Source organism: Callithrix jacchus, chromosome 4 (genome assembly GCF_049354715.1).
Source record: "Callithrix jacchus isolate 240 chromosome 4, calJac240_pri, whole genome shotgun sequence".
NCBI lineage: Eukaryota > Metazoa > Chordata > Mammalia > Primates > Cebidae > Callithrix > Callithrix jacchus.
Genome location: NC_133505.1, coordinates 30,231,483 through 30,475,000, shown reverse-complemented (window position 1 = coordinate 30,475,000; position 243,518 = coordinate 30,231,483). Strand labels below are relative to the sequence as shown.

At 43.2% G+C, this 243,518-nt stretch overlaps 2 protein-coding genes and 2 long non-coding RNA genes across 4 annotated transcripts; 2 read left to right on the top strand and 2 right to left on the bottom strand.

Moving 5' to 3' along the window:
• Positions 1 to 50,114: 50,114 nt before the first annotated feature.
• Positions 50,115 to 143,555, bottom strand: LOC103792326 (uncharacterized). Its single transcript, XR_619010.5, has 4 exons — positions 143,444 to 143,555; positions 132,532 to 132,653; positions 102,967 to 103,101; positions 50,115 to 56,022 (listed from the first exon to the last, which is right to left on the bottom strand). It is a non-coding gene; the product is annotated as an uncharacterized LOC103792326 (long non-coding RNA).
• Positions 143,556 to 144,916: 1,361 nt separating this feature from the next.
• FOXQ1 (forkhead box Q1) lies at positions 144,917 to 147,609 on the top strand. The gene has a single exon (XM_008994068.4). The coding sequence runs from the start codon at positions 145,533 to 145,535 to the stop codon at positions 146,757 to 146,759; it is 1,227 nt and encodes a 408-aa protein (XP_008992316.3). The 5' UTR covers positions 144,917 to 145,532; the 3' UTR covers positions 146,760 to 147,609.
• Positions 147,610 to 152,240: 4,631 nt separating this feature from the next.
• On the bottom strand, positions 152,241 to 231,848 carry LOC128931723 (uncharacterized). The gene is made up of 8 exons (XR_008480581.2): positions 231,409 to 231,848; positions 215,897 to 216,051; positions 213,602 to 213,727; positions 193,191 to 193,334; positions 161,263 to 161,410; positions 156,128 to 156,227; positions 155,104 to 155,285; positions 152,241 to 154,314 (listed from the first exon to the last, which is right to left on the bottom strand). It is a non-coding gene; the product is annotated as an uncharacterized LOC128931723 (long non-coding RNA).
• Positions 229,979 to 235,969, top strand: FOXF2 (forkhead box F2). Its single transcript, XM_017970948.4, has 2 exons — positions 229,979 to 231,535; positions 235,061 to 235,969. The coding sequence occupies exons 1-2, from the start codon at positions 230,353 to 230,355 to the stop codon at positions 235,222 to 235,224; spliced, it is 1,347 nt and encodes a 448-aa protein (XP_017826437.2). The 5' UTR covers positions 229,979 to 230,352; the 3' UTR covers positions 235,225 to 235,969.
• Positions 235,970 to 243,518: the final 7,549 nt, after the last annotated feature.

The window sequence follows — 243,518 nt, the reverse complement described above, 5'->3', positions numbered from 1 at the left end:
CGTCTGCTAGCGGTGGCCCTACTAAGCATTGGCTGTGTACCAGACCCCACAATCAAGCTTGGACCTGCCATTCAGACTTCACCACAGCCCTGCCGCTTCAGTCACATTCAGATTATTCTACAGAAAAATGAGCCTCTGAGAGCTTCACTTGCCCAGAATATTCCTGGCCTCATTCAGATATCAGTGTTTTTCCCAGTACACACTTGGGTTTCCAGAAAAAACACAGAACCTCCAGTTAGTTATATGTGAATTTCAGATAAACAAGAAATACTTTTTAGTATAAGTATGTTCTAAATATCACATGGAACTTACACAAAAATAAAAACATCTTTAGTCCATTAGAAATTCGAGTTTAGCTGGGCTTCTTATTTTTATTTGCTAAACCTACTACTACTTGCTCAATCACAGTACCACACTAAAGTACAAAGGCCGGAGAAGTACGCATGCTCAGTTTCTCAGGTGGCTACTAACATGCAAATGGCACCTTCTTCCCCACCTCAGCCTCCAAAGACATTTAAAATCCTGTGCTTGGCCAGGTACAATTCCAAGGGAATTTCATTTCCCCTGCAAACTGAGGCACTTTCTTCCTCCCCAGCTGGCCTGTGAGCTTGTAGAAGTGCTGCCCTCCGGCCTGGTTCCTGTTCCTTTGACTGACTGCCAATCACCTTTACCAAACCACCAGCCCTATAATTCTGACATGCGTGTCACATTCCCTTGGAGCCACCTGGAGATGTCTGGAAATACCTTCGCCCTGGAGAGCAGCGGTATCACCTGATGTAAGTTATTTGTTTGCTGGTTTGTTTATTTCTTCCTACTTTCCACTTTCATCACCTTTTTTATATCAGTCCCAAAGCTTTCACCTGTCTTAAAGCTTATGCATGTTATTATCATGAAATTTTCTTTATTGTTATTATTATTATTTTTTTTTGAGATGTGGTCTTGCTCTGTTACCCAGGCTGGATTGCAGTGGTGTGATCTTGGCTTACTGCAACCTCTGCCTCCTGGGTTCAAGCCATTATTTTGTCTCAGCCTCCTGAGTAGCTTAGATTACAGGTGCACACCACCACACCTGGTTAATTTTTGTATTTGTAGTAGAGACGGAGTTCATCATGTTGGTCAGACTGGTCAAGAACTCCTGACCTCGTGATCCACCCACCTCAGGCTCCCAAAGTGCTGGGATTACAGGCATGAGCCACTGCACCTGGCCCTTTCTTACCTTTTCTCTATTAGAATTCCTCCAGGCATTTGTTTTATTATCATCCTTTATTCTGTATGTATATATTATATGTGCTCCTTTACTCTTATTAGTTAGTGAAAGAAAATCAATTAAAACAAATACACAAGCCAAAAACACACTCATGAGCCCAAGACTTTTGTCATTTCTTTGCCGTCCCGTTGGAAGGCATCTTAACCTCTGTTATTAAATGGTTGCTGAACTTCCTTTGTCTGAGAAGAAACTGACTTGAGAAAACTAGTGCTCCATTTCTGGGATTCTATTTGATGCAAGAATAGGAGAAACACACTCAGCCACAAGATTGACAACCTAACCTTTCGCACAGCTGCACTTCACCCAGTTGATATAAGACTGTCTTCTACATTTTTAAGTACCGGCCTGGTGCAATGGTTCATGCCTGTAATCTCAGCACTTTGGGAGACTGAGGAGGGCGGATCACAAGGTCAGGAGATCCAGACCATCCTGGCTAACATTGTGAAACCCCATCTCTACTAAAAAAAAAATAGAAAAATTAGCCGAGTGTGGTGGTGTGCCGCTGTCCCAGCTACTCAGCAGGCTGAAGCAGGAGAATAGGTTGAACCTGGGAGGTGGAGGTTGCAGTGAGCCAAGATCCCACCACTGCACTCCAGCTTGGGTGACAGAGTGAGACTCCATCTCAAAAAAAAAAAAAAATGATAAAAGAACAATTTATAATCTTTTGGGTATATACCCAGTAATGGGATTGCTGGGTCAAATGGAATTTCTATTTCTAGATCCTTGAGGAATCGTCACACTGTCTTCCATAATGGTTGAACTAATTTACACTCCCACCAACAGTGTAATCGCCGCACTGTCCTCCACAGTGGTTGAATGAATTTATACTCCCACCAACAGTGCAAAAGTGTTCCTATTTCACCACATCCTCTCCAGCATCTGTTGTCTCCAGATTTTTTAATGATCACCATTCTAACTGGTGTGAGATGGTATCTCAATGTGGTTTTGATTTGCATTTCTCTAATGATCAGTGATGTTGAGCATTTTTGCACACTTATGTTCATTGAGGCACTGTTTACAATAGCAAAGACCTGGAACCAACCGAAATGCCCATCAGTGATAGACTGGATAAAGAAATGTGGCACATATACACCATGGAATACTATGCAGCCATAAAAATGGATGTGTTTATGTCCTTTGTAGAGATATGGATGAATCTGGAAACCATCATTCTCAGCAAACTGACACAAGAACAGAAAACCAAACACTGCATGTTTTAACTCATAGGTGGGTGTTGAACGATGAGAACACATGGGCACAGGGAGGGGAACATCAAACACTGGGGTCTGTTGGTGGGCAGGGGGCTAGGCAGGGACAGTGGTGGGTGGGGAGGTTGGGGAAGGATAACATTGGAAGAAATGCCTGACGTAGGTGATGGGGGGATGGAGGCAGTGAACTACCATGGCATATGTGTACCTTGCAATAATCCTGCAAGATCTGCATATGTACCCCAGAACTTAAAGAAACAAAGAAGAAAGAAAAATTGAGTAACTTTTTTTAAAAAAAGGGATGGTGGTGAATAAAACAAATCTTACACAGGATTGTACGTCCCTCATCCTCTGACCTCTATGTAACTCTGGAGTTTCAGTAAGTATTTGATGGAAATACAGGGCTGGGTTGTTCTGGGACAGGCACTTCCTTCTGCAACCTGTTCAATAGTCACTTGTGTAGAGAACCTGACTTCTGCCCCAAAGCATCCTACATCCATGGCTTTTTTCCTTTATCCTAATATGTTACTGAAGCTCCAATTACTGATGGTGACACCTTCTATGAAACCTTTTAACATTGGATGGTTTGGTGGTTTCAGAGGATGTGTGGGGTCAAATGTCAGCTCAACCACTTCCTGGCTGTGTGAAAAACTGATATGGTTTGGCTCTGTGTCCCTACCCAAATCTCACATCGAATTGGAATTCCCACATGTGGAGGAAGGGACCTGTAATCCCCATGTGTCAAGGGGGAGGGAGGTGATTGGATCATAGGGGCAGTTCCCTCCCATGCCATTCTCATGACAGTGATTCTCATGAGATCTGACGGTTTTATAAGTGTTTGGAAGCTCCTCCTTCATTCTTCTCTCTCCTGTCATCTTGTGAAGAAGGTGGCTGCCTCCCCTTCTACCATGGCTATAAGTTTCCTGAGGTCTCCCCAGACATGCGGAACTGTGAGTCAATTAAACCTCTTTCCTTTATAAATTACCCAGTCTCAGGGATGTTCTTTATAGCAGTGTGAAAATGAACTAATACAGCAACCTTGGGCAAATTATGTAATTGTGCCTGGTCCCCTCATTGGATGAAATAAGGCCATTAAAACAGAAGTAAGGATTCAAAGAAAGAAGATACACAGAGTGCTTGGAGTGATGCTTGGCAGAGGAGGTACTTAATGAATGTTCAACCTTTTTTTCTCAGAATAATCTCATTTCAATCCTGTTTTCTTCATATGTAATTTAAACTTCACAAAAAGACATTTAACGTTAATTTTTCTAGGCTGATATTTTCCTATTGAGATGATACGTGTTTCTCCTAGTATAAATTAGTAGCCTAATTTCCCCTATAGCCATATAAATTGAATCATATTAAAATTGGGTGAATAACCTGGGCGTGGTGGCTTAAGCCTGTAATCCCAGCACTTTGGGAGGCCAAGGCGGGTGGATCATGAGGTCAAAAGATCAAGACCATCCTGGTCAACAAGATTAAACACCATCTCTACTAAAAATACAAAAATTAGCTGGGATGGTGGCACGTGCCTGTAGTCCCAGCTACTCGGGAGGCTGAGGCAGGAGAATTGCTTGAACCCAGGAGGCGGAGGTTGCAGTGAGCTGAGATCGCGCCATTGCACTCCATCCTGGGTAACAAGAGTGAAACTCCATCTCAAAACAAAAAATAAAACAAAACAAAAATTGGGTAAATATAGAGAAAGAGAACAAACCGAGATTCAAAATATATATGTTCTAGGTCTCAACTCTGATAATAACCAGCCTCGGGTCCTCAAGCACCCTACTTCATCTCCTTAGCATTCTCCTTAACTATATGCAGTAAGAAATCACCTTTGCAACTCTTGCCAGCATTAAAATTAAATTCTCTGAAGTGTCAGGATACACAGACTATAACTACTCTGTATTTGTTAAGAAAAGATTGTGAGTAATGCAGAGAATGTACACTACAGAGATTACCTCCATCAAGACCACATTGTTTTTAAAAATAAAAACAAAACCCTGTAATTAGAAACTTAAAGTGGTGACTAAAATGCTAAAAACAAGTAGCAAACCACAAGAATGTGTCTGGGAAACTTGTCCATCGGGTAGTTCATGTTATTTTCATGCCCACATCTAGTAATGCCCACTAGTCTAGTAAGGTCTGGCTGGTGGTGGACACAGGAGTCAGGGATTCCCCCTGAAACTTACCCTGGGAATAAAACATCTAAACTTCCACTGGATTTACTGCTATGTCCCCAACTCCACGTCCAGTGACATCACATGGATAGCCTGAAGTTGACCAGCATTTACACCATAGAAATCCACAAACACCACAACCCAGGGTCTTTCACCAATGCCCATGCCCCAGAGCTAGTTGTTAAACATTTCCCAGCACACCTTCCTGGATGTTTAGTTTGGTCCAACTAAACTACACAATTTCAAATCTACAAACTGGAATCTATCCTGAATTGGTCATCCTCTTCATGGGATCCTTAGGGACTGACTACTAAATTGAGATAGCATTTATTCTACTTCTTTCAAAATATGTATACATTATATATGATACACATGGATGTGCATAGATGTATTGTGTATATGTGTATATGAAGATATATTGGAAATTAAGAACTATTTTATAGAAGAACATGGGCCTGGTTTAAAGTGAGAACCAGGACAAATAAATAAAAGATGTTTACTTCAGAGCATATTCAATTATCTTTCCTATTCTATGCCTTGCCTGGTCTTATGCTTAAATCTCTACCTTTTCCTCCATTATTGACTGATTGGTTTGTTCGTTCTTCCTCTCTTTCTTCCTTTCATATTCTTTCTCTTCCTTGTTCTGGGAAGAATTTCTGATGCATATCTCTATGTTACCTTGTTATAATGTTAACGCACAAGGCTAGCCTTTAAACATGGACAGAACACAGAAGCAGAAAGACAGCAGGGGAGCCAGAGATTTTAGACAAAGGCAACAAGATGAAAACAGGAATCACAACATTAATGTCAAGAAAGAAGTAGTTTAAACAGATTTAAAGGAATTAAAAGGCTTTGTAAAGCATTAAGCAAGATTAGGAATATATAACAGTCACAAACATGTGTTTCCCCCCCAAAAAAATTATAGAATAATTTACACACTCCTCTCAGAATTAGACATCAATTTTAACAGGACAAGATATTATCTCATCATAATGCAGTAAAATTAGAAAAATACAATAAAAAGAACCACAAAAATAGTTCACCTACTTAGAAACCAAAATACATCTTTCTACAAAATCATGTTAATAAAATTAAAATTCAAACTTAAAATTAAATATATCTAGAGAGCAATCCCATAAGTGCCCTCTAGATAAGTTTATATGTAGAGATACAGCTAAAGCAGTACTAACTACTTGACCTTAAGATATTAGGAAAAAAGACTATGACAATAAAGCCAAAGTATTTTTAAAATAAAGAGAATCAATGAAGACATTTGCTGAAATTAATAAAAATAAGAAAAACATGAAAAGATAAATTTTAAAGGTCAGTTGGTATACAGAAATAAATAAATAAATTTATAGAGTATATATTTATATATACATTATATATATACTTGATTGCCTACAGAAAAAAAATTAAATATCTAATATAAAAATAGAATGCTAATAAAATCAAAGAAAAATGATACACTGGGTACAAATATCTGTACTGCACATTATAAAGAAATTATCTGTAGATAAGGGAATCTTCCATAATATATACAGAGCTTTCACAGATTGTTAAAGACATACAACCTAAAAGTAAAATGGGAAAAAGAAATGAAGTGATTCACAGAACATATCAAACGGCCAGCAGACATATAAAAAAAATGCTCAACTCCATCGGTAGTTAGGAAAATGAAAATGAGTAACAGGGTACCACTCTCAATGAGAAAACCATGCGAGCTTGGTGACGCTGCACCAGCAGGGAAGCTGGTCAGAAGCACTCACAGGCATTTGCTAGAAATGTCAGCGGTGGCTGCCTTGCTGCAAAAGCACTACAACATCTATTCAAACAAGCATAGAGAAATACATGGTGTTCAATCTAGCAAACCCACTACCAAAAATCTAGTCTATGAAAATAAAACCATCGGTGGGTCAAAGATTTTCACATCATAGCAATTTAATAGTAGCTAAAAGTTTTAAAAGAAAAAAAGAAAAAGAGAAAACTAATAAATATTAAGAGATACTTGAATTAATTTCCTAAATGCATACATTGAAATATTATATAGTCATTAAAAAGAGTGAGTTGTATAGAGCTTTCTCTATAATAGCACCAATCTGCAAACAACCCAGGTGTCTATCAATGAACAAACTAAAGGTGGTATATTCGTAAAATGGAATACTGCTCAAGAAATAAAAAAGCAGGGAAGAACTAACCTCTGACATTATAAGGACTGTATATGATATATATACAGTTCTAGATGAAGCGAAACTAATCTATGGTGAGATAAATCAGAATAGTTTGTCCCTGGCTAGGGGAATTGGAAATTCATTGGGTGGGGGGCATGAGGGCACCTTTTGGGGTAATAGTGTTGCTCTGTATCTCAACAGGGATTTCAGTTACACAGATGTATGACATTATCCGAACTCATCAAATAATTCAGTCAACATTAGTGCTTTAGATTGCAAGTAAAATTTACCTTGAAGGAAAAAAAATATTGAACACTAGCTAATGGCATGAATGCAAAGTGTTTAGGGGGAAGTGTGCTGAGGAAGCCTGCAACTTCCCTTGAAATACATTCCTCCAAAATAAAATGGATTGGATGGTTACAGAGATGGATAGATGAAAAACTAAGTACAAGAAATAGGTTAATGGTAAAATCTACGTAGTGGGCATAAGGGTGTTTTCTGTAAAATGTCTTCTTTTCTGTATGTTTAACACACTTCATCAGAGTGTGCCATGGAGAAAAAGAATGTTAGATCTATGCTGAAAGACTCAAGGGATATCTATAATGAGACACGTAAGACGTATCAAAAGTGTATGAAATAAGGATTCTGTTTTTTAAGAATAAACAATGACAAAAATACATTCATATATGTGTGTGGGTAGCTACCCAAATAACAGCATATCGTTCTGTGACCATGAAGATAATTATATAAAGACCCTGGGGGACAGAGGTGGAGAGCGTGAGGTGAGAGGTGAAGGCTGAATATACTTATGTACACAAAGAGATGCAAGAATCATGGGCCTCAACACACCATTAATAGCCAGGGCTAGTACAATTCCAGATCATGGTAATTTTCTTTTTTCTATACTGTTTAAAACTTCTTTTCTACAATAATCGTTTATCATTTATGTAATCAAAAAGCTATTTTTATTATCTTATTCTATATGCCTTTGTTGAATAGGGATGTGTGTGTTTGTGCATGTGCATGTGCGTGTGTGTGTGTGTATTTGGGAAAAGAGTTGAATATCTCTGTTATTGATCTTGCTGTCAACTGATATGTTTATTCAATTGAATGGTGGCAGGCTTATTATCTATTGCTACATGTGCTATGAGAACAGAGGTAGCTGTTTATCAAAGCCTGGGATTGCCATATAATTAACTTTTTGTTTCTCTTCAAATATAATGAAACATGGCAACAATAAACACTCTCATAAAATGAAAAACAAACTGTTCTTATTTTGGATAAACATAAAAATAAAAGAGAATTTTATATTCTTTTTCCTAAAAGAACCTGGGAAATCTTCAGGACCCCAGAGAACTGGGACTCACTCCTTACCCCAAGACCTAGAGAAGTTTCTTGTCTTTCTGAGCTCTGTGCTGCAACTGGCATGAATTTCACTCTGAAAACAGATACATTCACCACCAAGGTTTGCTTTCCATGTTGTCTAATGAGCCAGAACCGGAACAACTAAGAAGGCAGTAGATGGCCAGCTTTGCCAGACTCCCAAGGCATTTGCAAGCCTGGAGGTTCAGTAGAATTTGCAGCTACAGTCTGAGGGGCTCATCCTCTAGGCTTGGCCTGAGGCCATCTTACTCTTAGACACGGGTTTCTCAAAGAGCTCATCCGGCAGTCTGCTGCACAGCTCATGGTGTGACTGTCCCCAGCTGTATCCCTCAGGTCATTGCAAGTAAAAGAGAGCATAAAAGAGACTGCAGGAGCCAGGCATGGTGGCTCACACCTGAAATCCCAAAACTTTGGTAGGCAGAGGCAGAGGAAGGCTTTAGCCAGGAGTTCAAGACCATCCTGGGAACATGGTAAGACCCTGTCTCTACAAAAAGAAAACAATTTTAAAAATTAGCCTGGTGTGATGGCTTGCACCTGTATTCCCAGCTACTTGGAAGGCTGAGGTGGGAGGATGACTTGAGCCCAGGAAGTTGAGGCTGCAGTGAGTTGTGAGGGCACCACTGCTCTACAACCTGGGCAACAGAACAAGACCCTGCCTCAATTTTAAGAAAAGGGTGCAAGGAAGCCTTTTAACAAGGGACTGATCCCACAGGAAGCCTATATGGGTTATGGGGCATGGAACAGTGCTGACATGAGGGCATAGAGCAGAGCTCTGCTACCACTCCTGGGCCAAAGGGCAAGGGCAGGCAGCCGTTCTCACGCCTGGGGATGGAGGTCTCCAGGAGGAATCTTCCCCAGCCAGCGCTGAGACCAGGTCCTGAGGAACACCACCCACTCAGACCCCTCCAGGAGACAGCAGGGTCCTTTTAACCCCAGCCTGGCCTCCTTGTTCTTTCAGCACCATCACCCGCCCCAGCTCCTACTTAGCCAAGCTCACATCAGTCACCTGGGGCACCCAGCAGTGGGGAAGGCTGGAGCAAAAACTGGATAGGCCAAGGAAGGCTTCCAGCACTGCCAGTTTCTCGGATCTACACCAGCAGTCATGGTAGCAGCCTGCCTGCGTCCTCTCCCAATGTGGAGTGGGATTCTAACCAGTTGAGCAACTGCTCTCTTCCCTCCCAAACCCAAGGGACACACAGGGAAGGCAGACTGATCCACACAAATGCACACGGATCTTGAGTCAGAAGGATGCACCTTGCTTTCCTGCCTCTTCATGAATGCCTAGCTCTTCCGAGGTGGCCCAGTGGGTTAGGGTTAGGAGAGTAAGGCCACCAGCAAAGTCCAAGGATGCCATATTCTCAGGGTGGCACAAGGGAGGGCAACTTCCCCTCTGCACATTGCCTGCCTCACTCTGGTCCTGGCCCTGTCCAAGAGCAAGACATAAATACATCAACAGGTTATTTGGGTATACAGTAGGCTAAGTCTGTAAACAACAGCTCTTTATGCCTGGTGACATCCTGACGTACATGTCACTGTGACAGCTGACAATGAAATGGCTCTTTTTTCAGCACCTCTGTATAAAAGGCTGCCTCACCAGGGTAACCTGAATGCCAATTGTCCAGGGCTGAACAAGCTCAGTAATTTAAAACAAGTATCTCAAATGCCATTCATATCTTTCCCTTAAAATGGAAGTGCAGCCAGAAACGCTTCCTACTTAGAGTATTCAAGAAACAGCCTAGAGAATTGACACTGTTCTTCCTGCTATTGTATGTAGTATAGGAGTAAAGAACCCATTCAGGAGGCAATTGCTAGATGCCAATGGCTATGTGACCTTGGACCAGTGACTTAACTGATCTAAGCCTTGGCCTCATCTATAGAATGGAGAAAACAACAAAGTTGGCCTCAAGAAGGCAGTTGATGGGTTTAAATGAGATAATGTGAATAATGCCTGGCACATGAGAATCAACCAATGTTAGTGATTTTATTATTGCTGTTTATTATTACATGATTTTTTCAAAAATGGCAATTTTTCTAAAATGTAAACTGGCTACCTAGAGGATATGTTTTCATTCTGATTAATTACTGCCAGGAGAATGAAGGTCCTGTTTAAAGTAACTTTGGCCTATTGGAAGGGATGTTTTCAGCTATGATTAACAGACAAGAAAAAAAATACATGAATACAACAATGTATTCATCTGTGGTGTTTCTAAAGAAAATACAATCTCTTAACAAGAAAAGTGACATTTATAGCAACTTAGTTTTTTGTTTTACTGTACCAGTTGTGTGAGAATTTTTCTTAAAGCTTTCTAAACCTGAGTCTCATAGCCTAGTAACTAATTAACTGTTCCGCTTATCTAAATATTTGCTTGCCTTTGAACCTGGACCCTATGGGCCCTGGTTGCTGAAAACCAGGCCTGTCTGTCCAGCCAGCTTCTTTTTGTAGCTGTGTTGAATGCCCTCTCCCAGTGGAAGCTGAACCTCACTCCATTCTGTATCTGTAAAGCCCATAGGGTTTCTGATCCAGTAAGTGTTTATAAATTTTAAATTACAACTTGCTTATTAATTTCTGATCATTAACTGCTCTTGATTTATTCCTTCATAGCCATCTGGAATGCTCAGCCTCAGAGACCATACTCTCTCCCCATGCAAAATGTCCCCATCAGCTCCTCACACTTCAAGGACTGACTTTACCATGTGCCTTCAAGAGAAACTAGCATAAGGGGCTCAAACATTTTTATGAACACATACTGTTCTCTGATAGACTGTTCTAAAAAAGGGTATGGTCATAGTCTTGCAAAGCAGGGTGGGGAAGGCCTTCAAGGACCAGGACTTGGAGCACATCCATGTTAGTGGTTTGTGGAGAGGGGCCAGGGAGAGGTTCATCCTGCCTCAAGTGGAGGTGAACACCTATCCCATCAGCAGGCTGTGGGGCTGGGCTTCGAGGTCTGGAATCTTACACCTGAAAGGAATATTCATAGGAGTAAACCCTCAATCCTAAAACCAGCTGGGTCCTTGGAAGTTTGTAAAGGTGGATTCAGCCATGGGGCCCAAGCCCCAGTCCTGTCATTAGAACTGTGATATGGTGGAACCAAGGTGAAGGTCTGCACGCCACAACTGGAAAAGAAAGTCACATCTGCCACCTCCAGAGTGACATGACCTGGAGTCACAGAGTGTTGGCTTCACCTATACTTTAAGTCAGAAATTCCAAACATCCCCATTACATTTAATGAAAATATACCCAATCATTTTGCCTAATGAATGACAGAGAAAAACATGATTTTCACGGATATGATTTATGATGTTCAAGTATACCTTGTGCTGCACAGTTGGTGACATAGCTTTATTCAATCCCTGCAAACACTCAGAGAAACAGTAGTGTCCAAATAAAGACTGGAAACTCAAACTCAGCTCTTACATGACTCCAACATTCATGTTCTTTTTGTGACAGACACACTCTCAATTCAACAACTTCCTAACATGACACATGTCTCTATCTGCTTATATTTCAATCTCCCAGAGGGCAGGATTGTGTCTAAAACAGGAGTCTTGCTAATGGCCAGTCTAGTTTTGATTATAAAGTAGACTTAATGCATATATTTTAATTGACTAATATATTTGACCTCTGAATGACACGAGAGGTAAGGGTACTAACTCTGCCCCCCAGAAAGTTGAAAATCTATATAACTTTTGATTTCCCAAAATGCAACTATTCATAGTTCATTATTGACCAGAAGCCTTATTGACAATGCAAACAGTTGACTAACATGTATTTTGTATGCTATATGTGTTGTGCACTGTATTCTTCCAATAAAGTAAGTTCGAGAAAAGACAATGTCATTTAGAAAATCATAAGAAAAGGGACTTCTAACAAGATGGTAGAGGAGGCAACTCCAGATGAGTTGGGCATCTCCCAATGAGTGAGATGCAGAGGGCTAGAGGACCCCCCAATTCCAAGTGAGGTGCCGGGTTCGTTTCAGTGAGACAGGTAGGACAGTAGAAGTAGCCCAGGGAAGGCAAGCCAAAACAGGGCAAGAGCAGCCCAGGGAGGGCAAACTGAGACAGGGCGGGGTGCATCCCCACCTAGAAAGTGCAGCTGGCTCAGAGGATTGGGGACTTCACCCCCTCGGTGCTCCAATTCAGATCTTGTGCTTCCCGCATCCCTGCTGCAAAGCAGGTCCATAAGAACCCTGTTGGATTGAGGGCCACCACAGGTCGTTGATGCAAATCTGAGTGATGGCTCCAGCCTGCCTGGCGCCACAAGTTGTTGGCATGGACCTGGGCGGAAGTTTGGACTAACACCAGCAGGACAGAACAACCCATCCCACAAAAAGAGGCAGAACTGAAAGCAGGGAAACATGCCAAATGGCCTGGCAGGTCCCACCCCTACAAAACCCAACAAACTGAATCCTGTGCTAGAGAGTTTCCCAGCAAATACACCAGTTTGACTCCGACCAGGAAGATTGAGCTCAGGGAAGGAAAGACTCCCACCACTGGGAAGGTGAAGGTGGGGCTAATCTCACCTGCATCAACAAACTCCAGGGGAAAACCACCCAGCAGCCTGACTGAATATGAGGCAGCCCAGCAGTGCCTTTGTAGGCAAAAAAAAAACAAACAACAACAACAACAACGAAACACCTCACACAGGAGATACAGCTCTAATCTCAACAGAAGGGACATCCCCTCAGAGATTCCTCCCGAAACCACCAACTTCAAAGCTCAAAGAGAGATAGATCCATGAAGATGGAAAGAAACCAACACAAAAAGTGTGGAATCCTCAAAGACCAGAACACCTCTTCTCCTCCCAGGGATCACAACTCCTCACCACCAAGGGAACAAAACAAGACAGAGAATGAGTTTGACAAATTGACAGAAGCAGGCTTCAGAAGGTGGGTAATAACAAACTTCTCTGAGTTAAAAGACCATGTTCCAACCCAATGCAAAGAAGCTAAGAAACTTGAAAAAAGGGTGCACAAAATGCTCACTAGAATAACCAGCTTAGAGAAGAACATAAATGACTTGATGGGACTGAGAAACACAGCACAACAACTTCACAAGGAATACACAAGTTTCAACAGCTGAATAGATGAAGCAGAAGAAAATATATCAGAGATTGAAGATCAAAGCAGTGAAATAAAACAAGAAGGCAAGATTAGAGGAAAAAAAGTGAAAAGAAATGAACAAATCCTCCAAGAACTATGGAATTATGTGAGAAGACCTAATCTATGCTTGATCAGTGTACCTGAATGTGACAGGGAGAATGAATCCAAGCTGGAAAACACTCTTCAGAATGTTATCCAGGAGAATTTCCCCAAACTAACAAAGCAGGCCAACATTCAAATCCAGGAAATACAGGGAACACCACAAAGATACTTCTCAAGAAGAGCAACACCAAGGCACATAATCGTCAGATTCACCAGGGTTGAAATGATGAAAAAAGTCCTAAGGGCAGCCAGAGAGAAAGGTTGAGTCACCCACAAAGGAAAGACCATCAGACTCACAGTGAATCTCTCAGCAGAAACCCTACAAGCTAGAAAGGAGTTGGGGACAATATTCAACATCTTTAAAGAAAAGAACTTTCAACCCAGAATTTTACCTCCGGCCAAACTAAGTTTCATAAATGAAGGAGAAAGAAAATCCTTTACAGACCAAGCAATTGCTGAGAGATTTCATCGCCACCAGACCTGATTTGCAAGAGCTCCTGAAAGAAGCACTAAGCAAGGAAAGGAACAACCAGTAACAGCCACTCCAAAAACATACCAAATGGTAAAGACCAATGATGCAATGAAGAAACTGCGTCAACCATGGGCAAAACAACTAGACAGTAACAAAATGGCATGATCAAATTCAAGCATAACAATATTAACATTGAATGTAAATGGCCTAAATGCCCCAATCAAAAGACACAGACAGGCAAACTGGATGAAAATTCAAGACCCATTGGTGTGCTGTATTCAAGAGACCCATCTTATGTGCAAAGACTCAGATAGACTCAAAATAAAGGGATGGAAGAAGACTTACCAAACAAATGGAGAGCAAAAAAAAGCAGTGGTAGCAATCCTAGTCTCTGATAAAATGGACTTTAAACTAACGAAGATCAAAAGAGACAAAGAAGGGCATTGCAGAAGGGTAAAAGGATCAATAAAACAGGAGCTTACTATTCTATATATATATGCACCCAATGCAGGAGCACCCAAATACATAAAGCAAGTTCTTAACAACCTACAAATAGACTTAGGCTCCCGCACAGTAATAGTGGGAGACTTTCACACTCCACTGACAATATTGGACAGATCAATGAGACAGAAAGTCAACAAGGATATCCAGGACTTGAATGCAGATCTGGACCAAGCGAACCTAATAGACATCTACAGAATACCCCAAATCCACAGAATATACATTCTTCTCAGTACCACATCACACTTACTCTAAAATTGACCACATAATTGGAAGTAAATCACTCCTCAGCAAATGCAAAAGAACAGAAATCAAAACAAACAGTCTCTCAGACTACAGCACAATCAAATTGAACTCAGGATTAAGAAAAGCACTCAAAAACCACAAAATCACATGGAAACTGAATAACTTCTCCTGAATGACAAATGGATAAACAATGAAATGAAGACAGAAATAAAAATGTTCTTCAAAACCAGTGAGAACGAAGATACAATGTACCAGAATCTATGGGGCACATTTAAAGCAATGTCTAGAGGGAAATTTATAGTCATAAATGCCCACATAAGAAACGAGGAAAGATTTAAAATCAACACCCTATCATCAAAATTAAAAGAGCTAGAGGAGCAAGATCAAAAAACTCAAAAGCAAGCAGAAGACAAGAAATAACTAAGACCAGAGCAAAACTGAAGGAGATAGAGAGACAAAAACCCTTCAAAAAAATCAATAAATCAAGGAGCTGGTTTTTTGAAAAGATCAAAAAAACAGACAGACCACTAGCTAGACTAATAAAAAAGAAAAGAGAGAAGAATCAAATAGATGTAATAAAAAATGAAAAAGGGGAGATCACCACCAATTCCTTGGAAATACAAACTACAATCAGAGATTACTACAAACAGCTCTATGCACATAAACCAGTAAATCTGGGAGAAATGGATAAATTCCTGGGTACTTGCACACTCCCAAGTCTAAACCAGGAAGAAGCTGAAACCCTGAATAGACCAAAAACAAGGTATGAAGTCGATGCAGCAATTAATAGCCTACCAATCTAAAAAAGTCTAGGTTCAGACAGGTTCACAGCTGAATTCTATCAGATGTACAAAGAGGAACTGATACCATTCCTTTTGAAACTATTCCAAACAATACAAAAAGATGGAATCCTTTTCGAATCATTTTATGAGACTAACATCATCCTGATACCAAAATCTGACAGAAACACAATTAAAAAAGAAAACTACGGGCCAACATCCATGACAAACATTGATGCAAAAATCTTCAATAAAACACTGGCAAACCAATTGCAACAGCACATCAAAAAGTTTATCCACCATGACCAAGTAGGCTTCATCCCAGGGATGCAAGGCTGGTTCAACATGCACAAATCTGTAAACGTAATCTGCCACATAAACAGAACCAAAGATGAAAACCACATGATCATCTCAATAGATGCAGAGAAGGCCTCCAACAAAATTCAACAGCGCTTTATGTTAAAAGCTCTCAATAAACTAAGTATTTATGGAATGTATCTCAAAATAATAAAAGCTATTTATGACAAACCCACAGCCAATATCATACCAAAAGGGCACAAACTAGAAGTATTCCCTTTAAAAACTGGCACTAGACAAGGATAACCTCTCTCACCACTCCTATTCAATATAGTATTAGAAGTCCTATTCGAGCAATTAGGCAAGAAAAAGAAATAAAGCGTATTCAATTAGGAAAAGAAGAAGCCAAACTGTCTCTATTTCCAGATGACATGATTGTATTTGTAGAAGAGCCCATCATCTCAGCCCAAAACCTCCTTAAGCTGATGAACAACTTCATCAAAGTCTCAGGATACAAAATCAATGTGCAGAAATCACAAGCATTCCTATACACCAATAACAGACAAACAGAGAGCCAAATCATGAGCAAACTCCCATTTACAATTGCTACAAAGAGAATAAAATACCTAGGAATACAACTAACAAAGGATGTAAAGGACCTCTTCAAGGAGAACTACAAACCATTTCTCAAGGAAATAAGAGAGAACATAAACAGATGGAAAAACATTCCATGCTCAAGATTAGGAAGAATAAACATTGTGAAAATGGCCATACTGCCCAAAATAATATGTAGATTCAATGCTATTCTCATCAAGCTACCACTGGCCTTCTTCATAGAACTAGAAAACAAAACACTTTAAACTTCATAGGGAACCAAAAGGAACCCAAATAGCCAAGACTATCCTAAGCAAAAAGAACAAAGCGGGAGGCATCATGCTACCTGACTTCAAACTATACTACAAGGCTACAGTAATCAAAACAGCATGGTACTGGTACCAAAACAGAGCTATAGAGCAACAGAACAGAACAGAGGCCTCAGAAGCAACACCACACATCTACAACCATCTGATCTTTGACAAACCTCACAAAAACAGGCAATGGGGAAAGGATTTCCTGTTTAATAAATGGTGTTGGGAAAACTGGCTAGCCATATGCAGGAAGCTGAAGCGGGACCACTTCCTTACACCTTATGCAAAATTAACTGCAGATAGATTAAAGATTTAAACATACGAACTAACACCATAAAAACCCTAGAACAAAACCTAGGAAAAACCATTCAGGACATAGGCATAGGCAAGGACTTTATGACCAAAACACCAAAAGCAATGGCAACAAAAGCCAAAATAGACAAATGGGATCTAATTAAACCTAAGAGCTTCTGCACAGCAAAAGAAACAATCATTAGATTGAACCAGCGACCAACAGAATGGGAAAAAATTTTTGCAATCTACCATCTGACAAAGCTCTAATATCCAAAATCTACAAAGAACTAAAGCAGATTTACAAGGAAAAAAAAACCCATTCAAAAGTAGGTGGAAGAGATGAACAGACACTTTTCAAAAGAAGACATTTATGTGGCCAACAAACGTGAAAAAATGCTCATCATCATTGGTCATTAGAGAAAACGCAAATCAAAACCGCAATGAGATACCATCTCATGCCAGTTAGAATGGTGATCATTAAAAAATATGGAGACAACAGATGCTGGAGAGGATGTGGGAAAAAAAGAACAGTTTTACACTATTGGTAAATTAGTGTAAATTAATTCAACCATTGTGGAAGACAGTGTGGCAATTCCTCAAGGATCTAGAAATAGAAATTTCATTTGACCCAGCAATCCCATTACTGGGTATATACCCAAAGGATTATAAATTGTTCTATTATAAACACACATGCACACATATATTCATTGTGGCACTCTTTACAATAGCAAAGACCTGGAACCAACCCAAATTCCCATCAATGATAAACTGGACAAAGAAAATGTGGCACATATACACCATAGAATACTATGCAGCCATAAAAAATGATGAGTTCTGCCATACTGCCCAAAGTAATATATAGATTCAATGCTATCCCCATCAAGCTACCATTGACCTTCTTCATAGAACTGGAAAAAAATTCTTTAAACTTCATATGGAACCAAAAGAGAGCCCAAATAGCCAAGACTATCCTAAGCAAAAAGAACAAAGCTGGAGGCATCAAGCTACCTGATTTCAAACTATACTACAAGGCTACAGTAATCAAAACAGCATAGTACTAGTACCAAAACAGAGATATAGAGCAACAGAACAGAACAGAGGCCTCAGAAGCAACAACACACATCTACAACCATCTGATCTTTGACAAACCTCACAGAAACAAGCAATGGGGAAAGGATTCCCTGTTTAATAAATGGTATTGTAGAGACATGGATGAATCTAGAAACCATCATTCTTAGCAAACTGACACAAGAATAGAAAATCAAACATCACATGTTTTCACTCATAGGCGGGTGACAAACAATGCGAACACTTGGGCACAGGGAAGGGAACAACACTCACTGGGGTAGGTGGGGGGGTTGAGGGGAAGTGAGGGGAGGGACAGTGGGGGGGCAGGGAGGATGGTGAGGGATAACACTAGGAGAAATGCCTCATGTAGGCGACAGGAAGTGGGGGGAGACAGCAAACCACTATGTACCTATGCAATAATCCTGCAGGATGCAGGATGCAGGATGTAGGATGTGCACATGTATCCCCTCAGAGCCCAAAGTACAAAAAAAAAAAAACAGAAAATCATAAGAAGAGGAGGAGGAGGAGGGGTTGGCCTTGTTGTCTCAGGGGTGGTAGAGGTGGAAGAAAAATCCACATGTAAGTGAGTGATGTAGTTCAAGCCCATGTTGTTCAAGAGTCACGTGGACATTAATCAATGGCCACCAGAATCCAGCAAAGCAATTCCAATGGAAAATATGACCTCACAGTGCTGAATCCTGCACCCTTAGATGGGAGCACACAAGTGTAGGAGGATTGCTCCATTTTTATCTTAGAAACATAGGGTTGCACAAACATGAATGCTGCCACCCAAACAAATCCACTGCTTCAGACACCGCCAGCATGTGCAGTTTCACACTAAGTGCCTAATAGCCACAGTATAGATGCACGTTGGCTGACTTCTGCATAGGAGTAGCTGAGGGCAGCCACAGGATGACAAGCATAGCTGTAGCTGGGTCCATGTCAAAGCTGGGCTTCATGTGAAGAGGAGGCCTTAGTGGGTGGGTCCAGACCCCCCACCCCCTTCAACCACAGCAAGCCTACCATTTCTGTTTCCAGTTGAGAGTGGACATCATCTGTTGTTACAACATGGGAGGCTTCTGTCCAGGGCTTTAGAAGTATTCATTTAGTGCTGTAAGCAATCCTATGAGATAGATGCAATTATTCTTCTCATTTTAAAACTGAAAAAGTTAAATCCTAGAGAACTTTTGAAATGTGCTTTACAGAACAAGCACAGTGGCAGACCTGGACTATGAACCCAAGACATTTATACACAGAATGCCTTTCAATTTCCATTGGGCAAAACTCTTTCTTTGATGTCATTTAATACCTTATTATGTTAACTTCTCTAGGCAGAAACCACAGATAAGGGCTTGTCCAAAGAATTTCTCCACTTGGCCTTTTAAAATAAATAAATAAATAGAGATGGCAAATTCATGCTGAACATTACAACATGGTCTACAGAAGACTTAATTTGAAAAGACATTAATAGCATATTTGAGAATAAAATGATACGTATTTTAGGCAATTGTATGGAATTTGTAGAGTGGCACTGGAGATAGAAGAGAACAGTGGTTCTCAAGCAAGGGACAGATTCAGCCCCCCATGGGATACGTGGCAATGTCTGGAGGCATTTTGGGTTGCCACATCTGAGGAGGGGGTGCCGCTGGCACATGGTGTGTAGAGGTCAGGGATGCTGTTAAGCATCTACCATGCTCAGCACAGCCCCCATAATACAGATGTATCCAGACCAGACGTCAACTATGTTGAGACATAGGTGGGTCAGTCTGCAGGTATGAAGGTATGGAGATAAATGGATGGATGGATGGACAGATGGAAAGATAGATGGATAAGAATATGCCCCAGAAGTTACTTTTGAGGCAAAGGCTCATTTAAAGTATTACAGCTCTTCTAGTTTTGGTGTGGCCTTGTCTTGGGGCTTCTAGTCAAATCATTCAAACTTGATGTGCCTTTCTAAGCATATCAGTGTTATCAGTCCTGGTCAGGAGTAACCTGTCAGTGTATTGAAGACTGACAGGAAATCTTACAGCAAGGAATTATCATCATCCAATATGCAAGAATAAGGAGAAAAAGATATAGAATATTGTTTCAAGGTTCTAAAACTATTCAGTTAGAAAAAGAATGACACCATTTATGGAAATAAAGGCACTGGAAAAGGAACTCAAACGTGTGGGGAAAAGAGCCCAATTGTGTTACACAGCTTTGGACGTGCTGAGTTTGAAATGGCTGTGATGCTCCCACGCTAAGTAGTTGGAGAGCCATCAGAATGCAGGGCTGGACACAGAATAGATCTGGACATGAGCATTTGGTTTTAAAGTCATGGCTCAAGCCTTAAGACAAAGATTGTTTCCTAAGAGCAAGAAAGTGGTCATACTCAAATGACAACACTGACAGGGCACTGGGCCCAGGGAAAGCTGGAGAAAGAGGAGTATGCAAAGAGATGGAGGAGGACCAGGAATGGCATGAGGGGCCCGGGAGGAGAGAGTTTACAGACAAGGTGTGGTCATCAGAAGTAAGTGCTACAAGGAGAGCCAAACAAAAATCACCATGGTTACGCTCATCATGATTTGCAAAATGACTGGCAGCCTTCATACTTGCACAAATGCAGAGAATTGGGAATAGATCTTAGAATAAAGTGAAGACACTCTAGGTAGACCACTTGTTTGAGAAGTAGAAGAGTAAAGAAGAACAGACTTGGGGAATATCTAAGCATGGGCCAGTTCAGCAAAGACGTTTTTCCCTACAATGAGAGCTATCTAAATATGTTCTGGAAAATAAAAAAGATGGGAGGAATTGTTGATAAAGAAAAAGTAATGATAACAGAATCGATTGCTTTTTATGAATAGAAGGAAAAAAGAAAGAATGATTATAACCATTTGAAATGCTCAAGTAACAAGGAAAATTTCATTTTACCAATGCGCCTTAGCCAAGAAATACCGAAAACTTAAATTTATTTTCTAACCTGCCTGTAACAGTCAGAGTCAAACTTGCGTCTATTTCTAATTGAAAAAACAAAACACCATGAAGCTAACCAGATGGCACCAAAGGATGCTCTCTTCGTTTGCCTTGTATCAACATCTGTAGAAGCTGCTCCTACTTTCATAGTCAGATTAGACTTTACAGCTTCCAGGAGAAACTTACGCAAGATGTTTGGCACAAACTTGCCAATCAATGCTTATATTTTAAAAGCAAGAGTCAATTTGTTAGCTTAGTCAATTTGTTTTTATGCCAAAGGGAAAAATGGTAACATTGACCTGAAATGGTTCCAGAGACTGATAATTTGTATAAAAGAAAAGTGATGCAATTCAGAGTTATAATGACTATCAGTGATAAGACGAGTAGAGTCACTTGCTCGCTGTTTGGCAAGGCCCGGCCCTGAGTCCAATCACATAAACATCCTTTGTAAAAGTTGTCACAGAGTCAGGAAACCAATATCCAACCGCTGTAATTGCAGAAGTATTTTTCACATTTTTAACAAAATCCAGAAATCTGTGTCAAGGATGATCACTGTCCAAATTTATTCTGTCTACCTGAAATAAAACTTTGTATCTAACAACTTATTTATACCCACCTTGGTCCAAAAAGAATTTAGTGGCAAATTTATTTTCTTTGTAAATATATAGCCTGTCTTAAAATTCATGGCATAAAATATGACTGAAACATGAGTAGGCATGGCATAAATAAAGAACATTTAAATTTTCAAAGGCACGGCCTCCTTTGCAAAGAAGCAGCTGTGGAAGGGAGAATTCATGTCTGAGAGCAAGACCCTAGTGATCACCTTTTCCAATCACCACCCCCAATTTGCACAAGATCAGCAATCTGAGGCCAATACTGGTGAAGTGACTTGTGTAAAATATTCCTTTAACTCCGATTTTATTTTCTTTTGATTTTAAAATTTATTTTTATTTTTATTTTGTGGGTACATTGTAGGTATAGATATTAATGGGGTACATGAGATGTTTGATACAGGTAGCACTGTGAAATAAGCACATCATGAAGAATGGGGTATTTATCCCCTCAAGCATTTATCAACTGAGTTGCAAACAATCCAATTATGCTCTTTAACTCTGATTTTAGAAAGAACTGAGACCACAGTTGTTTCGTCTTCAACAGAATTTTCTTCCCACTTGAGAGTTATGTTTATGAGTTGCATACATTTTGTTAATGATAATGATAACATTAAATCTTGGTTTTGTTGCTCTTGTTTGTCCAAAGTCACTTTGGGGGATTGTTATACTTTTGCAGTAATAATCAAAACTCTTGATTTCTCTCACATGATCACCAGAGTAGGAGCGAACTCATTTCCCAAACTCACCGCTGTGAATGGGAGTGGAGAGCAGAGCGTTCTGGTTCCTGAGTGCTCTGGTGGAGGCCAGGCTGGAGATAACAGACAGCAGCTAGTAAGCCCCTTCCCAAGTGCCTGCAGAGCACAGTGAGGTGGGAATACAGGCATGCAGGGCTCCATTCAGTTGAAATCCCAAGCACACTGGTCATCATGTAGAATCGAAAGGAGACGGTGTGTGGGGAGTGACACCAACCACGGGGGTCAGCATAGGCCCAACGAGGAGACTTCTCAGTCTTACATGGTCTCTTCACTGAGCCTAGATATCAGGCAACTCAGGGAGGACTCCACCAGGAAAGTCTCAGGGCAAAGGGAGTGGCACACAGTCCCTTTACAGAGGCCTAGCAGTTTTCCATGGTGCCGTGAGAGAGCCATCAGCAGCACATTCTTCTGCACAAAGCAATGCCACCCGAATCAGCTGCATAGAAACCTGGCCCAGCACCTCCAAGACACCCAACACAGCAGAGCTCTGAATGCCACTGACAGATGACATCACCTAAAAAGAATCCCCTAAAAACACAGACATTTTATTTCCTTTCACCCAAGTTTCTCCTCTTTGAGGCTTGAATATCAAATGACAATGACTTCCAACACACAGAATGACCTCTTTTTTTGTTCAGCCAACTAATGAAAAGATGAATGGTGTTCTTCACTCTATTGAAATCGTCTTAACGTCTTAGAAAAATTGTAAAACAACTGTAAAAGTGACTACTAGCGATTCCTCTAAGACTGGCCTCTGTCCAGCAATGATACTACATTGGGTGTTTGGCAAGAATCTGCCATGCAGAAAATGGTTCTTTAAAAAAAAAAAAAATAGAAAAAAAAAAGCAAGCCTAAAAATATGCAAATCACAGTGGATTTAAACTTTTAGACCTCTGACATTTAATAACACAGAAATAAGTTATGTCTTTCCAATCTGAGGTTCCTCATTACTAGATTTTAGCCCTTAATACAGATCAATTTTTCTTTAAGAAAGGGTAGCATTGGGAAAGAAAGGAAGTGGAACATGCTGAATTATCAGCTACATCTAATCCCAAACCTCTTCCTGGGTTTAAGAAAATGTATTAACTTGAGTGATACCAATTATATCAGTACTTTACTGATAGACCCATACAGTAAAGATATTTTGATGAATGTCTTGATCACTTTATAAACTGCAGTCAAGCAAATGGTTACTTCCAAAGCAGCATTTCCAAATTGTTTCAAAAGGAAAGCTAGAGACGTTTATAGGTGCTTAGAGGGAAACAAGGGTCTCGCAGTCAGATGGCACATTCTGTTTGATATTCTCCCTCTTGGCGATTTCTAAGATACGTTAATGTATCAAGGGATGATTTGACCACAGAACCCCATTTCCCTGAAATTTTTCCTAAGACGCCAGTGGGGCTTGGGTTCCCTGGACACCAGTTGTGAAGCATTATTTTGAAGTCTCTAGAACATTTCACTCTTAAATGGTTTAAAGAGTCCACTTGTGTTTTGCTTTCACTAGTGGTTTACTTCACAAAGTATTTCCTCATAGATAATTCTAAACCAAACTTTTGCCCACATATTACAGCTCAAACCAAGAACATACACAAGCCACCACAGAAATGGTAGCAAATCCTCCCACCCACCCAACCATCCCGGACCAAGACACAGCAAAACACCCACCCACACCTGGTCACTGGCAAGACCTTGCACTTTCTGAAGCTTGACTTGATGCTCTCTCCCCTTCTTCACTCCTTCCTCATTCTCTACACCTCAACACCACCTCCTTCTTCTGCTTGAAACCAGCTGGACCATGCCTGCTCACCCCCCGGTCAAGTCTGCTTTCAAGAAGAATCTAACATAGAAATCTGACCATGACTCAACTGTCCAATGAAGCTTTAAATGTTTTCTGTCCTAATGATATTTGCTTTTGAAGAAGAACAATTACAATAATTCCTAGGTAAAGACTGCAGAGATTTTATTATTATTATTTTGTAGTGATGGGAACTTGCTGTGTTGCCCAGGCTGGCCTCAAACTCCTGGGTTCAAGTGATCCTCTTACCACAGCATCTCAAAGCACTGGAATTACAGGGGTGAGCCACTGTGCCTGGCCCAAGAATTCAGAGACTTTAAGCTAAATGGAACATTAGGGATGATCTAATATGACACCAGATGATACTGAGGACCAGAGGGCTAAAGCTGTTGGACCAAGATCACACAACTCAATAGAGGCAGCATCTGACACACATCAAATACTCTAAAGTCTCAGGCCAATTTGCTAGACTTAAGGACACCCTCTTCCTACATATTTTAGAGAAAAAGAGGAATTCCTGAAAGCCCCCATCCCGCAAGTTTAATACTGACCCCAAAAGGCTCCATGACAGTGTGACTGTCAGGATGGTTGAAATTGAAGCCCTTGGCTCAGTTTTTCTCTTTGTAAGTCTGAGGCGCAAGGACAGAAATTCTAGACCCCGCAGGTATCTGACAGCACCAGCTCTGACCCTGTCACTCTTCCAGATACCTGGGAGATGTTGTAATGAACAGAGGTAGAGTCCCTGTGCTGCAGACCTGACACTCTAGTGAGGACAGCCTGTGGGTAGCAAGGTCACACAGAAACTTTGGCATGCAAACCTAGGACTCAAGGGAGAAAAAACAGTGTGGGAATCAGCAGAGGAGTGCATTTAACCCATAGGATGTACGTTTCCAGGGAGAAAAGGAAGATAAAGCAGAGACCAGGGCCTAGGCCTGTGTCCTGGAGCTCAAACTCGAAAGATTGGGAAAAAGAAAGAGAACCAGGAAAGGAGAATGATGGGAAGCTACCCCTGCAGCAAAAATAAAATTAAACTAAAACCAAATGACAACAACAAACCAAGTTCAGAAGCCAAGCAAGGAAGAGGGAGTGACCCGTCCTAACAATATCAATTACCATCCAGCCAGGTGTAGGATGGGAACTAGGGATTGACATTTCATCTATTCATATGAAATTCACTGGTAAATACAGTAAGAATGGAGGAAGCAGAAATTGTCTAGAGAACTGTTTTAAAGAGTCTTGCTGTGAAAAGAAAGACAGAAATAAAGTGGTAACTGGCATGGAAGGTGGGCCAAGGGAGGGCTTTTCCTAAGTGGGAGAGAGTCCAAATGTTCATGTACTGTTTGAGAAGATCTAAAAGAGGAGGTGAAACCGGTGCTGAGGCAAGAGGGCAGAATGGACCCCCGGCACCCAGCAGGAGGGAGCCTCCTGCCAGAGAAGCAGAGGCAGCTCACCCAACAAGGAGGGGCAAGGAGGGGCGTCTGTACTCCATGCAGATCCAGGGATGAGCTGGCTCTGCATCCACAGCTTCTGTTCTCTCAGTCAAATAAGAAACCAGATCATCAGCCAGGAATGGGGATGTGGAGGGACTCTGTCATTGAAGTGGGAGAACAGCATGAGGCAGACATCCCAGAAGCACCCACTTAAAAGCCTTGGGTATAACTTGGAGTAGAGCTGTCTCCCAGGCGGTTGAGGGGGTAGGGCAGGAAAAGCTTGAGGCTAAGCTAAGCTCCAGGTTTTCCCAGGATCCTTGAGGGTGCGTGCAAAGGCATGCTGAGAGTGTGACACCTTGCATTCTAAGCTTCATGGGTGTGGGGGTGTCAGTGTGCAGGAGTCAGGAGGAGTGGGGCAGTAAGCAGGTTGCCGGGCTGGGCCATCGGGGCCAGGAATGGGCAATGACAAAATCACTAGTGATGGCATGTCTAAGGAGTCATCGTGCAAAGCAAGGACCAAAAGGTGGTGGGTGGAAACACCTGTAAGTGCAGAATCATCCATGTGTGGAGAGGTCTGCAGGTCAGAGAACCACCCAGATAGACTTGCAGTTGCCAGGAATGATGCCAGGAGAAGAGGGGAAGAAGCCAATGATGGGAGTGACTGGAAGGGGAGCCAGGTCTTCGGTAGGAAACTAGGGACGGTAACACTGGCTACAGGAGAATGGTATAGTCTGACAGGGGTGCAATTAAAAGGAGATGGGATTTTTCTCAGGGAAAACAGGGAAAATGGTGGGGAAAGTTCTAGAAGGAGCAGGTGAGCATCTAATTCCAACTCCAGAAAGGAAGGTTCTGGTGTTTGGGGGAAAAGGCATTGTATGGTAAGCAAGGTCCCCATGGGCCTTCCAGGGTTCAAGTGGAGTAAAATTAAATTATAATGGAGCCAGTGGTTTTAGAGGAAAGGGATATATTCACACTCCAATACCCAGGGTTTCTCAAGCTCTGTGCTGCTGACATGGGTGGCCAGATATGTCTATGTTGAAGGCTGCCCTGTGCATTGTAGGCTATTTAGCAGCATCTCAGACCTCAACCCACTAATGTCAGTAGCATTTCCTACCGATTATGACAACAAAAAGGGCTCCAGGTATTGCCAAATGTCCCCAGGGGCAACATCACCTAGTTGGGCATCTCAGACCTGCCCAAACAACCATAGTGCTGTTCCTCTTTACCATGGGAAATGTCCCTTGGGAGAAGCAATAACAACTCCTATGAAGGACAAGGTTCTCCTTGAAACAAACATCAAGGTGGGGGCCAATAGTATTCCTGTTTCAGCAGCAACCTAGAGAAAGTTGCATAAGGAAATCACTGTCCCTGGCCTAAACGCTGGGAGAATTGGCTTACTGTAGACCTTACTAGTCTATGCAGTATTTACAGCTAAAACTTCCAGGATACAAAATTTAGGCCCTAGAAATGAATACACAGGCCTCTAAGGAGTTCTATCAAGACCTGTCACCAGATTTCCTGAAAAGAGCTAGCCTTATCATGAAACTTACTCTGTAGATTTGCATGGAGCAATGTGCCTCACTATCACAGCTGTGCACTTGGGTGAATAAATGACAATAGAACAAGCACACAGATCTTTGCAAACAGCATGCACCTGGGTCCCGGCTGGCGGAGCGCCTAAGGGTTGCACCACCTGCGATATCATCATTGTGTAATGCAGTCCTCCCTCTGTCAGCACACCAGCACAATCTGGAATCACCGATTTCCAAATCACGATGTAGTCACACTGTCATCTAAGTGTTTAAAAAAGGAGAAGCCACACACATACAAATACGATCATTTTGTGCCATTTCCTTGAAGTCACCAGAACGGCAACGTCTAGAACAAATAACCTCCTCTGGGAAGGTTCATTTCTCTACAGTTAACCATTGATGGGCTGGCGTGATCCCTTTACACATGGGTCCCCAGAACTCAGAGCCTAAAACTAAAACCCATAAAGGGTTTGTCAAAGAGGTAGTACTCCTCAGCACCTGAGAAGGGACAGATTTCCTGGAGCGCTACAGAAAGGACAGATTTCCTGGAGCCCTACAGGCTAGCAAGGCAAACTTACAAGTGGGTGGACAGAGAAACAGTACTTCTGTCCTTAATGCCTAGAGTTAATTCTATCCTCAGATTTCGTTTGAACTCACACTTCCAGCTGTGAGGACCAAAGCCTGCAAACATCATTATCGAGTGGACTTAGATATTCAGCAAATGCACCCTTTCCCTGTCTCACACCTTTACCTGCTGACAAGTTGGATGGTCATTGGGACCCAGCTCCTTCTGAGGTTGAGCAAGAGAAAAAGAGGCTCCAAAACCAGTGGTCTCCTGCCTGGTTAATGAACCACTCTTCAAAGAGGTGTGTGGGAAGCAAGCTTGTATGCTGAAGCAATGCCTCAGATGATCTGTGACCTCTGCGTAGCTTACCCTCCACCTCCCCAGTATGACAGCTGGCTAATGGTTTTCTAAATATTTCCAGCCTGGAATTCCCCAACTTTCTCAAGGATAGTAGAGCCCCAGGGGCAACAATTAGGGGCACTGAACAGAATTTTGCATCATCTCTCACCGAAGTTTCAGGAGACATATTTTATCTGGGTGTGCCCACCACTGATGCCTATCCAAACTCCTCAATCCCTCACAGGGCTCTCAGGGCAGAAGAGCATGCTCCCTCCGCCCCAGCCAATTCTCCTCACTCCTGAGCACCTCACCCTCTCTTCCTTTCTTTCCCTTTGTCAGACCCAAGAGGTTGGAATGGTGACAATGTTTTCTATGCAAAACAATTCTGAGCAGAAAGACAACCTTTTCCAATGAGGCTGTGATTGATCTAAGGGAGGCTAATGTCATTGGAAAGCAATGGGTTCCAATTTGTCACCAGATTCCAAGCAGGGGTGTTGCTCCTTTCACCACTTTCATCGGTTTACCAGTTTATCAACACATGTTTATTGGTACCTGCTATGACTCTAGCTCTGTGCTGTGGATTTCAGGTGGCAAAATACGTAGAAGACATTGATTCTTTCAATAAGATGGACTGCCCACTGACTGCCAGGTGCCAAACACACAGAGACTAGTCAGACTCAACCCCTGCAGACTAGGAGCTCATGTATGTAGACCGGGGTTTCCCAGCCTGGGCTCTGTAGGCACCCGGGGCCAGATGGGCCTGTGTGTGGGGCTGTCCTGTGGGCAGTAAGATGTCTGCAGTATCCCTTACATGCACTCACTGGAGCAGGGCACCCACCTCTCCCCAGGTTGTGACAACCAAAAATGTCTACAGATGTTGCCAAATGTTTTCTGAGGAACAAAATTGCTGCTCTCTCCCACAGCGAGAAACACTGATATAGACAAATATGTACAATATAGTGTAATACGTATAGTAGTAGATTTATACACAAACTATGGTCGCTGCACAAAAGAGAGTCTAAACATCTTTGCCTAGGAAGGGATCAGAGGAGATGAGACTTGAACAGAGCCTTGAAGAAAAGAGTGGGAACTCAAGGGGTAGACAAGAAAGACCAGGGGTGATGCCAGGGGAAAAGTGGTGTACAGAAAAGCGAGAAGACCCAAAACTGCAGGAAACTGCACGCGCTTGAGCAAGACCCAAGCTGAGAGCATGAGAGGAGGCAAGTGTGAGAGGGAGCCGGGAGGGGAGCAGCAGCCAGGGCACCAAGGCCTCCACACCCACCGAAAAGGGATCGGCCTCTCTTTGTAAAAGATGGACACACGGGATGTTTTTCATCAGGAGCCTGACGTGAAGAATCTTTTTTACTTTTTCATTTCACTGAGAAAAAGACATTGCCTTGTTCTAAGGAAAACTGAAATCCAGCATAAAAAAAAAATAAGACACACAGGACACATTACCAAACATGTAGCCACATCTCTTACACATACAATAAAGAGAACAGGGCAGGATAGTCACTCCTGGTGTGTATTTAAAAAATGTGCAATTCTTCTTATGAATAATATTGCTGTCTGTATTATTGTTTTAAATAAAGGAATCTCTAATTTCTTCATTGAACACTCACCAGGCTGGGAAACTTTCCAAGTCGGGCAGTGGGTCTGGCTCATCTCTATGCCCCAGCAGCTGGTAGGGAGCCTGGCACATTGCAGAGCCTTGGTGAGTATTATGGGATGAATGATGTTCCAGAACAGGGGTCAACAGACTTTTTCATAAAGGGCCAGAAGATAGCAAATACTTTTGCCTTTGTAGATCAGGTGGTCTCTGCCCCACCCACTCAGCTGTACCCTCCTAGTGCAAATGCAGCCATAGTCTATGTCTAAATGAATGAGCATGGCCATGCTCCAATAGAACTTTATTTACAAAAAGAGGAAGCAGGCTGCATTCAGCCAGAAGCAGGATGCAACAGCCAGCTTCTGTTGCAGACAAATGTGTTCTCAATGAGTTAAAGAGGGAATGTTATTCAGAATCTTTATCCCAAAGTAAACATCCCCAACAAACACAGGGAAGACAACCTCTTGGTCCTAAGTTCACTTTATTTATCTGCTCTTACAGATAGACATTCTCACTTGCTCTAATAAACTCAAAGTAATAGAGTGCTAGAAACAGAAGAGGTCTAAGTTAACCCCTTCCTTTTACTGCTAAGGAAACTAAATCCCCATAATCTAGAGGGTCTTGCCCAAAATTCTGTGGCTGTCTTCCTTTGATATCACAAATCTGGGGAAGAAAACTTAAACCCATTGCTTCTAGGTGCAAAATTCCCTGTTCATGCACTGCCTCAGTCTTGTGGGAAGTGAGCCACCCTCCAGCCTTTCACCATGGAAGGGAGATACTCCAGGATTGGAAATGAGACATTCACTGAGCTATGCTCAGGTGGGATATTTGGCAATACAGTCCTATGTTGCATCACATCCAGTTGGGGTGCAGAGCTGGCAGTGTCCACATTGGCTATATCAAGGGAAGCACTTAACACCAAAGCCAGAGCCGTTCCAGGCTTCCAAAAGATGCCAGAGGAAACGGAATTCACAGCACTTGATTTAGCAGTGAACACAAAGCACGTAATAATCACTTGAACTTGGATTCACTGATGAGGAGGGCTTGAACACCGAGGTCTTGACAGTGGTACTCCTTCCAATAACATTGTATCCCAGCCCCAGCTGGGAGATCTTTAAAGATCTGCTTCCTGTTGATTTGGGAGAGATTTCTCAAAGTACTATAACTTGGTCCCCAGCACACAGCAAACTTTGTAACTCTATACAAGTTAAGAGATTGTCCAAATCTTTGAGGCACTACTTAAAGCTTTCCACAAGAGTCAAGATCAGGCACCTGTATTTCCTCTGTTTTACCAATGAAAAGGCCAGGACAATGGGAGCTCACACAGACAATTGCTTCCCCAGGTCCTCCCTGGCCCCCCCCCCCGCTTCTTTTCTCCCTGAGCCTGTAATTGCATGAATTAGGAACATGTTATAGTTGGTAAAATGTGTGTGTGTGTGTGTTTAATCAATTTCATTTTGTTTTGATCTTGAGGTGCTTCCTGTTCCAAGATTCTAAAATAACTAAACAGACATGAAAAATTACAGAAATAGCATTTCCAATGGAAAACATAGTGGGATTGTAGGAATGTGGTGTCAAAATGGTTTTTGAAATAGTTCTAGAGTCAGGAAGCCAGAGTTAGAAAGTGCCAGCAAGGTAAAATCCCAGGTGCATTGTACAACAGAACAATAGGTGATTTCTTCCTGTCTCCTATCAACAACACTTGATTCGCTGATGCAAACCACCCTCTCCTTAATGCCTTAGTTAGCAAACCAACACACCCATCTTACATAAACTGCTTTACTCAAACCTACACACCCCAAATTTATACTCGAGTGAGAGATTCTCCTTAGATGTTTAGAACAAGTCAACACAATTACCCACATTTTGACTCAAAAGATTTTTCATGCTCAGATGACTTCTTCAAAATGGGATGGAAGAAATACTATAAAAGACTGCTTGTGGCATTTGAATGCTGGAGGCTGCCTGGCTACATTAGGACAGATACACCTATTTTTTTGAAAGTGCTAAATTATTAATTTGGCCCCAAGAGATTTACACCTGTATTTTCTTTCTCTTTTTTTATTCTTCTTTTTGAGATGGAGTCTCGCTCTGTCACCCAAAATAGAGTGCAGTGGCGCAATCTTGGTTCACTGCAACCTCCGCCTCCTGGGTTCAAGCGATTCTCCTGCCTCAGCCTCCCTAGCTGGGACTACAGGCGCCCACCACTATGCTCAGCTAATTTTTTGTATTTTTAGTAGAGACAGGGTTTCACCACGTTAGCCAGAATGGTCTTGAACTCCTGACCTCGCGGTCCATCCGCCTCCGCCTCCCAAAGTGCTGGGATTACATTTCCTAGAATCACAGAATGCTGTGGCCACCTCTCTCCTGCCCACTGCCCCTCCTTGTGCAGTGATGCTGGATTGAACTACGTCTGGACTTCACTGGGGGCTGGGTACCTCCCTCCCTGCCCTGGTTCCTCTGTAGCTTGTGTGCCTCCTTCCCTTCCTGGATTCTCTTTCCCCTCTGGTAATTGAGGTTGCAGATACCTTAAAGAAGACACTGTGAATGGGAGGAAGGAGATGGCTTTTGAGATGGATGGTGATGGTTGCATGGGGCTTTGTCAGGTGCAAATTTTGACCATCAGATTTTCAAGGAGGTGGAGAGGTGTTGTGGGGGGAAGAGTTGGGGAAGAGCTCAGAGACTAGAAGCTGTGTCCCTTGGCTGAATGACCAAGGACATGGGCTCTCTTCTAAGAGGTGCAAAGAACACTGATGGATTCTTTCTGCACACAGAAAGTCATGTCTAAGGTTAGGGTCTTGTCTGAGGACTGGGTCTTCAATGTTTTAATTTAAAAATATAATTGAGCTAGGCACAGTGTAATCCTAGCACTTTGGGAGGCTGAGGTGGTGGGATCACCTGAGGTCAGGAGTTTGAGAAAAGCCTGGCCAACATGGTGAAACCCTTTCTCTACTGAAAACACAAAAAAAATTGCTGGATGTGGTGGTGCACACTTGGGAGGGTGGTAATTCCAGCTACTTGGGAGGGTGAGGCAGGAGAACCACTTGAGGCAGAGGTTGCAGTGAGTTGAGATCATACCACTGAACTCCAGTCTGGGTGACAGAGGAAGACTCCATCTCAAAAAAAAAAAAAGTATAATTGTACAAATTTACAATTACACCATTACAATTTATGATGGTAATTATAAAAGTAATGCATGCTTAGGGTGAGTTTGGAAAACGGACTCTAGGTAGAAGTCCAGTACATGGAAAGATTCAAGGACCAAAAGCATTCCACACCCTGGGAAGCTGGAGAACTCCAGGCATGTCCGTGTGTGATCAGGAAGAAGGTGGAGGAGGCTGCTGTGGGAGCAGGAGGACCTCGCCTGCCTGGCCTTTCCCTGACCCGGGCACATCTGCCTGCTTTTTTTGAGTAGTCCTTATTCTCAATCTTTCTTCTAAGTGAGCTGACTGTGGCTCTGTGGGCTCATCAGCTTCTTTCAGCACCCAAAAATGCAATCAACACAGCAGGATTCATGTCGCAAACTCACCCAAAACCACCTATGGCTTTCTTATGTTCTTTATCAGTCTGAGTTTCTGTCGCCTCTTAATCATGTTGGTGTGATTCGGTCACCTCTTGATCTCTTTGGGTGTGAAGATAGTTCTCCCTGACAGAGAGCTGGCTTTTTCCCATCCCCTGTTAGCATCATGCCCTCTGCCCCAAGCAGAGGTCCGGCCCATCCTCATTCTTCTCTTTGCTCCACCAGTAGCTTTGGAAAACCCCTTTATACCCAGCCATGCCTCTTTCGGCAGCTTCGCTGCCTGGGAAACAGCTTTCCCAGCACTCCCGGGGAGCCTGTGCCTCTCCAGGCTGCGTTTCTGGCCATGTACATCCTCTCCCACATCACAGGTTCTTTTTCTGTCAAAGCCCATCGGAAAGTCCCAAATCACCCCATTGGGCTTCTTTGCACCTCTTAGAGGCGAACACATGTCCTTGGTCATTCAGCCAAGGGACACAGCTTCTAGTTTCTGAGCTCCTCCCCCACTCTTCACCCCCAACACCTCCCCACCTCCTTGAAGGTCTGAGGGTCAAAATCTACACCTGACAAAGCCCCACCCAGCCATCACCATCCATCTCAAAAGCCATCTCCTTCCTCCCATTCACAGTGTCTTCTTTAAGGCATCTGACCTCAGTGACCAGAAGGGAAGGAGAATCCAGGAAAGGAAGGAGGCGCACAAGCTACAGAGGAACCAGGGCAGGGAGGGAGGTACCCAGCACCCAGTGACACCCAGATGGGGAGTGAAGGAGGTGCCCAGCCCCCAGTGATGTCCAGACGTAGTTCAGTCCAGCATCAATGTACAAAGAGGGGCGGTGGGCAGGAGAGAGGTGGCCACAGCATTCTGTGATTCTAGGAAACGGTTCTAGGAAATGACACCACTGCAATCCCCCTCACTGTGGAGGGTGGTCTCAGGACACACTGAAGAGCATCTCTGTGCCCCATGGGGAGGGACCAACAAAGACAGCAAAAGTTACCATTTGTAACAGCCAAGCAGACTGTTTCCCAGCAGGACTCCAGGCCTGGAGTTTCCATCAGGTGTCTTAGATATTATTATTAATAAAGAAAAGAAAGCAACTAGCTAGCTGACACTAACAGGGAGTTATTAAAATTGTCAGGGTATGGAAACGGGGAATCTCGTTGCCACCAAAAATGTGAGTCAAATTGCCTCTATCACCTGCAGTCCATGACAGTGAAAGGCACTTTTCCTTTTCCTTTAATATTCCTACGACTTCCTGAGACAGTTTGGTTTCAGAGATGCCTAAATCTCTAGTCCCTGAATCTTCCTGGACGAGGCTCAGTCACCTCAGCAGCCTTAACTGAAAATCAACACTTTCCTCCGTTCCAAATATGAAAGAGTGTTCAGACCAGAACCTACACACTTAGAAAACATGAGGAATGTTTCTGTGGGTCCCCTGGAGAAGTCATGCTAAGCAGTGCCATCTGCCTGCTCCCTCTCCCTCTCTATGTCCCCTGAGCTCATCTGTTGCACACAGAAATGGGCACATGTGCAAAGAAAGCACGCAGCTGCAGGGACAGTCACACATGTTTACTTTGGAGGAATACTGGCCGAAGCCGGCCCATGCTGCAGGGCAAGGGAAGCAGCCTGGGGCTTTCTTACAGCATGCATCAGCCTCCAGCTGCACCCAGGGTTCTGAGTCTACACACCTTCTCCCTTCCTTTTCCAGGCACTACAGAGTCAAAACCGAGAAAATGAACAGCACACATCATTGCCTGTGCAGGAAAGGGTACAAAAGGAAAGGAGGCTCTGAGCTTCCAACCCAGTGTGGTGTCTGCCTACTTAGAATCAAGATGTACTGTTTCCCAAGCAGCATTGGAGAAGCACAAGTACCCTGTGACATGTTAACAGGTATTCCTCACTGTGCACCCTTTAAAGACTTTTTGGGGCTAGGTGTGGTGGTTCACGCCTGTTATCCCAGTGTTTTGGGAGGCTGAGGTGGGTGGATCATGAGGTCAGGAGATCAAGACCATCCTGGCCAACATGGTGGTCAAAAATTAGCTGGGCATAATGGCGGGTGCCTCTAATCCCAGCTTCTAGGGAGGCTGAGGCAGGAGAATTGCTTAAACCCAGGAGGCGGAGGTTGCAGTGAGCCAAGGTGGTGTCACTGCACTCCAGCCTGACGACAGAGCAAGACTCCATCTCAAAAAAAGACTCTTTTGGCAGGTAAATTTCCAAAATCCTTGCACACATGTTTCTGAGAGAGTTGTTTCCATTCACACATCAAGAGCTCTTAAAAGTTCTATAGTAAAAACTCAGCATTTTCCTAACTTATTTGACAAAAGAACATTTTTTTAAACCTGGTAGGACATGCCAGTCAAATATTTTAGTCTTTGTGATACCTAGAAGACAGTTTATTTTTTATTTTATTTTATTTTGGGGAGTTTTTTTTTGGCAAACATTCTAAAGTACATTTTTTTTGCAAACATCTGAAAGTACAAATATATGACATGTAAGAGTTGATCTCAACCCTACGTAAAACTCTGAATGTCATAGGTGGTGGATTGAAAGGTAAGTACCTGAGAAGATACCTACTACGGTTACTAACGGCCATCTGATTGCCAGCCTGCAGAGGGCAAAAAGAATGCTCGCAAAGCAAAATGCAGCCACTAAGTCATCGTTATCATCATTGTCATCACCATCACCATCATCATTGTCATCACCATCACCTTCCTTGTGATAAAATAGATCACTGATTACAAGGTCATCTCAACAATCCACACACAGCAGTCAAGTAGCCACCCGGAATGTATGTTTTAAAATAGTTGTTAATAACTGACGAATAAAGATTGCATATATCTTAGGCATACAATGGGATGGTTTGATGCAGATGTAAACTGTGTATAATTATCACAATCACATTAACACATCTTTCACCACCCGTGCTGTATATAAGGGCCCCAGAGCACGCTCATGGCATCACTGAAAGTTTGTGCCCTTTGACCAGCCTCTCCTCATTTGTCCATCCCTCGGCCCTTGACAACCACCTTTCTACAAGACAGCCCTTTTTAAGCAGAACACCTATTAACATCGCAAAAAGCACTTCTTGGAATGCAGTTTGGAGAAGCAGAGAAAGCTGGCCGTGGCATTCCCTCTATCTTGTGCTGCCTGTTTTTCGCGGTCTGTTGTGAGTTTTCATAAGCACCTTCTACCACACTGTGAGCTCTCTAAGGACCCACGATACTGAGCTAGCTGGAAACAGCCATGGACCGCACCCCTTGCGACGCTGTCCCTCCCACAGGCAGATGCCCTCCCCTTTGATGGCTTCATGTCCTCCTGTATTCTCGAAATGTTCTGTCTCCAACAGTTAATCCTTGCTATCTACTTCTCACCCTAAGAAATCGGACCCTGGTACACTCCATTTGCAGTGTTCACTTGCTCCCCACCATGCACCTCAGGGCCCCCACCCCATTAATTCTTCTTGGTTTGACTAGCCCTGCACCCCTAGGATTTGGGCCAGGAGGAGGAATAACACGGTTTCCCTGTGAGTTCCCAGCCTGGACAGGGAGTCAGGGCAAGAAAACAGTATGTGGAATAGAATGAGGAGGCAAGGGAGGATGAAGAACCATCGCTACTTGGAGCATGGGGAAGAGAGAGGTGCCGGCTGCCTGAGAGGCCAGGAAGATCCTGTGAGAAGAGGGGCTGATGGAGTCGTAAGGAAACAGTGCGAGCAGTGGGTCTATGGGTCCAGGGGCCAGGTGGACGTCAGAGGAGTTCCAGGCTAGAGGCCAAGAGGAAAGACAGGGCTCCAAGAGATGAGCTGGGCAGGGCCTCAACAGGCTATGTCCTTGGGAGGGCCAGCTGAACAGCCTTTGGTGGGCGTCATTCACACTGGAGAAGTGAATCAGTACACAGAATAAAAAGATCACTCTGGCCACTGGGCAAGCAGAGAGCCACGCGATGAATCAATCAGTCAGGAGCCAGGTGGTGATTCAGGTCAGGGGTCCTGGGAGCCCACAGATGGAGAGAGATGAGGGACCCCGGGGATGCCTATGCAGGAGCTGACAGCACTGCCGCGGGCTCCCCAGGCTGGATACTGCCCCTCTGGCCTCATACTGTATGTTTGTTTAAAATCGCCCTCTTTTCACCCAGGGTCTCTTCCCTCTCTGTTCTCAGTTCTCACCATGTCTGTTCTAGTCTCCTGGCCAAGAACCTTAGGACTGCTCCACCTCCTCCCTCACCAAGTCCTGTTAACTCTTCGTTCCTCCATAACGCCCTTTGCTTCTGTCCCTACTTCTCCCTCCCTGTGCTCCACCCTAGTCCAGCTCCGGCACACCCAACCATCTCCACAGTCCCCCGGGCACCCAAGTAACTCCTCTCCAAGTGACATGACATTTAGGTCTGTGTCCCCATCTCCATATACACCTTTGAGTCCAGCCAAGTTGATCTTCTGCCCACTTGGGCTCTGGGGTCCCTATGCCTCTTGCCCAGGGTGCTGTGCCCTCTCTCTCTGCATAGCCCTGAGGCCCAAACCAGTGCCACCCTCTTGGAATGACTTCTCCCTCCCTCCTCTGAATACTTGTAGCTCTCACTTTTGGCTCCGCCCCTTGGACCCTCAGCATATACTTTTATGTAGTGTGTTATCTATCAGCTCTCCATTTTGGTCCTGTTCACAGTAAGCCCCTGAAAGACAGAGACTTGATTCTGCATTGCAGCCTCTCCTCCCGTAATGAGCACAGTGGGTGCATAGTGATGTTGGCAATGGACTCCGTGCTTCCCACTGACTCTATGGTCACTATTGGCCAACCAGGTTCTCTGTGAGTGAACGTAGCTCTCTGAGCTTCTGACTCCCTGCTTAGGAGTGATACATGCAAGAGGGAGAGTCTAGCTCATGGACCTTTCCACAGATAATCTCTATTAAGTACCAGGATTTCTAGTTCTCTAACTTGCTAGAAAACAAGCCAAAAACTCGACCCAACAAATAGCAGCTCCTAGAGATTACATATCATGGGCAGCCGTGTTCTAAGCTTGTTGTGAAAATATAATGATACTTACTGAAAGATTATCATTGTTTTGTAAGTTTTGATAATTTCCCATTACACTGAATTAAAAAAAAATTCCTCCTTCTTTTCCTTAAAGGATCTTATTCAAATAGCATTTACTAATGACTACAATGTTCTAAGTATTGTTCTGGATGTTTTTGCATTCATGATATCACTTTGTCATCAGATGTCTTCACAGTTTCAGCAAAACTGGATTGACTATGCTTTATCATTTGTATTGCAGTTTTAATTGAAGCCAGTCAATGTTAAGTTACAGTATAAATTATGCAAATCATACAACCAAATCCACTGGGTTATATTTAAACAGGCAACAAAGAAATAACTGTTGAGCCAAATATACTTATGGAAGCATTATTGAATTTAAATTTCACTACAACCTTGCAAGGTAGGTTAGTTATTGCCTGCACTTACAATGAAAAAACAGAAACTGGACACCTTGCCCAAGGTTGCACAGCCAGCAAATGGAGCAGAATTAGAACCCTGCACAGTCTGGCTCCAAGTTCCACTCTTGACTTCCTTCTAGCAGATAACCAAAAAAAAAAGACCTGGACAGCTCCCCGATCGCAAATTCACCTTCCCTTTTCAAATAAGCCCAGTGGGCAGACCTGGGGTGTGCTGCTCTGCACAGAGTACACACAGCCACAACTGTGTCAAAACACAGACCCTAAGTGGGAGATACAAGAAGCTGTGTGGGGCTTCTCCTCCTTCCCCAAGAGAAGGTTTTGCCCGTGTAAGGTGACAGTGAGGTCCTACTACTGTACAAAGAGAGGCGGGTCACTCCACAGAGAGGATGCCAAAACCCTGGTGGAAGCCAGCTAGGGCAGGGATTTGTGAGACAGGGTCTCCTCCTCCAGCCCACTGTTCAAGGAGATGTCTTTGCAGAACAGACTAAACTTTCTTGAGGGCTTCTGGTCTACCACCGCTCTTACCTCATCACATGTCACGAGTCACCTATACTTGACAAATACATGTGATCCCAACATTATCCATAAGAGAAACGTACTGTGAACAATGCCAGAATCAACCACATTCATTCCACACAACACCCCCAAATCCCAACATAATCCCTCGTTTTAAATGAGAACAGGGAAGTGTATAAGAACAGCCAGCATAAATAGCTACAGCTCTCATGACTATATTCTAAAATATAAGTAATTTATAAAAGGTAACAATTGTTTTAAATACAGTCCTTAGAGAAATTATATATATATATACACACACATATATATTATTATATATATGTGTGTATATGTGTGTGTGTGGTATATAGTATATATATATAGTATATATACACTACTGCTATATACATATATATACATGGTAAGCACCTTAGGACTATATATATATCTGTATATATATATATATAATATATACATTATATATAATATATACATAATATATATATATATATATATATACAGTCATTGTAAAAAGTCTCTTTATTTTCAAAGCAAATCTTTTACATAAAGGAAGTAGCAGATATCAAGCCTTAATCTGGAATCTTTATTGGGAAAATCTGAATTCACATATAAAGAAAGCTATTACCTTAATGTGAGTGACTCACTTATTGAGAAGCAGGAAGCTTGGTCTTAAGAAAAGAACATCTATTCATTGCTCAAACTTAATAATATTCACAGTGTTATTCCTTGTAGTTCTACAATTAGCCTTTAGTCATACCATTTTTCTTACGTAAGAATTTTCTAGGTTACATATAAAACGTGTGTATATCTGCATGGTCTTTGATCTGGAGTACCCATCCACAGAGGATGAGTAATATGGTTGTGAAATTCTAAGAAGGGATGAAATTCTCTGTGATGTTAGAGACATAAAAACCATTAAATTTCGCTGTGTTATTCAGAGTGGTAGTGCTTTCAGTTTAATTAATGGTGGTAAATCACTTAGCTGAGTGATTCTTCTAAGGATGACTATTACATTAAGACAAATGGATGTATTCTTAGTCCTGCTAAGTATAGTATGTAAATGGTATGAACATTTGATCAAATGAAATAGCTAATCCACTAAATGTCCATTGAGAGACTGTTGCAAGAATAATTACAGTACCTGGTCCTATTCATATACATTTCTGATCCTTTTAAAAATCTTATGAAGTTATTAGGCTCAAAAACACATTGCAACTGAAATTGTCTAAGGTTTGATAGATAATTGCTTTAGAATACTGCCCTGGACATACACACGAACACACAACAAAAAACAAGTAAATTAGCTTTTAAAGTGGTTTCTGCATTTGAAGCATTTATTGTGAATGTTTGCCTGAGATCTTTATATATGTCAGCAAGTCCTTTGCTCAAGTAGGGGAATGAAAGTGAATGAAAAATAGATAGACTGGGGAAAGTGAACAGTCTCCCTAACTCTCAGCCTAGCTCACTCCTATTTCCTCTAAAATTTATGTCTTAGACATCACCTCCTCCAAAAAGTCATTGTTGAGGACCCACGTTGAGGTCAGATGGCCTCCTTCATGCTCCCATTGTGCCCTGGGCTTTCTCCATGCAAACACTAGATGCTAGCATTTTAGAGAAGTGAATAAGGCATGTCACTGCCCCCAAGAAACCAGCAGGTAAATATCTACAAAATCATCAGGGCTGTGCTGATCTTCACATAATGGAGCCCAGAAAAAGGGCTGAGCTGGGAGAAATCCAAACAGGCTTCAGGGAAAGGCTGGAAAGGGAAGAATCTAAATAGGAGAATTAGTAAGATCAAAGGCAAGAATAATTAGGACTACTTTCCACAGATCCCCCCCGCAGGCAGCCTCCTGAAATGGGCAAAAACTAGGGCAGCCCACAGTGATCTCTGACTTAGGCTAAAAATGAGTACAGCATCTAAATGACATCTGTGGCATGGGTTAAGGCTGGAACCAGAAAGGGCTGAGGCTTTCCCCTGCAGATCCTCTCAGCTGTGGCAGAAAGCACAGAGAGCAAAGCAGAGGACTAGGTAGAGCTGTATGGACACCCGGAGTTCTTGTCCGGCCACTTACCATGTTAGCCTTTTTTCTCAGTTTAGGGGAAGTCTTACCTCACGAGTCAGGACAGAAACCAGGACTGCTCCCACTGTGGGAAGTTGGTCCCTGCCTCTCTGCCTCCCTTGCAGCTAGGGTACAGGAAGAGGACTTGGGCTCTGCCAGTCAGTGTCCATTCTGGTCTGGCTCAGAGGCAAGTTGTGCAAAGAAGCAAGAGAAGCCTGGAGCTCTCTGTTACTAGCTACCTCTGGTTTGCAGAGGTGGCATTCTTGAGGCCTCCATCACAGGCACAGTGGTGTGGTCATAAGACCCTGTTCCCAGTCTGTGATGTCATTTTGGAAACTGTTCGCAGCTCTGCATTCTCTAAGGCTGATGCTCCAGGCCTCCCAGAGAGTTTGTGAGCAAGCTTTCATTTGTTAATACATTCATTTTATTTTAAAATTAGCCCACGTTGTTTTCCGGTGCAACTGAGAACTTTGTCTGGAGAGAGTGGATGCAGCCTTGGAGCATGAACTCAGGGCTGTGCTGCTTCTCCCAGGTAAGGTCAGCTGTGAAGCCCTTCTGTCTGCCCATGCCTGGGAAGAAGCAAGGCTGGTGCAGAACAGTAGCTGGAGGGTGGGATTTCTGTCCTGCAGCAGTGGGTAGTAGCATGCATATGCCCTCACTGTCCCTGGGAATGTACTGCAAGGCACCAAGCCCCATGTTGCAGGTCCCCATGGGCTCCCCACACCATCCACCCAGCCCACAGCAGGTTCCCAACAACTCTTTTTCCTACAGTACATTTGTGCAGATGCACCTCAGAGCCAGGCCCCTGGCCTGTGGCCCACCTGATTTGCCTCCCAAGTTCTATTTTCCCTCCCCCATCCTTCTGCCCAAACCATGCCAGGATCGCATTCTTCCAGAGCCCTTGGCCTGTCCTGCCAGGATGCAGAATCCTAAAGTGTCCGTCAAACTTAGAGAGAACCAGATCTGATCACGGTCAAGAGAATATCAGAAATGGGGAGTGGGAAGGGGAACCAGCCCTCATCACACAGGGATCTAGGTCTTTTAATGACTATGAAAGTTGATGTGTCTGTGAGAAAGTTGTGGTAATAGAATACAGCATAGAGGTTAAGAAGGAAAAAGATCTTTCCTTGTCCTGTTGACATAAGCCTGTGAAGGGAAAAGAAGAACTATAATTTTGTACTCTCCTATGTACTCTGTAAAGTACAGATTAATTGCAGTCTCACGGGAGAATTGATTGTCACTTACGGATTATTATCCTGAGCACAATAGCTATTAGGTATGACAGTATGTGTCACATTGGATTTATTGTAAGTTTTATTTCATTACAATACCAAGCCTTGTTCATGTTTGTTCCGCCTTCTCTTGTGCTGTTACTATGCTTATCCGTTCATAATGTAAAACCCTGAGGTTACTTACGTTAGTTTAGTACCACCAGGTGGGCTCGCCTCCCCCTCCCAGATATTCCCTCTTTCCCCCGCACTAGCCTTCATCTCCATCTGCACATGGGGCTGCTTTAGAGAAGGACAATGTGTGGAATGAATAGGTCATAAGGGTAAATTACAAAGATGATATATAAAGGTAAGAAAAGCTTCATATTCTGTAATATATGTCTAAATATTAAGGGAAATTGAATTAGAAATGAAAAAAAGTAATCAGAATAAATGACCCCTTGACCATCTCTCTTGATACTAAAAAAAAATAGCCCACAAAATGACAACTCCACTGACTAAAGGAATAAACCTGGAGCAGGAATGCAGAAAAAAAGGAAAAGGGAGGAACTCCCAAGTGGCCGCAGACACTAACCCTGGGACGTGTCTGCTGTGGGTGCTAATAGAGCAATAGTCACCCAATTGTCCCCGCTTCACAGCTCCAACGACCGTTTGACTTTCACATTGTGTTTCATTTCAGTGTCTTATGATGGGGCAGAGGGCTGGGGGTGGGATGGAAATGGGGGCTGTGGGCCAGTGAGGGACAGGGCAGGGGGACCCAGGAACCTTCAGGAGGAGTATGGATGGCAAAGTGGAAGAGGCACCAGCATAACTCTGTCCTACGACCTCCAACTCACAAGCCACTTTACACACTGCAGAAGCCCAACAGCCAGAAGAGCTGAGTGTAGCCATGTTGACCCCAAAACACAGTCATGAGGATTCGGGGGAATCAGATTTTATGCCATACTGGGGTGCTGACAAGTGACTTTCTCAGCATCAAACATGAGTATTCCCCCGTGCCTCAAACCTAAGCATGAATGAAGCCGGGTATGCCGACTGACTGTGGTGCTTCCACCTGTGGGAGAAGGGTAGGGTCATGGGGCCCTGTTTGGGAAATTAATGGGCTTGGGAGCCGGAAGCCCTGAGCTGAGTCGTCAGCTCTGTCTACGTAACACCTTTTTGACCTTTGGCAAGTTTCTCAGCCTCAATTTACTCATCTGTAAAACGTGGGTAATCCCAATGTGCTGTCCTCACAAGATTGTGGTGAGGATTTTTATGTAATGTGACACATGGTGAATGTGTTTCCTCCCTCCCCCCTACATAAAGTCCAATCAAATCACTCATTATCATCTAACTTTGTTGTTTTTTTAAAACAGTATTGGTAAGAACTGCTGCCCCTGTTCTTCCCAGAGATGCAGTGAAGACGAGCAGTGAGTTTGTTCTATACTCTCTAAATGTTTATCTTCTCAGAGTGATGAGTTATGTTAGAAGCAGGTGATTTTTTTTTCCCAAAAAACTAATAAAGTCTTATTATTCTACCTATAATTACTGGTTGAATAATATCACATTGTTAGAGCCACGTTGCTCAATAGAGAATGGCTATTTAAAGCTAATGAACTTGAAAATTGATAAGATTTTAAGTGTTCTCATCACAAAAAAATAATTAGTATGTGAGGTCATGCATATGTTAATTGGCTGAAGTTAGCCATTCCACAATGTATACATACTTCAAAACATCATCTTGTGCATCATAAATACATACAATCTTTATCTGACAATTAAAAAAAGTTTTAAGACAAACAAAAAAATAAAAATAAAAGAATAAACCTAGTGAAATAGAGACACATCTGTTTCTACATTAGCAAAAATTACCCAAGCTCCTAATTCTATTGCAGGAACATACCTGTGGTAACAGCCTCCAAGATGGCCCCAGGGACCCCCACCTACAAGACACACCCTTGGTACCCCCTCCCATGCTGCACCAGAGGTTTTCTGAATAAGCAGTAGAATATAGCAGAAGCCATGGTAAAAGACTGTGTCTGTCATAAGTGCTCTCTCTGTCTCGAGTCACTTGCACCAGGGAAGCTGCAGCTTGTCCTGAGGATGTTCAAGCCACTGTATGGCAGGGACTCTCCTTCAGTTCAACCTCTATGTGATGCCAGCCTTGGCTGACAGCTTGACAGCAACTTGAGCTAGCAGCACCCAGATAAGTGCTCCCAGATTCCTGGCCCACAGAAACAGTGATATAACTGCTTGTTATCTTAAGCTGCTGAGTTTGGGGTCATTCGTTACTCAGCAGCAGGTAACTAATACATTACTTAACACACACAATCACACACATACATATTTGTGCACACACACACACTTGGCAATAAATATTTGGCATACTATTTCAACCTGCTAAATACAGTGCATTCTGGAGTCGTGCCTTAAAGTTGCCCTTACAAGAAGCTTCTTCATCATGAGACTTTAGTTCCTGGTGTCCAAGATGTACTCAACTCACATAAAATTCCATCATATGTCAAAGAATATATTACAGGTAGAAGACAAGAAACCCTCTCGAATTCCGTATCTTTATTAGGGAGGACAAGTGCAATAAAAAGTATCTGCCTTTACTAAAGAGAAAGGCCTCATTGGATAGAAGGAGAATTCACATTTTATGCCCTGTGGATAATCTGCTAAGCAGACCCCCTAATAATTAGTTCAGTAAGTGTTTGGTGCACTGTTTGTTAGTTGGAGAGATTCTTCTGAGACATAATATTGCTTCTTATAAAAAATAAGTCAAAGAACAAAAATGTGTGGATGGCTTATGCATATATTAATTCTTGTGCTTTTAAACATCTGGGAGATTTATAAGTATCTAAGATAATGGCTACTTAGTATTTATGTAGCACCCAGTATATAAGTATATTCATAAAAGATTTAAAAGATTACGCCTCAGCTCTGTCATGACCCATTAACTTCTACATCTATCATCTAGTTAATCCCCAAATTCCTTACCATCATCATGAAATGAAACACCCTTGCTCAACAAAATGATTTGTTTGTTTATAGAAAATGACTCATAAAATAAAACTTTATTTCTTATTCAAACTACAAAATCCAATAACTGAGTAATGCTATAATGAAATAGTGCTCTAAATATGAATAATTATATTAACTAAAAACATTAGAAATTAGTATATGAAAATAAGACAAAAAGTAGAATATGTAGGTGTACCATAACTTTTAGTTTTGGAGAGGTGACCTGCAATTTGAGTTACTAAAACTGTTTTCAAACAAGTTGTCATTCTTTATTCTGGATTTTGTGCTATTACATAATATAAATCTTCATGATACTGTTATTCAGAAATAGAAGAGCTGTCCATGAGCCTTTGAGAGAAAGAATAAGTGGATATAAAGAAATGTGGTATTGGTCTTTAGACTCTGAAAAGAAAAAAAAAAGTCCAAATGTCATCAAACCAACCAAGTACTAGATAACTGCTGTTTGAAGAACATTCTGCAGAAAATAAAATTTAACGGCCTTTAATGATTTCTTAAAAGCCAAAAACCTCTTAGCAAACTTGGAATAGAAGGGAATTTTAGCTAACGGATAAGGGGAATCTATAGAAAAAATCTAAAGTGAAATATTACATGCTTTGCTTCCCCACCCCCCAAGATGGAGAACAAGGCAAAGATGGCTATGCTCACCACTCTACCCAAAATTGTAATGAAAGTCTTAATTATTGTAATAAGGTAAGAAAAAGAAATAAAAGGCTTAGAGATCAGAAGGGAATAAACTGTCACTGTTTGCCAGTGATGCCATGATTTATTAGAAAATCCTATGAAATGCATAAAATAACCACAAAAACTTACGTGAGGATTCATCAAGGTTTTCAGATACAAGACAGATATATAAAAATCAAATGCATTTTTAATACTAGCACAATTAGAAAAAGAAATTTTTTTAAATTTAATTTTCAATAACACCAAAAAACTTAGGAAGAAGTTTAACAAAATACACCATCTCTACATTGAAAACTACGAAATACTAGTGAGAAAAATGAAAGAAAGACTAAATAAATGAAGAAATATATATAATGTTTATGAATTGGAAGACTCGAGACTGTTAACATGCCAGTTCTCCCCAAATTGAGACACAGATTCAATGCGAAACCCCAGCAGACTTTTTATAGAAATTAACAAGATTACTATAAAATTTCTATAAAAATTCAAAGGACCTAGAATACCCAAAGCAATCTTGAAAAAGAACAAATTTGAAGGTTTTATAACTATCTAACTTCAACATGTACAGTATCAAGACAGTGTGAGATTGGCACAAAGACTAAAAATAGATGGAAAAATCATTTTCCAATGGGGCCAAAGCAATCCAATGGGGAAAGAATCATGTTTTTAACAAATGGTGCTGTAATAACCAGACAACTGCATGGGAAAAAAACTGACCCCCTTCTTATACAATCCACAAAGATTTATTTGAGATGGACAGAACAAAATATGTAAACTAAAACCATGAAGCTTTTATTTATTTTTTAAAATTTTAGGTTCAGGGGTACATGTGCAGGTTTGTTATATAGGTAAACTCATGTCACAGTTGTTATATAGGTAAACTCATGTCACAGTTATATAGGTAAACTCATGTCACAGTTATATAGGTAAACTCATGTCACGGGAGTTTGGTATACAGACTATTTCATCACCCAGGTACTAAAATTAGTACTCAATAGTTATTTTTCTGCTTCTCTCCCTTCTCCCACCCTCCACCCTGAAGTAGGCCCCAGTGTCTGTTGTTCCCCTTTTTGCGTATGTGTTCTTGTCATTTGGCTTCCACTTATAAGTGAGAACATGTGGTATTTGTTTTTCTGCTCCTGCATTAGTTTGCTAAGGCTAAAAGCTTCCAGCTTCATCTGTGTTCCTGCAACAGGCATGATCTCATTCTTTTTTATGGTTGCATAGTATTCCATGGTGTATATGTACATTTTCTTTATCCAGTCTACCACTTATGGACATTTAGGTTGATTCTATGTCTTTGCTATTGTGAATAGTGCTGCAATTAACGTATATTTGCATTTGTCTTTATAGTAGAAAGAATTATATTCCTTTGGGTATATACCCAGTAGATTGCTGTGTCAAAATGTAGCTCTGTTTTTAGCTCTTTGAGGAATCACCATACTACTTTCCAAAATAATTGAACTAATTTGCACTCCCACCAACAGTGTATAAGTATTCATTTTCTCCACAACCTCACCAGCATCCATTATTTTCTTCACTGATAATAGCCATTCTGACTGGTATGAGATGATATTTCATTGTGTTTTTGACTTACAAATCTCTAATGCTCAGTGATATTGAGATTTGTTTTTCATATATATGCTTCTTGGCACCATATATATCTTCTTTAGAAAAGTGTCTGTTCATGTTCTTTGCCCATTTTTTAATGGGATTGTTTAGTTTTGCTTGTGAATTTGTTTAAGTTCCTTATAGATGCTGGATATTAGACCTTTGTCAGATGCATAATTTGCAAATATTTTCTCCCATTCTATAGGTTGTCTGTTTACTCTGTTGATAGTTACTTTTGCTGTACAGATACGTTTTAGTTTAATTTGATCCCATTCATCAACCTTCATTTTTGTTGTAATTGCTTTTGGCACCTTCATCATGAAATATTTGCCCAAGTCTATGTCCAGAATGGCATTTCCTAGGTTATCTTCCAGAGTTTTTATAGTATTGAGTTTTACATTTAAATATGTAATCCATCTTGTGTTAATTTTTGTATATAGTATAAGGAAGGGATCCAGTTTTAATCTTCTCCATGTGACTAGCCAGTTATTCCAGTACTATTCATTGAATAGTGAGTCCCTTCCCATTGCTTGTTTTTGTCAGCTTTGCTAAAGATCAGATGGTTGTAGGTGTGCAGCTTTATTTCTAGGCTCTCTATTCTGTTCCATTGGTCTATGTGCCTGTTTTTGTACCAATACCATGCTGTTCTGGTTACTATAGCCAGTAGTAATCTGAAGTTGGATAGCATGATGCCTCCAGCTTTGTTCTTTTGGCTTAGGCCTGCCTTGGCCATCCAGGCTCTCTTTTGGATCCATATGAATTTTAAAGTATTCTTTTCTAATTCTGTGAAGAATGTCATTGGCTGTTTGATAGAAATAGCATTGAATCTGTAAATTGCTTTGGGCAGTATAAACATTTGAACAATATTCATCTCACGAATTTTTGAAAGGAGAGCACAGAAGTATCTTTGTTACTTTGGGGAACTAAAAATTTCTCTGATGAGACTTGGAAAACAATAAAAGAATCATAATTTTAAAAACTAGACTTCATCAAACTTTCAAAATTCTGTTCATCAAAAGACAGTATTAAGAAAATGAGTAGGCAAGGCACAGACTTGGAGAAAATATCTGCAAAACATGTATCTGATAAAGAATTCGTGTTCAGCTTGTATAAAGAACTCAACACTCAATAAAAGCCCAAAATAAAAGCAAGCAAGATATTTTAAAACTTCACAAAAAAAGAAATAAACATGAAAAAATGCTCGACAAACCTAGTCATCAAGGAAATGCAAATTAAAACATCAAGGAAATGCAAATTATAACCACCATCCACCAACTCGAAGGACTAAAATTAAGAAAGGTTGAAAACATTAAATATTAGTGTGGATTTGAAGCAACTAGATCTGCCATAAACATTGTTGGTGGGAGTACAAAATGGTATGATCATTTTGGAAAAAGATCTTTTATTTTTTGTAAAAACTATACACCTATCTAATGATCCAGCAATTCTATTAGGTATTTGCTCAAGAGAAAAAAAAATGAAAGCATATTTCCACAAAAAGATCTGTTCAAGAATGTTTACAATGGCTTTATTTATAATAGCAGAAAAGTGAAAACAGCCCAGGAGACCATCTATATGAGAAAGAATAAAATAATTGTGATTTAGTCATCTGGCAGAACATCACTTAGCAATATAAAAAAAATGAACTACACATTCATGTAACCCACATGAATGTTAAAAGCATTTTGTCAAATAAAAGAAAGCTTACATAAAAGAGCACAGGCTGTATGGTTCTCTCTTTATGAAGTTCTACAAAAAGGAAAATTAACCTGAGGATGGTGGAGGCAGAGCTTAAGAGGCATGATGAGACATTTAGGGTAACAGCAATGCTGTAAATCTTGGCAGGGGTTTACCTTACACAAGTACACACAGTACTTCTGCCAAAACCCACAAAATGGTACATTGAAGGTTTACTTTTCATTTTACATAAACTTTACCTCAAAAAAGAAAAATTGTCAATATCAGACTGTCTTCAGGGTAAAGTATTTATGGAGAAGAGTACACTCTTTAAATGCACTTTAAAAATAAGATGGGTTGACAGATGGATAGAGCAATGGAGAGATGATAGGTGTGTTATAAGATAATTCTAGTAAGCTTGCCTGACTTGGTAAACTGTGTGTCTTCACTGTGAAATTGGTTCAGTTTTGCTATATGTTTAAAATTTTTATAATAATGTGTTAAAAATTTCTTCCCAGCCTATACATTTCTAATAACAACATTTGTTAGCTTCAAACTCCCAGACAGCGTATGTTTTCTTCTTTCTTCTGCTCTCATCACATCTTCCAGTGGTTGTAAACAGAACAACTCCCAAGCGGGCTCCAGTGCTGGGTGTCTGTGCTGCCTGGACAGCCCGGAAAGTCCAGCAAGCATGCTCACCCAAGATGGAGCATGTGCATGCCTGGGGCAGGCGGAGGCTTCCTTTGAACTAACAGCTCACAGGAAGGAGATACATGAGAACACGCAGAATTTACTGGATCTGGAATGTTCTTTTAATTTAAAGGCCAAATATTATTAGAAGACACATAGAAGTTGCACATCCTTCATCAGAAAATCCAAAATTTGAAATGCTCCAAAATCTGAAACTTTTTGAGCCCCAACGTGATGCCACAAGTGGAAAATTCCACACTCTACTTCATGTGATGGGTCACAGTCAAAATGCAGCCACAGTTTTCTTTCATGCACAAAATTATTCAAAATACTTTATAAAATTACCTTCAGCTATGCGTGTAAGGTGTATATGAAACAAATGAATTTCATGCTCAGACTTCAGTCTCGTCTGCAAGATATCTCATTATGTAGATGCAAATATTCCCAAATCCAAAAATATCAAGAATCTGAAACACTTCTGGTCCCAAGCAATTCAGGTAAGAGATACTCAACCTGTACATGCTAAGTTTTCATTCAGGGTAAATTATGAATATTTGAGCCAACCTACAAAACTTACCACAAATCCAACTTAACAAATAAAATGTTTTGAACAACCATTAAAAAAGACTTCTAAGTATGCTATCCCAGTAAAGGTTCTAGAGGCAGTGAAAACTCTGATTTCCTTTGCAAAGAAATAATGTGGTAACAGAAGAGAAACTAACTCCTACAAACCAACTAGGGAACACTGACGTGTTGACCAGTGAGAGAATGGTGCAGAGAGAGCTCTGTAAGACAGGAAACCTCACCTCAGAAGGGTGGAATTGACCAGGAGGAAAGCAGTATTTAGACCCACTGACAAGCTTCCTTATATTATGCCGCACTATGCAATTTTTCTACTTAGCAGCTTTCAGATGTCTACTCTTAACTCCCATAAAATCGCTGTGAGCTGAACAGGGCTTCATATGAATTCTACATTCTGGAAGAGCCTGAGAACATATGTCTGGGAAGCAGTGGGGCAGGATGGAGTGTGGGTCCAATGTCTCTTGGTTTCCCAGGTGTTTGAGCTGGGTGTGAATCCAGGCACCCACCTTACAGTCTGTGCTCAACCTACTGTGCTCCAGGCTGCTTGGCCTCTGTGGACAGAGTAGAGTCAGAGAGAATGAAAGAGGAGGTGGCCGCCAGCACTCATGGGCCCAGGACCCTTTCTTGAGACTTGATATGAAATGGAAGATAGTGCCAGAACTGGAAGGAGATTACGGTAGCTCTGGCTTTTAGACACAAGGGTCTTTGGAACACTTACAGTATCTCAATTTCCTTAGTCAAGGAGGCCTTCCTCACACCCCGAGAGGTGTGGACCTTGTAGCTGTTACAACAACCAAGGCTGGGCACCGCCTCCTAATGTTGTTGGAAAAGCCAGTGTTCCACCTATGACCCAAAGTGACTGGGAGAATATTTGCCAGGCCCCTGGCTCTTTACGAGGAAGGGGAGGCAAGGGTGAGAGGGAGACGTTTATGTAGAGTTTGGCTTTAGTACAGCTGTGGCCAGGCTTACAGTTGATACTCGGTGAGGAAGGGCAAAACAATAACACCCTTCATTTGAGTTCCTAGTAATTGCTTAATTACACTGTGCATTATGTTATTACACTGCTCGGGCTTCGGGCCTCCTGTTATGCTGGTGAGCCTTCTGCCCTGTTTCTTTGGGTGTGGCCCCAGAATCTTGCGGTTTGCTGAATGATTTAGATGGTTCCAGGTTCTCTACCCTTGACAATGGGGCGGCCTGGCAAACAGAGTCTCAGAGATGCCCAACCCTAGAAGCCTTGCCCAGTCAGATGTGGAGCCACAACGTGGAATAAACATAGAATTTATAGAGACCTTTGGTTTGGTGGTAACATCTCTCCCTGTCTGTGAAACGTTGCTTTCTTTTATTTTCTTTCTAAACAAAAATGATTTCTTCTGTGTTGCTTGGTTGCTCAACAAGGAAACAGGAACTGTTTCTATTCCTTATCACTTGCTGTTTATTTAGTGTACAAGGGTAGAGTCTAATATCTGTGGAAAATCTTGTGCATAACTGGAAATTCTGGCTTCTTAAGTAATCTGTTTATGTAATTTTATTTTGTGATGTGTAAATTTTCTTTTCACTGATTGTCAAGAGAATGTTAGATATTGGTGAAGTCATGTTTTTTCTTTAAGAGAACTTCAAAGTATGTTAGTGCAGTTAAGATTAAGGTAATTATTTTATTTTTTGTGCTTTTATTGTATCTTTTCTTATTTACAAAAGAAAATGTGCTAAGGGAAAACTAAACAAGAAGAACTTCAAATAAACAAGATGTTAGTGGAGTCAGGTATTTTCAGACAAAGTTGTCAGGTAGGTCAGTAGAAAACAGAAAGAAACATTACTTCAAAATCTCTTAATTGTAAAGTTGGTCCTGCACTTTTTTTTTTTCTTTTGAGATGGAGTTTCACTTTTGTTACCCAGGCTAAAGTGCAATGGCATGATTTCAGCTCACTGCAACCTCCACCTCCCGGGTTCAAGCGATTCTCCTGCCTCAGTCTTCCAAGTAGCTGGGGTTACAGGTACCTGCCACCACGCCGTCTCATTTTTGTATTTTTAGTAGAGATGGGGTTTCACCATGTTGGCCAGGCTGGTCTCGAACTCCTGACCTCAGATGATTCACGTGCCTTGGCCTCCCAAACTGCTGGGATTACAGGCATGAGCCACCATGCCTGGCAGTCCTGCACTTTTTAATGCACATCCTCTGGAATGCTCACCAACAGGCATACAGAGAGAAGACTCCCTGCTCTATATTTGTGTGAGGAGATAAAGAATAAAAGAAGGATAAAAAGAAACACACAGTAGAAATAATGAAAACATTCTCAAATTAGTATTGCATTTGGTGTATACTAAAGCAGTTTTCTACTAAAATTAACCTGTTGGCTGAGGAATTAAATGACTTAATTAATTCCTGATGCTGTCTAATTTTTAAGTTCATTTTGAAATTTGTGTATAAGTCATGTGCTTTTTCATATAATTAAAGTGCCTAATTTTTAAGTGACAAGTACTTAGTTAAGACCCAAGGAGAATTAGAAATCCCAGCTTCCTAGAGATAGTATGCTATAAAGAATAAAATTCCCCCTAATGCTAAAAGCCATGGCCCATGTGGGTTGTAGAAATAGCGTTGGACTCGGAGAGACTCCAGTTCCGTGTCTCCCACCAACTCCATGTGCGGCTTTGACCTGGAACTGCCTGGACTTGAATTTTCCCATCTGCAAAAGAGGCAGTTCTATCAGCTGGCCTCCACCGCTACTTGTAGACACTTGAATATACTGTCATTTGCATGTTTATCAATGTCAGTTACTTTTTGTTTGCCTTGTATTTCAACTTTTAATGCTTGGGAATATATCTGATAGAGATACAAAAAAAATTATGCTGTTCACCTGTTCCTTCAGCACATTTTAGATACTCTCAGCAAACCTTCTCTTGTCTGGCTTTGGTGGACCCAAGACCATTTCAGGCTCCAGCCTGATTACTGGCCCTTGAGATCCTGTCCTGACCATCCTAGAATTCTGACAACCCCTTCAAGAAATGTTTCAGGCTATTAACAAGAATATCATGCACAGAAGGAACTCCCACCTGAGGCTGAGGGTGGCAGTTGCCATGATGCAGCCAGTATCCTTTCCTGCTGTGGATGCTGCAATCAGTTAGCACACACACCCTTACTTGAAGGAGTCTCTGCTGGCCTAAAGAGTGGCTCTGTTTCCTCTCACCCATGACCTAACCTGTCTGACATTCCTCCACCTGTTGGGGTCAACCCCCTGTCCAGTTCACTTCCTCTCACCATGCTGTCTACCTCTGTGTGGCCCCTACCCAGGGCACTAACCAGCAGCCAGATTGGCACAGGGAAACGAGGGAATCAAGCTGGTGGGGAGGGTGGCCAAAATCCCGTGAAATAAGCAGTTTGACACAAACAGATTAATAACTGGAATTTGTACATAGTGTTCCAGGCTGGATTATCTTCCCCTACAATTCCTACATTGAAATCTTAACACACAGTGCCTCAGAATGTGGTTGTATTTAGGGATGGGGTCTTTAAAGCAGTAATTAAGGTTAAATGAGTTCTTAAGGGTTGGCCCTAATCCAATATGACAGGTGTCCCTGTAAGAAGAGGAGGTGATGACACAGACACACAGAGAGGGAAGTCCCTGTGAGGGTACAGGGAGAAGTCAGCATCTGCAGGCCCAGGAGAGAGGCCTCAGGAGAAACCAAGCCTGCAGCACCTGGACCTTGGACTTCCAGCCTCCAGGACCATGAGAAAAGAAATGTCTGTGGTCTGGCAGCCCTAGCAGACAATTCACTTATCAAATAATCATCTTGATGGGCATTTGAAGATAACCTACAGGAGGACATTTGGAAGGAGCCAGGAGAGCTGCCGCCAACTGGGTTATCACTCCTCACCCATCAATGGACTCGTCTGCTACTCTCCTGAAATCTAGAGGGACTTTTGCCCAAGAATTACCCTCACAGTGACAGAGTCTAGAATGGAAACTAAATTCCTATTCAGTGGCTGGCCTGCTGAGTCAGTCAGAGTGATGGTAGTGTGGTTGTTTTCAGGATGGCTTTCCTCCATGATACCAGAATGAGGGAGACCTCAGAATCTGTGCTTGATAAATATGTGTTCAATGTGTGAACTAAGATTATGAGAGCATGAGCAGTTCATTTCTCCAACATGCAGTCTTTCTACTCAAAAAACCTGTCTGTGGTCAGAGCGTCTTCCTGCTTTCCTGGAGTTATAGCGCCCCTGCTCCCCACCCCTCAACTTCACCTTCTAAGACTATGCTTGGGTCTCCCTTCACGGCAGCCTTTCTCTGCTGCATGTTCCAGTAACAAACTCTCATTGATTACATCCCAAAGGACAGGCTGTTTTGTCTCTAGGAAGATCCCTGGCAGGTAAATATCTTCCTCTAACCTGTGGGCCAGTGCCACATCTAGGCAAAGAAGTGATCTTTCTAGGAGCTCTGTCTCACTTTTTCTCCGGGATCAGTTTTCCTGTCTGAGGATAATAATAGTAACTGATGTTGGCAACGTGCACTGCAATTCACGAAACACATTAACACACAGGATTGCGTTTAATCTTCACAACAACCTAGCAAGGCAAGTAGATCAGTAAAGATGGTTTGGGGACAGGAGTCCAATCCTAGCGTGCAGATGTGACATCCACTGACTCATTTATGAAGCCCCCCACTACCATTCTTCACACAAAATTGGCCAAATTATGTGCAACAATCAATTATAACAAGACTCTCTACATAAACTTCTAAATGTATTGTGCTGTTTCTATAGGTAAATAAATGTTTGTGAGACAGCCCATTCTGCTCTAATCAATTGTTAAGATATTCGTTTGTACATTTTGCTGCTGCCGGTCATCTGATGGCCAGCTGTCAAGTATATTCTGGAATCCCCAAACTGACATGTCATCATTACTTTTTCTTATTCTTGCTGGGGATTATAGCCAATGGGCAACATTCTCTTTAAAAGTGTTCAAAAAATTCTTGTCAAGCCAAGCCTGAAGCAGCCTGAACCACTGACAAACCAAAGAGCCCCCCCAAAGAATTCAGTTATGACATTGTCACAAGCTGCTGGAAGCAGCGAAGAAACAGTTACATCCTCTCCTGTCAGATGCGCTGCATCTTCCCATGAAGTCCATACAGCACAATCCTAAGAGGAGTTGCCAATCACAGATGCCTCGGGAGGAGGAGGTGGGTTTTTTTTTCCATTTCTAAGCATGAATCACGGAGTACAAAAAGCACTAACAGTTGAGACACCATATGCGAACCTCTCTGCCTCAGGGCTCCATGCTGATGGAAGCCACCTGCTTTCATTGGGCACCCTCTGGGTAGTATCTCGGGAGCTGCTGGAAACTGGTGTCATCTCAGATGGCTCTTCCGTTGGGATGACAGTCTTCAAAAGATGGCTTTTATGGAACAGTCAGGACCAGGAGGATGACAGGTTACTGGGGAAAGAACAGAAATTTTTATGGCTGGATATCCTTCTCTTCCCTCACCCAAAAGGGTCTTGTTTAAAGTATTCTTCATGATATCTCTGGTGCTGAGGTCAGCAACCAAAAAAAAAAAAAAAGGAACTTGACTTCTTACAGATCAAGAAAACTTTCAATTCTGTTACCAGTTTCATCAGCTTTTGTAGTGTTTGTGTTTGATCAAAGAGCACAATCTTGTACAGCTGGTTCTGAGTGTTTTGCTTGCCTGGGGGATTGCATATAAAGTGTCTTCTGCAATTTCTTATTTCATTCCTAATTCTCATTGAGCTGGCATTCTTAGAAAGAAGCTGAGTTTTGCAGCAAATTGATGGCAGGGGCTCTGTAGGGCTGACGTGTTTGTCTTCAGCCTCAACCACACAATGCCATCACCAGCTGAACCAACACTTACTTGGGGGGGTGGACCTGGCCCAGACTCTCTAAGAGAAGGCAGCTCACCCAAGAAGTACATAGGGAACACATAAAAACTACCACAGGAGTGCCACCCCCCCCCCACACACACATGCACATGCACAGACACATGGACACACACATTCAGACTCCCTCCCACTGCCCATCCCAATAGCTGGGCCTCACTCCAAATTATGCTTCTTCTTTGACCTCCAGTGGACTTTAAATCTCCCAAATGTTGGCCCTGATTACTTTTTCCAAACATATTTCTGGCTCAATTTAGCATTGCCCATCAAAAGGAAATGGCCCCAAGAGACAGGCTGGACATCACTGGTGGCTGTTAGCTTCCTTTGCAAGACAGCAATCAGCATAAGGGGATGGGTTCAATGCTCAGATGTGAGCATTGAAATAACCCACCAAATAGAGTGGAAACTATTAACTCTTCACATAAACCATCGTTAATGCCTTTGCAGGGAAGAAAAGCAACAGGAAAGAAGAATTAAACACTCAAACAAATTAGAATAACTTCTTAAAATATTCTTAGAATCATTTTTACTTATCTCCCTACTGACATAAGCCTTACCATCGCTTTCTAGAACCACAGCCTCTCCGTTACAGTAAAAATTACAGTAGCAGCCAGGTGTGGTGGCTCACACCTATAATCCTAGCACTTTGGGAGGCCAAGGCAGGCAGACCATTTGAGACCACCCTGGCCAACGATGGTGAAACCCTGTCTCTACTAAAAATTATAAAAGTTGGTCGTGCATGGTGGTGTGCTGCTGTAATCCCAGCTATTCTGAAGGCTGAGGCAGGAGAATTGCTCAAACCCCGGAGGTGGAGGGAGCAGTGAGCTGAGATAGTGCCATTGCACTCTAGCCTAAGTGAGAGACAGTGAGACTCCATCTCAAAAAAAAAAAAAAAAAAAAAAAAAAATTACAGTAGGCCCTCATCCACAGCTTCACTTTCTGAGGTTTCAGCCACCTGAGGACATCGCTATTTGAAAGTATCACAGCAAAGGCACATCTTGCTTCTTCATGCTTCACATGATCATACTTTGCAGCTACTGCATTTTTTACAAATTGAAAGTGTGTGGGAACCCTGAGTCAGGCAAGCCTATTTGTGCCATGTTTCCAATAGGATGTGCCCACTTCCTGTCTCCCTGTCACAGTTTGGTAACTCTTGCAATATTCCAAGCTTCTTCATCATATCTGTCATGGTGATCTGCGATGTTGGTGATTTGGGTGTTGCTATTATAATTTTTGGGGGGGCACCACAAACCGCAACTATAGAGGGCAGGGAACTTAACCAGCATAGGTGTGCATTCTGATTGCTCCACCAACCAGCTCTTTCCCAATTTCTCTCCCACCTTTCAGTCCTCCCTCTTCCCTGAAACACAACTTTGAAATTAAGACACTTTGTAACCCTTCAATGACCTCTAAGTGTTCGAGCGAAAGGAAGAATCCCATGTCTCTCACTTTAAATAAAAAGCTATAAATGATTAAGCTCGGTGAGGAAGGCATGTCAAAAGCCAAGAGAGGCTAAAACCTAGATCCCTTGCACCAGACAGTTATCCAAATTGTTAATTCAAAGAAAAACTCTTTCAAAAATTAAATGCTACTCAGTGAACACATGAATGGCAAGAAAGTGAAACAGCCTTATTGCTGATATGGAGGAATTCGAAATGGTCTGGACAGAAGATCAAATCATTAACAACATTCCCTTAAGACAAAACCTAATCCAGGGCAAGGTCCTAACCATCTTCAATCCCATGCAGGCTGAGAGAGGTTGGCAGAACAAAAGTTGGAAGCTAGCAGAGTTTGAGGAAAGAAGCCGTCTCCATAGCATAACAGTGCAGGGTGAAGCAGCAAGTGCTGATGGAGGAGCTGCAGCAGATTTTCCAGAAGGTCTAGCTAGGAGCATTGATGAAGGAAGCGACCCTAAACAATAAATGTTCAATGCAGATGAAACAGCCTCCTATTGGAGGAAAACGCCATCTAAGACTTTCATAGCTAGAACAGAGGAGTCAATGCTTGGCCTGAAAGCTTCAAAGTGCAGACTGACTCTCTTGCTAGGAGCTAACGCAGCTGGTGACTTGAAGTTGAAGCCAACACTCCCTTAACATTTTGAAAATCCTAGGACCCTTAAGAATTGTGCTGAATCTGTTCTGCCTGTGTTCTATCAATGGAACAATAAAGCCTGGATGATAGCACATCTACTTATAGTATGATTTACTGAATATTTTAAGCTCACAGTTGAGAACTACTACTCAGAAAAAAAAAATTCTTTTAAAATACCACTGCTCATTCACAAGGCACCTATGCACTCAAGAGCTCTGATGAAGACGTGCAAGGACATTAATACATTGATTTCATGCCTGCTAACACAACAACCATTCTGCAGTCCATGGATCAAGTAGTAATTTCTACTTTTAAGCCTTATTATTTAAGAAATACATTTCATAAGGCTATAGCTACCATAGATGGTGATTCCTTTCATGGATGTGGGAAAAGTAAAATAAAAATCTTCTGGAAAGGATTCCCTATTCTTTTTTTTTTTAATAGGAAAAGAGGAAATTTATTTATTTTATTTTATTTTTTATTGCATTTTAGGTTTTGGGGTACATGTGCAGAACATGCAAGATAGTTGCATAAGTACACACATGGCAGTGTGTTTTGCTGCCTTCCTCCCCTTCACCCACATTTGGCATTTCTTCCCAGGCTATCCCTCCCCAGGCTATCCCTCCCCAGCTCCACCCCCGCTACTGTCCCTCCCCTATTCCCCCCAATAGACCCCAGTGTGTAGTACTCCCTTCCCTGTGTCCATGTGTTCTCATTTTTCATCACCCACCTATGAGTGAGAATATGCGGTATTTCATTTCATTTCATTTTCTGTTCTTGTGTCAGTTTACTGAGAATGATGTTCTCCAGATTCATCCATGTCCCTACAAACGACACGAACTCATCATTTCTGATTGCTGCATAATATTCCATGGTGTATATGTGCCACATTTTCCCAATCCAGTCTATCATCAATGGGCATTTGGGTTGATTCCAGGTCTTTGCTGTTGTAAACAGTGCTGCAATAAACATTCGTGTGCATGTATCCTTACAGTAGAATGATTTATAGTCCTTTGGGTATATACCCAGTAATGGGATTGCTGGGTCAAATGGAATTTCTATTTCTAAGGCCTTGAGGAATCGCCACACTGTCTTCCACAATGGTTGAACTAATTTATACTCCCATCAACAGTTTAAAAGTGTTCCTATTTCTCCACATCCTCTCCAGCATCTGTTGTCTCCAGATTTTTTAATGAACGCCATTCTAACTGGCGTGAGATGGTATCTCAATGTGGTTTTGATATGCATCTCTCTAATGACCAGTGATGATGAGCATTTTTTCATATGTTTGTTGGCCTCATGTATGTCTTCTTTTGTAAAGTGTTCATATCCTTTGCCCATTTTTGAATGGGCTTGTTTTTTTCTTGTAAATCTGTTTGAGTTCTTTGTAAATTCTGGATATCAGCCCTTTGTCAGATGGGTAAACTGCAAAATTTTTTCCCATTCTGTTGGTTGGCGATTCACTCTAGTGACTGTTTCTTTTGCCGTGCAGAAGCTGTGGAGTTTGATTAGGTCCCATTTGTCTATTTCCACCTTTTTTTTTTTTTTTTGAGACGGAGTTTCGCCCTTGTTACACAGGCTGGAGTGCAATGGCGCGATCTCGGCTCACCGCAACCTCCGCCTCCTGGGTTCAGGCAATTCTCCTGCCTCAGCCTCCTGAGTAGCTGGGATTACAGGCACGCGCCACCATGCCCAGCTAATTTTTTGTATCTTTAGTAGAGACGGGGCTTCACCACATTGACCAGGATGGTCTTGATATCTTGACCTCGTGATCCACCCACCTCAGCCTCCCAAAGTGCTGGGATTACAGGCTTGAGCCACCATGCCTGGCCCTATTTTGGCTTTTGTTGCCAATGCTTTTGGTGTTTTGGTCATGAAGTCCTTGCCTACTCCTATGTCCTGAATGGTTTTGCCTAGATTTTCTTCTAGGGTTTTTATGGTGCCAGGTCTTATGTTTAAGTCTTTAATCCATCTGGAGTTAATTTTAGTGTAAGGTGTCAGGAAGGGGTCCAGTTTCTGCTTTCTGCACATGGCTAGCCAGTTTTCCCAACACCATTTATTAAACAGGGAATCCTTTCCCCATTGCTTGTTTTTGTCAGGTTTATCAAAGATTGTATGGTTGTAGATATGTTGTGTTGCCTCCAATGCCTCTGTTCTGTTCCATTGGTCTATACTTCTGTTTTGGTACCAATACCATGCTTGTTAGGATTCCCTATTCTAAATGCCATTTAGAATATTTGTGATTAATAGGAGGATGTCCAAATATCAACATGAACATGAGTTTTCAAGAAAGTTGATTCCAACCTTCACGGATGACTTTGAGAGGGTTCAAGACATCAGTGAGGGAAGTCACTGCAGATGCAGTAGAAACAGCATGAGAACGGGAATTTGAAGTGGAGCCTGAAGATATGACTGAATTGCTACAATCTCATGATCAAATGTGAATGGATGAGGAGTTACTTCTATAGATGAGCAAAGAACATGGTTTCTTGAGGTGGAAACTACTCTTGGTGAAGATGCTGTGAACATTGTTAAAAATGACAACAAAGGATTTGGAATTTTACATCAATTCGGTTGAGAAAACAGTGGCAGGGCTTGGAAGAATTGAGTCTAGTTTGGAAAGAAGTCCTACTGTGGATGAAATGCTACCAAACAGCATCACGTGCTACAGAGAAATCTTTAATGTAAGGAAGAGTCGTTGTTGAGGCAAACTTCATTGTTGTCTTATTTTAAGAAACGCTACAGCCACCCCAACCACCACCTTGATCAGTCAGCAGCCATCAACAGAGAGGCAAGACCCTCCACCAGCAAAAAGACTATGACTCACTGATGGCTCAGATAATCAGCATTATTTTAGCAATAAAAAGTATTTTTAATTAACTTATGTACATCTTTAGACATAATGCTATTGCACACTGCATAGACTACAGTGCAGTGTAAACATGACTTTTATACACACTGAGAAACCAAAAGTTTGTGTGACTCAATTTACTGTGATACTCACTATGCTGCAGTGGTCTGAAATGGAACCAGCAGTATAACTGAGGTATGCCTGTATTTTTGAGAGGGGGCCCGTGTTCACATACCTAATAATGTGTAATAATATTACAGTCTATTGTTATAACTATTTTATTACTAGTTATTCTTGTTAACCTCTTATCATGCCTAGTTGATCAACTGAACTTTATCATAGGTATCTACATATAGGAAAAATAAAGAATGCAGAATATATAGGGTCCAATGCTATCTGTGGTTTCAAGCATCCACTGGGAGTCTTGGACTTGGCAGGGAATGGCCACCCCAACCACCTCTAGCCCACGTGCCTTTATTCTGTACACAAGGATATCATCAAGAGAGACTGTGCCAGATGCCACCACTGTGGTTCCAGCATTTCCTTGACCTACCAGTCTAGTGGCCCTGTCAGAAGAAAGATAAATTTGCTTTCACATGATGTGTGCCTGTTAACCTGGCCTTGTGCGTTTGTCACAATGGCCCCACCACTCTAGCAAATATTGATGACTATGCCCGTGCCCTGCTGGTCAACCCTGCCACGTGAAAGGCTGAAGAGCACGTATAGCCAATTTAAAGCAGGGGATGGCCCCTGCTGAGGCCCCTGGGCTCTGATGCCCTGAGGCTCAGCTGGGCGTGATCCCTGAGAGCTAGCCTGCCCTTTGTTTCCTGGGCTTACGGAGGACAGAGGCCAGGCAGGGAGCACTCTGGGGCTGCTGCCCTTACAGGGTCCCCAAGGAGGAACTTGTCCACTCTACTCCTCTGAGCCCAGTCCCCAGCTCTTTCTTACCTTCAGAACTCCTTGCCTGCTCCCTGAAACAGGACTTGGCCCTCGCCTGCCTTTTCTTTCCCTCTTGCTCCCTGAGGGGCTGCTGCCACCTCTCCCCAATCTCTATGAAAGCTAACAGGAAGCACTGGCTATTGGGTCTCTTGGGGTCAGCTTTACGAATTTATGGTGCTGAAGGACTCCACCACAGCCACAGAATTCAAGTCTGTTAATTCCAGTCCGATAAAACATTTCTATAAAACAAAAGGAAAAAACTACAGAGCCCATAGTCCTCCCTTACACCAATGAATGTGCCGCATGTCAGTCTGGATTCCAGAGGAAAGAAGGGCTCCCTGTATAAGGGTGATGTAAAAGCCCTTTGTGTTTGCAAAACCACAGTCTTCCTGATCAGAGTGCCATCTAAAATTATTACAAATAGGTCAGTAATCTTTGCCTTCAGCACAGAGGGGTCCTTTTACATTTTTTCCACGGTTTGTTTCATAAGTGTTATTTTTGCCATCATTCTTCGGTGTGTAGGTGGCATTATCTCCAGGAGGCACAGACAGAGACGGTGATAAATGAGATTTCGGGTGTTGCCACTCTTTAAAAAAAAAATCCTTTAACAAGTGGTTCTGAGGACTGAGGTCATTCTCAGGTGCAGCCATTAGGAGCACCTCCTCGGTGGGGATCTTGAAGAAACACTGGCCACTTTGGTGCTACAGGACACGAGTAGCACAGCTGCCCTCAAGGAAGCTAAGCACAATGTCCACATGTTGGATCCAGCTGAATCAAATTCAGCCAACCCTTTGAACTGCTCCAGCAAATAATATTTGATGCCTGGAATGCAGATAGCACTGTCCATATTGTGTATGTTTCAAAGCAGCAGAACATACTTTACTTATTCTGTCTTAGCAACATACTGTAAGCACAGACCTTTTAACTCTTTCTGTTTAAAGATTCAAACTCTGAGAATTTGAGGGGTCAAGGTTGCTGGGATAATTAGCAGACAAGTCAGGACTAGACTTGAGGTTTCTTTAACCCAAGACATAGACTTTTCAGGGAGAGAGATAGGGAAAGAAAAATGGAAGAACTGTGGTGTTGGACCCAAACAGACTTGGATGCCAGTCCTGGCTGTCCTTGTTACCAAACGAAACAGATGGCCTAGGACTGGTCACTTAAATGCTCTGAATTCTAGTTCCCTTACCTGTGAAATGAAAGTATTTCCAGCTCGCAGGATGTGGTGAGAAATGGCATGTGTAACCTGCTTGATATGTGCTAGTTCTTACTGTAATCGCAGCAAGTTTCTACTTCGTCTTCCTCACTGCACAACAGTGTTACTCAAAAGGCTCCGCAGGCCTGGTGTCTCAGGCCTGTAATCCCAGCACTTTGGAAGGCTCGGGTGACAGGAGAGCTTGAGTCCAGGAGTTTGAGAACAGCCTGGGCAGCATAATGAGACCTCACCTCTACCAAAAAATATTTTAAAAGTTAGCTTCATGTGGCATCATGCACCTGTAATCTCAGCTACTCAGGAGGCTGAGGTAAGATGATCACTTGAGCCCAGGAGTTCAAGGCTGCAGTGAGCCATGATCATGATACTGCATTCTAGTCTGGGTGGCAGAGACTCTGTCTCTAAAACAAAAAAACGAAAGCAAAATGCACCCCACAAGCCACACGTGTGAAAGAAAATGTTTTCCCAAGAGTCTCCTTTCATTGTTAAGCATTTTGGGGACCTTGCCTAGTTTATTACCCTCTTTGAATTAGCATCTTGTGAGCCACACCAGACTTCAGTCTCCAGGAGGGCAGGAACATACTGGCGTTTCTCATACAAAGCCTGCAGACAATCCATACCCAGTGACAACTGCTGAATGAGTAGCCAGTGAATAAATGAGAGGCATGAGGAGTTCTGCACCAGGAAAGAAAAAAAAAACAACTAACTTTGTGGAACAAAATTTCCAAATCTTGTATCACAGAGTTTGTCTTTCTCTGAATACCTGAAAGCTGCCTTAAAAATGCTGTTCTGGAGGGGCAGGTGTTTTTCCAGCTGCTCTCTGGGTAGGGGAAGTCTGCAGGGAGGAGGAAGGGGTTAGGTGGAACCCAACAGGTTTTCCATTCTGGCCATGCTCAATTTTATAAACCCCCTAACTCCAGGATGACTTTTCTCATACGTAAGGATGTCATCATAAGTTAATCTGTCCACCAATTAACTTAGAAAATGCAAATGCTAATTTCACTCTTAGTCTATAAGGAAAAAGCAATAATTAGGAAGGTTAGTACAAGGCACATTGCAATATATTTCAAAAGTAAATTTGAACTTTCCATTAACAGGCATTAATGAATTAACTGAATCTGCTCTTACACATTAGCCTGAGGTCAAGAGTTAAAACAGCATTTAAATATCTTCCTAATCACAAAGAAATTTCAAATGAAGTCACTTCATTTGCACAGAAGCTTTTGAAATGGGATCTTTGCAAAGGGAGAGCACTCCCTGGGATGAAGAGGAACAAGAAGCAGGGGTATGGGTCCCAGCAATCCCAACCTGGACTCTTCCTAGCTGAAAGAACAGAGCAACACTCCTGGCTGAGGTAGAAACAGCTTCCTTTCCTTGAAGGCCACAGACCTTACACTGGAACCAGCACTGCCAGCAAACCCCTGTGATGCCAATCGTCTTGCAGGTAAGACACAGCCAGGAGTTGGATAAACTCGACATAAGCTGCAGGTGTGATTCCTAAAGGTAGTGCTGCTCCAACACCACTAAGGCTTGGCAGAAAAAAGGTTGTCGGGGGCAGGGGTTGCAAATTGCCAGGCACACCTGCCACTCATGGCCCCACACACTCATTCAACTGTTGAGGAAAGATACGGAATAGAAATTTACCTCCTGGGCAACCCAAGTGTCCATTAACGGATATAAACAAACTGTGGTCCATCCACACAACAGAATATGATTCAGCCTTTAAAAGGAAGGAAGTGCTGGCACATATTACCACTGGATAAACCTTGAAGATACAGTGCTCAGTGAAACAAGCCAGTCGAATAAGGAAGACTGCTACATGATTCCACTTAGAGGAGGCACTAGAGAAGGCAAATTCACAGCGACAGAAAGTACAGCCAGGGTCACAGGAGGAGGAGCTATTGTTCAATCGGTAGAGTTTCCATTTTATAAGATGAAAAAGCCCAGAGATGGATGGTGGTGACAGTGCCCACAGTGTGAATGTGCTTAACACCACTAGACAGTGTGCTTAAAATGATTAAATGGTAAAGTTTAATTATGTGTATTTTACCACAACTAAAAAGAATAGCATCAGTAGGGCCAGGCACAGTGGCTCACGTCTGTAATCCCAGCATTTGGGGAGGTCAAGGCAGAAGAATTGCTTAAGCCCAGGGGTTTGAGACAAGCCTCGGCAACATGGCGAGACCCTGTCTCCACAAAAATACAAAAAATTAGCTGAGCATGGTGACATGTAGCTTGTAATCCAGCCTACTCGGGAGGCTGAGATGGGAGGATCATCTAAGCCCAGGAAGTTGAAGCTACAGTGAACCACTGCACTCCAGTCTGGGCAACAGAGCAAGCAGACCTATCTCAAAGGAAAAAATAAATAGCACCAGCCATTTGTTAAAATCCCCCATGGAAGTCAGGAACACTTTTATACGCTGCTTCCTCAGCATTGCAAAGGGTGTTTCTTCCCCGTCCTGGCCTCCCAACCAAGGATAACCATTGCAAGTGCTGGTGCTTTGACAGAAGTTGGGCTATTTCTAAAGTGGCGGTTTCTGTTGCAACCTGAAATCTGCTCTTCTAGTGGACCGAGGGCCCTGTTGAGGCAGTCGGGCTTTGGAAAGCTCTGTGGCACCCCAGCACACCTTTGATTTCAACAGCATTGTCTCTAGCCAACACATCATCGCTCTCTCGGCAGAAGTTGTCGACGACTGGCATTCTTTTACAATTCTTGCTCTATCAAATGTTTTTTAAAGCACCTCTGCCCATAAATGCAACACAAACAAGTTGCCCTGTGAGTCACGGGCGGAGGGCACACGCTAAGTCCACGTAATAATCTTTATGTAATTTGCTCCTTAGTCATTGTCTGGCCCATTAGGTAAACAGGCAGTGTGCATTTCTTTAAAAATAAGGGTCTCTATAAAAATTAGCATAGTGAATAGACTGAGCAATAAAGAGCCCCATAACATACTTAACTGAAAAGAATGTTTTAGAGATAAAAGCAGATTTGTTTTGAAGTCATTCAGGATGAAATACCAAACAGGATTTCCCCAAGTCCACCCTGAGCATTGATTGTTTTTAAATTTCATAGGGGAAAAAAAATCACTGTGGCCTATCTGAGCCTTAGGGGCAAACGCTGAAGTCTCTCAGCTGACATCAACTTTGCACAGGAAAAAAGGCCCTGAGGCCCTGGAGGTGGAACCTGGAGCCCCGCCACCTAGCTTCCTCCAGGAGCTCAGCCCTGGCCAGCCCTGCCTTATTTCTGCACAAAAAGATTCCAACAAGGGCTCACAAGACAGGCGTGTGCACTCGGCACATGCAGTAAGGAATCAGGAGCTACTTTTGTTCACACAATGTGGGGACAGACTTCAAGTCGTTTCTATATCTACCTTTGGTATTACTAGAAGTTCTTTCTCCTCACATGCTGTGTAACACAGAGAACTGAACCTCCCAAACGGGAATTCTAATAGAAACACACATCTACACTCACATACACATGACTCCCACACACAACACACTCACATGCACTCACATATTCACACTCACATATTTACATGCCCCCACCTACTCACACAGTGCACTCTCACGCACAGGCACTCACATTAACACTCAGATGGTTACACGGCCCCCACACAACACACTCACACACATGCACTCACATATTCACACTCACATATTTACATGCCCCCACCTACTCACACAGTGCACTCTCACACACAGGCACTCACATTAACACTCAGATGGTTACATGGCCCCCACACAACACACTCTCACACACATGCACTCACATATTCACACTCACATACTTACACACCCACACTCACACAACACACACACAGGCACTCACATTAACACATGGTTACATTGCCCCACACACAACACACTCACACACATGCACTCACATATTCACACTCACATACTTACACACCCATACACACAGGCACTCACATTAACACTCACATAGTTACACGGCCCCCACACACAACACTCTCACACACATGCACTCACATATTCACGCTCACATACTTACACACCCACACACAACACAAACACACAGGCGCTCACATTAACACTCACATAGTTGCACGTCCCCCACACACAACACTCTCACACACAGGTACTCACATTAACAGTCACATAAACGCCCCCACACACAACACACTCACACACAGGCACTCACATATTCACACATACATACACACACACATGCACTCATTAACACTCACATACATGCCCCCACATACACAACATAATCTCACACACACTCACACATTCACACTCATATATTTACATGGCCCCACACACACAACACATTCTCACACACATGAACTCACACATTTACACTCATATACATGCCCACACACTATCACACACATGCTCTCACATTTGCACTCACATGCCCCCACATACACAACACACACATGCACTCACATTAACACTCACATAATTACATGCCCCCACTCATACACATGCACTCACACATTCGCACTTACATGCTTACATGCCCACACACAACACACACACATGCACTCACACATTCACACACATACACACCTCTCACAGACACATCACACACATACACTTGTACTCATACACTCCCATTCACACTCACACATACACTCCTAACACACTCATACACATTCATGCTCACATACTTACACTCCTAACACACACACGACACACATTCACACTCACACAGTCACACATATAGGCACACTCACATATTCACATAACACACACACATACATTCACACACACATATATATTCATACACACAGGAATTCACATACACACTCATATACTTACATGCCCACACTCACATAACACACTCATACACATACACTCACATACATTCACACTAATTCAGTCATACACTCACATACATAGACACATAACACACACATTCACACACTCACATACAGACACACACATACAACACACATTCACACTTTCACACACTCATATATCCTGTCACACACATACTCACATGCTCACACATTACACACACAGTGACACATCACACACACACAGACTCACATGTACACTCACACCCACATGAACACACACTATCTCACACATACACACACACAGGTAAACACACACAACATACACATCTTCACTCTCAGTTGTTCTGCCAGGATTGGTGAGTACAAGACGTCAGTATCCCCTGCCCTCTGGAGCCCCAGGAGGCACTGTCACTGACTGAATGTGACACCCCATTTCCTTCCAAGTCCAGACTTGCTCCTCAGCCCCACAGCCATGCAGCGCTCCAGACAGCCCCTGCCCATCCACCTTAGCCATCACTTAAACTGACACCCATGTACCCCAATCTGTGTTTCTTCATTCTTAAATCCAGAAATCTTAAAAGCCTGAATCGAGCACAAGTGAATTTTACATTAATGCAGTATAATTCATTTTTCACATCTGTCTTGAGGAAAAAAGATGTATTCGTGTAAAGGATGGGTCATACAAGCCTTCTTAGATATTGATCTGAATTTTCCAGTGGCTTATTATTCAATGATGCATTACCCTTGAAATGTGTCCATAAGTGGGCATGAGACAGAATGTTCTATGTGGCTCTAACTTGGGCATGGACCTGTGTGGGGTCATTACAGACTTTGATTCCCTGGCCTACAATTCAATGAGCTATGTGGACTGACAGTCTGAATGTTGAACATGTGGGTTTGGAATGCAGCAGCTATGACTACAAGAGTTCTTCCCAGCTTCCTGTATGTCTCTTTTCCCTGAAAGAAAAAGAAAACTATGTTGTTCTATTCAATTCAATCAGGTAAGTGGAATTCAAGTTAATTCTACTGAATTAAGTCCAGTAAATTTGAGCAGCTCTCCTTCCTTTTTCCTACTCGTGTGTGCGTGTGTGTGTGTGTGTGTGTGTAGGCGCGGAATGGAGGAGTATATATGTCTTTTTCAAGGAAAGAGAAGGGAGGACTAGAATATTCTAGTTGAGTCAAGTCCATGGAATATTTTTTAAAAGAGGTCTGTCTGTCAATCTTCCGCCACAGCGTCTTCAAGTTTCCTCTGTCCAAGTGTGGTTTTTAACAACAAATTGTCAGCAAGGCTAAGGGCCTAGGCAGGACAACAATGAATCGGAGAAAATCAGAGTGTTCCAACAAAGAGTTTTGTTGAAGAAGCATCGCCTGTAAGTCTCTTTTCCACTATGCCACAGAAGCTGGACACAGCCCAGAGTCGCCCTTGGTGTGGGACAGTGGATGAGGCTCTCTTGCTCCTGTCATGAGCTCTGTGCCAGGAACAGAAAGGGTGATGAGAAGAGGGCCAATGAGCTCTACCCACAACTGCATGTGTAAGGAGAGGCTGTGCGACTGTGGTGAGGCACAGAAGTGGAGAGTGGCATCCCTGGCTTCACAATGGGTTCCATAACCTTCTCTCCCCACGTTGAAAGATTAGCCAAATCACCCCCTCTACCTGTGGCCCCTGGCACCTGTGTTCTGTGCATTCTTCTCATCACTACTGGCCCTGCACTTGAATAACAGGCCCCACACTTTCATGAATAGAAATAAAGCAGAATTAGATCTTAAATGTAGTTGAAAGTCACACTGTGGTCAAATATGGCAGGACATGCACTGGACTTCAAGAACATGCACTGTGTGCTGGTCCCTAGCCCTTCCCATCCTCCTCCTGGTGAACTCTGGTTTCCTCTCATCTGTGCAGTGCCTATAACCACAGAGCTTTGGGAGGCCAAGGTGGAATGATCCTTGAGTCCACAAGTTCAAGACTAGCCTGGGCAACATAGTGACACTCTGTCTCTACAAAAAAAATTTTCTTTAATTAGCTGGGTGTGGTGGTGCACACCTATAGTCCCAGCTACTTGGGAAGCTAAGGTAAGAGGATCACTTGAGCCCAGTAGTTCAAGGCTGCAGTGAGCTATGATCATGCCACTGTACTTCAGCCTGGGCAGCAGAGCAAGACCCTGTTTCTAGAAAAAAAGAACAAAAGGCTGGGCTGGTTCAGAAGTGAGCTTTTCACTGAGAACTCTCCTCATCTGGGCTCCCCTTGGTAATACTAATCACATTTCATCGTAACTGTTGGCTAATCAACTTGCTCCACTGGAATTTGAAGTTCTTTGATAGAGGGAATGTCTTTCATCTCTGTATCTGCAGTCTGACGCCTGGTGCTATAGATACTAAGTAAACAAATGGTGCTGGACTTGGACTTGAATCAATCCATCACCAAATATGTGCTGAGTGTCTATCTATAGGCCCTGCTATGGGAAACAAAGACATGCTTGTTTTCCCTAAAGAGCTTAGGGAAGCACTGCATATATCAGGCAAGAGAGGACACATTTGGACGACAGTTGCACACTACAGACATTTCTCAAGTAACCCAGAAGAGATGGGTGGGAGCTCTTTTCCTGAAGGTAGCTACATGGAACACTGATGAGGATCTTAAGCATTTAGGAACCCAAAAGAGGAACAGGTTTGCATTGAAATGGAAGGTAATGGGGAAAGGAACGCCATGAACTGCTGGGCATGGAATGCGGGGTTGTGAGCCTGATTTTGAACATTGAGTCCTGTGTGAAAAGGCTTGCTAGTAAAAGACTTGTTTACTTGTTAGTAAAAGACTTTACTAACTACATGAGCTTAGGTAAGCTGGGTGGAGGCTCCCTGTCTCTGTTTCCTCTATAAAGTGGGACAATGATAGTAAACATCTCAATTTGCTTGTATGAGAATGAAATGGGACACTGCACGTGGCACTGTTAGCATGTGCTGTGCTCAGAGCTCTTTTCCTTACTAGCTGTTAGTATGTACCACATGGGGATGAGCCTAGCCTGTCTGTGGGAGAGTCATCAGGGCTCTCTGAGCATTGGTGTGCACCAAGAAGTGTGATGGGTCTGGATGATGGAGGGCTTGGAAAACCAGCAGATGGACTTCAACATGAAGGGGAAGAAACAGGAAGCCCCAGGAGATATTCTCCTTGCCCCGCTAAGGGTAGGGAGCTCAAGCCAGCGTGGTCCAGGCTCTCCTCCCATTATTCCTGACCATGTTAATGCACTCCTACCTAGCTCACCAACATATCCAATGGGAGTTCCCATGAATTAAATGTTTTTCAGCCTCTCTAAGCCTGTGGTGCTTTGATTACTGGGTGGGTTTTTATTTTGTTTACATTAACAGAGTGCCTAAAATAGGCTAAAATAATAAAACCTTTTCTCATCTCTGACTTTGACTCTTTTTTTTTTTTTTTTTTTTGAGACAGAGTTTCGCTCTTGTTACCCAGGCTGGAGTGCAATGGCGCGATCTCAGCTCACTGCAACCTCCGCCTCCTGGGTTCAAGCAATTCTCCTGCCTCAGCCTCCCAAGTAGCTGGGACTACAGGCGTGCGCCACCATGCCCAGCTAGTTTTTGTATTTTTAGTAGAGACGGGGTTTCACCATGTTGACCAGGATGGTCTCGATCTCTTGACCTTGTGATCCACCCGCCTCGGCCTCCCAAAGTGCTGGGATTATCGGCATGAGCCACCGCGCCCAGCCACTTTTCTCTTTTCTATTTTTATGTATTTGATTATTTTTTACAGAGTGGGGTGGTTTTCTGCCAAACACCATTGGGTATGCAGTTATTTTCTTCCCTTCAGTTCCCCACAATATTCCTCTACTGTTCCAAGTGTCCATGATTCTTTCAAATCATGAAAACTAAGATGCTGTCTGTCACTCGCTCTAAAAAAGAAAAAGTTCTACCTGCATGGGTGGTATTTTGAAACCAGCTAATGTGGGTTCAGGAGAGCAAACTGTTACATTTTCAAGAATCTGTGCACTGGTTGTAAAACAATCGGTCATGCGAAATCACCTGTGCATGCATGGGAATATCTACACCATGAAAAACGTCATATGCTACAAATCAGGGCTTACTTTGTTGTTTTGTCAATTTTCTAGACTTAAGAAAGCAATAAAGTGTTAATAGATTAGGCTATTAAAATAATAGATTGGAGACTGAATTTTAAAATTTACCTTGTCTGGAGACATCACATTGTGAGTAGCGCAAAATAACTAGGGAGATATTTCTCCAGAATTTGAAAGCCACTGCTGGATTCAGCAAACAGGTTGTTCACATGTTGTCTTCATTGTTTCATCTTCGTCTCACTTGCTAATAATAAAATATCAATCAACATTCACACGGGAACCATGTGCTGGGAGACATTTGGTAACCATGTACCAGCACATCACTGCATCTGCCACCTTTGGGTCCCAGGGCAGAATTCCTTGGGGAAGGATGGCATTGTTCATTTCACTCCCATGGGGCCAGCCCTCCTCAGCCTGCCTGCCCAGAGCTGACCCTTCCTCTGGCCACAGACCCAACTCTAATCATAAGATCAACCTGGTATTTCAAGAAGCACATGGGGCCCTTGAAGATCTCTTGTGGCTACCATCAACTCCTGCCTTCACTGCTCACAGGCTTTGAAGTTTGAGAGTTTCCCAACAGTGAGAGGCCTCTGAAACTATGAAATGAATAGGAGGAATACATCTGAAGCAAGTATACATATAAATAACAGGAAGGAAAATAACATTCCCTCAGGCTCGGCATTATCATATATTTAAAACAAACTGTAAAGACAGTCAGCTTGGCCTATTTTTCTATGTGCTCTGTTTGACACACTCAGAAAACAAAGTTGTTCATGCAAACTCACTGCACCTGTAGTCGACTAACTGGAGGGGCAAGGATCCAGCTGTGCTTGCAATTAGGCAGCTGCCACTGTAATTCCTTTACTAAGAACAATGACCGTTTTTACATAGCACTTTTTTTACAAACACAGTTTACACTCAGTTCCATAGAAAAAGTAAATTCTGATGTTCAATAGCAGAGTAGGGTATCTATAGTTAACCACAATGTATTGAATATTCCACAATAGCTACAAGGCAGGATTTGAAGTGTTCCTGACACACAAATATACAAGTGATGGATTTCCTAACTACTCTGACTTGATCATCACACATTCTATGCATGTAACAAAATATCACACGTACCCCATAAATATGTACAAATACTGTGTATCAATAAGATGTTTTTAAAACTGCCTGCAAGATGAAAAACTGAAGTTGGCCTGCCTAAGGATGGCTACAGGTATTTAGTTCTGGTCTCTTTGACTGAGGCATTGGAGCCGCTGAGAGGATGTCTCAGGCCTCCTGTGGGTGGGACACCCCCTGGGCTAGTGGGGCACTGTTCCCTGAGCCCAGAGGACAGCCATAAGGGAGAGAAAGCCACCTTCTGGGAGAGACAGGAGGAGCCCTCCCCACCATATGGGCTGGGAGAGGAGCGATTCCATATCCTGGAAGGCCTTCTTATGCTGCCTATGTTATCTCCACCTATGGGAGCAAAATACCTGCCAACTAGATATTACATTTCTTTTGAAAAGTTGTTTGATATATTTTCCACAAAATCAGTTTGCATTTTGAAATTTTCTATCCTGATTCAAAGTACCACCATGATCCAATTACTTACTATAGATACTAAGTAAACAAATGGTGCTGGACTTGGACTTGAATCAATCCATCACCAAATATGTGCTGAGTGTCTATCTATAGGCCCTGCTATGGGAAACAAAGACATGCTTGTTTTCCCTAAAGAGCTTAGGGAAGCACTGCATATATCAGGCAAGAGAGGACACATTTGGACGACAGTTGCACACTACAGACATTTCTCAAGTAACCCAGAAGAGATGGGTGGGAGCTCTTTTCCTGAAGGTAGCTACATGGAACACTGATGAGGATCTTAAGCATTTAGGAACCCAAAAGAGGAACAGGTTTGCATTGAAATGGAAGGTAATGGGGAAAGGAACGCCATGAACTGCTGGGCATGGAATGCGGGGTTGTGAGCCTGATTTTGAACATTGAGTCCTGTGTGAAAAGGCTTGCTAGTAAAAGACTTGTTTACTTGTTAGTAAAAGACTTTACTAACTACATGAGCTTAGGTAAGCTGGGTGGAGGCTCCCTGTCTCTGTTTCCTCTATAAAGTGGGACAATGATAGTAAACATCTCAATTTGCTTGTATGAGAATGAAATGGGACACTGCACGTGGCACTGTTAGCATGTGCTGTGCTCAGAGCTCTTTTCCTTACTAGCTGTTAGTATGTACCACATGGGGATGAGCCTAGCCTGTCTGTGGGAGAGTCATCAGGGCTCTCTGAGCATTGGTGTGCACCAAGAAGTGTGATGGGTCTGGATGATGGAGGGCTTGGAAAACCAGCAGATGGACTTCAACATGAAGGGGAAGAAACAGGAAGCCCCAGGAGATATTCTCCTTGCCCCGCTAAGGGTAGGGAGCTCAAGCCAGCGTGGTCCAGGCTCTCCTCCCATTATTCCTGACCATGTTAATGCACTCCTACCTAGCTCACCAACATATCCAATGGGAGTTCCCATGAATTAAATGTTTTTCAGCCTCTCTAAGCCTGTGGTGCTTTGATTACTGGGTGGGTTTTTATTTTGTTTACATTAACAGAGTGCCTAAAATAGGCTAAAATAATAAAACCTTTTCTCATCTCTGACTTTGACTCTTTTTTTTTTTTTTTTTTTTGAGACAGAGTTTCGCTCTTGTTACCCAGGCTGGAGTGCAATGGCGCGATCTCAGCTCACTGCAACCTCCGCCTCCTGGGTTCAAGCAATTCTCCTGCCTCAGCCTCCCAAGTAGCTGGGACTACAGGCGTGCGCCACCATGCCCAGCTAGTTTTTGTATTTTTAGTAGAGACGGGGTTTCACCATGTTGACCAGGATGGTCTCGATCTCTTGACCTTGTGATCCACCCGCCTCGGCCTCCCAAAGTGCTGGGATTATCGGCATGAGCCACCGCGCCCAGCCACTTTTCTCTTTTCTATTTTTATGTATTTGATTATTTTTTACAGAGTGGGGTGGTTTTCTGCCAAACACCATTGGGTATGCAGTTATTTTCTTCCCTTCAGTTCCCCACAATATTCCTCTACTGTTCCAAGTGTCCATGATTCTTTCAAATCATGAAAACTAAGATGCTGTCTGTCACTCGCTCTAAAAAAGAAAAAGTTCTACCTGCATGGGTGGTATTTTGAAACCAGCTAATGTGGGTTCAGGAGAGCAAACTGTTACATTTTCAAGAATCTGTGCACTGGTTGTAAAACAATCGGTCATGCGAAATCACCTGTGCATGCATGGGAATATCTACACCATGAAAAACGTCATATGCTACAAATCAGGGCTTACTTTGTTGTTTTGTCAATTTTCTAGACTTAAGAAAGCAATAAAGTGTTAATAGATTAGGCTATTAAAATAATAGATTGGAGACTGAATTTTAAAATTTACCTTGTCTGGAGACATCACATTGTGAGTAGCGCAAAATAACTAGGGAGATATTTCTCCAGAATTTGAAAGCCACTGCTGGATTCAGCAAACAGGTTGTTCACATGTTGTCTTCATTGTTTCACCTCCGTCTCACTTGCTAATAATAAAATATCAATCAACATTCACACGGGAACCATGTGCTGGGAGACATTTGGTAACCATGTACCAGCACATCACTGCATCTGCCACCTTTGGGTCCCAGGGCAGAATTCCTTGGGGAAGGATGGCATTGTTCATTTCACTCCCATGGGGCCAGCCCTCCTCAGCCTGCCTGCCCAGAGCTGACCCTTCCTCTGGCCACAGACCCAACTCTAATCATAAGATCAACCTGGTATTTCAAGAAGCACATGGGGCCCTTGAAGATCTCTTGTGGCTACCATCAACTCCTGCCTTCACTGCTCACAGGCTTTGAAGTTTGAGAGTTTCCCAACAGTGAGAGGCCTCTGAAACTATGAAATGAATAGGAGGAATACATCTGAAGCAAGTATACATATAAATAACAGGAAGGAAAATAACATTCCCTCAGGCTCGGCATTATCATATATTTAAAACAAACTGTAAAGACAGTCAGCTTGGCCTATTTTTCTATGTGCTCTGTTTGACACACTCAGAAAACAAAGTTGTTCATGCAAACTCACTGCACCTGTAGTCGACTAACTGGAGGGGCAAGGATCCAGCTGTGCTTGCAATTAGGCAGCTGCCACTGTAATTCCTTTACTAAGAACAATGACCGTTTTTACATAGCACTTTTTTTACAAACACAGTTTACACTCAGTTCCATAGAAAAAGTAAATTCTGATGTTCAATAGCAGAGTAGGGTATCTATAGTTAACCACAATGTATTGAATATTCCACAATAGCTACAAGGCAGGATTTGAAGTGTTCCTGACACACAAATATACAAGTGATGGATTTCCTAACTACTCTGACTTGATCATCACACATTCTATGCATGTAACAAAATATCACACGTACCCCATAAATATGTACAAATACTGTGTATCAATAAGATGTTTTTAAAACTGCCTGCAAGATGAAAAACTGAAGTTGGCCTGCCTAAGGATGGCTACAGGTATTTAGTTCTGGTCTCTTTGACTGAGGCATTGGAGCCGCTGAGAGGATGTCTCAGGCCTCCTGTGGGTGGGACACCCCCTGGGCTAGTGGGGCACTGTTCCCTGAGCCCAGAGGACAGCCATAAGGGAGAGAAAGCCACCTTCTGGGAGAGACAGGAGGAGCCCTCCCCACCATATGGGCTGGGAGAGGAGCGATTCCATATCCTGGAAGGCCTTCTTATGCTGCCTATGTTATCTCCACCTATGGGAGCAAAATACCTGCCAACTAGATATTACATTTCTTTTGAAAAGTTGTTTGATATATTTTCCACAAAATCAGTTTGCATTTTGAAATTTTCTATCCTGATTCAAAGTACCACCATGATCCAATTACTTACTATAGATACTAAGTAAACAAATGGTGCTGGACTTGGACTTGAATCAATCCATCACCAAATATGTGCTGAGTGTCTATCTATAGGCCCTGCTATGGGAAACAAAGACATGCTTGTTTTCCCTAAAGAGCTTAGGGAAGCACTGCATATATCAGGCAAGAGAGGACACATTTGGACGACAGTTGCACACTACAGACATTTCTCAAGTAACCCAGAAGAGATGGGTGGGAGCTCTTTTCCTGAAGGTAGCTACATGGAACACTGATGAGGATCTTAAGCATTTAGGAACCCAAAAGAGGAACAGGTTTGCATTGAAATGGAAGGTAATGGGGAAAGGAACGCCATGAACTGCTGGGCATGGAATGCGGGGTTGTGAGCCTGATTTTGAACATTGAGTCCTGTGTGAAAAGGCTTGCTAGTAAAAGACTTGTTTACTTGTTAGTAAAAGACTTTACTAACTACATGAGCTTAGGTAAGCTGGGTGGAGGCTCCCTGTCTCTGTTTCCTCTATAAAGTGGGACAATGATAGTAAACATCTCAATTTGCTTGTATGAGAATGAAATGGGACACTGCACGTGGCACTGTTAGCATGTGCTGTGCTCAGAGCTCTTTTCCTTACTAGCTGTTAGTATGTACCACATGGGGATGAGCCTAGCCTGTCTGTGGGAGAGTCATCAGGGCTCTCTGAGCATTGGTGTGCACCAAGAAGTGTGATGGGTCTGGATGATGGAGGGCTTGGAAAACCAGCAGATGGACTTCAACATGAAGGGGAAGAAACAGGAAGCCCCAGGAGATATTCTCCTTGCCCCGCTAAGGGTAGGGAGCTCAAGCCAGCGTGGTCCAGGCTCTCCTCCCATTATTCCTGACCATGTTAATGCACTCCTACCTAGCTCACCAACATATCCAATGGGAGTTCCCATGAATTAAATGTTTTTCAGCCTCTCTAAGCCTGTGGTGCTTTGATTACTGGGTGGGTTTTTATTTTGTTTACATTAACAGAGTGCCTAAAATAGGCTAAAATAATAAAACCTTTTCTCATCTCTGACTTTGACTCTTTTTTTTTTTTTTTTTTTTGAGACAGAGTTTCGCTCTTGTTACCCAGGCTGGAGTGCAATGGCGCGATCTCAGCTCACTGCAACCTCCGCCTCCTGGGTTCAAGCAATTCTCCTGCCTCAGCCTCCCAAGTAGCTGGGACTACAGGCGTGCGCCACCATGCCCAGCTAGTTTTTGTATTTTTAGTAGAGACGGGGTTTCACCATGTTGACCAGGATGGTCTCGATCTCTTGACCTTGTGATCCACCCGCCTCGGCCTCCCAAAGTGCTGGGATTATCGGCATGAGCCACCGCGCCCAGCCACTTTTCTCTTTTCTATTTTTATGTATTTGATTATTTTTTACAGAGTGGGGTGGTTTTCTGCCAAACACCATTGGGTATGCAGTTATTTTCTTCCCTTCAGTTCCCCACAATATTCCTCTACTGTTCCAAGTGTCCATGATTCTTTCAAATCATGAAAACTAAGATGCTGTCTGTCACTCGCTCTAAAAAAGAAAAAGTTCTACCTGCATGGGTGGTATTTTGAAACCAGCTAATGTGGGTTCAGGAGAGCAAACTGTTACATTTTCAAGAATCTGTGCACTGGTTGTAAAACAATCGGTCATGCGAAATCACCTGTGCATGCATGGGAATATCTACACCATGAAAAACGTCATATGCTACAAATCAGGGCTTACTTTGTTGTTTTGTCAATTTTCTAGACTTAAGAAAGCAATAAAGTGTTAATAGATTAGGCTATTAAAATAATAGATTGGAGACTGAATTTTAAAATTTACCTTGTCTGGAGACATCACATTGTGAGTAGCGCAAAATAACTAGGGAGATATTTCTCCAGAATTTGAAAGCCACTGCTGGATTCAGCAAACAGGTTGTTCACATGTTGTCTTCATTGTTTCACCTTCGTCTCACTTGCTAATAATAAAATATCAATCAACATTCACACGGGAACCATGTGCTGGGAGACATTTGGTAACCATGTACCAGCACATCACTGCATCTGCCACCTTTGGGTCCCAGGGCAGAATTCCTTGGGGAAGGATGGCATTGTTCATTTCACTCCCATGGGGCCAGCCCTCCTCAGCCTGCCTGCCCAGAGCTGACCCTTCCTCTGGCCACAGACCCAACTCTAATCATAAGATCAACCTGGTATTTCAAGAAGCACATGGGGCCCTTGAAGATCTCTTGTGGCTACCATCAACTCCTGCCTTCACTGCTCACAGGCTTTGAAGTTTGAGAGTTTCCCAACAGTGAGAGGCCTCTGAAACTATGAAATGAATAGGAGGAATACATCTGAAGCAAGTATACATATAAATAACAGGAAGGAAAATAACATTCCCTCAGGCTCGGCATTATCATATATTTAAAACAAACTGTAAAGACAGTCAGCTTGGCCTATTTTTCTATGTGCTCTGTTTGACACACTCAGAAAACAAAGTTGTTCATGCAAACTCACTGCACCTGTAGTCGACTAACTGGAGGGGCAAGGATCCAGCTGTGCTTGCAATTAGGCAGCTGCCACTGTAATTCCTTTACTAAGAACAATGACCGTTTTTACATAGCACTTTTTTTACAAACACAGTTTACACTCAGTTCCATAGAAAAAGTAAATTCTGATGTTCAATAGCAGAGTAGGGTATCTATAGTTAACCACAATGTATTGAATATTCCACAATAGCTACAAGGCAGGATTTGAAGTGTTCCTGACACACAAATATACAAGTGATGGATTTCCTAACTACTCTGACTTGATCATCACACATTCTATGCATGTAACAAAATATCACACGTACCCCATAAATATGTACAAATACTGTGTATCAATAAGATGTTTTTAAAACTGCCTGCAAGATGAAAAACTGAAGTTGGCCTGCCTAAGGATGGCTACAGGTATTTAGTTCTGGTCTCTTTGACTGAGGCATTGGAGCCGCTGAGAGGATGTCTCAGGCCTCCTGTGGGTGGGACACCCCCTGGGCTAGTGGGGCACTGTTCCCTGAGCCCAGAGGACAGCCATAAGGGAGAGAAAGCCACCTTCTGGGAGAGACAGGAGGAGCCCTCCCCACCATATGGGCTGGGAGAGGAGCGATTCCATATCCTGGAAGGCCTTCTTATGCTGCCTATGTTATCTCCACCTATGGGAGCAAAATACCTGCCAACTAGATATTACATTTCTTTTGAAAAGTTGTTTGATATATTTTCCACAAAATCAGTTTGCATTTTGAAATTTTCTATCCTGATTCAAAGTACCACCATGATCCAATTGCCCAAGCCAGTGTGGATCCCTCCCAGTCACCCCCATTTCAGCATCAGGCTGGCCTCAAAGCCCAAACTCCATGACCTCCTGAATTCTTCCCATATCCATCACCTCCTCTGCATCCCTGCCAGCACACCTCAGGACTGGCATCCCTCATCACTTCCTGGAGTCACTTACCACAGCCACCTTCACTTGCCTCCTCATCACTATTAAAGCTCCTTGAACTTAATCCAAAAGACTCAGCTAGCCCCCGTTTCACACCAAATGAAGTCCAAAGCCCAGACCTGGCATTCAAAGCCCATAATCCACTCTGCCTATCTCTCTCATTGTGTCTCCTGCCTTCCCCAAGAGCAGCCTCCTCCAAGGTGCACCCAAAGAGAGAGTAGGCATTCATCCAACAGAGCGTTCCTTCTCACCTCCTGTGCCTCATTACAGTACAAGTGTGTGTCCAGACACCTAAGGAGGCCAAGTCACTCATGAAATGACAGCTTTAACACTTCCCCATTGGACTCCTTTCTAGGAAAAGCCCCACTTGGGAGACCTCCGGTGATCTCTAAGACTTAAGAATTGTTTAGTGAGAGGGGAAGTTCTTGGAAATATTCAACACCAAAACACACACGTATCAAAATAAATTTTCCCATTAACAAACTAAAACACACTATCTCACACCATTAGGATGCCTACTATCAAAATAAATAAATAAATAAAAGACAGAAGAGAAATGAACAACTGTGGGCAAGAATGTGAAGAAATTGAACTCCATGAACTATCGGTGGGAATGTAAAATGGTACACCTGCTATGGAAAACAAAAATTAAAAGTACAACTATTACATGATCCAGCGATTTTACTTCTAGCTATACCTCCCCACGAGAATTGAAATCTGGGAATGAAAGAGCTATTTGTACACACATGTTCATAGCAGCATTGTTTACAATAGTCAAAAGGTGAAAGTAACCCAAGTGTCCATCAGTGGATGTATGGATGAGCAAAATGTGGTCTATCCATTCAATAGAATATGATTCAGCCATAAAAGGGAAGGAAATCCCAACACATGCTACACATGCTACAATGGGGTGAACCTGGAGGACATCATGCTAAGTAGTGAAATAAGCCAATCACAGGACAAATACTGTGTGATTTTACTCATATGAGGTTCCTAGAGTAGTTAAATTCATAGAGACAGAAACTGGAAATGGTGGTTTCCAGGGGCTGGAGGCATGAAGGATAGGCAGTAGTGTGTAATGGGCACAGAATTTCCACTTGGGAAGATGCAAATGTTCTGGAGATGGGCACTGGAGAGGGCTGCCTACTGATGGGGATGCTCTTAGTGCCACTCACCTGTACACTTAAAAAGGTTAAGATGGTCCATTTTATGTTATGTATATTTTACCACACTTTGATATTCAAGAGTTAGAATCAGAAGCATTTGGTGCTAAATAGGATTGAGTCAATTTCCCCATTCAGGAAAAGCCCACTTGGGAGTTTTCACACTACATTTCTTTGCAGACTTTTCACACTTTTCCTCTCATATTTTTAGTACAACCATTAATGCCCATTTTCCCCATTACACTCCGAATTCTAGAAGGTTGGGACATGCCTGTCTTGCTGACTCTTACACCCAGTATCTGTGCACTGCCTGCCACTTAGAGTATCATCCAGATGCCCCAATAAGAATTGGTGAAGTGAATCAATTAAGCCATGGGCAGAAAACCTTTGATGAATGAAGTGACCCCAGAATACCAAGCTTTAAGAAAAGCTAAGTCATATTATTTGCCCTAAAAAATATCCACTGAATTAAAAACAAGTAGACAGCATTTGTTCAGAGAAAAACCCAAGGAAAATATCTGCTGAGGAATAACACAGTAACTCATAGCCCTACATCACAAAGAACAGTGAAATCTAATGTGGCATCCACTAGACAGATGGGGTTATTTATATCTAAATTTGAGCTAGGCATGGTGGTGTGCACCTGCAGTCCCAGATACTTTAGAGGCTGAGACAGGAGGATTGCTTGAGCCCAGGTATTCAAGATCACCTTGTGCAATAGAGCAAGAACCCATCTCAAAAAAAAAATAATAAATTCAAACTAATCATCTATCATTAAATGAAATTAAGAAGGGTCAGTTGTCTATCTACATTTCAACTGCCAAAAGCCACCTGTCTTGCAGCTACTGTATTAGAAAGCCCAGGTCCAGAACATTCTGTAACTGCAGGAGATCCTATTGGACAACACTGCTTTTGATGTACCTAGAGGGAGGAGCAAGAAGCTATTCCAGGCTTTTCTTCAGTGGTGCCTCCTGAGATCTACCGCTCTCCAAGGCAGGCTTGTAAATAGTTCATCAAAAGAAGAGTTCCTGAGCAGCCCTTTTCTGGGGAAGGAGGGTGTGATCACAGCAGGCTAGGGACAAAGAAATTCTGTTCGAGAAACTCCTCCAAGGTAAGGAGCCACTGCAGGGAAGGATTCAGAAAATCCAAGGGCTCTAGACCTACTCTGGAATGAAGTGGGAACCTGCAGGGGATTGGCTCAACTGACCCTCAATGAAATAATCTGTACCACAGACCCCCATGACAAAGTTTACCTATGTAACAAATCTACACATGCACCCCTGAACTTAAAAGTTAAAATAAATAGATAAATAAATACTTTTTAAAATGATGGTTTGAAGCTCTGTAAGTAATGTAGAGAAATCTCATTGGGATGAACTCTCCTGGATTTTTTTTTTTTTTGAGACAGAGTCTCACTCTAACACCATATTGGGGTGCAGTGGCATAATCTCGGCTCACTACAACCTCCTCCTCCCAGGTTCAACTGATTCTCCTGCTTCAGCCTCCCAGGTAGCTGGGACTACAGGCGCAAGTCACCATGCCCAGGTAATATTTGTGTTTTTAGTAGAGACAGGGTTTCACCATGTTGGCCAGGATGGTACTGATCTCTTGACCTTGTGATCTGCCCACCTCAGCCTCTGAAAGTACTGGGATTACAGGCATGAGCCACCATGCCCAGCCTCTCCTGGTTTTTAAGAAATATTTTGGAAATTGTCTGCTGATGTTTAATATTGTTCTTTATAGAAAAATGTGTACAGCTGAGCATGCAAGTGTATGTGTATACACATACATATGCATATTATAATATAAACAAGGTCATTAATAAAGCTTCTCCAACCTTAAAAAAAGAAAAGAAACCTAAGACCTAATATAACAGTATTAAGTGGTGAAGCCTTTAGGAGATGATTAGGCCATAGGGCTCTGACCTCATGAATAGGATTAAACCCTTATCAAAGCTCTCAAGGAAACTACATAGGTCCATTTTGCCCTTCTGCCTTCTGCCATGTGAGGACACAGCAAGAAGGCACCATTTCAGAAGCAGACAGCGGCTTTCATCAGACATCAAATCTGCTGGTGCCTGGATCCTGCACTTTCCAAGTATCCAGAACTATGAGAAAATAAACTTTCTATTTTTTTAATAAAACAAACAAACTAACTAAAAACAACTGACTCGTAGCTTAGGGTGGAGGAGGTGGTGGCTGTTAAACTTGGCGGTTCTCAATGGGGGCTGCACATGAGAGAATCCTTTAGGGGTGTCCACGCTCCCTCCCAGACCAAGGGGATCTGAGTCCTGGAGGCAGGGCCCAGGTGTTGACTGATGATTCAAATGTGTGATCTCTATGGAGAACCATCAGTTTGGTCCAACAAGACATGACTCCTGCTTTGGTCTTCTTTCCCTTCCATTTTACTCCACAGGCATATACTATACTGGTAACAAAAGTGAGTAGAAAATCAGAATTCCTCTCTCCTAATTGGATATAAATCCTTGGTCAAGTATACTGATACAAAACTGGTGCTGTTGGTGATTTTTAAATTGCTCTGAGAAACATCTTGTGGACCTTTCTATAGAAATTTTCTCCTACAAGTCATGTGCTCTGCAGGTGGAGAGGATTCACATGTCTTCTGTCTCCACTCCCCGCTCTGCCTTCCAGCCACTCCACTGTGGAAGTCACTTGCTCTCCAGATGGAGAGGATTCACGCATCTTCTCTGTCCCCACTCTGCTCTGCCTTCCAGCTACTCCACTCTGGAAGTCACTTGCTCTCCAGGTGGAGAGGATCCATGCATCCTGTCTCCACTCCCCGCTCTGCCTTCTAGCTGCTCTGCTCTGAAAAGCACAGCTACTGCGTTTGTAGTCCTTTCTGTAGACTTGCACAGTTTGCACACATGGTTAATTCTATCACCAAAATTTACCTTCAAGCATTTGTCAGGATCTACTCATGCTGAAAAAGCAAATGAAAAGTAGTTTGTTGTCTCTCTGCTTGTGGAAACTATTTTGAGAATAACTGAAAAATCTACCTCATGCCACAATATTGGGCTGACCAGCAGTAAGTTGGAGAGCCATAGAATTTGGTGGCTTGAAGAGACCTTGAACATTATAGGCCAATGACCTCATTACGCAGATGGAGCCCAGGGGTCTGAGGGGCTTGCCCAAGGGGAACTAATTAATGCTAGAGCTGTGACCTAAGCAGTTTCCCACCTCCTGGCCCTGACCTGCCACAGTGGAGGAGGAGGCACTACCAAATTACTGAGGAAAACAAGGGTTTGCAATGTTCTTTACACAGTTTAAATTTTAAAGTTGAAATTGTAAAGTTTTGCACTGAGCCCTTTACTCTCCTACCCAGGTCCTTGTAATGCAAATGGCAACTACCATTCCTCACCATCATCCTCCAAGTGCATTACTAGTATTGCCTCCATTTTGCAGGTTAGCAAACTGAGGCTTACAAACATGTGCTCAAGTCATCCAGCTTGCAAGTGACAAAGCTGATATTTGAACCTTGATCTACCTATTTAGTTCCACAGGATATACTGCCCAAAACCCTATCCTAGAATGTTACTTCCCAGAGCATTACTAGGATATTCCTAGAGCAATCCTAGTACATTAACCCCAATCCTTTTGTTTGAAAGTTCCCTACTCCACCATAGGTCTCTAAAAGCTCCTTAAAATGCTTCAATGTATAATTTACAAGCCGCCTTCACCCCACCCTCAATGGGATTAAGGACCCTCCATTTCCTAGTCCTCATAACTACACCCTGTAACCCTGTTTCATATTTAATGAAGCTATTTAAGTAATCAGAGTTGATCATCACCCACAGAAGAACTCACTGCCCTGACTCAAAACCAGCCTGCCTAGACAGCTCGTTAGTTAGACTGAGAGCATCTCCACCTAGACAAACACCATCCAAACACCAGGCCTTTTCTTGCTCTGAGGACTAAACTCTCAACAATGACCTGGTGCTTCACGGAATTAATCCCTTTTACTGTGAGGCTTGTTAAGCAAAATAAGCCTCCAGTTTCTGTCTGCCGGGAGCTTACCACAGTAATTAATTTGGAGGTGTTTCCCTCTCTCTTGACTTATTCCTCACGTTCCACTCTAAATTTAGCCAGCAGACTCACTGGTTGTATTTTGACAGACCTGGTTTAGCACAGTCTCCAAAAGAATGAAGGTTATTCATATTAATCATTACATGGCTGTTCTTAACATAAGACAGATATTGCACTGAACATGTTCATTACCAAAAAGAAAGCTGATTCTTCAACAACAGATCAACAGGCTTGCTAAATATAGTTCCTCGATAGCTGTAGGAACTCTCTTTTCTCAGAACCCCTTGTGACTAAATAATATGTTTTGGCTATAAGCATGTTCCCAAATGACTTTGTATTTCAAGTTACAATGATGCAGAGTGAATCACGAAGTAGTTAGGCTACTTCGAGTAGATCAACCTCATAACACCTTTCATTCATTTATTCACTGACAAATATTTCATGGAGTCAGACCCTGTGTGGCACGCGCGTGCGCACACACACACACACACACACACACACACAGAATTGAGTATTCACACAAACTCTCTCACAGACACAAAGCACTCAGTTTATCCTTAAAGAGGTCACTGTCTAGTAAAGAAAGCAGGCAAATATCTGCCATTACAGTGGAATAAGCACATAATGCCAGCTCAAGTCCTACAGGAGTGCAGAGGAGAGACACTGAACCCAACCCAGAAGAAATTTCCCAAGGAGGGTGCACAGGACTGAACGTCTGTGTCCCCCTACAATTCTTACGCTGAAATCCTCACCCCTAATGTGGTGGCATTAGGAGGTGGGGCCTATGAAGGTAATACGAATGGGATTAGTGCCCTTATAAAAAGGACGCTACAGAGGGAAGGGACTCAAGATGACGCGGTGACAACAACCCAGGATTGAAGCTCTCGGTGAATGCGCGGAGGCTGCTATAGGTGCACCCCAGACAAGCAGGGCCTGGAGTGGACCTCAGCAGTCATACAGTGGAGGGGCTAGACTGGTAGAAGGAAAACCAAGTAACAGAAATACTTCATCATCAACAATCTGAGCGTCCACTCAGAGACCCAATCGAAAAGTCAGCAACTACACAGACGACAGGTGGATAAATCCACAAAGATGGTAAGAAACCAGTGCAAAAAGGAGGAAAACACCTGAAACCAGAACACCTGGCCTCCTACAAAGGACCAAAACACCTCACGAGCAATGGAACAATGCTGGACGGAGAATGACTGTGACGAAATGACGGAATTAGACTTCAGAAGGTGGATAATAAGAAACTTTTGTGAGCTATAAGAACATGTTTTAAATCAATGCAAAGAAACTAAGACCCTTGAAAAAAGATTTGGAAAAAGATTCGAGGAAATGATAACAAGAATGGATAAATTAGAGAGGAATATGAATGAATTAAAGGAGCTAAAAAACACAATAGGAGAACTGTGCAAAGCATGCACAAGTTTCAATAGCCGAATTGACCAAGCAGAAGAAAGAATATCAGAAATCAAAGATCAACTCAAAGAAATAAAACGAGAAACCAAGATCAGAGAAAAAAGCGCAAAAAGGAATGAACAAAGTCTCCAAGAAATGTGGGACTATGTGAAGAGACCTAACCTATGTTTGATAGGTGTATCTGAATGTGACGAAGAGAATGAATCCAAGCTGGAAAATACTCTTTGGGACATTATCCAGGATAATTTCCCCCACCTAGCAAGACAGGCCAACACTCAAATGCAGGAAATATAGAGAACACCACAAAGATATTCCTCAAGAAGAGCAACCCCAAGGCACATAATCGTCAGATTCAACAAGGTTGAAATAAAAGAGAAAATACTAAGGGCAGCCAGAGAGAAATGTCGGGTTACCCACAAAGGGAAGCCCATCAGACTCACAGTAGATCTCTCGGCAGAAACACTACAAGCCAGAAGACAGTGGGGGGCCAATATACAACATCCTTAAAGAAAAGAACTTTCAACCCAGAATTTCATATCCAGCCAAACTGAGCTTCATACGTGAAGGAAAAATAAAATCCTTTGCGAACAAGCAAGTACTCAGAGATTTTGTCACCACCAGGCCTGCTTTACAAGAGTTCCTGAAAGAGGCACTACACATAGAAAGGAACAACCAGTACCAGCCATTCCAAAATCACACTAAATGCTAAAGAGCATCAACATAATGAAGAATCTACAACAACTAATGGGCAAAACAGCCAGCTAGCATCAAAATGGCAGTATCAAATTCACACATAACAATATTAAACCTAAATGTAAATGGACTAAATGTACCAATCAAAAGGCAAAGACTGGCAAATTGGATAAAAAGCAAAAACCCATCAGTGTGCTGTATCCAGGAAACCCATCTCACATGCAAGGATACAAACAGGCTCAAAATAAAGGGGTGGAGGAAGATTTACCAAGCAAATAGACAGCAAAAACAAGCAGCAGTTGAAATTTTCATTTCTGATAAAATAAACTTTAAACCCACAAAGATCAAAAGAGACAAAGAAGGACATTACGTAATGGTAAAAGGATCGATACAACAAGAAGAGCTAACCATCCTAAATATATATGTACCCAATACAGGAGCACCCAGTTACATAAGGCAAGTTCTGAATGGCTTACAAAGAGACTTAGACTCCCACACAATAATAGTGGGAGACTCTGACACTCCACTGTCAATATTAGACAGATCAACCGGACAGAAAATCAACAAGGATATCCAGGGCTTGAACTCAGACCTGGAACAAGCAAATCTGATAGACATTTACAGAACTCTCCACCCCAAATCCACAGAATATACATTCTTCTCAGCACCACATCACACCTACTCTAAAATTGACCACATAATTGGAAGTAAAGCACTGCTCAACAAATGCAAAAGAATGGAAATCATATCAAACAGTCTGTCAGACCACAGTGCAGTCAAGTTAGAACTCAGAATTCAGAAACTAACTCAGAACCGCACAGCTTCATGGAAACTGAACAACTGGCTCTTCAATGTTGACTGGATAAACAATGAAATGAAGGCAGAAATAAAGAAGTTCTTCTAAACCAACGAGAACGAAGACACAACATACCAGAATCTCTGGGACACATTTAAAGCAGTCTCTAGAGGAAAATATATAGCAATAAGTGCCCATATGAGGAGAATGGAGAGATCCAAAATTAACACCCTATCGTCAAAATTGAAAGAGCTAGAGGAGCAAGATCAAAAAAACTCAAAACCAAGCAGAAGACAAGAAATAACTAAGATCAGAGCTGAACTGAAGGAGATAGACACACGAAAAACCCTTCAAAAAAATCAATAAATCCAGTAGCTGGTTTTTTGAAAAGATCAACAAAATAGACAGACCACTAGCCAGATCGATTAAAAAGAAAAGAGAGAACAACCAAATAGATGCAATAAAAAATAATAAAGGGGAAACCACCACAGATTCCACAGAAATTCAAACCATCATCAGAGAATATTACAAACAACTCTATGCACATAAACTAGTAAACCTGGAAGACATGAATAAATTCCTGGACTCCGGTGTCCTCCCAAGCCTAAACCAGGAGAAAGCTGAAACTATGAATAGACCAATAACAAGGTCTGACGTCGAGGCAGCAATTAAGAGCCTACCACACAAAAAAGGCCCAGGTCCAGATGGGTTCACAGCTGAATTCTACCAGACACACAAAGAGGAGCTGGTACCATTCCTTCTGAAACTATTCCAAATAATCCAAAAAAAGGGAATCCTTCCCAAATCATTTTATGAGATCAATATCATCCTGATACCAAAACCCAGCAGAGACCCAACAAGAAAAGAAAACTTCAGGCCAATATCCATGATGAACATAGATGCAAAAATCTTCAATAAAATATTGGCAAGCTGATTGCAACAGCAAATCAAAAAACTTATCCATCATGATCAAGTAGGATTCATCCCAGGGATGCAAGGCTGGTTCAACATACGCAAGTCTATAAACTTAATTCACCACATAAACAGAACCAAAAACCAAAACCACATGATTATCTCAATTGACGCAGAGAAGGCATTCGACAAAATTCAACAGCCCTTTATGCTAAAAACCCTCAATAAACTCGGTATCAATGGAACGTATCTCAAAGTAATAAAAGCTATTTATGACAAACCAACAGCCAATATCATACTGAATGGGCAAAAACTGGAAGCATTCCCTTTGAAATCCGGCACTAGACAAGGATGCCCTCTTACCACTCCTATTCAATATAGTACTGGAAGTTCTAGCCAGAGCAATCAGGCAAGAAAAAGAAATAAAGGATATTCAAATAGGAAAGATGGAAGCCAAATTGTCTCTATTTGCAGACGACATGATAGTATACCTAGAAGACCCCATCGGCTCAGCCTCAAAACTCCTGAAACTGATAAGCAACTTCAGCAAAGTCTCCGGATATAAAATCAATGTGCAAAAATCACAAGCATTCCTATACACCAATAACAGACTTAAAGAGAGCCAAATCAAGAACTAACTGCCATTCACAATTGCTACAAAAAGAATAAAATACCTAGGAATACAGCTAATAAGGAACGTAAGGGACCTCTTCAAGGAAAACTACAAAACACTGCTCAACGAAATAAGAGAGGACACAAACAGATGGAGAAACATTCCATGTTCATGGTTAGGAAGAATTAATATCGTGAAAATGGCTATACTGCCCAAAGTAATTTACAGAATCAACACTATCCCCATCAAGCCATTGACTTTCTTCACAGAACTGGAAAAAACCATGATGAACTTCATATGGAACCAAAAGAGAGCCCGCATAGCCAAGTCAATTCTAAGCAAAAAGAACACAGCGGGGGGCATCACACTACTGGATTTCAAACTATACTACAAGGCTACAGTAATCAAAACAGCATGGTACTGGTACCAAAACAGAGATATAGACCAGTGGAACAAAATAGAGGCACTGGAGGCAACACAACATATCTACAACCATACAATCTTTCATAAACCTGACAAAAACAAGCAATGGGGAAAGGATTCCCTGTTTAATAAATGGTGTTGGGAAAACTGGCTAGCCATGTGCAGAAAGCAGAAACCGGACCCCTTCCTGACACCTTACACTAAAATTAACTCCAGATGAATTAAAGACTTAAACATAAGACCTGGCATAATAAAAATCCTAGAAGGAAATCTTGGCAAAACCATCCAGGACATAGGAGTAGGCAAGGACTTCATGAACAAAACACCAAAAGCATTGGCAACAAAAGCCAAAATAGACAAATGGGACCTAATCAAACTCCACAGCTTCTGCACGGTGAAAGAAACAGGCACTAGAGTGAATCGCCAACCAACAGAATGGGAAAAAAATTGTTGCAGGTTACCCATCTGACAAAGGGCTGATATCCAGAATTTACAAAGAACTCAAACAGATTTACAGGAAAAAAACAAACAAGCCCATTCAAAAATGGGCAAAGGATAGGAACAGACACTTTACAAAAGAAGACATATATGAAGCCAACAATCATATGAAAAAATGCTCATCATCACTAGTCATCAGAGAGATGCAAATCAAAACCACATTGAGATACCATCTCACCCCAGTTAGAATGGTGATCATTAAAAAATCTGGAGACAACAGATGCTGGAGAGGATGTGGAGAAAAAGGAAAACTTTTACACTGTTGGTGCGAGTGTAAATTAGTTCAACCATTGTGGAAGACAGTGTGGCGATTCCTCAAGGCCTTAGAAATAGAAATTCCATTTGACCCAGCAATCCCATTACTGGGTATATATCCAAAGGACTATACATCGTTCTACTATAAGGACACATGCACACGAATGTTCATTGCAGCACTGTTTACAATAGCAAAGACCTGGAACCAACCCAAATGCCCAGTGATGATAGACTGGACTGGGAAAATGTGGCACATATACACCATGGAATATTATACAGCCATCAAAAACGATGAGTTTGTGTCATTTGTAGGGACATGGATGAATCTGGAGAACATCATTCTCAGTAAACTGACACAAGAACAGAAAATGAAATGAAATGAAATACCACATATTCGCACTCATAGGTGGGTGATGAAAAATGAGAACACATGGACACAGGGACGGGAGTACTAAACACTGGGGTCTATTGGGGGAAAAGGGGAGGGCCAGTGGGAGGGGAGAGCTGGGGAGGGATAGCCTGGGGAGACATGCCAAATGTGGGTGATGGGGAGAAAGGAAGCAAAACACACTGCCATGTGTGTACCTATGCAACTGTCTTGCATGTTCTGCACATGTACCCCAAAACCTAAAATGCAATAAAAATTTTAAAAAAAATCTATAAAAGACAATATTTGGATAATGGAGTAAACTTGAATATGGACTGCTTAAAAAAAAAAAAAAGGTCCCTACAGACCTGTGTTGCCCCCTTTCTACCACGTTAGAATGCAAGAAGTCTGCCGTCTGCAACTTCAAAGGGCCCCTCACCAGCACCCACCCTGCCAGCACCCTGCTGGTCTTGCCTTGCAGCCTCCAGAGCTGTGAGAAAGCATGTCAGTCATTTATCAGCTATCTGGTCTTTGGTACTTTGCTATAGCAGCTAAGGCAGGAGGAGAACATCTGAATTGTACCTCTTACAGTTAACACAAAAAAGAAAACTCACTCTAAATTAATTGAATGAATGAGTAGATGAATGAATGAATCCACAGAGGACTGATGTGATAGGTATGCAAATAATGGAAATATCTATAAGAGAGTTTTCCTGAGGCAGGTCAAAAAGGAACAAAGGTGGGAACTAGCGAGAGTGGTCAGAATAGATGTTAATCAGTGATGCACATTGCCATGTGGACAAGGGCCCAGCATGAGCTGGACACTGCTTGGATTTGTGCAGAGGAGACTGGGTGTTTAAAGCGGGAGTGAGTGAAGAGGGAGAGGGGTGAGTGGGGACCCAGTAGAGTCAGGGAAGTGAACTTTTCCAGAAAGTAAAAAGAGGGCATGGTCTGTGTGAACCCATCAACCCATCTGGGTTTGCTAACTGAGCTTATGGAAGTTAGGCTCCCACTACTCACAGAGGCTGGGAGTCAGGGCCCCTGCCTTCACTTGTTGGCTGGAACAAACAATAGATTTGTTTAGCATCAAAATCTTGAGTTTCCTCAAGACCCTAGGGGGCTAGGGTCAGTCCAGGGATGTGGCTTTAGACTGATAGAAGCCATGCTAGTGTTTGTTCAAGTCTTTATGGACCAAAAATGAAGCCATCTAGAAGGTACGCAGGAGAGCCTGGCTGGAGTCTGGTCAAGGAGAGACTCTTTGTCAGGTGCTATGAGATTGTGGGGACCCCCATCTAGGCTCTGCAGAACCCCAAGAGGGCCTTCCAGGGGAGAACTACTAGAACAGGGACCAGGGGGAGTTGCCCAGAGTGAAACCACCTGCCCAGCAGCATGGGAGAGTATGGTAAGTTCTGTAAACATTTGATTTTTCTAAAGCAGGGAATAAGTTGGGGAGAGAGGCGAGGGGCAGGCTGGACATGTCTCTGAAGCCACAGAACATGAAGAGCCAGAAGTGGGTCTGGAGATTTTTCCTGGAGGTGATGAGGAGCCAGGGAAGCAAGATGGCTGTGATCAGCAGGTGGCTAAGGATGCAGGGGTCAGCAGTCTGAGGCTATGACAATAATTCCAGGAGAAATGATAAAGAGGCTCTCAAAGAGGCCTGCTGCTGGGGGTTCAGGAAGACTGGGTTGGATTTTTAAAGTACATATTTAAAGGATAATTAGCTTGGTTGGGAATGGGAGGCATGAATGTGATTTCCTGGTTTCCTGACTGGGTTGTCTGGATGGGTAGAGGGCATCGTGGAGAGGAAAGCCAGGAGAAGCCAGGCCAGGGGATTATGAGTTCAGTTTGAACCTGCAGCATTCGAAGCTTCCACTGGAATGTCCCACCCATGTATGCTGTGGGCTGCGCAGTCCCAGGAGAGGGCTGGAAGCTGAAAATTCCTCTGCATGCATTCTTCATATCCTAGAAGGTATTCACCTCCAAAGTCATGCCAGCTGAGAAAACTGCCTTGAGCCTGGTGAGAATTTAAAACTACCATTTTAAATTATATACAATACACACATTATAATTATTTTATACAATGTGCTGCAACTTTCTGCTGTACTATGCCCCTCACCTCTGTCTCAGCCACAGCCCACCGTCACCTTGGAAGTCATCAGTTTTCTGTGATTGGCCTCATAATGCTGATATCAATCTCCCTATTGTCTCTCATGTGTTTAGTTATCAGGGACAAACTTAAAACCCTAATCCTCGAGGGCAGTGACCTGAGAGCTTTTTTCACTGAGGGAGGACTGGTGGTGAGGAATGATGGGGAAACAGGGAGCCCTGGAGGACAGCAGCATGTCTACATGACTTTCCCGCAAGAGTGCCTGGATCTGAGTGGCACAGGGGATAGAACAGGCAATGATGGGTGCTGCTGTATCAGCCCCCATGCCCACCCCCAACCAGCAGGTGCCTGCCGTTCTGCAGAAGGCTTCCAGCTCACTGCCACATCTCTTCCCCGAAGTCACCAGGTGCAAAAACAGACAATGTTTCTTGAACAACTACATCTTGCCAAGCTCTGGGCTAAATATTTCATATACACCACTTCACCCAATTATATCTTATATAATTATATATAATACATACATATATTCCATTATAATTATGTTATATATACATTATGAACATATAATGTATTATATACATCACCCCACCCAATTAATAATTAAAATTAGATTACATATACAATATGTCTATAATTAACTATATACATCACCCCATCCAGTTCTAATATGTAATTAAAATTAAGTTATATATATATATATATTATATGTCTATAATGTAGTATATACAGTACCCTACCCACCCAGGAATGCCCAAAACCCTTAGGCGGATGTTAATCCTCCACTTGTGTGAATAAGAACATGGAGACTTCCAGTAACTTGCCAGTACCACGGAGCAGATCCAAGGTCAGAGTAATCTAAGGCCTTCGGTAACCACCTCAGAAGACCTCTTCACCAAATGTTGTCTTCCTGGGGTCTTGTCTCCTCCTCTCTCTGACCAGATTCATTACTCTTGCTCTTGGCCTAGGTCAGGGCCACAGAGCGGCAAAGGATGCACTCTCCCAACTGGGTAGCCATTGCAGTGTTTTGGCTCTGTGGAGTGGAGTCCAGCCTCCTGACATCTACCCACCCAGGGTTTCACCCCCCAGGCACCACTTCTGGCCGGGCCAATCATATCCCAGGAATTGTGTGGCGGAAACTGAGGCTGGCTCCCGAGTGTTAATTCTCCCCTGTTCCTTCATTATAGAACCCCCAGTTCTTCATCACCCACATCGTGCATGAAGACGGCATTCCTTAGTCTCTTTCTGCCTAGCTGTGACCATGTGACTAAATTCTGGTCAATGGGGTTCAGGCAGAAGTGTTATATGCAAATCCCAGAATATATTGCGTACAAAGAAGGGAGATGACACTTCTTATCCTTTCCTCCATCCTACTGGATGGAATGTGGAAGCGATGGCTGGAGCTCAAGCAGCCAGGGCCTGGGTCTTTGGGGAACAGCCATAGCAGGCTAGACTCCCTGCTTTCCGACCTTTTATGGGGGTGCATCAAACATTTTGTGTTTGAGCCACTGTTCATTCAGGTTTTCTAGCAGTAATCTTATTCCTACCTGATACAGGCAACGACAGTGTGCGGAAGCTATTGCTATTTCTCCTATTTTCTCTAAATTAAACATTTTTCACCTGATGAGTGATTCATACTGAACTCTCTTAGAACAGAAAAGGGTGTCCATGCTTTAGGGGCCATTTATATTCCTTGTCACACTGCATTTTTTTATATCATGGGGGTAATGATGAGAATAGAACACAGCACATTTTGCAGCTAAATAAGCAAACTATCCAATCATTTGTGCTCAGATTTGTCATGGGCTATTTATGACTTTTGTTCTGCATCATTAAACATCAACTAAAACTCAGCTTATCTTCTGGCACACAAAAGATCCAGAACGCTTTATCAGTGACCAGTCTCCCCACTGAGGCAACAGAAACCTTCCCCTCTCAGACACTTTGCCCCAAATGACAAGCCCCTTGTAGTGATCTAGAATCTTCTTTTATTCAATGCACTGACTGTATCTGTTTACTTTTTCTTTCTTGTTGACTGTTCCCAAAGCAGACCAGAAGAGAGGCAGTGTTCTGGGAAGGCATGGGGTGGACAGATCCCTCGCTTACCCTCACAGCTGTTACATAAACTATTCAGAAGTTGGCCTTCTCTGACTGTGGTGTGCTATCATTTTAACTCACATATACTTCTGATGACTGGTCCTTTATATAGACTAGGAGCTAATAGTTTTGCAAATGTCCCTTAGTATTTATTGACTATTTACTATGTGTTCCAAACTATTCCTTAGAAGACATGGAAGAAAACTACAAAGGATACTTCTCATAAGTCCCCAGACCATAGCCAGGTGGGTTTCTTTATGATTTTATGAAAAGCACATGATTTTTCTTAGTTTAAAACATGGATTTTTGCTGTATATTGAACCATAAATCAGAGTCAGAAATTATAAATTTATTTACATGTAAATTAACATGTAAAAATAGTAATGATCTCTACAACCATCACTGTACCTTATTCACTCATTGCAAGAGAAAACATAGGTGAACAGCTTGACAATCATGTTGAAGCAGCCCAGATTACTGTAAGCTTTACATAAGCAAAACTACAAGTTTATTTCAAATTGTAGTCTTTCTCAAAGTAGAAATCAAGGCAGTCCAGTAACAAGAAAAGATGGAGTTTAATTTCAGCTCTACCAGTTGAGTCAAGCAACTCTGCTTAAATCACTTTCTTTCCAAATGCTCTTGTAGCAGCAATGGGTTAGTAACACTCACATGCAGGGCTGCTTAGGGCGTGAAGTGGGCAAGCATCTCTGGGGATGCCTAGCACAATGCACAGCAGGTAGAGACTTCTCTATAAATGTTGATGGAATCTGATCCCAGACCTATAATCTAATAGGGATAAATAGGTACTGAGAAAATGCAACATTCATAGTTAGTCACATGCTCTAAAAATGTAAATTAAGGAATATATCCTGACACTGAATGCAGGTTAATTAATATACTTCATGGATAGAGTTTCAAAATGAAGATAGCAGAGATAGCAGCCAATAGTAATGACAATAAACGTTATTCAACACCACTATGCATCAGATATTGTGCTGGACATTTAATCCTCACAATAACTTTATGGGAAGGTATCATCCCCATCATGCAGATACAGATGCAGATGCAGAACAAGTGGTGGCTGTAAAAAGAGATGAGGAATCCATCCATCTTGGATGGATCCAAGATGACCAGTTAGGAGCAGCTCAGGATTGGAGCTCCGAGTGAAAGCGCGGAGACGGCTGCAGGTGATCCTCAGGCAAGCAGGGCCTGGAGTGGACCTCAGCAGTCCTACAGCAAAGGGGCCTGACTGTTAGAAGGAAAACTAAGAAACAGAAAGAAATAACTTCATCTTCAACAAACTAGACATCCATTCAGAGACCCAATCTGAAAGACAACATAAACAAAGATGACTGGTGGATAAATCCACAGAGATGGGAACAAACTAGCGCAAAAAAGGATGAAAACACCTGAAACCAGAACGCCGCTCCTCTTACAAGGGATAACAACTCCTCACCAGCAAGGGAACAAGGCTGGATGGAGAATGAGTATGATGAATTGACAGGATCAGGCATCAGAAGGTGGGTAATAAGAAACTTCTGTGGTCTAAAAGAACATATTCTAACCCAGTGCAAAGAAATTAAAAGCCTTGAAAAAAGATTTGATGAAATGCTAACAAGAGTAAACAACTTAGAAATATAAGTGAATTGATAGAGCTGAAAAACATAATACGAGAACTTCGCGAAGCATACACAAGTTTCAACAGCCGAATTGACCAAGCAGAAGAAAGGATATCAGAGGTCAGAGATCAACTCAATGAAATAAAATGAGAAGGCAAGATTAGAGAAAAAGGGGTAAAAAGGAATGAACAAAGTCTCCAAGAAATAAGCGACTATGTGAAAAGACCTAATCTACATTTCATAGGTGTACCAGAATGTGACGAAGAGAATGAATCCAAGCTGGAAAATACTCTTCAGGATATTATTCAGGAAAACTTCCCAACCTAGCAAGGCAGGCCAATATTCAAGTCCAGGAAATACAGAGAATGCCACAAAGATATTCCTCAAAAAGAGCAACCCCAAGGCACATAATCGTCAGATTCACCAGGGTTGAAATGAAGGAGAAAATGCTAAGGGCACCCAGAAAGAAAGGTTGGGTTACCCACAAAGGGAAGCAGATCTGTCAGTAGAAACTCTACAAGCCGGAAGAGAGTGGGGGCCAATATTCAACATCCTTAAAGAAAAGAACTTTCAACCCAGAATTTCATATCCACCCAAACTAAGCTTCATAAGTGAAAAAAATAAAATAAAATCCTTTACAAACAAGCAAGTACTCAGAGATTTTGTCACCACCAGGCTTGCTTTACAAGAGCTCCTGAAAGAGGCACTACACACAGAAAGGAACAATCAGTACCAGACACTCCAAAAACACACCAAATGGTAAAGAGCATCAATACAATGAAGAAACTGCATCAACTGACAGGCAAAACAGCCAGCTACCATCAAAATGGCAGTATCAAATTCACACATAACAATATTAACCCTAAATGTAAATGGACTAAATGCACCAATCAAAAGACACAGACTGGCAAATTGGATAAAAAGCCAAAACCCATCAGTGTGCTGTATCCAGGAAACCCATCTCACATGCAAGAATACACATAGGCTCAAAATAAAGGGATGGAGGAAGATTTACCAAGCAAATGGACAGCAAAAAAAAGCAGGAGTTGCAATTCTTGTCTCTGATAAAATAGACTTTAAAGCAACAAAGATCAGAAGAGACAAAGAAGGACATTACATAATGGTAAAAGAATAAATGCAACAAGAACAGCTAACAATGCTAAATATATATTCACCCAATATAGAAGTACCCAGATACATAAGACAAGTTCTTAATGACTTACAAAGAGACCTAGACTCTCACACAATAATAGTGGGAGACTTTAACACCCCATTGTCAATATTAGACAGAACAACCCGACAGAAAATTAGCAAGGATATCCAGGACTTGAACACAGACCTGAACCAAGCAAACCTAACAGACATTTACAGAACTCTCCACCCCAAATCCACAGAATATACATTCTTCTCAGCACCACATCACACCTACTCTAAAAATGACCACATAATTGGAAGTAAATCACTCCTCAGCAAATGCAACAGAACAGAGATCATAACAAACAGTCTCTCAGACTACAGTGCAATCAAGTTAGAACTGAGAATTCAGAAACTAACTCAGAACTGCACAGCTTCAAGGAAACTGAACTGGCTCTTGAATGTTGACTAGATAATGAAATGAAGGCAGAAATAAAGGTGTTCTTTGAAACCAATGAGAACGCAGACACAACATACCAGAATCTCTGGGACACATTTAAAGCAGTATCTAGAGGAAAATTTATAGCAATAAATGCCCACATGAGATGCAAAGAAAGATCTAAAATTGACACCCTGTCATCAAAATTGAAAGAGCTAGAGAAGCAAGATCAAGAAAACTCAAAACCTAGCAGAAGACAAGAAATAACTAAGATCAGAGCAGAACTGAAGGAGACAGAGACACAAAAAAACACTTCAAAAAATCAATAAATCCAGGAGTTGGTTTTTCAAAAAGATCAACAAAATAGACCACTAGCCAGATTAATAAAAAAGAAAAGAGAATAATCAAATAGATGTGATAAAAAATGATAAAGGGGATATAACCACAGATTCCACAGAAATACAAACCATCATCGCAGATTATTACAAACAACTCTGTGCACATAAACTAGTAAACCTGGAAGAAATGGATAAATTCCTGCACACTTGCCTCTTCCCAAGCCTAAACCAGGAAGAAGTCAAAACCCTGAATAGACCAATAACAGGCTCTAAAGTTGAGGCAGCAATTAAAAGCGTACCACCCCCCAAAAAAAAAACCCAGGTCCACATCGATTCACAGCCAAATTCTACCAGACACACAAAGAGGAGCTCGTCCCATTCCTACTGAAACTATTCCAAATAATCCGAAAAGAGGGAATCCTTCCCAAATCATTTTATGAGACCAACATCATCCTGATAACAAAACCCGGCAGAGACTCAGCAAGAAAAGAAAACTTCAGGCCAATATCCACAATGAACATAGATGCACAAATCTTCAATAAAATACTGGTAAACCAATTGCAATAGCACGTCAAGAAGCTTATCCACCATGATCAAGTAGGCTTCATCCCGGGGATGCAAGAATGGTTCAACATACGCAAGTCTATAAATGTAATTCACCACATAAACAGAACCAAACACAAAAACCACATGATTATCTCAATTGATGCAGAGAAGGCCTGTGACAAAATTCAACAGCACTTTATGCTAAAAACCCTCAATAAACTAGGTATTGACAGAACGTATCTCAAAAATAATAAAAGCTATTTTGACAAACCAACAGCCAATATCATACTGAATGGGCAAAAACTGGAAGCATTCCCTTTAAAATCTCTCACTAGACAAGGAACCCCTCTCTCACCACTCCTATTCAATATAGTATTGGAAGTTCTAGCCAGAGCAATCAGGCAAGAAAAAGAAATAAAGCATACTGAAATAGGAAAGGAGGAAGTCAAACTGACTCTACTCGCAGACAACATGATAGCATATCTAGAAGACCCCATCATCTCAGACCAATCTCCTGAAACTGATAAGCAACTTCAGCCATCTCCTGAAACTGATAAGCAACTTCAGCAAAGTCTCAGCATACAAAATCAATGTGCGAACATCAGAAGAATTCCTATACACCAATAACAGACTTAAAGAGAGTCAAATCAAGAATGAACTAACATTCACAATTGCTACAAAGAGAATAAAATACCTAGGAATACAATTAACAAGAAACATAAAGGACCTCTTCAAGGAGAACTACAAACCACTGCTCAACGAAATAATAGAGGACACAAACAGATGGAGTATTCCATGTTCATGGTTAGGAAGAATCAATATCGTGAAAACGGCTATACCACCCAAAGTAATTTACAGAATCAACACTATCCCCATCAAGCTACCATTGACCTTCTTCACAGAACTGGAAAAAACTACCTTAAACTTTATATGGAAACAAAAGAGAGCCCGCATAGCCAAGTCCATGCTAAGCAAAAAGAACAAAGCGGGAGCCATCACGCTACCAGACTTTAAACCATACTATGAGGCTACAGTAATCAAAACAGCATGGTACTGGTATCAAAACAGAGGTATAGACCAATGGAACAGAACAGAGTCCTTGGAGGCAACACATCATATCTACAACCATCCAATCTTTGACAAACCTGACAAAACAAGCAACAGGGAAAGGAGTCCCTGTTTAATAAATGGTGTTGGGAAAACTGGCTAGCTATGTGCAGGAAGCAGAAACTGGACCGCTTCCTGACACCTTACACTAAAATTAACTCCAGATGGATTAAAAACTTAAACATAAGACCTAACACCATAAAAACCCTGGAAGAAAACCTAGGCAAAACCATTCAGGACATAGGCATACGCAAGGACTTCATGACCAAAACACCAAATGCATTGGCAGCAAAAGCCAAAATATACAAATGAGACCTAATCAAACTCCACAGCTTCTGCATGGCAAAAGAAACAGTCATTGGAGTGAATCGGCGACCAACAGAATGGGAAAAAGTTTTTGCAATCTACCCATCAGACAAAAAGCTGATATCCAGAATCTACAAATAACTAAAACAGATTTACAAGAAAAAAAACAAACAAGACCATTCAATAGTGGGCGAAGAATATGAACAGACACTTTACAAAAGAAGAAATCCATGGGGCCAACAAACATATAAAAAAATGCACATCATCACTGATCATTCAAGAAATGAAATCAAAACTACATTGAGACACCATCTCATGCCAGTTAGAATGGCAATCATTAAAATATCTGAAGACAAAAGATGCTAGAGAGGATGTGGTGAAATAGGAACACTTTTACACTGTTGGTGGGAGTGTAAATTAGTTCGACCATTGTGAAAGACAGTGTGGCAATTCCTCAAGGACCTAGAAATAGAAATTCCATTTGACCCAGCAATCCCATTACTGGGTATATATCCGAAGGATTATAAATCGTTCTACTATAAGGACACATGCACACAAATGTTCACTGCAGCACTGTTTACAATAGCAAAGACCTGGAATCAACCCAAATGCCCATCGATGATAGACTGGACTGGGAAAATGTGGCGCATATATACCATGGAATATTATGTAGCCATCAAAAATGATGAGTTTGTGTCCTTTGTAGGGACATGGATGAACCTGGAAACCATCATTCTCAGCAAACTGACACAACCGAAAATCAAACACCACATGTTCTCTGATAGGTGGGTGTTGAACAATGAGAACATATGGACACAGGGAGGGGAGCATCACACACCAGGGTCTGTCAGAGGAATAGGGGAAGGACAGCAGGAGGTGGGGAGTTGCGGAGAGATAGCATGGGGAGAAATGCCAGATATAGGTGATGGGGAGGAATGCAGCAAATCACACTGCCATGTGTGTACCTATGCAACAATCTTGCATGTTCTTCACATGTACCCCAAAACCTAAAGTGAAATTTAAAAAAAATTTTAAAAAAAGAGATGAGGAAAACTGGAGCCCTGAGGTCCAGGAGGCAGTGAGACACAACTAGCCCCAGGTAGGCTTCCTGTAAGTGGCCCTTCCTGTGATGTGAGTGCAGCTGAGTCCTTCCTTCATCAGGTGTCTGCATAAATTATAAATGGCATGAGAGAAGAGGAAAACTTACAAGGTGTCTAGGAAAGAGTATGGAACTAAAGAAGGCCAATTTTGTGAAGCCAAAAGCAAACAGACAGATGTATTCACTTACGTGGAAAAGTGAGTTGGCAAGGAAGCATTTCTTGTGAATTCATTTACCAGCACCATCTTCTCTAAATTTTGGCCTTTATGGTCCTCCAGGTCAACATCCTCTTCCAGGCTTCAAGCAAGGCATTGGTTTCAGCATCTGGGAAACCCAAGCATTCCTAACTGTCTCATGCATGTGCATGTGTATGATCTTATAAGGAGAAGGCTCCCAGTGTTCATCAGATCCCAAAGAACTCTATGAGCTGAGAAGGTCAAAAGCCCTGCTCCAGTCTGCCCCTGCCAAGAGCCAGGCATTGCTCTGCAGGAATGAAACTCCATTCAGATCCTGCCCATGGCCAACTGAAGCTCTTTCTGCCTCTTGAAAGCCCTGAAGCCACTTATTTTAAGACCATGGCCTGTAGTCTGGATCTTCAACTGCTGATTGCAATAGATTCAATGTCCCTTGACCAGGCAGTGTGCCAGGGAAGCTGCATTTCCTCCTCAAAGGCTGGCAGAAAAACTTAGGTACCAACTTACCAGAAAACATGAAGGGGCTAAAGTCAGCTTTCCCATTATAGTCATAGGCTCCCCCACACTGGTGGTGAATCCTCCGCACAGGCAAAAAACAGAAAGGCATAAAAATGAAGCACATCTCTTGGCCAGTGGTCTTGAAGTGTTCCTTCCATACCTGCCCAGCTCGGCCTGCCTGTGGGCACCCTATTCTTTCTGCAGAGGTTACTTGCAGCACAACTCAGCTGTTCCACTTGACTTCCACTCTCCACTTAGAGCCAAGTACCCTGTCTAACCCATGGTACACACAGGAATCCAAAATATCCCCTGCTGTGTGCTGATGCCACATGCAGCAGGAAGTGATCCCAAGGTTTCCTAAAATTAACTTACTGAGTTGCATGCAGCATTTCCTTCCTTTTATTTTTGTTTTGAAGGAGAATAGAATGGAATGGAATAGACAGACTAGACTAAAACATAACTGAGTCATTGCATGGTAATGACTACTTGAGACTTGTGTTTCAGTGTATATGGTGGGGTAGGGGGTGTCGTAATTTAAAATGTTGCCTCTCAGTCAGAAAAAAACTTGAAAAGATCAATCTCATGACATCCATGGAGCTTTCACATGAGGTCCAGGGGCTTCTGAAGGGCTGTGAAGTTGCAGAGAACACGAAAACAAAAGCAGTAGGGACGGAGGACCTCGATTCAGGTCCAGGATGTCCTGTGTCCTCAGTCAGAGCCCAGCATCCCTTTAAGCCTTTTTTCCAATTTGTAAAATGAGGATAATCAATCTCATTTTGCCTACATTGAAGGATTGATATACAGCTCAAATGGAACAGTATTTGCTAAATGTGGTGCACATCACAGGACAAGGCTTATGTAAGGCATTTTTGGAATTTTTGTTTATAGTGGGAAGTTTAAACCAAGAAAAGAAGAAATGGAAAACAGGTTGTTCAGGAGGTACAGGGGATGCAGAGGGTGCTATGACTTGAATGTGGCCACCAAAAATCATGTGCAATGGTGGTGGGAGGTAGGACCTAATGGGAGGAGCTGCATCATGAGGGCTCCACCCTCATGAACAGAGCCAGGCCTATTATTAAAAGGCCAGAGGTTGCAAGTTTGCCCTCTTGCGCTCTCTCACCCTCTCTTTGCCATTTTGGAATGAAATGAAGGAGCAAGAAGGCCCTCGTCAGATGCCAGTCCCTCACTCTTGGACTTCTCAGCCTCCAGAACTGTGAGAAGTAAATTTCTTTTCTTTATAAATTACTTACTCTGTGGTATTCTGTTATATCAACAAAAAACAGATCAAGACAGAGAGCGTTAAAGATAGACATTTACAGAACTCTCCACCCCAAATCCACAGAATATACATTCTTCTCAGCACCACATCACACCTACTCTAAAACTGACCACATAATTGGAAGTAAAGCACTCCTCAGCAAATGCAAAACAACTGAAATCATAACAAACAGTCTCTCAGACCATAGTGCAATCAAGTTAGAACTCAGAATTCAGAAACTAACTCAGAACTGCACAGCTTCATGGAAACTGAACAACTGGCTCTTGAATGTTGACTGGATAAACAATGAAATGAAGACAGAAATAAAGAAGTTTTTCAAAACCAACGAGAACAAAGACACAACATACCAGAATCTCTGGAACAGATTTAAAGCAGTCTCTAGAGGAAAATTTATAGCAATAAGTGTCCATATAAGAAGAGTAAAGAGATCCAAAATTGACACCCTATCATCAAAATTGAAAGAGCTAGAGAAGCAAGATCAAAAAAACTCAAAAACTAGCAGAAGACAAGAAATAACTAAAATCAGAGCAGAACTGAAGGAGATTGAGACACGAAAAACCCTTCAAAAAATCAATAAATCCAAGAACTGGTTTTTTTTTTAAAGATCAATAAAATAGACCACTAGCCAGACTGATAAAAAAGAAAAGAGAGAACAACCAAATAGATGCAATAAAAAACAATAAAGTAGAAATCACCACAGATTCCACAGAAATTCAAACCAACATCAGAGAATATTACAAACAACTCTATGCACATAAACTAGTAAACCTGGAAGAAATGGATAAATTCCTGGACACCTGTGTCCTCCCAAGCCTAAACCAGGAGGAAGCCAAAACTATGAATAGACCAATAACAAGGTCTGAAGTCGAGGCAGCAATTAAGAGCCTACCACATAAAAAAAGCCCAGGTCCAGATGGGTTCACAGCCGAATTCTACCAGACACACAAAGAGGAGCTGGTACCATTCCTTCTGAAACTATTCCAAAGAATTCAAAAAGAGGGAATCCTTCCCAATTCATTTTATGAGACCAACATCATCCTGATACCAAAACCTGGCAGAGACTCAACAAGAAAAGAAAACTTCAGGCCAATATCCATGATGAATATAGATGCAAAATCTTCAATAAAATACTGGCAAGCCGATTGCAACAGCACATCAAAAATTTATCCATCATGATCAAGTAGGATTCATCCCAGGGATGCAAGGCTGGTTCAACATACGCAAGTCTATAAACTTAATTCACCACATAAACAGAACCAAAAACAAAAACCACATGATTATCTCAATTGACGCAGAGAAGGCATTTGACAAAATTCAACAGCCCTTTATGCTAAAAACCCTCAATAAACTCAGTATCGATGGAACGTATCTCAAAGTAATAAAAGCTATTTACGACAAACCAACAGCCAATATCATACTGAATGGGCAAAAACTGGAAGCATTCCCTTTGAAATCTGGCACTAGACAAGGATGCCCTCTCTCACCACTCCTATTCAATATAGTAGTGGAAGTTCTAGCCAGAGCAATCAGGCAAGAAAAAGAAATAAAGGGTATTCAAATAGGAAAGGTGGAAGCCAAATTGTCTCTATTTGCAGATGACATGATAGATACCTAGAAGACCCCATCGCCTCAGTCCAAAAACTCCTGAAACTGATAAGCAACTTCAGCAAAGTCTCTGGATATAAAATCAATGTGCAAAAATCACAAGCATTCCTATACACCAATAACAGACTTAAAGAGAGCCAAATCAAGAACTAACTGCCATTCACAATTGCTACAAAAAGAATAAAATACCTAGGAATACAACTTACAAGGAACGTAAGGGGCCTCTTCAAGGAAAACTACAAACCACTGCTCAACGAAATAAGAGAGGATACAAACAGATGGAGAAACATTCCATGTTCATGGTTAGGAAGAATTAATATCATGAAAATGGCTATACTGCCCAAAGTAATTTACAGAATCAATGCCATCCCCATCAAGCTACCATTGACTTTCTTCACAGAACTGGAAAAAAACACCGTGAACTTCATATGGAACCAAAAGAAGCCCACATAGCCAAGTCAATTCTAAGCAAAAAGAACACAGCAGGGGGCATCAGACTACCGGACTTCAAACTATACTACAAGGCTACAGTAATCAAAACAGCATGGTACTGGTACCAAAACAGAGATATAGACCAATGGAACAGAACAGAGGCATCGAAGGCAACACAACATATCTACAACTATACAATCTTTGATAAACCTGACAAAAACAAGCAATGGGGAAAGGATTCCCTATTTAATAAATGGTGTTGGGAAAGCTGGCTAGCTATGTGCAGAAAGCAGAAACTGGACCCCTTCCTAACACCTTACACTAAAATTAACTCCAAATGGATTAAAGACTTAAACATAAGACCTGGCACCATAAAAACCCGAGAAGAAAATTTAGGCAAAACCATTCAGGACATAGGAGTAGGCAAGGACTTCATGATCAAAACACCAAAAGCATTGGCAACAAAAGCCAAAATAGACAAATGGGACCTAATCAAACTCCACAGCATCTGCATGGGAAAAGAAACAGTCACTAGAGTGAATCGCCAACCAACAGAATGGGAAAAAATTTTTGCAGTCTACCCATCTGACAAAGGGCTGATATCCAGAATTTACAAAGAACTAAAACAGATTTACAAAAAAAAAAAAAAAAAAAAAACAAGCCCATTTAAAAATGGGCAAAGGATAAGAACAGACACTTTACAAAAGAAGGCATACATGAGGCCAACAAACATATGAAAAAATGTTCATTGTCACTGGTCATTAGAGAGATGCAAATCAAAACCACATTGAGATACCATCTCACATTAAAAAATCTGGAGACAACAGATGCTGGAGAGGATGTGGAGAAATAGGAACACTTTTACACTGTTGGTAGGTGTGTAAATTAGTTCAACCATTGTGGAAGACAGTGTGGCGATTCCTCAAGGCCTTAGAAATAGAAATTCCATTTGACCCAGCAATCCCATTACTGGGTATATATCCAAAGGACTATACATCATTCTACTATAAGGACACATGCACACGAATGTTCATTGCAGCACTGTTTACAATAGCAAAGACCTGGAACCAACCCAAATGCCCTTCGATGATTGACTGGATTGAAAAATGTGGCACATATACACCATGGAATATTATGCAGCAATCAAAAATCATGAGTTCATGTCGTTTGTAGGGACATGGATGTATCTGGAGAACATCATTCTCAGCAAACTGACACAAGAACAGAAAATGAAATACCACATATTCTCACTCATAGGTGGGTGATGAAAAATGAGAACACATGAACACAGGGAAGGGAGTACTACATACTGGGATCTATTGGGGGGAATAGGGGAGGGACAGCGGGGCGGGGGGGATCTGGGGAGGGATAGCCTGGGGAGACATGCCAAATGTGGGTAAAGGGGAGGAAGGCAGCAAATCACACTGTCATGTGTGCACCTATGCAACTATCTTGCATGTTCTGCACATGTATCCCAAAACATAAAATGCAATATAAAAAAAAGGATCCCTCAAGTCATCCCACATGGCAGTCTCAGCAGTCTCCTAGTTCCCCTGTGTGTCCAGCCAGAGGAGGTTATCCAGGTAATGCCTCAGGAATCCTCCTACTGAAGGGATTCTAAGCAACACAAGCAAAGGAAGTCTCAAGTTTGTTTTGTTTTCAAGTGTCATTGGCCCTAGGGCTGGTATTTGATAGCACCTGCATGTCTAGGGCTGACCAGTTCTTTCTGTCTCACTCCACCCCTGCAGAGCCCTAGGAAACCCATGCAACTTCCTCATTGCTGATGAAGCAAGTCAAGTTGAAGTGCACGCCTCTTATGGAGTGAACACTGCTGCTCTTTCTACTTCATGGAAAGGTCTTGCAAAACATTGTTTCTGTCTTCTTGCATGAATCATAGACTAAAGAATGAAGAAACACTTCTGAGTAACAAACAAGGAAAAAAGAAAAGAAAGCAAGCTGTGATGATGTGTTCTTGGACCATAACTCCCAGTCAGTTTACATGAACAAAATCAACATGTAGAACTTTGTGTAGGGTTTGCTACTAAAGGACGAAAAAACAAAACAAAACCTTTCCTTTTCCTTTTTTTCTGATTAAAAAGATAACAGACACTCACAAAAGCAAATAAAAAAATTCATTCCCAAGAAGACAATGTAAGCAATTTAAAGAACATTTTTCCAAACTTGTGTCTTTTACTAAACTAAAAATGGATATACATACATGGATACAATATAGATGCTATGTTCCACTCCATGTTTTTTTACTCATCCACATGAGAAAGAGCTTCTCCATGATGGTAAATAAAAATCTAGAACACTGCTATTAGTAGTTGCATTCTGTCATAAAAATGAAGCAGGACTTATTAGTCAATCTCACTGAGTTGCTTCTTAATTTTTTTATCTATAAAAAATGCCAGGATAAACATTCTTATATATTCATTATTATGCATTTGCCCAGTTATCTCCCAGGAATAAGTTTCTGAGAGAAGAATGACTGAGTCAAAAACTATCAGCATGTTAAAGGTTAATGCATATTGCCAAATTGCCCTGCAGAAAAGGGGCCTCAGGTCCCATCATCCCAGAATTGTACAAGAGAACCCATTTCTCCACATCTAATCAACAGTGGCTATTGTCAATCTCTTCACCTGTTTTCCAACCTGATAAGTAACAAATAATATGTATTTGTTGTTTTAATTGCATTTCTTTGATTTTGGTGAGATGGTAAATTATTGTTATCAATGCAAATATACTGCTAACAGTGACAATTGCTAATGTGCATTGAAAACGTTCTCTGAACCAGACACTACACTAAGCTCTTTACAGAATTATTTCCTTTAACCCTCACAGTAACCACTCAAGGCAGGGAAAATAAGTATCCCCATTTCACAGATAAAAACAAAGGTGTAGAGAGGTTAATTTGCTGAAGGTCATACAGCTAGTAAACAGTGAATCCAGAACTCAGTCAGGTAGATCTGCCCCAAAGCCCACATTCTGTAGCAGGGCATCATCCTTCCATTTATTTCCCTACACATATGCACTAATTCTGTGTTTCTTCTATGTATGTTTCCACAGGTAAGTTTTATGTGTTTATGTCCGTTGCCCATTTTTTTCAATCGGAGTACTTATGTTTTTATTAATTAGCAATAACTCTTTGTATATTAAGAATACTGTCATTTTTAAATCTATTTTTTTCTCTGAGAAATGTATTTATACCCAATTTACAACTTACATTTCTGTTTGTGATTAGTGCAATGAGTAATGACTTTGAAAAGCTCTGAAGCCTGATATTGTACTCCTCAGGTATAGATGAGTGCTAGAAGCTTAGACAAGCAGATGGGGTTAGATTTTGCTAGCAACACAGCCATGGACAATAAGGGGGTTGGATAAAAATGCACACGGCAATGGAAATGGGGGAAGAAGTGACAGAAAGCTTGCAGACAGGGTTGCATGGCTGCAATTTCCCCTTCAGTGAGCCTCTATTGGAAAGGAGGTCTCTTTCTCAGTTTTTCTCACCTTGCAGGACTTTCTCTAACACCTTCCCTCACTTCTGCCACCATATCCCAAGAACAGGAGTTTTCTCATACAGTATATTTTAGGGCTTCAAAATCTCCTTTCATTCCCAAATTTGAATTAAGCCTTTATCAAAGCAAAGACTGAGCAAAGACCCCCAGCACACCCCTCCTTTGGCCTTGGGGTAGGTTTATTGTCAAAGCACAAACCATCTTCCCTATAGCAGGACAGGTGCCAAGGAGGACACAGGGGATCAGGGTCCAGCTAGGGTCCCACCAGGCACTGACTGGTAGTGTGGCCATAAGGAACTTGTTTTCCAATCCCCTGGCTTTGGTTTTCTCACTAGGAAAATGGGGATGATATAGCCATGTCACAGATGGCTTGAAAATGATATAAGAAAATGTTTACCAAGTGCCAATGCCTGTGTGACCCTTAGTGTTTAGAAGCTGGGCCTCTGACTCCACCAGTGTCCTTAGAGATGGTGACATCAAAGTCCTCTAGGGCTTTCATTGGAGAAACGTAAAAGATTGCTAGGACTCAGCTGCCTTGCTATTAAACTAGCATTTCAGTTGATGTGTCTCCAAGATTATTATCCCAAGGGAGACTGCCAGAGCTAAACAGCAGGACAGCATGACATTTCCTCACTCCTCATTGGCCTCCTCCTCTTTGTGCGCACCAAAGCCCTTCAATTGCTGTCTGATCCTAGAATCCACAATTCCTTGCCTCAGTGACTATTCTTGAAATATTCTTGGTCCCTTAATCCTCTATCTTTGGCTTGGATTATACAGGATTGCAGAGCTGTAGTATAAATAAAGCAATACCAGGATTCATTCAGAGAAAATTCCCCAGAACATCAGAACTTGTTGGAAGCAATAGAGGAGAAAGGCAATCCTCTTAATTTCCTGCAAAGACCAAAACAATCCCTCCTTTGCTGATGATGGCTGGTTAGTTCCCAGCCATCCCTCTCCACCCTCACAGTGTTCCTCCTTTGGCCTTGAGGTAAGTTTATTGTCACAGCACCTTCTGTTTGTAGAGCAATGTAGATTTAGAGGAACTGGAACTATGTGCATGGAGCCCCACACTTAGCCAAGCACTGTAAACACACCTCATCCTCAGAGCAGCCCAGTGAGATCCCTAATCACCTACTTAACAAAGCAGGAAGCCAAGATACGGAAGGTTGAACAGTTCCCAAAGCCACATAACTGGCTAGTGACCAAAGTGCAACATTAGTGCAGCTGCATGCACCTTCAATGCCCCGAGTCACCCACCATGCACTCATCCTTTGGCCTTTACAAAGCACTTTCACATGTGTTTTCTTCTTGATATGCCCCCAGATCCTTCAAAGTAGCACAGCTCCCCTCCCATTGTCTCCATTTACTGATGTTGGGCTGAAAAAAGCCGCAGAATGGATTCTAACTCTCACCAAGTGGCATGTGGTGCCTCTGGAGCCAGGCCCCAGGCATAGGCCTGCACCCCACCCAGGCAGCCTCCTGCAGCCAGGCCCCAGGGGTGGAGGGCACCCACCTGAGAGCTCCAAAGTCGTCTATTGAAGGAATACAAAAATATTTACCTTGTTTCTGAGATCAAAAATCCTCTACTTAGAAATACTTCTGGACATTGCAACAAGATCTAAGTCAACGTTGACCAACTGACTGGGGAATCTTGAGTTCAGGGGCTCTGCCCCCCTAATCCTTCTCCCCAAAGGGATCATTTGGTTTCGCCAAGAAGGTACTGCTGCACAGGCCTTCAGACCCAGCTGGAGGTCATCTCTACAGCTCCTTTTACTTGTAAAAGTTTATCAGTACAACCAGCCCCTGAGGGCCACAGAGTTAGAGCTAAAACCAAGCACAGCTCTCAAGGAGGAAGTATCAAACTGCAGCCAAAACAAATGTTGCCTGAGATGAGGGATTAGAGCAAACTACAAGAAGAGCTGGCACAATGAACACACTTACGCTGCATTATTCAAGGGCATGAGGTATGAAGGGCAGCTCGCCTTTGTGAATGCAACAGTCTAGTCAGCTTGCAGCCATTTTAAGCTGCATTCAATGAGGTGTCGTTAAGGCTTTGAACATTCTTACTGGGGTCATACGCTTTTGAACTAAAAGGATCTTTGAGAGAATCCAGTCCCATCCTCATATTTAACAGTTGATGGAACTGGTGTCCAAATAAGTTCAGTGACTTACCCAAAGTTATCTAGCTGGTCAGTGACCGGAAAATGACCAGAAGTCAGGTGCAGAGCTTCAATAACATCAACACAGATTGCCAAGCCCTCAAGGACGCTCTTTATGCATACATACACAGGTATACACATGCATACACATATGTGATGCAAATGTAAGCACACATGCACATACATACATTCACACACATATACTCACACATACACTTCACTCAGACTCCACACACCATGTTCTTATCAAGCCCTTCTGGGCATCCAAGCAGGATATACCTTGGGTAATGAGGCTGACCATGCAGCTGACTGAGAGGAACAGTGCACCACGAGGGGTCTTGCTTACCGTCAGCTTTACATTTACAACTGTCTTTCCTTGACAGCCAGGCCAATAACAGTACTGACCTAGTTGGCAGTACTAGGTTTCCCAAATGACTATATGGGAAAATGTTGACCAGTGGCTCCAAATGGTGCCTGGTACCTAACAGATCCATCATTCATGTCCTAGATGGGGGATATGTCACTTCTTAGAAGGCATGAAACAAGTGTAAGGAGCAGAGCTTCTGTGGTCAGACCACCCTGGGCCAGGACCCTGACTCTGCTCTTAACTCTGGACAGCTTGCCCACCCTTGCTTGGCTATGGCACCCATGTATACATGAGTTGTTGTCAGGAGTGAATGAGGTGATGGCATTGGCTGCCCAACTGCCAGCAAATATAAAGGGCTCACAAATGGAAAGTCGGAGAGATCCAAGATGGCCATCTAGCAGCAGCTCAGGGTTGCAGCTCCCAGTGAAGGCACAGAGAGAGAGTGGACTCCAGACTTCCAGATGAATTTTTGTTCCTTACGGACCAGGAGATTCCCAGCGGAGGAGCCCCATGGGTCACCAGCACGACTCTTTTGGCCAGCGTGGCTGTTTTGCTGGCATTATGGTGCGGCAGTTCTCAGTGCGGAGTATGTGGGACTAGGTGCCCTTTTAGTTGGCATTTGGAGCTCCAGGAAGGCAGAGTCACCCATTCAGCTGATTGGGAGGGGGACTGAAGCCAGAAATCAGACCGGGAGATTCCCGGGCAGAAAAGCGCCACGAATCTCAGCGCTGCCGTTTCAGCTGGCACAGTCGCCACACAGGAAATTGCATAGATCCCGGTGCCTTTTTGGCGGGTGACTGGGGCAACTGGAAGAGAATCGACCATTCAATTAGGAAAAGAAAAAAAGGGGCTCTGAGGTGGTGAGCCAAGAAATCGGGCTTGGCTGGTCCCACCCCCAACAAAAAAACAGCAATTGAAAACACTGACGGTTGAGTTTCACAGCAAGCACAGCTGAACCTAGGAAGGTCCAGCTCTGTCGAGGAGGGGTGTCCACTGAAGGGAAACAAAGAAACAGAAATAGCATCACCACCAACAAACTGGATGTCCACTCAGAGACCCAATCTGAAAGCCAGCAATTACAAAGACGACAGGTGGATAAATCCACAAAGATGGGAAGAAACCAGTGCAAAAAGGCTGAAAACATCCAAAATCAGAATGCCTCTCCTCCTTCAGGGGATCATAGCTCCTTATCAGCAAGGGAACAAGGCCTGATGGAGAATGAGTGTGATGAATTGTCAAAATCAGGCTTCAGAAGGTGGATAATAAGAAACTTCTGTGAGCTAAAAGAACATGTTCTAACCCAATGCGAAGAAACTGAGAACCTTGAAAAAAGGTTTGACGAAATGCTAACAAGAATAGACAATTTAGAGAGGAATATAAGTGAATTAATGGAGCTGAAAAACACAACATGAGAACTTCGCAAAGTATGCACAAGTTTTAACAGTTGAATTGATCAAGCAGAAGAAAGGATATCGGAGGTCAACAACCAATTCAATGAAATAAAATGAGAAGATAAAATTAGAGAAAAAAGGATAAAAAGGAATGAGCAAAGTCTCCAAGAAATATGGGACTAAAATCTTTTGTGAACAAGCAAGTACTTAGAGATTTCATCACCATCAGGCCTGCTTTACAAGAGCTTCTGAAAGAAGCACTACACATAGAAAGGAACAACCAGTATCAGCCTTTCCAAAAATATACCAAAAAGTAAAGAGCATCAACATAATGAAGAATTTACGTCAACTAATGGGCAAAAGAGCCAGCTAGCATCAAATGGCAGTATTAAATTCACATATATTATTATTAATCCTAAATTTAAATCAACTAAATTCCCCAGTCAAAAGACACAGACAGGCAAATTGGATAAAAAGCCAAAACCCATCAGTATGCTGCATCCAGACCCATCTCACATGCAAGGATACACAAAGACTTAAAACAGGGATGGAGGAAGATTCACCAACCAAATGGAGAGCATAAATAAATAAATAAAAAGCAGGAGTTGCAATTCTTATCTCTGATAAAATATACTTTAAAGCAACAAAGATCAAAAGAGACAAAGAAGGACATTACATAATGGTAAAAGGATCAATGCAACAAGAAGAGCTAACAATCCTAAATATATATGCACCCAATACAGGAGCACCCAGATACATAAGACAAGTTCTTAATGACTTATAAAGAGACTTAGACTCCCACATCACATTGTCAATATTAGACAGATCAACGAGACAGAAAATTAACAAGGATATCCAGGACTTGAATTGGAAGTTAATCACTCCTCAGTAATTGCATAGCATTTCACAGGTTTAAATGAAATATTGGTTGGCTGCTTGTTATTTTCCTTCCTCCCTCCATTGTTAAGCACAATTATTGGTATAAAAGAGGTTTTCAATACCCATTTTTAGACTGCATTCTAGCCTGGGCAATAAAACAACACTCCCGTTCTCTCTCCCTCTTTCTCTTCCTCTTTCTTTCTCTCTTTCTTTCTTTTTTTTCTTTCTTGTTTTTTTATCTCTCAAAAAAAATAAATACTATTAATATCAATCTCTGACTAACTTGCTTTCTATTATTCAGTCAAGTGGAAAATATGAGTAGAGCTCTAATCAGGTACTAGAATAACTAAAAATAGCATCTGCAAATTCTTTTTTAATTAGAAAAATGCATGGGTGAGGGAGAAAACAGGAATATTAAAAGTAATGTTTTTCTAAAGATCATACACCCAATTTCTCATTTTTTTGCTTCTATATTTTACTTAGAAGCTGCTTAAAAATCAAGAAGTCTGATTTCACTTCTCATCAAGAACAAAACAAAACAAATGGAAAGTCAATCCAGGGTGCAATCTGCATGTGGTAGAGAAACACACTGGCCTACCTCTTCCTTTCCAGAAATCCAGATCTACAGTTTACTCCTTGAGGGTGAGTTTTGTAATCCTGAAGCACCAAAGTGTTGGGTGTGGTCTGGAGTCAGAACTCCATGCACTTCCACAGAAGGAAAGATTCTCCAAAACTCTTTCAAAACCCACCTTTTCAGGAAGTCTTTGCCAAGGGACTCGGAACTGACTTGGATGGGTCCTTTCCTGGTAGACACTCAGCACTTGATCTTTCCTATATTATTCTCCACTTGCTGCTAAATACCTTTCTAAGCATTCTCAAGTCCTTTCATCTAGGTTTGCTCTTACCAACTCCATCACAATATCTTTCCAGAATAGCTTTATGATATGCTCATCCAGAATATGCTCCCAGAATATCTTTCCTTCCACCCTACCCTAACCGTGTGGTGAGGCCCCTGACATTCTTTAAGGGATTCTGCTGAAGTCACAGTTTCCCAGAAGCTCAGTTTGATGCTGGGGAGGAGTGGGATGATCATCTCCCTCCCACATCACACATTCTGGACAGGAGCTCCTCTTCACAGGCCACGTGCATGAGGCCAGATTCCATCAGGAGGAACAAGGCAGACACCTTGCAGGATGGCCTGGTCCAAGGACAAACTCAGACCCCCTAAGGGTCTCACACACTTGGCATGTGCCTGGTGAAAAGGCGCATCTCCATGGTCAGCCCTCAGAGCTGAAAATATTAGAAGCTAAAGTGGTAAGAGAGACAGGAGAAAGAGCCATGTCAACTCAGGTGAGAAGGTTCCTGCCAGAAAGGATTAGTGTCATACCCATTGCCCTCACTGTTCACACACACACACACACACACACACACACACACACACACCCTTTGCTGATGTGAAATAGCTAGATCAGACGTTGGACCCAAACTGAGCAACTTCAGGTTCAAACCACACACATCATGGAAGCGGCCTCGGGTGTGGGCATCTCATAGTTCATTGACTTGTTGAGCCTCCCACAGGAAAAATATAGAAAACTGCCAAGGATTCAGCACCCAACAACATATGGCTCCCATAAATCACATCCTTATTGTCTAAAATCTTCATTATTTATTGAGCAATGGTCCTAGGAAGACTTTTTTCAGGAACATTATTACATTGAATTTAATCCTGGCTATAATTCTTATTTCCCCAGTGAGGAAACAGCTGCTGGGAGATGAAGTAGCTTGACAAGATCACATTGCTAGGAAGAGATAGAAGACTTTAAAAGAGAGCACAAAGCTATGGTAACCAAAATAGCAAGGTACAGGCATAAAAACAGACTCATACACTAAGAGAACAAAATAGCCCAAAAATAAATCCCCACATTTATAGCCAACTGATTTTCAACAAAGGTATCAATAGCACTCATTGGGAAAAGGGCAGTCTCTTCAATAAATGGTGCTGGAAAAACTAGATATCCATATGCAGAACAATGAAACTAGATACTGATCTCTCATTATATACAAAAGTCAACTCAAAATGGATTAAAAGCTGAAATGTAAGACCTGAAATTATGAAACTACTAGAAAAACAACATAGGGAAAATTCTTCATGACACTGGAATGGGCAAAGATTTTTTGGAAAAGACTTCAAAAGCACAGGCAACAAAATGAAAAACATTCAAAGGGATTACATCAAACTAAAAAGTTTCCATATGACAAAGGAAACAATCAACACAGCAAAGAGCAACCTACAAAATGGAAGAAAGTATTTGCAAATCTGACAAGGAAGCAGTACTCATAATACATAAATTCATACAACTCAACGGCAAAAGTAATAATAATGATCACTATCCAATTTTAAAATGGGCGAAGGGCCTGAACAGACATTTCCCAAAAGAAGATTTACAAATAACCAGCAGATATAAGACAAAATATCCAACATCATTAATCATCAGGGAAGTACAAATCAAAACCACAATCCTATATAGCCTCACCCCAGTTAGAATGGCTATTATCAAAAAGACAAAGAATAACAAATGCTGGCGTGGTTGCAGAGAAAGAGGAATTCTTATGCACTGTCAGTGGGAATGTAAATTAGCACAGCCCTTATGGAAAATAGTATGGAGGTTCCTCAAAAAAATAAAAATAGAATAATTTTTAAATTTAAAAAAATTAAAAATATGATCCAGGAATCCCACTACCAGGTATCTATGCAAAGGAAAGGAAGTCAGTAGGTCAAAGAGATACCTGCACTGTTCATTGCAGAATTATTCACAATAGCCAAGATTTGAAACCAACCTAGGTACTCCTCAGTGGATGAAGAAAATGTGATACTGTATCACAGGACTTGTACAGGTTAATCTGTATTCAGCTCGTTTCCTTCTTCTTTATGGCCAAATAGCATTCCATTGCTTATATACAATCCTTAAATGGCCTTTAAAAATAGTAAAAGATGAAGACAAAATTGAAAAGGACCTATGATTTGCTGGAATCAGCCCCGGGGCCAAACCATGCAGCCCTCAAACCTGTGATTGTTTAATTGTGCATTCCCAATGGGATCCTGCACTGCTTCCAGTGCCACAACCAGATCCACACTAAAACCTTAACCCATGAAAATGGAAGGCCAGGGATGGAGCTGCTAAGCAGCACTGTTATGCCAACACTCTTTACTCAGCTATCAATATAAATTGAAATCTAAAAAACATGAGATATTTTTAATTAAACATACATATGCTGATATTTGTTTCCCCCTCCCCTAATGAAATATCTAACCTCTCTGTAGGAACTACCACACTTCACTTAGCCCACCTCATTCTAGCCTCAGCCTACCTCGTTCTAGCCTGAACCTACTTCTCACCCTACTCTTTCTCATCTGGTTCTAGCCTCAGTCCACCTCTCATTCTGGCCTCTGTTGTGACCAGCTCCTTCTAGGTGCAGCTCCTCAGCACCTCAATCCCAGCCCTCTCTGATGTCTGCCAGGACCTCTAGGTCCTCACACAGGAGAGACCTGGAAGTACAGGTTTAACACCTGTACTTAATACCCACTGGGCCACCCTTACCCAATAGGAGATGGAATCATGGAGAAATCTTCACAAGGAAAAGTGGACAGCTCTTAAATGCATTTCTAAGGGCTCCTTAGGCAGTCTCTGGGAGCTGGTCCACAGAACACACCCTACAGGAGCTTTTCTCCCCTGCCTTCCTCCCCCTGCTCCTGACTTCTGCTCCCTGTCATCATTTCCCACATAAACTACCCACAGCAGCCCCTTTCAGGCTGTGTCTCAGGGAAACCCTAGCCAAGACAAATCACTTCATGCAGTAAAATTTAGTGACCATAGTTTTAGAATCAACAAATGGGACATGGCATCTTACAAAAGATGTCTCTGTACCACCTCTGCTCCAGAGAGGCAGATAGGCAGGAAGACCAAGACAGAACATTGAATTGTACAGAATTCCAGAGCATTTATTTAGTTTGTGTAATTAGTCAGAGAATTTGAAATAAGGCTATTCCCAAAATCTGAGCTGGATGGCTGCTGTACTTCTTCATGATGGTGAAAATAAAGTTGAGTTTTACTTCCCTTAAGAGAGTGAGACAAAGAAGCAAAGAAAAATCAGGTCTCGTGTGGCAGCATGCCAGGGCCTAGCCACATCAATGCTGAGAGTTTGTTACCACACCTGAGCTTGGATGGCTGAAGTAGCTTTTAAAATATAGTTTAAGTTAAGATCAAAATCCCACACTAAACAAATATTTTAACTTGGAAAGAAGACTGTCCTCTGAGGTGTACCTGGAGTGTGTGGAGGAAGGAATACTAATACCACAAACTCTAAAGACAAACAACACAGAGATTGAGAAACCAATATTGTGCTTTACCAAATAGACAAAAGATCTTGGGAGTATTCCAGAAGGACAAGGGTTACCTGTAGATTATTATGAGGAACCGACAGACTGCCCGCACAGCTCAGAACCTCTTTCGGGAGTATGCCTACACACACAACTTATTGAATGTACCAGTGAAGACCAACATACAGGTTGGTTGTTCTGCACAGGTGTGGTGAGTGGGGAGACTAAAGAGACCTTCCTCCACTGTGTTTCAGGGCATGGGGCACAGTGTGACACCATCAGGAGACTGGAGGAGGGAACCTAGCTAAATGACCCTCTCAAGTCCCTGAATCTCCTGAGCCCCAATCTTCTGAGCTACAAAATTAGGCTGATTATATCAAAGAAACATCCTAAGAAAGAAGACGTGAAAGGTTATTAGAGAAAGTGCATTGTAGAAATAAATAATCCCATGCTTACTAGTACAAGATCTGGGACAGACACTCACACTTGCTTAGAAAATCCTATGTTCCTAAATCAGCCCCATAAACTAGCATGAAAGGAAGGACTTAAGTAAATGTAGACTACAAACAGCTTGTACATACCCTTAGGCAATACAAAAGCATCCCTGTCTTATTACTAATATGCAAAGCCATTCTTGTCTAACCGAAGGCGATCTAAGGGTGCCTTCTCTCATGGCAGTATGACTTGAGCCCAATTTGAGCTGGAGCATAACTTCAAAAGTAACATATGGATTAATATAACTGAGGCTGGCCTCCTGCCAATTGGTAAAAATTGCTCAACGTTTTCTTGAGCAAGATAAAGAAAACATTCTACTTTTTATTTGAGCTCCAATTTATCATTTTAATTGATATTTTGAAAACAAAATCACAGCTAGAAATAACAGTACCATTTGCATAGTCTAGAAATTGAACCTAGCTAAGGCCCAACGTCTGATAAATTAGCCAATTAAAAGCAGTGCTTTGATCTAGTTATGGAGCATCAGTGGCTCCTAAGATTATTAAAAGAGAAACAATATGAGCTCCTTTTGTGATGGAAAAGCAAACCAATACCTTTAATGTAGTTTTATTTTAAAAAATAATCTGAATATGATCAAGGCTCTAAATCCAATTACCAATTAACAGGAAATGTATATGGAGGAACATGTTAAAAGACACCATGGGAATGCAATCAGTAATATCTAGAATGTTGGAAACTGTACAAACATTTCAGGTTTTCTTCAACAAAGGAGGATGGAAACAAAGAGTGAGAGAGAGAGAGAGAAAGAGTGAAAGGTAAAGGATTGACCTAATTTCTCATTAAATAAAGGTAGAAAGATATACTGACCAATATAAACATGCATATTTATTTGAGTCCTGATTCAAAATGCATAAAAGGTTTCTAAAATGTGTGTCTTTGATCCCTGACCATGAAGAAGAAACTGGTATAGAATTTTCTTCCCCTCCAAGGCAAAAAGAAAATTATACAAAAATGTTTAAAAACATCTTTTTCAGACACAGGATATCAATTTAAGACTGTGATCCTGAGAAAAGAAAGCAAAGGAGTTGAGTTTTACAATTGCCCTGGATTTCTGCCTGAAAGCAAGTTTTGAAAAGCACAAAAAGGAACAGGGGAGGCCAGAAAAAGCACCACAATCTCCCTGGATTGAGGAGAAACAGATCAGGGTTTGCAGAGGCTGACCCAGCTGAAATTGGTAGAGCCAAGTTCAGAGACAAGTGAACTGTGGAAAGAAAGAGTTCCAGAGATGTATACAGGTGGCCTCTTGAGTCATTGGTCGAATATTAGTCTGTGCATTCATAGGGGGAGGATCCTCAAGGCTGGAAAAATAACTGAATAACTCTAATTGAATCCATTCCCAGACTCTAACTAGCGAGAGCAGACACACCTTTTTGAACACTCAGAGCAATATGTAGAGATGTCAGAAGGATCATACATTAGTACTAGAGCTAACTTAGCTCTAAAGTACAGACTATTCTACAATTGCCCTAAAAAGGCTTTAAAGCAAGCCTGGTAAAGATTAATCAGTAAACATATAACTTACCTGTCTGCCAAAACAAATTTCAAAACTTTTTAGGAAAGACAACTGTATCTAAACACTAAACAATAGAAACTCATAATGTCCTGCATCCAATAAAAAGATCATTAGATGTGCAAAAAATCAGCAAACTGTGACCCATAGCAAAGGGTAAAATCAGTCAAAAGAAACAGAGATACATAACAGAGATGCTGGGAACAGCAGAAAATGATTTTTTTAAAGCTATTACAAGTACATTTAAATTTTTTAAAGAAAACATGAATATACGAAGGGACAAATGAAAAATAATAAAAAGACTAAAATGGAAATTCTAGACAAGAAAAATACAAGTTCTGCAAGGAAGACTTCACTGTACAATCCTAACAGCTGATAGCATGCTCCAAAAGAAAGATTAGTAAACACAAAGACACTATCATAGAAAATACTCAACCGACCAGCAGAGGAGAAGAAAGACAAACAACAAAAACAGAAACTCAGCGACCTGTAGTATAGCATCCACCTGTCAAACATACATGTCACTGGAGCCCAAGAAGATAGCGAGGAGGTGGCAAAAAGAAAACTTCTGTGATGAAATCATGACTGAAAATTTGCCATTTCTGATGCAAACAATAAACCCATGGATCCAAGAAGCTCAGTGATATCCAAGACAGATAAACACAAATACCATCATAATCAAATTGCTATAAGTTATTTATAAGCAGGAGAAGTTTTAAGTAACTATATATTTAAATATAAAACATATGTATATTACATATGTATATGTACACACACATGTGTATATTTCTGATACATAATGTAACAAAAAGTAGATTCATTGTTGCCTGGGGCTAAGTATGGGGAGGAGAGGTGAGATTGACTATAGGAAGATGAAACAGCTTTTTGTGGAATTAAAATATTCTTCTTTAATTATGATGGAGTTTATAGGAGTGTACACCCTTGTCAAAGTTCATTTGAATGTACTGTTTAAAGAGGTAGATCTTATTGTATGTAAAACATACCTTAATAAAATTGATTTTTAAACCACATAACATTTTTGGGATAAGTGACAATTTGAACATGTACTGAGTATTTGATGACATTAAAAAATTACTGTTGGAGGAAAATCCAAGATGACCCTTTTAGGAGCAGCTCAGGATTGCAGCTCCCAGTGAAAGTGCGGAGGGTGAGTAGATGCTGCATTTCCAGATGGATCTTTATTGCCCAGAGGCCAGGAGATTCCTAGGCAGAAGAGCCCTACGGGTCACCAGCGTGGCTGTTTTGGCCAGCGCGGCTGTTTGCTGTTTTAGCCAGCACTGCGGCATGGAGGCTCTCCGTACAAAATACACTGGTCTGGTTGCCCTTTTAAGCTGGCCAGGAGATTCCCAGGTAGCGCCGTTGTTTCAGCTAGCACAGTGGGCTGCCGCATGGGAAATCACACAGATCCCGGCGCCCTTTCAGCAGGTGACTGGAACACCTAGGAGAGAGTCAACCATTCAACTTAAAAAAAACAGGCTCTGAGGCAGGGAGCCAAGTGATCAGGCTCAGCGGGTCCCACCCCCACAAAAAAAAAAAAAAAAAAAAAAAAACAGCAATTGGAAACGCTCGGGGTTGAGAGTTTCATGGCAAGCACAGCTGCACCTAGGATGATGCAGCTCGGCAGGGGAGGGGCGTCCACCATTACTGAGGCACTCCACCCCTATGGAGGCAGTCCATCATTGCAGAGGCAGCTTGCTGTTGCTGGGGCAACCCGCCATAACAGAGAGAGTCTGCCATTACAGAGGTGGGCCACCATTACCAAGGCAGTTCTAACCACACCCATATAAACAGGACTACAGGGAAGCTCAATGGCAGCAGGGCGGAGCTCTGCAAAGCCTCTGCAGGCAGACAGTGACTAGGCTGCCTCCTTGCTGTGCAGGGGAGCCTTGAAAAAAAAAAAAGGCAGCAGCACAATGGACACTCATAAATAAAACCCTAACTCCCCGGGAAAAAGCACCTGGGGGGAAAAAAGGCAGTTTATGAGTTCTGCTGCAGCAGACTTAAACATACCTGCCTAGCAGCTCTGAAAGAACAATGGAGCTCACAGCTCAACACTTGAGTCCTGTAAAGAACAGACTGTCTCCTCAAGCAGCTCCCTGACCCCCTGTATATCCAAAGAGTCACCTCACAAAGGACTGATCAGACAGACATTTGGTGGGCATCATTCTGGGACAAAGATAGCAGAAGAAGAAACTGGTAGCAACCCTTACTGTTCTGCAGCTGCTAAGGTGATCCCCAGGCAAGCAGGGCCTGGAGTGGACCTCAGCAGTCCTACAGCAGAGGGGCCAGACTGTTAAAAAAAAAAAACCAAGAAACAGAAATAACTTCATCATCAACAACCTGAACGTCCACTGAGAGACCCAATCTGAATATCGGCCACTACACAGATGACAGGTGGATAAATCCACTAAGATGGGAAGAAACCAGCGCAAAAAGGAGAAAAACACCCAAAACCAGAACACCTCTCCTCCTACAAGGAATCATAACTCCTCACCAGCAAGGGAACAAAGCTGGATGGAGAATGAGTGTGATGAAATGACAAAATCAGACTTCAGAAGGTGGATAATGAGAAACTTCTGTGAGCTAAAAGAACATGTTCTAACTCAGTGCAAAGAAACTAAGAACCTTGAAAAAAGATTTGAGGAAATGATAACAAGAATGGACAACTTAGAGAGGAATATGAGTGAATTGATGGAGCTGAATAACACAACACAAGAACTTCACAAAGCATGCACAAGTTTCAACAGCTGAATTGACCAAGCAGAAGAAAGGATATCAGAGGTCAAAGATCAACTCAAAGAAATAAAAAGAGAAGGCAAGATTAGAGAAAAAAGCACAAAAAAGAATGAACAAAGTCTCCAAGAAATGTGGGACTATGTGAAGAGACCTAATCTATGTTTGATAGGTGTATCTGAATGTGACGAAGACAATGAATCCAAGCTGGAAAAACATCTTCAGGATATTATCCAGAAAAACTTCCCCAACCTAGCAAGACAGGCTAATATTCAAGTCCACGAACTACAGAGAACACCACAAAGATATTCCTCAAGAAGAGCAACCCCAAGGCACATAATCATCAGATTCACCAGGGTTGAAATGAAGGAGAAAATGCTAAGGGCAGCCAGAGAGAAAGGTCGGGTTACCCACAAAGGGAAGCCCATCAGACTCACAGTAGATCTCTCAGCAGAAAGACTACAAGCCAGAAGAGAGTGGGGGCCAATATTCAACATCCTTAAAGAAAAGAACTTTCAACCCAGAATTTCATATCCACCCAAACTAAGCTTCATAAGTGAAAAAAAAATAAAATCCTTTGCAAACAAGCAAGTACTCAGAGATTTTGTCACCACCAGGCCTGCTTTACAAGAGCTCCTGAAAGAGGCACTACACATAGAAAGGAACAACCAGTACCAGCCACTCCAAAAACATACCAAATGGTAAAGAGCATCAACAAAATGAAGAATCTGCATCAACTAACGGGCAAAACAATCAGCTAGCATCAAAATGGCAGTATCAAATTTGCACATAAACAATACTAACCCTAAATGTAAATGGGTTAAATGCACCAATCAAAAGACACAGACTGGCAAATTGGATAAAAAGCCAAAACCCATCAGTGTGCTGTATCCAGGAAACCCATCTCACATGCAAGAATACACATAGGCTCAAAATAAAGAGATGGAGGAAGATTTACCAAGCAAATGGAGTGCAAAAAAAAAAAAAAGCAGGAGATGCAATTCTCATCTCTGATAAAATAGACTTTAAAGCAACAAAGATCAAAAGAGACAAAGAAGGACATTACATAATGGTAAAAGGATCGATACAACAAGAAGAGCTAACCATCCTAAATATATATGGACCCAATACAGGAGCACCCAGATATATAAGGCAAGTCCTTAAAGACTTACAAAGAGACTTAGACTCTCACACAATAATAGTGGGAGACTTTAACACTCCACTGTGAATATTAAACAGATCAACCAGACAAAAAAAATAACAAGGAAACCCAGGGCTTGAACTCAGACCTGGAACAAGCAAACCTGATAGACATTTACAGAACACTCCACCCCAAATCCACAGAATATACATTCTTCTCAGCACCACATCACACCTACTCTAAAATTGACCACATAATTGGAAGTAAAGCACTCCTCAGCAAATGCAAAACAACTGAAATCATAACAAACAGCCTCTCAGACCATAGTGCAATCAAGTTAGAACTCAGAATTCAGAAACTAACTCAGAACTGCACAGCTTCATGGAAACTGAACTGAGCTCTTCAATGTTGATTGGATAAACAATGAAATGAAGGCAGAAATAAAGAAGTTCTTTGAAACCAACGAGAACGAAGACACAACATACCAGAATCTCTGGGACACATTTAAAGTAATCTCTAGAGAAAAATATATAGCAATAAGTGCCCATATGAGAAGAGTGGAGAGATCCAAAATTGACACCCTATCGTCAAAATTGAAAGAGCTAGAGGAGCAAGATAAAAAAAACTCAAAACCCAGCAGAAGACAAGAAATAACTAAGATCAGAGCAGAACTGAAGGAGATAGAGACAAGAAAAACCCTTCAAAAAATCAATAAATCCAAGGACTGGTCTTTAGAAAAGATCAACAAATAGACCACTAGCCAGACTGATAAAAAAGAAAAGAGAGAACAACCAAATAGACGCAATAAAAAACGATAAAGGGGAAATCATCACAGATTCCACAGAAATTCAAACCATCATCAGAGAATATTACAAACAACTCTATGCACCTAAACTAGTAAACCTGGAAGAAATGGATAATTCCTGGACACTTGTGTCCTCCCAAGCCTAATCCAGGAGGAAGCCGAAACTATGAATAGAACAATAACAACGTCTGAAGTCGAGGCAGCAATTAAGAGCCTACCACACACAAAAAAGCCCAGGTCCAGATTTCTACCAGACACACAAAGAAGAACTGGTACCATTCCTTCTGAAACTATTCCAAGTAATCCTAAAAGAGGGAATCCTTCCCAATTCATTTTATGAGACCAACATCACCCTGATACCAAAACCCGGCAGAGACTCAACAAGATGAGAAAACTTCAGGCCAACTTCCATGATGAACATAGATGCAAAAATCTTCAATAAAATACTGGCAAGCTGATTGCAACAGCACATCAAAAAGCTTATCCATCACGATCAAGTAGGATTCATCCCGGGGATGCAAGGCTGGTTTAACATACGCAAGTCTATAAGCATAATTCACCACATAAACAGAACCAAAAACAAAAACTACATGATTATCTCAATTGACGCAGAGAAGGCCTTTGACAAAATTCAACAGCCCTTTATGCTAAAAACCCTCAATAAACTCGGTATTGATGGAACGTATCTCAAAATAATAAAAGCTATTTACAACAAACCAACAGCCAATATCATACTGAATGGGCAAAAACTGGAAGCATTCCCTTTGAAATTGGCACTAGACAAGGATGCCCTCTCTCACCACTCCTATTCAATATAGTACTGAAAGTTCTAGCCAGAGCAATCAGGCAAGAAAAAGAAATAAAGGGTATTCAAATAGGAAAAGAGGACGCCAAATTTTCACTATTTGCAGACGACATGATAGTAAACCTAGAAGACCCAATCGCCTCAGCCCAAAAACTCCTGAAACTGATAAGCAACTTCAGCAAAGTCTCAGGATACAAAATCAATGTGCAAAAAATCACAAGCATTCCTATACACCAATAACAGAATTAAAGAGAGCCAAATCAAATGATCCAAGATGGCTGATTGCTAACATCTCGGGACTGCAGCTCCCAGTGAAAGCGCAGAGAACAAGAGGACGCCACACTTTGAGACAAATTTTGGTCACTCATGGAGCAGAAGATTCCCAGTGGAGGAGCACATGGGTGGCCAGCGTTGACTCTTGTGGCCAGTGCAGCGGTTTTGCCAGCACCTTGGCAGGGCAGCTCTTGGTGCAGAGTAAACGGGACTGGTTCCCCTTCTGACTGAGGTTTGGAGGAGCCGCATGGGTGGCCAGTGCGACTCCTGTGGCCGGTGCAGCGGTTTTGCCGGCACCTCAGCGCAGCAGCTCTTGGTGCAGAGTAAATGAGACTGGTTCCTTTTTTGACCAAGGTTTGGTGCTCCGGGAAGGCAGAGTAGCCTATTACGGACTCAAGAAGGAAGCCAGATTGGAGATTCCTCGGGAGAAAAGCACCATCAGTCTTCACACCGCTGTTTTGGCCAGCGCAGTGGGTTGCTCATATTTCAGCCCTGGGAATTAAGAACTTGGACGTCCACTCAGCAACCTAATTTGAAAGTTGGTAATTACAAAGACGACAGGTGGATAAATTTACAATGATGGGAAGAAACCAGCATAAAAAGGCTGAGAATACTCAAAATCAGAATGCTTCTCCCTCTACAGAGGATCACAGTTCCTCATTAACAAGGGAACAAGGCTTGATGGAGAACGAGTGCATCCCATTAACAGAATCAGGCTTCAGAAGATGGATAATAAGAAACTTCTGTGAGTTAAAAGAACATGTTGTAGCCCAATGTAAAGAAACTAAGAACTTTGAAAAAAAGATTGACGAAATCCTAATGAAAATAGACAACTCAGAGAGGAATATAAGTGAATTAATGGAAATGAAGAATACAATACAGGAACTCCAAGAAGTATGCACAGGTTTAAACACTCGAATTGTTCAAGCAGAAGAAAGGATATCAGAGGTCGAAGTCCAACTTAATGAAATAAAATGAGAAGACAAGATTAGAGAAAAAAGGATAAAAAGGAATGAGCATAGTCTCCAAGAAATGTGAAACTATGTGAAAAGACCAAATTTACGTTTGATAGGTGTACCTGAATGTGACGGAGAGAATAAATCCAAGCTGAAAAATATTCTTCAGGATATTATTCAGGAAATTTTTGCTAAACTAGCAAAGCAAGATAGTATTCAACCCCAGGTAATACAGAGAACACCACAAAGATATTCCTCAAGAAGAGCAACCTCAAGGCACATAATCGTTAGATTCACCAGGGTTGAAATGAAGGAGAAAATACTAAGGGCAGCCAGAGAGAAAGGTCAGGTTACCCACAAAGGGGAGCCTATCAGACTTACAGCAGATCTCTCAGCAGAAACTCTACAAGCCAGAAGAGAGTGGGGGCTGATATTCAATATCCTTAAAGAACAGAACTTTCAGCCCAGAATTTCATATCCAGCCAAACTAAGCTTCACAACTGAAGGAAAAGTAAAATCTTTATGAACAAGCAAGTACTCAGAGATTTTATTACCACCAGGCCTGCTTTACAAGAGCTTCTGAAAGAAGCATTACACATAGAAATAAACAACCAGTATTAGCCTTTCTAAAAATATACCAAAAAGTAAAGAGCATCAACATAAAGAAGAATTTACATCAACGAATGGATAAAACAGCCAGTTAACATCAAATGGCAGTAATCCTAAATTTAAATTGACTAAATCCCCCAATCAAAAGATAAGCCAAAACCCAACGGTATGCTACATCCAGACCCACTTCACCTGCAAGGATACACAAAGACTCAAAACAAAGGGATGGAGAAAGATTTACCAACCAAATGGAGAGCAAAAATAAACAAATAAATAAAAAGGAGGAGTTGCAATTCTCATAGCTGATAAAATAGATTGTAAAGCAACAAAGATACAGTGGTAAAAGGATCAATGCAACAACAAGAGCTAACAATCCTAACACCCAGATACATAGAGACTTAGACTCAATGAGACAGAAAACTAATAAGGATATCCAGGACTTGAACTCCGATCCGTAACAAGTAAACTTAATAAATATTTATGGAGCTCTCCACTTTAAACATACAAAATATACATTCTTGTCAATACCACATCACACCTACTCATAGGTTTAAATGAAATATTGATTGGCCATTATTAATACCCATTTTTTTAAGAATAAAGCAACATTTCTGTTCTCTCTCCCTCTTCTTCTTCCTCTTTCTTCCTCTCCTTCGCTCCTTTTTTCTTTCCTTCTCTCAAAAAAGAAAAAAGAAATCAACTTGTAAACCTCTAGATCCAGGTCGGCAATGTCTCTCTCATTGCCTGATTTCATTCCTTCCCTTCTCTCCCTCCCTCGCTCCCTCCCTCCCTCCCTTCCTCTTTTCCTGCCTTCCTCCTTCCTCCCTTCCTAAAAAAATAAATAAATAAATAAAAGAGAGCCAAATCACGAATGAACTGCCATTCACAATTGCTACAAAGAGAATAAAATACCTAGGAATATGACTAACAAGGAACGTAAAGGACCTCTTCAAGGAGAACTACAAACCACTGCTCAATGAAATAAGAGAGGACACAAACAGATGGAGAAATATTCCATGTTCATGGTTAGGAAAAATCAATATCATGAAAATGGCCATACTGCCCAAAGTAATTTACAGATTCAATGCTATCCCCATCAAGCTACCAATGACCTTCTTCACAGAACTGGAAAAAACTACCATAAACTTCATATGGAACCCAAAGAGAGCCCACATAGCCATGTTAATTCTAAGTAAAAAGAACACAGCGGGAGGCATAACACTACTGAACTTCAAACTATACTACAAGGCTACAGTAATCAAAACAGCATGGTACTGGTACCAAAACAGAGGTATAGACCAATGGAACAGAACAGAGGCATCGGAGGCAACACAACATATCTACAACCACACAATCTTTGATAAACCTGACAAAAACAAGCAATGGGGAAAGGATTCCCTGTTTAATAAATGGTGTTGGGAAAACTGGCTACCTATGTGCAGAAAGCAGAAACTGGACCCCTTCCTGACACCTTACACTAAAATTAATTCCAGATGGATTAAAGACTTAAACATAAGACCTAACACCATAAAAACCCTAGAATAAAATCTAGGCAAAACCATTCAGGACATAGGAGTAGGCAAGGACTTTATGACCAAAACACCAAAAGTATTGGCGACAAAAGCCAAAATAGACAAATGAGACCTAATCAAACTCCACAGCTTCTGCACAGCAAAAGAAACGGTCATTAGAGTGAATCGGCAACCAACAGAATGGGAAAAAATTTTTGCAATCTACCCATCTGACAAAGGGCTGATATCCAGAATTTACAAAGAACTCAAACAGATTTACAAGAAAAAAAACAAACAAGCCCATTCTTAAGTGGGCAAAGGATATGAACAGACACTTTACAAAAGAAGATACAGGAGGCCAACAAACATGAAAAAATGTTCATCATCACTGATCATTAGAGAAATGCAAATCAAAACCACATTGAGATACCATCTCATGCCAGTTAGAATGGCGATCATTAAAAAAGTTGGAGACAACAGATACTGGAGAGGATGTGGTTAAATAGGAACACTTTTACACTGCTGGTGGGAATGTAAATTAGTTCAACCATTGTGGAAGACAGTGTGGCAATTCCTTGAGGGCCTAGAAATAGAAATTCCATTTGACTCAGCAATCCCATTACTGGGTATATAGCTAAAGGATTATATATCGTTCTACTATAAGGACACATGCACACGAATGTTCATTGCAGCACTGTTTACAATAGCAAAGACCTGGACCAACCCAAATGCCCAGCGATGATAGACTGGACTAGGAAACTGTGGCATATATACAGCATGGAATATTATGCAGCAATCAAAAATGATGAGTTCGTGTCCTTGGTAGGGACATGCATGAACCTGGAGAACATAATTCTCAGCAAACTGACACAAGAACAGAAAATGAAATACCACATGTTCTCACTTATAGGCGGGTGATGAACAATGAGAACACATGACACAGGGAGGGGAGCATTACACACTGGGGTCTGTTGCAGGTAATAGGAAAGGGACAGTGGGAGGTGGAAAACTGGGGAGAGATAGCATGGGGAGAAATGCCAGATATGGGTGAAAGGGAGGAAGGCAGCAAATCACACTGCCACATGTGTACCTATGCAACAATCTTGCATGTTCTTCACATGTACCCCCAAACCTAAAATGTAATAAAAATAAATAAATAATTTAAAAAGAAAAATTACTGTTAATTGTATGGGTATGAATTAGTTGTTGTGGTTAAGTTTGTTTTTAAGGGTTCTTATTGTGAGAAGTGCATAGTGAAATATTTATAGACAAAATTATATGATGTCAATATTGGCCTTTTTAAAATATAGGCAGCAGGGGAAAGGGAAGATACAGTAATATTGGCCATCAGTCAATAGTTGTTGAAGCTGGATATTGAGTACATGGGAACTCATTAAACTATTTTCTGCACATTTATTAAAACTTGAAACTTTCAACATAAAAAATTCTTTTACATGCTTTAAACACATGAATTATGTGGCAAATTATTCAATTAAAAATGTAAACTAAGTAGCTTTTTTAGGTGACAGATACTACAGGACATATACAAGCATAAAGAATGGTCTCTTTGGAACCATGATGGAACTCATGATTTAACTCACAGTCTAGGAAATGCCAAGTAATAGAAAAAATTATATGATGAGAGTAGATGAGACCTTTTATGGGTCAGCATTAGGTTCCAAGAGAATAAAACTTCACAATAAGAGATTTAGATAAGATAGAGGTTTCTTTGTCTCCAAGATAAAAATTTGGAAATAGTCCACCAGAATTAGTAGCACTGTCAGAGCCATCAGAGCTGGCACCTACAACAATGCAGTTCACAATCATGATCTCATTTAACCTTTTTCCAGCCCAGTAAAGAAGATACTGCCCAAGTCAAATCTAAATGTCAGGATTTGATCCTGGATCTGAAACATTTTTCATGAAAAGAATTATAAAATAACACCCTCACATTTTTTCTTATTGCTGCACTATCGATACTCAGTTTAATTTTACCAAGATTAAAGAATTAGATAGCCAGCGAGGTGGTTCAGGCCTGTAATCCCAGCATTTTGGGAGGCGGAGGTGGGTGGATCACGAAGTCAGGAGATGGAGATCATCCTGGCTAACATGGTGAAACCCTGTCTCTACTAAAACTACAAAACAAAAAATTAGCCAGGCATGGTGTCACACACCTGTAGTCCCAGGTACTCGGGAGGCTGAGGCAGGAGAATCGCTTGAACCCGGGAGGTAGAGGTTGCAGTGAGCTGAGGTTGAGCCACTTCACTCCAGCCTGGGTGACAGAGCAAGATGCTATCTAAAAAAAAAAAAAAATTAGATAGAGGCTTTGTGAAAATTTTGAACTTTTTAATACTCTTGAATACACCATTATTCTTCATTAAGTCCAATTGCATATCATAATTTGCACATTCTTCTCTATTAATGTAGTATCACTACCACCAGTCTAATATTTATTAGCCAAGATTAGGATAATTTTCTACTTCAAAGAAAATTATCTAGCTCAAAAAACAATACAGCTAAAGTGAAAATAAAGGGGAAGAAAAATAATTCAAACTCTTTGATAGAGAATCTTTAAACGGTAAAACTATAGATTGATTACAATCATTCCCTGAGAGGGCATACTGGTTGAACAAAGAATAGCTTGATTATAATCTGGCCTGATAACAAAGCTGGCCCCGTAGATTGTAAGTGGATTGTAAAGGCAATGTACAAAAACAAAACAACAAAAACAAAAAACTTATACATGTAAAGGACTTTGAAACTTAAGGATGTAAGCCTGAGATGCAATTCTATTTGTATATAAAAGTAATAGTAATATGAATAGATGTCTGCATTTCTATAACTTGGAAAGAACTTGGCAAAGAAGTTATAGGAATTAGATAGCCAGGCGTGGTGGTTCAGGCCTGTAATCCCAGAATTTTGGGAGGCCGAGGTGGGTGGATCATGAAGTCAGGAGATGGAGATCATCCTGGCTAACATGGTGAAACCCTGTCTCTACTAAAACTACAAAACAAAAAACTAGCCAGGCATGGTGTCACACACCTGTAGTCCCAGGTACTCGGGAGGCTGAGGCAGGAGAATCGCTTGAACCCGGGAGATGGAGGTTGCAGTGAGCTGAGGTTGAGCCACTTCACTCCACAAAAGGCAGAATTATAGCAAAATATCAGTATTATGTAAGACAGGTTATTTATATTTTTACAAGCAAATATAATGGTAGATTAGTCTACCATGCCATCATGAATGCTAAGCATTATACTCAGTGTTAAAATTCTGCCCATTTAGTGATGTAGCTTTATATAATTCTGTCAACCCCTTCCAGGTAGTCAGAGTGTACCAACAGACTGGTGTACAGTCTACTTTAGGTAATAACACAACCTCCATCTTTGAAGGTTGAGTTAACTAGAAAGTAGCTGACAACTCTTGAAAGGCAATCATGAGTCTGCTCCAGGCTAAATTTGAACCCCAAAGTCCAAGGCTCACAGGATCATTCATGAAAGGGATAAAGAAGACCTCAGAATAGGCGGATTTGGGCTTAGCACCAGAATCTGCCAGAGAACTAACTAGGAATAATGTAGAAACCAGATTTCAAGCCATGCTTAGAAAGCCATACCCTAATATTTTTAACACAGACACCTTAAGTTTATTCTTTATTTATTGATCCTCTAAAACTAGAATGCCCATAGAATTTATTGTCCCAAGATGCTTTTTAAAAGGGAAGGGGACCATTTTAATAATGGCACAGAGGCAACACATAGACACTGTTCTGAGCAACTGAGATGTGTAGTCAGGTCATCTAAAACCATAGCATGCACTATGATCAAGTTGGATTTACTCCAGGGATGCCAGGATAGCTCAATATATGCAAATCAATGAATATGATTCACCACATAAACAGAATTAAAAACAAAAACCATACGATCATCTCAATAGATGCAGAAAAGCATTTGATAAAATTCAAAATCCCTTCATGATAAAAACCCTCAACAAACTAGGCATAGAAGGAACATACCTCAAAATAACAAAAGCCATATACAACAAACCTATAGCCAACATCATATTGAATGGGGAAAAGTTGAAAGCATTCCCCCTAAGAATTAAAACAAGACAAAGATGCCCATTTTCACCACCTTTATTCAACATAGCATTGGAAGTTCTACCCAGGCAATCTGGCAAGAGAAAGAAATAAAAGGCATCCAAATTGGAAAAGAAGAAGTCAAATTATCTCTGTTTGCTGATGATATGATCTTATACTTAGAAAATCCTAAGGACTCCTTCAACTACCACTAGATTTGATAAGTGAATTCAGTCAAGTTTCTGAATAAAAAATCAACATACAAAAATCAGTAGCATTTCTATACGTTACTAATGACCAAGCTTAGAACCAAATAAAGGACTCAACCCTATTTACAACAGCTACAAAAAAAAAAGTAAAATACTTAGGAATACATTTAAAGAAGGAGATGAAAGATCTCTACTAAGAAAACTATAAAACATTGATAAAAGAAATTGTAGATGACACAAACAAATGAAAAAACATCCCATGCTCATGGATTGGAAGAATCAATATTGTTAAGAAAACCATACTGCCCAAAGCAATCTATAGATCCAATGCAATTCCTTTCAAAATTCCTTTCAAAATATCAACATAACTTTTCACAAAATTGGAAAAGAATAATCCTAAAATTCTTATGGGACCAAAGAACCCAAATAACCAAAGCAACCCTAAGTAAAAAGAGCAAATCCAGACGCATCACATTATCTAACTTCAAATTATACTAGAAAGTTATAGTGACCAAAACAGTATGGTACTGGTTTAAAAACAGATATATAGATCAATGAAATAGAATAGAAAACCCAGAAACGAAGCCACATACCTAAAGCTAACTGATCTTCTTCAAAGGCAGCAAGAACATACACTTGGGAAAGGATATCCTATTCAATAAATGATGCTGGGTGCTTGAAAACTTGGATAGCCAGATGCATAAGTATAGGACCTATATCTCCCATCATTCACAAAAATTAACTCAAGATGGATTAAAGACTTAAATGTAAGATCTGAAACTATAAAAATTCTAGAAGAAAACCTAGGAAAAACTTTTTTTTTAAAGAGATGGGGTCTCCCTCTCACACCCAGAATAAAGTGCAGTGGGACAAACATGGTTCACTGCAAACTCAACTCCCTGGGCTCAAACTATTCTCTTGCTTCAGCCTGTTGAGTAGCTAGAACTACAGGTGCACACCACCATGCCTGGCTAATTTGTTTAAATTTTTTTGTAGAGACAGGGTCTTACTACATTGCGTAGGCTGCTCTTGAACTCCTGGGCTCAAGAAATCCTCTTGCCTCAGCCTCCTAAAGTGCTCAAATTAGATGTAAGAGCCACTACACCTGGCCAAAAAACTCTTCTGAATATTGGCTTAGGCAAAGAATTCACAACTAAGACTTCAAAAGCAAATGCAACAAAAACAAAAATAGACAAATGGGACTTAATTAAACCTAAAAAGCTTCTGTACAGGGAAATACATAATTAACAGAGTGAGCAGACCACCTACAGAATGGGAGAAAATATTGGCAAATTATGAATCCAACAAAGGACAAATTTCTCGAATCCATAAGGAACTCAACATAACAAGAAAAAGACAAATAACCTCATTAAAATGTGGTCAAAGGACATGAACAGTTTTCAACAGAAGACATACATATGACCAATAAGCACATTTTTTAAATGCTCAGCATGACTAATCATCAGAGATAATACAAAATAAAACCACAATGAGAGATCATCTTACACTAGTCAAGATGGCTATCATTAAAAAGTCAGAAAATAACAGATGGTGAAGATGTGCAGAAAAGGGAATGCTGATATACTGTTGGTGGAAATGTGAATTAGTACAACTTTTATGGAAAATCGTGAGGAGATTTTTCAAAGAACTAAAAATTGAATTACCATTTGATTCAGCAATCTCACTACTGGATATCTACCCAAAAGAAAAGAAATTATTATATAAAAAGATACCTGCAATCATACGTTTATCACAGCACTATTCACTATAGCAAAGATACAGAACCAGCTTAAGTGTCTATCAATGTATGACTGGATAAAGAAAATGTGGTATATACATACCATGGAATACTACTTGGCCATAAAAACAAATGAAATCATGTCTTTTGCAGCAACATCAATGGAACTGGAGGCCATTATAGTAAGTAAAATAATTCAGAAGCTGAAAGTCAAATAAAACGTGTTCTTGCTCATGAGTGGGAGCTAACTAATGTGTATATATGGACACAGTGGAACTAATAGACATTAGAGACTCAGAAAGGTGGAAGGAAAGTAGGTAAGGGCTGAAAAATGACCTAATGGGTACAGTGTTCACTATTTGAGTGATGGTTACACTAAAAGCCTAGACCACACTACTACTAAATATATCCATGTAACAAAACTTCACACGTATCCCCAAATCTATAAAAGTAAAAAATATACAATTTTTAAAAAATAAGTAAAACTACAAAATGTTCTCCTGAACAACTGGGCATATCATTTTACAAAGACCTTCTGTGTACCATGCAACATGTACCACCCACACAGCTTCTATTTTCATTGCTAAGGTCTTTATATTCTGATATCAATGCCCAGATAGCATCACTGACTTCTGATAATTTCGGAATACTGTTCTACCTTATGTATGCACAGCATATCTCTGGGCCATGCTGTTGTTTATGTATGTTCTTGTCTCTGGGTTACATGGAGAAATAGGCCATATAACAGGAAATGTCATGAAGTCAGAGGACAGCACAAGTGAGGACCTCAAGGCCATTCCATCCATACATGGTGTCCTTTTTTTTTTTTTTGAGACAGAGTTTCGCTCTTGTTACCCAGGCTGGAGTGCAGTGGCGTGATCTTGGCTCACCACAACCTCTACCTCCTGGGTTCAGGCAATTCTCCTGTCTCAGCCTCCTGAGTAGCTGGGATTACAGGCACGCGCCACCATGCCCAGCTAATTTTTTGTATCTTTAGTAGAGACGGGGTTTCACCATGTTGACCTGGATGGTCTCAATCTCTTGACCTCATGATCCACCCACCTCGGCCTCCCAAAGTGCTGGGATTACAGGCTTGAGCCACCGCGCCCAGCCACATGGTGTCCATTTTTATGGGTCATATATCTCTCCTACCATCTTTGAAGTCATAAAGCTGAATGAAAAAATTCAATACATTTTCTTCAATGTCAGAAAATTCTGTGCTCAATTAACAGTCAAAACATTATCTTCCAAATATCTTCCAAGTATCTTCCAGTATCTCTATATACTGCCATGGAGTAATCTCCAGGATTTTTTAAAAAGTTAAGAAGATGAAGTAGATAGAACTAACTGTATATAAAATTTTAACACTACCTACATGGAGGAATATATAAATACATCTATGTTGGCTTAGTCATTTTAAATAGAAGTATGTTATGAGCTGAGTTGTGTTCTCTCAAAATGTGTATGTTGAAGTCCTAACCCCCAGTACCTCAGTACTGTATTGCATTGGAGATAAGGTCTTTAAAGAAGTAATGAAATTAAAATGAGGGGCCTTTACAGTGGGGCTCAATCCAATCTGACTGCTGTCCTTAAAAGAAAAGGAAATGTGGATACACAGAGAAACACCAGAGGTGCACATGCACAAAGGGAAGGCCGTGTAAGGACATAGAGAGGGCAGCCAGCCAAGGAGAGAGGTCCCAGATGAAGCCAACACCTTGATACCTTGATCTTGCACTTTCAGCCTCCAGAGCTGTAAGAAAATAAATTTCTGGGCCAGGCACAGTGGCTCATGCCTGTAATACCAACACCTTGGGCAGCCAAGGTGGGTGGATCACTTGAGACCAGCCTGGCATAAATGGCAAAACCCTGTCTCTACTAAAAATATAAAAATTAGATGGGTGTGGTGGCAGACACCTGTAATCCCAGTAGCTGGGAAAGCTGAGGCAGGAGAATCACTTTGACTCCAAGAGGTGGAGGTTGCAGTGAGCCAAGATCATGCCATTGTGCCATTGTACCCCAGCCTGGGCAATAAGAGCAAAACTCCATTTCCAAAAAAAAAAAAAGAAAAAGAAAAAGAAAATAAATTTTCTATTGGTTAAGGTACCCAGTCTGCGATATTTTGTCTGGAAGCCCTAGCAAACTAATATAAAGAGTAATTCTAAAAGTTTTATCAAACGGTTGCCTATAGGATGGAGGAGGGAGCAAGGTGGGAAAAAATACTGATGAAAACTAAATTTCCCTGAATATGCTTCATGTTATAACTTTAAAACCAGGTCAATATTCAAGCAAGGTACAGTGGCACATATCTATTGTCCCAGCTACTCAAGAGGCTGAGGTAGAAGGATAGCTTAAGCCTAGAAGTTTGAGACCAGCCTGAGCAACATAGAGAGATCCTGTGTCTTAAGGAAAAAAAAGTCAGTATTATTTATTTGTTAAATAAATGAAGGAAATAAAAAATGAAATACACTAGATGATGCTAACTAAAGGCTATAGTTTAAATGTGCTCCCCAAAGTTTGCCTTGAAAACCTAATTGCCATTGCAAATACTGTGAAGAGGTGGGGTCTTTAAGAAGTAAGTAGTCCATGAGGGCTCTACCTTCATGAATGAATTAATGCTGTTATTGTGAGAATGGGGTTCCTGATAATTTTGGCCCCCTTCTTCCCTTCCATCCTTGGGCTAACTTCCACCTTCAACCCTTACATCATGGAATGACTGTTACCAGATGCTGATGTCATGCTTTTGGACTTCCCAGTCTCCAAAACTGTAAGAAATAAACATCTTTTCTTTATTAATTACTCAGTCTTAGGTATTCTGTTACAGCAACAAAAAGTGGACTAAGACACTGAATATCAAGTTGATGCTTAATCACCAGAGAATAATTATCTCAAATTAATTTAAAATTTGGTAATTTGTGTAGATGGTGGAATATATACCCTAAGGGCCCAAAAACAAAGCTCACAAGTGTAATTTTGAACTGTTTTCAGTTATTACATTGTTAGTAATAAAACAGGAATTGATATTCTAAAATAACAATAGAAAGATTGAGATATACATACACACGGTGATGATAAAGCAAATAAATAATTACACTGATGTGACTGATATTCACCATAGAGACACATGTTAAATTGAAAAATGTCCTAGAAACAATAAACAACCCCAGGATCGATGAATGGTATTCTCAGTGAACACTATTTATTATGCTATTCTCTTTACTTTTGCACAGACTTGAAATCTTCCATAATAAAAACTATATAGTTGGATGGATGAACAGACAGGTAGGTAGATAGACAGACTGACTGACTGTCTGACTGACAGACAGATAGATAGATACATACATACATACATAGACAGACAGATATTCTCCTTACATTGTTCCTACATGATTTACTAGCATGGGTTTTACTCTCAGTAACCCAACTGTGCATTCAACTCCTGCTCAAATTTTGAACAAGGGACCTGTTCACAGTTGAAGCGAGGGCTTCTGACTTCTCTTTTTATTTCTGGAACACCAGCTAGGTATTGGCTATAGACTAGGATTAAATGACCTCAAGAAATTTCTCATTCTTCCAGGGACTATTTTTCATGTTTCCAGATTTTACGCAAAAAGTTTGCTTGATTAATGCAGGAGAATTTGCCTATCTGGGCTTAAAAAGATAGTATACCTTTCTAAAATGAGCTCCCAAGTATGAAAGGGAATGAAAGACATAAAGAACATTTAATAAGGGCCTAGAATCTAGTAGTTCAGTTTTTAAAATCTTTACAACTGTTATTCTTATAGATTAAAAAAAAGGTAAGGTGTAGTAACTTGCCTGGTAGAGGAGAAATACAAACCCAAGGTTACCTGTCTCCAAAGCCCATACCTACCTAGAGTGGCAATGCCTTCTCTGGAGTTAAATGGGAGAGTTCACCCCCATATCTACTCGAAATGCACAAACCTAGATTGTGGGTCCAGGTTTGAGGGTGTACTGGCCAAGACAAGGGACACAGATCCCTCCCCAGCTCCATGGTCCCTGTAAGGATTCTGTTTTGTTTGTACATCTTCATATTCATATATCCAAACTGGATCTCATTTGCCACTTGCCCCTCTTTTGCCCAGAGTTTTATGACAGCAAGATGATGGAGCTCTCTCCAAGGAGGTGAGTCAGTTCTCTTCATAGAAAGACAATCTCCTTCCTTTGATACATATCAGGGAAGGTCTGATTTTTAATTTATTGTGGATGGTTACAGCCTTAAAGTTAAAAAGAGAGGACTGGATCACTCATTGAAAACAGAAGTTAAATCTTCTTGTTCTATTTGTAAAACTCAAAATTTAAAGAACTTCAGGTAATAGAGAAACTGGACTAAAACTAGACAATGAGGGTTCCTAAGATCTGGCCAGTTCTGGAGAATGGACTCCATGATCCCACTAAGCTGTCACCCTGTTGTAACGAATCAGTCCTGGGATTTTCCTTCATACATTGATAATATTTTCACATACAGTGCTAGAGTGTGCAGGATTTCGTCTCTGAGTGGCAGAATCAGGCAGCTTTCTCAATGACCCCTAATCTTCATCGTACTGCAGATGATCTAGCTTTGTATCTGCACATCTTTGCTCTTCCTTTTATCCTTTCTTCTCTCTCTTCCACCATTATCACACCTGTCTCCCTGCCTCTCTCCACTCCTCGGGACCTACCACCAAACAACTACTTAATTCAGTGGGTATCCAAGGGCTTTCTTGCTGCTTGGAATCCCTGAGCTCACAAAGAAAGCTTCAAGCACATCCCTTGGTTTTGCACCTGGACAATAATGCCCAGCCAAATCCTGGGATTCTTGGGTTAAGCCACGCCCACTGGTCAGGGGACCAAAAGAAGACTGTTCACACAAGGTAAATGTACAAACAAATGAGTCTGACCCTATTCAAACACTTTTGGAAAGGAGTTAAAATAGAGATATGTAACAATGCCTAAGTTTCCTCTGTCTACTCCAGCTTTAAACTCTTCATGATTCTTCCAGTGTTAGCATCTACCAAAAGAATCAACCAGACCATTTCAAAGCACTCCTTTTCTTCTTGTGTCTTTTCACTAAAAGGAAAGGTAAAGAGTTGGGATTTAACCTGTAGAGGACCTTCACTGCCACCTGACCTCGAGCCCCAAGTCAGGGTCCTCTCCATGCCCCAAGGGAGACTCTGCAGGGATTGAAAGCCCTGTATTTTGCACTGGGACTCGACACTAGCCTGGTCTCTAAGCCTCAGGCTCTTCAATTATTAACAGCATTATACTGTAGATTTATCTGGAGTCTCAGGTCCCCACAGGAAGGCAATTTTAAGTTTACCCTCTCTTCAGATCCAGAGGTTAACATGGGAAGAAATTCAAAGCTGTTTCCAGGTTGCCAGGTGGATGTGATCAAGATTGTTCTACAGTCCCTTTGGGATTGGAGCTTTTGTGCTCTTCTAATGCACAGGGAAAGTCATCAATATTTCCACAGGGAGTCACCTTAGGTATTTTAGTAATTAAATTATTTCCTTCCCAAGATTAGTGTTTAGGAACTGGGTCAGTGAAGCACTATCAAATTATGGAGAGCGTTAAATTTGCAGATAGTTTCCATAATTTAAGTTAGTTCTTGCGCTCAGAGATACATGCACTGTCTTCCTTTGCCTAAAATCGACACTTCAGAGAGGTCAGCAGATCATGGAAATGTCAACTTATTCTTCGCCATAGTTTATTCACTTATCTCCATGGAAAATAAAGGGCAAGGCGGGAAATGAGCTAATAGGTGTTTCTTATCCACAGGTATTTGGTCAAGCTCCACCTGCAGGCATTTATTATTAACCCATCAATGTACTCCCCCAAGGACTGGGAATTAAGGGACAGAAATATCCAAGCATTTCTGGGAAACTTAAAAAAAATGCACATGACTTTCTGCAGTATCTGATCTCTTCAATCGTACTCAGCCGGAGTTGAGGGTTGAGCCTCAGTTGAGTTGAGGGTGTTGTGGATAGACATGCCTTTCTCTATACATTCTCAGTTTCCCAGCTGTAAAACAATAGCTAAAATGGATATTGACATCAACCACAAATGGAAAGAGCAGTTTTACTTCTGGTTTTAACAGAAGACAATGATTTTATCCTCAGCAAATGGCACGTTCATGTGGCCAGGACAGGGGAATATAGCCATGAAGAAAAACAGAAAAAAACCCTGCCCTAGTGGAGCTTCCATTCCAGCTGAGGTAGGGTTTTTGTTTACCCTATCCAGGTGGTCCACGGCCTGCCATGCCCATGCAGAGGTCTTCCTTCTCAAAGTCCACTTAGGTGGCTGCAAGCAGCCTCTCACCTGCCTATTCCCTAAATCACTCTAAAAATAGAAAAATGTTTCCAGCTGAGAATTCACCCACCTCCACCTCACTCTGTTGTCCCCAACCTTTTCAGGCTCCAAACCTGCAGACAGCAACCCACATTATAGGCATTAATAGGTGGGTCAGGTCCTTGCCACAAATGAGATCAGGGTAAGGAGAGGGTCCCCTGCAGATGGGGAAGGGAGGAGGTTGGGTAAGAAAGGAGGAAAGTGGGACATGGAGGTGGAGTAAGCCAACTTCCCTGGCGGCGACCAACAGTCATTGGTGGCAGGACATCTTGGCCCTGGAGTCTCAAAGAGACCTCCCTTGGACTCTGTAATGAACACATGTCCCACCTTGGATTTGCCTTCCCCATCAAATAGTCATGTGCCCTCCTACCCTGCCCAACCCCAGCTTCAAGAGAGGATAACATTAATTAAGAATGCCTTTTATCCCTGGCCAAATCCATGCCTCTTTACCCCTCTCTCCCTCTCACACACACTCTCTCTCTCTCTCTCTCTCTCTCTATATATATATATATATATATATATTACATATATTTTATCTATAAGATATATTAATATATATTATACATTTATATATCATATATATTACATATACATATATATATGTATGTATGTATTTTTGTCCCATCCCACTTCCATCTCCAGGTCCAAGGAACCATCAACTCTAAGCTAGAGCTGAGCAAACCCCTCCAGAACGTCTAGTTTCCCAAAAAGAAGCCATTGCCCACCTGGCTCCCGAGGCGCATACTTCTATCAGTCTAATCTCCGAACGCGATCCTTCCCCAAATACAAGAATAACAGAGCTGTGAATGGGGCTATGTTGCCCGCCCCACTGTGAATGCCTTCAAAACTCCCTGAATAAAGATAAGAGAGGATTGTGTACGTTTTCTACACAAATGGTGGAAAGTAATAAAATAAACATCAAAGGTGAGCTCCCACCTACTCGCGGCTCCGTCGCTTTGTGCAACAAAGGCAGGAAAAAGGAGGAAACTCGGCGTGGCAGGGCAGCGGGCTGGAAGTACACCTTTCCGGGGCCGGGGCGCCCGCTCTCTGGACTGATGACGCCGCCTGGAGATCACGCCCCAGGCGCCCTGGGGTGGGGAACGGCCCCCCCTTTCGAGACCGCCGGACACCGGTGCCAGTGAGGTCACAGCAAAAGTAGCAAAGGTCCCAAAGGAAGAATGGAAACACGTGGCCGTGAACCCGCTGTGTTCTTGCCCCCGCCCTCGGGAACACGCCCTCCCCATCGTTCCTGTTAACTGTCAGATCCTGGGAACCCAGCGGCTGAGCTCGGCGTCCTAGGCTTCCGCAGACACACAAGTGCAGGCTGAGTCCGGCACCCCGCGCCATACACAACCGCCCCAGGGTTAGAGGAGGACGCTGCTGTCCTCCCCCAGGAGCCACCAGCCAGATAAAGTAAGATAAAAGAAAAGTGAAAGTCGGAGCCCCTTTAATGAGCAAGAGTCAAGGTCATCCAAAAAGGCACATACAATTTCAAGTCCAGGAGTGTATTCATTAAAACAAGAGGAAGAGACAAAATGGTTCTTGAAAGGAGCTCACAGGAAGGGGCACGGCAAAAGGCTCGCGAAAGAGGTCACTGCAAAGTGTCCTGTGCGCTTTCTGTTCAGCACCTCTGCAGTGACAAGAGGGGTTTGCTTTCCTAATTAGCATCGTTTTCACTACTACAGAAGCACACAGGCCACGTTCAGCTTAGGCCCCAGCAAAGTCCCTGCTCCACTGGACCCGGCCCCCTCAGGTATCTCACTAGGGGAACCGCAGCGTGTCCTCCCAGCCAGGCGCACTCGCCCAAGTCGCTTCCCCGAACTCCAGGGCGCAGAGAGCCCTCGCGGCCCTCCAGGGGCTGGGGCCCACACCTGAGCAGAGGAGCCGGCGGGCCGGGCGGCTCCGCGCGCTCACACACGCACATTCACAGACACGCGCACACCCACAACAGCGGCGCGCGCGCTCCCCATTGGCGGCAGGAGGAGGGCGGGGCCGGCAGACCCAAAACAAACAACCTGCGCTCAGCTAGTTTGCGGCCGCGCGGCAGCGTGGCCTCCGCCTGGTGTGCGCCCGCTGGAGAGCTAGGGAGCCGCCGCCACCCCGGCCACCTCGTTCCCCCACCCCTCGCCGTCCGCGCCCAGGCCCCGCCCCCGCGGAGCCGGCGCAGGGTTATATTGGGCCGGCCCGAAGGTGGAAGCGAGAGGCAGCCGCGGCTAGCCAGCGCGGAGATGCTGGCCCTGAGGTCGGGGGCGGGAAGGCGGCCGCGGGCGCAGCGGCCTCGGGAACTCGCCTCTGCAGGCGCTCAAGGCTGAAGGCGCCGGACCCTCCCCCACGGTGGCAAACACATCATCTGGCACCATTTCCTTGCCCCGAGGACGCCCGCACCGGACCTGGAACCGCCGGTGAAGAACCCCTCCTGGGCTCCTTTAAGGAGCAGCAGATGCGCATGCTGCTTCCCTCCAGCAGGAAAGCCTTCTGAGCCCGGCACGCTCGGGCCCCCGGGGGTGGTACCGCGGCCCCTGCACACACTCACCCCAAAGTCTCAACCTCGGGCCGAAGGCGACACCCATCCAACTCCTTCCTCTCCGCCCCTTAGTCCACCCAAGACTCACAGCCCCTCCAAAGAAAAAGCCCAGCGAAAGAGGACTCCGGAAAAGTGACTGTGTCTCGCAAGACAAGAAGGAGCTCGCGGGAGAGAAGGGCGAAGACCCCCAGCCCGGGATCGCCAGCACCTTCCCCGGTACCAGCTTCCCTACTAGGACGCCAGAAGGAAGAGGATACATACGACGCCAAGCAGGGACTGAGTGCGCGGGCATGAAGTTGGAAGTGTTCGCCCCCCGCACGGCCCACGGGGACAAGCCGACCAGTGACCTGGAGGGCGCGGGCGGCAGCGACGCGCCGTCCCCGCTGTCGGCGGCAGGAGATGACTCCCTGGGCTCCGATGGGGACTGCGCAGCCAACAGCCCGGCCGCGGGCGGCGGCGCCGGGGATCCGCCGGGCTGCAGCGAGCAGAGCGCCGGCGGCGGGCCGGGCGCGGAGGAGGAGAGCCGGGTAGCGGCGGCGGCGGCGGCGGCGGCGGCGGCGGCGGCGGGGGGGGGCGCAGAGGCCGGGGCGGCGGGGCCTGGCACGGGCGACGGGGGGAGCGGCGAGGGCGCGCGCAGCAAGCCGTACACGCGGCGACCCAAGCCTCCGTACTCCTACATCGCGCTCATCGCCATGGCCATCCGCGACTCGGCTGGCGGGCGCCTAACGCTGGCTGAGATCAACGAGTACCTCATGGGCAAGTTCCCCTTTTTCCGCGGCAGCTACACGGGCTGGCGCAACTCGGTGCGCCACAACCTCTCGCTCAACGACTGCTTCGTCAAGGTGCTGCGCGACCCCTCGCGGCCCTGGGGCAAGGACAACTACTGGATGCTCAACCCCAATAGCGAGTACACCTTCGCCGACGGGGTCTTCCGCCGCCGCCGCAAGCGCCTCAGCCACCGCGCGCCCGCCCCCGCGCCCGGGCTACCGCCCGAAGAGGCCTCGGGCCTCCCAGCCGCCCCGCCGCCTGCGCCCGCAGCCCCGGCGTCGCCCCCCACGCGCTCGCCCGCCCGCCAGGAGGAGCGCGCCAGCCCCGCGGGCAAGTTCTCCAGCTCCTTCGCCATCGACAGCATCCTCAGCAAGCCGTTCCGCAGCCGCCGCCTCAGGGACACGGGCCCCGGGACGCCGCTGCTGTGGGGCGCCGCGCCCTGCCCGCCGCTGCCAGCGTTCCCCGCTCTCCTCCCTGCGGCGCCCGGCGGGGCCCTGCTGCCGCTCTGCACGTTTGGCGCAGGCGAGCCGGGGCTGCTCGGCGCGCGGGGGGCCGAGGTGCCGCCGGCCGCGCCGCCCCTCCTGCTCTCACCCCTCTCGGCGGCGGCCCCGGCCAAGCCGCTCCGAGGCCCGGCGGCCAGCGGCGCGCACCTGTACTGCCCCCTGCGGCTGCCCGCCGCCCTGCAGGCTGCTTCGGCCCGCCGCCCCGGCCCGCACCTGCCCTACCCGGTGGAGACGCTCCTGGCCTAAGCCGCGCCTCTGGGCCCCGGGACGCCGAGTCTGCGCCGTCGGGGAGGCGGGAACCCGGGCCAGCAGACTTTGCACTTTCAATCCAGAGGAAAATAAATTTTTAAAATCTCCATCAAATGTGCCTTATAGCTAAAGCATTTTGACAGGAGTGTTTTAACTTAGTCCGGGATATTTTCCTTTGTCTTTTACAACTTTACGGAGGACCAAAGCAATTCTTGTTTTAGTTTCTTGGCGAAGCCTGTCCCTCCCACCCTTCATAAGGATTTTTTTTTTTTTTTTTTTTTTTGTCTTTCTTTAACGCCCAGGCTTCCCCTTATTCCTACTGTTTTTGTCGCACCTTCCACTGATTTACGTCCCTCCCCTGCCCGCTAAGTACATCAGGGAACCTTTCCACACTATAAATGATATGACTACTGTTTGGGGTGTCTGAGCCCCCATCCGTGTACGTATGTGGCATTTACAGGTATGACTGAGTGTAAGAGAGATATCAGAGACTCTTCAGTCATTTCTTGCTATTGACCAATGCTTCACTGTGCCAAAAGAGAAAAAAAAAATGTTGGGTTTTGTAATTAAATTATTTATATATTTTTGAAACCTGAATTGAAAAATGTTGCAGGCAACGGGCGACAGCTTTATTCGTGGTTCTCTAACTGTGGTCTCCTTGGGCCAACCAATTTCTTTAGAGGAAAAGTTGATTATGTATGTGGGGTGCCAGGACCACGGCCACTTGAAAGCAAGTGTGATTTTTATTTTTAATATTATTTTATTTGTGTCTGTGTATATATTCATGTATAAATGTTATGAAACCCAAGCATAGTGCTTATTTTTTAATAAAACTCACAACTGACAACACGTTGTGGTGATGGGTTGGAAGTGGAGAGATTTTTACGCCTGTCCCCTCTCCCCACCAAAATGGGCTCAGGTTTGGGTATCAAGAAACTTCCTTTGGAGATCAAAATATTTTCCTGAATAATTCGATAAAGGTATCATAGTATGGGCTTGCAGATTTCCTTACAAGGTATACTGCTGCACAAATTTCCACACTGGACTTCCATTCATGGGCTTTTTAAAATTTGAAAACCAATTACTCCTCTAATTCTAATTAGTCACCTAAGCACTACCAGAACAAATGAGAGCAAAGTGTCCCTCTCTCCCCCAAGAATTCTTTAGCAGGCAAGCTGAGCTCGTAACAAGCCTAGAGTCAGGCAGATATTTTCAGGTAAATAGGTTCTGATTTGGGGCTCAAAAAGTTGGAAACTTAAATTTTGTCTTAAGACTATCTTAATACACCAAAGGTGTCTTCGGGGCAATTTCAACAGTGATTTAAATGTCACAGTGTTTTTGTCAAAACAAAACCATCCACATTTTTAGGAATGCAAAAGTTCATTGGGTGAGAAGCAATGGGTAGTATTTTTTCTACTCTCCCCTCATCTGTAAAGATTTCACTGGAAACGGTGGCGGTGTCCTGCCTGTTTCGATTGCATTTCTAAAGAGAAAATGCCACCTTGAAGAGGAGGAATAGACGGTTTCCCATATTACAAATGTAAGGGAGGGTTTTCATAAGTGGGAGTCCCAGGGTGAACACCTGTTCCTCAGTAGGTTCCTAGGCAGTAAGGCTCCAACAGTGCACGGACTGCAGAATTCTAGAGAGTAATACAAACTGTGGGAAATGCAGAGACTGGAAACTTAGGCCTTATTGACATGGCTGCCATTCTTGGGTAGATCCTATATTACCCACGACAGGAGGATGATATGAGCTCTACATATAGTGAGGTGGGGAAAGAGGGTGGCATTTATTTCAGGATGGTGTCTTCTGGCAGGAATGGGAGAGAAAAAAATCTTCCATAAGTTCGGTTAACAGATGATGAGTCTTGACTGATTTGGATTACATCTACATAATAGTCATAAAGAGTGATAATAATAGGGTTGAATTATGGCAAGAAGTAGGCATTTGCACCCCCAGCGCCAATAATTCGACCTCAAAATAAATCTGAAACAGACCAGCAACTAGGGGCAGGGCACAAATTTTCCCTGGGTAGAAGATCAGAACTTTTCATGTTGCTTTTCTAGTGAAAACACATGAAGGAGAGAATTCGGGAGAGGAGGGGAGTCAGCCAGCTCAGTGCTTTCCACCTCTGGTTTCAGGGGACCCCGTCTCTCTCGCTACGTGCCCACAGAGGCCGCCTACTGTAACATGTTTTTGTGAAGTCAATTTTCAGTCCTGCAAAGGGAGATTTAAAGTCGCTTCTGATTTATTCGTGTTAACACAAAAAGCAGCAAAGTGAAAGACAAAGGTAGTGTTCCAAAAATCACAGCTGTTTGGCCCTCCCCTCAAAAGAAAAAAGAAATCCTTCCTTGCTAATGAACACGCTGGAGTCTGGTAGACTGCTGTCCCCTTCTGGCTTCTGGGCCCCTTCTCTGTTTCCCCAGGGACTGTAAGGGTTTCTGAAGTCCTCAGAGTCGCATGAGTTTTGCACCCCTATTTCCTGACCAGTTACAAGCTCGGCATCCCACGACCAGAAGGACAATCACACTGGGTGGGCGGGGCGGGAGGAATTGGAGGGTCCTAGGCTGTGGTCCCCTCCCTGTCCCTCCTACACACCCCCAGCCCCGGGGAGTTTCGGTTTCTCGGTCGGTGCCGGGCCGGAGGCAGCCCAGAAGGAAGGGGGACAGCACCAGCTCCCGTTTTCTCAACGCGGAAAGCTGCAGAGCTGCTTTTAGTTCAAGTGACGCTGGAATTCCGCGGAACCGCACGTCGCAGCAGGCACGCCGGCCCTCGGAAAGGCGGCTGGGTCCAGCTGCAGGACCCCGGCCTCAGGATCCTTGCTAAGGATATCCTCTTTATCCTTGCTAAGGATAAAGAGCCTCGCGGTGGCGGTGGGACTTCTCGAGCCCGACAGCTCCTTCCAGCATATGCCCAGAAAACTACATTCCTCGCAGGCGCGGGAGGAGAGCTCGGGGCTCAGTGTCCAGGCCCCGGGACCTGGCCGCGCCCAAGTGGTCCCCCTCCGCCAAGGGCAGGGCTCGCACCCCTCCCCGCTCCAGCCCACCCCTACCCCAACCCCCTCCTCCAGCCTACCCCTCCCCGCTCAACCCCTTCCCCATCCCCTCCTTCACCCCACCCCTCCCCTGTCCCCTCCTCCAGCCTCTCCCCGCGCCAACGCACCCCTCCCCCGCCCCCTCCTCCAGCCTACTCCTCCCCGCCGCAGCCCACCCCTCCCCCCGCCCCCTCCTTTGACCTACCCCCGCCCCAGCACGCCCCTCCAGGGCCAAAGGAACCCGGGCCCAGCTGCGCAAACACCAGGCTGCGGGGCAGCCGAGTGACCCTCGGCCGACGCGGGGGTCGAGGGGTCTGTTTGGTTTGGGAAACCCCCTTTGACACCTGTCAGGCCTGCCTGGAGCTGCAGCTGGGGCTCCAGAGCTTGGTGGGTCCCTTTTCAAAGCAATACAAGTTGGCCCCCAACAGCCGCTGCGAGCCAGCCCTGTCCGCGCGTTTAAACGGCCAAGGTTCCCTTCCACCCCATCGAAAACCCCTCAGGGCCGCGGTGGGCAGTTGGGTGGGGAGAAGTGCACTGCCGAGCCGCCGTCCCCGCCCAGCCTGGCCTCTGCTGCCGCTCCGGAGGCCTCTCCGGTCCGCCCAGCCAGGCCCTCTCTGCAGACAGAGACGAAGTCGGCTGCCTTTGGGGGCTGAAAACACCTCTGGGAGACTTAAGTCTCCTCAGTCTGAAGCCTTTTTTCTGCTTAGACACGGTTCCCGCCAGTGCGGCAAGCAGGGGGCTGCGGGGCCAACCGGCCCTGGTCACCCTGCGCCTCCGCTGTCTGCGAATGAATCCGGGCGGTGAAGAGCTCCAGCCATCTCAGGGTGAACTCCAAGCCCTTTAGCTAAGGATAAAGAGCCTAACTAGGTCCCCTCTAGAATTGTGCCTCAGATTCTTGACCCCACATAAATGCTATTTTAAAAAATCGGAAACTCCCACCCCCAACAGATCAAGAGGGGTTCTCCTAGGGGACTCCCAGGGTGTAGCCCGCGAATTCGGAAGCATCCCTAAGGAGAAGCACCTATGCCCACTCTGGTCCCGCTGTTGCACAGATTCACAAAGTTGGTACTTTTTCTACCTCAGAGGATGTGTTTTCACATGCAAAATGCAAGGCTAAACTCATCGACTCTCTTGGATCAACCACATACTTTCAAGCTCAGTAAGAAACCCTAATTTTACACTGGAGAAAATGGGGTCCCACAGTATGTCTTTATATATTCCTTAGTGGCAGATGTAGGTCCGGAGCCCAGAGGTTCCAGCTCCCAGCTCAGAATTCTTTGAACCATTCAGATAATCATCGTCTCAATTCACTGTTATTACAATGGTCGCTAGACTCCCCATGCCTGTAAATGGTTTCTGCCGCATGAAGAACCTGCCTTTTGTGCCTTCCACTTCACCCAGAAATAGCTTTTTCTAGAGGAGACCTCATCCGCCTGGGAGAGGGCATGTGGGCACCCAGACCCTCGAGCTTCCATGCACCAGACAATGCAGTCCCCTGCAGGGAGAGTGGCACTGGTAGCTCTCACTTCCGAGGCATGCCAGATACAAACCCAGGTGAGGGCTGCAAGCAGAATTCTGCTTAGAAAGAGGGGTCTGCAGGGAACCCAGAATGACCAGCATTATGGTGACATACACTTACAGGTGGGCACTCCTCATCAGACACCCTTCTGTTTTCCCACACCAGGCCCCAAAAATAAAAATGACCTTTTTCCCATGTAGAGGAGAAAGTAGAACTTCTTAGAATAATTCACTTTCTTTTTTAGCTTAAAAAATGCGAAGTCTATGCATTTATATGACTGATAACTTCCTAGGTATTAGGAGACTTGGTTGACATCCAATGTACAAAGATTCTGCTCTTCTCTTTACTAATTTTTTTAAAAATTCTTTTGACTACTATAGCTGAGTTTGCCTCAGTTCTAGAAAGGAGACCAAGAAGAGTCCTTCAGTAATTCTTTCCTGCTTTTAAACAGCACAATATTTCCCTCTTAAATAACAGACTTTATAGTTCTCTAATGAAACCATTAAATTTTTGTAATATTTTAAGAAGATAATTTGTTAATTCTTAATGTTGTCATCAACAAACGGCCCTAATAAGTATCTTCCAAGAGGATCATGATCAAAAACATAAAGATGTAACTCTCCCCAATTCAAGGACCTCTTTCAAATTGGCAAGGATTCCAATGTCATGAAATGCTGGTGCTTGTGCAATAGTTTCCGCACTGTATCTGTTCGACATTATTAAGATGGATGGGTGATTAGAAGCAAATGTTGTTCCTGTCATTTGCCAACTTATACACAGCCTGGAAGAGAGAATTGTATCAACCTTCGTTTTTGGTCAACTGCAGCCAAAGATAAACATGAACATAATACTGTATTTCCCTTACCATTCCTAGACCCTCTTTGTCACTGTTTTCAGGAACAGTTCAACTTTGAAGGCTTGCCATAATTGAGCCTTTTTATCATGTCTGTTTGAAACCCAAAATATTATACAATTTAACAGCCTTGACATGTATTTGTTATTTCTGATCACCAATTCCTAGCCATTAAGGAAGTAGAAAAGTTTTGCAACCTTTGGCTGGCTCTACCCACTGTAGTTAAATGTCTGGTCAGGCTCCAAATCACAGAAGGTGCCCATTCAAGAAAGAACTCAGAACGAAGACACTAAGGAGACCCTAGTCTAAATTCCAGCTGTGACTCACACAGCTGGGTGACCTTAAGGAAGCGAGTCATCCCTCCAAGCCTCATAAGAACAAGGGTTGGGCTGGAACATGTCTCGCACACCTCCCTCACAGTGTACATCCATGACAACCCTCATATAATGTCAAAAAATAACATGCCAATGTGGTTTTTTTCTTTTCCCCAAACTCAATCAACTTGAGAGCAAGTGTGAATCTCAGGGACAGTTTCAGGATAGCATTCTTTAACATGATTAAAGTACTCACAAACACAGCAGACGATACTGGATGCCTTAAAGTACGATGGACATATACAACTTGTCATTCTAATGGATCATAACATGTATTTCTAATTACATCTCCCCCAGTGTGCTCCTGACAACTTTCTCACAAAATCCCAGCTCTGAGAATTAGAGAGGCAAGCTTATTTCACAGACAGGAGACAGAAGTTGGGCTATTTTCAAGAGATTTCATCATAAGCAAGGCATTTAGGGCTGCTTTCCTGGGTCCCATGGTGGCTCCCAGGCTGCTGCTCTGGGCTGATAGGATCAGCTCAGTCCTTTGTTTATTTAAGGACAAAGTCCAAAGGCAATTCTCAGGGTAGTGTAGCAGAGTTGATATAACCTAAAAATGTAATAGCCTGGGTGCTTCTAGCACTTTGGGAGGCCAAGGTAGGAAGATGATTTGAGACCAGGAGTTCGACACCAGCCTGGCAACATAGTAAGACATCTTCGCTACAAAAGAATAACAAGAACAACAAAAATTAACAAGGCATGGTACCTTGTGCCTGTAGTCCTAGCTACTCGGGAGGCTGATGTGGGAGGATGGTTTCAGCCTAGCAGTTCAAGGTGCAGCGAGCTATGGTGGTGCTGCTGCACTCCAGTCTGGGTGACAGAGAAAAAACATCTTATCTCTAAAAAAATTAATAGATAAAACAAAAACATAAAACGAACAATGTAATTAGCACCAAGGGGCTCAAGTCATAGGAACAAATGTATATGTGTTCCTACAAATATAACATGAAAATACTAATGTTAAATGTGGAAACACCGAAGGAAGGTAAATGTGGCAACTAGAAACAGCCCTAAAAAGAAAACAACTCAAATAAGAATAAATATTACTATTTAACAAAGTCTATTCCAGCTAATTTCTCAGGCCCATGGAATGTATGAATAATGAAGGTGACACTATCACCCTTGAATCCTTATTTAGGGGATCTGGTATTTTCCTGGGGAAGTCAATGTTTGGAGGAGGCATGCTCTAGTCTCAGCACCCCAACTTCCTCCAGGGGAGCCGTCATCCATGGCATGCAGTATGGGCATTGCCCTTAATTCTCCAGGGCTCTAAGCCTTGAGCAGGGGGACTCAAGGGCCAAACACAAGTCGGACTGATTTGCTCCTGGGGTGTTGGTGAAATGGTCCACCAGCTTCTGCTGTGGACCCCCAGAGCTGCCCCAGTTCCTCTCCATTCTGGGGAAACTGATTCAGTCAAGTCTTTTTTGCTCATTCTTCCAGATCTGTTTCTGTTGTTGGTTACCTCCTCACGCCTGTGCAGTCAGCCAGACACAAGGCGAGGAAGTCAGCATGGTAGGCCTGCTCTTGCCCTCTGTCTTCCATGAAGGCTTTTCCTCCTACTGGGCCTCTTGGCACTCTCATGCCCAGCTAGAGGATGGAGGGACTCAGAAGCCAGGGGGCTGTGAAGCAGGAGCAGCCACTGCAGGCAGCAGCTCTCTCCCCCTCTCTGGGGGACAACACCACGGGCTGCTGGTCCCCAGTACGAATACTCTCTGAAGTCTCCAGCTGCGTGAAAGGTTACCATCTTAGGTCCCATGTACATGACACGCTGAAAAAGGCAGAAGGAACAGAAATTAGATCTGTGATTGCTGGGGGCTATGGTGGGCACAGCTCTAATGGGTACAGGGGACTTTGGGGTGAGGGAAACACTCTACATCCTGATGTGGCTTCAGAACTCCACACACTGGCCAAACTCAGTGTTGTGTACCAAGAAAGTGGAAGTGTTTGCTGTATGCGAATTATGCCCTGAGAGCCCTGACTCCACAAACGTATTCTCATAGAGAGTGACAGCTAATACTTGCTGAGTTTCCTAACCAGGACACCTTCCCAATAACAGTGTTAAGTTAAAAGAGACACAGCTTTATTTGCAGCATTTCAGCTAACTGGAGCTAGCTAGCAGGGCATGTTTTCAGAGGGAAGCTTAACTTCTCACTACCTCTTAAGCCAGCAGCCCCTTTCCACTCTGGACAAAGGTCCCCACAGCCCTGGTGCCCGCTGCACTTCAATATGGGCACCAACATCTAAAAGTGAAACCATGCCAGCATGAAGCCTGCCTCCACCTTCCCCACATTCAGACACACTGTCTTCTTCAGCGGGTACATAGGCTGAGGAAGCACAGGGGGACTCAGAGCCAAAAGCCCATGTGGAAGAGAATGTGGTATTTCTGCAGACTCGCATGCTTCCGGAAGTGTGGATTTGTTCACAGGGTAGTTCCTGGGGGATGCTGCCAACTTTTAAGGCCTGGATGAGAACCCTGCAAGGGAAATTCCCCAGAGGGGGCCGAGATTGAACACCCACAGGACTTCGTGGCCCCACCCAAACCATCCAACACACTCACCTTCCCTGTGCCGGGTTTCAGAAAGCAGCTCCAATATGAAAGAGATCAAGCGCGTGCACATCCCTCTGCTCCCTGACCCCTCACTGCATGGATTCCATAACCACACATGTAAGAATGCCGGGGAGATGTTGTGCAAACCAGGCACTTTTGACCCCTTGAGGCAGTTACACACAGTCAGCAATCTGAAATAAGATAATTATTAGTTCTCCTATTTATTAGCCGAGCCCTTTTGAGTAATAGCCTCTGGGGACATTTATAAATGCAATAAAAGACCTGGTTAAGTACAAAATGATGTGGCTCATTCTAGATTTTTGCTGAAACAAACCCTCAAGCCCAAGTAGTTCTTCTCCCTGGAGTTGAGAAAGGCAAAGACTTCAACGAGCACCTTCTCCACACCGGTGTGACTCCAGCATCTACTTTAGACATATTTGTCGAGCTCATTCAGGGGGTTGAAATCAGTAGGCTACATCAGCCAATCTGAATCCAGCAAAAATGAATCTGAGCCCATGTTTTCCAAAATGCAACCTCACGATGAGGTGTGACTGAAAAGAGACGTCTGGCAGCCCAAATCCCCTCTTCCAGTTGTGTCCATGAGCAAAGTTGAAGTGTTTCAGCCAAAAGATTGGGGCCTAGAACAAATCTTGCCCAATAAGGCTCTTTCGTGAGTCACAGGAAATTAAAACTACCGTATCTTTTAGTCACAGTTGATTCAATAGAATCAAGACCCAGCCCACAAGCCAGCCCAATGGCTGGCTGTTTACACAGAGTGATTCAGAAGGAAGCCCAAATTCTCTGCCCGATAAGATCTCTCTCCACACACTTCTGTTTGCCTCACCAATCCCAAACCCCCACCCCAGCTCACTCTGCTGCCTGAAATATCACCCTCTGAGTCATTCTGTTGAGTTACATAATAAAAATGGGGAATAAGTTCTACAAAAAGGGAAAAATTGGGGGAAGGGGGACTGGGGAGGGAGACGGAGGGAATTATTGATCCAGGACAAACACAATGTTCCCTTCTTCATACCTCTGTTAATTGCAAGGTCCAAGTGGTCCAGTTTGTAAGCCTTGGAGGACTCAGTCTGTGTACTGAACACATCTGTCCACAGGCAAACACGAATGGCAGTCTGCAAAAGGAAAACCCTGCTGTCAATCTTAGCATTTGATTTTCTGCCCCTCACTAGCAGAGGTGTTAGGCGTGAGTGAAACAATCCATGAAACTCGTGGTGACCAGAGGTAAATTCAATTAATATAGCAAATGTGATGCTATACCACCCAGAGGTCACAATCAGTTTTCCCTTCTGGGGGTCCCTCTTCCTTTGTCCCAGGATGTGAATCAATGCCAGTGTGTTCAGATACTCCAAGACTTACAGTGCAGTCACAACCCAATAAACCCATCACAAAGTTGACAAATTGTAAGTTGCATCATCATAAGTCGGGGACCATCTGTACTTAAATGTGCTTTTAAATTCCTTTCACAGATCATTTTCCTGCTGCCTATAGCTTTTTACCTAAAGTTATAAAGCAAACCCACGTTTAATAAAACATGCAATCTATGTTTAGAATCCAGGCTCCAGGGGCACAGGAGTGATGCAGGGCAAACTGGATTGCAGTGAGTCGGGGAAGAGGCCCCCTAACCCCCCCACCCCCATGCACATCCCTCTAGCCGGCTCCTGGGTCAGCCAGTGCGCTGAGGTCCAAGCTCCTCACTCCCTCCCCTCACTTCCTCTCTCTGCCCTTCTGGAGAAGGAAAACACAGTTAGTGTTAAGCATGCCCAGTAGCCAAAGCCAGGCTTTAGCTCTAAGTCACAAGGAATCTAAAGGATAAACAGGATCCATGTCCTCGAACATATCAGCTCCATTCTCTGTTCTCTGCCAGACCCAGGAAGCAAACTGGTTCAAACAGGCAGCTTCCCTGATGTGTCTTGCTGGAGAAGCCTTGACTCTTGCACCTCTGGCTATGGTTCACACTGCCATCCTCGAGGAGGCTTCAGGAATGCCTACTTAGGAGCCCCAAGCTCTCTCAGCTATGTCAGAATGGCAATAACAAGTGCATGTCACTCGTTTCCTCAAGGGGAACTCTATCAGACTTTACCACATCTTCCCTGGAGAAAAGGGTTCTCCCTGGCTCGCTGGCGGGCAGTCAGCCATGCAGTTATCTACAGAGAGGCAAGAAAGGCAGTCAGGGTCACGCACCATGAAACCCAACAGCAGGGCAGCAAAGCCACAGAATCAAATCTTCAAAGTAAGGAGCAAGAGGCGCAGGGGCAGCCCTGGCTCAGGGAAAAGACAAATGGCAGTCTGCAAAAAGAAAACCAATCCTGCTGCTGTTCTTAGCATTTTATTTATATATTTAAGACGGGGAGTTTCGCTCTGTCACCCAGGCTGGAGTGCAGTGGCAGGATCTCAGCTCACTGCCATCTCCACCTCCATGGGTCAAGCAGTTCCCATGCCTCAGCTTCCCACCTCACTAGCAGAGGTGTCAGGTATGAATGAAACAATCCATGACCCTTGTGGTGGCCAGCAGTGTCATAAAAAAATTGCTAAGAGAGGAGATCTTAAATGTTCTCCCCACAAAAAAATGAAATTAATACAGCCAATCTTATTTTAGGGCAGCCGAGCTTCCTGGCCCTGAAGCGGAGATCAAGCCAGGCTGCACCCTCAGCTGTCAAAGGACTCGCTACCGTGGCATGCAGGGGGACCTATCTGCTCAACCCTGTCTTAGTAAAAGAGTTAGAGCACAAGTTAACTTGGTAGTGCCAGAAATACCAGCAGGGGAGGAGGGAAGTGAGCTGGTAAACAGAAAGCAGTAGATATGGGTGAGGTGTCCAGCCAGCTACTGCTGGGAGTGGCTAGTGCTGAAGGCCATGAAGACACTCTGGGGATGGTATGATACACCTGCCTGGGAATGACCCCACCAGAGATAGAGAGACAAGGGGATGCTTCATTGAGAGATCCTGGGGTTGGTGGGGTCATGTCTCCACTGCCATGCATTGAGCTGAGCACTTCCTATGCCTTTAGAGAGAACTTTCTAGCAGATATGGCAGCTGAAAGCATTTAATACCCACCCCCCTGAAGTTCAGCCCTGCAGGCTCTCTGCACCCAAACCAGGCCCTTTCAGTTAAGACTGGAATCCTGCAGTAGGAACACTGATCAGGAGATGGTCTCTGGCTTGTAGCATTTGCTGAATTCCATGGTGAAAATGTACTCACAATGGCCCATCTCAAACCATTAGCAACCAAACACTGGATGGGACATTCTTGCACATGCAACCCCTGGCTGCTGTGCTGTGAGCTAGTGGGAGCCTGTTCCAGCCCACCACAGAGGCTGAGATGGGGATCCCCATGCCTCAAGGCTCAGCTGTTGAGTCACTGGCCTTTGCCTGGGGACAGGGGCCTTTGGTCCCAGGGAGCCTACCATGGGATCTTTAATCCAGTAATGGCTCTTATGTCTAGAGCTGACTTCCAAAGTTAAAGACTCCAGAGTTAAGAGACTATGTAGTTCAGTGATTAAGAGCATGGACTCTGAAGTCAGCCTGCCCACATTTGAATCCCAGCCCTATCATGTGTCATCTGTTGTAACCTTGAGTAGGTAACCTCTCTGTGCCTCAGTTTCTTCTCCCATAAAATGGGGATAATAATAGTAATCACCTCACAGCATTCTTGTAAAGGTTAAATGAGTGATTACATGCAAAGTTCTTGGAACGGTGCCTGACACATAGTAAGCAGTACTTAAATTTAGCTGTTATTATTTAGGGATGGAAATGAACAGTTGATAAGCCTGACCTCTAAGAGCATGATAAAGTTGTCGGGTTCATCCTAAAGGCTCTGCATTTCTATCACCTAAAGTTACACCTAGAATTAATTCTGGGAGAGAGAGGAAGGTTAGAGTGAGATAGAGAGAGATTAATAGTCTCCTTTATGAAAGGAACTTTTTAATGCCACAATAAATGAAGCAGGGATCATGGAAGGGCAGGTCTCCCATCTTTGAGGGCCTGTAAAGCACCAGGCTCAGGTTAGAGTGATTTGTTCTTTATTTTACATATGATTATATACAAAGTGATGATTTGATATGAATGCATTATGGAGTGTTTAAATCAAACTAATGAGCATACCCATCGCCATATACTTATTGTTTGTTTTCAGTGAGAACATTTAAGATCTCTCTTGGCAATGTTCAAGCACACAGTACATTATTATTTACTATTGTCATCATGCTTTATAATAGATCTCCAGTACATATTTCGCCTGAAACTTTGCATCTTTTGACCAAGATCTCTCCAACACCTCCACACACAGCCTTTGTTAACCACCATCTAGTCTCTGTTTCTATGAGTTCAACTTTTTTAGATGCCACCTATAAGTGAAATCAGGCAGTATTTGTCTCTCTGTGCCTGGCTTATTTCACTCAGCCAAATGTTCTCCAAGTTCATCCACATTGTTGCAAATGACAGGATTCCCTTCTCTTTATGGCTGAATAGTATTACATTGTGTATTTATACCATTACACTTTCCTTTCTCCATTCATCCACTGATGGACACTTAGGTTGAGTCCCCATCTGACCTGTTGTAAATGGTGCTGCAGTGAACATAGGGGTGCAGAGATCTCTTCAACATACCGATTTCATTTTCTTTGAATATACACCCGCTGGATCCTATGGTACTTCTAGTTTGAATTTTTTGAGGAACTTCTATACTGTTCTCCATACTGGTTGTACTAATTTGCATTTCCACCAACAGTGTACAACGGTTCCCTTTTCTCCATATCCTCATCAGCATTTATCTTTTGTGTTTTTGATAACAGCCATTCTAACAGGTGTGAGATGATATCTCATTACAGTTTTAATTTGCATTTCCCTGATGATTAGTAATGTTGAGCATTTTTTCACATACTTGTTGGCCATTTGTAGGTCTCCTTAGAAATGTCTATTCACGTCCTTTGCCCATTTTTAAATTGGGTTATTTGATTTCTTGTTATTGAGTCATTGAGTTCCTTATGTATTTAGAAATGTCTATTCGCGTCCTTTGCCCATTTTTAAATTGGGTTATTTGATTTCTTGTTATTGAGTCATTGAGTTCCTTATGTATTTCAACAATGGATGTCATACTTTACTTTTGTATCTATGGCTTTTTGGCTTCTCAAATGCTTTCAATACAATAAAGAGATTCTAGATGGATTATATGAGTAGGCAATCCAAGGGTAAGATGAAATTCTTCCATGGACCTTAGTGCAGTTGTCAAGTTTTGTGGACACCTCAGTACCTGCCAGGCACCATAGCACTAGAGAAAAAGCCAAGGTGCAATATAGTTCCTGCCCTTTGGCTTTCCCTGTAAACATGGAGGTGAGTCCCAAATGCCATGTGGGCACATACGAGGTGTGTTGCTCTCAGGCTGCCGGGATTGAAGAAGCTTCCTGGAAGCAGTGGTCTCACACTGAAACCTGAACGATGAATAAGCTGCAGTTAAAGAGCTAAGGAGTAGAAAGGAAGCTTTTCGGATGGAAGGAGCAGCATGTGCACCGGCATGGACCTGGGGGAAGCACAGAGCATTCAGCGAAGGGCAAATCGTCTGCATACATGCACTGCAGAACCTGTGGTGTGTAGGAAAGGAGGCCAGGGAGTGAGGTAGACATGAATCAGATCACGAGGACCTCAGTCTGCATTCTGAAGATAGTGGGGAATAGCCAAAATGCTTTTAGCAAAAGACTGACGTCATCCTCTACAAAGATAATTCTAGCTGCTCTAAGAAAAACAGAATGGAGGGGACATGACCAGCAGCAACACTAGAGGCTGTTGCAACCATCCAAGTGAGGCAAGAGCACTGAATCAGCATGCCATGGTAGGGATGGAGAGTGGGCAGGGTCCCTGCAGGCTGGGAGATGGCTGAAGGCAGAGCTCAGGAAGAAGACACTGGATGGGCAGTGAGGCCATCTGGGCATCCAGGGGACCAAGGGGGGCCGGCTTTGCATTGTGTGTGTGTGTGTGTTTGTGTGTGTGTGTGCACGCACGTGTGTGCATGCATGCAGTCAGGCTCTTCATGCAATGCACATATAAATGGGATGCCATTCATGTCACAGTCATAAAAACTTTGTATATCAGTGACAATAATTTTTCACTAATGAAAAGAAGATATTTTTTTAAAAGTGTGCATTTTTCTGACTTACCCAGAAGCACGCCATAGGCACTCTCCTTGGCCCACAGTGCAGAGTTGGGCTCTGGACACACTGAGTTTGAGTCGCCAACAGGACATCTAAGGAGGGCTGTCAGGGAAGCAGGTGCATACACTTGTCTAGAGTTCAGGAACCATCTGGGCTGGAGAAGTAGACAGAAAACATCAGCACAGAGATGGTTTTTACAGCCCTGGAAATAAACAATGGAACACGAGTTGGAACACTACTGAGGGGCAGGGATGGAGGCTCCTGAGACCCTCAGACGGGTGGTTTCCATAGCAACAACTAGACTGCAGAACTGATGGAGGGGGTGGCAGGAGAACGTGTGGTTGGTTTGGATTCCTTAAGCCAATGTGAAATTAAACTTCCACTGGAAATGGTCCTGCTTCTCATTGCATCTGGGCCTATCTTTGGGGCAAAGGACAGACAGTATGAAATCATGGAAAGGACACAGAGTTTGAAGTCAAATGATCTTAAATTAGATCCCAACTATGCACTCAATAGTTGTACAATCTTATACCAGGTAATTCATCTGTTTGAGCCTCTGTTTCTTCATCTGTAGAGTAAATACAATGGACCTCCGCTTGCAGGCCTTGTAAGACATGAGGATGAAATTCTAATATATATATATATATATGTTTTTAATTTCATTATTTTCTTTTACACACACACACACACACACACACACACACACACTCTGCATACCCATTACTATTTATTGAGTATGGTAAATGTATAGTATATAATACAGAGTGAATACTCAACAAACGGTTAACAGTATTAGTAATAGTACAAGTGTACCTTAACCTTTAATGAGGAAGTCAAATCCTCATCAATCACCTATAATTATTATACAAATTATAGTTTACCATGAGGTAGACACTTGGGGAAAAGATGCCTTCAGTAACTTTTAACTAAATTACCTGGAATTTGATCTACAGGATTATACTATTTTTGCTGCAAATCAAAGTCATGTAGGTCTTTGCCAACATGCATATCATATAATTCATGCCAAGAAATACAAACTTCTGATTAGTGCAATTAACTTGTTTGGTCTTTAAAGAGAAAACACCCCACACATTTAGAAACTATAGGAGGAACACTAAAAACCTGGGCTATATATTGAATGAAATGTCTTGACTCTCCCATAAAACTTTTCATCTGTTAAACCAAAAAAAATACACTGCAAAATTATTGAAATGAAACTAACAAAAAAGTTTTTAATTTTCTTATTTTCTTTTCAAAGCATAACTAGATGGAAAAAGATAAAGATAATTCATCTGCTCAATTGTTTTTTCAGCTCAGTGATTCTGTCTTTTATGTTCACGTTGTCAAAACAGAAATAGGTCCCATTAGCTCTAAGGTTTGTGCACATAAGCGATTAATCCCATTTTAAGTTTGTGTGTCTCCCTTTCCCTAGAAGCCCTCAATTTTCCATTTTTCAAGAAGACAGTGATCTTCTTGATATTTTCCTTACACTCTTTGAGACATCCTTCAAAGGTTAGCCAGAATAAGAGCAAAATATTCTTTTTTTTTTTTTTTAAGACGGAGTCTCACTCTGTTGCCCAGGCTGGAGTGCAGTGGCGCAAGCTCAGCTCACTGCAACCTCCGCATCCCAGGTTCAAGCACTTCTCCTGCCTCAGCCTCCTGGGTAGCTGAAATTACAGGCATGCGCAACTGTGCCTGGCTAATTTTTGTATTTTTAGTAGAGGTAGGGTTTCACCACGTTGGCCAAGCTGGTCTCGAACTCCTGACCTCGTGATCCGCCTGCCTTGGCCTCCCAAAGTGCTGGGATTACAGGCATAAGCCATCACATCTGGCCCAAGATCAGAATATTCTATCCAAGAAGAAGAGTAAGCTTCTGCCAGATCTTACAAAAAGCACAGATCCTTCTAACTTCCCAGGAGCCACCAAACCTTCCCTCTGCAGCCCAACACTGGAGCAGCAGGTTGATTTGCAAAACCACGTGGAGCCAACAAAATCTTCTCAAACCCAGTCCCCACCTCACTCCATTCACCAGAACACATTCTAAAACAGCAAAGATTTCCATGTGTAAAGCAAGCCCACAAGAGCTCTGGGGGAAAGCGCAGAAGAGTCCTAAGCCTTTTTTGCGTGTGTAAGCAGGGCTCATCTGTGCATGGCACAAACCCCAAATGCTTTTTAAGGGAAAGTGGGTAACTTTGAGTCCTTAAATAATGTAAACTTCTATTTGTTTAAACAGCAGACAAATGAGAAACATATTTGTGGCCTATCTGACGAATAAAAGTAATGATAAAGCTTTTAAAGTCAATTTTTAAGACTAAAAAAAGTAATAAAAATAAACAGTAGTCAAAGCCAGATTCCACAAAACAATGCAAATAGGCCTTAAACAGGTGAAAAAGTATTCAGTTTTCCATACTTGAAACATGAATTACAGCAATAATTATTTGCCATTTATTGCCTATTGGCAAAGATTTAAGCATTTCATAGTGCATGGAGTTGGTGCAGTTTTGAGGAAATAGGCAGTCCATATAATGTTGATAGGGTTGTAAATAGGTACAACTTTTTTGCAGGGCAATTTGGCAATATCTATTAAAATGTAAAATTTACATACCCTTTGACCCAGCAATTTCACTGCTAGGAACTCAGCCTAAGGGTGTGTTCTCTCATCTGTGCAAAAAGTACAAGTGTACCAGGACACGTATTGCTGTATTGTTTCTAATCTCCCTAAATGTGAGGAAAATAACTTGTTAATATCAATTTAAGAAGCTGGTTAAATTCGTTAGGATACAAACCACACAATGGACTACTAAGCATGGGTGGACCCTTAAGCTCTTGTGGAAAGGTCCTGAGATCTGCTGTTGAGTGTATCTTTGGTGAAGCATTTTATCTTTCACCTTACATTCCTTTATTCTACTTGGAAGAAGTCATTGTCATCATTAATGTGAATTACTTTATTGTTAAAACAAACATAGTTTACTAAAAGGGGAAGAAGACAAAAGGGAAAAAGGAGGAGAAAACAAAAGAGGGAAGGAAATCATAAAGGCTTAAAGGAGGGAGGAGGGAAGGAGGAAGGAATGGAAAGAGAGAAGAAACCTCCTCATTCTTTTGAGTAGAAGGCTGAGAAGGCTGTTACCTGTTTCAATGGAAAAAGCTAGCAGCACATTTTAAAGCTTTAGTAATTTTACTCAACTTCACAAACACCAACTTGTTGCTTCTTTTCTAAATGAAAACAAGGAAGTACTGTAAGGTTGGCTTCGTCCACACTTTTTCTTAGGCTATGCAAACCACCCTGGGTAAAGTCCTCACTGCTTGTAAGCCAAGGGTGACTCCAGGGAGCCAGACGGCATTTCCTCCCATAATACACAAATTTGTATTTTGCCTGATGTTTTTGTCTCTGAGCCCAGATCCCACAGTGATAGGCGCCACAAAAGTACACAGATAGACAGAGGACGCGCCCTGATTTTGCAGAGGAGACAAACTTGGAGGTCAAGAGGCTGCCTTTCTAAAGGCCGCAGATTCGGACTGGGAGCTTCAGCAGTCTGAGCAGATTACAGCATCAGGCTTTGTCGCTAGCGCATGCAAGACTTTTAACAGAGAGCAATCTTTCTTTCTTCCCCTTAAGATTCTGGTAGCTGACCAGAAGCTACATGAATCTTTTTTTCACTTGCTTTTTAAGGTTAAAATAATACAGGAGGTCTCTTTTGTAAGATACTGAGTACTGCAAAGACTTTTTTTAAAGAACTGGTTTTTTAAAATCGAGAGGCTTTAACAGGGCTTGTCTGTTTTAAACTCCTTTTCTATGGTAAAAGAGGAAAGTTTAGACCTACCACAGGGCCAAGGTTTGCAGAAAGACAAAACTGTTCTGGAAGCAAATGGGACTCACTCCTTCGCCTCCTTCCCTTGCCCTCCCTTTCCTCTCCCCTTACCCTGCGCTGAACTCTGCAACCATTACTGAAGCTTACAAAATATTCTGCTACTACTCGACAGTTTAAAAATTAACAAGCATGTAAAGCTACTGGGGGTAAAAGCCTGGAGCCTGTGGCAAGAAGCAAGCCCTGGCTGGATTCTGCAATTATTTCTTACGCAACTCCAGGTCACAGTCACAGCTTTCTGAAGATTATACACTTCCAGCAGCTCAGCTTGGCTGGGGCAGGAGAGCCTGGCTCCACCAGAGTCGCATAGGCCTCTCATAGCATCATAATTAGTCATTAAACAGCAGAACCAAGGGCCTTTCAGACCCAGGTAGCACTACTGTATTCCTTTGCTTTCAGGAAAGGAGACATTCCTTGCACATTCTCCCCTGGAAGGGTGTGAATGGGGTTGGGAAGGGAAGGCCGAGATGTGGAGAGAGAGGGGTGGACTGAGAGTCAGCTGCAGAAGACAGGCTTCACGGGGATTTTCTGTCCCTGCTGCTGGGTTTCTTGTTGTTTTTGTTGCTGTATGAACTCCACCAGGCCAGCACGCTCTGACTGCCGCCCCGCCCCGCGGCTGATCAATGGAAAGGGACCCCCTGGAGGGCCTCTGTGACTACCAGGTTTCCAGCCCTATCCCAGGCTTTTCCTTATTACCAAGATTGCTGTCCTCACATTCACACCTTGTAGACTTTTATCAGAATTGTGCAAAATCAGAGTTCTAAATTACTGAAGCCCTAGATACTTTTAATGAAATGTATATCCAGAACCTGAATCTTCAGGGTAAAGAATTAGCCTTAGATTTATCCACAGCTAGCCCACGGATTATGCAGATGAAGAAACTGAGGCCAGAAAACCCAGCGGTGAGCTTTTTAACCAACATAGTGAGGGCCTCGTGAAGGCATTTGGCTTGCTTGACTTTATTCTTGGAGCTCAGAGCTAACCTCCCACATTTCCTTTGTCTGCTCTAGGAATTCAGTGTCTACCTGAAACCTCCACCCAACCTGTTTGTACACTCGGAAAACCCAACCTGGTGCATGGGCTGGGTGATAATCATGGCAACACTGCAGCCTGCAGGTAAGTGTGAAGATAACAGCAAGACACCTGGAAGGTGCTCCCTGCTGGCATGGGGCGCACACAGCCTCAACCCCTAAGACACAGCTGTGCCCAAGAGCGGAGGGATGTCAACCAAGAGTCACACCTTCAGTGTGGGCTGAAATGAATGAGCTAAAGAAGTGGTTTGTTATTCAGAATTACATTTGCCAAAGTGTACTATGGAAGAGACTTAATTTCCCAAAGCATTAGTAAGAGGATTGGGTCTTTTTGCCTGGACTTTATAGATGAGGTCAGGAAAGATGGAAAATGGCCCATGAGTCGTCTTTCCTGCCTCTGCCCATAGCAGCCTGCCCTGCTTAGCTGTGGCACTCAGTCATCACTAATAGCCACTCCAAGGTGACAAGAGAAAAACAGTCTTTTCACAATAATCTCATTTCCCTGTGTGAGAATTTCATTAGACTACATCAGGGAAACACCACAGACACTGACTATCCAGTTCTAATACATTGGAAAATATCTTCAAGAAGTATATAGAGAAATGTAGGCTAGATAATTAAGTTACAGAGAAATTCCCTGGATTAATCAGTTGTAACCCAAATGTGCCAGTTAATGGATTAACATCAACCTATAGGGACAGCTCTAGTGACACATCAAAGAACTCTTCACCATATTTTTCAATGAACTGGATAGAAACACCTTCAGATCTCACCTCAGATGTTACCATTTCCTTTGAGATTTTTTTTCTCTAGCCACCCTATCTAAAAAAAAATTTTTTAAGTCCTTTCCCCTCTTCTTATCTCTTTCCTCTGCTTTGTTTTTCTCCTTGGCACTTGGCATTACTGAATTTACCATACATATCTGTCTTTGTTTCATGTCTGTCTTTCACACTTGAATGAAAGCTCCAGGAGAACAGGGATTTCTTCCTGTGGTGTTCACCCCTGTACGCCCAGATCTTAAAATGGTGCCTGGCACGTCAAAGGGCACTCAATAAATTGTCACCAAATGAATCAATGGATGGCGATAACACACTTGCTGAATGTGAAGACAGCATAAACCCCGGCAGCTAGGGGAAAATATTAGATGGCAAAGTCAACAACCAAAATTATCCTGATAAGTGAAAATGATAGTCCAAAGCCAGCAAGGTGGAATTTAACAGGCTATGTAAATCAATCCCACACTTAGATTTCAGAAAAACAATTGCACAAGAATAAGATGGAAAAGATAATGTGGCTAAATAATAGCACGTGCAGAAATGACAGGGTCTCGGATGTCTGCCAGCTCAGTCTGAGTCAAAAATAAAACAAGCTTTTCAAAAAAGTGTGATCTTTGCTATCATCACTAATTAAAATAATCATAGTTTTCAGTAAAAAGAGATGTGCTCACATGCATTCCTGCGCTTGAAATCAGCCTGGTTTGTAAGACGAGAGTCCACAAACTGTCCATCAATAAATAGGGGACTGGTGAAATAAATAAGGGAAAGCAAACATAGCCTTCAAATAAGGAGGAGCCAGGTGTGGTGGCTCAGGCCTGTCATCTCAGCACTGTAGGAGGCCAAGGTGGGAGGATCTCTTGAGCCCAGGAGTTCAAGACCAGCCTCAGCAACATGGTAAAACCCCATCTCAACAAAAAATACAAAATACAAAATATATGCGTAGTGATGAGCACCTGTAGTCCCAGCTACTCAGAAAGCTGAAGTGGTAGAATCACTTGAGCACAGGTGGGCTGAGACTGCAGTGAGCCGTGACTGTTCTATTGTACTCCAGACTGAGTGACAAAGTAAAACTCCATCTCAAAAAAACAAGAAGGAGGAAATTATTAATGCATTGATTCAGAGTAGTCACTAAAGTAAATAGGTAGGGGAGACAGAGACTTAACAAAAAGAAAACAAACGTCCAGCTTTATTTAGATTTCATTTGGAGCCTTGCTACCCAGGGTGACCCTTGACCTTCAGTGTGGGCAGGCTGAAGGCTTGTTAGAAGTTCAGAGTGGCAGGACCCATTTCAGACCTACTGAAACAGAATTTGCATGTTAATAAGATTCCTAAATGATGCCTATGCTGATTAACATTTAAAAAGTAATTTTACTTTATTGTGGTAAGCTAGGCATTAGATACAATTTAGCACTTGAACGATTTTTACACATGCAATTCAGTGGCCTTAAGTCCATTCACAATGGAGCACAATATCACCACCATCTCTCTCCAGAACTTACACAGATTTTATTGGTGGTTTTGAACTACTTGGATGAACAAATCTGTTACACTTTTTAAAACATATTTGTTCTTAAAGGCACATCTCTTATCTATTGAGTCATTCATTCATTTAATGTATACCCTTTGAGTGTTTGTGCTAATCCAGATATCATTCTGGGCACAGGGGACTGCAATGATAACTAGAAAGACATGAAGCTTAGCCTAGTGAGTTGGCTGAAACAATTTATTTGTCTTTTTTTCCATCTTCATCGAGGTAGGTATAACAAAAAATAAAACTAGTATGACCATTATGAAAAAGAGTATAGAGGTTTCTCGAAACATTAAAAATAGAAGTATCACATGATCCAGCAATCCCACTAACCAGAAGAACGGAAATTAGCATGTTGAAGACACAGCTGCACTCCCGTGTTTACTGCACCACTATTCACAGTAGCCACGATGTGGAATCAGCCTGTGTCCATCAACACATAAATGGATAAAGAAAATGTGATACATATATACACAAAGGAACCCTATTCAGCCTTTAAGAAGAAAATCCCGTCATTTGTGACAACATGGACGAACCTGAAGATATTATGCTTAGGAAAATCATTCAGACAAAGACAGGCACTGCATGATCTCACTTATATTAAAAGTCGAACTCATAGAACCAGAGAGTAAAATGGTGGTTACCAGGGACAGTGAGGTAGAGAGACTGGGGAGATGAAGTCAGAGGGGACAAATTTGGAATTATAAGTTCTGCAGCTCTATTGTACAGCATGATGACTGTAATTAATAATAATGAACTGTATGCTTGAAAGCTGCTAAGAGAGTCCATCTTAACTGTTCTCACCACAAGAGAAACAAAAATGGTAACTATGTGAGGTGATGGATTTGTTAACTAATTTGATCATGGTAATTATTTCACAGTGGATATGTATGTCAAATCATCATGCTATATGCCTTAATATTGAAATGCTGCTATGGAGAATGAATTTAACCCAGCCCGCCTCATGCCGTCCACACCCTTCCCTCAAACCTCACTTCTTGTAGCCCACCCTTTTGTTCTAGAAACCAGGGAACTTGTAACATTCCCAACAGCTCCGAGTCCAGGCCCAAAAGGTTCTCCAGGATCTCAGGGAACACTGGGTTTTGCAGGATACTCCTCTGTGATTCACTCGGAAGTGTCCATCGCTGAGCCGACACCAATGTCAGCTGATTTTGCCCTGCCAAACTGCTCACTGCAGGGATTTCTGCAAGTGTGAGTCATTCGCCCTTCTTTGGTCACCCTGCTTAGGTCAGGATGCAGTCAATCCCTGCTGTCTGTGGGTAATTTTCAGTAGCTACCACCTGAGTGGTCAGCCCAGCTGGCACAATGCCAGTCTCAGGTGTGCATTTTCCTCCAAGGCCAAGGGTAATATCAAAACCAGCCCAGGAATTCTTTTCAAGTTCAAGGTCACTGCTGTTGTATCACAGTGTGACACTGGTAAGATCTTGCCTTTGGATGGCACAGTATGGACTTTGGAGGGCACTTTGTTCATGTTTTATAGTCACTGGCCAGAAGGATGAATTTCACATTTTTGCTGGGGGTCGTAGAGGTCACACTAATTTGGCACCATTCTACATGGTCTGCGGCTGAATGATTGAAAAGTCCCCATTCTGCCCACACTTGCTGCAGCTTCACACACTATGTGCTATCAGCATCACTTTGCCTCCCTTAATACTTCAAGATGTATTTTTAAGTGACAAAATTTAAAAAGTGAGATGTAGAATGGCATCTTAGTATAGTACCTTTGCACAGTGGGGAGGGCACCCACTATATTATAGGCACCCAAATGTGTGTATTATCATATGTACAGAGCAGCCCTGAGCGTACACCTGCAGGTGGCCTGGCTGACTCCAGGGCTGTGGTGATGGGGACAGTGGTGCCAAGGGGACATGCCATCATTGCCTTTGGTCATTTTGAAGTTTTCACCATGTGCAAGTATTAACTTGTCAAAATATTAAATCTGAATTATGAATGCATTTAAAATGGATTTTCTACCTTAACAAATATAATGTTATACTTTATTTAACCACTATGCAGTGCCAGTACCAAAGAAGTGACTTCCCTGTTTTTTTACCATGTAGTAGTCAAGACTTTCTCATGTGTAGAATGTTCAAATTGAGTATCACACTTCCAAAAAAGTATACTTGATATTTATATAATAAAGTGACTTTCTTGTCTTTCCTTGTTCCTTAAAACAAGAAGCAAGCCAAGGGAGCTCTCATCTCTAGGTTAAAATTATTTCTTTGCAATCTGTTAGCATGTCAAGTCATTCTTTGTAAGCCATTCATTTCTGTGCATTGCTTTGCAATGCCACATCCTCTATTCTTATAAGATCCCATACCAGCAAATGACACACAAATTCAAGAGAATGTTCCAAGTATAAATTCAGATAGTAAAAGCATATGTTAGCCACAAAATTTGTTTATTCATGTTTTTTACAACTTCAATAATAGAAATAGGTGGGTGATTTGCAGTTTCCAGCCCACTATGTGGGGAGCTTGGAAGCGATCACTTCTATCCTCACAGCAAGAAAAGAGTTAAACAAACTAAAAATCAACAATTCTTCTTAGATCCATCAGAGAACTGCAGTCCCAGTGCAAACTGCTGCCCCCCAAAATGGAGACACAGATAGGCAAATACAGAGATTCACACTGTTCTGGAGCAGAGGCCCAGGAAAGAAAGCAGCTTCAGGAACCAGCACCAGCACCTTTTACCCAGCACATCATGCCTGGCTGTTAACACGGGATTATGAGGTATATTAAAACTCTAAAAACACAGAAGGAACAGAGCAAGCATCAGAACCAGACTTGAATATTGCAAAGATATTGGAATTATAAGACAAGGAATTTAAAATACTGTAATTAATATGCTAAGGGTTCTAATGAAAACAGTAGGCAATATTGAATAAAGAATGGGTAATGTAAGCATAGAGATAAAAATTTTGAGAAAGATTCCAAAGAAAATGCTGGACATCAAAGATGCTATAACTGAAACGAATGCCTTTGATGCACTCATCAATAAACTACATGGCCAAGGAAAGACTCAGTGAACTTGAAGACATGTCAGTAGAAAAATTCCACAACGAAATGCAAAGATAAAAAAGAAAATGAAAAGATAGGCCAGGCACAGTGGCTCACACCTGTAATCCCAGCATTTAGGGAGGCTGAGTCAGGTGGGTCACGAAATCAGGTGACTGAGACCATCCTGGCCAACATGGTGAAACCTTGTCCTACCAAAACTACAAAAGTCAGTCAGATGTGGTGGCATGCACCTGTAGTCCCAGCTACTCGAGAGACTGAGGCAAAGAATCGCCTAAACCCAGGAGATGGAGGTTTCAGTGAGCTGATATCATGCCACTGTATTCTAGCCTGGTGACAGAGCGAGACCTCCATCTCAAAAAAGGGAAAGGAGGGGAGGGGAGGGGAGGGAAGAAAGAAAGAAAGAAGAAAGGAAGAAAGGAAGAAAGAAAGAAAGAGGAAGGAAGGAAGGAAGGAAGGAAGGAAGGAAGGAAGGAAGGAAGGAAGGAAGGATTAAAAGATAGAACAGAATACCAAAAACTGTGGGATCATTACAAAAGCTGCAACATACATAGTGGAAATATGCAAAAGAGACAGAAGAGAGAAAGCAAAAGAAGAGACACTTGAAAGAAGAATGACTGATAATGCTTCAAATTTAATGACAGACACAAAAGTACACAGCCAAGAAGCTCAGAGAACACCAAGCTGGGTAAATACCAAAAACTGTACAATTAGGTATATCCTGGTTAAACAGAAGAAAATCATAAACAAAGAGAAAAATACTGAAAGGAGAAAGAAACACTTTTTCAACAGAGGAGCAAGGATACAAATCACATAGGACTTCTCTTCAGAAACTATGGAAGCAAGGAGGGTGAAGTGAAATATTTAAAGTGTTGACAGAAAAACAACAATAACAACACACTAGAATTCTGTACCCTGCAAAATTGTTCTTTAAAAGTAAAAGAACATAAAGACTTTCTTAGAAAAATAAAAATTAATTTATCTCCAGTAGCCCTGCCTTGCAATAAATGTTAAAAAGAAGTTCCATGTAGAAAGAGAAAATGATACAGGGCATAAAATCATAAAGAAAGGAAGAACATTAGAGAAGAAATAAGGGAAGATCAGTTTTTAAAACTTACCTTTGGTTTCACTTTGTTGCCCATGCTGGTGTAGTGACACAATCTCAAGGCTCACTGCAACCTCAACCCCCAGGCTCAAGCAATCCTCTCACCTCAGACTTCTCGGTAGCTGAGACTACAGGTGCATACCACCATAACTGGGTAATTTTGTCTATTTTTTGTAAAAATGGGGTCTTACTATGTTGCCTAGTCTGGACTCAAACTCCTGAGCTCAAGTGATTCTCCTGTCTCAGCCTCTCAAACTACTGGAATTATAGGCATGAGTCACTGTGCCCAGGCTAATTTTTATCATTCTTAATTGATTTAAACAATAACAGTTGGCTTAAAAAAATAGCAAAAAGGCATTCTGTGATTATAGCTTATGAAAAAGTGAAATGGATGATAACAATGTCAGACAAAATGGGAGAGAATAATTGGGAATACCGTAAGGTACTTGCACTACCCATCAAGTAGTATAGTGTTGCTCAAGGATGCCTTGGAATAATTGTACCTATATTTTGTAAACTCAGGGAAACCACTAAAAAACTTGTTTTTTAAAAAGTATAAGTAACATGCTAAGAGAATAGGAAAAAAACAGAATCATATAAAATGATCAGTCAAAATCAGAGATGTCAGAAAGAGTGAAAGGCAAAAAAGAAAGAATAAACAAGGGCAACAAATAGAAAACAGTAACAAATATGGTGGATATTCATCCAGCTATGTCAGTAATCATTTTAATTGTCAGTGGTCTAAATGAGCCAATTAAAAGAAAGAGATTGTCAGGACCCAACTATATATCATCTATAAGAAGCCTACTTTAAATCTAAAGACACAGATGAATTAAAAGTGAAGGGATGGAGAAAGATATACCACACTAACACTAATCAAAAGAAAACTGGCATAGCTAGGTTACGTTTAGTAAAAGCAGACTTCAGTACAAGGGAAATTATCAGTGATAAAGTGGGGCACTCCATAATGACAAATGGATCAGTTCCCCAAGAAGACATAACAATCTTTAATGTGTATACACTAACCACATAGTATCAAAATACATGAAACCCAAAGTGACAAATCTGCAAGAATAAATAGAGAAATCTACCATTATAGTTGCAGATGTCAACACCCCTCTCTCAGGAGTTCGAAGATTCAGCAGGCAGAAAATCAGCATTGGATGGAATTGACATTTATAGACTACTTCATTCAATAACAACAGAGAACATATTCTTCTCAATTTCACATGGAGAATTCATCAAGAAGGACCATGTTCTTGGCTATAAAACACAACATAGCAAATTAAAAAGAATACAAATCATACAAAATCTGCTCTCATACCACAATGTAATTAATCTAGAAATCAGTAACAGAAAGACAAATGAAAGCCTAAAATCATATGATTAAATCATAAATTAAGAAAAAGCATTTGACAAAATCCAATAACCATTCATGATTTAAACGTTAGCAAACTAGAAATAGAGGAAAATTTCCTCAACTTGATCAAAAAATTCACACACAGAGAAAGATCTATAGCTAAAGCCATGCTTAAGAGTGGAAAACCAGTTGTTTCCCCCCTAAGACCAGGAAAAAGGCAAGAATGTCTATTCTTACGATCCTTATTCAGCATCATAATGGAAGTTCTAGCTATGCAATAAGACCAGAAAAGGAAATAAAAATTATGCAGATTGAGAGAAAATAAAACTGTCTTTGTTCACAAATGGCATAATTGTCTATGCAGAAAGTCCCAAAGAACCAACAAAATATGCCTGCAACTAATAAACAATTATAGCAAGGTTGCAGGATGCAAGGTTAATACACAAAAATCAATTGCTTTCCTACATACCAGTAAGAAATTACTGGGATTTGAAATTAAAAACACTATGCCACTTACATTAGCACCCAAACAAATAAAATACTTAGGTATAAATCCAACAAAAGAGGTACAAAATCCATATGAGGAAAGTTACGAAACTCTGATAGAAGAAATCAAAACAGATCTAAATAAATGGAGAGATATTCCATGTACATGGATAGGTAGACTCAATATTGTTAAGGTGTTGGTTCTTTCAAACTTGATCTATAGGTTCAGTGCAATCCCAAAAAACATTTTTGCAAGACTTCTTGTGGATATAGACAAATTGATTCTAAAATTTAAAGATTAACCCATTCACACAAATTTGTCTATTCATCTTTCAGTGGACACTTGTGTAACTTCCTCTGAAAGATGGATAGACAAATAAAATGTGGTCTATGTACACAATGAAATATTATTCAGCCTGAAAAAGGAAGCATTCTGGCACATGCTACAACATGGATAAACCTTGAAAACATTATGCTAACTGAAATTAGCCAGTCACAAAAGCACAAATACTGTATGATTCCACTTATATGAGGTACCTAGAATAGGTAATTGATAGCAACAGAAAGTAGAATGAGAAATTGCCAGAAATTTGGAGAGGAGGAAATTAGAAGTTGTTTAATGGGTACAGAGTTTACTTTTGCAAGATGAAAAAGTTTTGGAGATAGATGGTAGTGATGGCTGCAAAACACTGTGAATGTACCCACACTATTGAACCATACCATTAAAAAATGTTTAATATGGAGCTGGAAGTCATGGCATATGCCTGTAATCCTAGCACTTTGGGAGGCTGAAAGGGGAGGATCGCTGAAAGCCAGGAGTTCAAGACAAACCTGAACAACATAGTGAGATGCCACCATCTCTACCAAAAATTGAAAAAATTAGTTGAGTGTGGTGGCACATGCCTCTAGTTCTAGCTACAAGGAAGGCTAAAATAGGAGGATCACTTGAGCCCAGGAGGTTGAGGCTGCAGTGAACCATGATTACTCCACTCCACTCCAGCCTGGGTGACAGAGCAAGACCCTGTCTCTTTGAAAAAAAAAAAAAAAAAGTTGGAAGATCCAAGATGGCCCTTTAGGAGCAGCTCAGGATTGCAGCTCCCAGTGAAAGCACAAAGGGTGAGTGGATGTGGCATTTCCATACTGATCTTTATGGCCCACAGACCCGGAGATTCCCAGGCGGAGGAGCCCCACAGGTCGCCAGAGTGGTTGTTTCAACCAGCGCAGCTGTTTCCACCGGCGGGGCTGTTTTGCCAGTGCCTCAGCATGGCGGCTCTCCATACAAAATACACTGGTCTGGTTGCCCTTTTAAGCTGGCAATTGGAGCTCCGAGAAGGCAGATTCGCCCATTCATCTGATTAAATGGGTCTGAAACAGGGAGCCAGGCCAGGAGATTCCCAAGCAGCGCTATTGTTTCAGCTGGCGCAGTGCGTCACTGCACAGGAAATCGCACAGATCCCAGTGCCCTTTCAGCAGGCAACTGGAACACCTGGGAGAGAGTCAACTGTTCAACTTAAAAAAAACAGGCTCTGAGGCAGGGAGCCAGGTGATCAGGCTCAGCGGGTCCCACCCCCACAAAAACAAACAAACAAACAAAAAACAGCAACTGAAAACGCTGGGGGTTGAGAGTTTCACAGCAAGCACAGCTGAACCAAGGACAGTGCAGCTCAGTGGGGGAGGGACGTCCACCATTACCGAGGCACTCCACTTCTATGGAGGTAGTCCGCCATTGCTGAGGCAGCCAGCTGTTGCCAAGGCAACCCGCTGCTGCTGAGGCAACCCGCCAAAACAGAGAGTCAGCCATTACAGAGGTGGACCACCATTGCCGAGGCAAGTCTAACCACATCAATATAAATAGGACTGTAGGGAAGTTCACATGGCAGCAGGGTGAAGCCCACAGCAGCTCAGCAAAGCCTCTGCAGGCAGACAGTGACTAGGCTGCCTCCTTGCTGGGCAGGGCAGCCCTGAAAAAAAAAAAGGCAGCAGCACAATGGATACTCATAAATAAAGCCATAAGTCCCTGGGACAGAGCACCTGGGGAAAAAATCGGGGGTTTATGAGTTCTGCTGCAGCAGACATAAACATACCTGTCTAGAAGCTCTGAATAAACAATGGAGTTCACAGCTCAACACTTGAGCTCCTATAAAGAACAGACTGTCTCCTCAAGCAGCTCCCTGACCCCTGTATATCCAACGAGTCACCTCACAAAGGACTGATCAGACTGACATTTGGTGGGCATCATTCTGGACAAAGATAGCAGAAAAAGAAACTGGTAGCAACTCTTACTGTTCTGCAGATGCTGCAGGTGATCCCCAGGCAAGCAGGGCCTGGAGTGGACCTCAGCAGTCCTACAGCAGAGCAGCCAGACTGTTAGAAACAAACTAAATAACAGAAATAACTTCATCATCAACAATCTGGACAGCCACTCAGAGTCCCAATCTGAAATTCAGCAACTACACAGACGACCGAAGGAAAAATCCACAAAGGTGGGAAAAACCACCACAAAAAGGAAAAAAACACCTGAAACCAGAACACCTCTCTTCCTAAAAGGGATCACAACTCCTCACCAGCAAGGAAACAAAGCTGGATGGAGAATCAGTGTGATGAAATGACAGAATCAGACTTCAGAAGATGGGCAATGAGAAACTTCCGTGAGCTAAAAGAACATGTTCTAACTCAATGCAAAGAAACTAAGAACCTTAAAAACAGATATGAAGAAATGGTAACAAGAATGGACAACGTAGAGAGGAATATGAGTCAACTGATGGAGGTGAAAAACACAACACGAGAACTTGGCAAAGCATGCACAAGTTTCAACAGCCGAATTGACCAAGCAGAAGAAAGGATATCAGAGGTCGAAGACCAACTCAATGAAATAAAACAAGAAGGCAAGATTAGAGAAAAAAGCACAAAAAGGAATGAACAAAATCTCCAAGAAATGTGGGACTACATGAACAGACCTAGTCTACGTTTGATAGGTGTATCTGAATGTGACAAAGAGAACGAATCCAAGCTGGAAAATACTCTTCAGGATATTATCCAGAAAAACTTCCTCAACCTAGCAAGGCAGGCCAATATTTAAGACCAGGAAATACAGAGAACACCACAAAGATATTCCTCAAGAAGAGCAACCCCAAGGCACATAATTGTCAGATTCACCAGAGTTGAAATGAAGGAGAAAAAACTAAGGGCAGCCAGAGAGAAAGGTCGGGTCACCCACAAAGGGAAGCCCATCAGACTCACAGTAGACCTCTCAGCAGAAACCCTACAAGCCAGAAGAGGGTGGGGGCCAATATTCAACATCCTTAAAGAAAAGAACTTTCAACCCAGAATTTCATATCCAGCCAAACTAAGCTTCATAAAAGAAGGAAAGATAAAATCCTTTGCAAAAATAAAATCCAAGCAAGTACTCAGAGATTTTTGTCACCACCAGGCCTGCTTTACAAGAGCTCCTGAAAGAGGCACTACACATAGAAAGGAACAACCAGTACCAGCCACTCCAAAAACATACCAAATGGTAAAGAGCATCAACAAAATGAAGAATATGCATCAACTAATGGGCAAAAAAGTCAGCTACCATCAGAATGGCAGTATCAAATTCGCACATAACAATACTAACCCTAAATGTAAATGGGCTAAATGCACCAATCAAAAGACACAGACTGGCAAATTGGATAAAAAGCCAAAACCCATCACTGTGCTGTATCCAGGAAACCAGCCGCACATGCAAGGATACAAAAGGGCTCAAAATAAAGGGATGGAGGAAGATTTACCAAGCAAATGGAGTGCAAAAAAAAAAAAAGCAGGAGATGCAATTCTCGTCTCTGATAAAATAGACTTTAAACCAACAAAGATCAAAAGAGACAAAGAAGGACATTACATAATGGTAAAAGGATTGATACAACAAGAAGAGCTAAAAATCCTAAATATATATGGACCCAATACAGGAGCCCCCAGATACATAAGGCAAGTTCTTAATGACTTACAAAGAGACTTAGACTCCCACACAATAATAGTGGGAGATTTTAACACTCCACTGTCAATATTAGACAGATCAACCAGACAGAAAATTAACAAAGATATCCAAAACTTGAACTCAGACGTGGAACAAGCAAACCTGATAGACATTTACAGAACTCTCCACCCCAAGTCCACAGAATATACATTCTTCTCAGTACCACATAACACCTACTCTAAAATTGACCACATAATTGGAAGTAAATCACTCCTCAGCAAATGCAAGAGTATGGAAATCATAACAAACAGTCTCTCAGACCACAGTACAATCAACTTAGAACTCAGAATTCAGAAACTAACTAAGAACTGCACAGCTTCATGGAAACTGAACAACTGGCTCTTGAATGTTGACTGGATAAACAATGAAATGAAGGCAGAAATGAAGTTCTTCAAAACCAATGAGAATGAAGACACAACATGCCAGAATCTCTGAAACACATTTAAAGCAGTCTCTAGAGGAAAATATGTAGCACTAAGTGGCCACATGAGAAGAGTGGAGAGATCCAAAATTGACACCCTATTGTCAAAATTGAAAGAGCTAGAGGAGCAAGAACAAAAAAACTCAAAACCTACCAGAAGACAAGAAATAACTAAGATCCGAGCAGCACTGAAGGAGATAGACACAAGAAAAACTCTTCAGAAAATCAATAAATCCAGGAGCTGGTTGTTCAAAAAGATCAACAAAATAGACAGACCACTAGCCAGATTAATACAAAAGAAAAGAGAATAACCAAATAGATGCAATTAAAAACGACAAAGGGAAAATCACTACAGATTCCACAAAAATTCAAATCATCATCAGAGAATATTACAAAAAATTCTATGCACATAAACTAGTAAACCTGGAAGAAATTGATAATTTCCTGGACACTTGCATCCTCCCAAGCCTAAACCAGGAAGTTGAAACCAATAACAAGATCTGAAGTTGAGGCAGCAATTAAGATCCTACCACACACAAAAAAAACCCCAGGTCCAGATAAGTTCACAGCTGAATTCTACTAGACACACGAAGAGGAACTGTTACCATCACTTCTGAAACTATTCCAAATAATCCAAAAAGAGGGAATCCTTCCCAAATCATTTTATGAGACCAACATCATCCTGATACCAAAACCCGGGAGAGACTCAACAAGATGAGAAAACTTCAGGCCAACTTCCATGATGAACATAGATGCAAAAATCTTCAATAAAATACTGGCAAACTGATTGCAAAAGCACATCAAAAAGCTTATCCACCATGATCAAGTAGGCTTCATCCCGGGGATGCAAGGCTGGTACAACATATGCTAGTCTATAAACGCAATTCACCACATAAACAAAACTAAAAACAAAAACCACATGATTATATGAATTGATGCAGAGAAGGCCTTTGACAATTCAACAGCCCTTTATGCTAAAAACCCTCAATGAACTTGGTATTGATGGAATGTATCTCAAAATAATAAAAGCTATTTACAACAAACCAACAGCCAATATCATACTGAATGGGCAAAAACTGGAAGCATTCCCTTTGAAATCTGGCACTAGACAAAGATGCCCTCTCTCACCACTCCTATTCAATATAGTACTGGAAGTTCTAGCCAGAGCAATCAGACCAGAAAAAGAAATAAAGTGTATTCAAATAGAAAAGGAGGAAGCCAAATTGTCTCTATTTGCAGACGACATGATAGTATATCTAGAAGACCCCATCATCTCAGCCTAAAATCTCCTGAAACTGATAAGCAACTTCAGCAAAGTCTCAGGATACAAAATCAATGTGCAAAAATCACAAGCATTCCTATACACCAATAACAGTCTGAAAGAGAGCCAAATCAAGAACGAACAGCCATTCACAATTGCTACAAAGAGAATAAAATACCTAGGAATACGACTAACAAGGAACGTAAAGGACCTCTTCAAGGAAAACTACAAACCACTGCTCAACGAAATAAGAGAGGACACAAACAGTTGGAGAAACATTCCATGTTCATGGTTAGGAATAATCAATATCATGAAAATGGCCATACTGCCCAAAGTAATTTATAGATTCAACGCTATCCCCATCAAGCTACCAATGACCTTCTTCACAGAACTGGAAAAAAAACCACCTTAAACTTCATATGGAACCAAAAGGGAGCCCGCATACCCAAGTCAATTCTAAGTAAAAAGAACACAGAGGGAGGAATCACACTACCGGGCTTCAAACTATACTACAAGGCTACAGTAATCAAAACAGCATGGCAGTCGTACCAAAATAGAGATATAGACCAATGGAACAGAACAGAGGCCTCAGAGGCAACACAACATATCTACAACCATCCAATCCTTGACAAACCTGACAAAAACAAGCAATGGGGAAAGGATTCCCTGTTTAATAAATGGTGTTGGGAAAACTGGCTAGCCATGTGCAGAAAGCAGAAACTGGACCCCTTCCTGACACCTTACAGTAAAATTAACTCCAGATGGATTAAAGGCTTAAACATAAGACCGAACACCATAAAAACCCTAGAATAAAATCTACGCCAAACCATTCAGGACATAGGAGTAGGCAAGGACTTTATGACCAAAACACCAAAAGCATTGGCAACAAAAGCCAAAATAGACAAATGGGACCTAATCAAACACCACAGCTTCTGCATGGGAAAAGAAACAGTCATTGTGAGGGAGGACTCAAGATGGCGCTGTGAGAACAACCCAGGATTGAAGCTCTCGGTGAATGCGCGGAGAGGTGAGTCAGAGCTGCATTTCCAGACTGACCTTTGTTGTCCACAGAACGGGGAAATTCCCAGGTATAAAAGAGATGCGGGACGCCAGGTAGAGGTTTTGGCTGGTGCAGCTGGCAGACAGGGTGGCGGCGGCCGGCCCTACACAGCGCTCCGCACAGGGCGCGCTTGGCCGGGTGCCCTGTTGAACCGGCAACCTGAGACTTGAGAGGGCTAAACTTGAGACTGAATGGGACTTGGACAGTGGGCCAGCCCAGGAGATTCCAGGAACACAGCGTTTGGGGTAGCGCAGTGGGACAAACAAAACGGTGATTCCAAACGGTGGAGACGTTCCCTGAGATGCTCCGTGGGGGAGGGGCATCCACCATTACCAAGGCAATCCGCCCCTACTGAGATACATGCCCACTGCTGATGCAGCCTGCCGTTGCCGACGCAACCCGATACAACAGAGAGACTCCGCCGCAGGGCATAGCCCATGGCAGCAGGGCGGAGACCGCAGCAGAAGAGCAGAGCCTGCAGCAACAGGGTGAACCTCACAAAAGCAGGGCGGAGCTTCGGCAGGCAAATAGTGACTAGACTGCCTACTAGCTGGGCAGGACACCTCAACGGACATTCAAAAATAAAGCCCCAACCCCCCAAGACAATGCATCTGAGAAAAAAAGGGTTTTTGTAATGAGCTCTGTTGCGGCAGAATTAAACATAGCAGCCTAACAGCCCTGAATGAACAACAGAGCCCACAGCTCAGCAATTGAGCTCTTATAAAATACAGACTGTTTCCTCAAGCAGCTCCCTGACCCTTCTATATCCAAAAGACTGACATTTGTCAGGCATCATCCTGGGACAAAGATAGCAGAAAAAGATACTGGTAGCATCCCTCACTGTTCCGCAGCTGCTAGAGGTACACCCCAGAGAAGCAGGGCCTGGAGTGGACCTCAGCAGTTGTACAGCGAAGGGGCTAGACTGGTAGAAGGAAAACCAAGTAACATAAATACTTCATCACCAACAATCTGGGTGTCTACTCAGAGACCCAATCGAAAAGTCAGCAACTACGCAGACGACAGGTGGATAAACCAACAAAGATGGGAAGAAACCAGCGCAAAAAGGAGGAAAACACCCGAAACCAGAACACCTCGACTCCTAGAAAGGACCAAAACTCCTCACCAGCAAGGGAACAAAGCTGGATGGAGAATGACTGTGAGGAAATGATGGAGTTAGACTTCAGAAGGTGGATAATGAGAAACTTTTGTGAGCTAAAAGAACATGTATTAAATCAATGCAAAGAAACTAAGAACCTTGAAAAAAGATATGAAAAAAGATTCGAGGAAACGATAACAAGAATGAATAACTTAGAGAGGAATATGAATGAATTAAAGGAGCTGAAAAACACAATACAAGAACTTCGCGGAGCATGCACAAGTTTCAATAGCCAAATTGACCAAGCAGAAGAAAGAATATCTGAAGTCGAAGATCAACTCAATGAAATAAAACCAGAAACCAAGATCAGAGAAAAAAGCGCAAAAAGGAATGAACAAAGTCTCCAAGAAATGTGGGACTATGTGAAAAGATCTAAACTACGTTTGATAGGTGTACCAGAAGGGGACAAAGAGAATGAATCCAAGCTGGAAAATACTCTTCAGGACATTATCCAGGAAAATTTCCCCCACCTAGCAAGACAGGCCAACACTCAAATGCAGGAAATACAGAGAACACCACAAAGATATTCCGCAAGAAGAGCAACCCCAAGGCACATAATCGTCAGATTAAACAAGGTTGAAATGAAGAAGAAAATACTAAGGGCAGCCAGAGAGAAAGGTCGGGTCACCCACAAAGGGAAGCCCATCAGACTCACAGCAGATCCCTCGGCAGAAACTCTACAAGCCAGAAGAGAGTGGGGCCAATATTCAACATTCTTAAAGAAAAGAACTTTCAACCCAGAATTTCATATCCAGCCAAACTGAGCTTCAGAAGTGAAGAAAAAATAAAATCCTTTGTGAACAAACAAGTACTCAGAGATTTTGTCACCACCAGGCCTGCTTTACAAGAGCTCCTAAAAGAGGCACTACACATAGAAAGGAACAACCAGTACCAGCCATTCCAAAATCACACTAAATGCTAAAGAGCATCAACATAATGAAGAATCTACAAAAACTAACGGGCAAAACAGCCAGCTAGCATCAAAATGGCAGTATCAAATTCACACATAACAATATTAACCCTAAATGTAAATGGATTAAATGCACCAATCAAAAGACACAGACAGACTGGCAAATTGGATAAAAAGCCAAAACCCATCAGTGTGCTGTATCCAGGAAACCCATCTCATATGCAAGGATACACAAAGGCTCAAAATAAAGGGATGGAGGAAGACTTACCAAGCAAATGGAGAGCAAAAAAAAGCAGGAGTTGCAATTCTCATCTCTGATAAAATAGACTTTAAAGCAACAAAGATCAAAAGAGACAAAGAAGGACATTACATAATGGTAAAAGAATCAATACAACAAGAAGAGCTAATGATCCTAAACATATATGGACCCAATGCAGAAGCACCCAGATACATAAGACAAGTCCTTAATGACTTACAAAGAGACTTAGACTCCCACACAATAATAGTGGAAGACTTTAACACTCCACTGTCAATATTAGACAGATCAACCAGAAAGAAAATCAACAAGGATATCCAGGGCTTGAACTCAGACCTGGAGCAAGCAAACCTGATAGACATTTACAGAACTCTCCACCCCAAATCCACAGAATATACATTCTTCTCAGCACCACATCACACCTACTCTAAAATTGACTACATAATTGGAAATAGAGCACTGTTCAGCAAATGCAAAACAACTGAAATCATAACAAACAGCCTCTCAGACCATAGTGCAATCAAGTTAGAACTCAGAATTCAGAAACCAACCCAGAACCGCACAGCTTCATGAAAACTGAACAACTGGCTCTTGAATGTTGACTGGATGAACAATAAAATGAAGGTAGAAATAAAAAAGTTCTTTGAAACCAATGAGAACGAAGACACAACATGCCAGAATCTCTGGGACACATTTAAAGAAGTCTCTAGAGGAAAGTATATAGCAATAAGTGCCCATATGAGGAGAATGGAGAGATCCAAAATTGACACCCTATCGTCAAAATTGAAAGAGCTAGAGGAGCAAGATAGAAAAAACACAAAACCCAGCAGAAGACAAGAAATAACTAAGATCAGAGCTGAACTGAAGGAGATAGAGACATGAAAAACCCTTCAAAAAATCAATAAATCCAAGAGCTGGTTTTTTGAAAAGATCAACAAAATACACAGACCACTAGCCAGATCGATTAAAAAAAGAGAGAGAGAACAACGAAATAGATGCAATAAAAAACGATAAACGAAAAATCACTGTAGATTCCACAGAAATTGAAACCATCATCAGAGAATATTACAAACAACTCTATGCACATAAACTAGTAAACCTGGAAGAAATGGATAAATTCCTGGACTCCTGTGTCCTCCCAAACCTAAACCAGGAGGAAGCTGAAACTATTAATAGACCAATAACAAGGTCAGAAGTCGAGGCAGCAATTAAGAGCCTACCACACAAAAAAAGCCCAGGTCCAGACGGGTTCACAGCCGAATTCTACCAGACACACAAAAAGGAGCTGGTACCATTCCTTCTAAAACTATTCCAAATAATCCAGGAAGAGGGAATCCTTCCCAAATCATTTTATGAGACCAACATCATCCTGATACCAAAACCCGGCAGAGACCCAACGAGAAAAGAAAACTTCAGGCCAATATCCATGATGAACATAGATGCAAAAATCTTCAATAAAATATTGGCAAGCTGATTGCAACAGCAAATCAAAAAACTTATTCATCATTATCAAATAGAATTCATCCCGGAGATGCAAGGCTGGTTCAACATCGTAAGTCTATAAACATAATTCACCACATAAGCAGAACCAAAAAGAAAAACCACATGATTATCTCAATTGACGCAGAGAAGGCATTTGACAAAATTCAACAGCCCTTTATGCTAAAAACCCTCAATAAACTCGGTATCGATGGAACGTATCTCAAAATAATAAAAGCTATTTATAACAAACCAACAGCCAATATCATACTGAATGGGCAAAAACTGGAAGCATTCCCTTTGAAATCTGGCACTAGACAAGGATGCCCTCTTTCACCACTCCTATTCAATATAGTACTGAAAGTTCTAGCCAGAGCAATCAGGCAAGAAAAAGAAATAAAGCATATTCAAATAGGAAAGGTGGAAGCCAAATTGTCTCTATTTGCAGACAACATGATAGTATACCTAGAAGACCCCATCGCCTCAGCCCAAAAACTCCTGAAACTGATAAGCAACTTCAGCAGTCTCAGGATATAAAATCAATGTGCAAAAATCACAAGCATTCCTATACACCAATAACAGACTTAAAGAGAGCCAAATCAAGAACAAACTGCCATTCACAATTGCTACAAAAAGAATAAAATACCTAGGAATACAACTCACAAGGAACGTAAGGGGCCTCTTCAAGGAGAACTACAAACCACTGCTCAACGAAATCAGAGAGGACACAAACAGATGGAGAAACATTCCATGTTCATGGTTAGGAAGAATTAATATCGTGAAAATGGCTATACTGCCCATAGTAATTTACAGAATCAACGCTATCTCCATCAAGCTACCAGTGACTTTCTTCACAGAACTGGAAAAAACCACCGTGAACTTCATATGGAACCAAAAGAGAGCCCGCATAGCCAAGTCAATTCTAAGCAAAAAGAACACAGCTGGGGGCATCACACTACCGGATTTCAAACTATACTACAAGGCTACAGTAATCAAAACAGCATGGTACTGGTACCAAAACAGAGATATAGACCAATGGAACAGAACAGAGGCACCGGAGGCAACACAACGTATCTATAACCATACAATCTTTGACAAACCTGACAAAAACAAGCAATGGGGAAAGGATTCCCTGTTTAACAAACGGTGTTGGGAAAACTGGCTAGCCATGTGCAGAAAGCAGAAACTGGACCCCTTCCTGACACCTTACACTAAAATTAACTCCAGATGGATTAAAGACTTAAACATGAGACCTGGCACCATAAAAACCCTAGAAGGAAATCTAGGCAAAACCATCCAGGACATAGGAGTAGGCAAGGACTTCATGAACAAAACACCAAAAGCATTGGCAACAAAAGCCAAAATAGACAAATGGGACCTAATGAAACTCCACAGCTTCTGCACGGCAAAAGAAACAGTCACTAGAGTGAATCAGCAACCAACAGAATGGGAAAAACTGTTTCCAGTTTACCCATCTGACAAAGAGCTGATATCCAGAATTTACAAAGAACTCAAACAGATTTACAGGAAAAAAACAAACAAGCCCATTCAAAAATGGGCAAAGGATATGAACAGACACTTTACAAAAGAAGACATATATGAGGCCAACAATCATATGAAAAAATGCTCATCGTCACTGGTCATCAGAGAGATGCAAATCAAAACCACATTGAGATACCATCTCACGCCAGTTAGAATGGCGATCATTAAAAAATCTGGAGACAACAGATGCTGGAGAGGATGTGGAGAAATAGAAACACTTTTACACTGTTGGTGGGAGTGTAAATTAGTTCAACCATTGTGGAAGACAGTGTGGCGATTCCTCAAGGCCTTAGAAATAGAAATTCCATTTGACCCAGCCATCCCATTCCTGGGTATATATCTAAAGGACTATAAATCGTTCTACTATAAGAACACATGTACACGAATGTTCATTGCAGCACTGTTTACAATAGCAAAGACCTGGAATCAACCCAAATGCCTATTGATAATAGACTGGATTGGAAAAATGTGGCACATATACACCATGGAATATTATGCAGCAATCAGAAATGATGAGTTTGTGTCGTTTGTAGGGACATGGATGAATCTGGAGAACATCATTCTCAGCAAACTGACACAAGAACAGAAAATGAAACACCGCATATTCTCACTCATAGGTGGGTGATGAAAAATGAGAACACATGGACACAGGGAGGGGAGTACTAAACACTGGGGTCTATTGGGGGTAAAAGGGGAGGGCCAGTGGGAGGGGAGGTGGGGAGGGATAGCCTGGGGAGAAATGCCAAATGTGGGTGAAGGGGAGAAAGGAAGCAAAACACACTGCCATGCATGTGTGTACCTACGCAACTGTATTGCATGTTCTGCTCATGTACCCCAAAACCTAAAATGCAATAAAAAATTTAAAAAAAAAAGAAAAAGAAAAAAGCATTGTATATTTTTTCTAAAAAAAAAAAAAAAAGAAACAGTCATTAGAGTGAATTGGCAACCAACAGAATGGGAAAAAATTTTTGCAACCTACCCATCTGACAAAGGGCTGATATCCAGAATTTACAAAGAACTCAAACAGATTTACAAGAAAAAAACAAACAAGCCCATTCTTAAGTGGGCAAAGGATATGAACAGATACTTTACAAAAGAAGATATACATGAGGCCAACAAACATGAAAAAATGCTCATTATCACTGGTCATTAGAGGAATGCAAATCAAAACTACATTGAGATACCATCTCATGCCAATTAGAATGGCAATCATTAAAAAAGTTGGATACAGATGCTGGAGAGGCTGTGGAGAAAAAGGAACACTTTTACACTGCTGGTGGGAGTGTAAATTAGTTCAACCATTGTGGAAGACAGTGTGGCGATTCCTCAAGGACCTAGAAATAGGAATTCCATTTGACCCAGCAATCCCATTACTGGGTATATATACAAAGGATTATAAATCGTTCTACTATAAGGACACATGCACATGTATGTTCACTGCAGCACTGTTTACAATAGCAAAGACCTGGAACCCAAACGCCCATTGATGATAGACTGGACAGGGAAAATATGGCACATATACACCATGGAATATTATGTAGCCATCAAAAACAATGAGTTCATGTTCTTTGTAGGGACATGGATGAACCTGGAGAACATCATTCTCAGCGAACTGACACAAGAACAGAAAATTAAATACCACATGTTCTTACTCATAAGCAGGTGTGAGAACACATGGACACAGGGAGGGTAGCACTACACACTGGGGTCTGTTGCGGGGAATAGGGGAGGGACAGCAGGGGGTGGGGAGTTGGGGAGAGAGAGCATGGGGAGAAATGCCAGATATTGGTGAAGGGGAGGAAGGCAGCATATCACACTGCCATGTGTGTACCTATGCAACTATCTTGCATGTTCTGCACATGTACCTCAAAACCTAAAATGCAATTTTAAAAAAATACAAAAAAAAGTTAATATGGCAATTTTTATGTTATGTCTATCTTACCACAAATAAAACTTCAAAAATTAAGAAGAGAATAAGTATGTATTTGATGAAAACTGACAATATAGTTACTTCTTGGAAGAAGGACTGAGGACCAGAACCAGAGAGATTTTTCACACATCTTTAACTCAGCATTTTTTAAGCATATGCATTTCTCAACTTTTCAGTTTAAAAGTGTAAGGGGCTTGCCAACAACCCCCCACATCCCTGTCAAACAGAAGGGGTAGTTAAGAGCCAGATAGGATTTTTTGTTTTCGTACACGTGTCAATCTTTAAATAGAGAACCTGCATTTAGGGTTTAATTCTCTTATTTGCCTCACTGTAAGTGAAACTTTCTCAAAATTTAGGAAAGCCACTTATTCACAGGAACCCAAATGTTCAGTCTTTCACACATGAAAAGAATAAAGCTCTTCTGTCCATGGTATGTTCCTGTTGTTTTTTTAAATAGTAGTGATAGAGTTTTGCAAATTCATTTCTGCCCTATCCACCAGGCTTGTGTCCAATATCTAGATAGATAGATAGATAGATAGATAGATAGATAGATAGATAGATGATAGATAGATAGATGATAGATAGATCAATCGATTTCCAGTAATAATTGGATAACCCTAGGGTCCTGGTGCTACTGTGGTCTTTTAGACATAAGGAAACTGGTACATAGCAGGGTAAATAACTTTGCTGAGGCCTTGATGCATTCAGGTGCAATTTTGCAGCCACTCTGCTATGACTCCAATGCCTGTGTGTTAAATCATCACACTGTGCTGCCTCCAGCAGCTTTTCAGGGCAGGGATGACGTGAAGCCGATTGCATTGAAATCTGCAAGGACAGTTGGACCAAAAGCCTTCCAGCTTGCTTCCTGTGGTGTCCCACAAATCACACAGCATCTGGCACTAAGTCCCTGAAAGACTTAGTCAATTAGCCAGACTTGCCGTAACCAAGAGCTATTTACCTAAGCATGCAAGTAAGTGAATGACTCTGGAGGAACTGAGTGTACAAACCCCTCTGACATCCTGAGCAACTAAGGAAGGACTGCTGGAAACCATCCATGGCACATCTGCCTGTCTTTTTCACCCCAGCTCCTTGCACTCCCTAGCAGGACATTCTAACTAGGGCAAGATTTGTCTAATCCAACTGTGTCTCTGTAAGGTGTGCTCTTAACTTCTCACCAGTGGTGAGTCATTACTAATCGCCAATCCCCACATGAAGCCAAGATGCCCCTTCAAGGAGTAGCTAAAGTACTTTAGCAAATGCTGTACCATGTCTGACAAAAGTGACCTAAGTGGAAGGACACACTTATCACTGCCTTCTTCCCTTGACCCACAGAAGGGTCCAAAGTGGAAACTCTTCCAGAACATAAAGGCTGCAATCAATGCCACCCACAGCTGATAAATAACACAGCACATCCATCTAGTGTTCTGAGGCAAGGATGAACACACACAGTCGTGCGCACATTCAGCTTCGCGACCACCTCCCGCTTCTGTCCCTCCATCAACCAGGCACCTAATATCTTCAGTGACTCTTAAAATTCTCAAAGCAGGAAGTTAAACATGCCAGACACATCAGCAGCAGCACATGTGGAGCCAAGCATTTGCTAAAGCCACAGCTTATAATCAAGGTGTTTTTAGAAATTATTATTTCCAATGGCAGATTACTCTACATGATTATCTTGTTTTCACTTGGGTCTTTGCTCTGATGGAGCAGTACTGAGACTGACTTTCCTAAACACACTTGCTCACTACTGTTCATGGAGTTCTGTTCTGATTTTTCTAGGAATATAGGTTTACTCATCACGCCCATTAACTTATGAAATAGTAGAGCTGCTGTCCTTACATTGCCTAGTGCAAGATACCCTTGCCTTTTCTCAGTTCTTCGCACACACACACACACACACACACACACGTCTAGAAATAGATATATCTATATCTGTTATCTATATATCTATAGATAACAGATATATCCAGATAGAGAGATAGAGACAGATCATAAATTCAGAATAACAAATACATCATTTGTCTGTTATCTGCACCTTGTTATTTTTGGCCTCTAGACCACTAGTTCTCAAAATCTGGCTTGAATTCCTATCACTGGGAGGGCTTGTAGAAACACACTGCTGGGCCCCACCCCAGAGATTCTGAGCCACTAGGTCTAGAGTGAAGCCTGAAAGCTTGAATTTCAAACAAGTTCCTGAGTGATGCAAATGAGGCTCGTCCAGATCTCACACTTTGAGAACGACTGCCTGAGAGGAATGGCTTCAAAACCCATCAAGAGGGATGATGATTTTTGAACAACAGAGAGAATTAAAAGACACTAAAGAAAACTCAAAACCATGTTCAGCTGCAGGAAGAACACGGACTTAAATGTAAGAATTAGAAAATACTGAAGTCACTAAGAGAGAAGGGCCTTTGTGGTGAACCTTCAAAATCATCATCACCATCATTTCATCGCTGGAGCTCTCTGCACGCTGAGCTTTGGGTGTGCATCTGCCAACTTCTGCTTGACTTGAATATGTGACACTTCATGTATTTATAAATAAGCTGGGCAAAGCTTTGCTTCTTCTGAACCTCATGACCCTATATTGGTCCTTGTTGCTCCTTCAAGTTCACTTTGTCTCATTCTTGCATCTCTCCCCACCTAAAGTCTGAGCACAAGGATGGGGTCTTCCTTTGCCCACACTGAAACCTGCTTTCTCAATAAATCTGTGAGATTTCAAGATTGACTCATTCACACAAAGGTGTAAAATGGCTGATAGTTTTCAATATGTGACTCCTCTTAAGAAAAACAGATTTGAAATGTATTGTTTTCTTGTGTAATTATAAATGTTTAAATGCTACAGATGTTTCTGGAAGATGTTTAAAATTGGCACAGATGTAGAAAAGCTGAAGCATGTGGCTGTCCTGTCCATAGGTTCCCCCAAATCCTGAGGCAGCCCTGCTCGTAAGGCATGTGTCATGGAGTTGCCTTTCCCCATTTTATAAACGTGATTTCTGTCATGAGAGACAGCATTGGAACCACCAATAAAAGTGGGCCCCTCTCCCCTCCGCTAGGACTGCATGAGGCAAACAAAGGGCTTCCAATCTGGCCATGCCTTCAGGGACCCACCAAATTCTTACAAAGGACAATCAGCAGCAGTGACATGCTCACAGTCCTCTGAGTGACCACAGGCCTGAGACCACATCCAGGTATATCTGCACCTATACTGCAGCCTACACATAGGTGATGCTGCCCATGAATTCTTCCAGGCAGGGCTGAATCTTCACTCATGTGGGCCTGTGGACAGGAGCGGTCTTTACTCATGCCTTGTCAGTGATTGTACTGTGCCCACCATGCCCCACAGCCCGCAACGCGTCCATTCCTTCTCACAATATCACAACAGTATTGGAGGGGATGGATGAGCTCCAGGCAATATGATAAAAGCATCATTGTCCTGAATATAGCACTATTTGCTTTAATCAAAAGAAAGAGGGTAGGTGAGCTTGGGCAAAAAAGAGATTAAGAAAGAGTGACAAGAAAAGCAACATGCAAGAGTAATAGCCCAGAATGCCCAAACAAAAGTGCCAGGCCACACATCTGCCCCAGAGCTTGGGAGTGGGTACCCCGTGTGTATCACGCTCCCACACACACCTGCTAAGGATGAAGCTTTAGAGACAGCCATGCGGTCCAGAAGTGTTACTACTCTTATTAACTGTGTAGGGAGTCAGGGAAGCAGAGAGTGTCCAAGAGGCTGACCAAAGACCACCAGCCAGGTGCAGCAGAAACCCCCTGTGTCTGTGCTAAGTCTGCCACAGGGCCCGCCAGGACCTCTCCCTGAACCTGCAGGTCACTCAGCACAGGAAGGACCCCAGCATAGCAACAGCAAGGCATGAGTCAGACAGTAGAGGGCTTTGGGCTTCTCTTCACGCCTCCACTGAAGAGTAAAGAGCATCTCTTTAAAGTCTTGGGTGACTAAAGCTTTTAGAGTGGCCACTTGAGGCTCAATACACAGGACAATAGAATGTCTCTTAAGATTCCAAAAGGACCTCCACAACACAGCGCGGAGCCTGCCCACAAAGCCCTCCCTGCCCTTTCATCACATCACGAAGGCTTGTGCTTGGCAGGAAGCAGTGGCTGCAGCAGGCCCTGCCAATTGTTTCAGCCATCACCGCTTTATCATAAGCACAGCTGCATGTTTTGGCATCCACTGAACAAGTCATCTCTCTTGAGTCTAAAAATAATCCCAGCAAACATGGAGAGCCAGTGCAACATTTAATTTTTTTAAACTAGGAAGTAGTTTGGTTCACATGAAAAAGCATACAAATGTATCTATGCTGTGACTATGAAACAGTATTTTTATGGCTGTAGAAAGCCAAGAGAAAAGAGAAAAAGTTAAATGTAAAATTCTTTAGGATTGTAGAATAATGGATGATTTTGTCCCCCATAAATATTTCTTGAGATGTCACCTTCAAAAATAACAAATGTAACACATGCTCACCACAATCTCTGAAACTATGCAAATAAAGAAAAAGCCAATATGCTTTTCCACATACCCTCTCCCCATTTATTCCCAAAATCTCACTACAACCAACTTGACACCCCAGGATTTGCCTTATATACCTGTCCCCATACTCAAAGGAAACTACAGACCCATAGGAGCTTTCAGTTGTTATAACTTTAGGAAAATTGAAGATAGATGGATAGACAGAGACATAGAAACCTACATATCTGTGCTCACCCTCTCTCTTTCTCTTTAATTTTTCTAATTTAAAACATTGTCACACTCCTCCAGGTCAAGAGGAAAACTCATTCTTCTGAGTAGTTTCACAGTATTCCACGGTATGAATGTTCTTCTTGTTACCAGGTTGTTTTCAGGTTTTCACTGTTAAAAACAATGCAGATATCACTGTGAATAGCAGTAATAACCTCCAAAAATTCTCCCCTTTATACAAGCAATAAATACATTGGCAAAACAGTCATAATCAACTTTTCTTGACCTCTAGAAATTAACCAAGGCTTGCATTAATCCAGGGATCCTCTGCTCATAAAAAATATCTAAATCTAGGCAAGAACAGAGAGTTTTGTGACATTTTTAATTGCCTTATTCCTATCTCCTCCTCTCTTGCTCCTTGGTAGCCTTAAAAACCAACAGCCAACACAGTGAAAACCAGAAGCCTGAAACCACTGAAGGACGAATAAAGGGACTGAACTTCCTTGAAAGCCCTATTCTCAGAGAAATGTCATTTTGCAACCTGTCAGGTGAGTCTTTAAAATATCCCACTCCCAAGGGTTGTCTTTATTTGACTGACTCAAATAAAATACAAACAGTGCAAATGGCCTTTTCTAGGATGAAGGGGGAGGCACTTCTAGAAAACAGATCGGTAGCAACTGTTACACATTATGACTGCCTGAAGCAGTGGCTAACAGGTGGAACGAAAAACAGGCTAACTAAAAAAGTGTAAAGTAAAAATCTGAGTAATGAGATGTCCACATAAGGCTGACATATTTCTGGGACTCTAGAAGGCCACATGTATGTGCACATCCAGGGCTGTGAGCATTCTCAGAAAAGACCTGAGAGGTTCCCAAGTTCTTGCCTCTGGTTGACCCTGAGGCTCTGTGCAAGCAGCAAGTGATGGCTAAGGTAGACTCAACAACCATACCACTGACAATTAAACGCATGCCCCAATATACATTGAGCCCCTTATTGGTTCCAAATATTTGGAAACTTATTGGTTCCAGATACTTAAGGAATTTGCTATTCAATCATTAGCCAATCTCCATACTAACTGAACAGAGATTTCAGCAGTCACATGTGACAAGTAATCTAGACTGACACAATTCGTTCTGAAAAGCCACTAAACAAACAACAAAAAACCTTGGGTGGAGAGGGGTAGAAAAGTTGATTCATACAGCTGCCACATTACATTATTTAAAATGTCCAGGTCTTAAGAAAAAACTATACCACATGTAAAGAAACAATAAGTTATGGCCCAAACACAGGGGGGAAAAAAAGCAATCGAAAGAAACTATACTTGAGGAAGCCCAGACATTATACTTACCAGAGAAAGACTTGAATCATCAATTTTAAATATCTCTAAAAAACTAAGGGCAACCATATTTTAAAAAGTAAAGCCTGAAAATGATATCTTACCAAATACAGAATATCAATAAAAATATAGAAATTATTTTTTTAAAAACAGTAAATAGCAATTCTAGAATACAAAAATTATAAAAACTAAAATGAAGATTCACTGGAGGAGCCTAACAGCAGATTTGAGCAGGCTGAATTAAAAATTAAGATTCTGAAATATAGATTAATAGAGGTGATCCAGTATGAGGAACAGAAAAGAAAAAGAATAACAAAAAATGAACAGATTCTCAGAGATCTCTAGGATTCCATGAAGCATATAAACACTTGCATAATAGGAGTCCAAAATGGAGAGGAGAGGAAGGGATGAAAAGCATATTTGACAAAATGATGACTAAAATATCTTCAAATGTGATGCAAAACATTAATCTGCACATCCAAGAAACTAAGTGAACTCCAAGGAAAATAAACACAAAGAAAGTGAGACCAAGACATATCATAAACAAAGTATCAAAAGACAAAGACCAAGAGAACATCTTAAAAACAGCAAGAGGGCCTGGTGCGGTGGCTCAAGCCTCTAATCCCAGCACTTTGGGAGGCTGAGGTGGGTGGATCACGAGGTCAAGAGATCAAACCCATCCTGGTCAACATGGTGAAACCCCGTCTCTACTAAAACTACAAAAAAAAAAAAAAATAGCTGGGCATGGTGGCACGTGCCTGTAATCCCAGCTACTCAGGAGGCTGAGGCAGGGGAATTGCCTGAACCCAGGAGGCAGAGGTTGCAGTGAGCCAAGATCATGCCATTGCACTCCAGCCTGAGTAACAAGAGCAAAACTCCGTCTCAAAAAAAAAAAAAAAAAAAAAAAAAAAAACAGCAAGAAAGAAGCAACTCATCATAAACATTAACTCTCATTTCTCGTCAACATTAACAGCTGATTTCTCATCAAAAATGATGGTGGCCATAAGGCAATAGAATGACACATTCAAAATGCTGAAAGGAAAAGACTGTTACCCAAGAATTCTACATCTAGCAAAACTGTTATTCAGAAATAAAGGAGACATTAAGATAAACAAAAACTGATAGAATCTATAGCTAGCAGACCTGCCCTACAACAAAAATTACAAGGAGTCCTTTGGGCTAAAATAAAAAGGCATAGTAACTCAAATGAGACAGTAACTGAAATCTAATAAAAGAATCAAAGTACTAGTAAAGCTCAATACATAGGAAATTATAAAAGAGAGTATAATTGTATATTTTTGTTTGTAACTCTCTTGTTTTGCCTACCTAATTTAAAGTGCGCTCCATAAAGCAACAGTCATAAATCTGTGCTGATGGGCATACATATACAGAGATATCATTTGTATAACAGTAACAGGACAAAGGAGAGGAAAGTGAATGGAGCATTATGGCAACAAACTTTTTATATATTACTGTATTAGTCCGTTTTCACACTGCTGATAAAGACATGCCCAAGACTGGGAAGAAAAAGAGGTTTAATTGAACTTACAGTTCCATATGGCTGGGGAGGCCACGGAATCATGGTGGCAGGTGAAAGGCACTCCTTATATGGCAGCAGCCAAGAGAAAATGAGGAAGAGGCAAAAGCAGAAACCCTTGATAAACCCATCAGATCTTGTGAGACTTATTGACTATCACAAGACTAGCATGGGAAAGACTGGCACCCATGATTCAATTACCTCCCCCTGGGTCCCTCCCACAAACATGTGGGAATCTGGGAGAGAGCATTTAAGTGAGATTTGGATGGCGACACAGCCAAACTGTATTATTCTACCCCTGGACCATCCAAATCTCAGGTCCTCATCTTTCAAAACCAATCGTGCCTTCCCAATAGTCTCCCAAATCTTAACTCATTTCAGCATTAACCCAAAAGTCCACAGTCTCATCTGATACAAGGCAAGTCCCTTCTGTCCATGGACCTATAAAATCAAAAGCAAACTAGTTACTTCCTAGATACAATGGGAGTACAGGTATTGGGTAAATACAGCCATTCCAAATGAGAGAAACTGGCCAAAATAAAAGGGTAACAGGGCCCATGCAAGTCTGAAATCCAGCAGGGCAGTCAAATTTTAGAGCTCCAAAATGATCTCCTTTGACTCCAGGTCATGCTGATGCAAGAGGTGGGTTGTCATGATCTTGGGTAGCTTCAACCCTGTGGCTTTGCAGGGTACAGCCTCCCTCCCAGCTGCTTTCACAGGCTGACACTGAGTGTCTGTGGCTTTTCCAGGCACATGGTGCAAGCTCTTGGTGGATCTACCATTCTGGGGCCTAGAGGACAGTGGCCCTCTTCTCACAGCTCCACTAGGCAGCACCCCACACAAATGAATCATCTAAACTTTCATCTTAAAGAACTATAAAAAAGGAAAACAAGCAAGAAAGAAGGAAATAACAAAGACTAAAGTGGAAATTAATAAAATAAGTTAAAAAAATAGATGAAATTAACGAAATAAAATGTTGTTTCTTTGAAAGATCAACAAAATTTACAAACCTTTAGCTAGACTGATCCATATAAAAGAGAATAGACTCAAATTAGTAATATTAGGAATCCAAGAGGGGATATTACTGCTGGATCCCTTCCTTACCCCATATTTTAAAAAATTAACTCCATAGACGTCCAAATACAAGAAGCTAAAAGAACACCTGGGAAATTCATTGCAAAAAGATCATCACCTAGGCACATAGTCATCAGGTTACCTAAAGTTAAGATGAAGGAAAGAATCTTAAAAGTTAAGATGAAGGAAAGAATCTTAAGAGCTGCAAGACAAAAGTATCAAATAATCTATAAAGGAAAATCTATCAGAATAACAGCAGAATTCTCAGCAGAAACCTTGCAAACTAGAAGGGACTGGGGTCACATCTTTAGTCTCCTGAAACAAAATAATTGTCACCCAAGAATTTTACATCTGGCAAAACTAAGCTTCATAAATGGAGGACATATAAAGTCTTGCTCAGACAAACAAATGCTGAGAGAATTCACTACTATTAAGCCAGCACTATAGGAAGTGCTAAAAGTTCCAAATCTTAGATCAAAACCTTGAAATACACCAAAATAGAACTTCCTTAAAACATAAATCTCAGGCCGGGCGCAGTGGCTCAAGCCTGTAATCCCAGCACTTTGGGAGGCCGAGGCAGGTGGATCACGAGGTCAAGAGATCAAGACCATCCTGGTCAACATGGTGAAACCCCGTCTCTACTAAAAATGCAAAAAATTAGCTGGGCATGGTGGCACATGCCTGTAATCCCAGCTACTCAGGAGGCTGAGGCAGGAGAATTGCCTGAACCCAGGAGGCGGAGGTTGTGGTGAGCCGAGATAGCGCCATTGCACTCCAGCCTGGGTAACAAGAGGGAAACTCCATCTCAAAAAAAAAAAAAAAACCATAAATCTCACAGGGTATGTAAAATAATCACACAATGGGGGGGTGGGGATGGCAGGGAATGCTAGTTGTTAAGGCAACAACTAGCATAACAAATAGGTGTTCCTCACATCTCAATACTAACATCGAATGTAAATGGCATAAATGCGCCACTTAAAAGATACAAAGTGGTAGAATGGATAAAATCCCACACACCAAGAATCTACTGTCTTCAAGAGACTCTCCTCACCCAGAAGGATTCACATAAACTTAAGGTAAAGGGATGATAAAAGATATTCCATGCAAATGGAAACCAAAAGCAAGCAGAAGTAGTTATTCTTATATCAGACAAAACAGACATTAAAACAGCAACAGTTAAAGACAAAAAGGGATATTACATAACGATAAAGCATTAGTCCAACAGGAAAATATCACAATTCTAAATATATATGCACCTAACACTGAAGTTCCCAAGTTCATAAAACAATTACTACTACATCTAAGAAATGAGATAGATGGCAACACAATAATAGTGGGGACTTCAATACTCCACTGATGGCACTAGACAAGTCATCAAGAGAGAAAGTTAACTAAGAAACAATTGGCTTAAACTATACCCTAGAACAAATAGACTTAAAGATATTGACAGAACATTCTACCCAACAATTGCAGAATATACATTCCTTTCATCAGTACACGAAACATTCTCCAAGATAGACCATATAGTAGGTCACAAAACAAGTCTCAATAAATTTTTTAAAAATCGAGATTATATCAAGTATCCTCTCAGAACACAATGGGATAAAACTGGAAGTTAACTCCAAAAGGAACCCTCAAAACTATACAAATACGTGAAAGTTAAATAATCTGCTCTTGAATGATCTTTGGGTCAACAATGAAACCAAGATTAAAATTTGAAAATTATTTAAGCTGAATAATGATAGTTAAACAACTTATCAAAACCTCTGGGATACAGCAAAAGTGGTGCTAAGAAGAAAGTTCACTGTGTTAAACGCCTACAACAAAAACTATGAAAGAGCACAAAAAAGACAATCTAAGGTCACACCTCAAGGAACCAGAGAAACAAGAACAAACCAAACCAAAACCCAGCAGATGAAAAGAAATAACAAAGATCAGAGCAGAACTATATGAAATTAAAACCAACAAAAACACAAAAGACAAATAAAACAAAAAGCTAGTTATTTGGAAAGATAGACTAAATGATAGAGCATTAGTGAGATTAACCATTAACCAAGCAAAGAAGAGAGAAGATCCGAATAAGCTCAATTAGAAATGAAAGGGAACATATTACAACAAATCAATGGAAATACCAACAGTTGTTCAAGATTGCTATGAACAGCTTTTCATGTATAAACTAGAAAATCTAGAGGAGATAGATACATTCCTGGAAATATGTTGCCTTTCTAGATTTCAGGAAGAAATAGAAACTCTGAACAGACCAATAACAATCAGCGAGAGTGAAACTAATAAAAAAATCATCACCAAGAAAAAGTCCAGGACCAGATGGTTCACAGGTGAATTCTATGAGGCATTCAAAGAACAATTGGTACCCATCTTACAGAAACTATCCCAAAAGACAGAGAAAGAGGGAATACTATCTAAATCATTCTATGAAACCAGTATCCCTAATACCAAAACCAGGAAGGAACATAGCAAAAAAAACTACAGACCAATATCCCTGATGAACATAGATGCAAAAATCCTCAACAAAATACTAGCTAACCAAATCCAACAGCATATCAAAAAGATAATGCACCATGATCGAGTGGATTTCACACCAGGGTTGCAGGTATGGTTTAACATAAACAGGTAAATAAATGTAATACATCACATAAGCAATATTAAAAATTTTCTTTCTCAAGGATATATTCACAAATGTCAGATGGCTGTGTCAACTATGAGTTCCCAAAATGTCATCATTTCAATAGATGCAGAAAAAACATTTGACAAAATCCACATTTGGAAGGAAGGGAAGGAGGGAGGGAAGGGAAGGGAAGGAAGGGAAGATAGCCCACAAAATGGAAGAAAATATTCAGAAATAACATACCTGATAAGAAAAACTTCTATCTAGAATATATAATGAAGTCTTATATCTCAATAATTTAAAAACAAATTTTTTTAATAGGCAAGGTATTTGGATAGACATTTCTCCAAATACATACAAATAGTAAATAAGTACACAAAAGGATGTTCCATATTACTAGTCATCGGAGACATGCAAATCAGGACTACACTTTATACCCACTAGGAAAGCTAGAATAAAAGACAGACAATAACAAGTGTTGGCAAGATAGGGAGAAATGGAACACTCATATATTGCTGGTGGAACAGCCACTTTGGAAAACGGTTTTCACAGGTCCTCAAAATGTTACACATGGAGTTATCATGTGACCGAACAATTCCACTTCTAAGTATACAACCAAGGGAGCTGAAAATGTGTCCACACAAACACTTGCACACAAATATTTGTAGCAGCATTATTTATTATAGCCAAAAGGTAGAAACAACTCAAATATCTATCAACTGATAGACAAACAAAATATGGTACTTCCATAAAATGGAATAGTATTTGGCCAGTAAAAAGAATGAAGTAGGGCTGGGCACAGTAGCTCACACCTGTAATCCCAACACTTTGAGAGGCCAAAGCGGCGGATCACCTGATGTTAGGAGTTTGAGACCAGCCTGGCCGACATGGAGAAACCCCATCTCTACTAAAGATACAAAAACTAGCCAGGCGTGGTGGTGCATGCCTGTAATCCTAGCTACTTGGGAGGCTGAGGCAAAGGAATCACTTGAACCCAAGAGGCACAGGTTGCCGTGAGCCAAGATCACGCCACTGCACTCTAGCCTGGGTAACAGATAGTAATAGTGGTTGCACACCTTTGTGAATACAGTTGGCCCATGAACAACACGGGTTTGAACTGTGCAGTGCACTTACTTTCAGCTCTGCCACCCCAGGACAGCAAGACCAACTCTGTCTCTTCCACCTCCTTTCAACATAATCAACATGAAGACAATGAGAATGACAACCTTTATAATGATCCACTTTCAGGTAATGAATAGGAAACATATTATCTTCCTTATGCTTTTCTTAATAACATTTTCTTTTCTGCAGCCTACTTTATTGTAAGAGTACAACATATAAATGTGCATTCTAAATGGGTGAGTTTTTTGGAATGTGAATTGTATCTCAATAAAAGGGAAAATGCAGAAATAAACACCTTTGTATATGTATTGTTATATATTGGAGATTTTCTTTCTCAAGGATATATTCCCAAATGTCAGATGGCTGTGTCAAAGTTCTGAGGGGTTTTTTCCCTGAATTGTAGATATTGCAGGTTATTTTCCAGAAGTGATATACTAATTCACACTCACAACAAAAGTCTATTGAAAATTTTAGTTCTCTGCATTCTGTCTGTCCCACTGTGCTTAAATTTTGCCAAACAGATGGGTGAAAATGATATCATTACTTCAACGACATTTCCTTCTTTCATTGCACTTCTTTCATATTTATGTATGATTTGGATTTCTTCAACTATGAGTTCCCAAATTATATTCTTTGCCCATTTTTCTATTAGGTTTTTGTCTTTTTCTTAACAATGTGTGAGAGCTCTTCATACACTGGATGTATTAACCCTTTATCTAGCTTATGCATTACAGATTTTGCCCCCTTTTTGCTTGTAGTATCTGTATCTTGAAATGTCTATTTAGATCATTACAAGATGGGTTGAATAATTTGAAAAAAAAAAACAAGAAATAAGACTACTTCATACATTTTTTCCTAAACCTCCATACCCAGCTCTTCACTCTCACTGCAAAATAGAAGCCTTCCAAAAAGGAAGTCCACCTCTTGCCACTACCAATACATTGACCTGCCTGAATGTGTGCCCACATGTGCTGCACCTGCAGCTCTTAAAGTGGTCAGCTGTTCTCTCTTGAGATCCACGGGCCACTCTCCCTTTTTCATAGCTAATTGAAATCTGAATTCAAATTTCTAGCTTGTTACCATGATGGGAACTTAGTAGATATCAAATACACTGGTTGAAATGAATTGACCGGTTTGGGTCAAGACAAATTAGAGATTGCTCAGACAGATCAATTTCCTGAAATTACCATGACTAGACTTGGTCTGGCCTAGTCAAAATTCTAGAGCAGTGTTTCTCACAATTTTTTTTTAATCTGAAGACTTCTCTGCACCTTTAAAAACTGAGGACCTGGCCTGGTGCAGTGGCTAACATCTGTAATCCCAAGACTTTGGGAGGCTGAGGTGGCGGGATCACCTGAGGTCAGGAGTTTGAGATCAGCCTGGCCAACATGTTGAAACCCCGTCTCTACTAAAAATACAAAAATTAGCCAGGTGTGGTGGTGTGTGCCTGCAATCCCAGCTACTCGGAAGGCTGACGCTGTGAGTGTGTGACAGCAAAGAAGCAAACAACACAGTGGTTACAAGTGCAGTACAGTTCAGTATCACTGCCTCGATGTGTGCTGAGACCATAGCTGTTTGATTCACCACCGCACATGCACATTGGTGTAAATGGTCAACACAGAATAAAAGACATCGAAAAAGTTATTCATCACTTTGACCATTTCAGCACCGTGTGTGTGTGTGTGTGTGTGTGTTACCCATCATTCCCATCAAAGAAGCCTCCTTTGATGATCATTTATCTGATACGAGATGAATACAAGAAAAGCAGTAAGTTCAGCCTACACTTATAAGCAAAAAGTACAATTGTACAGACAAGATATTAATACGGTCTTCATATTTGCAGCTGAGGATTTCACTCAACAGGTCACAGTATTGATAGACAGTGGCAGTGTCACATCTTCTCTGCTGACTTTGCAACAGACATTCAGTAGACATTCAGCAAAGCCAGCTCTAGAGGGCCTCATTCTTCGCTCAGCTGTTGTATTCTCACCCAGCCTGTGCAATATGATAACTTACGCCATAAGATGCTTCCATGGCTCATTCACGTCTAGTTTGAAAGGCTGTAATAATTTTGGGGTTTTTTTTAAGTAGCTCATCATGTGTATATTTAAAATACTCAATTCCCTTTTCCTTTAAACTCTGAAATTTTTGTACAAAAATGTCACAATTTAACTAGCACCATAATATAATTCAGAAATTTTTCTGTTGCATAAGACAAAATAAGGTAAATTCTTAATATCTATAGAGCTGATGCCCATCACATTTTCATTGCCTATTTACAATTTCACAGTTCTCCTTTCATGACTGAGAGAATGTTCTGCTACAGCAATTCTGTCCCTTTCAGCATCTTTACACATGGATAGCACAGCCGCATACTGAGAAAGTAAATCTTCTCATGTCCCTTTGGAAAAGTCCATGACACATTCTTAAATGTAACAAAAATGTGTAATAAATAAATGTCATTTTATTTTGGAATAAGATATTAGATTCTAGAATTGTAACAGTTTTAGACAGAATTGTAAAATCTATAAAAGGGTTGAGAAAAATAGTAAACTGCTATTGAAACAAGACAAAACCATACTTTTTGTTAAATTTCTGCACAGTTACAAGGAAACTGTTGAGACTTCAAAATAACAAGGTATAAAGATGATAGCAGGCACAGGGAAGACAGACAGCAAGAACCTAGTGGAGGTACTGAGAACAACCTGAGTTCATCTCTGAAAATGTGCATATGAACACATCAACCCTACTAACTTAGAAGGTTCTGGAGAACATAAGAACACAAGCAAGTGAAACACAAGCACATGTTTCACCAGCCATCATTCAGCATCTTCACACGCCACCTATCACAGCCTCTGGAAAATCCTAGGGCACTCTCCTGTGAGAGTGACGGTGAAAAGGGGAAATACTGTCTTAGTATTATTATGAAATAGTTTCAACCTTGCACACCCTTGAGAGGGTCATGGAGACTCCAGGGATCCACAGACCACATCATGAGAACACTATTCTAGACAACTTCCTTTGATCTTGAAGGCAGAAGCCAGGAAGAGAGAGAGAAAAAAAAATTAAGGCGCAGAGAGCCTGGGCTTTCCCACAGCCTTGGGGCTTCCAACCAGGGTTGGGAGGTGCCTTCTTTACCAGGAAGAGCCTCCTCCACACTCACAGGCCTTCTGCAGCTGCAGGCTTCCAAACCAGAAAGGACATTCAAGGCAGCCACACAGCACGCTTGCTTTTCTACAGCTTTCTCTCTGTTCCTGGGGACATGTTCCACCTCACTGTCAACCCCTCACATGTGCACGCCATTCTGGAGATGGGTCATAAACATTTGAACTATATTGGCTCAATAATGAGGACATTTTGGCTCCAGACTGTGCTGAACTTTGCCCATTCCAGAAATATCCCGTAAGACATTCCCAAGGCACTGAATGATGCAAACCACATTTATCCACTTACCATGGACAAAAATGTGACTGCAAAGCAGAACCTCAGTTTCTTCCCAGATAAAAGAGATGATGCAGACAGTGTTCATAATACAAAACTTCCCTTTCCCATTACTTGAAAACAACTTCCCATGGCTCATGACAGACTCTTGCAGTTTTAAGAATGATTTAGTTTAGAATCAATACCAAGCACTCCTCTACCCTCTGCCCTTACGCACGGGAGAAAGATACGGTCCAGCAGATGGCGTCGTCCCCACATGCTTCAGGAGTTTTGCAACTAATAATATTAACAGGCATAGCAAAAAAGCAGTAGCAATGTGTCTGTGTCACTTATTATAGGCACAGTTATCAAGCATCAGGATTTATTCTGCACATACTTTTTTTTTTTAATTCCACACTGTATTGGCATACAAGAGTGAACTGTCATTCCACCCAGTCTCCTTAAGCACTATTCCTCTTTCTATTTTATTAGCTAGCTTTCTATCTGAGTTAGTGGGCTCTGGCTGACATAACAAATACCACACACTGGGGAATTAGACAACAACATTTATTCTCCCACAGTCCTGGAGGCTGGAAGTCCAAGACGTGGGCAGGGTTGGTTTCTCCTGAGGCCCCTCTCCTTGGCTTGCAGATGGCATCTTCTCTCTGTGTCTTCAAATGACCTTGCCTCTTTGTGTGTCTGTGTCTTCATTTCATCTCCTTATAAAGACAGCATCTAAATTGGATTAGGGCTCACCCAAAGGCCTCATTTTAACTTAATTGCCTATTTTAACATTCTATCTCTAAATATAATCACATCCTGAGATCCCGAAGGTTGGGGCTTCAACATATGAGCTCTGGAGAGGCCAAATCCAACCCCTAACATCATCTCTCCTGCATCTTTCAAGTGCCCTCTTACGTTTTCTCAGCGAAGGCTGGGCAGCAAACCTTATCAGCCTTGTTCACCCCTGAATCAACAGCCCTTAGCAAAGATTTCTGGCATGTAGCAATGGTTCCATAAATATTTGTTGAAAATCTGGAAAGTTTTATGAATGTTCACTTGTAGATCCATCAGCATCACGAACATGAAAATATTAAAACCTAAGAATCCTATTCAAGTGACTCCATTCTACATTTTTATAATAAGAAATAATTTTTTATTCTCACATAAAGTATCCCAAATAATCGGATCCAAAAGATCATTACATGATGCAATTATTAAGTCTTAAATTATTTTCTGAGTGGTATCTCAAAATAATTCTATGAGTTTACTTAACATCTTCATCTTTGTTAAGACAAGAGAACTAAATAAACTTTTAAAATATGAGTTTCAGAATGAATTATAATTTACCATGTTGCTAACTGAATGGAGTTTATTTTAAACTGTGCTGTCCATGGACTAAAGCCTTCCATATCGATAAGTAATTCTGCATGTGAACACACACTTTCACAAACCACAGCATGTGCAGATTAAAGGAAAAGCGTTTTTGGTCAAAATTTCCCCACATATGCTCTTCAGGCAATATAATTTATTATGTAAATGAGCTCCTTTAAAGCATGAATGTTTAAAGCAGGAAATTAAGCAAATCTGGGTTGTTGGGGGTTTTCCTCTCCCTCTCTAAATAGAAAAAGGGATGTTTCTCAAGGCATTCAGCAGTCAGGACATTTATATCTTCCATTCCATGAACTCATAAACATCTGCATTTGCATCTGGAGTTATATGGCCTGCCTATCTAAACCGAAATTCATCCACACGCTGTATCTGGAAAATTATTCATCAGAAAGAAAAGTATTGCAAAATGTAGTTGGCTTCTTGAATGTCATGGAAAAAATTCTTTAAAAAAAAATAAAAAATAAATGTTGATCTGAACTCTGCAGAACTGGCAGGAAACTGAAGAAGTTCAGGATTTTTCTCTGCTGATTTTAGTCTTCTTAAATACCAGGGAGCCTTAAAATACCTTCATTGGGGGCAACAGAGAGGGACAGAAATAGCAGCATTGTGTTGGCCTCAGTGGGCTGTCCCATTCACACAGCAGCCTGCAAACAATCTCTCGTGCCACATTTAGGGAAAAACACAATTTTAGGAAATCCAAACAACCCGTAAACCCCCTGACCTACAGATAACCTATTCAGCAACAATGAAACTTGAAAAAAGTAAAAGGGAAAAGAAACTTGCAAAGGAAAAAGAAGGCTTCCCTATCTCAGGAACTAAGTTGAAATCTCAGATATTTCAAACCCCTGCCTTCATGGGTCTGCTCTGGTTGTGAAGTTTCGCTGGGTAATTTTCCCGTGCTATGTACGTCACTATGGAGGACCACTCCGCACCATGGCTCTGAAGTGCAGGGAACGCCTTACACTCAGTTAACAGCGCATCAGGTCTCCAGGACGCAGACAAACGTTCAGTTAAATTTCACCTCAAATGCAGCTAACACAGAGCATCAGGTCTCCGGGACACAAACGAACTCCAGTTAAATTTCACCTCAAAAGCACAGAGGAGCATTGAGATTGTTTGCTAAATGCTCAACTACTGCAGGAAATCATGCCAAGAAAACTATCATGGAGCCTGTGGGCCTTTCCCAAGTAAGAAGACACCTCAGAGAAAGAAGGCTGTAGTAGCTCTTAGTGCAGACCACAGCAGGGAAAGATCCAGATACAAACGGGGATGAAAATCAAATATGTGTGGACGTTTCCTAGAACCCTCCCTCAGCTTTATGAAAACACAGATGCCAGATACCCCTCCATTCTGAATTTCATTCAAAACAAAAAGCATTTCAGAATTTGTTTCCACATGCAAATTGTGATGACCTAGAAAAGTACAAAAACTTTGATTTGTTTGTTTGTTTTACTTCTCTCTTTGTCCCAGGGCTGGGGGAAAATTTTTTTAAACAAGAAAAAATAGCAAGACATGGTGGCTCATGCCTGTAACCCTAGTACTTTCAGAGGCCAAGGCAGAGGGATCACTGGAGTTCAAGGATCAGGAGTTCAAGACCAGCCTGGGAAACATACTGAGGCCCCTACCTCTACAAAAAAAATTAAAAATTATCTGGGCATGGCTGCGCACATTGGGAGTCCCAGCTACTCAGGAGGCTGACGCAGGAGGATGACTGGAGCCCAGGAGGTTGAGGCTGATGTGGGCTATGATCGTGCCACTGCATTCCAGCCTGGGTGACAGAGAGACACCATCTCTAAAAATAAATAAAATAAAATAAGGAAATTAGCAAACTCTCACCAAGGTATTAATATCTAAACCAAAGTAAGGAGGCCAGCTCTAGGTCTTGGAATAACAAGCCTAAAGAAGCAGTGTTTTCTCAAATCAATACAGGAAAACCTAAGAGATTTTAAGGAAGCTTTTTATATGAGAAAGATCTGGAGCAAATATGAGGGTGTCCAGAGAACAGAGAAGACTCTAGAGGAACAAGCGTTGGTTGTATCATCAGTGGCCAAATACTACAGACAAAAAGAGGGAGCAGACCTCCAGGCTGTCCCTGGGAAGCCCAACACCAGTGCCTCCTTACTCTAGCAAGCATTCATCTCCGAGGAAACCAGGTGTGCAAGACATGGCCCAGTCCAGGCCAACCCACAGATGGCTCAGTCCACTCGGGCACAGCGCATTCCAGTATCCCAATGCCCATCCCTACCCCTTCCACTTCTGGTGAAAGTCAGCCCTGAGCTAGCCTACCACTCATCCACACCTCAAGGAGATCTCCTTATAGGATGATTCGCCACTCACAGCAGACTTCTTAAAGGATGGTCCCTAGGGCAGACGTCTTCCATTTTATTTACCTTTTTTTAATTTATTTTTTTTGAGACAGGGTCGCTGTTACCCAGGCTGGAGTACAGTGGCACAACTTTGGCTCACTGCAGCCTCACCTTCCAAGTAGCTGGACTACAGGTGTGCACCACCATGCCCGGCTAACTTTTTTTTATTATTTGTAGAGATGGGATGTGGCTATGTTGCCCAGGCTTATCTCAAACTCCTGGGCTCCCGTGATCCTCCCCACTCAGCTTCCCAAAGTGCTGGGATTGCAAACATGAGCATCACACCCAGCCACATCTTCTATTTTAAGACAAAGATAGTATAATCTTGGAATTGTAAAACACAGACCTTCTGGATAATATTTTAAATGAGAGGCACTCTCGAGTTGAACAGAAGAAAAAAGGAGAATTTATGCTCACTCTACAATAAACCGATGTTTACATTCTAAGCAGTTTATTGGTAATTGTTAAACATTTTCTGACCTATGGTCCACCCTGTGCAGTGGAACCATAAAATGATTCCCCCTATTACCCTTAAGTTATAATAATTAAGCCAGATGGATCGTGAATGCCTCATAGATACCAATAAAACTCACTGTCATAAACTGTAACCCGTCATCAACTCTCGCCATCCATGTGCCAGAGACCCTCAGGGACAGGAAAACCAAGCTCCATGATAAAAATCAGAACGTATCAGCTGTCTCTGTGCTTTCATTACTATTGCTTCTAAAATGAAGATTCTCCACTCACAGAAAAATTATTCCTTTTCTGTCTTAGTTTCTTTGAAACCTTTTCAACCTGACCAAAGGAGACACATTAAGAATACTTCATCCCCAATTTCCAGCTCCTCCTCCCTCACCTATTTTTCAATATATTTGCTTTACTCATTCAAATAAAATTGCCACAACTTCAGAGGTTCCAGGTTGGGATGAATGCAAGAAAGAAGGTGGATTCACCAGGTGTTGCCACAGAGACAAGAAACTCAATCATATTCCGTCACGCTCTGTAGATGAGGACTACCCAGGTCTCCTGAAAACCAAGTTTGCACGCACAGACAAAAAACTGAAGATGGCCTAGGCTTTGTGTAATCTGACTGCATCTCATTCTCACAATCCTCAAAGAAAACAGGGAGGAAATTAGTTGGACCCTGAAAAAGCATCCTTGCTGAAGATAGGGAATGCCAGGGGAGGTTTTATAGTGAAGTCTATAACAGAATGCTGGGACAGGCTGCACTAGTTTTCCGCCTCAGGCTATGCTACTAATAAAAGTGCAGGCCAGCCCGCTGTTTTTAAGTGCCATGGACTATGATGTCAGAATTCATTATGCACACAGGGGCTATTTACTGCCTCATAAACTTGTAGACAAGGAAATTGTTGGTGAAAAAAAATGGTTTCCAAAGCTTCAATGCAATCATTCATTGGGCAGTTCCTCCCAAGGACCACCAAGTCCATCTCCAAGGACTTTTCTGGCCAAAAGCAACGTCCTATGTCCAGAGTAGTAAAAAACTCCTTGGCTGGTTCTGTTTTGAATACTTATGCCACATCTAAGCCAGGGTTGGGCCAGATTAAAGGATACATCTCTAAGGGAAAGATGCTTGTCCACAGCCCTATGGCTGTGCCCAGCCGACACTCAACATGGCTAAGGTGAGAAGCGGGAGGAGGAGAGAGAAGGGTAAGAAAGGAAGGGAGCAGAAACAGAACATCCCCACAGTATTAGACCTCTTGGTATGAGGACAGGAAAACAGCCCCTCATCACGGCCAACTCTTTACTTGGTTTCAACTGACAATGTCTATTAGGTACCACCATGAACTGTGTTAGAGACACAGAACCCAAAACTGGGCCTGACACCTAGAAAGCACTCAAAACATATTTGCTAAATGAATGATGAAAAAAGAAATGCCACCCCTATTCCCCAGCCTAAAGTAATGGTGACTGTATTAGTCTACTTACACACTGCTGATAAAGATGTACCCAAGCCTGGGAAATTTACAAAAGAAAGAGGTTTAACAGACTTACAGTTCCACATGGTAGGAGAAGCCTCACAATCATGGCAGAAGGCAAGGAGGAGCAAATCACATCTTATATGGATGGCAAGAGGCAAAGAGAGAGTGCTTGAGCAGGAAAACCCCCCCTCATAAAGCTACCAGATCTCATGAGACTTATTCACTATCAAAACAGCACAGAAAAGACTGACCCCAATGATTCAATTACCTCCTACCAGGTCCCTTCCACAACATGTGGAAATTCAAGATGAGATTTGGGTGGGGACACAGAAAAACCATATGATTGATAAATAAATCCAAATACCACCCTTCTAAGACAGGCATGGTTGTACACACCCGTACTCCTGGCAACCCAGGAGGCTGAGGCAGGAGGATCACTTGAGCCCAGGAGTTTGAGGATACAGTGAGCTCTGACTGTGACTGTACTCTAAAGTGGGGGACAGAATAAGACCCCATCTTTAATAAAAAAATACTACCTTTCTGGGAGAAAATACAAGTGCTTTTCCCCAGCCATCAGCAATGTTTTTGAAGGAGCATTGGGAATTATCCCTAGTCCATCAAAAATCCTGTCTATTTACTGAATGAATAGCCTACCACTGAATTTTTCCCATTTGTTTGAGAAGCTGATTCCTTCATATTCGCCATCCATTTCTGCTTCTTTAAGCAAGAAAATAAGAAATAAAGTCTTATTTGAGATAATAAATAATATCTGTGTCTATCTTAAACTTGCAGCCAACATAATACTTAATGATGAAATACTAGGAACATTCTTATCAAATCAGGAGACAATAAAATACCCACTGTCACCAATATCATGTGTCGCTGTCTAGGCCAATGCAATAAAACATGAAACAAAAATAAGAGGCACAATGCTTGGCAGCACCTCCCAAAACATGTTCTCTGGAACACTACTTTTCTGGAATGTTAAACAGTCAGACAGTTTCTTTGCTGTAAGACTTCTCAAGCCCTTAAATATCCCAACATTTGCTATGACTCTCTAAGAGGGGAAATACTATCCAGTGTTTCCCAACATTTTTAACATTGAATTGATCTTTTTCCCAGAGAATATTAAAAGTATCAGGTTCCTTGGAACACTCTTTGGGAAACTCCAACTACATCTGTTTTTGATCTTCAGATATTTTCATTTATGTATTTAGTCAAATATACCTATCTTCTATGAACAAAGGCTGTCGTTATGAACAGGGTTTTAGAGTCACAGAAACCGGGGTTTAAATGTACATCCTCTCCTGACTAAGGGACTGAAAGAAGTTAGTTTCATCTTTCTTAACCTTCCATTTTTTTCATCTGTGAAATGGAGATTATGACATCTACCTTACAAAATATTGTGAATATTAGCTTAGATTATACAGAGACAATTTTTTATCCTTGGGCATTTTTAAAAATTTAAAGTGAAACAACAATGAGATACTATCTCTGTTATGAAATAATCAAAGCTGGAAAGGATGCAGGGAGATAGGTCCTCTCTTCTCAGGGCTAGCAAGGCTGGAAATTGTTACAACTGTCAGAGAAAGTAATTTCACAGTTTAACCAAAAGCCTTAAAATTACTCACATCTGTTGATCCAGTAATTTCATGTCTAAGAAACAAAAAGATGATGAAGATGTTTATTGAAGCTTTTTTATAGTAATGAGATATTGGAAAGAACATAAATCAATGAAATAAGTCACACTACAGGTGCTGGATCCTGCCACTTGTTGATGGTCCTGTCAGGGTTATTTCCTATTGTGTGCAGTCCTGTTGGAAGGCAGTGCTGGCCCACCCAGAAACCAGGGGGGCAGAGCCTTTCTTCTCCCCAGAACAGCCAGGGGCAGGCATCTAAGGCAGATTTGCCCAGTCACTGTCTCTATCCCAGCACTTTGAATCTTGAGTAAAGAATTATTAGTTATAAATTAAAAATCCTCTACCAATTTCCTGTGTGTGAGCATGTCTGTAATATTATGTTTTTGTAAGTCTCATGGAGATGTATCTATCTTAGGATCCTTTTCCAAAAAAAATCTTCTGGTTCTGTAAAAATTATTCTCAATAATACAGAGGGAGGTTATCCATGTCATTGATTTCTGTCCTTATCTTTATTACATCCTTCCTTTTTGAGTGTAGAAGACATTTACTATGCACCCCTACCACCTCCCCACTATCTTGAGAAGTTTCTACATAAAGAGTTCTGTCTCCCAAACTGGAATCCAGAAACTCACCTTTCCAGCTTCCTGCAATTAGAATTCACACAGGCAACCTAGACTCGGCCAATCAGACCCACCCATGTGAGACTTCTGCTTGAAGAAATCAGCATGAGGAGCCAGGCATCATGCCTGGCATGTGGAATCTCCATGCTGTCCAGGATGACCTCAGGGAACCCTGGCATTGACAGCCAGTGTTCACGGTGCTTGGTGGGGGCAATGACTAGAGAGGGATCTTTCCACAGCTGTTTTGTGGGTATTATTCTTGGTGATGCAAACTTCAAAAATGACTCTACGGTGTTCCCAAGGAATCAGAGCATCTTCGAATTTCCTTTAATAAGTGCATTTTCTGCTGAATCTAGCCAGTATGGGCTCTGTTGCTTTTAAGCAGGAACTGAGACTAACACATTATACTTTGAGTTTGTTCTACTGTCTCTGTCTACCTTCTGGATTTAAATATTAGCTTCTTTGTTCTCAGTTTTTCTTAATTTCTGATCCCTGGTTTCAAAGCTATAAATGTCCCTTGAAGCAAGGCTTTAGCTGCACTTGGACGTGGTGTATCTTCTGTGTCAGCAGCTCTCAGTATTGCATAATTTCTCTTGTGATATAGGCTTTTTAACTCAATTGTTATTTCATAATTTAAGGGCTTTTGCAGAGGAGGAGTGCTCCCAAATGTGTTTGTAAACTGTTATTTTTATGTCCTTGTAGTAAGCACCTAAATTTATTGCACTGTGATGAGTAAATGTAGTTCCTATGATGGAATTTATTGAGATTTCCTTTGTAGCCTAATACATGGTCAATTTTTGTGAGTGTTTCTTAGGTACTCAAAAAAAATATGCCTATTCTGTATTCATTACCACTGGTTTCCAAATTGAGTTCAGCTGACAGGCTACATCAGACTCATATGAATCACTGTTTAAAAATAGAATGCCCTAGACCTCACCCGAAAGTACTGCATCTCAATCTCTGAGGTAAGGCTCTAGAATCTGTGTGTAACCAGCACCTCAGGGAACTCTAATGGCAATTTTAGGAGGCAATCTCCTTTACTCCTACCCCACCGGGCCCTCAAGTTCAGACAGGATCAGACTTCAGACAAATAATTTCTTCAGACAAATAGAAACCTAACATCTTAAAGAAAGAGACTTTACATCCTCTTATGCTAAGTTTTTCTGACATTCAAGGTCGTCTATATTAGAGTACTCTTCCTTATCTCCACTCCAAATGCCTCACACTAATGTATCAACCTACCACTGTGTATTTGACATGCATGATGCATGCATGCTCCTTCCTTCTTAGAGACCCAGATTTCATTTCTTAATCCCATAAGATGTGTAAGACCCTGTGATTTCGGGGAGGTTAACCCATTCCTACCTTCACAGGTAAGTCCTGAGTAGCCCAAATCAGCTCCACCGCACTTGCCCATGATTGGCATAGATAATCTATAAGTGTCTTTTCCCTGAAGACTGTCACTGGTCCAGGGAGAAGCATGGATCTAAACTGGTCCCCAAAAATAAAGAGAGGAGAACCTTCATGTCACTGTTTAAGGATATAATTTTTTCCTTTTTATAACCTGGATATAAATGACAAAAGCATATGCTGTCCCTGACACTACCTTATGACTAGGATGAAATGGATTCTGCAGCCAGCAAAGTAGAAAGTTAGAAAGAATTTGAACCCTTGGTGATACCATTGAGCTGATAACACAACCCATTCCAAAACCTGCCCAACTCTTAAGACTTCCTGCAAGCCGGGCGCAGTGGCTCAAGCCTGTAATCCCAGCACTTTGGGAGGCCGAGGCGGGTGGATCATGAGGTCAAGAGATCGAGACCATCCTGGTCAACATGGTGAAACCCCGTCTCTACTAAAAAATACAGAAAACTAGCTGGGCATGGTGGCACGTGCCTGTAATCCCAGCTACTCAGGAGGCTGAGGCAGGAGAATTGCCTGAACCCAGGAGGCAGAGGTTGCAGTGAGCCGAGATCGCGCCATTGCACTCCAGCCTAGGTAACAAGAGCGATACTCGGTCTCAAAAAAAAAAAAAAAGACTTCCTGACACGTGAGATAATGACTCACTGTTCCCGCCTCCGTAGACAAGGATTTCTGTTGCTTGCAGCCTAAAGCATCCCACCCAAAACTCTTTCTTCTCTTTCACTATGGGTTAAAATTTCAACAAGACACTTCAGATTTGAGAGGTATAAATCTTTTGCCTACTAAGACTACAACTAAAATCCCTCTTCAGCCTTATCAAAACCCAATGCTTCTCACCCTGTAAGCTTTCATCATAAGTACCCTCCTTTGTCCCTTTAATTAGTCACAATTCCCTTCTATATCACCCTAGGTTCCAGGTCCTCCTGCTGGATGCTGAATTCTAGAGCTGGATGCATTATCTAGCACCGTTTGGACACTGCCAAACTTTATAAGAATTTCCTCCAATCTGTCACATACCTATACTAATGCTACGGCTGGATTTCAGGGGCTACAGAGTTTAGCAATAATGTGACTGTGTCTGAAATGGAGAAAGTCAACATATCTACAAATGGGTGCCACTTATACTTGAGTGGCTCATGGAGAAATAGATAGAGTCAGGTGCTGTGGAAAGCATGGCAAGCTACTGTGGCTGTAACAGAATGGTGAGTATTTCAGGGGTGACTGCCTAGGAAAAGAAAAGGCCAAGAGTGAGACTTGGTCATTGTGTATCAACACTCTCTCTTTCTTAACAACCAGCATCCAGAGTGGAGAAGGCAGGTTCCCTGGTACTCTGATGTCCTTTGAATGTCCCAGGGGCATTTCTTAGGGCCTTTGCATCTCCTGCTCCATCTGCCCTCAACCTTCCCATAGCTAGCTCCTCTCCATTCTCAAGTCTTAGACCAGTGTCTTCCCAGAGAAGACTCCTGATCACCCCCAAATGCCCATGTGTCTATCACATCACCTTCATTTACCATCACCATGGACTGACTTTCTTATGTACTGTCCATCCTCATGTCACTTCTCTCTATCTGAAAGCTTTTGCATACTTGCTTTTCATCTGTCCAATCCCCCAAATTTAAGGTTTGAAAGTGGAAACCTCGATTGTTTTCTCCGCATGTTTCCCCAGCACTTAGACCAGTGCCTAGCCGAGTAGGCGCTCAAAAAATATTTGTGGAACTAAGGAACTGGATGGTAAAATGAGAACTCCTGGGACTGGGGCAGCCCCCAGCCTCCAAAAGTGTTGAGAGCTCTCCGTGTCTGTGTCCTCTGCTCCCTCCTATGCACTGGCCCCAGTCTCTTCTATTGTAAATGAGCTTCCCCTAGAAACCAGAGAAGTGATGAGGTCGGTGGCCATACAAAGCATATGTCCTTAATTCTCATAATCCCAGAGGGAAAAGAGTGAGCCTCTCTCTCACTTTCTTTACTAACAATCCCAGAGAAGAACTCTATGTGACAGAGGGTGACCCTGCGCCTAGACTTGGCCAAATACCGTGGCCAGAGGACAGGCAGAATAGACAGGCCATGACTCCCTTTGTCTAGGGTGCCATCGCGGTGTGGCTACACTAGGACAACACTGAGTGGGAGAAACAGAGTTCTCTGTAAGGATATAAGATATTCTCACCAGTAGAAGGAAGAAATGTCAGGCAAACCAAAGAACCATACATCTACAAAATTCTCTAGGTGTAGAAAGATATTCACATTTGCATCCTATCTTCCATCATGCTGCTCTCTTTCCAGATTCCCCAGGATTAATGACAGTGTGAAACTGCACTGGCCTTAGAGTTGCCTTTCAATCTTCCAATGACTCCAGTTTTCTTAGTTTCAAAGAGCAAGGATGACTTCTACCTCTTCCTCTGTAAAAGATTAATATGAAGATTTTATTAGACTGACTTACTCTTTAAAAGAATAATAGAAGATTTGCCAAGGTGTTTGATGTTTTCTAGAAAAGACAGTAAATCCCAAGTAAATGTTGTGCAGGTTATCACATAAAAAGAAAAATAAATTTAGAATCTTTTAAAATAAATTCTCAAAGTAATATTTAAAACTTTAAAAACTAGTTAATATTTTTGATATTTCGTTATGTAAGCAAAATAGATTAAGGAAAGATAGAGAAAGAATTCCAGTTTTGTAATATGTTTATATTTATGTACAGAAAAACAAAAGATAAATCATGGCTTCATTATGACTCTCATGGACCAAAGCATTCATCCCTTCATGGGTCACTTCCTTCGCAAAATATTAAAAATCATTTATTTTTGAAGGTGTTAATATAAAGAAAGGTGAATATATTAATCTTACTTTAAAAAAAAGAAAAAACTCATTTAGATGGCAGTCTTGAAGGTAACTTTGAATTATGCAAATAAACTCCTTGGTATTATTTGAGTAACCTGATTTTCTCTATTTCCATCAATTGAAATTCCACCTTTAGCTCAAGGTATGAAAGTAAATTACACTATATCATTGTACTAGAAGTTTTAAACATTAGAAAAGTGAATGAAAACTTGAAGAAAAAGTGCAAATAGTAAAGGCCAGAAGAAATGTTTTCAAGTGCCAGCTCCAATCCCCACTTTGTAGAAACATCCAAAGTCTAGACCTCAATCAAATTTTGCCCTCAAAATAATATCCTAGTTAGAAAGAGATCATGAATACATCATAATGAATTTGAGACACTCAGAATTGTTATTATTTTTCCATTGCTATAAATTTACACATTTTGGTGTTAGAAAACAGAAACAAAATGAATCAAACAAAAAGAATAAATTTATTCTCCAGCCATGCTTCCCTGCTCGATACACCTATATTCTTTCCCTTTTTATTAAATCCCTATGGCCATAAAGTGCTTAACTCAACCACATATTTTTTTGTAACTGATTTACAAATGGAAAGATTTCCATGCCTCAGATCTCTTCTGAGAGCCCTCCAACTGCAGAAAAGTTTTCCATAGGTAGAAACCACAAAACAAAAGAAGTTTATTAAATTTCTTTATAGCTGAGCTCAGTAAGGCAGATTCCCTCAGCCCAAGACCAACATTCGCCCTTCCACTTACACCAAGCATCTTACCAGAGATGGGTGATGAATGCAGAAACCTCCTTTCCAGATGGAAAATTCTCCTAAAGAGAATTTGCCACTCCCTGCCTCTTTCTCTTGCCCCCTTCTCTGACACCAGCACAGAGCCCCGAGTGCATTCTGTCCCCTCACTCAGAGGGACACCACTGCCCACAGAATCTACACAATCCCCTGCCTTCCTCACCCTCCATCCCCCAATCCTGTCTTCCCAACTTGTCTGCTTAGCTTTCCACACCCATTTTGTTCTAAAACATGGGTTTCTGGAGGTTGCGTTTATATATTCAGATCCCAAAACAGCCTGCCCTTTCAAGAGAGAAAAAAAAAAATGTAGGAGCCCCTTCCCCTTTTCCTGAATGAAAGTTGACTTATGGAAACCGCTCACAGCTTCTCAGATGCTTGACCTATTTTATAATAGGTCCAGGGACTTGAAAAGTAAATAGATGGCTCATCAAGTAGGTCGGTTTTTTGTTTTTTTTTTTAGACAAGTCTGGCTCTGTTGCTCAGGCTGGAGTACAGTGGCACAGTCTAGGCTCACTGCAACCTCCGCATCCTGGGTTCAAGCAATTCTCCTGCCTCAGCCTCCTGAATACCTGGGACTACAGACGTGCACCACCACACCCAGCTAATTTTTATATTTTTAGTAGAGACCGGGTTTGACTATGTTGGCCAGGCTGGTCTCCAACTCCTGACCCCGTGATCTGCCACCTCGGCCTCACAAAGTGCTGGGATTACAGGCGTGAGCCACCGCACCCACCGATCAGTCTTTTTTAAAGCCAAAAATTAGTCACAGCTGCAGCACTCGTTAGGACGCTGCGGCTGAAGTCCCCACCGGCATTCTCCCTCGCTAAGAACCAACAAAGACCAAACGAAGGAGAGACATTTGCTTCTCCCAAAATTATATTACCCATCCTATTGGGAAAATTAAATGTTGACGCTGTTCTGTGTCCATGTTGATAAGGAAAGTTATTGGGGTAGTAAGGTACAATAGAACAGACGGCAAAGTTGAATGTAAAAACACTTTGGCCACCAGCCTGGAGGTGAAACCCAAGCAACAAAAGCAGGTAATTAAAAGAAGAGTGAAAATGATCTGAGATAAAAGCTATTTTGTGCGGATCATTTTAAGAGTAACAGTTTATATGAATGGTTTATTTAAATGACTATAAAACTGCAAAGGTGTTTATGTATGTAAAATATGCATATTGGAGGAAGTCAGCCGGTAGCTTCACCCTCCTGTGGGAAAATGCAAAGTCCGTTACGAATAGTCGGTCTACCGCAGCGAAGTCTGCAAACCCCAGGGGCCTGGAACTCTAAAAAGGCCATTCAAGCCTCAGGTGGACTCCACGTTTCTCCATTTCCGTGTCCTTCCGCTTTTCTTTTCTTAACAAACTTCTTATAACATTTGCATTTGATGAGGTTCAAGAGGTCACTTCCCCTCTCCCTCCCCGCCCTCCTAGCTCAGCGGAGCAGCCGCATCTGGACCCCCTTCTGAAGGCCGTCCAAGCCCGCGGTGCCCAGCGGCGCCTGCGCTGCCTAAGGTTTAGCGCCTCGCATCCCGCGGCCGCCGCACTGCCACTGCGGGGCCGGTTTGGCCCACGGTGAGGTCAGCCTGCCCTTCCTGGCCCTGCGCCACCTCACGAGTCCTGGAGAGGCCTGCGCTGGCCTCGAGGCAAGGACGACCCCTGAAACGCGACCGTTTATCGCCTGCCTTTTCCACACAAAATTTGGAGACGAGTCCCACCCGAGGAAAAACCTGGCCACAGGTCAGACATACAAGAGAAGACGCTACAACAGAAATTCCCTCCCGGCTTTCCACATCCAGCTTCTAGACGCTGCCCTTGGTGACACCCCTCCCGGAGGGCGCTCTCGCACACCGTGTCTCCACTGCGCCCAGATTCAGAAAGCACTCTGCACCCCCAGCAATTCAGGGCAGGGAGCTGAGGGGATGGGCAGACCGGGGCCTGGAGAAGCAGCGCTGAGTCTGACGCCAGCCACCAGGCCCCTTCTGGAAGTACTACGGAGGCCACAGCACACAGGACCCGGGGGGCAGCGGCCGCCAAGTGCTTGAGCCTGCACGCACCTGCTTTGCTCCGTGGCATTCCCGACTTAAGCCGTCGGCCGGGGTCCTGCCCCACCTTTTCGTACTTTCTCCCAGCTCCGTGCCTTACTCAATTCTTAACCAAATCCTAAAAGCACAGGAATTACGTAGGGGCTGGGACAGGCTCAGGGGCCCAATTTTCTCCAATCTCTGTGAGCCGCAGTGGAAACCACCTTGGGGAAAGCCGTAGGGCCGCGCGGCGCACACGGGACTGAGTTCGGAGGACTCTGCCCTGTCAGTTTCAGGGCGGACTTTAATAGAGCACTTCCCAAATGCCGCACGCTGTTCTAAGAGCTTGGCTTGTATTAATTCGTTTAATCCTCCCAACAACACTGTTAGCTATTATAACGATCCCAATCGTAGAAATCACAAACCAGAGGTGCAGAAACATAAAGTAACTTGTTCCAGATCATGTAGCTGGTAAGTGCAGGGTATTCTGGAGGAGGAGGGAGGGGGAAGCACAGAAAAAAAAATTAAATGGGAAAAAGCGTTGACCACGTTAGCATTTCATACTGCAGGTTCCATTTTCAGAGCCAGGCTGCGAGACTATAGGGTAGAGTAGGGGTGCCCCGCGGCGGCCCCTGGTATCCTGTTGTAGTTGCCGGGAGACGGTCGCCAGCTTCCCGGGCTCCTGAGATGCTGTGGCTCACGTGGAAGATGAGGGTCCTCCGGTGTCCCGCCGCCTCCCACAGGGCAGTCTAGAGCCTGCTTGTCTTGCAAAGCGGAAATAGGATGGAGAGGAGGAAAGTCCCGCCTGAAACAAACAAATGCGGTGGCGGCTTTGCGTCCACCACGTCCACTAGGAACCCGCGAGGCGACCTTGAGAGCCGTGCGGGTGAGTTTTCTTTCCGCTGCACTTTTACGTTCTGCCAGATGGAATTTCGGGCGCAGAGGACTCCGAGAATGCAGATGGCTGGACCCCCAGTGCTGCAGAGGAATCTGATATACCTGGAGGAACCAACCCCGAGGTCCAACCAAGGGAAAAATCCCCTCTCCCTCTCCCAGAGTTCGCTCTTTGCAGTGGAGCCTTAGAGATCCAACCCACCGCCCGAAAACACCCTGAGAGCAGGGACCCCAGTCCTCATAGGCAGGCTTACACTTCTAGACAACGGACCCATCTTTTCCTTATTAAAGACAAACCCAAATCCACCTATAAGAGATTACCCAGGAAAAGAGAGATCCTAAGTACTATGAAACTTGAAGGGTGCCTTAAAACTAAACAGTGTTTTTATTAGATTGAACAAAAAATAACTACAAGTGTGTATGTCAGAATGTAAATGTCTTTTTAAAACTGTTATTTCACCTTTATAATAACTGGGAGGGACATTATTTTTTCTTACTCTTATTTTCCTGATCCCAGGTTACCAAAAACCAGAAACACGCACAGAAACATTATTAAGTAACTTAAGGTAATCAGTAGCAGGTGCACTTCTCAAACTGTAAATTTAGGGCTACTTGTGACCACCGCATCACCACTCATCTGCGCAGGGTAGCGTTGGGAGGGGGTGAGGGAAATACTAAGAGCACAACATGGATTGTTTGAGGGAGCAAAAGCATCAAATAAATCAATGAACAACTATTTGTGAAATATTTGTACAGAGTCCTGGGGGCAGGGGGCTGAATAGAAAGCCAACCTGATCTCTCATGCTCCCTCCCCATGAGTCCTTCACCCATCCAGCCTAGTCCAAAATTCTCCCTGAGGCACTTTGAGACGATACGAAAAGTTCTTCCATAGCTAGCCACTGTTGAAAAAAAAAGTGATTTGGAAACTGCTGTACCACGCACATTGACAATGCATCCCTGCAGATATTTTCAAAGGACACGTGCTCTTGCAATACATTATGCTGTCACGCATACATGGAAGGCATTGTGGGGTTAACTGGTGACTGAAGGAAACAGCACTCCTTTTCACAGTTTACAGACCAGGCGCACACCGGCCTGCAGTGACAGTGGGGGAGGGAACATTTGCCAGCCTTTCTAGAGATCCAGCAGCCAGAAGAAAGCCAAGAAACTCAGAGCTCAAAGTCACCTGGGGAAATGGAGATTTCTGTTTGTAAAATACACATCCAGAACAATGAACCAGCCCCTATTGTGGAATTTCTCACGGGAAAGTGTGCCTGTCTATGCTGAAACGTAATCTGAGGTATGACAACTAGAACTGGAGATGTGGAGAGGAGTTACAAGGTGCACTTTTAAAACATGATGTCTACATTTGCTCTAAAATATTTCAGCAAGAAATGAAAACAGAAAGATGAATGAAACAAGTGTGGCAAAACCTTGACAATTGTTACATCTATGTGATGAGTCTATGAGAGGGCTTACTGGATACTCGCTCCACGTTGTGTATTATGAATTTTTTTCATAATAAAAACTAGAAGACGATCCCGCAGCCCCGGCTGAGCCACTCCATCTACCTGGTGCCTCTCCTTTATATGAAGCTGACCCCAAAACAATCTCTCAAGCTCCTTCCTATCTTGCAGACTTTACCAGGACGAATTTAGACAGCTGCAAGGGTTTTCTTAAGAAGCTAAATGAAATGAGAGCTCAGTTTTTAAAAATCGTTGTCTTTCTGTCACTGTAGCAACCCGAAGACGAGGTACTTCCTTGGGGACAGAAGGCTGAAGCCGCTCAGAGCCAGCCGAATCCTGCGTCTCCAGGAGCAGGTGGGCGAGACGATTTGGTAATTTGCTTGTTTTCCACCAAACCGCAGGAGACCTCCAGGAGCCCCAGGACAACTTACAAATGAAGACACAGAGCCCCCTGCCCCTTGCTTCAGAGAACAAAAATAACTGAACTGGATTATCATTTCTTCAGCAAAGCCTAAAGACGCTTGTGTCCCGCAGAGAGGTGCCCACACGTGACTCAGGTGCCCACACGTGACTCGGCTGCCCCTTCTTGGGAGTCAGAGTAGGGTAGGGCAGGAAAGCGGGCCAACCGAGTAAGAGACAGGCGGCACTGCAGGAGTCTGTCGGCCTGCCGGCCACACACGTGCCTGCCCCCGCGCCGGGGCTGGGGCCTGGGCCTCTGGGGCTGCGGGGACCCGGGTCCTTGGGAGCCGGAGCAGGTGATCGCGGCGCGGGGCAGCCCCGCGGGCCGCGATTCCCGAGAGGTTGGCGCCACCTCGCGGAAGCGATAGGAACTGCAGCTTCTTTCCACTCCCGGGAGGAGAGGAAAGTGAGGTTAAGCCCAGACCGCAAAACCCCAGCGCTCTGGCGGGAGGGAAGGTGACTTACAAGGGACGACTCCCAGACGCCAGGCCCGGCCTTCGCAGTTCACTTACGAGACGCCCTAACCAAGCCCCCAAAGCACTCCGACCAGGCCGAGACCCCTTTCCCAATGAGCCCCAGGAGAAAAAAGCACTTTCTCCTCAAACACCAACTAACTCCCCGCGGAGGGGCGCGAAGCACGGTGTGCGGGCGGCTGGCGCTGCGGACAATATCACGTGGCGGGAGGCGAAGAGGGCGAGGGGGCCCAGTAAATCATCCTGAGGGATTTTTGGCCAGAGTCCCTGTTTCCGAAAGGTTGCGGGACAGCTTTGACGTTGATTATATAGCTGTTCTCTTTTCAAGTGCGCGCCCCTCCCCAATGCAGCCCGTCTGGTGTGCGAGGATTGTGTTTGAAAGGGAGGAAGCATTCTTGAAGTGGTGGGTGATGGATTGTTTAAACCCTTCTGGGACGTTCTGGGAGGGGGTTTTCGAGGCAGCTCATCAATAAAGACCCCCCCCCCCGGAGAGAAGGGGCGGCTGCAGAACAGCCCCCGCTGCGCAGTCCCCAGGCCCCAGGCCTGGAACGGAATCCTCAGCATGGGGTGCAGGGCGAGAGGGGAGGAAGAACTACCCGCTCCCCCCCCCCCGCAGGTGGAAATTTCACTTTTCCCTTGCCCTTTGACCCCCGAAATCCTGCAGACTGGCCGTGTGGGTGTCGTGGGGTGATTTCTTGGGAAAGGAGGGCCGCAGAAAAGCCCTTGAACTCTCCGCGCCGCGCCTTGGAGTCGGGGGAGCAGGAAGGAGAGTGGGGGTGTGGACGTGCCTCCAGCCACCGTGCTCTCTAGGAGAGCCCGCCTTTACTTCAGCCCCTACATCTCAACCACCCTAGTGCACGTGGTTTACCTTGGTGATGATTTCTTTTCCAAGCCTCTACACAAAACCTGTCCACCTCCCCCAAGCTGGAGGAGGGAGTTGGAAGGCGGGGCGGTGGTAAGGTTGACCCAGCTCTAGCCATCCCCGGGTCTGACGTACTGAGAGCCTCCAGGGCCAAGCACCAGGTCGGAGGCGTCATCTGAGGTCGCAAAGCCACCTGGCTTCTGGAAGAGCAGTGGCCTTGGCCTGGGCTGGGAGAAGAAGCCCCAGTCGGGGCCCTTCTCTGCTCTGAACCTGAACTCATCTGGGTCCCCACGCAGAGAAGGCTGCCCTGCGGTCAGGAACGCCGACGGAAATGAAGGGGAGGAGGCATAGGTTCCCTGACAAAACTCGGCCTGGAAAAGCAGGGACCCAAACTCATAGGGCGCGCCCCAAGCTCCCCCGGCCTCTTTTGCCGCAAGGCGAGTGAGCTCCCCTCCCCCTTGGGTCGGCTTCGGGCGCCTTTAGCGTTCCCAGGCTGCTGGGGTTCCATGGAGAGGCTGTCTCCCTCCCTCCCACCGCTGCGGTAACCCGCCCGAAGGTCAGGCCGCATCCGGGGACCGGCCCCGGAGTCTTCGGCCAGGCTGCGGGGAGGGGTCGGGGTGGGGCCCCCGCCCCGAAGGCAGCTCCTCGAGGGCGGCGTCTGGGCGCCCCAAGGTCCCTAGTCGGCCTCTGGGCGCCTAGCACGATTTATTTATCCCCATAGAGGATGCTGGAGGACAAAAGAAATATTTGGACGTCAGAGCTGATTTATATTTTTGGAAGAGCTACGTTTCCTTTTCTGAAGAGAAGCAAGCGCGCCCCATATCCTGAGCTCCGCGGGGAGGACAAGAGGGGAGTTTTGATGCGCCAGGAAGTTCATCTACCGCGGAGGCGCTCAGGGCCCTGAGCCCTGCGGAGTTTGCTGCCCGAGGAAATATTTATTTATTTGGGGGAAGGGAGGGCAGCGGGGAGGAGACCAGCCAGACGGTAGAAGAAAGCCCTTCCCCGGCTAAGTTGGGACCTCCAGGGCGCTTCCCCGCACGGGGCCGCAGTCGGTCGGCCTCTGGTGTCGGTCCGGGGGCCTCGGAGGCGATGCCTGGAGACCTCTGGACGCCTTTGGTGTCTTCCGTAGCCCTCGGCGCGCACTATCCGGCTTGCAGTGCCCGGAGTGACCTCTCCAGCCCCGCAGACGCCTTGGGTGGGCTCTGGGGGGCCCGCCAGCCCTCCTCAGCCTGTGTGCTCGGCCTAACGGTCTTCCTAACTGAGAAGGGTATACGAGGCCCGGGTCTGCGGAGCAAAAGGCACGAGGACCCCTAAACGACCTCGAGCATTGCCACAGCCAGGAGGGCGGAGGGAAGGCGTGTGGAGCTCGAGGGGTCTCCCGGGACGCAGCCGGGCTCCCACCGGTTGCCAGGGCATCTGCACGCCGGGCTCCCACCGGTTGCCAGGGCATCTGTCCTTCGACCTAAGGACGTCCCTTCTAGCAGCACCAGGAGACTAAAAGTTAACATGCTGGGGGGCACCGGCACCCACACTTGATTCCAGGAATATTTGTGCTACAGGCTTCCCTACTTCTTTTCCTTAGCCACTGGAAGCCCACTCCTTCTTTCCCCGTTGGGAGACGCGCAGACCGACACTGTTCCAACCCAAGCCCGTTCTCTCTGCCTTTTAGAAAAAGCGGACCGTCCCTGCTCTCCAGCCCGCTCCCTGCCCCCCAACACCCCACCCCTAAATGCAGGGGGCTGCAGGCAAAGTCGAAGAGGTGCTCCATCTGGTACTGTCGCCTCCGCACTAGAATACAGGCCTGCAGGCCGCTGGGCTGGCTCCTGAGAGCAACCGGGTTTGGTCTCCCAAGCAAAAGGACCCGTGCCCAGCAATTTGGGAAGGGCGAAAGTGGGGTGAGGCTGGTCTTTGCATGAGGGTCTGGTAGACTGGACCCTTTTCTCCTCCCTTCCAAGCACCCTCAGACCTGGCCAGTGGGTCATCCAGTTGTACCCATCGCCGAGGTCAGGAGATCTGGGGCTATACAGAGATCTCGCAGGAAGGTGGCTATAAAAGGAGCCCTGTCCGGGACACAAGCCTTTGGAGAGCGGAAGACTCTATCCAAATAAACATTTGGAACCGGGTGGCTGGTGTTCAAACCCGGAGGTCTGGGGGTTTCTGGACCAAGGAAGGCATGCAGACCCCAGGAGAGGTGTAAAATTCCCACTCCTGGCCACCTTGCTCTCTCCAATCCCTGCCTCTGCGTGTCCTCCTAATGCTGTTCCCGTCTGCATTTTCCATTGTTAATCAAACTTTCTAAAGAGGCCTCTGCAGCTTGCAGGCTGGTGCTCTTCCTGTGTTTCCTCAATCACGCTGACACCCCCAGGCCCCAGCACCGAGTTCCTGCCGTCCATATTAAGAAAGGCCTCGCAGGAGTTAGAGAATCGTCTACACACCTTAACTTTGCGCCTAAATACAGAGTGAAAACAGCGGTCAGTCTCATTCTGAATTGGGAAGAGCCTTCCCTCCGGCCATCCGGACCCAGGCGGAAGGAAGGGAGGGGTGCAGCAGGCGCGAACTGCCGGGAGGAGATGTCTTGATCACCGCAAACAGCGTCGATGCAGATGCATCTCTCCTGTCGGTAACTGGTTTAGTCTAAGCCATTTCACGTAAAACTCAGGAAGGAGAGGAAGCATGCTAAGAACACAAAATTTAAACCGCAATAATGAAGAGATTTCCTAGAATAAAACGCCGATTACAGAACAACATCAGAGAAACCCAAACTTGTTGAAGTTTATATTCCCTTGTGCTGGGGCAGGGAAGGGACTTCAAGGGTTGGAGCAGGAAAGGACCGAGAAGCCCAGACCGAGACAGTCAACCAAAGCAGGATGGAGGAGGACCCATGGCACCGGAGGCTGAATAGTTTTAGTTAACCAAGCAGTGCCTGGGCTGACCCAGACGCATTTATATGAACCATACCTTTCCTTCCTGTAAGAAAAAAATTTTCAAGATTCGTGTTTTTTTATAGGGAGTGAAAGTGAATGAAGAACTCACCCTGTAAGAAGGAACCCCAGTGAGGGAGAAACCATCCTAAGCAAGGCTCTGTTTGAGACAAACATAATTTTCCTTTTAAACCCTGTCTGCTAACCAGAAATTAAGGTATTCCTCCCAGGGATAGAGAAATTGACATAATTTGCTATCATATGCATTCTTACTCAAGAGATTTGTATAAATCAGTGATTAACACAAAGCTCAGAGAAGCTGTGCTGTAACGCAGTGGAAAGAGCACTGACTTTGGACTTCCAGGCCCAGGCTGCAGGCCAGCTTTATCACTTGTCCCTATGTGACTTGTAGCCAGTCACCCAGTCTCTGAGTCTTGGTTTCCTCACCTCAAAAGGAGGATGATACCTGGGCCACCTGGTGGATGACAAGATGGTACCTGCAAGGTCTGTAACAAATAGATGCAGGGCTTTAGCAATTATAGACCTGGGAATAGTTTCCAGGGACAGAAGTGGGGTATCTCAGAAAGAATTTTGGAGAGGAGCCTTCCCGCTGATATAACTTAAGAAGGCCCCCAAGCTCCATATCATTCTGGAGTTCAGGGTCTACAGGGGCAGCATGCAGATCCCTGCAGAGACAGAAGGCTGTGAGTCAGCAGACTGCCTCAGGCCCTAACCGCTCTCCAAATGCCCACTGCCTTTCCGTGACTCCACCAGCCCTCATAACACTCAGCATAGGGGGATTTCTTGCAAGTTTAGAATTTAGGCAAAATAGATACTACTGTCACTTGGATGGACAAGGGAGCCTTTTAAAAATCCCTTGTAATTTAATCAGCTGAATTGCTAGACACTAAAAGAATCTGGTGTTTTTTGTTTCTCTTAACAAGTACCTGTGGACTTCCTAAAAGCCCAAGAAAATTGAAAGTATTTTTCTGGAAACTGCCTCCAAAGCTTCCATCCTATTCTTAAAGGATGACCCTATAACCCCAAAACTGGGGGCTGCTTGTATAGAAGGTTATCACTGGTCCTGCCTGGATTTTAGGGTTAGTGCCTTTTATTCTTCAGTCTCCAGGTCTAAAACCTTTCAAGGCCTGCTCTTAAAAGGGTGGAGCTCTGCCCTCTGAGATCTAAGTACATCTAATTCTCAAGCACAGAGAATCAGGGTCCAGGCCAAGTGACAAGGAGTGTTGAATGTTCCCAAAGCCCATTGCTCACCAACCCCACCTACAAATGAGATGACTGTCCTTCCCCCCTGGGCTGATGCCTTTCCACTTCATGCACACACACACAGACACAGACAGACCCACACACACTGAACTCTATGTCAGGAGAGCTCTTTTAAGATCCTATCTATCCTCCCCACTCCAGCTTCTATTTTATTAAAATAATTATATTTTAAGCACTTAAAGCATTAGTTTAGTGAACACATTATATTAACTTTTATGTTTAGTTACGTATTTTGAAGTTATTCCACATAAAATGACAAATGAGGGCAACAGAAAAAATACTATGAAATATATGAGGACCCACCCCCCAAAACCATTCAGCAGTCAGTGAGAAAGAAATTCTTAGAAAGTGGAAACAACTGCAAACTCCCTGCCCCAACCCAATCAAAACATCCCACCCGGAAAAGAGCGCCTTGTTTCTTTTTTCTATTGGAAATGAGTGGTAAACTGAGTTCAGCTTGGCAGTGTTTTCTTAGCTGACTCTCGGCTACAATCAAGCCATTTTCGGACACATTCCCATGTAGGTACCAGGGGTGCTCTGGAGGAAGCTGTCGACGCCTGTTCAGCTAATTTAGGTTTTCTTTGTCTAATTACTGTGGAGCTTAGGGAGAAGGAGCCGGCTCAGGGCAGTAAACTGACACTCGGTCTCTGTGTGTGGTATCCAGGCAGGGTTTGATGGAAAAAGCCTGCTTCCACTCAACCTCAGGTCACTGTCTGGGGCCAGCCCTGGCCCACCCCCCTCCCACCTACCCCTCCCCTCCCCACCCGCCCTCTCTGCATCTACAGCTCCACCAGGGCACTCAGGCGGCAGCAGTCCCCCAGCACTCCGGGGGCACATAGGGCTCCTGCCAACCCCAAGATGCCTGCCTCTGCGGTGCAGCTGAAGACTGAAGGCTCTTTGCCTGGCGGCTCCCTCCTGATTACTGCACAACCTCCCCTTCTCTTGCCTCCCCCATCTCCCCAGGCTCCCCAGCAGGCACAAGCACCTCCGACCTTTCAGCCTAGATGCAGTGGGGTGCCCAGCTCTGCCTCCTGTTTAGTCGGCTGGTCTTCAGTACCTCCTTTCTGGGCCTCCCCCTTCAGCCCTTGGGTGGCCCCGCCAGCTCCGGCCTCCTGCTCTCCTCCTCCGTCTCCCAGCTCCTATCCCCTGGTCGGACTACATTTCCCTGCACGTGTAATCCAATAACTAACTGTCGGGTCTCATTGGAAATGATTGCTCCCGAGGGCACATCTCTCTCAGAGCCTGACTCTTACTCAGGGAGGAATTAGCCGCAACTGGGGAGAAGTGTTCTCGGACAGGAGTTAGCTGAGACCTAGCACAGTTTTGGGTGGGCAATGTTAAGACAGAGGATGTAAACCTAGTGACAGCTGCACACCCCTTCAGGACTGAATATAAATACAACCATCTCGCTTATCTCAGGGTCTTTCTCTCTCTTTTATTTTTTCTTCTTTTCCTTTTCCTTTTTTTTTTTTTTTTTTTCTTACAAAACACTAACGGGGGTGGGGGGTAAGGAAGTGAAGCAAATACAACCTGAGTCCCATGAGATCCAGGTTTCCAGAGTCTTTAAAACTTGGCCTAGGTTTCTCAGTCCAAATCCCTCTGCTCAAAGTTCCGAAAACGTCCACGAGCGCCCGCAGTTGCCCTAACAATTGTCGGGGGAGCCTGCAGGCCCAGCCAGAAAGAGAGGGGATTGGCACGTTACCTTTGGGCGTCTGGCACCCCGGCGTGTGGCTGAGGGCGGCAAAGTCTAAACGAAGTTGACAGATGGAGTCAGTATCGGCCCTGGGGAGGGCGGCCAGGGAGGCTCCGGGCGGCGGCACCCGCGCAGCACCACTCGGCCCCGCGGGCTAGGAGGAGGAAAGGGGAAGCGGGGGGTTGGTGGGCGGCGCAGGGTCCACTCCGCGGGGGGCAGCCAGGTCCTGGGATGGGGAGCGGGGGCTGCTCTAGGGGGCAAACAGAAAGAAGATTTCACAAAGTCAGAGGTGGTCGAGTTTTGCTGGGGGGGAGGGGGTAGTTCCCCCAGGAAGATGAGAGTTGAGTCTGTGATTCCCCCCGTTTGAAAGAGGGTGGGTGAGGGAAAGTGGAAAAGGCCGAGAGAGGAATGAAAAGAGCGAGGAGACCCTGGAGTGCGGAGAGCGAGATAAGCAAGGGAGGCGGCCGCCAGGTTGGGAGGGGGAGGAGTGAGCGCCGCGGCCCGAGCGCGCCCTCCCCACGGCGGCGCCGTGCGAGGAGGGGGCAGGGCGGGGTAGGGGGAGGGAGGGAGGGAGGGAGCGAGGAGAGCTGCCGGGGAGGGCGCGGGAGGGAGGAAGTCGGAGAGACAGAGCGAGGAGCGCTCCTGAAGGGAAACGTCGGGCTCGTCCCCGGGGTCCCGGCCGCGGTCCCACTCGCGCGCGCAGTTGCCCGGCGCCGGCCGCTCGGCCTCGCGGCCTGGGAGGCCGTTGCGCAAGGCAGGGCCCGCGGCTCGCGGAGTGATGCGCCGGGCGTTGCCTCTCGCCCGTCGCCGCCTCCAGAAGCCCCAAAGGAGCTGAGGGAGGCGACACCGAAGCGCTGGCCCGGAGCGGCCACGGCAGCACCCCGGGCGGCGGGCTAGGGCGCTCGTCCGGCTTCTGGGCCGACCCCTCTCCGGCGCCTCCGCTCCCCGCCCGGGGCCCGCCCTCGCGGCCCGGCCTCGCTCCCGGGTCCCAGATGACAACCGAGGGCGGGCCGCCGCCGCCTCCACCGCGCCCGCCGCCGGCCCCGATCCGCCGCGCGTGCAGCCCGGCCCCCGGCGCGCTCCAGGCCGCCCTGATGAGCCCGCCGCCCGCCGCCGCCGCCGCTCTGGAGACCACCTCCTCGTCGTCGTCGTCGTCCTCCGCCTCCTGCGCCTCGTCTTCGTCCTCCTCCAACTCTGCCAGCGCCCCCTCGGCTGCCTGCAAGAGCGCGGGCGGCGGCAGCAGCGCGGGCGCCGGTAGTGGGGGCGCCAAGAAGGCGAGCTCGGGGCTGCGGCGGCCCGAAAAGCCGCCCTACTCGTACATCGCTCTCATCGTCATGGCCATCCAGAGCTCGCCCAGCAAGCGCCTGACGCTCAGCGAGATCTACCAGTTCCTGCAGGCGCGCTTCCCCTTCTTCCGCGGCGCCTACCAGGGCTGGAAGAACTCGGTGCGCCACAATCTCTCGCTCAACGAGTGCTTCATCAAGCTGCCCAAGGGCCTTGGGCGGCCCGGCAAGGGCCACTACTGGACCATCGACCCGGCCAGCGAGTTCATGTTCGAGGAGGGCTCGTTCCGCCGCCGGCCGCGCGGCTTCAGGCGGAAGTGCCAGGCGCTCAAGCCCATGTACCACCGCGTGGTGAGCGGATTGGGCTTCGGGGCCTCGCTGCTGCCCCAGGGCTTCGACTTCCAGGCGCCCCCCTCGGCGCCGCTCGGCTGCCACAGCCAGGGCGGCTACAGCGGCCTCGACATGATGCCCGCGGGCTACGACGCCGGCGCGGGCGCCCCGAGCCATGCGCACCCTCACCACCATCACCACCACCACGTCCCGCACATGTCGCCCAACCCGGGTTCCACCTACATGGCCAGCTGCCCCGTGCCCGCGGGACCCGGGGGCGTCGGTGCGGCCGGGGGTGGCGGCGGCGGAGACTACGGGCCGGACAGCAGCAGCAGCCCAGTGCCCTCGTCCCCGGCCATGGCGAGCGCCATCGAATGCCACTCGCCCTACACGAGCCCTGCGGCGCACTGGAGCTCGCCTGGCGCCTCGCCTTACCTCAAGCAGCCGCCTGCTCTGACGCCGAGCAGCAACCCCGCAGCCTCTGCAGGCCTGCACTCCAGTATGTCCTCCTACTCGCTGGAGCAGAGCTACTTGCACCAGAACGCCCGTGAGGACCTCTCAGGTAAGGCAACGCCCTCCAGCACAGCCGGCTAGGCGCAACGCCTCTAGGCCTCCAGGGCTGGCAGCCACTGCCACTGCCACAAACAAGGACCCCGAAGCCAGGAGGTCTGAGGGCACTGGGAAAAGCAGATGTTGGGGAGAGCCTCCTTATTCGTGGGAACAGGGACGTGGTCTTACTGTCCTCGCAGCATCCTTGGCCAGCAGCTGAACCTTCAGAATCGTCTGGCTGCTGTGAGCATGGTGTGAAGTCCCCTGCCTTCCTGGGTCAATGGGGGTCCCTGTGCAGGAGGCTGCAGGTCTCCTGTTCCTAGTCTGACTTAGCTCTGAGAGGCATATGACCTTTGGGGACCTTGGTCAGGAAGCTGTGTCTAGTTCCTTTTGTCCTTTTTTTTTTTTTCCTTGAATTCATTTTGCTGTACCATTGTCCCAAAGTAAATGTGAGAATCGGAGATGTTCTGTATGTTGGGGCGTATGTAGGGAGATGTTTGCAGCTGGGCAAGTGTAAAGAGGAGGGGGTGGGAGGGACAGAGCTGGCACCCAGGATCTTTCACTAAAGGGACATTTGTCAGTGGAGGGGGTGTCACCAAACTGTTTAGGTCCCCTCCCCTTCCTTGCCCCCCCCCCCTACAATGAACACACATTGATGATACAGGTTGGGGGTGGCAGGACTTGAAGGACCCTACTGGGACTCCCCTGATAAATGTGCCTGCCCTATGGATGCCACTTTTAGTGTGGCTGGTTTACATTATGTTGGTCGCAGATTATGAAAATTTATTGACTTCCTGAAGGTGGTGAGAGGTGGGAGGAGGTGGTGGGGATGGAGGAGGGAATTTGAATATTTGGCCAGGTTTGTCTGGAGAATAGAGATAAATCCTTACAACCCCTCCCTCCGAGTACCTAGGGCTGCAGATTAAAATCCGATGGGCCTGCCAGTCAAAGGCAAGGCCCCAAGCTGCTGTCTCACATTGGCCTCCCACAGCAATGAGACAGTGACTTGTAGGGTGATGCATACTTTATGTGTTCCTGAGTCGGTGTGCTGAAGGAGCACCAGGGGAGAAGGGAAGGCTAGAAATGGGCAAAAGATGTTGGTTCCCTGGAGGGTGAAATTTCCCAAATAGGCCTTTTAAATGTGGGTCTCAGAGGTTAACCAAACAAAGACAGTCTCGGCAGGACCACACGGGAGAGGATTTTAGCCTGACTTAACCCACTGAGAACAGAGTCTTGTTCAATTTTATGGGAATTTCAGCAAGTAACCAATACAGGCGGCCTTCCCGTCTTATTTGTGTATCCCCTTGGACCAGCTGTCAATCACACACGCACACACGCACACACGCACAGCCCTCGGTGGGCTCACCCCTTCCTTCCCGGCCTGCCCGCTCCTCTCCCACCCTGCCAGCTGTCCTGCCAGCTCTCCTCCTCTCCGGGAAGGCCCAGACTCTAAGGCTTCATAGTCTTGGAGAAACCATACTCTAGGAAGAAAAAAAACCACACAGGAAAGGGACTTCTGACCCTTCTTCAAGGCTACTCTCTCCCCATCCCATACATGGGGAGCATGCACAAGCTCCCAAAACTTCGGAATCTGGATACACGATTCTCTTGGATTGGCTGAAAACTTCTCGGCGGAGCAGGCAGGCTTCTGTGCCTCTGCCCAGCGGCCTCCCGCGGCCGGCCTTCCCTGGGAGTCTCGCAGAACTCCCGACCAGTCTGGGAATGCTCGGGAGAGAGGATGTCTCAGTCCTAAAGCGTGACTGGGACCCTCTGCCTTTCCTTTCTCGCCTTTTTGCTCCCGTGCCTATAGAATACCCACCCAGCCCTGTTGCAGTCTCCCGGGAACACTAGAGGCAGAGGCTTCTGAGGAGCTGGCCCGCTGTGAGAGGACCCCGTGGGGCCTTGTTGGGAGTGCCCCGCCCGCTGGGCCCCTGCCCGCTGGGCCATGGCCACTGAGACCTGGGGGCCTGGTGAGGTGCCGGCAGGGAGCAAGGCGGTCTCCGTGGGCGCAGCACACAGATCAGCACAAGTCCCCGCGCACAAACCCAGCACGACTCTCCCTCCCCCAGGACCCCACAAGGGCCGAGCCCTGAGATCTTAGGCCCGGAGGCCAAGGTCCTTATGACCCTGGAGTCCTTCATTAAGCCCTGCCAGCCTTTCAGGAAGGAGCTCGGGCTTTTATCATTCTGCCAGCACATCAAAGCGTCGACTGCTTCCTTAGCGCTTCGCCTGTGTCCTGCTATTTTGTGGTCCAGGACTTGGCATCAGAACTTGCTTTAATGCGACGAGCAAACGCACCTGTGTGCAGAGCGCCACGCACACATCGGGACTCGTGGGCCAAGGCAGCTGCGTTAGAGCAGCGCCGGGCGTGCTCGTGCTCGTGCTCGGGTGGGTGTTGTGAGCAAGGAAGTAGGCGCCGGCCACTGAGCAGCCGGCTTACTCCGTCATTGCGGGGACACAGCGCGGCCGAGGCCATGCGAGCAGGGCCCAAGCCTGGTGGGCCGTGGGTACAGTTTTCTTGCACTGAAAAACTGAGTCGGGCCTGAATCGACGTGCACTTTATGGTCCCCACACCACTCAGTTAACTAAGACCCAGGCGAACGGACCTAACCCAACCGGGTGCCCGGAGGGCCTGGTCCAGTAGCCACAGGGGCCCAGTGCTCAGGGCACTGCAGGCCGACTGCATCCTGCGGCAAGAGGCTCCTCCGAGAAAACAAAAGCAAAAGCCGGCCCGGCACAGGCCAGGGACCAGGGAGCGGTCCCCGGGAGACGCCCTGGGAGAGCAGGGTCTGGGCCTTGTCTTTCCCCCTCTAGTCTAGGGCTACCTCAGGGACTCCCCGCCCTGCCAGATGCCTCGGACCCAAGGGCATTTCTCTGCGCCCTGAAGTCCTGGCTTCTCTAGACGAAGTCCAAGATGTTCCGGACCCAGGAAGATGCCTGTGGTGGGGCAGGAGAAGAGGTGTGTTTTTCTGCCCCATCTGATCATCTTACGATTGGGTTTCCTCTAGTCCCCTTTGTCACAGGGAGCATTCCTCTGCGCTCGCTGCTCTAACCCGCACAGTCAGTTAGGAAACAAGGCTCAGAACAAGAAAGAAGGCCGCAGTGGTGTTTCTGGGCAGGCGCCTGGCCCTCCGTGCAGCCAGGGTTCAGGGGAGCAGAGGTCAGGAGCTCTGCTGGGAGGGATCTGGATCCAGAGTCTGGGTGGAGCTGTACCCTACCTGTGCTCATTCTGAGATTAAAGCGCGCGCCCCAGCCTCAGAGAATACAGTTGGAATTCCAGGACATAAGAACCAGCCTTTGGGGAGAACTTGCTCTGTGTTTGTGCGAACATCAAAACAAAACATACTGATTCCAAAGCCGTTCTATGACCTGCCATTGGCGTGTGTGAGATGCTTCTAAAGCTGGGTTTTCTCTACCAGTTGTCTAGCAATGTACTAAAAGACACAGCAGCACCTTTTGTACCCTCAGTCAAAATAAGACACCCTGCCATCAACCTGGTGACTTTGTTTCTGAGGAGGTTTCTGTTTTCTTCTTTCAGTGGGACTGCCCCGTTACCAGCATCACTCTACTCCAGTGTGTGACAGAAAAGATTTCGTCCTCAACTTCAATGGAATTTCTTCTTTCCATCCCTCAGCCAGCGGGTCATATTATCACCATCATCACCAGAGCGTCTGTCAGGATATTAAGCCCTGTGTCATGTGAACGTGAACGGAAAGGGGCCGAGCAATGGCCGCTCTCTCCTTTTCCCTCCTCAGAGGGGGGCAGAGACAAACAGATGGATTCACATCGCCAGCAGGAAGATAGCAGTAAGCCACACACCACCCACTTAGCCAGAATGCCCAGGACCACATTGGTCACTGTAATTTGCCTACTGCTGAAAGAAAGACATCCGCTGGCAAGGTAGTGTCCCCAGTATGAATGCCTGCAGGCTCCCACATGAGGGGAGAGGGCAACTGAGGAGATAGGAAGATATGCCACGTGTAGCTCTGGGATCTTCATTGCCTTCAGTAATCAGGGTCTGAAAAACAGCAGACAAGTTGTGTGTGCGTGTGTATGTTTGTCTATGATATGAAAACTTGTGTGCTTTTCAAAAAGGCAGTGCTAAGCACAAGATTTCAAAAAAGCCCCTTCTTGTTGCCTAGCTGAGTTGGGAGAGTCATTTCCCCCAAACACTGCATTTGGATACAGGTGCCAAAGAACATTATTAAGAAATTATTTAGAAACAATGTGTCTAGTTTAAGAAAGTGGTTTTCAGTATTGTGACAATACAACGTTTTTACAAGGTTGTTTTCTACCACCATATTTTAAAGATATTTTTATGACCTTCGTGTATACTCACACTTTGCTTGTATTTCAAAAGGAGGATATATTTGCACTTATGTATACTTTTACAGTTTGCCAAAGTATTTTGATGTAAAATTTTTTTCAATAAAATGTATATAACAAATAGCTGTTTTAGGGGGGCAACTTTCTCTTCGGGTACCCTGAGAGCAATGGATGCCAGGTTCTCCTCCCGCCCTACCCGGCAGCTGTGGAACTCTACCCGCACCCGCTCCAGTGGTGTAATTGACATGGTGTGGGGTCTATGCCTTGAGTAACACAGGCCAGGTTCTGATTGTGAATTTTCTCAGGAGAGAAAGAGTAGAAGAAACATTTTCTGTTATTTCTTCTTTACCTCACCCTAGCTTTTTCTGGCTAAACAAAAACCAGAAGATGAACCAGAAAGAAAACCAGGCAGGATACCGAAAGGCGAGGGTTTGATTTGAGGACACCAAGTTTGTGCCCCTTTTGTTTTCTTTCCTGTGCCCAGGGAGAGTTCTGCCCTTTGCCCTCTCTCTGTCCCCACTGACTCGGGTTGACAGATGTGTGGCACAGTGGGAAGCACCCCTCCAGGGTTAGGTGTCCAAAGAACAGCACCCTGCTTCTTCCCTTTGCATGCTACAGTTTTGTTACAGGTGGTGGTGGCATGCTGTCAGGAATGGGGCTCAGATCTGAAGACTGGGGGGTGGGGGGAGCCCTGCTGAGCTACAGGGGTCAGGCTCCCAGTAGGGGAGTTTAACTTCCTTGGGGAGTTTGTTACAGAAGCTGGACTCCCTGACATGGTGCTCTGTGGCTGTGGCCTGTCCCACCCTCCAGTTCAGAGCCTGGCTGGCCCTGCTTGGCATCTGCTCACAGCAAGCCTGTCCAACCCTCCCTTCCTCCTGGCCTCCTCTACCCACTCCTCCCTTTTAACCAGGGATTTAAAAAGGGAGCCCCTCAGCCCCTGTTTCTGTTCTTGCTAGGTTTCCTAGTCATGAAGGTTGCAGGCAAAACTGGTGATGCTCCGGATGGAAGAGCAAAACAGGCCAACTAGGCAGGAGGACTGACCATCTGTCCCAGCAGCCCATCAGCGTCACAGGAGATGTTGAGGATGATAGGTCTGAGAGAAGCAGAGAAACTCTGCCCTAATTTCCCTGTGAATTTTCCTCTCAATTCAGGGCAGGATTTTTGTTCTTTTTTGCTTTTTTTTTTTCCTGACTGAAATACCTTTGTTTCTCATCCCCTAAAAGGTCTTTCTCCCAGTCACCAGGCTTTTTGGTACCCCCTCTGAGGAGCTATTTCACACCCCAGTGTTTTTGTATTCTAAGTGAATTTCAGTACAAAGAGAATCTCTTAAGTGAAACATCTTGTTTCTGAAAGCCTTAACCACCTTTCTAATTTTTAGGCTTCCTTCCTATATCTTCTAAAATTAAGAGGTGATTTAAACATTTTTTGGTCTCTCCATTATCATATTTGCAGTAAAATAAGGCCTTTTTATTTTCTTTTATAGTGAGCTACTCAGGGGCCTGCTATAAATTATGAAGTCAGTTTCAGAGTTTGCTCCGACCACAGTGCTGTGTTTACATTCCTTCCGAGGCAGCCGGCATGGTCGTAATTTATATCCTAAACACTTGAACGTAACTTGTTTATACAGAGAATGACAGGACCTCAAAGACAAAAACTGCGCCTGCCTGCCGGGCCGCATTGGGAGGCCCAGCGCGCCCCCTGGTGGCATGACGAGATCCGCCCAAGGCGACTCACGGTTCTTTTCAAGCTGTGCAAGAACTTGACAAAATGATCCATTTTGTGGTGCTTTCCAATAGAGACATTTTTAAGTATCTCACTTTCATAAGTTATGCTTTCCAGTTTTGGTTTCTTCTTTATTCTTCTTCCTTTTTTTTTGAGACAGGGTCTTGTTCTGTTGCCCAGGCTGGAGTGTAATGGTGCAATCTCAGCTCACTGCAGCCTCCACCACCTGGACTTAAGTGATCCTCCCACCTCAGCCTCCTGGGTAGGTGGGAACACAGGTGCGCACCACCAAGCCTGGCTAATTTTTGAATTTTTGTAGCGACAGGGGTCTTGCCATGTCCCAGGGGTGGGCTTTTTCCTATTTTACTCTGTCTACTGTCTTATCCTGAAAGCAGATCATGATTCAGTAAGAACAGGCCTGACCATGCTCAGCAGGTCCTGAAGCCCTGAGTTGCTACATATATACTTCGTTTCTAGATTTCTCCCCAAATCAAGCTGTTGTTTTGTTTCATTTTGAGTCAAAATTGCTTCTCTCCTAACTGTCCCTTCCTCAAAGACACACATACACACAGACTTATTTATATTTCTTTTTTTGAGAAATATGCAAAATGTTGCATATTTCTCAATATGTTTAAATGTTGCTCAAATATTAGTGATTCATTTGAAAGCAAGTGCTACCCTTTATCAGTGAAAATAAATGAAGTAACTCAACTAGGGATAAATGCCTCAACTGTTTTTCCGTCAAATGGATTTTGAACTTAGAGTTTCTGCTCATTGGCAGATTAGAGTGGTATATTAAAAGATTTGATTGTTTTGTATGAGAATGATTGTTTGTTTGTTTCGTTGGAGCTGTATAAAGAAAGAAGAAACCAAAAGCAGGCAACTACTCAGCACCATACACCGAATGCCAGGCACGATGGCTGCCTCCCTAAATCTCACAGGTTATCGCACTTAATCCTGTCAATATCCCGCTGATGTGGTGATGTCAACCCTGTTTACAGATCTCTACTAGGTCCTGACTAGGTCCTGGCTTTGGGGGGTTTGACCCATGTCTTCTGATTTCAGTTTATTTCCCTCATGTCTCCAACATTGCCTCTAAGAATTTTGCAACTGACACTGCAGACATTTGAGTGGCAGGAATCTTCACTCTGAAGCAGCAGTTCTCACACTTGAGTGCATATCAGAATCCACCGGAGGGCTTGCTCAGCACAGGCTGCGGGTTCCACCCGCCGTTTCTGATTCAGTGGGTCCAAGGATGTGCTCAAAAAGAATTCCTTATAAGTTAATGGAATAAGGTGATGCTGATGATCTTGGTCCTGGGACCACACTCTGAAAACCACAGCTCTTGAAAGGCAGTTTCAATTACAGGTCCTTTTACGGGTTCCAATGGATCGGTATTAAGGATAGCCTATTAACTCGTTAAGCAAAGATCTGGAAAGGTTTTTCGAATTAGTTTGTTCATCTAAATGCCTCTGTGATTGATTATTGGTCCCTAGGAAAATGCAAGGCTTAATTCTGAACCCTAGGCCAGAAAGTAGGATCTCCCCATTTTTGTTCAAAGCAATGAGGCCTCTTGTTTTATTGTCGTAAACGTGGCAGAGAGGACTCAGGTGGAATCACTGAAGTCTGCCTGCCTCAGTGGAACAATAAGTCTAGGTACTTGCACGCAGCAGCCAGTCGGAATTCTACAAAGAGAAGCAGGCAGCAATAGAAGCAGTGACAGGAAGGGAAACTCCTTTGTTGGCTATAAAAGCTTTTAAGGGTAGAACAGAGAAAAGGCAAAAAAAAGGGGCTGTGATCTCAGAAGTTAGCAATAGTAATACCTAGAGACAAATGGGCAGGCAGAACCCTGGGCAAAGGAGGGAGAAGACAGAGAGGAAGAGGGAAAGAAAGCAAGCGAAAGAGAAAAGAAAGAGAGATGGAGACAGAGAAGAAGGAGGGGAGAGAGGAAAATAGTCAAAAAGAGAGAAAGGAGACGAGAAAGGGATGGAAAGAGGAAGAGAGAGGGAGAGAAAAAGAGGAAGAGAGGGAGAGAAGGAAAGGGAAAAGAGAAAGGGTGAAGGAGGGAGGGAGATGGGGAAGAGAGAGACAAAGAAGAGAGACTGGGAGAGAAAGAGAGATAGGAAGGGCAAAGACAGGGAGGGTGGGAAAAGAAAGAAGGAGGAAGGAGGGAGAGAGACAGAGGGAGAGGAAGAGTGAAAGCTGGAGGAGAAGGGGGGAGGTCTGCAGAGGACGAATCTGCAGACATTTCCTGAGGTCCTGTCCCTGGAGCTGAGCGGCAGCCCTGGAATCTGGATTCCTGTCCTCTGAGGCCATTACTGTCTCTCAAGGTCCCCAGTGCCAACCCATGGGCTGAAAGACCCATGGACTTCTGTTTTATTTGGCTCAGCCTGAATTCTGGGAAAGTAAGTGAATTCTCTAGTTGTGCACGCTCAAATTTTCTGAACTGCTGCAGCAACTTATAGAGAATTTAGGGAGAACAATTTGACTTACATTTTAGAAAGTGGAAGTCAGATTTTGGGGAAAATCTTCGGTCGCTAGGACAGGCCACGGTATGGCATTAAAGGGAATTAGCAGCTCCTTCCCGAAAGAAACACTCGCTTTGTAGATCCGTATTATACCTAATTACTCTGCATCATGGTGATTAATTCAAAACATGCACTGACTTATTTAGAATGGAAATATATTTTAATATATTTTATAGGAACGGAAATACATTTTACCAAACCTGCCTCTATGAAACACTATCTTAGCAAGGAAAAACACCACAAATGTAGACACAGGGCTAGGGAGGGCCAGGGCACACAGACGTCAAGGTCATTGGGGAAAATATGAAAGTCCTGGAAGTTCTTTGTGAGTTCAGAGCGCCCCGAGTCCACAGCAATCCAACTGATAAATATTCAGCTTTCCATGTCCTGGGGGACCTGTGTGAGACACGGAGCCTTGGCCATCCCACGGCCGCACCGCCAGGCCTCTGGGCGTAACTGTCTTCATGAGACACAGACAAGCAGAAAGCCGGACAGCTTTCCCTCCGAGGGGCCCATCCCACCCTCCAGCCTGGGAACGGCGGCCCGGGCACAGCTGGGCAGTGACTCGTCTGCTGGGTGGCACCGTGTCACCTCCCAAAACTGGCAGAGCAACTCCCCACCCCCATTCGGAAACAGCCGTGAGTTAGGTGGAGTCCAGGCCTGGAGTGTGGGGAGAGGAAAACCTGCCTTCTCGCTCCCCTTCAGCAGGTCCACGCAGCACAGAGCGGAAGTGTCAGTAGACCGTGTTGATTGACTGACTGGGCCCCAGCGTGTGCTAATCCCCTCGAAGAGCTGTTCTTCAAGAAGGAGGGGAGGAACTGGGCCTACTCTTAGCACAGAATTGCTTAGCTGGGTTGAGACCCAGGGAACCAGGCCAGGATCTGGCATCTCAATAGGGATTCCACAGACACCAAGTCAGCTGAAAGACTCACTCTGGATGACGCACTTGCTCACAGCCTGACTGAGTGCACAGGAGCCCAGCAAGCTCTGAAAAAAACGCCCGTGGCCGTCCTGTGGCCCACCCGGCCAGTTCACACAGTCATTGGGGGTAGCCCAGGCGCACTTCATCAGCTCCCTGGATACAGCCACAAGTCGATGGAAAAATGTTCAACATTGCTCATCATCAGGAAATGCAGATTAAAACCACAGTGAGATATTGCCTCCCATCATCTGAATGGCTTTTGTCAAAAAGACAAAAGGTAAGTAACAAGTATTAGCGAGGATGTGGGGAAAACGGAACCCTTGCACAAGGTTGGCGGGAATGTAAATTAGCACCGCTGTGTCTGAAAACAATATGGCGGTTTCTCAGTAGACTAAAAATAGAACTGCCATAGGATCCAGCGGCCCCGCTGCTGGAAATAACTCCATAGGAGCTGAAATCGTATGCAGAAGAGATGTCTGCTCTCCCAGGTTCACTGCAGCACCATTCACAGCAGCCAAGACATGCGATCCACCTACATGCCCATCAGCTGATGCACAGATTTTTAGAATTCCCTGTACATACAAAGGAATATGGCAGTAGTTCCCAACTATTTTGGCACCAGGGGCCGGTTTCATGAAAGATACTTTTTCCACAGATAGGGCAGGGGCGTTGGGGACCTCTGGAATATGGCATAGCCTTAAAAATTAAGTAAATTCTGTCATTTGAGACCACATGGATGGAACCAGAGAACATAAGGTTAAGTGAAATAAGCCAGGCACAGAAACACGACTACCACATGATCTGACTTATATGGAGAACCCAAGAGTTGATCTCATAGTAACAGAGTAGAAAAGCGGTTGCCAGAGGCTGGGGGAGAGGAAGGGATGGGAACGGGGAGGTACTGACCAAAGGGCACAAAGTCTCAGACGGCCGGGGTAAGTTTTAGTGATCTATTATGTGGCATGGTGACCACAGTTAATAGTAATATATGCTGAAAGAATAGATTTTTCACATTCTCACCAAACACAAAAAAATGGTAAGCTGGCGAGGTGATGGTGTTAATTAGCTTGATTGACTCTGCAACGTATATATGTAGCTCAAAATATCCCATCATACCCCAAAAATACACAAAACTATTTGTCAATTAAAAATTAAAAAGCAAAAAGCTCCTGTGGTTCTTCTAATGCTCAGGCCATGCTGCTGGAGAGCAGGTTGGTGTTTTACAGTCGTCCTCCTTCCAGGACAGCTGTGTACAGGTGGGGAAGCTTATAGCCGCAGCAGCCTTCTAGCTGTCAAGCCTTCTATGCCCTGGTACACTCAAGGAGATTCCCCGTCACCACAGACCCTAACATGGAGATCTCTGGATGGGCCTGGGGCTCCCTCAGTGAGGGCTGCTCTAGAGCCATCTCCTTCAAGCTGGGCATGTGGCCACTGAACCCCTAGATCCCTAGACTCTGCAGAGGAAGGAGTCACAGCCCAGCAGGTGCCAAGCATATTAATCAGTTACTCAGGCCCTTTCTAAGAGAGAGGGAGAGAGCCGAGCATAAGGGCAGGAGCTCAAGGAGGGAGGGACACAGAAAAGGAAAGGCATGGCCGTGCCAGGGAAGGGTGAGGTTGTGAGGACTCAGGTCACAGGGATGTGTCCCTCTGTGCCTTCAATGTCTGCACCCCAGACACCCGGCCTCACCTGCCCAGGGCCCCTTCCAAGGGCAGTTGTCAGTATGCTCATTGGCGTGGTGGCAGAGGTGGTTCACAGCCCTATGCACTAAAATACAGTAGTCCAGCAGTAAGGGCCACGCCAGGGCTGCCCGCATGACTGGGAGAGGACAAAGCCAAAACCAAGGATGCCCAGATCTCCAGGCTAAGCACAGGGAAGCCACGGCCTAAAGAAAACACACACATGCACACACACTCAAATGCACACTCATACATACAGACATACTCACATACACTTATATACACACATTCATGAACACACATAGACACACACGGACATACTCAGACACACGCATACACACAGATACACAGACACGCAGACAGACGCATATACACACAGAGACAAACACACATGGACACACTCAGACACACATACAGGCATAAACACACACAGATACACACACAGAGACATAGACAGACACACATAGACAGACACACACAGACACACATACACAGAGACATTCCTATACACACAGACACACTCATAGAAACACACAGATACACACACATACATTCATAGACACATAGACACACAGACACAGATATAGACACACAGACACATGCACACAGATACACAGACATAAACATACACAGACAAACACACAGACACACATTCACATAGACACATAGATCCACACAAAGACATGGACACACACAGACATAGACACACGCAGTCACATGTACACACACAGACACATATACACAGATACATAGACACACAGACATAAACACATAAACACGCAGACACAAACATAGATACACACAGACATAGACACACACAC

Coding starts and splice junctions, on each gene's coding strand:
- FOXQ1 (XM_008994068.4), top strand. CDS start 145,533: ATGAAGTTGGAAGTGTTCGCCCCCCGCACGGCCCACGGGGACAAGCCG.
- FOXF2 (XM_017970948.4), top strand. CDS start 230,353: ATGACAACCGAGGGCGGGCCGCCGCCGCCTCCACCGCGCCCGCCGCCG. Junction 231,536..235,060: donor CGCCCGTGAGGACCTCTCAG/GTAAGGCAACGC, acceptor TTCTTCTTTCAG/TGGGACTGCCCCGTTACCAG.